At 34.0% G+C, this 283,498-nt stretch overlaps 4 protein-coding genes and 1 long non-coding RNA gene across 8 annotated transcripts; 2 read left to right on the forward strand and 3 right to left on the reverse strand.

Moving 5' to 3' along the window:
- Window positions 1-12,192: 12,192 nt before the first annotated feature.
- LOC127738417 (uncharacterized) lies at window positions 12,193-188,169 on the reverse strand. Its single transcript, XM_052249661.1, has 109 exons — window positions 187,777-188,169; window positions 180,215-180,616; window positions 179,640-179,890; window positions 178,480-178,660; window positions 172,852-172,893; window positions 165,787-165,921; window positions 163,963-164,903; window positions 162,726-163,758; window positions 162,014-162,252; window positions 161,701-161,884; window positions 161,181-161,278; window positions 160,445-160,505; window positions 160,022-160,206; window positions 159,251-159,470; window positions 158,542-158,669; window positions 157,528-157,738; window positions 157,142-157,231; window positions 156,409-156,563; window positions 155,700-155,855; window positions 155,020-155,225; window positions 153,765-153,953; window positions 152,982-153,171; window positions 152,344-152,506; window positions 151,524-151,798; window positions 144,542-144,719; window positions 144,016-144,159; window positions 142,709-143,419; window positions 138,551-142,318; window positions 137,803-137,976; window positions 137,354-137,506; window positions 135,407-136,011; window positions 134,546-134,766; window positions 134,028-134,206; window positions 132,659-132,807; window positions 130,817-131,005; window positions 129,888-130,032; window positions 129,309-129,449; window positions 128,756-128,920; window positions 127,853-128,026; window positions 127,016-127,436; window positions 126,397-126,725; window positions 125,637-125,861; window positions 125,033-125,200; window positions 123,246-123,705; window positions 120,453-120,600; window positions 119,854-120,021; window positions 115,245-115,473; window positions 114,522-114,712; window positions 114,051-114,153; window positions 113,243-113,674; window positions 112,166-112,735; window positions 111,349-111,606; window positions 110,626-110,811; window positions 109,713-109,882; window positions 109,013-109,216; window positions 108,278-108,535; window positions 107,402-107,720; window positions 106,680-107,048; window positions 106,055-106,305; window positions 105,062-105,560; window positions 103,411-103,520; window positions 102,625-102,783; window positions 101,852-101,972; window positions 100,333-101,332; window positions 99,355-99,583; window positions 98,873-99,092; window positions 98,286-98,408; window positions 97,333-97,523; window positions 96,334-97,003; window positions 95,052-95,235; window positions 94,014-94,093; window positions 93,475-93,674; window positions 89,358-90,624; window positions 86,254-88,884; window positions 85,430-85,770; window positions 84,650-84,854; window positions 83,367-83,550; window positions 82,596-82,822; window positions 77,115-81,127; window positions 76,688-76,862; window positions 75,349-75,804; window positions 73,559-73,792; window positions 73,014-73,375; window positions 72,116-72,473; window positions 70,777-71,073; window positions 63,790-70,008; window positions 63,016-63,149; window positions 59,852-60,032; window positions 59,202-59,479; window positions 56,577-58,146; window positions 55,169-55,912; window positions 54,033-54,174; window positions 52,888-53,558; window positions 52,034-52,140; window positions 50,983-51,151; window positions 50,150-50,320; window positions 46,185-47,927; window positions 45,499-45,675; window positions 44,442-44,693; window positions 42,910-43,044; window positions 42,158-42,346; window positions 41,367-41,480; window positions 40,685-40,970; window positions 37,229-37,355; window positions 28,713-36,650; window positions 26,668-27,668; window positions 25,827-25,927; window positions 25,038-25,254; window positions 12,193-22,569 (listed from the first exon to the last, which is right to left on the reverse strand). Exons 1-109 carry the CDS (start codon window positions 188,084-188,086, stop codon window positions 13,614-13,616), a joined length of 64,758 nt encoding a protein of 21,585 aa, XP_052105621.1. The 5' UTR covers window positions 188,087-188,169; the 3' UTR covers window positions 12,193-13,613.
- Window positions 148,717-150,226, reverse strand: LOC127726600 (uncharacterized). The gene is made up of 2 exons (XR_007993606.1): window positions 149,827-150,226; window positions 148,717-149,245 (listed from the first exon to the last, which is right to left on the reverse strand). It is a non-coding gene; the product is annotated as an uncharacterized LOC127726600 (long non-coding RNA).
- A 9,667-nt stretch (window positions 188,170-197,836) lies between the features above and the next one.
- On the forward strand, window positions 197,837-206,687 carry LOC127726605 (zinc finger protein 37-like). The gene is made up of 5 exons (XM_052234028.1): window positions 197,837-198,080; window positions 202,550-203,819; window positions 204,258-204,462; window positions 205,268-205,473; window positions 205,907-206,687. Exons 1-5 carry the CDS (start codon window positions 198,036-198,038, stop codon window positions 206,512-206,514), a joined length of 2,334 nt encoding a protein of 777 aa, XP_052089988.1. The 5' UTR covers window positions 197,837-198,035; the 3' UTR covers window positions 206,515-206,687.
- On the reverse strand, window positions 206,506-220,607 carry LOC127726615 (uncharacterized). 3 transcript variants are annotated; one of them, XR_007993619.1, is made up of 5 exons: window positions 220,228-220,607; window positions 218,862-219,089; window positions 218,117-218,206; window positions 211,697-214,867; window positions 206,506-210,427 (listed from the first exon to the last, which is right to left on the reverse strand). XR_007993619.1 is itself a non-coding variant. In XM_052234037.1 (4 exons), the coding sequence occupies exons 1-4, from the start codon at window positions 220,580-220,582 to the stop codon at window positions 214,368-214,370; spliced, it is 1,173 nt and encodes a 390-aa protein (XP_052089997.1). In that variant the 5' UTR covers window positions 220,583-220,607; the 3' UTR covers window positions 206,506-214,367. The 3 variants fall into 3 exon arrangements, 1 of the variants encoding a protein (XP_052089997.1); XR_007993614.1 differs by having other exon boundaries at window positions 206,506-210,867; XM_052234037.1 differs by having other exon boundaries at window positions 206,506-214,867.
- An 18,096-nt stretch (window positions 220,608-238,703) lies between these two features.
- Window positions 238,704-280,869, forward strand: LOC127726630 (transient receptor potential cation channel subfamily M member-like 2). Of its 2 annotated transcripts, none has more exons than XR_007993624.1 (26): window positions 238,704-238,829; window positions 239,270-239,376; window positions 239,849-239,939; window positions 240,775-240,887; window positions 241,431-241,620; window positions 242,044-242,072; window positions 242,825-242,953; window positions 244,372-244,450; window positions 245,377-245,478; window positions 246,414-246,526; window positions 246,771-246,874; window positions 250,942-251,218; window positions 251,562-251,647; window positions 253,608-253,656; window positions 254,033-254,161; window positions 255,041-255,286; window positions 256,367-256,541; window positions 257,422-257,581; window positions 259,759-260,003; window positions 266,274-266,355; window positions 267,196-267,229; window positions 267,985-268,113; window positions 269,822-270,027; window positions 274,704-274,817; window positions 277,371-277,436; window positions 280,047-280,869. XR_007993624.1 is itself a non-coding variant. In XM_052234053.1 (26 exons), the coding sequence occupies exons 12-26, from the start codon at window positions 251,183-251,185 to the stop codon at window positions 280,050-280,052; spliced, it is 1,710 nt and encodes a 569-aa protein (XP_052090013.1). In that variant the 5' UTR covers window positions 238,704-238,829; window positions 239,270-239,376; window positions 239,849-239,939; window positions 240,775-240,887; window positions 241,431-241,620; window positions 242,044-242,072; window positions 242,825-242,953; window positions 244,372-244,450; window positions 245,377-245,478; window positions 246,414-246,526; window positions 246,771-246,874; window positions 250,942-251,182; the 3' UTR covers window positions 280,053-280,869. The 2 variants fall into 2 exon arrangements, 1 of the variants encoding a protein (XP_052090013.1); XM_052234053.1 differs by having other exon boundaries at window positions 269,822-269,974.
- The last annotated feature ends 2,629 nt before the right edge of the window (window positions 280,870-283,498 follow it).

Raw genomic sequence — 283,498 nt, forward strand, 5'->3', positions numbered from 1 at the left:
CTTTTACGAATTAACGTATTTAATTCACGAAAAGCGTAGCTTTGAGTGGATAAAATATGTTAATGAGTAAGGCGTGGCTATATATGAATTGTAACATTAATGGGCTATGACACACGTCAAAGATTAAATGCTGACCAATAAAACTTTACTGTACTTTTCAATATGTCAATCAAATAGTGGCGTGATACTATATCTGATTTCCAGAAAAATAACACATGCAGCAGATGTCAGTTGGATTTGTATGTCAGATACAGGTACATTTAAATGAATTGTTGCCGTAGGATTCATTCTCGATAGCCATTTACGTGGTATTGAATATTTTTTCACCCCAAAAACTCTTAAAAAAAGGGGGGGGGGGTGATGCAAATTGTATTCGATGTTTATCTGACCAACTCGAAAATGACATGCAGTTTCAAAGGAGTTTTATCGTTGTGATAAGAAGGAAACATTTTCTAATACCAATTATGAAGGTAATTAAAACTATTCTTCCATTCCCAAGAACTGGAAAAAGATCGGTTTATTGATTGCAATGGTTGCATGTTGAATACGTGTAAGATCCAGTGACAAATATTTGAAGCATGATCAATTCACCATAGATGTATATACATCTATGAATTAACGGAGACAGGCCTTTACAGAATGAAGAAAATTACTAAACATCCAGTGACGTATATTTTTTAGAATATTATTAATTTCGACACGATATCAACAGGTATCCAACCAAAATAACAGTAGGAAAATTCACAGTCATTTCTATTACATTTTGTTTTATTCTTGAAATTAAACGACTTTATTATACCTCATTTATCATTTTCCATATAAAATAAGTACACAATATTTTGACTATTTTTTTAATTGCAAGCGTTGAACTATTTGACCGGTCAATAGTATCCAACTATTGGACCTCGATGAAACTATTTGACCGCAAGCGTCATTATATTTCCCGGAATTTCAAATCCAGCTACGGGATTGGAGGATGTTGAGAATACTGCGGGAGTTGCGACGTCGCGTTTTACCTATTGTATATATGGTTGACGTCAGTGCAGGACGTAGCCTTAGCATTCAGAATATATATAAAGTAAACGTTAAACAGTATGGCTGAAAATTTGTGTAAACGCATGCGGAAGAATATATCGAGACCGTTTTGCAATAAAAGCGGGAATCTTGATCTGAAATTGAATGAGTACGTTGCAGGGCCAGTTTATGGCATCAATGGCAACGGGAGAGAGGCGCTGGAAAATTAGTCCAACGTTGTGAGAGCAACCGAAGTCTTAAAGCTCTCAATTGTCTTGGCACAGACGAGATTGTCTGGTAGTCTATTCCAATAGGATATTGTTCGTACAAAGAATGACTGTTTGTATTGATCGGATTTGCAAGGTGGATTTTTGAAGCATTGGCTGTTGTTTTGAGCAAATTTATCTACAATGTTTGTTGTTTTGAGCAAATTTATCGACAATGTTTGTTGTTTTAAAGTTACTAAATTGTTTTGATTTTATTTGTCGTTTTGGTCTCTCCCTGACTAATACTGATGCTTGTGGTATAGCTGGTACCAACTCCTCGGCCACCTTGTAGAGAAAAGTGAGTCTACTGTGACGACGTCTGTTTTCCAGTGTCGGACGTTTTAGTTCATTCATTAGTCTCCTTATACTACCTTCCTCTCTGCTTGTATAATCCCCTCTGATGAAACGCACTGCTTGTCTCTGTACTCGTTCAAGTGCATTAATGTCCTTGATTAAGTAAGGGTCCCATACTATGGACGCGTATTCTAGAAGTGACCGGATAAGTCCTATGTACGCCTGTTTCCTATAATCCTTTGGACAGTGGCGGAGGTTTCGTCGCAAGAAGCCTAGAGTGAAGTTGGCCTTCTTCACGGTTTTAGCGATGTGGACGCCCCATCTCAGATCTTCTGAGATAATAACACCGAGATACGGATTTTGTTGTACCTGTTGCAGGATGTGATTGTCTAGTTTATAAAAATGAGATGATTTGTTGTTGACAACAATTTTTGGCATTAAATCTCATACCCCATTTTGTGGCCCATTTTTCCAACGATACAAGGTCGTTTTGTAGTAGTTGATGGTCCTGTTGTGTTTGGACTTTCCTGTATAGGCAATCGTCGGTGAATAATCTGAGATTTAACAGTTTCAGGTAAGTCATTAATGTGACACAGGAACAGCAACGGTCCCAATACCGTGCCTTGAGGAACTCCTGATGCTACACCTACAGAGTTAGAATTTTCGCCATCTACCAGGACTCTCATAGATCGTTTTGTAAGGAACACGTTGAGCCAATCTAGTATTGGACCATCAATACCATAACTTTCGAGTTTGGATAACAGCCTTTTGTGCGGGACCGTATCGAAGGCTTTAGAGAAATCAAGTATTACAATATCTGTATGCAGGCCTTTGTCATGAAGTTGGAATAAGTCGTTCATAGTTGTTAAAAGCTGGGTTTCACAGGAGAAACCTGAACGGAAGCCATGCTGGAGTGGTGTGAGTATATTGTTCCTTTCTAGGTGTTTCAGGATGTGTTTACATATGATATGCAGGAAACGCAGGTAAGAGAAACAGGTCTATAGTTCTCTGGTGTGTTTATATTTCCTTTCTTAAATATGTTTGCATTTAACCAATTAGTAGGTAGGGTGCCAGAGTTTATGGATTGCTGGAAGATGTGTCTCAGCCCAGGTGCTAGTTGTTTAGAGCAGTTTTTTCAGGACAATGTTTGGTAAGTTGTCTGGCCCAATGGCTTTAAATGGCTTTATGTTCTTCAAGAGTTTTTCGACTCCCTCTGTTGTTATTGTCAGTGGTGGTATTGATTCGTCAACTTTCTTACCAATGTTTGGTGTTGCATTTAGCGTGTCTTTTGTAAAAACCGATTCAAATTGGTTTAAAAGTATATTAGCTTTCTCCTTGTTGTCGTTTACAAGTGCTCCATTCTGTTTCATTGTTGGAATACCAATGTTTTCCTGTCGTCTGGATTTAACATAACGCCAGAATGGTTTTGTGTTGTTTTCTTGTAAACCTTGATAAATAGTGTTGTTGATATAGTTGATCTCTGCTTTCTTAGACTCTTTTTTGCACCTTTTTGGAAACTTTTGTAATCGTTCCACAGTTTAGATTTCTTAACGTGCTTATAGAGTCTTATTTTGCGTTTTAACATCCGGCTTAGATTTCTGTTGAGCCACGGCAGCAATTTTCTGGATGAGCATACCTTTGACGGGGTGTATTTGTCAATAATTGTGAATACAGCGGTGGTGAAGGTTGACCATAGTTCCTCAACTGGAGTGGTGATTTGGGATTCCATAGTTGTTGACAGTTGTTCCATTTCTTTGTAGATAGAGTCCCAGTCGGCTTTGTTGAACATGTATTTCTTACGCTTTGACTGTTTGATATAGTATGGAATTATGTCAAAGTCGGTGACTATAATAGCGTAATCACTGATACCAGGGATGCTAATTGAAGATTTACATAATGATGGATTATTTGTGAACACAAGGTCTAGTAAGTTATTGTATCTAGTTGGTTCTCTTTGTACTTGAGTAAGCCCAAGATCTATGGAGGTGTCTAAAAGTGCTTGTTGTACTTCACGGTCTTGTGCGCATTGTTCAACTTCAAGGGTGTCCCAATCAATTTCAGGGCAGTTGAAGTCGCCTGCTATGATCATTTGTTGGTATTTATTACCGTCAGCAAGTTTGTTTATTGACTCTTTAAGTTTGGTGATGTCTTTCATGTTACGGTGTGGCATATAGAATGATGCCAAGTATAAGTCCTTCATACTCTGTAGTTTTACTTTTGTCCAAATAATTTCGCATTCAGTGACAAGTTCGACTTTTTCATCAGATACCAAGTTTGATTTAATACCTGTGAATACGCCTCCTCCAAGGGAGTCTCGGTCATTACGGTGAAATATGTAATTCTCTGGGAAAACTTCACAAGATTTTATACAGTTTTTCTCTGGGTCCCTACCCGGTTTAATGCCTTTTAGCCATGATTCAGTGCCACATATTAGATCTGGTTTTACATATTCAACAGCTGCCCTAAATTCAGATTTGTTAGTGTTTATGCTGCAACAGTTCACTGTTAATAGCCTAAAGTTTGTACTTTTAGTAAATACTGTGGACTTGGAGCTAGTTCTAGTACTATTTGTGTTTGTCTTATAACTGTTTCCTACACTTGGCTTTTGGCTGTGTGTTGATTTTGTTGACAAGCGTTTTCTCGTTTTGGGGCTGCTGGTATGCAGTGGACTAAAGTGGTCGCATGACGTGAATGAGTCAAAGACCGAGTCGGTGCCTGATAGAGGTGCATACATATTTTGCATACATATTTGTTGTATGTTGTATAAAACTATTGTATGTAAAGCTGTCTACGTTAATACTGTTACATTTACAGCAATGCAAGACTACGTGACTTTTCTCAAGATAGGACATATTCCTAGAACTGATGTCACCACATGTTTTGTGGAACCATACACTACAATTATTACAACAGACTCCTACCCGACTCCATGATACAGGTGCTTCACATACTCCGCAAGGGAAAACTGATCAATTTCTAGGTCCTGGATTTTGTTGAATGTCATTTGCTAACAGGATGAGCAGTATGAGTAGAGTTTTATGCTTTGTTGACATTATTTTTTTTTATTTTTCTGCATTGTTCCTTCTAAGTTGAAACGTACTCGAGCACCCTGATATGCTGGGTCTCACAAGGTTCGCACTCAATTTAGTTAAAGTTATGTTGTTTGCTGTTGAGTGACTGTTATTATGTGTTAAACAAGTGTTCATGATGAAAGTAGTAAGTATGGCTACGGTAAGGACAATTGAATTTGCCGCCATTTTGGAAGATGACCAGAGAGAGGTGACCAGCTAAAGTGTGTTTAGCACGACATTTTATGAAATATTAACAACAAAACATATATAGATGGGTCACTCGTGGATATTAGATGATAGTTCACAAGTTATGTTGTCAATATATGTGTTTAGGATGTAGTAAAACACTATTTGTTGTCAATGATCTCCTCTCCTGTGAAAAACACTACTGTCGTTCGCGCATGCGCCTCTCTATCTATCTGAATAGATATGAATGCGTACTCAAATCCAATCTATTAGAAAAAACGAATTATTACAGAAGAGTGTCCACCATGCACTTGCACTGCACTATCATTAGAATAGTAGAATAGAGTGATATACAGATGGATGAAAATTTGCCTGTAGAGTTATTAAGATGATCTGCTATATATATGTCTGCTATGCACATATTAATATAATAGACTATATAGCAACAAACCAGAGTATACTTATAACAAATGATTATATCACTACAATGTAATAGTTATTACGGTGAGGTTGAATTCCCTGTCAATTTTTCATCATCCACACAGGAAAAAAATATAACTATGCCGTACCTTAACTTAACTTCAGGTAAAGAGATATGATTTTTTTCTGATGCAAGTGCTTGTGATCCACCAGAATTTGCGGTCATCCGATGTTCAGTACTCTAGTACTTTGATTATATTACGATAGATGATTTAGCCCCGACATTTATTGTCTGTTGTCTCTTTCGGTATAATAAAACACTTACTGACTGGATATTCGTGGAATAGTAAGTTTATTGTCCCCTCGGATACAACTATTGCCCTCGGCTACGCCTCAGGGCAATAGTTTCACCTCGGGGACAATACGGTTAGGCTACATGGTTTATCTTTAAAAAACCATACACTACAATTATTACAACAGACTCCTACCCGACTCCATGATACAGGTACTTCACATACTCCGCAAGGGAAAACTGATCTATTTCCAGGTCCAGGTTTGAACGTAGAAGAATTTATGATTTCGTTGTAAGAATTTTTGTGTAGTATTTACTTAATTCCACTGCCACATTACTGGCTGTTTGGCAGCCCGTACGAACACAAAATTGTTTACGAGTATTTGAAGTTTCTTTTCCTTTTATCAATTTCTGAATTAATCTCTATACAAACCAGGAGGCTGTTTAAAGGACAATAACCCCCATGAAGAGTTGACGGACTATTTCGGCCCTGTTGACATACTAGAAGGTCTTGTTATGCTTTTCATTGTTCGCTTTTCCTGAAGTTCCTACCCATCTTTTATAGCTTTCAACAAAAATAGGTAAAAAACAAATAATTGGAAACATTGTCATTTTATGGCCAATAAGTCTTATATAGATTTGACCTACGAGTTGGGCCATGTTGACTTATTTGTAGATCTTGTTTTCCTGATCATTTTTGCTATTTAAATTTCTATATACATGTATCTATTAACGTTTTTAAAAATTAGATCAGAGTCTCGCAATATTTAGTGTGACTAATTTCTGCTGAAGAATGACTAAGTTCCGATGTCTGGAAAAATGAGAAAACATTTCTCAAACAATTCCATTATAACAGCAGATGCACAACTTCAACATAATGCACAATCTTCCTGTGAAGTTTCATGGATCTGGGTTCAAAACTGTAAGAGGATTTGATTACACAGAACTTGTACCCCCTTTCATTAATTTTGCAGAAAAATGACTAAGTTTCCAAGTCTCGATAAAACCGGGAAAAGTTCCTCAAACAATTATATACTGTAAACCAACTTATTTTTGCGGATACTTTATTTCGCGTTTAGCTCTTACTAGTCCATTTCGCGGCGATTTAATTTCGCAATTTTCAAATCTGCCTGATGTAGTTGAATAAGGGAAGATCCAAGTTTTACATATTCGCGTTATTTTTCTACTCGTGAAAGTCGCGAAAGTAAATCGCTCGCGAAAATTAGTTGGTTACAGTAATAGCAGGTGCACAAGTTCAACACCTGTGAAGTTTCAGGGATCTGGCTTGAAAACTGTAGGAGTTGATTACACAGAGTAGGTACATTGTATCGACTTTCCACCTCCCACCCGCCCATCTGTCCAACATCACATACTTATAAGCTGGTTTGGAACGTCGTCCAACCCGGCCAATAAAAGGCAACAACGCAAAAAAATATGATGAAAATTATAACTGGGCTATATAGAGTCATCTGACGATTTCGGAACCGATGAACTATTTTGTAGATATTAAGATAATACACAAACACTCAAAAAGATTGTTATTTAGGGACAATAAGTCTTATAAAGAGTCGACCAAACTTTCGGCATTATAACCCCACGTTTTTTCGAATTGACAAATATTTCGATAAGGTTCATGGGATCTCGGAACAAATGGTGGCAAAAATAGTAATGCAGCCTGTTAGGACATAACATTAGCTTTAAGAAAAACACAACAAATTGCAACAAAAATTAAAATTTAATGAATAGATTGTCACAAAACCACAAGCCCAGTTTAAACACTAAAACATGTCCATTTTATGTATGGACCTTCTGAGTTCGTTTTGCACGATACTATTGTCATTTCACTTAGAAAATGTTTGTTAACGATATCCATATTTCAATATTCAATATCGGGTGAAACCACCACGTGATTGGATGCAGGCCCCAACCCTGCGTCTCATCCCTCCAGTTAGTCGTCGGATTTCCTGCTGTGGTATTTGCCGCCATTCCCGGTGCAATGCTGCTTCCAACTGACGTAAATTTTGTACAGGTGGTTCGGCTGCCTGTACCCGACGGCCTAACGTGTCTCAAATATGCTCTATCGGATTCAAATCCGGGCTCATGGCAGGCCATGGAAGAGCAGTTACTGCTTCGCCTTGAAGAAATGCGGCAACCGCCCTTGAACGATGCGGCCTAGCGTTGTCATCCATAAACACAGGTTTTGCAGCTAATGAGTGGTTATCAAAAACTACTGGCTGAAGATCTTCTCTGATGTATTGATCATCATTAAGGTTTCCTCGTATAGTCACCAAGTCCAATTTGCAGTCATGAGAGATGCACCCCCATACCATCACAGAGCCTCCACCGTAAGGGACAGTTGCATGGATGTTCCTTGGGGTATATGCTGTATTTTTCTGTCTCCAAACTCTTAATCTTCCATCTGTAACATGCAGAAGAAACCGGTTCTCGTCTGACCAATGGATCTTGCGCCAGTTCCTCAAGTTCCAACCACGACGAGCTAAGCACCATGCCAAACGCAGTTGTTGATGTCGGTCAGTTAACATGGGACGTCTTATTACCCTCCTTGACTTCAGTCCTGCTGATTTCAACCGGTTCCTCAAGGTTCTGGTTGATAGCTGTCTATAAGGTAACCATTCTCTTTTAAGAACAGGACTTGTTGCGAATAGCATTCGTCTAATCAGGCGTTGCAGTGCCCTGTCTTCACGCTGCGATGTCACCAGTGGTCTACCGGATCTTGGCAAGTCTTTCACGTTATTGGTTTGGATGTGTTTCCGCACAAGCCTGCTGACTACAGTATAATGGTAGCCCATCTGACGTCCAAAAGCTTTATAAGATAATCCTGATGACCGCATGCCGATAATCTGCCATCTTTGAGCCTCCGATATTCGTCTTCGTACCATGTTCACAGAGTGTGAATAAGATTTTCAAATCGCCGGACTTAAATACTCAAATTTGAAGCGCGGGGAAACTGCATTTTGTAATTTGCATGGGAGGCATGGTTCACGTGCATGATACGTCGATATCTTAATGACCGGTCACACCTGTATGGTCACATCGTTTTAAAGGAACATTGGTCTTGTTAAAATCAATATTTATATTCAAATTAACATTTTTGGTAAAAATCTATAATGTAATATATCAGGGGGTGCTTAACATTTTTCTTTGTGTATAGCTGTAGATTTTGTCTTGTGGATCAATTTTGCTGTTTAAAATTTCTCCGTATCTGTTATACAAGTAATTTTTTTAAATAAAAGGCAATAACGCAAAAAAAAAGAAGGTAAAAATCATAACACTGCTAGAACTATAAGGAGTCAGCTGACGATTTCGGCAATGATGACCTATTTGTAGATCTTGTCTTGTTGATCGTTTTTGCTATATAAAGTTTCAATCTATCTGTTTCAATTTCAAGATAATAGCTAAAAATGCAAAAAAATGGTAACTTAACTGTTAACACAGAGATATATCTCGCCAGTCGGCAGAAAAAAAAAAGACAATCTGATTGACAACTTTGCTAATTAATCCAAAGTCGCTGTACAATGACCTAGGAGTCAAGGCCTCGAAATAGTCGCCAAACTGATATATACTGAACTGTATAGACTATCAAAAGTAGTTCCTATCAAGCTGACTTAAGCAGAAAACTTAACAATGAAAATTACTAATTAATTCAAAGTTACTGCACCATGAACTAGGGAACACGGCCCCGAAATAGTAATCAAACTAATATGTACTGATATTAATACAACTTTAAGGAAAACATTGATCTATCACAAATAGTTCCTATCTTAAGCAGAAAACTAAACATTGAAAATTGCTAATATTCAAAGCTACTGAACCATGACCTAGGAGACAGGGCCTCGAAATTGTCGTCAAACTGATAGTAATGCAACTTCATAGAAAATGTCATTGATCTATCACAAGTAGTTCCTATCAAACTGACTTAAGCAGAAAACTTAACAATTGTTGACGCATCCTACGCCGCCGGAAAAGCAAACATCTATGCCTCTCTATCCGCAATATTTTTGTCGCAGGCGAGACAAAAATTATCACTTAAGGACAATAACTCCATTCAAGAGTCCACTGACGATTTCGGCCATGTTGACGTTTTTGTTGAATTGTCTTGACAGTTCTGATGTAAATGGACAGTTGTTGGTGAACCACGACCTTTTGAACATTTCTGTACTTTTCAGATTTCCACTATCTATAGCGATTTTCAAGATAATAGACAAAACTTGCATTTTACCTCATATGATATAGTTTTGGCAATGTCGGCCATGTTGGCTCGCAGGTGGGATCATTGGACTAATTTTGAAACTAGAAACCCCAACACAATTGTAAATGAGTCAAGGACAACGGACATATGCCAAACAGAAACTTTTAGGCAGCAAAAGAGAACAGTTATTGTACTTAATAAATTATGATAAAACAACTGGCAAACTATTTCTGCAAATTCATTCGTTTGTAGCCAGTAACATGACTCTGAGACTACTATACTAAACTATAATATGAGTTATAGTAGTCTCAGCATGACTATATATACATTATTGAACAATTTTATAAAAATCGTGTGCTTTGTCAGGAAGCATGTCAGGAGTAATCTTAAGCTATATTTTCGTGCCTCTAGTCTTTATAAATAAGAGTGCACACGCTGAAATGTCTCGTCTGCTTTACTGACCATTGCTTTTATGTTGATAGTCCTAACTATAAAATTTTACTACAAGTATCACAATAACAAACATGATCCAAGAAAATGAGGTCAAGGTAAGATAAACCAAGCCGGAAATACATGTACACTTTCAATCATTCCATACGCCGAATATAGTTGACCTTTTGCTTATAGTATACGAGAAACAGACCAAAAAATGGAAAACTTTATATTGACCAAAGAACCATGGAAATGAGGTCAATGTCAGATGAACCCTGTCAGACAGACATGTACACCTTAAAATCATTCAATGCAGCAAATATAGTTGACATATTGCTTATAGTATTAAGTATTTACGAAACAAACTTAACCAAAAAAACTTAACATTGACCAATGAACCATGAAAATGAGGTCAAGATGATACATGCCACAGACATATACACCTTACAATCATTCCATACACTAAATATATTGCTTTTAGTTTAAGAAAAACAGACCAAAACACAAAAACTTAACATTGAGCAATGAACCGTTAAAATCAGGTCAAGGTCAAATAAAACCTGCCAGACTGACATGTACATCGTTAAATATATCAATACACCAAATACAGTTGACCTATTGCATACAGTATTAGAAAAACAGACCAAAACACAAATCTTAACTTTTACCACTGAACATGAAAATGAGGTCAAGGTCAGATGACACCTGCCAGCTGGACATGTACACCTTACAATCCTTCCATACACCAAATATAGAAGACCTATTGCTAATAGTATGAGACATATGGACTTGACCACGAAAACTTAACCTTGTTCACTGATCCATGAAATGAGGTCAAGGTCAAATGAAAACTGTCTAACAGGTATGAGGACCTTGCAAGGTACGCACATACCAAATATAGCTATCATATCACTCATAATAAAAGAGAAATTAACATTATAATAAATCTTAACTTTTTTCAAGTAGTCACTGAACCATGAAAATGAGGCCAAGTACAATTGACATATGACAGATGGAAACTTCACATCATAAGGCATCTATATACAAAGTATGAAGCATCCAGGTCTTCTACCTTCTGAAATATTAAACTTTTAAGTAGTTAGTTAAAGCCGCTTACTAACTAACACAGCAGCCGGATCACTATCACTATATTCTCATGCTTTCTGTAACAGAAAAGAGGAGGGACGAAAGATACCAGAGGGACAGTCAAACTCATAGATCGAAAACAAACTGACAACGCCATGGCCAAAAATAAAAAGACAAACAGACGAATAATAGTACAGATGACACAACATAGAAAACCAAAGACTAAGCAACACGAACCCAAACAAAAACTGGGGGTGATCTCAGGTGCTCCGGAAGGGTAAGCAGATCCTGCTCCACATGTGGCACCCGTCGTGTTGCTTATGTTATTACAAATCCGGTAAATAGTCTAATTCGGTAAGTCACATTCGTGAAAAGGGAGGGTATTGTAGTTACGACACAAGGAACATATCCATATTGTTGCATGCTCTACAAAAATTTTGATGTCAGATCTTTGGAAGTCCCTGTTAAACATAATTACAAATTGTCTAGACTGATGACTTATGTAGACTTTAAAGCTTGATATATGATATAGGCACTTGTCTTTTGTTGAAGACCACATGTTGACCTCTGGGTGACATTTGTGTTAGGAGGTTGTTGTCTCATTGGCATATACATCAGCTCCTTTTAATCATACTATTACAGAAATTAAAGCAAACATCAATTAATCAATCTATTACAAGGCATAGCTTGCTATATAATATGGGTTTTGCTCATTGTTGAAGGCTGTATGGTGACCTATAGTTGTTAACTTCTACATCATTTGGTCTCTGGTGGAGAGTTGTCTCATTGGCAATCATACCACATCTTTTCATTTTTTTTATAACAGATCTAGTGAAGACTTGACATGGAATAATGGTTGAATATGGCATTAAAAAGAATGTACTGCATATTCATTTACATTAAAAGGCATAACACAGAATATTTAAAGCCAAATATATTTTAGTGAAACAATAACAAAGTGTAACAATAAGGTAAACAAAGTGTGAACAATATAATTATGTGAGCAATATAGGTATTGATATATAAACACATACAAAAATACATGTAAATTTAAAGTTGTAGAATAAAAATAGATATCTTAACATTTATATAAAAATATATGTTTTAACAAATTTTTTTTTTTTACCAAACTTTGAATATAAATACAGAAGACAGTTGACACTTAATGTGTATTCAAAAATATGTTTTAACAACAAAGTAAATATAAAGATTGTACCAACTTTTTGCATCTAAACTTGTTTACACAAAAATATACAATATTTTAAAAAATCTATAAAAAGGTGAACAAAGTCTAATTTCTGATTAAAAAGGGAATGCTTATTTCTAGTAAAGGATATTTAATATTGAAGTATCCTTTTCTTTTTTGGATGTAAGACACTTTTTCTAATAAGTTTTCTGATAAATTATATTTAACTTTAATTTTATGACTAAATTATATAAAATATTTAAAACAAGTATAAAAATTAATCTGAGCATTTCAGTTACTATGTACACAGAAGAGAAAATATGTTCAATTTTTATCTATTTCGTATTAATCTTTTGTACTGACCCATCAGAAGGAAAGTGTTTATAACCTCATAATACCTAAGACTTATAAATTTATTACAATTTAGATGCTACCTGAATTACTAAATCAATCAAAGATGAAATCTGAATACAAAAATCATTACATTGATTGATTGATTGTTGTTTGTTTAATGTTATAAAATCTTTACAATAAAATGTTCAATTTTAACTCTAGTTTACAAATTTATTTTACTTATTCTCTGTTATAATTTTATTATATCTATTAGAAATAGGATGTTAACTACAAAACTTATGAAGAAAAAGACTTCTGGTGCACAAAGGAAAAAGCCAAAGAAAAATGCTCAGTTTTACATAATTTTACAATGAAAATAACATCACTGCTGACAAAAATAAATCCACCAAAACATTGATAACAACAGTGCACAAATATATATTATTATTGAAAATAAACAAAAATACTGTTTTTTTATTACTGCAATATATACTGTGAGTACAGTCAAACTATATTTTGCATAGAAAAGTGCTCTTAAAATAGTAAAAAAAGCTTTTTTAATTTATGAAAGGTTAAATTTTATTATAATGTATTCGAATACAAAATTGTTAATTTTTTAAAACTGGGTAAATATTAAAACATCACAATAAAAATTTAAATTTCCTGTATGAGAAATATATTAAAAGCAAATATTGTAAATTCAGTACATACTAAACTTAAAAGGATGTAGGCATAGTATTACAATTCTTTTTCACAAAATATCACAAATCTTTTTTTAGTTTTATTCCTTGTTTTTGTTCCATCTTTCATTATAGACACTTGTTTACCATTTGAATTCATCTTCTGGTTCATTTCCAGTTGGGGACTGAACTCTAGATGGAGGTCTTGATGGCTGACTTCCCATGGAAGACATGCTTACATAGCTGTCTTCTCGATGCATTGATGAATCAAATGAATGTCGTGATCGCAATGGTTTACTAGTATTAGTTGTATCCTTTGTTGGACTTAACGAGTTTGCATGTCTAGATACTCGTTTTGGTGCTGTGTCAGACATATTTTGAGTGTTCATTATTGATTGTCTTTGTACACCCTTCTCAGGAATATACTCCATAGGCAGTTGAGGTTTTCGTGAGTTTGCTTCAGTTTCGATTTTACTTAATGTGTTCTTTCGACTTCCTAAACTGGTACTTGTTTTATTATCATGCCATGTGGTTGTATTCACAGGAGGATTGTCTATAATTGACATTTTCTTTACACAAGTGTTTGTTGCTGAGGTATCCACCAATAATTGTGTATCGCCACTCATTGCACTACTTAGAACACTAGAAGATCTTGAAAATGATTCACTTGGCTTTGGTGTAATATTGGATGTTAATGATTCCCTTCTGCTATCTAGGACTGAAAACTGCGCAGCTTCATCGGGTGAAAATCCTCGGTTCTTGAAGGAAAAGGATTGTGTTTCAGTCTCTGGTTGAAATGGACAGAAGATTTCTGCATTATCTGGTTGGTAATTTACACCTGGTTGTACAAATGGTGATTGGGGTCGAGGATCGGATAGAAGTTTTGGTTTTGTAAATAAGGAGGAGTCTGTTTTTAGAGGTATACTCTCATCTGGCTCTGCATCGAACATACTGACCACTGGTTCCATCTTTCCTGCTTTAAGTGTAGGTTTCTTTGTTTTTTCTGGGAATTTGGCCTTGAAATTGTATGCCATTGGAGCCATTGCACCACCAAATGCAGGATTGGCAGAAAACAACTGGTCTTCAAGATCAACATTAGTAGCTGTTAATACTGAGCGATCGGACATGGAAGAACGGGGTCTCCAATCTTCATCATCATCTGAGTCATAGTCATGACCTACAACCTTTTTCTTCTTTCTAAAGCACAGTTTTCCATGGCACCAGCAACAACATATAGATATTAGTATAAGAATTATAATGGCAGCAATGGCAGCTACTATGATCATGATATTCAATCCCGCAGCATCCTCCTCCTCCTCTTCATCTGTACAATAGTCAAAGTAATGAGATAATGTACATTCATCCACATCAAAAGTTGCTTGACAGTAATAAATAAGGTTTTCGACTATAATTGTTTGACTTCCATTCACTCCAACAGTTGAGTAGTCTGCTAGACAAGATTCCAATAAAAAGTTTGAAAGGCTGGATATGTCACCTCCATAACAGGTTGAATTGACATCTGAATTTGAGAGTGCATTTATACAAGCTGTTAATGCTGCAGAATTTACGTTATCTGTTGTTACATCTTCGGAGGTGAATGTTGATACAGTTGGTATATCTGATGGAGACCATAAGTCATCAGCACTGACTACAGCTTTTGAACCTGTAGATTTTGCGCTACTGGATGTAGATATTGTTCCGGGGACTGTTGTTGTTCCCAATCCAGTCTGCACAATAATGCTAGCAGACAATCCTGTACCTTCATCAAACTTTGAAAGAATAATTAAGTTTTCATCAGATGTTATGTCATTAGTGTATTCTGATTGTTCTGCTAGAACCGAATCAAAGGATCTAACTGTGCTCCACATACGTAACATATCAATATCTAATGGATTGCTAGAGCTTCCATAAATGTTTATGTTGTTTATTTGTCCCATGGTACTCGATGTCAGAATATTTGAAAATGATTTGTATTTGAAGTCTTCCCCATTATTTGCAATTCTGTAAACCATAAATTGCCCACTTGCTGAATCCCACGTTACAGTAATGTAGTTCCAAACTTCTAATTCAAATGCAATATTTGTTGTTAAGGTCATTCCAAAATCAACCTGTAAAAGACCATCTTTTATTCTTACTGTCAAATTCTGTAAACCTATTTCATATGATATTATAGGTTGAGTAATGTTTTTGCTACTGCTATCTATTCTGGACCAGAAACTAATAGTGAATGCATCTAATGAATTAGTATACACATCATTAAAAGATACAGTCTGAGTTGTTAGATGAAGCATATAACCTGATGTTGAGAGATCTTTCAGTCTACTATCATAATATGTGTGGACAGACCCGAGTGATGTTCCTAGTTTTGACTTAGTCCACCCTCCTATGTACGAGGTAGACAACTTACTTTCTACAAAAGCCATGTTTGATGAATCATCAGGTGATATTAAGTCATTATACCATGTTGTATCTGTATTTCCTAATAATCCAGTTGCTGACTTAGCACTACTGGATTGTACTCTAAAACGACAAATTAATCCAATATTACTGTCAGAAACCAGGACAGAGAATCCCCCGGATGTTAGCCTGATATAGTCTGATGTATTCCATTTGACTTCAATGTTAGATACTGTTGTTATCACAGGATACTCAAGTGTTGTAGATCCTCCCACATGTACGGCCTCCATCCCAAGTGTTCCTTTAAGTATGCTTACAGTTTGTCCACCACTGCTAACAGATATTTCTTTAATTTCTCTGCAGCTGATATCATTATTACAAGGCCAGAATACCCCCTGAACTGATACTCCTCCAGCTGAATATGCAGTGTAAGTGCCTGGTGTTATTAGCTTATATGATACTCCATCAAGAGTTGTTATATAGGATCCCATTAGAAAGCCTACTGCATAAGTTTGTGATGATTTTGGTGCTTGAACAGCAAATTTACAGTCTGATCCATACATCCCTGTTGTACATTCAGAGCAGTTGAAATTTGAATCTGTCATAACAACTTCTGCATTAGTTGCATATGTCTTCCAGTAATTTGTGGTACTCATTGTACTACCAAGCCAGTGTGCATCACAATTACACCCTCCTGTTGTACCATTACATGCTCCATGTGAGTTACAACTTCCGTCTGTTCCCAATGAACATGTTGCAGCACAAGATGTTCCCCAATGTGCTGAATCACATTCACACTGGCCAGAGCCAGAATCAAAAGTTCCAAATTGACATTCTTGGTTGCACGATGTACCATGTTTTGAAAGATAACTATTATATGTTATAATTTTGTCGCAGACAGCATTTGCTGGCGATTCTGTAAGAGAATTTGCATTCTTGCAATATTCGGCAGTACTGAGAAGTAATACCTCTGCTAAATCCTCATTCCCTGATGTCTTAACTAGAGATGAGCATTGGTCCAGCATTGTTTCAATGAAATTTTCTAATCCTGAACACTGAGTTGTGAATCTGCTATCTTCAAACAATCCAGTACATTTGTCCGAGCTTGTAGTAAGGCTGTAGGGTTCTGCTGTAGTTAACTGAGGCAGGTTTAATTCAATACCTTGAGAAAGTTCTAAATCATCTGACGATGCCCATGTCGGTGGATTATCCAGGTCTACTGGATACATATTCTGATTTTTAATGTCTGAAGACAAATACCCAGTTCCTTCACTAAATGACCATGCTGCAAACAAATCTGGTGTTTTCTCCGAAACATCTTTCCTCCAATTATTTTTTATGATAGATGGGTTTTGTGGACGTGTCCATATTCTTAACTCATCAATATAGCCATTAAACTGACCTATTGGTGCTAGGGTAGTAACTCCTTTTCCAATTTGACCTACTGTTAACGTGCCCCCACTCGTAAAAGCACCAACATTCATTTCTAGTTCTTTCACAGATATTTCGCCAGAATCCTTTGTAACATATACTCCAAGTACACCATTTTCTTTATCCACAGCAAGATTAACTTGGTTCCATTTATCAACATCCAAGTTTATTCCAGTTTGGTAAGAGTTGTCATTTTCAATAATGGCAAGACCACTACGGAAATTGACAAATGTTATAAAATCACCATTGTCTGTATGATACGTTAGCATTGGTCCGTTCACAGCAGAAGGTTTAACATTGAATTCAACACTATATTCTGATGTGTCTGGCAGTTCAAAGTCATCTGCAAAAATGCCATTTGTTCCGCTGAACCGAAGACATGAAGGTCCGGTTATAACATATTCTCTTTCTAAAATGGTGTTAATTTCAGTGTTGTTGACTGCGTTGTTTTCTAGGAAGGAATCAATTGCCTCATATGATACGTCTTTGACACATGATCCAGCAGTTGTAGAATTAATTATTTTATTGCAAATGTCTCCTCTAGTAGCACTCTCACAATCTGCAAGTTGAAGAGCTGTCTTTGTGTCACAAGACGCTACGAGACCTTCAATCAAGTTTGTTTCTGAATCAAATTTTTCATTTGGATATGACATGGTGGCAATTAAGCCATTTTCAATGGACATTATATCAAGCTGTAAATTGATATCAGTCATATTTATTGTCAAAAAATTATTTTGTGAAATAGATAGCTGAACATTGCCTATGGTTGTCTTTTCAAATATTTCAGTTTCGCCCGTACTTGTAAAAACCTTTACTTTTGATTCTCCAAAGCTATTGGATGCACGGATATAGTAAATAACTCCACCGGCTTCAAACATTATGTCATTCAAACAGTAATGTGTCTTCTTTGTATCATTACATACAGACATGTGAGCATAAACCGATTCTTGTACTCCCGAATGTCCAAAAAGCTTGTATACATTTTGTGCTGTTAAATCAACTAAATACCCATCAAAGGTTACCATTTGTCCAAAATTATTGATATGAGCTATTAAATTTGATTGACCTGCTGGTTGTCCTGTTGGTAGAACAACACATTCATCACCTTCCCATCCTGTTCCACAACTATCACAAGTAGGTCCGGTCCAGTGTCCTTCACAATGACACTTTCCCCCTGTATCACAAGTTCCGTGATTATTGCATGGCTCTGCATTTCCATTGGGACAAAGTTCGTCACAATTTGGTCCCCAATATCCGTAATAACAGAGACAAGCCCCGTCTGTTCCCATATAACCAAATCCACAGTTGTTACACTCCTGAGTTACCCAGAATGGAACTGTGCCATTCTGTTTGCACATTTCAGAATATAAACTAGTGGGAGTGCCACCTTGCGCTTCACATGCTGAAATGAAACTAGTCATTGTTACCATGCTGTCTTCTACGTCTGAAGATGTACTGCCAAGAATAATACATTGTTGTTTAAACCAGTTCTTACTAGATTGGGAAACTCCTGCACATGCTGAACTTATAGCAGCTGAATCAAAGAACTCGTTACATGCTAACTTAATATCTTCTTTCATCTCGATGGTGTTCTCAGCATCTGCATTGATATTTTGTAAATCAAGATCAGAAGCTACCCATTCAGGTGTTTGCCAAGGGAAGCTAGGAAGTTGCAAGTCATTACTTAAAACATCGTCTGATGCCATGCTACCAAATCCTTCTGAGAAAGACCACAATGTTGATACATTCTTTAGGAACCCAGCTCCTTTCACATTTAAACTGTCTGCTTGTGTTATCAAGTGAGATGGTATGGGATCTTTCCAAACTGATATTTCTTCAATCTCGCCAACAAATTTCTCATCATCAGTGAAAGTGTGTGCTGGTGATTTCGATGAAGGAATCCATTCTGCTAAAGCAACTTTTCCACCTTCAGAGAAAAGATCTGGAATGAAGTCATCTATGATTTGATATGTCATGCTGGCATTTGGTCCATAATGGTATAAATGCATTTGGTTATTTTTGCCATCCATTGTCATAATGAACTGATTCCATTCATTAAGCTGTGGACTTATAGATGTTGTAATTATGTCCGTCCCATGTTCTAGTATCATTGGGTCAGTATTATATATGGAGAATGTTTGGTCGTCTTTACTATTGGACAGGATAACTCCACCTTCTTCGGTTGGTTTGAAAAAAATACCAAGACTGAAATCTTCACTGTTAAGAGTGGTATTACTGTTATACTTCAATTTTTCCGACTGAGCAGCTGTTTTATTGAATGACAGGGCAAAGCCTGCATTTTCATTCACATCTATGCCATAGACTGTTGATAGTGTGTCTACCATAGTACCACCTTCTGATCTATATTTCTTTTCAAGGTATTTCATTAGTTCTGAATGCGACATTGATTCCATTGAACTTGTTTCTGGAAGTATTCCTTCTGAATCTGCTATTACAGCTGAATTAATGTCTAATGCAAAGTCTATCCATTGCTCATGTGCTTTAATTGTAATGACATTTGTTTCTGGGGTCTTTACAGTAAATTTCAGTTTCGCATAAGAGTCCATTTCCAAGTCAACTGAAGCTGATAGAGTTGATGTTGTATCATAGTCAATCTTCACCGAGTTACTATACACAGTAGGTGGAACATCTTTTTGTCCAGATGGAAGCACTACAAGTCTTGTGTCTCCTGTGGTAATAGATAAGCCAATAACACATGCTCCAAATTGACAACTCACTTGATAAGTCTCAACAGCAAAACCTTTATCTTGATTTAGAATAGCAAAGTATGTCCCAGTCAGTTCATCCAAGCTGATCTGATATCCATTGAATCCCATGTAGTTTCCTTGACTTGTTACATAAGCTTTAGTTCCAAGCGAGCTTCCTGAGTATAGAACATCACAATCTGGACCAGTCATGCCGGCAGTACATGTCCCACAATTCAATGCTCCATCCCAATTCCAATCACATGTACAACCTCCATTGTCGTCACACTGCCCATGATTACTACAAGGAGTATCAGAACCTCCTGGACACACATTGGAACAATTTTCTCCATAATATCCATACGTGCAAATGCATGTACCATTTGAAAGTTGTTCTCCAAACACACATGTTTTAGGACATCCACTATTTTCTCTGATGGTTATTTCTAGACTATTACAGAGCGGTGTTAGTACTGGAGATTCTGGCAAATTTAACAATAATTCACAAACTTTTCCATAACCCAGGATAACGTTGTTGACTGATGCTAGATCATTTGTGGTGCTATACACTTGCATGCATTCAGTGTAGAGAATATCTTTGGTAGATGTAGGTACATTGGAACACTCGCTGTATGTGTCGTTTCTTATCTTTTTACAAACTTGATCTGCCATTTCTTTCTCTGCAGTGCTGTTAAAGAAAACATAAGTGACTTCTGGTTCAGTATACTTGTCATACACCAGATCTGAAGGTGTCCATGATGGCTGAACCCATGGGTTGCTAGGCAGGTCAATGGTTAAACTTTGTATAAAGTCTGATGTCTGTTCACCTTGACCATCATCAAAAAGCCAAGCTGCATAAAGTATTTGTTGTATATCAAGAGGATTAAGTTGGTAAATATCAACTATAATGTTGGGTTCTACTGGTATTTTCCAAATTAAGAAGTTATCTAATTGACCTTGAAGTGCTGTTGGAGCTGTCATTGGCTTCCCACTGGAAGGTGGTTGCCAGTGACCCAGAGAAAAGGTTCCAGGATTACTGAAGATGCCAGTTGACAAAGTCACACTTCTCCTCTGAATATATCCAGTGCTATTGAAAACATATATGTCAAGGTCACCAAGTTCACCATAGTACATAACAACTACCTTGTTCCACTCATCAATTTCTAATGTCAAATTGGTTGCAAATGTTATATTATTGTAGGTCACTTCTAAAGATTCTGCACTTTGTAACATAAACAGGTTTTTATTACTGAAGGAAAACAGGACGCCTGCATTTCCACTGTTATTTGCTATTTTGACAAGGAAGTCAAAGGTGATGTTTGGTCCAACATCAGTGTAAAGGTCAATGTTAATTGATACCACCGTTGAAACAAAATTCAAACTGAATCCACCAACGTTCTGCTTCTCATCTGCCAGTGTTGGATAATATATGAATCTGTCACATTCTTTTACTTCAAAACGACTGAATTGAAGGGCAGTTGTGGTCAAGTTAGTTTCTATGTTGACTTCAGTAAATGTCAAGGCATAACCAGTCACTTCTGATGGTGATGCAGACTGTATTGTACCAGAGTATGTACAAACACTTGGTGAATATATGTTCCTGTATGTTAGCTCTTCCAGTTTCAATGTGGCATTTGTTTGGCTAGATCCACCAAGAAGACCACTAGTAAGGTTCAAAAGGTCAACTCTCAATTGTACCTCCAATGTCAAGTACTGACCTTGTTGTCTTATCAAAAGTTCAACATTTACACCAATTGTTATCTTTATTTCATCAGAGTTGAGTCGTTCAGCCTTGAAGCCCTTAAAGTAGAGTGTACTATCAAGACTATTTGCCTGATCTTCAAGATAGACTATTGATTTATTGTTGTCTTGTTTAGATGCTTGAATTGTTAATTTGGCATATCCCATTGCAGAATCTCCAATTCTAAACGTCATAAATGTGAAACAGGTGTAATTCTGATGACAACTAACTAGTTTCCCTTCTATCATGAGAACATCACTTAACGTAATCAGTGTATACTCTGCGGAATCTCTGATAATGAAGCTCAGGCCATCTAAGTTTGTCATGTGGCCAAGCTGACCAGCTATACCAATTACTTTGATTCCTTCTACTACATCACTGACAGCAATATCACAATCTGTTCCTATCCAACCACTTGAACATGTGGAGCAATCATCTGATCCTTGTCTATTTGATGGACAAGCACACATTCCAGTCTTTGAGTCACATGACCCATATCCTGAACATGGATTAGTTGTTCCTCCTGGACAAATAGAATCACATGACGTGTTCCAGTAACCACTGTTACAGATGCATTTGCTTCCTCCTTGTTTAGAACCAAAATAGCATGCTGGATCACAGTAATCAGTGAACAATAGGAAGAAGACATTGTTATTTGACATTTCAGTACATAACAACTGAGCTGGCCAGGTGTCTAGTTCTAAGATGACCTGACAATAGTCTGAGTAGCTGATGACACTGTCTACCAGGCTGTACTTATCCACTGCAGCTTTACAGTCATAGTAGTATTTTTGGTGGATACTATCTCCTGCATCGGTACATGCACTGCAAAAATAAAGCAATAATTCTTACCATTGTATTTATTGATGCATGTAAAAATAAAATTTGAGATTGCTAATAACTAGTTCTTCTCCACAACTGGGGAAAGAACCAGTCTTAATTCATCTGACATCGTGTTTTGTGTGAGATTGCTTTCTCCAAAATCTGTTCATTATTTTAGTAGCTTTCCATGTATTTATACATGTAAGACATTATGATTTGTTCTAAGCTTTCCTGATCTTGATAAACACAAAAAGGTACACTGAATACAAACAATTCAATACCTGTTACTCTCTCTTACAGTATTTTGAGAAAGTAACTAGTATTGTTTGCAGAAAAGAACAAATACCCCCACTTTCACTTGCCATTTAAGTTCTTGCTTATGGTGTGTTTCTCCAAAATCCATTCATTAATTCAATAGTTTCTCCATGTACTTATATTAGGATTTCTAAATACTGATAAACACATAACAGTACACCAAATGTAATAATGTAAAAAATGTCCCCCATGTTGCAGAATCTCCTTTCTATCATGAGAACATCACTTAACGTAATCAGTGTATACTCTGCGGAATCTCTGATAATGAAGCTCAGGCCATCTAAGTTTGTCATGTGGCCAAGCTGTATGTACACATATTTCATATTTCCAAGGGGCATAACTCTTTTAAAAAAAGTCGATCATCCACCATTATAGAACTTGTCTGAGATATTGCTGATATTAACCTATAGTATAAGTTTTATATAAATCTGTCAAGAATTGTACCCGTGAGAGTGCTAACGAGGCTATTTTCCATAAATTCAATATTTCCAAGGGGCATAACTCTTTTAAAATATTTTGATCGTCCATCATTATAGTACTTGTCCAAATATTGCTGATATTAACCTATAGTATAAGTTTTATAAAAATCTGGCAAGAATTTTACCTGTGAGAGCGCTAACGAGGCCATTTTCCATAAATTTTAATATTTCCAAGTGGCATAACTCTTTTAAAAAAAGACGATCGTCTACCATTATAGATCTTGTCCGAGATATTGCTGATATTAACCTATAGTATAAGTTTTATAAAAATCTGACAAGAATTGTACTTGTGAGAGCGCTAACGAGGCCATTTTCTATAAATTTAATATTTCCAAGGGGCATAACTCTCTTAAAAAACGTTGATCGTCCACCATTATAAAAGTTGTCCAAATTATTGCTGATATTAACCTATAGTATAAGTTTTATAAAAATCTGGCAAGAATTGTACCTGTGAAAGTACCAACAAGACCGTACGGACACACAGACGGACGGACACATGGACGGTATTTCCATGTCCCCCACAACGTGTTACGCAGGCGACATTTTACTCTCACTCACTTCAAAAAGGAGTAGGCCAGGTATGACCCCGTTTTGGCCCCAAAATATAGCATTTTACAAATATGTTAAAAATGTAAAGTTTTAGCTATTTATTGGAAAGTAGAATACTTTTGATACATAAATATAGACTGTTTTTTGACAATGCAATCAGGTACTAGTATCATTAATTCATGCAAAATTACTGAAATCTTCACAATTTTATCATTTGTGTAAATTTGTAGACAGTTTTTGTCTAAAATAGAAGTGGTCGCACTTGTGTTCAGTATTTTTTTTTTTTTTTTTTTTTTACTATGATAATTGATACTTGTGTTCAGTCTTAATATTTAAATAAATGTTGTATTTGATGATAATTGAAACTTCTAGCCCAAAAAAATGTATTTTTACATTAAAGAAAGACGTTTTAATGTAGATTTTTATTCTAATATATGCATCAATACTATTTATTATTTAATATTTCTATGTGCAAAGGGACAAAGGGGCATAACTCTAAATTTGTCAATGGATCAGAATGCCCTACTAATTAGCACATATTCCTGTTAGGATTTTACAATGTATAAAGTTTTATGAATAGCTGATATGTAGGAGGTGCTTTACATCCACAAAATTCCTACAGAGTACTATGATTTTTTTAAGGTCAAGAGGCATAACATCATAAATACTACATAAAGAAAAAAATCCTTAATTCTACAAAGTTGACACATCAAAAAATGTAATTGTCTAAATTTGACAAAGGACTCAACATTTATTTCAGACAGATGGACAGACACAGATAAGCTGATTCCTATAAAGTCCCACCTTCTTTGTTTATTAAAACCCTTAGAATGGGTAAGGAAAACTTTGTCTATACTCTAAGCAACATTTATGGCAGTTTGAAATTTGAAATGGATATTTATTATTGCTCTTAAGCTATACAATAAGGTTTTATTTTCTTTGAATATTATACCCTTTAAAAAAATAAACATATTGCTTGTAACTTTAGGAAAGTTGCAACTGGACCTAAAATGAAAGTAATCACTGTTGTGCAGAATTTTACTAGATGTTATCATTAAAGTAATTCACCTGGTGGTGCAAGATAAAAATTTATTGTCACATTCTTTGAGAATAAAATTAATGTTGTACCTGGCAAATGAGCTGCCATCGAAGATGCTAGAACAAATACTACTACTGTCGACTATAATCTGACGTTTCCTTCTCCTTTTTGAGAATACTCCAGATATAGTTACTGTTGCAAGGTTGAATGGCATTGGAGCTGCCGACTGAGTTGATGTTGGAGCAGGGAAAGGTGAAACTGGTGCTCTTAATCCACCGCGGGAGATGTCATCTTCTGCGTAACCATCTGCAAAAAAGAGATTGAATTGAAAATCATAATATGAATAGGTTGGTGATGTAAATCTAGCAGCAAATCTTACATCCTACTCAAAGCATAACTGGTTTTCCCTGTCCCTGTATCAACCTGCTTAGCTCCATATCTTGGTTTTGTGGCACAATAAAAGTTTTAGTTGTCCTTTATGATTATTTTAGCCTCATAGACTATACTTCATGTTAAAATTTAAGTTTGTTATTTGTTAATACAAGGGTAATACTCTACTTCAAACACATGGTTTAGCAAGTAATGATTTCCTTTAATGTTACCCTACTGTATAAGCCAATAAAAGACTAGTAATATCAAACCAAAAATCAATAATCCCTCAAAAAAATTATTACAGCAGATGCATTTTAATAGATTGAATAACACATACATAGCTGAGTGGGGGATAGCTCAGATTGTTACCCCCAGAAAAATCACTGAAACTTGAATTTTTAAGATGACACTGTTTTTCTCTGAGAAACAATGGCTTCTCTCAACTATGTGTTATTTATATACTATTTGTCAAGTAAGGTAAATAACATATTTAAAATAACAAATACCTGCTGTCATATCATCAAAGTTAAACAGTTTTACTAGGTTTTCATCATCAGAGCTGTAGAGACGGTTACAGTGACTCATTACCTCTAGCTCAACAAAGTATCTGTTGAAAGAAATGTTTATAAATATGTATTCAAGAGTAGAAACATGAATGGCTAAACTTATCTTAACCTGAAACATAGTCTAGTTTAATACAAATCATACGCTAAACCCTTATCCTGAAAAAGTCAGTCTAATTTATCAAAATGAGTTGGTATGTACAAATATTTCTTACCTATAATGATGAAATAATTTTATTTTACTGTATGGTTGGATTGGTATTTAACATTCAGCGGCAAATATTACCATACATGCATATCAGGACACAAAACATATTTTATGCAATATAAATATGAACTTAATAGGCATGCTAAGCTGGTTATTTAATTTGCAAGTTTACAAGCTTACAATCCAAAAGACAGGTCACCCTACTCAAAATTATTCTGACTAAAAGCCTGCCAAACTGCTCTTACACCTTAATGATGCATGCTTAGGGGACTTTTAAGTCTTTAAGACCCTACAATAAAAGATCAGATGAAGCTTTTCAAATGTACTTTTTTTGAACAACTAATTAAAACACATTTGACCTTATATGAGTATACTTAAATTAAAATTGTCCTTTGTTGACACTATTGAAAACTTTTTTTTTTAAAGAAATACAGTCTAAAAAACAAGTTTTCATCATGAATAGATACAGTACTGTTAACTTGAGTGTTTTTCATAAGATATTATAAATTGTAATTTTAAATTAGTTGTGTTTTATAAATAAGATGTATAAATTTAAAATACATTTTTTAACTTTACCTTTTCCATATCCTTAGAACATCTATACAACTTTTTTGGAATTTCTCATCAAGAGGTTGAATGCCTGAGCCATCTGGTGAAGGTAACCATTTTCCTAGTACCAAGTTTCCTTTGCCACTAAATGGGTGAACACCATACTGGGGCAGTGTTATAAATTCTCTTACCAAGTTCCCATTACAATCATCAACATAAACAGTCAAGTAGTCTATCCCATCAAATACTATAGCCACCTGTGTGTATTCATTGTCTAATAGCTGAAGGTTGGTCTGATGTTCAAAATCACCAAAAGTTATTTTTATCTTGCCGTAATAGTTGCGAATGGTAAATGTTTTGATGCTAGTGTATGATAATATAGTTCCGAGACATTCGTAAGTGAGACAAGTTTTTATATAGAATTCAATAGTAACAGGATCATTACTATCAGCAGTAAAGACGTCCGACCTTTCTGATATCATTGTTGCATTTTCAAAACAGGCTGCATTACCAGGTCCAAGTCCATTCACAGTTGTCAAGTCAATATCATTAGCCACAAGCTGACTAGCATCATCTGGAATCATATGGTCAACTGTCACATCAATAGGTGGTGAGACTGTGTCAGATAATCCACATGCAATGTAATTCTCCATTCCAGTACACCCAGTGCAGCCACCACACACACCACTCGTTGGCGGTGAACTACAACAGTGACTGCTCTTTAGCCCTACTGTAACTGTTGATAAATATCTTGTCAGACTAAGATGGCGTTTCATAGTGAGGGTAAGACCCAGATTGAGGACATCAATTTTCATTGTTCTATTATCTGGTCTGATTATTGATAATGAACATCCGCCTCCTTCTAAAGGAAAGTTTGTCTCCCGATTACCAACCATTGTCTCTAGATCATTGATGTAGAACATATCATTGTCAGAGGTATATATGTAAGCTGTGTTCTGTATCTTCAGTGACACAGAATCTATACATGCTGTCAATACAGTACCAAACATGCATGATACTTGTCTAGCCTGTAATAAGGAATTTCATAAATCTTTAATTCAAAACATTAACATTTTTTTCAGATGTGAAATACCGATATTAAAAAAAAACAAACCAAAAAAACCTTTTGAAACTATTTATAACCTTTTTATGAAAGTAAAGCATATTTTAAAACATTTATGGTGAAAATAAAATATGAACCTTTATAAAAAGTAAACTTATACCGATATTAAAAAAAAACAAACCAAAAAAACCTTTTGAAACTATTTATAACCTTTTTATGAAAGTAAAGCATATTTTAAAACATTTATGGTGAAAATAAAATATGAACCTTTATAAAAAGTAAACTAATTATGATAGTAATCTATGCAGTAATCCACAGCAAAAACACAAAATCTAAAAACAGGACAAGATTATCATGTGGATTTTTTGTTTAAAGGGATATAACTCATTGGAATAACGTACATTTGAATAATTTAAACTGTAATATACAGAACAGTAGGTGTTTGAATATAGCAATTAAAAAAAATAAATCAACATTTAGTCCAGTCAATTAATAAAGAATCATAACTTCTAAACAATAAACCTGCCATATTATAAATATCTATAAATCCTTTGACTTGATAACTTTTCTAAAATTATCAGTTGAAAAATACAAAATGCTACTAAATTTTTATATTTCATGGAGCCTCTAGACTTTGAAAGCGACAAAACTGGAAGTTGATCTCGCCTTTTTTTTCAGATGAAAACTAGATTAAAATAAATGGCAAGGTTGGAATTCAAAGGAAACATCCAATTTTGCTTCTTTTCAATTTTCAAACTCAAACTCATAAACAGTAGCTGTCATTATAGTGATCTTTGAAAATTATAGTGATCTTTGAAAAATTGGCAGTTTTCAGTTTCTTACTGCTGTTATATTTCACGTTAAAAGCAAAGGTTAACATTTATAAATATGTCTCCCTACCCTGATGATTTAAAGAAGTTATGAAGTTAAGAAGCTATTTTTCTGCATAGAAAAATTCTCTTGAAGTACATGTGAGCCATGCCTTTTTCTTAATTTTATCAAATCTTACCTCTAGATGGAAATTATTGGTGTGGAACATGACATATGTTCCTGTCTTAAATGTCTGTAAACCAAATCCAGTAAAGTTGGTGAATTTTCCTTGCATCTCTGCCATACAAGCCATTGGTGAATCTTGCGGAATATCGGGTATTCTGTGCTCGCAGAACTGTCCATAGTACCCAGGTGTACAGGTGCTGCAGTCAGAGGATCCTTGCCAATTACTCTCACAAATACATGTATTGGTCTCACTGTTACAATCACCATGGAAACTACATGGACTGGATATTCCCCCTGGACACTCATTGGAACAAGTTGGTCCAGAAAATCCTTGATAACATGTACATTGATCTGTTGCTGGGTCCCAGTTTCCTTGCATACACTGCTGATTACAATCATCTCCATTCCACACTGGGAAATCCCTGTTTGGGAAATCATTACACATACTTTGAGTTGGAGGTTCAGGAGGGCCCATTAGTGTATCACATGCCCCACCAAATGCCATCATGCTATCCATACTGAAGTCAGCTTTATCAGAGACTTTCACATCATCCATACATGCCATTTCAAAGAAAGCTTTCCCTTCTGGTAAATCTCCACAAGTCTGAGCAAGTGCACTTCCACTCATTAATTCAGTACACATTTCTTTTACCATTTCATCAATGGCTCCAAACTGGTCAAATCCCATTTCTGTAGTAGGTGCATTCATCTGCATGTATGGCGGTGCAGTAGGAACCCAGCTTGCCCCATCTGGCGACATACTCATGTCATGGCCTGTGACAAAATCAGGAATGACTGTTCCTTCTCCTGGTCCAAAATTAAAGCCCATTGTCAACCCATCTTGTGGTCCATTTATTGGTATCTGAGAATGTAGCATTATATCAGCAGGGTCCAATGTTGTGTCAAACAGCAGCATTCTATCTATATCTCCAATGAAAACTCCTGGTGGTGGAGGACTGATTTGGTCCGGTGGTGTCTGCCACTGTCCAGCAATCATACTTCCTCGTTCAGGCATCAGATTCAGTCCAACATTTACCATTGAGGAATCCATTACACCATTGTCATGTACATAACTTAAACGGACATCACCAGTAGCATTATTGTATGACATTGCCATAGTTGTCCATTGGTCTGTTTGTACAGGTATTCCAGTTGGACGAGATACATCATCCACACGTACATTAAACTCACCACCTTCAATAGTAACCCCAAGAGTACTGTCTTTACTAAACGACATTACTGTACCACCATTTCCATTCTGATCAAGTTCATGGATTTTCATGGTCATTTCTACAGTCATATTTTCTCCAATATAATCTTCTGAGAGGGGTTTGGTAGATATCCAGCTGTTATTAAGTGATACACCAACAGAAGTGGCTATCTCAGGATTAGAATCTTTAAATATACTGGACTCAAACGGAACCATAAATGAATCAATATGGCTGTCGATAGCATGAGTTGGTAGACTGTATGATGTTGATGACAGGGCTAAGCCTTGTTTCTCTATAAGACATTGATAATCATTGGGACTACAGGAATGGGATTGAGGGGTACATGATCCAAACAAACCACTTGAGCCTGAACACCCTGATTGAGGTGTAGACATATCCACATTCATGTAATCATTGGATGCTGTAACCGTCATTTCAAACCCATTGGAAGAATGTTGCATCTTGTATACATCTGAATCCATAGGTGTAATAGAGTAGCCGCTAGAAAGACTGAAACTGGTTCCCAGCACTTTCTCTTCTCCATTGACAAAAACTGTTCCATCGTTGACAGGACTGAAGGTAACAGTATCGCTTGGTGTTTGTACTGCTATTCCTGTTACAGCTGTATTAAAGTTTTCTGTTGCTCCTGTCTGAATCTGAACATCTATTCCTAATGATGGATTATTGTATCCTGAGTAGATTCCATGCCCTTGAAAATTAAATCCAGCTCCATCGAGGGTAGAGACATGTCCGTTACCAGTTATTCCACCATAATATTGTGACTGTCCAGGAACTTTTGGTTGTACAGAGATTGAACAGTCTATACCATACCATCCTTCTTTACATGTAGTGCAGTTTGGCGCTGCCCAGTTGGACTGACATTCACATTGTCCTAATGCAGTGTCACATTTCCCATGACTATTGCATGGATTTAATGTCCCTCCAGGACATATATTACTACATGATGTTCCCCAGTATCCTGTGTCACATATGCAAGATGAGCCCTCAACTGAACTACGGTGATCACATGGAATAGAGCAATCATCACCAATGTAACCAGGGAAAGAGGATGAGAACTCATTACAAAGGCTTTGTGCTGGCCATTCTTCTGAGAACCCTAGTTCAACAGACATGTCAGCCATACCAGTTATCACAGGAAGAGCTGCATCCAGGCTTCCTGCTCCTGCAGCATCACTGATACAGGTAGCTTCATAGAAACTCAACATAGAACTAGATGGTCCAGCTTGCGTTCCCAGGTCAGAGTTTGTTATCAGACTACTGCATTTATCAACAGCCTCCTTTTGATCAGAGTAATCAGTAAAAGAATGAAAAGCAGGAATAATTGGTGGTTCAAATGGAACTGTTGAGAACTGTGATTTTATTGGTTGATGGAGTACTCCATAGTCTATAACAGGAATATTTATAGTATTCATCTCATCTTTCAAAGTTGTAAGACTAGGGTCATCAAATTTATGATAGCTTACAAGGTTAGCTGTTTCTTGGGAATTTCCCATATCTATTGGTTTAAAACTTTGTTCTTGAACTTCTTCAAAATCAAGTGCTTTGTCATATAATTTCAATTCATCCATTTCTCCAATGTAGTACTGTTCATATGGTTCAGGAGTGGTTGACACAGGAGGATTGGCAGGATGTCCAAGTCCAATGTAGCCATCATTCTCAAATGGTTTTGTATCGAGGAATGAGAAGGTTTTCTGATCTGTAGTACCATCCGGTTTTGTAACATATGTAGTCAGTTCTGATGGTGCACTGTAGTAGGATGTTGATATCTCGTGCCATTCACCAGGTTTAACTTCAATTTCTGTATCATATATCTGATCACCAATTTTATGTTTGATTGTTTCATCAATGTAAGTTGTAAACTCAGAGTTAGTGTCATAAGTAGCTATTACTCCACCATCATTATTTTCTGGTTTGATGGCAACACTCATAGTGAAATCCTGATCATTACTTATAACATCCTTTAGGAAGCCTGTCTTTACTACAGAGCTGTTGAAATACAGACTGCTCCCGGCTGTGGATACATTTCTGGTCTCTCCATACTCATTGTTGTTGTATAAGGCTTCAAATGAACTATCGGATACAGGAACTTTAAACTTTTCTGGATCTGTATCAAGTATCGTATCTGTAGGATTACATGAACCAATCAAAGAATCCTGGGTCTCACAAACACTTGGTTCTGTTGTTACCTGCACGTTTAGTTGTTCATCAGATGTCCTGATTGATACATCAAAGTATTCTCCTGTTGTTGGAGTGATTTTATATTCGGTTTCAGATTCCCTACTGACCACTAAGTCACCAACATTCTTTTCAGTTTCCTCACCAAAGTCCAGAATTTCACCATCAACAATAACAATAGGATCTTGATTCTCTGTGTAAGGTGATCTAATAACTAGATTGTTGTCACCATAATCCACTGACACTGCTGTTGGACACACAGATTTACTATTGTAGCAATAATCATTTCGTAGCTGTACATTTGGGGAAGTGGACACATCTTCAGACTTCATTAAAGAAAATTCTCCTGGTTCTTTGAAGCTGAAGAAACCATTGTTGAAAGTCTGAATATTTCCTTGACCGAAGACAGATGCAGTATATGTCGTGGTAGGTTTAGCTACAGTCACAGGAGTTGTGGATATTGGTGGAACTGTGGGAGTTGTTGACATTCCTGCAGCAGTGGTGGTGGCTGTTGTTGTAGTAGATTTTGTTGTCCCTCCACTAGCTACTGTTTCTGTTCCTCCAAGTGATGTTGTGGTAGTAACTTCTCCCTCTGTTGTTGTTGTTGGTGCTGTAGTAGTTGTTGTGGTCATATTTTGAATGATTGGTAAAATTTCATCACAGTTATCTCCTACCCATGAACCTATACAAGTAGCACAGTTAGTTCCAACTTCAAATTTGGGATCACAATAACATGTTCCAGTGTCTTTCTGACAATAACCGTGGCTGTTACAAGGATCAACCAATCCTCCTTCACATTCCTGGTCACATGACTCTCCCCAGTATCCTTCAAAGCAGGCACACTCATTATTGTATGGTTTTCCAAATTTACATTGGTATATACAGACTTCTGAATAGTACTGACTTGTTTTATCATCACATAGTTCTGCCAGTGGGTGAGTAGCTGGTTCAACGACTGTTTGGCAGTACTCGGCAAATGAGTAAATACTATTTGTAAATGATTGTTGATCTGATTTGAACATGATATCATCCACACATGAATCATAGTAATAATTAGCTATTCCATCACCCATAGCAGAACATGTTGTTGCTAGATGTGAGTCGAAAAATAAACTTTTACATTTTTCCTTAGCATTTTCTTTTAATGTTTCATCGACTGGAACTTCTTGTACATCACCATTTACAACCATATCAGATTGGGTCCAATACACACCTTCTTCAGGTAAAGCAATTCTATTTCCACTGACTACGTCTACTGCATCTGATCCTGACCCTTCTGAGAACACCCAGTTTGTTGTCAGTTCAGGAAATTCATTAGTTACTCTGTTATCTGCTGTATAGAGCACTTCAAACATTTCCAATGTTCTATTCCATGTTTTAACCTCTCCTATGTTTCCTGTATAAGTTCCAAAATCAACTGGAGCCGAACTGTCATCCCATTTTCCCATTTTCATAATTCCACCTGTATCTAGTGCATTTGACTCAACCTTGACTTCTGTCATAGTCTGAATTCCATCATCATTATTTACGTATATTTTCAAATCATTTGTTTTGTTATTGAATGCTAATGAAACGGTGTTCCATTCATTGGCAAGAGGGACATAGCCAATATCAATTATTTGTTCTCCCCATTGGACATGAATTGTATCATTTAAGTAAATACTAACAGAATCTTCCTTTAAATATGCCAAAATTAACCCTTCGTTTTCATTTTCTTTTGGCTCAAATTTGACCTGTAATGTTGTGCTTCCATCGCTACCAAAGATGTTATGAAGTTGTGAAGAAGTAGATCCTGAGCCGTTGAATGCCAAAGAAAAGCTGCCAGCACTTGGTACTTTTGGTTCTTCTATTCCATCCTGTTTGTATTGGAAACCAGTTGTACTCTCAACATCAATCTTATAATTGTTGAAAAATTCTCCATTGATGACATCCTTTGATATATCAGTTACAGGTACTACTGTACCACCAGTAAGTACAAAGTCATTGTTTACATTTCTGTCACAATTTCCACATGGGCCTTCTATTGCTGAGCTACAAGATGGTGTTTTAAATTCAGCATATAATTCCAGGAAAGAACCACCATGCTTAATGGTTATCACATTGTCACCAAAGACTATTTCTACTGTGTATGGACTCTTTTCTATTACTTCAACATCAGGGGTCAAGGTTAAAGATCCTGAAAGATCTATCTGTTGTTCATTTATGAAAAACTGGGAACTTCCACTGCTTGAAATTGGTGATGCAACTGTGAAATTCTTTAAATTAGTTTCAATCCAGATCTGTTTCAAACAAAGTGCCTGATGCTCTGCACAAGGTAAATGTCTTATATATACTGTCAACATTGAGTTCTTCAAAAACAGAAATTCTCCAGATGTTTCTAACTGGTAACTTTGACCATCAAACATGGTAAAGTGACCTTGTCCAAACAGGGAACATGTGTAAGCTGAAGATGATGATGGAATAGTTGTCAAGGCAACATCACAATCAACACCATACCATCCTGTACTACAGTCTGCACAATCTGCACCAGTAAACTTAGCAAGACACTCACAAGTTCCATCTACTGTAGAACAAGTTCCACCTCCACAGGGTAATCCACGTGAGAACGGACAGACATCACTACAGGTAGTGCCCCAGTATCCTAAATCACATACACACTTGTAATTTGTGAATGTACCAGATACACACATGAATGAGCATGAATCTCCTGTCCAGTCAGGGAACTGTCTTGAACCAAAACTATTACAAAAATCTTTGGCTGGTGAATCTGGGTCATCAACTGATATTCCACAAATCTCAGATAAAGCCAAAATTACCTCCATAGTTTCATCTTTGTCTTTCAGGACATGACCATTAAAAATACAGTCTTTGTACATGTATTCTTGCACCTGTGGTCCCTCATCAGCACAAGCAACATTGAATTTTTCAGAGTAGATTGCCTGGTTACAGAAATCGGTAAGGCTTGGATCGATATTATCTGGATGGGAGAAAACATCATATATTCCTGTATCTGGGATTTCTGCAACATAATCTACCAGTATTCGTTCAGGCTGGGACCATGGTTCATTTGGCATCGTTATCTCTAATCCTCCTACAGAGTCTGTCAATGTTGATCCTGTTCCTGAGTTCATGTTCCAGTTATTTGATAAACCCTCTTCAGAACCAGACAAAACACTGAAAGCATTCTGTCTTATTTCATTTACTGTCCTTTCATCTTTCCAGATTCTCAAATCGTCAAATTCACAGATACAGTTCCAATTAACACCAGTTCTATCATCACTAGGATAATTCCATTGGCCAATCATGACATCTCCTCCTGGTTTAACAGGGATAGGATCATCATCAGGAATCTCTAAAACTTCTTGACTCATCTGAAGATCATCTCTGATGAGGTACGTTTTCATCAAACGTGTATCATTATTCCATACAACGCCCAAATTGTACCATCTATCCTCTTCTACTAGCAATGATGCAAAGTCTAGAATTTCTCCATTTTTATGCATAGATATGGTGCCATCACATATCAATGTAGAGAATACATCTTCATCTACCTTATTAGAGTATATAGTCTGACATTCTGTTGTGGCTTCTTTCAGTTTAAATTTAATCTCAAAGGTTGATTTTGTCTCAGTAAATGAATTCAGAGTTTCTGTCACCATATTGGACCTGTTAGTTTTTAGACCATATCCACCAGCATTTGAAACAGGTAGAATACTACTGAACATTGATGAACCACTCGCTGTAAAGGACTCAGCAAAGTTCTCATGAATGGACTGTGTGCTTAGGGTACTACCCATTAATGTTTCACCTGATTCGGTTACAAAGTCATCCGAGGAATTGCCATTGCAGCTACTCAACATGCCAGAACTCTGGTCACAAAGTGATGGTGAAGCTTCCACGGATACATCAAGGTGATCTTCATAAGTGTCAATGTCAATAGTCATTTCGTCTCCAGCCTTCACTTGAAATCCTGTTGTTGATACTTGCACCAGTTGTATGTCACCATCAATAGTTACTCCATCACCTGCAACTACTGGTTCACCATCTATGTAGGTCGATGCTACCCCATTCAGTACTGACACTACAGCAGTATGTTCACCTACTTGTATTCCTACAGACTGTGCACCAACACTGTTATAAAATTCTGAATTGGGTACTTGTAAAACATTGACCTTGACACTAGTTCCTGATGATAGTGGTGCAGAAATAAGTGTCTGTTCTCCTGGAATGTGGTTGTTATAAATAGCTCCATCAAAAGTTTCAAAATGTCCAGGGTAAAAAAGCTTAGATGTGTACTTATTATTAACAGTTGTTTGTGTAAGTGTATTGATGATTGAACAATCTGTGCCCACATGTCCATCTTGACAGGGTTGACAGTCATCTCCTCTTGATCCATCATAGCAACTGCAAGTTCCATCAGTAGCATTACATGCACCATTGCCATAACAAGGATTGGAGGCTCCACCTGGACATTCATATTGACATTCAGATCCATAGTAACCATTGAAACATTTACAGTGTCCAGTTTCTTCAGTAACATTATCCTGAAACAAAAAATATTGAATCATAGTCAAGTTTGTTAACAAATGTGTAAATGATTCACAAATTTAAATAAATATTGTGAGATTTGTTATTATTTTGAATAATACAAGTAGGTGACAATCGCAATAATAAGAACTTGCATTCTAATATCCGATATATATATCTGTATGCAGAATTTTCCTGAAATGCAATAATTAATCTTGACCTTTTTGTCCTTTCTTCCAAAATTGCAATAATAAATGCATGCAAGAATTTCTAATTTACAGTATGGTTTTAAAAAACAGCCTAACATTTTGTTTTTTTTTATGACCTCTTACTTTTCAATGTGCATTGTTTTAATTATGATTAATAGTATACAACTGTATAGTTTGCACTGACATGCATTTTTTGTATTTGTTCAAAGAATTTGATGTCAAAAACTGCTACATTCTTATTGATTTGCAGGAATATTTATTTTTTTATCTGTAATTTCATTTGCAAATCTGGTTATAAGTGTTTAAATTTTTTTTCAAAAATGCCAATTGGTTGCTATAGCCCATACTTGCTATATACCTTTGAGCTGTTGCACGAAAAAACTTACTAGATGTGGAATTGATGTACAAATCTTTGAAGAGTCTCCAATATCTGTGGTATACAAATGTGTACTCCACCATTTGTTTGCAAAAGAGGACAACACATTCCATGACACATCTGATGTACCATCAAACCTACAAATAATACAAATGTTGTTATTAATGGAATAGAACTGCTAACTCTGTTTTGTCACGGAAATGGATATGAGGTTTGAGTTGATACAATAAATGACTGATGATGTCTAGTTAATCAAAGCAACACACCCGACTTTGATTTCATGGACTATGTGTGATCTTATGCATATGTTTATAGAAGTTTATTAAGATTTCTCAAATATAGTCTTATTTGTTTCAATCCAATGTTTTAATTTTGATTTAACTAGTAAATAAAAGTAAACTTAAAATCAAGTCCAGAAGTAATCCCTATAAAGTAATTCATAAAATTATGCTGCTATTTTGTTTTGTCTAATTTGCTGATGCCTTCTTTAAAGTTAAATTTTATATGATAATTAAAATAGATGTTTTAATTGTGTATTTACCAATGAAGACTAATGAACAAGCAAAAACAAGTTTAAATAAAATGATTCGCTGAGCGCAGCTGGATACAACCGCAGATGTCCAACCCTGAACAGTTTGGGCAAAAATGGACACAATATTCACACTTGATACAGGTCTGAATTTGGATTGTAATTAAATATTTGACACATAATAGGTTTCTGACACCGAATAACTGTAGTCAAACAAATTAGAATGAATTGGTTATACGATTTGAATAAATATATTCAATTTTTTGCTTTTGTGCAATACACTATACTGTTGCGAATTGACCCCCCCCCCCCCAAAAAAAAAAAAAAAAAAATTTTTTTTACCCCCCCCCCCCCCCCTTTTTTTGCAAAAAAAAATAATATTTGAAGAAATTTTCTTTTTAATTTCTGAAATCTGAAATGAAAAAAAAAATTGCCCCCCCCCCCCTTTTTCCAAAAAAAAAATTCTTTCCCTCAATCAAGATATGGTCATAATCTCAATTCAAATTTCCAATAGAGTTTGCAACCATAATTACCAATTTAAATACATCATAAAAGTCTTAAAATAGAAAATGACACACATAATCATTGCTAAAATTAATATTCCTTTAATAGTAACTTTTAAGAATAAATTGACAGCTAATCACCTCAAGACAATACAAAATTTCTTTATACATAATTTAAAAGCAGTGTAAGGGAGGTAATCCAAACATACACAACATTGTACTTTAAGTGTGTTTGGATTAACTCCCTTACACTGTTTTTAAATTGTCCATTAACCAGGAAACCTTTGTTTTCCCCCCTTTTTTGCCCCTAATACCTAAACAGTTTGTTTCCCCCCTTTTTTGCCCCTAATTCCTAAACAGTTTGAGCCTTGACCCCAAAGTCAATCCTAACCATCCCTTTGTGGTATGGAAACTTGTGGTATAATTTCAGAGGGATTCATACACCGTTCCACAATTTACCATACCACCAATAAAGATAAATGAGCTATTTGATGAGTTAACCAAACTTGATGTAAATAAATCATCAGGAACTGATAATATTGGACCCAAAATCCTTAAAATAAGTGCCCCATATATTGCCACTCCTCTCACATATATATTCAACAGAATGATAGATACTGGTATATATCCTTCATTATTGAAAAATGCTAAGGTAACACCAGTTTACAAAGATGGTGACAAGGTTTTAGCAACAAATTACAGACCAATATCTGTTCTTCCATCTCTATCAAAAGTATTAGAAAGGCATGTCTCAAATAACATGTACAAGTACTTGTCTAAATTCAAACTTTTACATCCAACACAATCAGGTTTCAGGCCACATCATTCTTGTCAAACTGCACTTATTGATATCATTGACAAATGGCTGCAAGAAATGAATGATGGTAATTTAAACTTAGCAATACTGTTGGACTTCAAAAAAGCATTTGATCTTGTAGATCATGACATTCTTTGCTTAAAGCTTGCTATTTACGGATTCAGTGAGTCTGCAGTAGGTTTTTTCAGGTCATACCTAAGTAATAGAACACAGCAAGTAAACATTTGCAATGTGAATTCTGATAAAAAAGATGTGAAATTTGGTGTCCCCCAAGGATCTATACTAGGTCCTCTATTATTTGTCTTATTTATAAATGACCTTCCCCTTTGCATTAAAAATTGTAAAACAGACTTGTATGCTGATGATACTACTCTCCATAAATCCGGGAAAAACATAGAAAATTTACATGATGATGTACAAGAAGATTTATGCAGAGTTGAAGAATGGTGCAAAATTAATAATATGTTCATCAATACCAAAAAAACAAAATGTTTGGTTACTGGAACAAGTCAGAAGTTATCAACTCAATCTTTTCAACCAAATTTACTAATAAATTCAGAAACACTACAAAATTCATCATGTGAAAAATTATTAGGTGTTAAAATTGACAGCACACTTAGCTGGACAAATCAAATTGATCAAATTTGTGCTAGCATTTCATCAAGAATATACCTTCTTTCTAAATTAAAGAAATTTTTAGATATTAATGCCAGGAAAGCATACTATAATGGGTATATTCTGCCGCTCATCGATTACTGCTGTATTGTTTGGGGAGAATGTAAAAATGAAGGGATGGTAAGAATATTAAAACTTCAAAAAAGAGCAGCAAGATTAATTCTTGATGCAGACCCTTTATCCCCATCAGCCCCCTTATTTAAAGAACTTGGATGGATGACAGTTGAAAACAGAATCAAATACCACAAATATTTACTGCTACATAAATGTATGCGGAAAGAAGCACCACAGTACCTACTTCAAAAGTTTCAACTTATATCTGTTAATAATCCTTATGCTTTAAGGGGTGTCACTCAAGGTAATTTGATAGTTCCTAAGCCAAAAACTGAACTGTTTAAAAAATCTTTTGCTTATTCTGGATCAGTTTTATGGAACGGACTACCATATGAAATGCGTAAAGTGCAAAACACTTTTTCTTTTAAACAAATTATAAAACAATACTTGAGACAGTCCCAATATTCAGTCTTGAAATGATTGCAACTATTACTCTTTTTTTTAGAATGTATGATTTTGATTTGTATATAATATCTATTCACTACATGCAATCTGTAACTGTTTTATATGTTCTAATTATGGTACATGTATATTGAACTATCATGATTATACGATTGTGTTAATATGTTGTATGTTTGCTTTTTTGACTTTTATTATTATTTTTTACATGTATTGTATATGAGGGCCTCAGGGAAGATTAGTAATTGTAACTAACTGTGTTTACCCTCTTTAAATAAAGAATTTATTATTATTATTATTATTATTATTATTATTATTATTGTCTGGAAACTAGAAAAATGCTTATTTGGGCCCTTTTTTGGATTAAAAAAAAATTTGAGGCAATCAGCAAAAAAAGTCTTATTACTTTTTATAATAGTATAAACTTACTTGACAGACAAGCCATATTCTGTCATTCCTGGTCTAAACTGTGTAGGTGGAACAATGGATGTCATGCTTCCTGATACATAGTTTTCATCTGAATCAGTAACATACACATTATGACCATTGGCGTTGTTGTAGCCAAACCAAGCGGTGTAGGATCCATCACCATCATTGGTGTAACATCTAAATATAACTTCTATAGCCTCCGTTTCTCCTGATCCGTCATACATATCTGCATAATCTCCTTGCTTGTCTGTACATGGTATAGTACAATGTCCAGGACCAACAAAATCTAAATAATATAGTAAAATATTGTTTTCAGTAAATGTCAAAAACAAATAAATTCATGCTACATTCATAAGAACTAACAGTTTATGTTCATTTTTTGTGAAAAAATTAGAAAGGATATTTCTTTCTCGTGCCATACATCCATTTAGCTGATACCTTATTCCTGGTCTACGTCAGTGATAATACCTTATAGTACCTATATAATAGTACCTTCCCTTTGCTTAGGTTCAGAAATTAACTAGTTCTTTCTGTTTTCAAGCTGCCCTGGGTGAAAATTCTTTTTTTTAATGGCCAATGTATATATACATGGGTCACAGTCACTACAGAAAAGTAAACCCCATTCTTGAATATGTGCATCATAAGATCAAGTCTAATAACCTCATTTGACACTTTCACATACCTGGGTCACAGTCAGTACAAAAAGGTAAGCCCCATCCAGTAACACATGCATCACAAGCTTCTCCTGTCCAGTGGCCATTGGTATGGTCATCATAACATTCACAGACATCTCCACCTGTAGTCAATAAACAAAAGTATATCATACATCAAATCAACATAATAAACACCAATATCTTATTGATTTAGAATTATGTGACCCAAAAATCAATATTAAAATTTTAACTAGGTGGAACTGTTTTAAAAGTGGACTAAAGCTTATGTTTCCTTTCATTTCTAGATGCCACTTCAGTGAAAAAAGGCTTTTACAAACATATTCTAGTACCGAAAAAGGTATTGTCATGTCAAATAAGTATATAATAATATATGGTTATTGGTGGGAATTTTAACCGTTCAATCTATTTAAGGAATGACTGTTATATTTTTTCTGTCTATGAAGAAATAACATCAAAAATGTGGTGCACATTGAATAACCCGTGTAGCGGGTTATTTAAAAGTGTGCACCACATTTTTTAGGTTATTTCGAATCGACAGAAAAAATATTACAGTCATTCCTTATAATTTAATTCTAAATTCCTTTTTTAAGGAGTAAATTTTGTAAAAAATGTTGGTGACGTCACGGTCACATCACAAAATTATGTCTATGAGCTGATAGACAAAACACTTTCAGCCAATCAGAAGACATGTTACATCCAAAATTAAATTATTTAACAATTAATGATATTGTGCTCCTAAAAGGTCTTGTCATGGCAGTTCAGAAATATGGTCTAGGCATGGGGATCTAATTGTTCTTACCTAGTTCTGTGGCATAACCATGAAGACATAGAACACTACATGTTGTATTGTAGCCAATGTATCCTTCTTCACATTGTTCACAACTGGATCCAGTAAAATGAGTAACACAAGTATCACAAGATAAACCAGTGAAACCATGCTCACAGACACACACAGGAGCTATATTTCCTTCCAATAACAAACAGTCTCCTGTAAAATTTAAATAAAATTTCTTATCACATATTTGATAAAAATATTGGCAATTTTGCATATTTCATATCAAGAAACTTGCTAAAAAAGTTATTTAGACAGCAGAAAAATTGTGTAGCAATTTACATTTACAGAAATCCTCCAACAATATTGTTGAATGAATCTTAACAGAACTGTCTTGTTGTTTTTCTCATGTTTAAAAAGTTATTTCACAAGCAACTCAAATAAGTAATAAATACATTCATACAAGCCTTTTTCCATATCTGCCCAGCTATTATTCTCGATTGAAATTTGCCCTCTGGCAAATGTCAATACCGCGGGATAATAACAGGGCAGATATATAAAAAGACATGTATTTATATATTTGTCACATGCAGTTATCACATAGTTAACCCATGACACCATGGTAACAGAAACATCATTTGCCATTCAAAAGGATCTTCAAACAAGGTTTACACTTGTTTCATAATCTTTTAAATGCGAAAGGATTATAAAAGTGTAATGAAATCATAGTCACTGATGTGATCTTAAGATGTTTGTTATCTTTTATCAAATATTCTTACCATTTCCACTACATTTGGGTGAGCCAGGACAAATGAAATCAGAGCAGTCCTCTCCCTCAAATCCTCCATTACAAACACAAACTGAGGCATTGTCTTTTCTTATACACAGACCATAGGTATTACAATCTGGTTCACCTGAAATATTAGAGGTATTACATTATATCCATACCATAAGGCATTGCGTTTCCTGGAAAATAAACCATGGGTAATGCAATCTGGTTCAACCTAAATTTCATATGACTGCCTACCTCCATATTAAATAAATGGTACTTAGCATCCTAATTTTTTACATGTATTCTTAAATCATACTAATGAACTTATAAACTCTGCCAGGAATTATCATGACTGTAATCGATTATAGGTAAAGACATCCTATTTCATATCAAACTTTTATGTTAAAAATCAAAAGCCTATGTAAAATATTGTTTTGTATTTTTCAAATATATTGCGTTACAATTTAGCAGTGCATCGTAAGCCTATTTGGCTGGCTGTAATGTAATATTGTACTAATATGTATTTCTTGTATATATACAGGTTACACTATAATAAACCATTCATTCATTCATTCACTGTATTGACAGTTATTACCAGTAACATTCATTCAATAAGGAATGCCGCAAATGAGAGTAATACATGACAAGAAACCAGTTTACTGTACAACACATGACAAGAAACCAGTTTACTGTTCAGCACATGACAAGAAACCAATTTACTGTACAACACATGACAAGAAACCAGTTTACTGTTCAACACATGACAAGAAACCAGTTTACTGTACAACACATGACAAGAAACCAGTTTACTGTACAGCACATGACAAGAAACCAATTTATTGTACAACACATGACAAGAAACCAGGTTACTGTACAGCACATGACAAGAAACCAGTTTTACTGTACAACACATGACAAGAATCCAGTTTACTGTAGGTACAACACATGGCAAAAAACCAGTTTACTGTACAACACATGACAAGAAACCAATTTATTGTACAACACATGACAAGAAACCAGGTTACTGTACAGCACATGACAAGAAACCAGTTTTACTGTACAACACATGACAAGAATCCAGTTTACTGTAGGTACAACACATGACAAGAAACCAGTTTACTGTACAACACATTAGTTGTGTATTGTAAATCACTAACAAATCCCTTTTATGTATTTTGAGGGTGAGAGATCAACTTAAAGCTGCTGACCAGCTACAGCAGGTGTATACTAGGGATATACAGTGGTATACTAGGGATATACAATGAAAACAATGGAGTCATTTCACCAAATCTACAGTATTTCCTTCAAGGATGTATATAACCATAATTTAGCATTTAAAAGTTTGGTCCTACTTAACAAATACCCAGTTGCAGTTTACACAGTGATCAGCTTTTGATCATTCAGTCTTATTATCTTAATGACCATAGCAAGGATCAAACAAATATTCCTTACAATGAAAGTATATATACCTGGTAGGTGAAACATCTCATCTCTTATATAAGGTTGAGTAACAGAGATCACACACACATGCATACATACCTGGACAATCTGTTATTTCACAGTGATCACCAGTGTAACCTTCTTCACAAATACATGTCTCATTGATACACTGGCCGACATTGGAGCATTCTGTCTGACAACCTGAATCTGAGTAACAAAGGTCACACACACAAGTTGTAGAAAAGGCTGGAGACTCTACTCCATGTACACATGGATATTCACATGCAGGTCCCATCGTGTTGTTACAGTTGACACATTTTGGTGGGAAATAGTTTTCAACATCACATGTACCTGATAATGGAAAAAAATACAAAATAAAATAAAGACACATAATATTATATAATACTTTAAACCAACTTGTTTTTAGACCTTTCTTGCCGGCTTTTTACAATTTATTTTAACATTTCCTACCTATGTTGATGATTTCTTATTGTGTAATATTAGACATGATTTTTATTTGCGTTTATTTAATTACTAGCGAAAAATAAATTGCTTGCGAAAATAAGTTTTTTTATGGTATTAATTCAAAAGAAAAATTTTGTATACAATATATATGTGTATAGAAAGAGATTCTATGACTGCATCAAGTAAGATATGTAAAATATTTCCAAAAGTAGCGGCAGTTATATATTCAAATCTAAATTGTTAAACTTGTTTTAATTACTTGAATCTAACAATTTAGAGAGAAGAAATATATATAAATTTGGAGGAAAAGGAATGGAAGAATGTGTTTTCTAAGATTTTTCGACAACATGTTGGCAATCTCAAAGGGTGACGATACAAAAAAAAAAAAAACTAGTCCGAACAGACCTTTACCATGACATGGTGTATAGGCTGCGATAGTCCTTGTCATCACAAAAATATGTGTCATATGGTATGGAGTAAAACTTTCAACAGATAATAATTGGAGTTAAAAAGCTTCCTTTTTTTATCAAAAGTTACTGGGTACAGACATGTTCCATTATACCTGTTCCAGTTGGGATCATCACACCAATCAGCTGTCTCAAACTTGTCCCCTTTCCACCAGCCAGTTATAATAGTCATAAGTCCAGTCAATAACATTTACATGGCTATACAGAACCAAGGGGATACTTACCAAGTCCATTGCAGTCAGGGTCACCATAGCAGTCAGCTGTTTCACATCCGTCCCCTTTCCACCAGTTATCACAGTCACACGTCTGGTCACTCAGAGTACAGATACCTCGAGATGTACAACTACCCAATTCTGGCTGAGCTGTGTCTCCTGGACAACCTCTGTCAGTACAATCGTCTCCTGTTAAATAACAGATGTATAGTTATTGGCTCAATACAAAATTTGGTATCATAATTCATCAAGGTACAAGTATTTGGATAATTTTCGTATTAACATTTGACAACATGTTTTACAATATTTGACTTAACAGTAATTGAACAATCCCTTTTAAACTGTGAGGTCATATTAAATGTGAATTTTTGTGATTTTTTATATTCCGATGATGTGTATAAAGTGCATTACAGGTCTTCTATATTCTAAAATGTTGGTTCAGCCTTAGGTATCAAGTCTTAAATGATGGGTATGGGTTTTGCTCATTATTGAAGGCCATACAGTGACCTGTAGTTGTTAATTTCTATGTCATTTGGTCTCTTGTGGAGAGTTGTCTCATTGGCAATCATACCACATTTTCTTATTTTTATATTAAATGAAAATGGTGGTCAAGTTTTTATATGTTTAACTTTCAGTAATAGTGGACTACATTTTCAGGATTGGCATATTTTCATCATTTTAATAAAATGACAACTTACCCCACCAGGCTGTTTCACAAACACAGGTTCCATTATCACAGGCACCATGGCTACCACAGAGGACATCACAAGCTACTCCAGAATAGCATGGTTCACACAGACAGGAGTAGTCTGACTGTGGAGTACCATGGATACATGGGGAGGCACACGACACTCCTGTCCATCCATCGTTACAGATACATGTAGGCAGATCTCCATCAGTGTTACAAGTACCATTACCATTACAGTCTGGTTCTCCGGGGCAGTCAGCAACATTACAAGTATCGGCAGACCAGCCTGCATCGCAGCGACATTGTCTGGAAATAGGGTTACAGTTGCCATGACCACTGCATGGCTCATCCACTCCAGGACATGAAGCAGTTCCACATGTGTCACCCCAGTACGCATACTCACAAACACAAGTATCATTGGCACATGTTCCATGACTATTACATACAATGCTACATGAATCACCAGAGTTACAGGGACTAGCACACACACAAATACCACTGTTCATTGGTTCCTGGATACCGTTACAAGCTTCATTACATGACTCACCCATCCAACCTACTTCACAACTTGTACATTTAGGTCTAGTTAGAGAAGTGTTACATACACCTCGATAGTTACAGTCATCAGGACAGTTTGATTGTTCACATCCATCACCTTTCCATCCCTCGTAACATGAACAACTTCCATCAGCAGCATTACACTGACCATTACCACTACAATCTTCATCCCATCCTGGACAACCTGGTAATTCACAGAAGTCTCCCCTTCCTCCATTAAATCCACAGTCACACACATCATTGGTACAGTTCCCAGTGCCAGAGCAAAGTTCTGTGCAATAGAAGTCATTGTAACATGGATCACAGTCACATGATTCTCCATTGTATACACCATGCTCACATTTGTATTGACAAGCGGCACCAAAGTAAGTATCATTACAGACACATACAGGTTCTCCCTCAACAACATCACAGCTTCCAGCACCATTACAGTCTTGTGGACAATAGTGAAGATGGCATCCAATTCCCTGCCATCCACTGTTACACAAGCAATCTCCACTTATACATGCACCATTACCAGAGCAGTCTACATCATAGCCGGGGCAACCTTTTATTTGACAGAAATCACCACGGTAACCATCAAATCCACAGTCACAGGTACCATTGACACATGTACCTTGGTCAGAACACAATGCATCACATTCCACACCATAGTAACAAGGATCACAGGAACATGTCCATACACCATCAAGGGATCGTATTGCAACTCCATATATACACTTGTATTCACAGCTATCTCCCATGTAAGGGTACTCACAATCAAAACATCTTGGGTCACCGCCCTCTGGTGGTTCCATACATGTGGCATTAACTCCATTACAATCTGGACTTCCTTCACAATCAGGAGTATCACAGGCAACTCCCAACCAGAATGGGTCACAATCACATTCTCCTGAAGCTTGGTTACATGTACCATGACCTTGGCATGGGTTTGGCCAGCCTGGACAACTAGGTTGGTCACATTTTTCTCCATCCCATTTTCCATAGTAATCACACTCACACTCGCCTGCATCGTCACATATCCCATGATTTGAGCATTCTAAGTGACAGTGTACTCCAGTGACACAGGTCTTGTCACACACACAGCTGTCACCACTACCAGTCCCATTGTAACAGGCCTTTTCACAATAGTCTCCAAACCAGTCTGCTGTACAATTACAAACGCCACCAGCAGTACAGTTTCCTTGGCCTGGTCCTAAAAATAGATTCATCTTTTGCAATTTAAAATCTTATTTAAATTAACATACATTACTTTGGTTCAAAATACAGCTGTGTTTGGGATATCAAAAGTTTTTTGCTGGCAAATTGATTGGTAACTTTAGGTAATATTGGCACTGTTGTGAAACACTAATAAAATTTGATATAGACTTATTTTGAAATGAATATTGCTAACTGTAACAAAGTGTAAAATATTTAGAGAACAATATTAAATTAAGTTAGAGAACGGAAACTAAAAAATTAGCATTTTTTTTCCATTTATAAAGGGGCACAACTCGAGAATGGTTAAAGTGACCCCACCAAAATTCAAACTTGATCTTTATTTTGTGGTAATAAGCACTGTGTATATCTTTCATAAAATTTGGTTGAGGCAAACTTAAGTTAGAGAACGGAAACTAAAAATTTAGTTGAGGCAAACTTAAGTTAGAGAATGGAACTAAAAAATTTGCAATTTTTCCATTTATGAAGAAGCTTAACTCTAGAACGGTTAAAGTGACACTACCAAAATTCAATCTTGATCTGTATTTTGTGGTAATAAGCATTGTGTATAAGTTTCATAATATTTGGTTGAGGCAAACTTAAGTTAGAGAATGGAAACTAAAAATTAAGCATTTTTTTCCATTTATAAAGGGGCACAACTCGAGAATGGTTAAAGTGACCCCACCAAAATTCAAACTTGATCTTTATTTTGTGGTAATAAGCATTATGTATAAGTTTCATAACATTTGGTTGAGGCAAACTTAAGTTAGAGAACAGAAACTAAAAATTTTGTAATTTTTCCATTTATAAAGGGGAATAACTCTAGAACGATTAGAGTGATGCTACCAAAATTCAAACTTGATCTGTATTTGGTGGTAATAAGCATTGTGTATAAGTTTCATAACATTTGGTTGAGGCAATCTTAAGTTAGAGAATGGAAACTAAAAATTTTGCAATTTTTCCATTTATAAAGAGGCATAACTCTAGAACGGTTAAAGTGACACCACCAACATTCAAACTTGATCTGTGTTTTGTTGTAATTAGCATTGTGTATAAGTTTCATAACATTTGGTTGAGGCAAACTCAAGTTAGAGAACGGAAAACAATTTTGGGACTTACAGACAAGGGTAAAACTTTAAATAATGCCCCCTTCGCTACGGCAGGGGCATAAAAAGTTTATATTATTGACTTTACTTAGTTTTTTTCTAACATTGTGAGTGCAGATCATTATATTTCAGAACTTTTTTTACACTATCCTTGTTAATGTTTTTCTTTGAAAACATCAATGAAAAATCTCAGATAGTTCCTTTGCATGAGATATCTCCCTTTTACATTGACAATTGTGTATACAAATTATTTCATTGTGCAACTATTTACAAGCTGAAATATATGCCATATCTACCACATGTAAGAACAACTGCATACGGCCTACAATCTTTAAGGTATGAAGGTGCTAAGCTTTGGAATGAGCTGCCAGATGTGCTACGTAAGCAATCATCTTTAAATCAATTCAAGAACATGATAAATTCTTGGTGTGGCAGCTCATGCCAATGTTTTGCCTGCAAAACCAGTTAACTTCTGTTCATTGTTTTTGGTTTAATGCTTTATTTTCAGCATGGCAATTTTATTTTATTATCTTTACTTATAGTGCTTCTGCTGCTTTTTGCTAATTTTAGTAACTAACTAATCTATATGTGCTTTTAATGTGCAAACCATTTTATTTTTGCTTTTGTGCTTTTATCTCACAAGTGCATGTTTCAGTGTGTGTTTAACTTGTAAGATGCTTTTAAGAACTTTTGTGCTGCGTGTTTATATACTGATATGAACTCTTGCTTTACATGTTTAACTTATGTGTGCATGACTTGATATGTATGTTTTGTTTTATTTGTTGCTCTGTCGGTTTTAAAAGCTCTTCAGAGCTTATGTTTATACTTGTATTTGCACATACCGACTCTAAATAAAGCTTTATGTCTTATGTCTTATGTCTTATGTCTATGAGGTTACTGATCAAAAGAAAATAGAACATGACACACACTTTATAAATATGGTGAACCCAAAGGTTTAGATGGAATTGAACTCTTTATGTCATTAAAAAACAGAACTTTTCAATGGAAATTCTAGAAATCCAAATAAATCCTAATACACTATTTGTGTAATTTTCTCGATGGTGGATTTTGATACAATTCTTATCAACAAGCATACAGACAATGTTACACTAACCACTACATTCAGGTGTTCCAGGACAGGTGGGTGTGGCACAGTCATCCCCTCTCCATCCTGGGTAACATGTACAAACACCCAGGGCACTGTTACAACTTCCCTGTTGGTTACATGCTCCATCCTCCCCAGGACATCCAGTTTCCTCACATAGCTCACCCACCCAGCTGTTTCCTATAAAATAAATAGTAATGCCTATATGTTAAGGTAACAATCTTCTGAATCTAAAATATTTCTAAAAGACATACAAATAGTCTTTTTAAACAAGTTGGTTATATGATTCATTCTAAACAAACCAATTAATTCAAGTTAACCAAAAAATATTTTTGTCATATTTCATAAAAATATTATATTTTCAAATGTCAAATGAAGAACAGAGCACAGCTGTCCTTGTCCATCCTGGCATACATTTCCTTGGAGCATGTCAACTTTTTCATAAATTAGCTGAAGAACAGAACCTACTTTGCTGGACATTTATTCCTTGATAAGATTTGTCGATATATTCCATTTTTAATGTCCAACCAAAGCTTGTCAATTTATTTGCATTAAGTTTTTAATCAGCTGATAATATCAATTAAATTTATTAAAGTAGCTAAGAAAAGAAGGCATACATAAGGTTGTTTGCACTGTCACAAATATATCTAGTTTTCAAGTTTCAAATGCATCACACAGATAAGGACTAAATGTACTGTCATTGAACTTCTCACCATATTTAAGAAATATTCTATAGAAACGTCTGAGTGATTGCCAGTTTTTGAACGAATTTAGGCATATGGCTAACTCCTACAAATCAATCAAATTAAAATGGGATAAAATAAATGAAAATGATTGTTTACCTGGTTCCGTTGTAAAACAGTCACATGTTGCATTAACACATATTCCATTTCCAGAACATTCCAGTTCACAACCTGCTCCAGTATAACAATCAAAACAGTTACAAAAGCTGTTGTCAGCATTCACCCAGCCATTCTCACAGGGTTTACTACAGTCTTCTGTGTACCAGCCCTACAAAATAAAAACATTCATCTTAGTGTTTCATATCTAATTTTGGTAATTCAATATAAAAATAAGGAGATGTGGTATGATTGCCAATGAGACAACTATCCACCAAAGTTCACTGTAAATTATTTCCACTATTAAATAGAGTATATATATATAATACATCTACTAAAGAGATGTTACTGGCAAATGTAAAAAAATAGATAAAAACTTTTGGAATTAATATTATTCTGCTTTTCTGGATTTAAAAAAAGTCTTAATATTAGAATTTTATGAATTAAAAAAAAAAATTGATGATGAACGATTGAAATAAATTCATAAAACACATTTAAAGCTAACAAGTTGCTATTGTTGGCATTTGTTTTTGTATAGACCAATGGAAGTAGGTTCTTAATACTAAGCATTGAAAACTTAATCACTTTGATAGGCCACTAGTCTAAATACCACGTTAAGATAATCAGTAAGATAAATTCGTTATACAGTGTGCTAGTGACCTAATACGATATATATGGGGTCAGTTAATTCCAGTGACCTAATAGGATATATATGGGGTCAGTAAATTCCCATATGGAATTTACTGACCCCATATATATCGTATTAGGTCACTAGCACACTATGTAACTAATAATATTTAGTTTACTAAATACAAAATATAAAAAAATCCTTCATATCTTTGTACACTGATTCATGCAATTATAATATACCTTTTTATATTAATTAACCAAAATTATACCAAGGCAAAGAGATACATGTGAAGTGAACAAAAGATATCATCTGGAAACTATTTTTGAACAGAATGGAAAGATAAAAAGACAATGATATTCTAAAAAATATTTTAGGGAGCATAAAATTTTACAAATTCCTGGAATACACAATATTGGACTTTACCTCAAGGCATGCACATTCAGGTAGAACCCTATCTGTGCCATTACAGAAACCATTGCCTTCACAGCCACCAGGACAGTCAGGAATGTCACAGGCATCTCCAGTCCAACCTGTAGCATACAAAATAGATAAGTTAGATCTCTAGATCAGGGGTTGCGGCCAAATCTTTCTATGTGAAAAACTGTTTGATAAATTAGACCAAAATTGACTTTATAAAATTAATCATGCATATTTAAGGGTTCGTAACATCGTAATTTTTAATGTGATATGCCAAAAAGAAGTTATCTTGTATTCATAGTATTAATACAACTACTGAAAATTCAGAAATTATTGCGATGTTTTATTATTGCAAAAAAAGCGACAGGGTTATAATCGCAATAATTTAAACTCGCATTTTGAAATTTTTTATATGAATTAATCTGGATTATTCTCAAAATCGCAAAAATTAAAATCGCGTTTTAGTCTAAAATGACAAAATCGCAATAATAAATGCATGCAATAATTTCTGAATTTACAGTATTTCTATGTAAAATTTGAAGTATTTAGCAAGATTGTAAAAAATATCAAAATTTTAGGGCCAATTTTAATCCTTTGTGAATGTTCTCCTTTATTGAATGCTATTGTATTAGTACATGTACATGTTTTTATAAGTCAACATTTTATATACCAAGATACCAACATTTTTGATACATTGATCAGATCTATATCATATTTTTTTTATGTATACCATAAAGAATTCCTATTTGTTCTTTTGAAACTTTAAGAAATTTTATCATTGTTTTGTAATCATAGTTATGATAGCAATTCATTTTTCCTTCCTTATTCCAATAATAATACAATATTTCAATAGTATTTACCAGGTACACAGGTACACAGATGATTTGCTGTGTTACATTTTCCATGCAGTGTACAATCTTCAGTCTCACCAGGACATCCAGGAACTTCACATTTGGTACCACGCCATCCCACATCACAATCACAGGAATTAGTTGTACCGTTACATTTTCCATTATCATTACATTCACTGTTGCACCCTAATCCAGCATAGCAAGGCTCACAACTACAGAATCCACTGTTGGCAGGTACCTGTGTTCCTTGTACACATGGGTCTGCACAGGCAGCTCCCATCCAACCAGATATACAATCCAGACAGATAGGAGGGTCATGTGTAGAGTTACACGTTCCTCTTTCGTTACAATCAGGATTTCCTGGACAGTCAGCATACTCACATCCATCACCTCCCCAGCCGGGGAAACAAGAACATACATGTGATATTGTATTACAGATGCCACGCCCTGTACAGTCTTTACCAATCCCAGGACATCCTGGGACATCACAGAGGTCACCTCGCCAACCAACATCACATTCACATTTATTGTTAACTATAGTGCCATGATCAGAACACTCGGAGTCACAGTTGACACCTGCCCATCCAGTATTACAGGTACAGTTGTCACTATACTGAGGGGAGACAAATCCATTGACACATGGTTCCTCACAAGAATGACCAAACCATTTCTCATCACATCTGAAATGAAATACACACTTTTATTAAAATGAATGTACCGTATATACAATTTTTTCTCCCTTTTTTAAATTCATCTTTTAATTGTAATTATGGAATCTAATTAAATAACCAGTCTACAAATTAAAAATTTTTGTAAAAACATGTCAGCTGTATGTGTAAATCTGAACAAATATCCTAACAGATTTCCTGCAGTATTACACTTCATTATACATCATTCATGATTAAAGAATTCATTTTTTCACTTTCACTATATAGAATTCTGAGTTACTGGTAATCATTTCAATTTCCAACCTTAATTTTTTGAATAGGAACAGCTAACCCTAAGTTAATCCACCTGAGTGTGGTTCCCTTTGCTCAAGCTTTTTTAGTGTATTGATTTCTGTTTTGCCTTTTTCCTTTTGTCCATTGTATCATTTTTTCCTATTTGACTAATGATTTTTCATCTTATTTTTTAACATAAACAACAATACATACTTGCAATCAGGTGGATCTTCACTATCATCACATAAACCATGGTCATTACAGTCAGGGGTACCAGCACAGTCAGCATACTCACATCCAATACCAGTCCATCCTGGTCTACATGTACATGTATGTGTGGCACTTTCACATCCACCTTAAAGTAAATCACTTGCTTATAATGATAGAAATCAAAGCCAATTTATGTCTTGTATTCCAAAAAAAAAACTTTTTCTTCCCAGCAGCATATTTGGATAAAGTAAATTGACTTTATCTATTTGAGAGTGTACCTTCATAGTAAAAACTTGAAAGAAATTAAAATAAGTCAGGAATATAATCAATAAAGATGACAAGTAAAATATTGGTTTTTTTTCAGATATGAAAATATATTCTTCTTAATACAAAATTCATAAATCATTATATTGAATTCCTTTGAAGAATAACTTCATTTATCAATTGCAATTTTCTGACATGGGTGTCTATTTGGCTGTGCAGAATGTATAAAAATGCAGCCACTTCTAGGTGAAATGAAGAATTTAGATCTGATAATATCATGCACTTTGTGTTAAAGAACCCTTGCAACAACTCTTTACGAGTCCAAAGGTTACCTGTAGCAAGGGAAAATTTTGCCTTTTTCAAATGTACCCTCATTTTCTAGTCACAGTCTAAGTTTCTAACCCCTCAATCTGGTTGACACACTATGAATAGACTGCATACATACCTGCCAACTTTTGGAAATTCCCATGGGGGTTTTAGTGTGTGACATTATTTTCAAAGTTTACAATTTGTCGAGGTGTTTTTGTGTGCACTGTTTTGGTGTCATATCTGTTTATTTTCTTACGGTACACCTTTGATGAGCTAATAAGCCCTTTTCTTCTTTACATTTCAAAGATTCTTGTACATGTGTACTTATATTATTGTGTATAAAAGATAGTACATGTAGCTATAGCTCAGCAGGAATACCAGTTTAAATATATGGACAAAGAAGCATAGGTACTGGGGCCTAAATCCTGAAAGTTGGCAGGTCTGTACATATTAAATTTATTGTGTATTTGTATTTGTTCTGAATATGTATGACATATTTGCTACATATTAAGCAAACCTCAATCAATCAGTAATTAGAGACATCAATAAATCTCAATGTATCTTACCTCTATCTGAGCAGTCCAATTTAAATAATCCAGGACATCCAGGAATGTCACATAAATCTCCTTTCCATCCGGTGACATAATCACATTCACACTCTCCATTTACAATTTTACCATTCTCAGAACATTCTGAGTCACATCCGACTCCAGCAAAACCAGGATCACATTGACAGTTTCCAGAGTTGATAGGTGTCTCTGTACCATTAACACAAGGATCATTACAAGCTGGTCCCATCCAGTCTCCGGTACAATTCTGACATTCTGGAGGATCAAAATTCCATTCATCACAAATACCACGGTCATTGCAGTCTGGTGTTCCAGGACAGTCAGCAATATGACAAGCAGCACCAATCCATCCTCTAAAACATTTACATTCACGATCTTCACTGTTACAGTCACCATGTCCGCTACACTCAACATCAGTAGAAGGATGTCTGGGACATCCTGGTACTTCACAATATTTTCCACTCCAGCCAACCAATGGATCACAGTAACAGCTTCCATCATTAGCACACACACCATTCCCTGAACATTCTATGTCACAACCAGTACCATGGTAACATATCTTTTCACAGATACAAATATTTTGATCATCAGGTAAGCCATATACACATGGATCCCCACAGGCTGATCCTGCCCATTCATCATCACAGTTCGAACATTGAGGTGGGTCAAAGGTTGTATTACAGTATCCATGACTATTACAGTTAGGATCACCAGGACAATCGGGAGATCCACAATCAGGGCCTAAAATTCATGAGGTTACATTACTTACTAAAAAAAGTAATGATTAAGTTCAATAAGCATGTTTGAAAAACAGCTGTGTGATAAACATTTATTACAAATAACCTATTACCAAAAGTCCAATTTTTGTACCATTCTTAGCACATAAGTCTAGAACCACGAAAAAATGAAAGTTTTCACAACTTAAGGAATCCTCAGACACCCAATCTCAATCATTTGTTTAAGAAACCACTCAAAAGCATAGTTCAGTTGGAGTATTACTTGTTTGTAAAGGGTCAAGTCATTGGCAATTATACCACATCTTCTTATTTCATATTCAAAAAAGTTTGAAAGAAATATGACTAAACTTTCTTGAATTACTGAGCATGACATGAAGGACAGTACAATGTACATCGGTACACATGTATACCATAATACACATACAATAGCAAATTTTACTATTTGTTTAAGTATAACTGTGTACAAAAATGTAGATAGTGAAGTTTCTTTTTTGTTTACTTGCTTACAAAAGAACATAATATCTCCATTGTACAGATCTAGAGTATGACCAACAAAGTCTACCTTTTCATTCAAAAATCCAATGGAAGAAAAGGTTATCATATTTTTTACGAGTTTAATATCAGAAAAAAAAAAATAATCATACGGTAGTTTAGTTCAACAAACTAACCTGACCATCCAGGATCACAGACACATGTACCAATGCCTGCCAGACAGATACCATGTCCAGAGCATGACTGGGTGTTGATGGAAGGACACCCTGGTCTGGTACATTTATCTTCCTGCCAGTTATCAGTACAACTACAGATACCATCAACACAGCTACCATGATCATTACATTCTGATTCACAGAACTCTCCAAGATGGCATTCATCACATTCACATTTGTCCCCAACACATTGTCCTTGACCTCCACAAAGGACAGAACAGTCATCACCAAGGTAACAAGGATCACAGATGCAAGTTCCAATAGCAGTACATTTTCCATTTCCAGAGCAAGTTGTATCATCATGGCAGTTACTATCACATCGATGCCCAACATAGCCTGCTTCACAAATACAAGTTCCATCTTGAGCACATTTTCCCTGTCCTGAACAAGTTATAGCAGCAGTGCAGTTGTACTGGCAGTCCATACCAACATACCCTGAATCACAGCTACAAGCACCTGACACGAATGATCCATGATTACTGCAGAGACCACCAGATGAATCACAAAGAGATCCAGTGCCTCCACTTCCATAGTTACCTGATCCACCACTGACATAACGTTGGTTGTATAAGACCTTGTGTGTATAGTTTCCAGTATATGTTCTAATTCTACCTCCTCCACCACCACCACCATAGTAGTAACAGTTGTAATAGGCATTGGAACCACCACCTCCATTGGCTGTCACTTCACCCCATCCCTCAATAATCTCACTATCCAGCCACACAGAGCCACCACTGCCACCAGCACCACCAGACACTCCCTTTGCACCGTCCATATCAACTGTTCCCTCCAAATACATGGCATTTCTGGTGATGACCTTGATAGCTGAGCCTCCCCATCCTCCTTCAGCCAAATAGTGGCTACCACGTGCCCCTCCACTTCCAGCAGTGATTGGCAGACAGACTTCGTCATATGTAGATGTACTACCATAACAATATGAATGACAGTTACTGTAACCACGACCTCCATTACCCCCATGGGCAGCTCCACCAGCTCCACTACAAGAGCTTCCAGCTCCTGGTCCAGAGGCTGGTGGGTACCCAAGCCTCAGTCCTAGGACAGTGCTGGACTTCTCAACGTCAAACACACCACCAAATACAGTACCAGATGGATAAATTTCAAACAAACCAGTATGTTCAACGTGGATAAAGTCAGCCACTAGGTATACGCCATTGTCTGTTGTATAGTCCGTATCATTTAATGCCATTTTACCTCCAGCAAGCACTGTAGCTGATGTTAACTGATATGCTCCTGTTATTTCTTCACCAGAATTGGCCATCAAATTGCCAACACTAGTTAACCTGCTTGTTCCTCTTGTGTATAAGTGATCTAACCCAGTCATGGTTCCATAGATGGTCATTGTTTGTTCTATGAAGATTGTGGATGCATACATGATTTTGGAATCTTTCATACCATATAAGTTAGCTCCAATAGTATCCTTTAGTTTGGAAGTAGAAATCTTTACAGAAATACCAGCTTCAACTTGTAGTAATCCTGTTCCACTGTGTACGTGACCAACATACAAAGGTGTCTGCAAAAATATTAGAATTGTTAAATATTAAAAAGTAATTACTACATGTATGTGGCCATCCCCTGCTGTCACTGACACAAAATTTATTTTAATTGTACATGTAATACCTACAAATTAGCAATTTTTCACAGTACATTAAGGAACTTTAGCAGACAACAACCAATAATGCATAAAATTTAATTTTCAGGAATTAAGTTTCATTACAGAAATTTCATTCAAATAATTAAGATTCAAAGCAATTAAAGTCTACAAACATGTAAAATGCACATTATACTCTAAACGAAACTCAGTGAGATCATGATAAAGCAGCCAGTAGTTTAACAAGAAACTGCAAATAAGACAAAAAAAAAACATAAAAGGAATTTAAACAAAAACTTAAAAACTTAAAATCAAACATTGAAAAAAAAATGGATGTTCAGTGGGCATAATAAAAACTAAAAGTATCTCCGAACATGAAGTGACTGAAAGGCAGATTTGAAAATTCTTAATATGGTAGAACTCAAATTATTGCCAAACCGGAATTGACTGCCCGGCATTACACAGTACATGTACGTAGTACAGTTCATCATAATAAAGTTCCCATTAAATATCAAATCTTTTCTTAATACAGAAGCTGAGTCCTATTAAATGACAGATATAAACAGAGAAACAAATGGATGGACGGACAGAGGCATTGCAGTATACCACCCTTCCAGCTATTCTGGGTATATTAATTAAGAATACATTAAATAATAAATATATTTACAAAGAAATCTGTCTTACTTTAAACTTCAATTCAGAATTTGCTTTACAAACTGTTTCCAATACAAGAATTTTCAAACTCCAACCTGTCTTCTGTAGAATTGAATTTCCTCACAAATTATGATACCTAACTTACAGCTGCTAGCACAGTCACGCACTTAATTTGGCGTTTTAACTTTCTTTATTCGAGCGTCACTGATGAGTCTTTTGTAGATGAAATGTGTTTCTGGCATACAAAATTTTAAGCTTGGTATCTATGATGAGTTTACTACTGAGTATGTACAATCTCTTGGATATTACTGTTTATAACTTACATTAGTAGGTACTGCACAAGCTCTGTTCTCCATGTGGATCACATCTAGGTCAATATTGTCTATCTCTGTGCGGTAATCACAGCTGTTTTCATCACCTCTGCCTAAGTTATCTATCCATAACTCCTTGTGCATGTTGTCAGCAACATGTGACTGAACATAGACAGTACCCGGACCACCAGGGTAGTAAGCATTGCCACCTGTAGCCACTAGATCTCCATTAAACAACATGTATTCTGACAAGTATATGGCTATTCTTCCTCCTGAACCACCTCCATTTGCTGAAAATATACATTTTTTTTGGGCATTTAATTTTTTTCTTTAAATCTTTTGTTTTCTCTTATAATTTCAAATGAACCTTATTAAATTTCAACTTTTTTGAAAACAATAACATCTTCATTTTTTTAGATAAAAATTAATGCAATTTTCAAAGTATTCTTGACAATATTTAACAACTTTGCCAATTTCTGTTTTTTTCAATTGATACAAAAATTGATAAACCAATGAAAACAAGATTAAAACCAAACAAAAGTTTGGATAATTTCATGAAAATATCAAATACCTTTTTATTGAGAAAATTATCTCTTACTTTCATTTAAATTATATCTTGCAGAGGCATTAATCACTTCATTAACTGCTATTATAAAACTTACCATAAAATTCACTACTCATTGTACCAGAGAAAGCTTGACCACCATTAGCTGTACACTGACCATACCCTCTGAGACTGTAAGCTGTTATCATCACACTGCCACCACTACCACCTCCAGAATTAAATGTACTTGCCAGTCCATTCTCTCCACCCACAGATATACTACCATCCAAATGTAGGGTCTGCAAAAATAATTTCCAATGTATTGAGTCACTTTTAACCAAACTTTTCAACATCATCCCAACTCTTTTAATTGTCCTAAATATGAAAATTTCACAAAACTTAATGATTAAAATTAAACTAGATATGGACAATCCCCCCCCCCCCCCCTTTTCTGCTCTGCCATATGCACCAGTATAGTTCCACATATTTTAGATTTGACAAACAGTGATGTTGGCATACAACTTGAAATTGTTATGGTGTCTGTAAGACACAAATGATGCCCCCACCTGACCAAAAAAATGACTTAGTCCAACTACCTGTCATTTTCAGAATATTTGAAAAAAGAAAAATCAAAATCCCGTGGCCATGCACATCTCCATTATGTGTTTGAACATCCTACAAAATATTAAAGCTGTATCTCCAAAACTGTAGGAGGAGATAGCCAGACAAACCATGATCTCTTTATGCAGTTTGTACCAAAAAAATGACTAAGTCCAACTACCTAGTCATTTTCAGAATATTTAAAAGAAATCAAATCCCTGTGGCCATGCACACCTCCATTATGTGTATGAACATCATACAGAATATTAAAGTTGTACCTCCAAAACTGTAGGAGAATATAGCCGGACAAACAATTTATCCTAATCTGGAAGGACGGACAGAAGGAAGGACGGACGGACGGACAGACGGACAGGGGTAAATTAATATGCCCCTCGACATTTTGTCGCAGGGGCACAATAAAATAAATTAAAACTAGAGTCTGTAAAGAGCCTGTGTCGCTCACCTTGGTCTATGTGCATATTCAACAAAGGCCACTCTCCAACATTGTAGACGAGAATAGAATTCATGACAAAAATCTCTGTTTTGTTGATCTTGTACTGCTGATCATTTAGTCTGTTTAGCTTCTCTCTATCTTCATTAGTTTTTGCTCAAAACACAAAAAGAGGGTAAAAAAATCCTTATTTAAGAGGCTGGGAAATCACTCCTATAAAGAGTGACAGCGTACTACCTATATCAGCGAAATGCGACTTGTTAGTAGATCTTGCTTTGGTGATCATTTTTGTGATATAAAGTGTTTATTTATCTATTATAATTTTTATCATGTAAAGCAAAATCCCCAAAAAATGATAATAAACTGTTATCACAGAGATATGTCTCGCCTTTTTGTAATTTTGATAATGCAAATGTTGAAATTAAAATTGCAATACTTTAACATGTAAGTAATGCAAATATTCAAAGTCGATGAACCTTGACTGAAGGTACATGGCTAAACAATCTCCATGGAATGAGATGTGCCAATGCTAATACAACTGCATACCAAATACCATTGACTTATTATAAGTCTTTCCCTTTAAACAAACCTAAACACAAACATTAACTTGTAAACTATGTAAAAGTTTCAAAGTCAATGAACCATGATCAGGGGTGGGGCTATATAATCTCCATGGAAACGATACTTGCAAATTCCAATAAATTTGCATACCAAATATCAATGACTTAACATTAGCAGTTCATCCTAAACTGATCTAATCACAAACTAATACATGTAAACTTAGCAATATTTTCAAAGTCTATAGACCATGACTGAGGGGGCGATACCAAATATTCTCCATGGAAATGAGATATGCCAATGCTTATACAACTGCATAACAAATAGCATTGACCTACCACTAGTGGTTCCCAATAAATTGACCTAATCACAAACTAATACATGTTAACTATGAAAAGTTTCAAAGTCAATAGACCTTGACTGAGGGGGCAGGGCCAAATAATCTCCATGGTAATGAGATGTGCCAATGCTAATACAACTGCATACCAAATATCATTGACCTACCACTAGTGGTTCACCATGAACTAGACTTAATCACAAACTAATACATTGTTGACGCCGCCGTCGCCGGAAACAACATACCTATGTCTCGCTTTTTGACTCCGTCAAGGCAAGACAAAAATTGTCATTAAAGGGCAATAATTCCAAGAAGACGATGGACGATTTCCTCTATATTGTCTTAATTGTAGATCTTGTCTTGCTGATCATTTTTGCTTATTTAGAGGTTTCTATCTATCTATAACAATTTTTAAGATACAAGGCAAAAACGCAAAAAAATTGGTAAAAATCATCATCAAAGGGCAATAACTCTAATAAGGAGTCGGCTGACGATTTCGACAATGTGAACTTATTTGTAAAACTTATCTTGCACATAATTTTTGCAATTTGATGTTTTTCTGTATCTATTATAGTTTTCAAGATAATAGGCAAAATTGAAAAAAATGGTAAAATTTGTCATTAAAGGGCAATAACTCCAATTAGAAGTCATTTCACAATTTTAACTTATTTGGACAATAGGTAGAGCTCAACATTCTGAACATTTTTGCTCCAGTCAGATTTTTTCTATTCATAACAGTTTTCAAAATAATAGACAAAACTTGCATTTTAACCCTATGTTCTATTTTTAGCCATGGTGGCCATGTTGGTTGGGAGGCTGGGTCATAGGACACGGTCACACATACAAATACTTTTGCTTGAGACATATTTCTGTACGTTTGGAAAGAATTCAAAACTTCATTATGAAAAAGACAAGATGTAGTCCTCACTTATTAACAAGATGTAGTGCTCACTTATACTGATGACTTACCTCCCATACACTGATGATAATACAACTACCATCTATTCTACAGCTGGTCCAATCCTTTCAACTCCCTGGTTCTGATGACTTACCTCACCTACCCCTAAACTGATAAAAGACTAACACCACCTCATCAACCTGGTTCTGATGACTGACCACCTCCTCTACCACTGGTCACATAACCTCCACTTACAGGTTCTGATGACTTACCTCTCCTACATTGATAGTGATATGACTACCATCTGCTCCACCCCTGGTACCACCTCCTCCACTTCCAGGTTCTGATGACTTACCTCCCCTACATTGATAGTGATATGACTGCCACATGCTCCACCACTGGTACCACCTCCTCCACTTCCAGGTTCTGATGACTTACCTCCCCTACATTGATAGTGATATGACTGCCACCTGCTCCACCACTGGTACCACCTCCTCCACTTCCAGGTTCAGATGCTGTTAATACTGATCCATACTGATTGCCAACTGTGGTTGTGTCATAACTTCTGCCTCCTAAACATTTAATTTTCAAGATAGTTTATCATGTTGTTTTAGTTAAATTCATAAAAAACAACTTAAACTATAATTGAATTTTTACAAAAGATGCATTCAAAAATATTTCAATAGTAAAAGTTATTTGCACGCTAACTGAATCATACAATAAACTGGGTATACTTAATCATACAAAGAAATATTTACAACTGAAATCAACATTTAGAATTACAGTAAATTCAGAAATTTTTGCAAAGTTTTTTATAATAGCAAAAATGGGGACAGAATGGGTTTTACATAAATAATTACTTGCACTTCAATTTTTAAAAACATTCATATTTGTATGTCACAATAACTAATTTCGCATTTGTTTCCATTGTTCAACAAATACAATGGTAAATGGACACACAGTTTCTGAACTTACAGTAATCAGAATAACAATATTGAACTTTATCAAAGAGTTGATGTAGAAAAATTGTTATCACAAACTTCTGAAAAAATTTCAAGAAATACCAAGTTTCCATTTTTTATGTGTTCTTCTTGTAATTATATCCATTTAAATCCCCAAATAAATAATGTTTAGCTGAAAAATACTAATTTCTTTTAAAAAAAATAGCTCCCCAAAAAGGTCCTTTCACTTTAACAATCATGTTTTGTTTACCTGCACTGCCATGTCCAGCTCCAGATGAATCATGGGAAGATCTGATACCTGCTCCATCACCCTCCTCAAATCCATAGCCATGACCATCACCAGTAACAGTTCCACCTTTTTCTACTGTTATCATGGTAGCATTTAAGGTGACCTTCAAAGTGTCAGTTTCTACAGTACCTCCATTCTTCACAGTTAGATTTCCTACTTGGAATGTTGGAATCAAAGGATCAATAGTCACAGTTATTTTCCCTAGATTTTTCACATCTAAAGTTCCAACAGCAATTAACCCTGGAGCATAACTAGTCTCTGGCATTTCTGTATACCACATGACCAGAGATTTAATCTGGCTTGTGTGAGCTTGTTCAGATATTGTTAGTTCTGCATTACGTTCTATGTAAAGATTTTCTACTCCAACCATTCTTCCACTAAGAATAAATCTTTCAGTTGTCAATATGAAGTCAGTTGGCATTACTAGTTCTCCTCCAATATCAACATGGAAACCACAAGGAGCATCAAGGTATGTATGAGTAGATTCTATATAGTTAACAATTACTTGTTGTCGCTTCTGGATACGAACAAGACCTTTCTTGTTACCTGTAAGTTCATGGATAATCACAGTTAGATTTTTAGTTCCTTTAGGATGATAGAAGTGCACATATGAGTATCCCTCCACTTGAACCTCATCAAATTCATAATACACACTATTGTTTTCCATTACCATGGCTGGGTTGTCTGTTGTTAAGTCACCATTATCTACTAATAATTTTGAATGCTCTGGTTGAATCATAGTCTTATTAAGTCGTGGATTATATTTCAGTTCTCTATATGTAGGACCTCTCTGTGATTCATACTTGAAGATAGTTCCCGGTCCACCATCACTAGATCCTTTGCCTCCTCGTGAAAGATAGGCCCCTCCATACAAATTAAAAGAACCAACATGTAGAGCCACTCTACCTCCACTTCCTCCTCCACCTGTGCCACTTCCATCACCTCCATGTACAGCAATTATACCATGTCCAGAAATGTTGTAGGCCTCTACAAATAAACTGCCACCACTTCCACCACCAGTGCTGCCACTGGTGGCTTCTGTTCCATTGGCACTAATGACACCATCCACATGGATGTTTCTTCCAACCTTCATGTGAAGATATCCTCCTCCAGACCCAGCACTGCTCCCTCCAGAACCTCCACTGCCAAGATCTTTTGGTGAAAACAGAGACCCATGGGGGTAAGAATCATCAGCTCCTCCTCCTACACCACCATAACTACCTCCTGCAGTACTACTTCCTACACCTAAACCTTCCGTTGCTTCATATCCCCTACCATCTAGATTTATCTCCCCTTCTGGTTCCAAGTCCACCTCTCCAGCATCAATATAACCATGATTCATCAACATTGTACCTTGATATTTGATTTCCAAAAAGGAAGCTGTTACTGTCATATCATTTGTAATCTTTCTAAATTCAAGAGTTCCCGACTGTTTGATGTTGATAGTCGGAAGAGAGAAGTTTCCTTCTGACGAGATGAACACATATGTGCCATTATCCAGTAGAGCCGTCTGTGAGGTAGCTGTTACACTAACTACAGCTTCATCTTCCACATAAATATGATGGACACCTGTCATTATTCCTTCAATAGTGGTGTTCGTTCCCTGCATGTGAACTTCTGTTGGGAAAATAACCTCACTACCATAGTCAATGATATAACTAGCAGGGGCTTCTGTTACATTGCTGAGTGATTCTATATACTCAATATACACTGTTTGGTCAGATCTCATATGTATCTGACCAGTTCTGTCACCTTTAACCACGTGAATAATAACTTCAACAGGTTTATCTGGATGATAAAATATCACTCTTGAATATCCTGTTACTTCAAATTCATCAAATTCATAGTCAGTTGTCTCATTAACCATAATCATAGTTGGAACAGGAACTAAGTTTCCAACATTATCAATATGGACATAACGATGGTCAACTTGGAAGTAGCTGGTATTAGTTCCTTTGAGATGTTTTAAGATTCTGTATTCTAATGGTCGGAAATTATTTTCAACATAAGATGTTCCAGCTGCACCACCATGAGTCAGGACATTGCTGCTTCCACCATCACCACCCCGGTTAGTGAATTTCCCTCCAAAGCTATATCTGTATCTACAATGGACACCAATCCTTCCTCCAGCACCTCCTCCTCCTATTGTTCCAGCACCATTACCACCCTGGACATTAATCTCACCGTGTCCTGTGAAGTTTGTAGTAAACATGTTGACACTGCCACCGCTTCCACCACCACTGTTACCAGAGACACCATCTGTACCTTGTAAAGCTAGTAAACCATTTAGTTCCAATCTCTGGCTGATGTTCCAGTGCAATATACCACCACCACTACCACCAACTCCATTGCCATTTCCTCCTCCACTACCAAACAGGTCCGGGTCATACACTGATCCATAAGGTTCTGCTGATGATGAAGAGTTAGCCCCTCCCCCATAACCACCGTGACTGGCCCCATAGCCTTCTCCACTAATTGTAACACCAGCTCCATAACCCTCTTCAGGTTCATGACCATGTCCATTTAGGTGGAATATTCCTTCACTTTCAATCCAGGCATAAGAAGAGTCAATGACAGCATCATTCATATACAGATTTCCAAAATATTTGACTCTTGTTTCACTGTTCCACATATGCATCACATCTGTTATTTTTAAAAATCCTACAGTTCCACCTTTCTTTACAATGAAATTGTCCCAAGCAAAGTTCCCTGGTTCTTTAACATTGTAGTATGTGCCATTTTCAATCAAGGCCGTATATGCTGTGGAGTGAAATTCAATGTCAGTTGCATCCTCTACATATAACTCAGCTACTCCAGTTATAAGTCCAGCAAAGGTACTATTTGCTCCATGTAAATGGGTCTCAGCAGGCATTATTATTTCTCCTCCATCATGTAATTCAAACCCACATGGTGCTTCAGTCTTGTTTAGAATAGCCTCAGTCACTTCTACTTTCACATGTTGTGCACTTTGAATAATCAAAATTCCAGTTTTGTCTCCTATAAATAAATGAATATCCACATCTACTCTTGTATTATTATCTGGATGATAAAATTTGAGACGTGAGCTTCCAGTTATTTCTGATTCATTGAAGACATAGTTGACAGTTTTGTTTTCATTAATCAGTGTTGGAGCAGGACTGTACTTCAGTAAGTTGTCAGTGTGTACATACTTAAAGTCTACATCAAAGTATGTCATGTTATGCACAGGGTCATATTTCTTCGCTCTATATTCTATAGGTCTTGTATTTTCTTGTACAAATGTAGTTCCTGCAGCTCCAGCTCTGGACGAGGAGTATGACCCTCCGCCATCACCACCATAATTGTGATATTCTCCACCATAGGAGTACCTCCATTCACAGTGTACACCGATCCTTCCTCCTGCTCCACCACCACCACTACCAACACCATTACCACCAGCAACCAAGACTTCACCATGTCCTGTCATATTTAAAGCCTCGATCAACAAACTGCCACCACTTCCACCTCCTGAATTTGCTCCATTTCCATCTTCTCCATCTAAAGACAAAATTCCATTCATTTCTAATATGGAACCAATTTCCCAGACCAGGAATCCACCACCTGCCCCACCAATTCCTCCTCCATTGCCTCCACCACTACCAGCATACTCCATGGTTGGATAGGCAGTCCCATTACCTGGTTTGAAGACAGAATTGTATGGTATACCACCAAAATTTGGTTCTGGTCCTCCTCCCCAGCCTCCATGGCCAGCTCCCCAACCAATTGAACCTTCCGTCCAACCTTTTCCATAACCAGTCTCTGCAGGATTTCCAACAGCATTAAGATTAAACTCTCCTTCAGCTTCAACATGGGCATAACTGGATTTAATCAATGCAAGATTCATCAGGAGAAGGCCTTCATATTTAACTAGAAATTCAGCACATACGATTGTCATTGGATTTTCAATCTGTTGGAAGTTTGCTTTTGAGTTCCTTCCTACCTCTAGTATGGACCATTCAAAGTTACCTTTTTGAGTTTCCTGCACCCTGGTACCATTCTCAAGTAAAGCAGTATGACCTGTGGAGAAAAATCTCACATCTGATCCTCTTCTGATGAACAATTCTTGTATTCCTGTTATCAGGCCAGCAAACCAGTTCCTTCTGCCTACAAGATTGACCATTTCTGGGAAAAGAACTTCTGAATCTGCATCAATCTTAAAGCTGACAGGTGCATAGGTTTCATTTGAAATGGATTCCACAACTTCCACATATAAAGTCTGTTCTATTCTGATATGTATCAATCCTGTTAAGTCTCCCTGCATTTCATGTACAATGACTTTCACTGGATCAAAAGCCCCTGGGTAATCAATGATTAAGTTGGCATGACCTCTAAGATCCATTTCATCAAATGTATAACTGTCAGTGTCTCCTTCATTTAGAGATGAGTAAAGCCATGGTTCTCCGTGGTCTACATACAGATGTTCATCAATGTCATTATTATCAATCTCAATCCTACGGTGGTTACCAACTCGTACAGTTTCATTTCTCACTTTGTCATATTTGAAATCTTCATAATCTGGTCCTCTATCTGTTTCTTCAATGTACACAGTACCAGCAGCTCCTGATGGCATTCCACCAGTTCCAATTCCACCTCTTGTGTTCAGTAGTCCAGCATATCTTCTGAAAAAATGGATGAATATAGACATGCGACCGCCAGAACCACCACCTCCAGCACCAGAGTCTGAGCCGTTTCCTCCACTCAGGTCGATATGTCCATAACCAGTAAAGTTCATGACATCTAGTATCAGACCACCTCCACTACCTCCACCTGCACTGGTACCCTGACCATTCTCTCCCTGTAATGTTATCTCTCCGTCTACCCACAATACTTCACCAACATACCAAATTAAGTATCCACCGCCACGACCACCTGTTCCACCACTATTTCCACTGCCACCACCGCTGCCTGGATGCAGAGGTTTGTACAATGAATCATGAGGAATGCCACCAGTATCAGGATATGTAGCTCCACCATGGCCACCATGAGCTGCTCCATAATTTGATGTGGCATTTCCAAGACCTGACTGTGCCTCATAACCCATGAAGTCTACACTAAGCATAGCCTTACTTTCAATATTGCCATTATCCGAATAGATAGTGCCATCAGTCATGTACATTTTGCCTTCAAATTTGATGTTCAGTTCAATAACTTGGAGTGTGAGTTCATGTTCAGAAACAGTAAATCGGGCAACAGATCCTCGCTGAATAGTGAAAATTGTTAAACTAATATTTCCTTTTTTAGTCATGTGAACATATGACCCATTTTCTCTCAAGGCAGTCTGAGATGTAGAATAGAACTCAACATCTGCTCCTTCAGCTATCGTTAAATTCTGAACATTGGTGAGTAAACCTCCCATCTCAGATCTTGTTCCTAACATGATAACAGTGGATGGTAACACCACTTCTGTTCCACTTTCTATTTTGTAGCTGACTGGTGCGACAGTGAAACTTGTAGTTGATTCAACATACTCCACATGAATGACCTGTCCTGACAATATATGCATCAGTCCTGTTCTATCACCATCAAATTTGTGGACCACGAGTTCTGATGAGGATCCATACATCTGTAGCACAGCATGATTATTGGCCTCCAGTTCGTCAAATTCAAATTCATTGTTTCCATCATCTGTTGTTATGACTGCTGGTGAGATGAGATTTCGATTGTCATTGTCAATATACAGCTTGACAAATCCATCTTTATAGACAATACCTTCAGATGTGTTAACAAATTCTTTTGATGTCAGTCCAGTGTTGGAGTCTGTAAAGTAGGATGTACCTCCTGCACCATTGCAATCATCATCTGACCTTTTTGAGCCGCTGTAGCCGCCAAAGGTTATGTAATCACCAGTGTACTCCCTGAAATAAGAAATGTGAACCCCAATTCTGCCACCTCCTCCTCCATATCCCCAATAATATCCTGTTCCACCCTCAGCTGTCACCTGACCATGTCCAGAGAAATTAACTGCCTTGACATGGATACTGCCACCACTACCACCTCCACTGTTGCTTCCTGTGGCATTGCCACCAAGACTCATAAGTAATCCATCTAAATGCAGTGATCTTGCCACATTCATATTAATAACTCCTCCTCCTTGTGCTCCATTGGCTCCCCCTCCTTTACTGCCTGGATGTAGTGGCTTCTTGTATGATCCATAACATTCAGCTGAAAATAAAACCATAAATTCTGGGAATTCCACAACATCATTTATATCATCCTGTGCTATTTAGAATATTGCTGTATGAAATCTACTTTGATGTGAAGCCACTGAATGATTTCATATCAGCAGATTTAAAACTTGCTTTCAGTAATTTGAAGCCTTCTTTAATATAGATTTGTTCATTATTGGTTTGCTTGCTCTTGTGTTTTTGTTATGTATTATACTAGATCATGCTTTGTTTGTATTGATTTGTATTGTATTTTGTTTTATGTACCTTTCAGTATTCCACTGATAAATATTTTTAAAGAGGGAGGGTTGAAAACCTGCAACAAGTTACTATAATTTGCCAGCCCAAGTCAGAACCTCATCAACATTTGTATTTGTTTATATCTTAACGTTATTTGTGATTCAGGGAATAAATGTTAATCACAGATCTTTGAAAGTGTCTGTTACATTTAATCACAACTTTTCTAAACTCCAGCTAATTTAGAGCTTGATAAATTGTATGGACACCTGACTACTTTAGAAGATTGTAAGTTGACCTCTAAATGTCTCTTGGGTTTTTGCGTCATTGGTTTGTAGATATATTTCCCATATATTCTTTCATTAATATTTGCAATACTTATTTGTTTAAATGCAGATTATTTCTGGATTTCATTAAAGTAATTTTCTTCTTCAGTGTGTAATGTAATAATATTAATAATTTCAAATTTCATTCATTTTTTCTACATTACTGTAACTTTATAAAATTAGTTTCTTTACATATTACTTACTATTTGAATAATTGGAAGCAACGTTTCCTCCACCAAATCCACCATGACTTCCACCAACACCGACTCCTTCATTATCAATCCAACCATCTCCTGGTCCTTCCCAAACCACACTCCTTCCAGTTGTGTTGATCTTAGCCTCTCCCTCCATATGTAGGCTACCAACCTCAATAGTTATATTGTCAGCATTAATGTGGGAGGCATATCTCATCATTATATCAGACACCTCCAGGTTCAAAACACCATCATGAATAACTTCTGCTTCAGCTTGTAGAGATAACTTTCCAAAAGCAATGGTGCCTAAAACAAAAAGGTTTTTCATTTACAACATAACAAATCTTTAAGTTAAACACCTTTAACATTTTCCAATACTGTGTACAGGGTAATATTAACAGCAGTTTCATTTTTTGTGGTATGAATTCTTCCATTTAACTTTTATTAAACAAGAATTTGAACAAGGTGAACCAACACCTGAAGTGGTAATCATGCGGTTGGGTAATAGTGGGTGGATACCGAAAGGTATTCACAGTTGTCTTTCACTATATAAGTAAAATAAACGACAATAAAGACAACAACACCCATCAATTACCGCATGGTAGGAGTTTATTCTGGTCGACATGTTTCGCCAACAAGTGTGGCGTCTTCAGGACAATATTACATATGAAATCAAACAGTGAAGTACAAATTTTGCAGTTGTGTGGTTCGCTGAAAGTAACGTAACAATAGAGGTTGTTATGACGACGTTATAGATATAAATAGAAAGTGAAAGTAAAATAAAATAAGAATCTAGTTAAGTTAAAAATTCAAATGGTAAGGGATGGCTAGTGGGGTGTTGTCCAATTTGGAAATGAACTGACATTTTATGATCTACTTTCATCATTTCTACAATATTATCACTAGAAACCTCCATGAGAACAACTACACAGACGTGTAAGGATAGCAGCTAACCACATCGTTAGTGACTTTATTGACTAACTTTCATTTTTAACTTAACTAGATTCTTATTTTATTTTACTTTCACTTTCTATTTATATCTATAACGTCGTCATAACAACCTCTATTGTTACGTTACTTTCGGCGAACCACACAACCGCAAAATTTGTACTTCACTGTTTGATTTCATATGTAATATTGTCCTGAAGACGCCACGCTTGTTGGCGAAACATGTCGACCAGAATAAACTCCTACCATGCGGTAATTGATGGGTGTTGTTGTCTTTATTGTCGTTTATTTTATTAAACAAATAAGTTTATTTCACATATAAGTGAAATTAAAATTAATCCAATTCCGTCAAAAAAAAAAAAAAAAAATAGAGGGTGAAAATTTCACAGTTGTCAATTACCCCCTTCTAGTGTAACATATTCTCCTCCTATCCATCTACTATTGGTTGCAGTTTTTGCTATTGTTACAACTCTGCCTTCCTCCAGTGTCAAGTTCATAGCTCCTGCCAAGTGTCCATCTAGGTCAAGGGTCACATCACCTATACCAATCAACCTGAGGTCAGAGGATGTCCACATCTCCCCTCCATTGTCGACAATAAAGTTACTTGGTGGAGATGATCTGAAAACACTGTAGGCATCAAATTCTATATAGAACTGTTGACCATTCTGGATGTGTATGAATCCTGACATATCTCCCAATACCAGTCCAATATTAATAACATCTATATCAATACCTCCATCAGCAATTTCTAACATGGCCTAAAAGATGATAAATCAAAGTTTATATTTCTTATCCCAAATGTTCATGAAAATGTTATTTTAAAACATGTTTAGGCTGGGAGAACATAGTTTATCTATTGGTTGAAATGGGGCTTATAAATAGCTTTCATTATTTGTTAGTATACTTACATCAGTACTTTGTGTTTTTTGTAATTTTGTTATTTGTTTTTGTGCTTAGTACCTTTCTGATAAGAAAGCCGTTTATGACTAAAAAAATAAAATGAATTGCAAAATTACTAGTAGGACATAATGATTATGTGCAAAATTAATTTGAATAAAAGTGTTACAACTGGTAAATTCTTCCAAAAAAGGAACCATAATTTACAGGACTTGTTGCAAAAATATAAATCCCTTATATCAGTTCATAGTATAGTTTAAACCATTCTTTCATTCTTAAAAGATAATGAAGTAACCACTAGATGTCTACTTTGATTAACTGGAGTTATTATTTGACTGTTATAATAAAGTTGATCCTACTTATCATTTTATTCATTATAAATTTTTTGTTCATTTATTTACCATGTTATTCAACATGAGATGATCAAAGTTAAGATCAGCATTATTATCCAAAGTCTCATTATCTGATGCATGTCTGGGATTTCGGTGGTTGACGACAACTGGTTTAGGAACAGCCAACATTCTTCCATCCAGATACAGCTTGCTTTCATAAACAAACTCTGCAATCTCATCCTCAACAAAGACTGTGCCTGGACCTCCACGGTCACCATAGTATGTTCCTGTTTCTCCATAGGCTAGAAGTTCTCCACCATACTCATTGTATGTGGATGTGTGCACAGCAATACGTCCTCCAGATCCGCCTCCACTTGTTGAATGACCTTGACCTCCATTAGCAGATACCAGACCATGACCTCTTAGTTCACCTGATAATGAATTACCATATTAAGTAAATACTTCTAAAAAAAGGAAATTTCATGTTATATTCAACATTTAACTATTCTTAAATGTAAGTATAACAAATAATTAAAACTGAAATAAATGAAAATCAACCTCTGAATTAAAGAAAATTAGGCTAATGGTTTAATATACTAATTTAATGAACCAACTTGTAATTATCCAAACAGATCCACCACTGCCACCTCCACTAAGGTTACTACCATCATCACCATCAGCCTCTATAGATCCATCCAGGACCATCAGGGTTCCCACTGTTATCTTAGCTCTACCACCACCCTTCCCACCTTCTACATTACTGATACCAGCTCCACCCTGGCTCCCTGTTTCTGTTGGCTCATACAAGGAACCATAGCCTGATCCTCCAGATATGGTGACATCAAATACTGAAGGATTAAAAATCTTAAATATACTATACTGTCTATGTTAAAATATATTTCATACAAGTATTGAAAAGAAACAAATGACATGTAAAAACCAACAGTTGTTCTTTTTGCCTCCATGCTTCATACAGAATGAATCTTTGGTCAATGCTTTTATACCCTGATAAAATTACAATAAACTGCTTCGCTGAGCACAGCTGGATACGCCCGCAGAGGTCCAACCCTGAACAGTTAGGGGCAAAAATGGACACAATATTTAAGCTTGTTACAGGTCTGAATTTGGATTGTAATTAAATACTTGACATATTATAGGTTTCTGAATAAATGTAGTCAAAGAACTTGAAATTGGTTATATGAATTGAATTTATATTCAATTAAAGATTTCTTGCTGTTGTGCAATACACTGTGCTGTTGCGCAATACTTAGTAAATTTGTTGTCAGACTATAAACAAACAATAACTTCTCAATGTTATATCAGAAATTTATAAAAAACTAAAGGAGGGTTATCTTAATAGATATAAATCAGTCATCAAAGTTTAATGAAAACTGCTCTAAGCACTTTAAGGATATTGTCCAAAAACTTGAAAATCAACCCTTTTATTATGAATAAAATCTTATAACTCGGAAACGTAAAATCTTAAATTTATAAAAATCAAAAGGGAGCTTACAACAATAGATATAAACAATTTACCAAAGTTTCATAAAAAATGCTGAGAGCCAGGGAGAGGGTTCAAAATGCTAAAAGCATTTTTGAGTTATTGTCCGAAAACTGGAAAATCCCATTTTTGGTAATGAATAAAACCCCATAAATCGGAAACATATAGTCTAAAATTTTAAAAAATCTAAAGGGAGCTCATGTTGATAGAAATAAACAATGCACCAAAGTTTATTGCAAATTGGTGAAATTGTTTTTGAGTTATTGTCCAAAAACTGGAAAATCCCCCCTATTTTAATAAAACCCCATAACTCGGAAATGTAAAATCTAAAATTTATAAAATTCTAAAGGGAGCTTACATCAATACTGAATAGATATAAACAATTCACCAAAGTTTCATAAAAAATGCTGAAAGCATTTTGAGTTATTGTCTGAAAACTGGAAAGTCCCCCTTTTTGTAATGAATAAAACCCCATAAATCGGAAACGCATGGTCTAAAATTTATAAAAATCAAAAGGGAGCTCATGTCAATAGAAATAAACAATTCACCAAAGTTTCTTGCAAATTGGTGAAATTGTTTTTGAGTTATTGTCCACAAACTGGAAAATCACCCCTTTTTAATGAATAAAACCCCAAAACTCGAAAACGGTAAATCCGAAATTTATAAAAAACAAAAGGGAGCTCCCATCAATAGATATAAACAATTCACCAAAGTTTCATGTATATTGGTTAAAGCATTTTTGAGTTAATGTCTGACATGTTGACGACGAATGGACGGACAGACGGTCAACGGTATACCATAATACGTCCCGTAAACGGCCGTATAAAAAGAAGCATTCAATTCTTAATTGAAGAGATCACTGAAGACTATTGAATGTAAATAAGAATGATTGTATTTTCTTACCAGGTTCTGGCGTTGTTGTTATAATAGTCGTAGTTGTTGGAATGGGTGTAGTCCTTGTGGTGAAATTGGCTGGATATGTCAATCCCACTGTTGTTTTAGCAACTGTTTCATTCAATTCAACTTCATCACAAGTGGTAATAGTCTGACAACAGGTAGAATTCATACAGTTATAGGTTATATCATCACACTGGGTTGTATTCATACATTGTGTTATGTTTTCACACTCTGTTCCGTTATCACACACGGTTGTATTTTCACACTGATAGTTGTAAGTACAGACAACTGGCTGTTCACACTCTGTAGAATTCTCACAGCTAGTTGTATTATCACATGATGTTACGGAGGTACAGACTGTTGTAACTGTAGTTGTGGTTGATATTTCCTTCATGGTAGTTATTTCAGGTTCAGTTGTTGTTGGTTCTTCAGTGGTTGTGGTTGTTGTTGTTGGTATTTCAACTGAAATTGTAACAGAAGTATCTTAAAAATATCTCAAAACGACAAACATATTAAAAAATAGTATTTCTTGGAATATTACTGATTGGGTCGTCTCGTACTGACTTCAACAATGAGCAAAACTCCTACTGTATGGTAAGCTATAAAAGGAGCTGGTATTACCAAACCTGAAACATTTCAATCCAAGAGGATTTTGAGACTCTGCAATGAGAATGGAAATTTAATTTCTAATTTGGTCAACCATAAAAAAATTTGATTGATACTAATTTTGAAAAAAATCTTTACATTGATTAAATCAGTCAAACTTGCCATGTGTGAAGCATAATTATAAACTTCTTACAATAAATTTAGATTCATTATTTCTGTTAAAAGAAGTAAAGTATGTAAAAAGTTCAGAAAAGTTTTTAACTTATTTTGCAATTTACATTCATGCAATCAGCATACCTTATTTGGCATGTACAATGAACCAAATAATAGCTATATTCAAACTCAAATTAATAAGATAATAGTAAGTAGAATTTGACACTACTATACCTTCAAAATGACCTGCACATGTTATTTTCAAATTGAAAGTATTAATTACATTTTCTACTTTTTCTTGCACTTCCATCATTAGTTTGCTACCTGTTGGTATTTGCCCCATATCCTACTCATTAATCATACTGATATACTTAAAAAAATTTAATACAAGGCACAAAGGTGATAAGTCAGGTTTTTTTTATAATTTATAAAGTGTAAGTTTCATACCAAATTGATATTTACCAAAACAATATGTTACAATTGACCATGTTACGTAGAATCAGTAAATGAGCACAAAATATTTGCGTATCTGACCTGTACAGATATATTTTGTGTTGAACAACATCAATTCAAATATCATACTAACCACTATGACCTCCCCCTTGTGAACCATGTCCTGCACCAGAATACAGTTGTGTTGGGGAACCAGTTGTTGTAGAAGCCGTGCCTGTACATAGGAATCTAGCCAACGGTTCTACATAAAAGTTTGTGGCTTCTATATCAAATGTATCAGCTCTGAATTCTGCACCATATTTTATATCCTGTTAGAAGACAGCAACATTCATTATTTCCATGTACAGCAATACCAAAGTGCAAGAATCAAGTAAGATATTAATATCTTTATTAGAAGTGTTGTCCATATAGATAATAATTGTATTAGCTCAACTTTAAAAAAAAAAAAACATAGAAGAAAATCTTGAATTTAATAGTAAAAACTGTACTGAAAAATTATGTCACATAAGGCCCTTATTGAATCCTGTCTCTTTTAGCAAAGTACAAAATAATATACATACGATAGTTCCGACAGTCAGTTTAAGTCCCATGGGAGGTGGTAAAACCATTACAGCCTCAGCACCTTCCTCTAATGATGCAAATCTAAACCAACCAGCTACACCTTCAGTCTTTACACCATTCTCTACAAAACTTGTTCTTGCCATCTGTCCAATGCTGATCATTCTACCAGGAACAATTCTCAGATGACGTGTGCCAATAATTTCACCATTCCATCGAAAAGCTATTTCTCCTAGTCCAAGCATGTAGACTAGTCTGGATAGGTAAGCTGTTCCTCCCTCATCCACCCATAAATTAATTGGTGTTTTTGTTAAGGACTGGACATATTCCAAATAAGCAACATGATCCCCTTTCAAATGAAAACGACTTGTTTTGTCACCATAAAATTTATCAACATCAAGTACCCTAGAAACACTGTCCCCATCTTTTAGTTGGAGAGACACATTATTATACATGTACACATCATTGAAGAAGTAGTCAGTTTTCCCTGGCTCATCCAAAATAAAGTAGTGGTCCCATGTGCGCTTGTTGTTGTCTAGATGAAGTTGTTCATAAGTACGACTATTTCTGATATCTTTAATGTAGACCCCACCAGGACCTCCATCTGACATATAGCCTTGCTGACCAGCACCACCCAGAGGATTGTATTTTCCATTAAAGTTGATTTCTGTATCCAGGTTTAGAGAAATCCTACCACCTGAGCCACCACAGCCACCATCACCACCGCCAACACTGATTTTCCCATGTCCTTCCAGATCATTGGATTTGATATAAATACTACCACCACTTCCTCCACCAGTCATAGATTCTCCCTTGGAACCATCTGCCTTAATTTCACCATCTATATACAGTTCTGTGCCCACATTTAGTTCTATTACACCTCCACCTTTTCCACCTACTCCTTCTAGACCATCACCTCCAGCACTACCTCTAGATAATGGTGTATAGAGACCCCCATGATAATCTCCTCCTTCTAGGATTACTGTTTTATCAGTCTGGTTGTATATCCCCCCTCCTGCACTACCATGTCCTCCACCAGTGGCTACATCTGAAGTGTTTACAACAAAGTCAATTCCTCTTCCAGTCATTTCATCAAGGGTATCAAGTGGTCTGTCTGTTGCTGATACAGTAATCTCTGATCCTGCTTCTACATTCAATGTACTTGTATTGATGAATATACTTTCAGCAGAAATGAATGAGTTATATCGACAATCAATACGTCCAACACTGCTAAGCATTGGTACATCAGGAGCATACTTGATACCAGACAAAGCTCTGAGGTCAACAGATCCAAAAGTTGTTTTACCATCATCATCCTTTTTAAGATAAGTTTTACCTTTATCAGTGTACGTCCCGTCTCCTAACATTGCAGTATGACCATTCTCTCCAATGTACACAACTGTCTCAAAGCCACAGATGAAATTAGAAACACCAGTAATTCGTCCAAATATTTGTACTGATCGGTGCTCTGGGTAAGTTGAGAAGGTGACACCAGTGCCATATACATAGGTATTAGTTGGAAGAATTATCTCCCCTTCCTCATCAATAATAATATTGATTCCTGATGTGAAAGCTTGTCGCACCCCTTCTTCATATTCAGCAACATAGCGTTGATTTGCATGAATATGTAAGAGTCCACTGCGGTCGCCAATTAGTTGTCTGACATCTGTAAATATTGCCGTTCCTGTGTCCCTTATGTGTAAACTAGCCTGATTCATAAGTTGGAGTTCTTCGAAATAAAAGTCAGTTTGGGAATCTTCTTCAATGGTGGAATATTTCTCAATAGATCTTCCAGCATTGTCAAGTTGGAGCCTTCTAAAGGCTACACCTTTTCTTTTGTCCTCTAGATATACTGATCCAGCAGCTCCTGTATTCGCAGGAGAATCAGCATCTCCACCAAATGCTAAATAAATCCCTTCAAAGGTCATCTGGGTTGTAGATATAATTGCAATCCTTCCAGCGGATCCTGCACCATACTGACCAGTGCTGCTACCTCCACAGGCAGAATATGTACCGTACCCATCATATGAATATGTCTGTATCCAGATACTACCACCACTACCTCCACCATAATCAGAATCACTACCATTGACAGAGATCTCACCATCGTTGTACACAAGGTATCCAGCTTGAAGATGGATCTTACCTCCTCCTCTACCTCCATTGTCTCGTGGACGACTGCCAGGATTGTTCGGTCTATAAATAGATCCATAGGAATCGCCTGAAGATGTAGAATTTCCTCCTCCTATTCCTGAATGGCCTGCTCCACCATACCCTACAGCCTTACCAAGGTCTGTATCTATAGATTCTGAATCAGGACGATTAGTACTTGCAGCTGACATAGCACCTTCCAATTCTATGTTCAAAGTGGTACATGAAATATCAAAATAATCTGCTGTTATCTTGGACTTGTATTTAACACTCAAGGTTCCAACTAACATTTCAGCTCCAGTATTTTCATCAAAGTCTAAAGTACTACCTGGATCAAGTTGTAGATATCCAAATGAGACCCTTGCAGTAGATGTAGAACCAGAAGATGCAACAATTTTAGCATTGGATCCCATTCTCATATGCCTTTCGGGCCCAAGGATCAAATTAACAACTCCTGTCATGACACCATCTAAATCTAAAGCTGTTGATGCTTTACCTAGTATAGTTGTTGTCTCAGATAAAATAAACTCACCACCATTATAAAGTTCAAGATTAACCTGTAGTTTAGAAATGAGAGAATCTGCTGAAGATCTGTCCAGGGTACCAATCTGATTTTGACGTATTCTGATCAATCCAGTTTCATCTCCAACCACGCTGTTAATGTCAAGAGTTCTCTGATTTTCGTCTTCAATCATTTGAAGCTTGGCATAAGTTTTGGCATTCAAGTAATCAAATGTAATATCATGAATAGATTCACTCAAAGTTAAGTAAAAGTTCAGCTGTTCATTCTCATTATCTACTGTCAATGTTTCTACAAGATTTTTACCACTGCCAACACCAGTGTAAATTGACCCAGGTCCTCCTCGTCCATTTGTTGCTGGAGATTCCCCTCCCTTTGCCCGGTAGGTACCTTCACTCGAGAATTCATCATTTTCTGTATAAACTGCAATTCTACCACCACTACCACCACCTGCAGCAGAGTTAGTTGTGTCCCCTCCATTACTTTCTATCAATCCAAAACCTCTGAACAAGGAGATAGTGTTGACATAGATACTTCCACCACTTCCTCCTCCTCCAGTGTCAGAACTACCACCATTGGCACGGAGGTTGCCATTCAGGGTAAATACATCAGCTTGAATGGAGATATAACCAGCACCTTTACCCCCATTCCCACCATTGCTTCCTGGTAGAAGTGTTTGGTAGATAGAACCATAAGGTGTAGCTGCTTGATCTATTGTTATATTTTCTCCAACTCCACCTTCACTGGCATAAGCTCCACCATTGAGACCTGTCCCATGAGCTGTTGCTGGAACTGCATCATCACTTAATCCTACTCCTCCAACATTGATCTCAGCTCCCCTCTCCATTGTCAAGGTACCAACTTTCAAATCAGCAAAATCTGCATAAAATACAATGTTCCTTTTAATCTCAACAGTTACTGCAACCAGCTGTAATCCAACAGATGGACTGAAAGTTGATCCAGCCTTCAATGCAAGATAGTTTAGTGTGTATACTCCTGCTTCAGAAGTACTGATGTCATAACCACTATCTGTGTAACTGGCTGTCATTGAGGTGGGATTCAGGATCACCTCTCCTCCACTTTCTACAACCAGGTTGTTGAAGGTAACCATGCCACTAAGGTCAACAGTACAGCCACTCACTGTCATATTATTCGGCACATGAAGAGTGGCATGTTCTCCCAAGTTAATATTGATCTTTGTTATAAAGTTAGTCAGGACACCATCCACTACTTCAGCTTTCAGAATCTGTTGATGTTTAACATACAGTGTGGCAGTGTTGTCACCATCAATCTTATCCAGGGTTAGTTTTGTCGTTTCTCCCTCTATATCACTGTGAGAGTATCCTGTAAAAAAACTTAATATGTACTTCTGAATCCGTTTTTTTTTCTCTTTACTGAAATATATAGACAGACAAACAAAGTCAAAACTAAATGTCAAGACCCATGAAAATAATATTTTGCTTTAACCTGGTATGTATGACAAATAATATTTTTGATATCTTTGTTGTTATTCAGGACAAAAGAACAAGGGAGTCATCATTTTTATATCTGGGGAAATTTGGAAATCATGTTGATTCAAAAGTTTGCTGGTTTTAATAACACAAAATGGGAAGACATTTTTGAAAAGAGTCCTTGATGGACATTGAAAATACAACATCCCTTCTTTGCTAAATTGTGGGCATTATAATCTTTAAAGATTTGATACTGTAAGGAGTTATTTCAAGTATTGCATTCCTTATATCTTTTAGAATATGTTCACCAATAAGTGTCTGAATAGACAACTTTTTAACCTAAATTGAACTGAATATTACTGGACTAATAAATAGGTCTGAATTTCTAGCTCATGTCTAAAGGAAGTTTGGGAACATTGACCATAAATAAGAAGTTTAACTACTTTGCCAAAATGACATTTAAATTCAGCTATTTTTAAATTTTATAAAAAAGTAAAGGTTACTAAGCTTGTTTACAAGCTAAATGTTGTGCAAAAATTCCAATATTTTGTAAGATATGTACACAGAAAAGTGTAAGGTGAATAGACACAAAATTAAATGATTTAATTTTGATATAAAATATGAAAAGACAGTTATTATAAAAATGTGCAAAATATATCCGTTTTGAATTTTCCTTGTAGTTCGGTATTTTGGCTATTTTATTTTTTTTATAGAACCCCTGAAGTGGATACCTAGCAAGGTTGTTTCTATGAAACACATAAAATGTAGAGACTGAGTTGTGGTTATAAGAGTCTTTATATTTTTTTTTAAATGGGGTTATCATACTCATGCTCTACCCACAAAACAAAAAAATAGATAAATTTGCAATATTCATTCTAAACTATAGCTGAACTGTTCTTGATCAAAAGGAATAAAGGATATATCATACTCAGTCAAAAACAGTTCCGATTTGGTAAAAAATTGTTAAACACTGCTCAGTACCGTTCAGATGCAGGTTAATGCAAATTAGGTAAAAGTAATACTTAAAATTTAGGACAGCTATGTCATATACTGGTTGATTCAGATGATGATTCTTTCATATGCAAAAAATTACAGGTTGTTAAATCAAATAATTTTGACTTTTTTAATTTTTTGTGTCAAAAATAAGTCTCATATGAGTATGAAAGAATGTCTATTTTCTTTTCATTAAAATTTCAAAAGAAAAAAATTAATTCTTAAGTTAATTTTCTATATAATGTGAGAGCAATATTTTCATTACAAATTTGGATGCAGAAAAATATCTCAGAACAAACATCAATTTTGAATGCTTTAGATTTGTATCAATTTCACATTTCTGTAGAGTAACTTTTACGCCTTTATACCTTTAAGTGATATAATGTGATAATAGAAATCATTGTTTCCTCCAGATATCCATGTCTGTGTTTCATCCTGTCCAGATTCATCTGTGCTGCCAATAACCCACAGTCTGTCTTTCTCATTTATTCCTGTGCCATCATTTATGTAGATGGTACCTGCTCCAGCCTTTACAGTGTTCAAAGTGTCGTCATTGCCTCCTCCATAAGCAGTTATTGTTCCATCAAAGTCAAGGCTAAAAAAATAAACAGATATTGCAACTCATACATGATTTGAGTGAGATATTTAATATTAATTCTTTCGTATGTGTTTCTAATATAAAAATTCACAATTCGGGCAACATTATTCCTTTTATAAATGATAACTACATTTATGGAAGATTTTCTAGATATTAGAAGTTTTACATTAAAGAAATGCTTTTGGAAGGCACAACCATGGATTTAAAAAACAACAATATATATCCTTGCCTATCACCTTCTTGCAAGTTTAATATCCTAAACATTTTCTATGTCTATTATTGAAGGGAGCTTTACTAGTCAAGGAAATGTAAGTCCCAAAATGAAAACACTTTTTATGAGCAAATGAAAACTCTTTAATGTAAAAGTCTTATTCAATGCCTTCCCACTTTTGCAAATGAGCAGTTTAATTCATTTTTATATTATTAAAATAAGCTCCAATTACAAGAACAGGAAAGAGTTAATATTCAAAATATTCAAAATGTAATGCTTTACATATTCAACTTTTTTTTACAGTACTAAAAATATGCAGAGTTTACATACCTTTCTGTTAGAGTAAGTTTTATCCTTCCTCCTGCTCCACCTCCTCCCTTGCCAGAACCTTGACCTCCATTGGCAGAGACAGTGCCTTCACCAAGTAAGCTGCGACTACTTAAAACAATAGTGCCACCACTGCCACCACCAGCTCCTTCTCCTGTGGCATCAGAACCATCAACCTTGATGATACCTAGAACAGCATTCATATACATGTATTTCTGAAGTCAGGAATCTGTTTACAAATATTCTTATGAATGAAAAATTCTTTTTAGATAATTACTTTTTAAATGTGACAGCCTCTCAATCAAACTTACCAGTACTTTAAATGAAATAGATTAAATAATGGTAAAGTTACTTGACTCAAGCTGATGCACTTTTGTAATTTTGAAGACACCAGAAATAGAGAAAAAGAAAAAAAAATCGAAAGGGTTCCACAGAACCCTGTGTCTCCACTGCAATTATTGCTGTCAGTGTAAAAGTGTAAAGTTTCTTTCCCAAAACTATGTATATTTCTAAGTAAAATGCAGAAAAATATTCAAACGTTTTCCTTCAGAAGCTATTTCTTGATCATGAAGAAGCTTCTGTTTCCTAACATTCCATAAAGGTTTAACAAAGTTATTGATGTCTAAAAAAATTTTAACAACAGACTTTACGGAAATATTTACTGCAAAAAACTAAATCCATCTATCAGTAAGATACTGAAAAAGGAACAAAATACATTTCAAAATCTTGCTTCAGATGTTATCTCTTTATCATAAAAAAAAATTCTGTCAAAGTTTCATAAAATTCTATGAAGGCTTTCATAAAATTCTATGAAAGCTTTACAAAATTATTGATGTCTAAAAATATTAAACCCCAGTCTGTATCTAAATGTTAACTAGATAAAATTCCAGTCAGTTTACCAGTTAAATATGAAAAAATAACATAAAATATTTTGTGTGTTGGTGTCATTGGCTTATTCCTCCCTGTAATTCAAGATAGTATTTATGAATTTCAGCTTATCACCATATTTTTACATGGCACCATCATTATGAAAGGTACCACTAGTGGAGCAGGAACCTCTTACCCTTCCAGCGAACCTGAGTTCACATCATTGGTTTTTAGCGGGGTTCTTGTTGCTCAATCTTGGTTTTCTGTGTTGTGTTTTATAGAATGACAATTGTCTTTTTTTTCTTTTGGCTATGGTGTTGTCTTTCATAAACATTTAGTTTTTGATTAGCCCATTGGTATCTTCTGGCTTTAATCACAACAATTCTTCATTTATGGATATCTTAATTTACCAAACATACCATCATTTGTAATGTCATAATATGTGTCAATCTGTAGATAACCTCCTCCAGGGCCACCTGTTCCATTGACAGAGTTACCTCCTCCACTTCCGGTCTCTGTAGGGTTCCTGGTCTGATCATAGGCATCACCTCCTGTGTAGTCAGATGTTGGAGCGCCACCTGGGGCACCATGGCCTGCTCCCGTTGCTAGGTTTTCACCACTTATCTGTTAGGTAAAAATGAAGAAAAGTTTCTTTTGAAACAAAATGTAATGTCTCTTTATCTAATAATTCAGCTATCAAATATGGATTACATTTCAATGTAAAGGAAATAATTTGCAAATTTGTAATTAAAGAAGGCAATTAATGTGTTTTTTCATCATTCATGCCAAATTTATAACATTTTGTTACATATAGATAATTCAAGAGTCAACCTTCTCCCTTATACCAGTCCTTGCTTAGTAGCATATCCTTGACCAGATAGATCTATTGTTGAACCAGGATTATGTGTGATATGGCTACTTACATTTCCCCCTCCATACTTACCATAACTTAGCTCTAAAGCATATCCTCCACCAGATAGGTCTATTGTAGAACCAGTATTATAATTGTTTACACCTTCATCTTTTGGTCTTTGGTGGATAGTTGTCTCATTGGCAATCATACCACAACTCCTTATTTTTATATTATGTATGATTTGGTATCTTTCCTTCTCCCCATAACCAGAACCCTGCTCAACAGAATATCTTATACCAGACAACTCAATTGTAGAACCAGGATTATGCATAATCTAGTAATTTACCTTCTCCCCTTTACCAGTGCCCTGTTCAGCAACATATCCTCCACCAGATAGATCTATTGTAGAACCAGGATTAAGTTTAATCTTGTTACTCTGTAGTATAATCTTCTCTCCCTTCAGTGTAGAGCCATAGTGTAATTCTAAGATAGTCAGTTGTAAAGGTTTTCCTGTTGTCTCAAATGTCACAGTAGCATAGTCTTTGATTGTAAAGTTAGCAAATTTGTAAGCACCTGCTTCCTGAGCCTCAAATACACCTTCTTTGTATGTAGCTGTCCTGGTTTCTGCTGACAGTACAGCTGTTTGCCCAGATGCAATAATCAAATTCTGAATGTTTGTTAGCGTTCCTTTGTAAAAGAATAAACTTTAAGGTAAATTCATTTGAACAACGTTTAAAACTTTATTGTATTCAGGAATATATGTAAGTGTTATTTACACAGAATGAGACATCCATCATTTTTTAATTTTCTAATATTCCATATAAGTAAACTTTTACCTGTCGATTTATCATTTCTGTCCACCTTAGATATCTCCTTTTCCTGGTGGTAGTCCAAATGTCCGATCCTTCATTCTGGTCAATCCACTTATCAAACCAACTAATTGATTTGTTGTAAAATTCTTTCTTGTCATGAATATGTATGAAATATTTGCCACTGGACATTAAGTAAACAACAATCAATCAATCAATCAATCAATCAATTTGTTTTGTTTGTGATCTTAAAAGAATAAAATTAATAACAAACAAAACTATTAATATTGCAAATTTTCACTTTACATAATGAAACTTTAATCACTGAGATTAACTGAATATTATAAACATCCTTACATACCTTTGAGCTGATTATCTGATCCTAGAAGTTCTACTTTCTTGGGAAGTCTAGTCTCACCAAGCTGTTGTAGATGTAGACTACATGTCAGTTTACTATACTCTGATGATACATCCGCACTGAATATTGTGTTGTCATTGACCACAAGGAAAGAATCAGATCCACATGTTAACTCATTGGCAATAAAGTGTAGATTTTCTGTCAGGATACTAACAGTAGCAGAATCACCAACTTCTAACTCATTTACAGTGACCTCTGTTTGCCCAGGGAGGTCAATGATGGTATTGGCAATAGAACTTCCTTCAATACCTGCATTATCTGACAATAATTTACGGTATGCCAAATTATTGATGAGGTAATTCAGGTAAGCTGTTCCAGCACCACCTGCTTCTGATGAATTAGAATTACCTCCCTTTAGAGTGTAGTCCCCTGTAAAGTTGTAATCTCCAGTTACATCTAGGTACATTCTTCCACCACCACCGCCGCCAGCACTATCGGTTGCATTACCACCTATTACAGATATAGAACCAGATCCGGTAAAATCCACTGTATCTATGTATACTGATCCACCACTTCCTCCTCCACCATTGCCTTCACCATTGTTACCATGGGAAGTTATCATTCCACTCAAGGTCAACAACTCAGTAACCTTGAATTTGACAATACCTCCACCACTTCCTCCAGTTCCTCCAGAAGTTGTGTCCCCACCAGCTGAACCAAAGTTGACAGCAGTGAATACTGATCCAACATAGTCAACTAAAGATTCTGATCCAGAGCTTGATGCTCCCCCAGAACCACCATGACTTCCACCAGAACCATCCTGTCCTACACCAGATCCAGGATCAGAACTACTACCATCAACACCAATCAGCCCATCAAAGGCTACTTGCACAGTAGGTGCCTTGATATACACATTTCTTCCTTTAATTTCACCTCCATATTTGACGTTCAGTTCATCCAAGACTTCAATTGTGTACTGGTTTTTAGAGTCAGTGGAAACTTCCATGAGACCATCTGTAGTGACATCTAGGTTTGAAAGAGAGAAGGATCCAGCATCTGAAAGTTGTGCTGTAGTTAGACCACTCCTGGCAGTAGAACTGAATGACACTTTACCATAAGAAGCCACAATGAGATTTCGGACAGCTATGGCATTTCCCTTCACATCCAAGTTTATCTCCTCATCATCTGTCTCATCCTCTAGTTGCAGTCGTGCAGGAAGCGTGGCATATCCATTTTCTTCAATCAGAATCTTACATGGCAGAACAAAAGCATACTGTGTACCATAACTGGTTGCTATGATAAAATACTGATTTTCCTGTACAGTAAGCAGCCCTGTATAATCTCCCTCTATCAATGATATCTCAAAGTTAGACCCACCACTGGAATCAAATACTACTTTGGCCTTTCCATTCAAATCTATTGTTGACACTGTTGTGACACCAGTAATGACTGTTTGGGAATCAGTAGAAAGTCCATTATTGTTAATTTGTAGTTCTGTTTTTGAAGCACCACCAGAAAGTTCAGATACCAAATAAACAGAGCCTGCAGCTCCATTGGAAGTCCCACCTTCACCACCCAAAGAAGACAGGAATCCATAAAAGGATGAAATAGCCTTTACATCTAAAGCCATGCGCCCTCCTCCACCACCACCTTTATTTGCACTGGTACCTCCATTGACAGAGATGGTACCATGACCTTCTAGACTGTCTCCAGTAATTTTGATGCTGCCACCACTTCCACCTCCGGTGTTTTCACCATTCTCCCCTTCAGCTGTTAGAAATCCATCTATGGAAAGAGTTGTAGCTTGGATGGAAATGACTCCACCACCATGAACAGAAGTACAACCACTGCCAGGATCTACAGGTGATGTGGTGGAGCCATATGTTGTTCCAGTATTACCTCCTCCTTCTCCACCATAACTAGCACCTTTCTCAGAGTTACCTGCCCCTGATCCCGTGGTTGAGCCTCCATGAGATACTGACAACACAGCATCTTCTTCTATTATACAATCAGTTGTCACTAAATTGAATGATTTAGAAGTTGTTGTGATTTCAATTTCTGATTTTATCTTCATGTGGAATTTTGTTAATGACAGGCTAATGCTGTCTTCATTTAATATTAGTTTTGCAGCATATCCTAGAGTAAGTGACTGAATCCCACTGTATGTGGCTCCTGATTTTATTTCCATCTCGGTACTTTCTTGTAATTCTAAGGAGGTGGCATCCAATGTTCCTGTTGAAGATATAGTGACAGAGCCACGATCCCAAACACTGAAATCTGACACTGTCAATGTTCCCTTCAGATCTAAGGTAGGACTTTCACCAGTCAAATCAAAGTCTGATGTAACTTCTAGTGTGGCCCCTTCATCAACAACAAAATTACACTGACATCCATGGTTCAGATCATCAAATGCTGATATAGTCATCTTAGCATTGTTTGTAATAGTAACAGTACCAGTTCCATCAGATGACAATTTAGCCACTGTAAGAGCTGTTTCTAGTGATAATGATGCACTGTTTGTAACCTGAAGTTCATTTAAAGAGGTTGGTAATGATATTCCACTAATTAGTTCTGTAGATCCAGCATGATCTAACACTAAGACTGTTGTTCCTGATTTGTCCAAGTAAACAGTTCCTGAAAAATCAAGTTATTTAATTACTTGGTATTCAACTTTTACCTTAGACACAAAAATGTATAATCAAATGTGTATAAACTTTCATGAATTTCCTTTTACTTCATTAATTACTCATTGATTTGTTACAATAGAACTTTTACTTACTAATTTAAATGACCTAATTCAAGATTTTCATTGATAAACATAACATTTCGCTGCATTTCTATAATATATCTGCCAAAGAAATGTTCCCCATCCTCAACCAAAATATAACTGCAACAAGTCTTGACAGTAAAATATTTTTATTACCTTTTTTTTGTATTTTCTTAGAATGTTCTGAATTGACCTTTTGAAATTGGAACTTGTAAACTGGCAATAAAAAAATATATGCAAAAATGAAACAACTACAAGGAACTATTTGCTTCATCTTATTTTTGCATAATTGGATTTAAAACTTCCTTGTTTACAATATCCATCTGACAAATCAATTTACCTGGTGATCCATTTCCATCAGCTGATTCAACAGAAATCAATCCATCACTAAAGTCATAGGACGAGGATGAAATAACAGATATTCTTCCACCTCCTCCTCCACCAGAGCCTCCCTGAGCAAGTATTTTTCCAGTCCCTGTCAATGTTTTACACTGTATCAGTATACTCCCACCGCTGCCACCAGATGTTCCAGATGCACCATTCATGTTGACTTCACCATTCAGAGTGAAAGTATTTGTAACAGAGAACTCAATCTGACCACCACCTGCTACAGAGCCATGTCCATTACTGCCATAGTGTCTGGGATACACAATACTACCATAAAGTTTGTTTGGATTATCTTTTCCTGATCCACCATAACTGGCCCCATTACTGCTACTAGCTGCAGCACCTGGGCCACCTGAGGTGTATCCTTTGCCTTCACCAGTAATTTTTCCTCCAAACATTACGTTAATTGAGCCACTATTGATTTTCGTCAGATTTCTATAAGTATCCCCTTTTATAGTGAGAGTTCCTCCAGCTTCAATTGTAATACTGGTGAATGTGTGTGTTCCAGGATTCAGCTCACATGAAGAACCTTTGTAGATATACATCTTTTGACCTGAACATGTGGCAGTGCTTGTTTGACTGATCTGGTTTGTTTTATAACCACTCTTCAGTGAAATGTAGGTAGAAGGGAATGAATAACTACCTGATATGTTATAATTGGTTAATTCTAGTTGTATCTGTTGAGTAGGACGGATACATGTACTTGTGTGTTCTATGTTACCACCATCGTCAATAACTAGATCTGTAAGTGTTATTTTGCTGGTTGTTGTAGTGTCCACATAAGAGATGCCTGTGTTGGCTGGTGAACCTATTTTATAAATGCCACCATTCCGAATAACTACAATTTTTGTTTTTGAATTAACTGTTCCACACAGCTCCAAGTAGTAATCTTTTTCCACATTAACTGTTGCTGGAAGTTCAATTTTCCCGTAACTACTGACATACACATTAGCTCTGAGAAACAACTCTGTCAATGCATTTGGATATCTTGTGGATAAGTACACCTCTGTATAGCTGTCCACTGTAAAGTTAGAGTCAGTTGTATCTGTGGTGATAGTACCAACTGTTGCCCCAAGGGATTCTCCTACAGTTAATCTCTTACCAAAGGAGACTCTGGAAGCAGTTTTGATATTAATTTCGTCCACCTGTACAGTTGATTCTGTTGTTGGTACAGGTAGTCTGGTAAAAGTATCAGTTGTGTGAATGTTTTTCACTATCACCTGCAAATATGTATTCCAGTTAGTTTTTCAGATATTTACATGGTAAATTTCTCTGTTTGAAACATGTTTTTAAAATTGAGAATGGGAGAGGGGAATGTGTCAAAGAGACAACAACCCGACCATAGAGCAGACAACAGCCGAAGACCACCAATGGGTCTTCAATGCAGCGAGTAACTCCTGCACCCAGAGGTGTCCTTCAGCTGGCCCCTAAACAAATATGTATACTAGTTCAGTGATAATGGACGTCATACTAAACTCCAAATTATACACAAGAAACTAAAATTAAAAATGATACCAGATTAACAAAGGCCAGAGGCTCCTGACTTGGGACAGGCGCAAAAATGCGGCGGGGTTAAACATGTTTTTTGAGATCTCAACCCTCCCCTATACCTCTAGCAAATGTAGAAAAAACAAATGCACAACAGTACGCACAGTAAAACTCAGCTAAAGAGAAGTCCTAGTCTGATGTCAGAATAGGAAACAAAAGAAATAAACAAAATGACAATAATACATAAATAACAACAGACTACTAGCAGTTACTGACATGCCAGCTCCAGACCTCAATTAAACTGATTGAAAGATTATGTCTTCATCATATGAATTTCAGGCACAATCCCTCCTGTTAGGGGTTTAGTATTATACCATCATAAAATATATGAGAAGAACATAACCCGTGTCATGCCAACAACTGGTTTTAGAATAAATATGTTTAATTCCGATGCAAAGACCCTATAAGTGAATCAATATTAAAGCCAAAATATGCAATCTTTAATGACCTGACAACAGAATCGTAACTATATCCCTTCTTAATAAGTCTGTTTAAAGGTTTTGTTAGCTTTTGAGGTGAATACTGACATTTTTGTGCTTTGTAAAGAATATTACCATAAAAGATTGGATGTGAAATACCCGAACGTATAAGATGTCTGCATGTTGAGTTATATTTACGAATGATGTCCTTATACCGATGATAAAATTTAGTAAATGTTTTGATTAGTTTATGATATCGAAAACTCTGGTGTAATAATTTTTCAGTAATACATAAATTTCTCTCGCTAAAATCTAATAAGTTGTTACATACACGAGAGAATCGTACAAGTTGAGATATATAAACACCATAAGATGGTGACAAGGGAACGTCACCATCTAATAAACAGCTGCGCCATGAGCGCATGATACGCCCGTCGTCTTGTGTGTGAATTTTTATGCAATAAGCATAAATAGTTTCTGACATACGGCGTGACATGAAAAAAAAAAAAACTTTTTTTTTACAAAAGTCTCAATATCTCTAAAATAAAATTTTGAATCAAAACCAAAAAGTATACAGATCTTAAGATTAATATAACTAAGAAGTGTGTAAAATTTAAAGCAATAATCATAAATCGTTTTTGAGATACGGCACAACATGTGAAAACCCCCTCCCCCTTTTTTTACAAAATACTCAATAACTCAAAAATAAAATTTTGAATCATCACCAAAAAGTATACAGATCTTCAGGTTAATATAACTAAGAAGTTTGTAAAATTTTAAGCAATAATCATAAACTGTTTTTGAGATACGGCGCGACATGTGAAAAAAAACACACACCTGTTTTAGTTACTAAGTCCCGTAACTCAAAAAGTTTTAATTTTATTTTCACCAAAAAGTATACAGATCGTTTGACCATCATAAGAAACAACTATGTTAAGTTTCATGAAATTTGGATAAGTCATTCTCAAGTTACGGTGCGACATGTTTACGCCGGACAGACAGACGGACGGACAGACGGATGGACGCTGGACATTTGTTTACCATAATACGTCCCGTCAAAAATTTGACGGGTGTATAAAAATGGATAATTAATGATAAGAAATGAAAAATCATCTCTTTTATCATAAATTTTTGTATTAAGCTTCCCGTTAATGATATAGATATCAAGATCAAGGAAAGGACAGTGGTCATTGTTAGTATTAGCTTTATTTAAAGTAAGTTCAACAGGATAAATTTCTTTAGTATACATACTGAAGTCTTCATTATTGAGAGCCAATATATCATCCAAATATCTAAAAGTATTGTTACATTTTTGTATCAGATGTTGTTTCGATGGGTCTATGCTGATTTTAGTCATAAATTGTAACTCATAACAATACAAAAACAGGTCCGCAATAAGTGGTGCACAGTTAGTCCCCATTGGAATTCCGATAACTTGACGATATACGTAATCTCCAAAGCGAACAAAAATGTTATCAAGTAAAAATTCAAGGGCAGATATAGTATCAAAGCATGTCCAATTGACATAGTTCTTTTGTTTGTTGCTACTAAAAAATGACCTAAAAGAGTTTGAACATATGTATTCGCATTCCGACTTTTTAAATGCCCATTTAATTAGGTGTGTCAATTTTTTCTTAATAAGAATATGAGGCAAAGTGGTATATAGGGTAGAAAAATCTAAACTTTGAACCGATTCAAAATCACCAATATATGCATGCAATTTATCAAGTACTTCCAACGAGTTTTTGACACTCCAAAAGTAGTTAATTCCACTATTTTTAAAGGCCTTATTTGAACAAGGCCTTTTTGCATTTAATTCATTTCTTGTATAAAAATTAATTTCCCACTATTTTATTCTGAAGATTTTTCTTCCTTAAAACTTATATTTTACTGTGAAACTTATTTTTACTATTTCTTTTTGATAGCAGGATATGTAACACCTATTGGTATTATTGACTATATATATTCACTTAAGAAAGAAGAATCAAGGGTGCTACTTGACATTTTGAGAATAACACATGACTTTAAATTACTCCACTTGTACTATAGCCCAAATGTGAACATTCTTACTGTATTGTTTTAATCATATATTGTTTTGAATACCTTTCTATTGGGACTGATTCCATTAACATCTTGACCAAGGTAGACAACTCCAGCACCACCATCCTCCCCACCTCCATTACCTGCACCACCGTAGGAAGTAAGTTCACCATAGATGTTACCAGAAACATAAACAAGGGAGATTAATCCTCCCCCTCCTCCTCCTCCATTATAACCATTGCCTCCATTCACATTGATGGCTCCTGAAGACAAGATAATAAAAAAATCAAATATGTGCTATCTATGATATTGAGGAAATTAATCTTAAAATTTCCTTACAAAGAATGTTGAAATGGTATTTACTCTATATTTTTTAAAACAGAATGCTCTGCAATAAAAATTTGATACCAATTAATTTTTTTATGACAATAATTTTCTGAGGGATGACATGCTGTATTCAACTATTTATGTTTTGATTTATAAATTCAATACACCTGTAGTCTAATTTCTTTTTTTAATCAAATCATTATAAAGCCTGGTTAAATGTATTAGATATGTAATATATTAAATAAGACAAAAATGAGGAAGAAAAAGAAACATACCTGTAACATCAGCAGAATCAGCTGTTATCCAGATACTTCCTCCAGAGCCTCCACCACTGTTTGCCGAGGCATTCTCTCCTCTAAATAAAAAGCAATGTGTTTAGTCTATATTGTATACATGTATTAGAAAAAAGAACATATAGGATAGATACATAACATAATATTTCTCATTAATTAATATATTGGGCCCCAGTAGGGTACCACCCTTAGGTTGCAATAGGATGTCTCTTAAAAATGCCTCAAGTCACCAGGTCGCTTATAAGCAAATTTAGGTAAGTCTAATAAGTAAGATTTTGAACATTTTTAAAAGGTCATAGGTCACAGATCGTTTTAAATGAGACATCAATGTTGCAAGGTCACTGGTCAGATTTTACCCTGTTGGAGCAAAATATATCAAAAGAACAGATTTGATTGATTATTCAAAAATATATCTAAATCATAGTGAAACTTTCAATCATCATTAAAAAAAAATGCTCTTTTCTTTTTCTTCCATAGCACCCTACAGTTCATCATTCAAATTCTTTGATTTAAACATTTCTCACAATTAATTTTCAGTATTAATATAAGTATCTATACGGGTAAATTTTCACTGAGAATAATTGTTCATCCGTTCTTAACTTGTAGTAACTGATTGATCATCATACCATGATTAGAAAGGTTTTACTGCAGCTTTATCCAAATTTATTTTTTCGTTCTTTAATTAAAACTTTTTATAAATTTCTTAGAGAAATGTATTGCTTGCAATGCAATTTTCCTTATAATTACTATTTTCAAGGGGCATAACTTTTTGAAAAATAGTTGATTGGCACTGAATTTCGAACTTGTCAGCGACATTGCTGATATAAACCTTTGATATAAATTTGATAAAAGTATTGCAAGAATTGTACATTTGAAAGTGCTAACAATGCAATTTTCCATATAATGAATATTTCCTAGGGGCATTCCTCTTTGAAAAATAGTAGATCAGCACCGATTTTTCGAAATTGTTCGAATTCCATAAGATGAATAATTGTTATAGCTGTAATCATAATAACATACCTGGCATTCAACTCTCCTTTATGAGTGAGCGTTGTAGCTGTAATTTTGAGTACACCCCCACCAGCTGTTGACTGACCACCTTTACCATGTAAGGTTGGTTGTGTGAAATGATCATAGGCATCAATCAGACTCATGTTGGTTCCTATGATACCTCCTTCACCTCCATGGCCAGCTCCAGAATAATCTGAAAAGAAAACCAGTCAACATCTTAAATATTGATTGATTGATTGTTTGGTGTTAAACGCCACTATCATCACTATTGTGGCACTCAGTTTTTATTGGTGGAGGAAGCATGAGTGCCTGGGCAGGACCACGACTTTCAGTAGGAAAACTGACAATCCTAGTCAATTAAGATTGGAGTCAAGCACACCTGCCACTTGCAGGATTTTAACTCACAACCTCAGAGTTGACAGTCTAGTGTTACAGAACATTTTAAATACTAATAAACTCATTCATTAAACTTTATTTAGTACTGTTCTTTTATTTCTTAGAAATTAAATGGAACTTAACTTGAAAAAATGATATATACTTACAAACTGTATAATGAGAATTATATCTAAACTGTCTCCTTCAACTTATTCACTAATTGTATGCATATTTTAAATTTCATACAGGCACAAAAACAATGTGGATAGCTTACCAGTTTAATAAGTTGACAGAATTGTCCAATTTTTATTTTGAAATCAGAAACCTAAGAGAACATTCATATAAAATTTGGTGCAGATTATATCTACCGTACTAATGTTTGAAAAGATTTTTGAATGCATAATGTAATACATACTAAATAAATGTGACAGAAGTATAATTGAGCATGGGCAATGAATGTAAAATTTGAAGGGAACTGAATTTGGAACATCACAGAATATAAAATCACTGATTTACCCAGTATTTTCTATCTTTTTTCTGGGTTCATGTTGTTTAGTATGCAGAAATATCTGACATAACTTTGTGCCATACATCCCGAGTATAATTGTTCTCAAGTTTGGTTTTATCAGCCAAGAAGTTTCAAAAGAAAATACTTTTTAAACAGTTAACAGGCAGAAGTCTGATGCCTAGTAACTACACCAACTTAAAAATCAAATTTTTGCTAATTAATATTTTACAATGAAACCATGAAGTTTGGTCAATGGTATAATCATTTCATTGTTATGCTATTTACAGTAAATGAAAGGTATAGTTTTCAGTACTTGAAAAAGAGCCAAATGAATCATCCCTATATAAAAAATCTGGATGCATTATCTTTGTTTTTATTTTTTCTATTGTTTTTATTCAGAACAATTACCATTTCCGCCATCCCCAGCATCCCCACGGTGATCAAGGTTTATAATTCCTCCTTCTTCAGTTTCAACCTCTGTTGCTGTAACTGTCAGTTTTTTGGCAATTATCTCCCCTGAGGCACCAATCAACAGTTTATACAAGTCCATATTGTATTCCACATCTGCATCTACCAAGTAAAGTGTACTGTTCTGCTTCACGTTTAAGTTCTGCATGGAGTAAGTAGAAGTAGTTGTATGTGTTTGGCTTGTTTTTGATAGAGTCAAATTGGTTTTAAACAAGGTCAGGTCCTGTAAACCTCCTAAGGTTCCATCTATATAGTTTACAGTGCTAAACCACTTGACTGTGGATGGTAATGTCAGTATTCCATTTTCATAGACTTTGGCATGTGCTGGGAAATATAAAGATACTTGTCTGATGGTTATTTCACGGTTTGCTCCAACAAGTAACGTTCCAATTTTGTTTGGTTCCTTTACAAAGTCATCATTTCCAGAGAAACTGAGGGCTAACAGAGAGTTGATTGCACTGCTGTCAGCACTGGGTTCTAGTGCCAGGTGAGCACCATTCAGCAGCTGCAACTGATCCACCTGTATTGAATTACTGTCAGTAAATGTTATCCAAGTTCTGCTGCTTTCATTGGCTTTTATTGTGTCTAACTCAAGGTCTGCTGAATAGTCCTACAATCAAGATTCAACTTTTATATTTCATAAACCACAGTTCACATTTTTTTCCAATTTACTTTGAAAATGTGTTTTTTTTAATTCCTATACATTTTCATGTAGTAATCAATACAGTCATCAATTTGTGTTGTTGTTACATCACATTTTCATTTCCCTTGAACCTAAACCATTTACAATTAAGGCGTTATTATTTTTCAGTACTGTGACAAGATTCCTTGCCAGGTAACTTTGATTGGCAGTTACAAGTGAGGATAAAAAAGTTCAAAACTGGATTGAATAAAAACAGCTAGCTAAATTTCCTTCTGTCGGCTATTTTTATTACTTACTCCTACATTATGAGCCACTTGGTTGTCTACAATGATTTTAGTTTTGGATCCTGTTACGACATACACTGTACCGGCACCACCATAACCAGCTGATGACTGTCCACCATAGGCAGAGGTGTCACCTGTGAAACCCGAGGATGTGCAATATACAGCTGAACGACCTCCAGCCCCACCTCCTGTACTACTGGTTCCTAGAAAATATTATTTAATTTATTAAATACTGTAAATTAAGAAATTATTGAGAGGCTTAAATAATGCGACTTAGTGAGTTTTGCAATAATAAGAACTCGCATTCTGATATCTGATACATGTATATGTATGCAGATTTTTCTGAAATTTCAATAATTAATCCTGCATTTTTGTCCATTCAGGCATTCTTCAAAAATCTTAATAATACATGCACACAATAACTTTTGGAACTTACAGTAGTCTTTTATAAATTTTGTAGTACTAACAGCAATCAATCTTATATTTTGTTCTAGTGTCCTATATAGAGAGTAATTTGTAATACAAGGTTTGACTGCATTACAACAAAATACATAAGGAAATGCCTGTACCAAGTCAGGAATATGACAGCTGTTTTCCATTCGTTTGATGTGTTTGAGCTTTTGATTTTGCCATTTGATAAGGGACTTTCCATTTTGAATTTTCCTTGGAGTTCAGTATTTTTGTTATTTTACTTTTTATTGTACAACTTACTTTCAGTTATACAACAAATAAAAAAAAATATGTATGGACAAGAGCATATTACTCATTCCAAAAAAGAAAAGATTAAGGATAATGAATAAAGGTGGCATATCAATTCATCTGTTAATTTGTCTACACTACAATACAAACAAAAACAGATGAAGAACAGCAATAAAAGTCCTTCTCTTTCAGTATGATGGTTATATCCTAGTACAATGTATGAAATAATTGTTTCATGTAAATCACCCAAATCCTATCATGACTACCTTTTCCTCCATTAACTTGTAGTTTGCCACTTCCAGAGAAAGCACCTGTTGTTAGTTTAATACTCCCCCCACTGGCACCTCCTGTCCCTTGTTCTCCATCATCTCCATTACAGCTGATTATACCTATAAAATTATAAAGATTATTAATAAGAAATCATCATCTCTTTAATTTACTTTGGCTCAGTTTACTGGAATATTTCAATATAATGTGTCAAATACAAATTCATTAAAGTACCAAATACAAAAAACACACATTAATTAGTGCATCTTTCTAATGTTTTTTTTTCATATATCAAAAATAGGAGGGGTCGTGATCCCGATATCCCGGGCTTAAAAACATGGAATCCAGAGGTTCCAAATTTAAAAAAATTTAAATCCTGACATCCCGAAATTCGGAAAAAAGAATTCCCGGATCCCAAAAGGATCAATCCCGAAATCCCGAGCTTAAAACACCAAATCCTGGAGTCTGGATAAAGGTTCTAACACCCCCCATAAATTATATATGTTCCATATGTTACTCGTACAGGTCACACAGGTAGTTGAAATATGTGTCATACATTTGACTTATGAGTTAGCTAACTATTTACCATTAATTATTGCAGAAGTACTAGCAGAGATACTGATAATTCCTCCTCCATATGCTGTATGATCCTCCGATTTTGAGTTACTTCCAAAATGTCTTGGTAACTTGACATCACCATAGAAATAACCACCAGCATAAGCTGTGGCTCCTTTCCCACCCATACCTCCATGTCCTGCTCCTGATCCATCTGTTGTGTAACCGGTGCCTTCACCTTTTGATCCAGCCTGTAAAAAATGTATTCAATCACTGAAACCTGTCAAAGCTATCATATAGAATAAAACCTGCTTAAAGAGAACATGTAAAATGGTACACATACAGTGAAACCCACTCAATGAAAGCTTGAAAAATCAGTCAAATCCGCTTAAAGTAAGAATTTGTATGCATTCAGTAAAGTCTATATAAATTCTTAAATTAATATAAAAATTGAATTAAAAAAACATTATCAAATTTACAAATTATCATTTAAATATTTAATTTGTTCCATACTTTCCCATTGGCTTGGATCTTTGCTGATTCATCTACAGTGAGGGTCATGACTTCAATATCAACAAAGTCTGCAATTAGAACTCCACCACTTTCAATTAACAACTCTGTCCCAATCAATTTCATACTGTTACCAGCACTATCTATCTCCAAGGTACCGCCCCCTTGAACTGTAACCTTGGTAAAACTAAAGTCTGTTGTCAGAACTGCAGAGGAATCATTTCCGTATGGTCTGAAATGAAAATATACAGAATTTTTTAGCCTGATCATTTTGATAGTTCTTGTTACCTCCTATGATTCCATCGGTCAATAAGCTACCAATTCATTGTAAGTTACAAACACAATATACTGGTTAGATTTGTAGTTTGAGATGGATGTAGTATAAATGAGGTAGTTAGAATATTCCTTACCTGCCATTATATCAATTTGAACAGAACTAACTCACTTGACTCATATAGGTACTGTGGGTTCATTATTATTTGTTAGATACCAATTTTTGGGGATTTCATGTTAAAAATACACCACAAATTTAAAAGTTTATAAGTAAAAAATTTCTTTGGCATATATGCAAAATTTGGCACATCCTCAAAATCAAATATACACGACAACACAATTTTCCCTCGATCTAGAAAATTGGTATGCACAAAAATAAATGAATCCACAGTAATAAGAGTTTTATTTAGGCTGTATCATTTTTTTAAAAAGAAATTCAAAGATCTTTAATGAAAACAAGCAGACAATGGAAATACTATTTTACATGTCTTCTGTTTTTTATGTAGTCAGGTTACTTTCTCATTGATTTATCTCTTTATTAAATCCTAGTCTTACAAGGTCACAAATGAAATGTTTGCAGTAGAAAATAAAAGTAAGAAACTGAAGTAAATTAGGCATATGTGTGGTGTGATTACTCTATACATATCATGGCATAAGAAAATTAACAGAAATCGAAAAATATATATATATATTCATAAACATTCTTACTTAAGCAGGAACTTCCCGCCAGGTCCAATGATAAGATTTTCCATACCACTAACTGTTCCTTCCAATTCTAGAGTTATATCATTAACAACAAATGTCTGAGCTGTACCCATTAGTCCTCCAGTGTAAATTATCAGACCAAACTGTAACTCTGGACTATCAGCGGGTAGGTCTGCTGTCAACTCCTGTAGATTGCCAACATGGAAGGTACCACTCCTGTCACCAGATGTTTTGTAGACAGTGATGTCTTGTTGGTGGGTATCGGTTGATTGTCGGTGAACAGCTATATGACCAAGGCCATTCATGACTACTTCAGCAAAGCTATGTGAACAACCTGTAGACTTGTCACAGTCATCTTTGTCATACAGCCAAGTCTTACAACTGTACTTTCTGCGACCAACATCTGTTAGTTTGTCAAAGTCAATGTTTTGACTGAGAGGTGAACATACATTATTATTGTCAACCTGAAGGGTGTCTGATGAAGTAGACATATCTCTAAATAAAACAGTACCAGCAGCTCCACATTCATATCCTGTACCCCCGTAACCTTTCAACTCTCCAGTGTAGGAATATGTTGTGTAATGAATGGCTATCCTGCCACCAGAACCTCCTCCTCCAATACATGTAGTATTACCACTGATATCCCCTCCTCTTACAGACAGGGAACCAGTTCCTGATACAGTTGTAGCATTTATAAAAATACTGCCACCTGCACCACCTCCAGCTCTGAGAGATTGTCCAGAGGTTCCTTCAGCATTTATTTCTCCATCGAGTGACAAATCATCAGTGATTGTAAGAACAACAACTCCTCCTCCATTTCCGCCAGTATATGTTCCATGGGGACTACATTGATAATCAGCAGCAGTGCTGGCTCCACCTCCGTCACCACCATTGCCACCATATTCCTTAGGAGTATACAGATTACCATATGTTGGTGGAACTCCAACTATAGACTGGAACCTTCCTTGACCTCCTGACCCACCATTTCCACCACCAGATCCACCTATCAAATGTCATTCATATAGATAAAACCGTTTAAAATGAAAGTCATTTTAATAGTAAATCTTTAACGGATCGTGATTTTAGAATGAGAAAACAAATATCCTAAATACAGTCCATTCTTAAATTAATAAACTGTTCTGGAAAGAAAAACTTTCAGTAATATAAACAGATGTTTGAATTAAATTAAAGACAATATAACCAAGGAGATTGACAGCAATTTTACAAAAAAGTAAATTATTTAATTACTTTTTACAACAAGTCAATAGATATCAATAGCAGTTCCAGGTTTCTTAGAAAAAGGGGTGGGATGTGCAGTAGTGACCTAAAATAAAGAACTCCGATAATCCTTACACGAAAAGTGAAAAATAGGGGTAATTTCTATACATTAAGAGAACAAGGTGGTATCATAAATGGTCTTTCTTAATTTAAACTAAAATAAGATAAAACTAACTAAGTGTTATACACACACTTTATACTTAATGATCAATAAGTAAAAAGTGAATAATAATTCTATACTGACCTCCGTCAGGTTTTTGTTGTGCATCCTGATATTGTAGAGATGATGGTGCCTGTCCTGTAGTATTGATTTTACCTGCTACATCAATCTGAACTCTCTTTGCAGTGATGTCCACATAAGGTGCCTTAAAAGAATAAAAGACAAGTTTGTACATTTAAAACATTTAAACCCGCTGCATTTTATATGCACCTGTCCTAAGTCAGGATCCTGTTGTTCAGTGGTTGTCGTTTGTTGGTGTGGTTCCTAAGTGTTTCTCGTTTTTTATATAGATTATACCGTTGGTTTTCCTGTTCGAATTGTTTTACACGTCTTTTTGGGGCCCTTTATAGCTTGCTGTTCGGTGTGATCCAAGGCTATGTGTTGAAGGCCGTACTTTGACCTATAATTGTTTACTTTTTACACATTGTGACTTGGATGGATAGTTGTCTCATTGGCACTCATATCACATCTTCTTATTTATACTGAAGTTACTTCATGTTCTGTCAAATCTTGTCAAGTCTCATTCAAATTGTTGTGTGTTGAAAGTAATGGTTTTGTTAAACCATTAAATCCATCAAAAATTGGTATCTAACAAATAGAAGTTGCAATATAATTAGAATAATGCTTATTTTTGGAATAATTAAAAAGAAGGCAATTACATTTAATTTATCCAAAATGAATTTTTCCACCAGCCTGTGCACTTTGGAATATAAATACCCTATTAATACATCTTACCTAAATTTTCCCATCAACCTTTATCTTTAGCAATCTAATAAACAAAGCTTTTTTACACCTACCTGGATTTTTCCACCAGCATGTATCCTTAGATAGGTATTGAGTGTTAGGATTAGAGATGGTGTAAATTCTTCAACGTAAGTGGAAGAGACAATACCGTCTGCCTGAATTTCTAATGTATCAAATGTGAACTGTCTATCTGATTCTCCAACTGAATGACTCTGAAAAAATAAGACAATTGAAAGATTTGATGTATGGTTTAAATGAATGCATGGCAGTTGTCACAGAATAGAAGTTCCTTCATAATATAAGGTCCAAAAGGAAAAAATATTCTGGAATATTATTTCCACAGGAATAAATATTACAGTATTAGTTCCTAACGGAATAAATGGTATAGAATATTTGTTCCAACAGGAATAGATATTATGACATTGTTTATAACAAAGTTTCCAGTGGAACTTCTGTTAGGCGGAACAAATATACGTTGACAGCAGTCACCATTCTAATGAATTGGAACATAAATATGTATGTGTACTTGTTGATGGGCGAATAATGTTTGGAAACCATTATCATATAAGCTTTATCATACGTGTGCCATTATGGTTGAGTATGCACAAACTTTTTTGTCCTTTAAATAAGCCTCAATAATTTAAATAAAAGTAAACTACACATGTTAGGTATAAAAATGTTCACTTTGTTAAAAACGTCATCACAGCAAGATTAAAGATACTTTTGGAAAAACCATCATGAAATTGGCATTTTAAATAATTCAAATGATAAAACTTTGTAGCATTTTTAACTACATCTATTTGAAAGGTATACATGAAAGGCATGAAAAACTGTCTTACCTTTTCTCCTATAACAAAATCCACACCTTGTCCAACAGTTAATTGATTGGCTCCTGTCAATACTCCATCTATATGTATTGTCTTGTAGGATAAACCACTTAAAGATACAACTTTAAACAAAAGCAATATTTATTATTTTATTCAAACGCTAAATAAAGAACAAAAAATACACACTATGACTAAATGATCCTTTTATAATTTCATTCTGAAATTCAGCAGTTGTCTAGAAAACTATTGTAAAGTATGCAAATATCAACCTGGTTTATTGTATGCAGCTGCAAATTGGTGTAGTTGGTATTTAATTATGGTTGACATAACTTTGACAGCATTACTTCTGTGGATTTACAAATCTGACCTTTTTTGATGTGTCTTCAGATGTTTTTGGTATGTAGATTTTTACAATAGTAATGATTGAGGGAATAATGGCCCTTGTTTACATAAAGTTTGGACTGTAATACTAATAGATTTAGCTTTGAAATTGGGGACAAAAAACTAGAGGCTCTAAAGAGCATGTGTCGCTCAACTAGGTATATGAGCATATTCAACAAAGGACACTCTCCAACATTGCAGACAAGAATAGAATTCATGACAAAAATCTCATTTTTGTTGATCTTGTAATTCCTGTCATTTTGTCTGTTTAGTTTCTCTCTATCGTCTTTAAGTTTTGCTCATAACACAAAAGAAGGTAAAAAAAATCCTCATTTAAGGGCAATCACTCCTATAAAGAGTGACAGTCTACTAACTATATCAGAAAAAAATGACTTGTTTGTATATAATGCCTAGCTGATCATTTTTGTTATTTAAAGTTTCTATTTATCTATCATAATTTTTATCATGTAAGGCAAAACGCAAACAAATGGTAAAAATTGTCATTAAAGGGCAATAACTCCAATAAGAAGTCATTGGGCGATTTCCTCCATGTTGTCCTAATTGTAGATCTTATCTTGCTGATCATTTTTGCTTATTTAAGTTTCTATCTATCTATTATAATTTTTAAGATATAAAGCAAGAACGCAAAAAATTGGTTAAACTCGCCATCAAAGGGAAATGACTCTAATAAGGAGTCAACTGACGATTTCGACCATGCCAACTTGTTCGTAGATCTTGTCTTGCTGATCATTTTTGCATTTAAAGTTTTTCTGTATCTAATATAGTTTTCAAAATAATAGGCAAAAATGAAATAAAAAGGCAAAATTTGTCATTTAAGGGCAATAACTCCTAGAATAAGTTCCCTGACAGTTTTGACGTAAATAGATAATTGGTAGAGCTCAACATTTCAAACATTTCAGCCACTGTCAGATTTTCTCTATTTATAACAGTTTTCAAAGTAATAGACAAAACTTGCACTTTACCACCTTGTTCTATTTTTGCCATGTCAGCCATCTTGGATGGCAGACGGGTCCTCTGACACATATTTTAAACTAGATACCCCAATGATGATTGTGGCCAAGTTTGGTTAAATTTGGTCCTGTAGTTTCAGAGGAGAATATTTTTGTAAAAGTTAACAGACGACAGTGGCAACTGATGAGAAAAGCTCACTTGGCCCTTTGGGCCAGGTGAGCTAAAAATGACTAGATTAGCCATTCAATTAAAATCATAGAAAATAATTCTTACGTATCAATAACATTATAAAATGATGTATAAGTCTTACTTAGTGGCATATTAAATTGTGCTTCCTCATAAATCCTAAATGAAGTAGGGAATGGTGTCTCATTGTCTTCTATTGTAACTAGCTGCTCTTTGGTCACATGGAGCATGCCAGTCTTATCACCATGGAGATAACCAATGGTAACTGTTGGAGGGTTATTAGAGGTGTTTCTGAAGGCCAAATGACCTCCCTCATTAATATATAAATGATCAAATGTCAGAGAACTGCTTGTGTCTGTATCTGTGGTAACAATGTAAGTTCTACTGTTATCCTGTTCTTTGTCATCAATAAAATCATTGTTGGGATTATAACCGTTGTTACTGACATAGATGGAGGTTTCAGTAACACCACTGGTTGAATCTGGTGCCTGTACAAATACAGTACCAGAGCCTCCTTTTTCCATAAAACTGTTCCCTCCTTGAGTTGGATAAGAGCCTCTGTAGGTGTTGGAATCAGTAGCAAAGACTGCTATCCTGCCTCCTCCTCCACCACCTCCAACAGTCTGAATGATATAAAATTAGTTACTGTAAATTCCGAAATTAATGCATTCATTTATTATTTTGAATCACCAATAAAAATGTGAGATAATGCTATTGTAAAAATTTTGTGAAGGAAAATCACGAATGAAATTATGAATGCCAGTTTTATAATTGTATTGGGCCAAATAATCTCCATGGAAATAAGATATGCAAATACTAGATCCACTACATACCAAATATATTTGACTTATCATAAGTAGGTCTCCTTAAACTAACCTAATCACAAACTTTAACATGTTAAAGATGCAAAAGTTTCAAAGTTAATAGACCATGACTGAGTGGGCAGTGATTAATAATCTACAGGGTAATGAGTAGCACATTCATTCTTGTTTGTGTCTCGAACTCTTAATTTTGCCCCCTCCCCTGACCTATTTTGCACTTAAACAATCAACTGCCTTACAATCAATCCAAAACAAGCATTTAAAATAAAGTATATTTCTAACATAATAATGTTTACCAGAGGTGTAGCACTTGTTTCCCCATCACAATATCCTCTGTAGCAGTTATCAGTGTCGTTGAAATTACATGCTAATGTTGTGTCATATTTGTAACAGCATTGATTGGCTGTTTTCTGACATGAGGCTACACAGTTGCCGCTGACAAGGAACCATCCTGGTTCACATTCTGTACATCTCAGTTTCTCATTACAACTATTACAATGATCTACACAGGCAGAATCACCACCCCTAGATGATATTGTACCAGATCCTGAAAAGTATACAAAATAAATCTTACAAATATCCATATACATAGCTATGCAAAAGTAACAAATACCCTGAGCCATGTAGAATTTACCATAAGAATTGCAAAAATGAAAATCCTTGTAAAAGAATTTATCATATTGCAGGCTCCACATTATATGGAAATTGAAAAGCAGAATCCTAATTTGGCAAGTTCAATTAAACATCAGCTAGCCATTATCATGTGATTATTACAAGAATGGAAGAACAAAAATTTCTTTACTAGAACTATTGCATTTATAAAAGTTTATTATTTCATGTTTACTTTTCATGGACCCTGAAACCTTAAAAACCCTGGATAAGTTTTCCAATATGTTTTTGGATTACTATACAATAAAATACCTGTAAAATGAGCGGCTTCTAGTACAATGCTGCCTCCTGAGCCTCCACCAGCTCTAGAACTATTACCATCTACATTAATATCTCCATCAATCTCCATGTTCTGTAAAGCCTTAAGATATATAATACCACCACCTTCTCCGTCATCAGCCAAACTTTCTGGTCCACCACTTCCATAGGCTGTTGGCATGCGAACATTACCGTAGGCTAGTGATGCATATGTTCCACCTGCTCCTGCTCCCCCGTGACCGCCATGGGAAGCTCCAGCTCCTCCATCTGTGTGATTTGTACCTGGAGCTTCCCCTTTACCTGCTTCCCAACCCCGTCCTAGACCAGTCATGAGACCCTCTGAATCAATGGTAATGTTGGCAGCTATAAAGATAAATATATATGTTCTGTAGTCATCCTAAAACTGTTAATGTAAGTTATAAGAATTTGCTTTGTCATTCAATATTTTGCATTAAAAATTCTTCTAAGTTTTTTTTTTTTATCATTTCTAATGAATAAATATCTATATGAAATTTTACAATGAAGACATAAAAATAACAATCTAAAATCTGTCTGTTTAGACATACAGAAAGCAAGCCTATTCCTATTTTATGATGATACACTTTGAGAGCTTCCCCTATTGCACCTTTAATTAATTACATTTAAGTTAAACAAAGCCATTATTTATTTTTTTAGGAAAATTAAGACAGACTGTGTGGTATGATAAGAAATAATACCTTCTAGGTACATATTGTTGGCCCTGAATTCACCTCCACCATTGATACTCAGACTTCCATTCAGTGTGATATCTAATTTGTTATCATTGACAGCTTCCCCAAAATACTCAAACAGTCCACCATCCAATATGGCTATACTATCCAACTCAAATACATTGGGTTCCATTACATCATTTTCATTTTGCTTCTCTTTAGGATAGACATAGAATGCTCCATCTAATGAGATGTTCATTTTCTGCAGACCTTGTACAGTACCTCCATACAGGGATATACGACAGTCTCGCAGATAGGTATCAAATGGTAGGTTCACTGTTCCATCCTGACGGAGAAAAAAAAATAAATTTACAAAATCTAGTTAAATTCTTTATTTTATGGAGCTGCAGGGTATACATTGAGACAGCAACCAGCTTAACATAAACATAGAATAATGTATATGCAGTAAATATCTGAAAAAATACCAGTACAGAATATATGTCTTCTCAATGATTTCCTGCTAAAAAGTAAACTAAAAGTACAAAGTTTGGCCCAATATCACACTGACTAAATAAAAGCAAGATATAGCAATGAACTATAAATATACATCACCATCATACCCAATTTGATTAAAATCATATTTGTCTCTAAATGTAAAATACACAACTATATATTTTTGCAAACAAATTCAGTAACAGTTTTAAAATATGTCCAGTAAACTGCATAGAAAGACATAAAATTCCACGAACCATTGACATATTTTGTATTACTGTAAATATCAAATTTGTGTTATAATCGAATAAAATTTTTTTTATAGATGTACTTTGTGACAATTAATTTCTTATTTAACAATAAAATTCTTAGTGTGTATACAAATAGATATATGTTATGATAATACTATACCTCATATAAGGACACATCAAACGTCAAAATAGCTGTAGAACCAAAATCTATATTTAGCCACATTCCAGACTCTACATGTACACCAGCTGTATTATCTCCTTCTACTTTGGACAATGTCAGTTTTCTGTCACCATTGGAAGGTAGACCACTTGAGTCTATGGCCATCATTCCTACATTAGCGTATGTACCAAGATCTAATGTGTCAAGTTCGTGTTCTTCTGTTGTCACATCAGGGATAGTAATTCTGGTTTTTCTATTCTGAAATTATAGCAGTATATTTTGAATATTTCTATATTTACACTGTTTCTGAGCTTGCTTCGTATAGTTTTTTTGTAACATGGATCAAGCGTTTCTCCCAATTTTTTTCTATTGAGAGTGTCATATATAGTGGGTGTTCGTCTAAAACTGTCTAAGTTTGTTGGATAAAAAAAAAGCTTGCCATACAGTGTCAAATTTGTTAGCCAATATATTTTTTTATTTTTGATAATATTGTTTTTTTGACACATATTACAATAAAAGAAGAAAAGCAGATTCTTATTCAAATATAAAAAAAACAATGCTCAAATGTTTATTTACTTCTACATGCAATTTTAGAATTTTATGGGGTCATTCTATTTTTACATCTCAGTCTTTCTGTTTCACAAAGGCATATTGTTATCAATCTTGCCTGGCAAGGTTATACTATCAACCAGAAGCTTACTGTATTGGTAACAATATTGTACTATTAATACATACACCCTTTCCTTCCTGGTTATAGACTTGTAGCTTAGTTTCGGGTGATGTTCCTGTGTTTCTGAGGTATACTGTTCCAGCAGCTCCTGTCTCCCCACCATCTCCAGCGCCACCTAGTGACTTAAGTTCTCCAATGTAAGCATAAGAACTGTATATAATAGAAAGACGACCTCCTGATCCACCATTTCTTCCCGAACCTCCAGTTATCTAAAAATAGAACAAAAATACCACTGCTAAATCTCTTGAATCTAATCTACAATTAAGTGATACCAAAGTGTTACTTGTTACCTGAGCAAGCCAATATTCCACACTACCTAAAACATTTCAGTACAGTTTTTAATAAGAACTAGTGTTTAAACAAAAACTTTAGATTTTCAAATAATTTAATTTATGGTAAAACATACAACTATTGCTATGTGAAATGTCAATTTCTAGATCTATCTTGATCAGAAAAGCTCAAAACAGAAAAAAAATTTAGAAGCCAAAAATGTGGTAAAAAAATTTCCAAAGGGTTTGACAGATCCCTGTGTCTCATCTGAGACTGCTGCTGTCAGTGTAAAAGTGTGAAATGTTGACTGCCAAAATACTATTTTACAGGTCAATTTACCAGTACAATCATGAAAAAAGAATAAGCAAATTTTACATGAACATAATTCACAATAGTGACAAGGAATGCAATTTTTTCACACTTCCAAGAACCTACCTCTACAGAACCTGTGCCATCAAACAAAACAGTTTCTATGAGGAGACTACCTCCTGTTCCACCACCAGCGTAACTAGAGTGAGCTCCATCCTGTCCATTAGCACTGACAATTCCATCCACTTTTGTCTCCTTGGTGATGTTAAAGTAAATAATCCCTGCTCCACAACCACCTGTAAAATACATAAATTCATAATCAGTTTTATGGTCTTCACGAGTAACTGTCATGGCACTACAAGCTTTGACTGCTGTCAGGGTTGACAGTCAGAGTCATAAGTAACAAGAATGCATGTGCTGTCACGATAAGCATATCCCCAATCTTACTTCGAATACAATTTTTCATTCAACATATTGAAATATTCAAAGTAATTCACAGAAATTTGGTCAATGAATGATCCAAAAAGTGCTCAAACGTTACAACTCATTACTATCAAGCTACTGACTTCAGTTCAGCAGTACCTGAAGAAAGTATGACAGAAATATTTGTTGGCTGAACATATGGATGAACGGACAATTGATTGACAAGGTGAATGCAATATACTCCCAACTCCTAGAGTGGGATATAGTAATGTTGCACAATAGCAGTCGATATTTCCAGGTAATTCAATTCTTTTGTTTTAAACAATTTGCTAGTATTACAATAGGAAAATTACCATGTTTGAAAAGTTATTGCTGGCAAATCCTCAATTTATGGTGGCAACTCTTCAAGAAATAGTACTGTTTTCCTTAATTTATTTGCATTAGCCAATTATATAGTAAAATATTTATATTGTTTAATTAGTCTATGCAAGTTTTTAAGGACCAAAAGATCCATTTATAACCTTAGTTTACAGCCTTAAACTTGATCATACTGATTTCTTAGTTCAACAAAAAGTAAAAAGGATCTGTACAATAAATACAATTATAAAATATTAACCTGTATATTCATGACCATCATAGCTGCCTTGTCCTCCATTACTGCCAAAATTGTTAGGTCTATTAAACTGTCCTGAAGGTAGCGGTGCGTCATGACTTTGATCCTCAGTGCCTCCTTCTCCACCATAACTGCCACCTGTTCCATATACACCATCACTGTGAGCCACAGTAAATCCTTCTCCAGGACCTGAAACATTGAAAAATAAAAGTTGTCTCAAATTCAATGAGCAGTAGAATGTCTTGTACCTTAATGGTTACCCCCTTTCTACAAATTTGATTATCTCCCCTTTAGCTTGTGAAGCAGATTTTTTTACCTTTAAGCATATCCTGAGGTAGTGTTTTATAACTGTTTAAAGTTTCATCAATATTTGTCCAGCCATTTAGGGAGAGTTGCAATATTGAAGTAGGTAAGTTGGATTATCTAGACCTGAGATAATAACCCTTCATGTAGTAAGTTGGAATATCTCCACTTTGACATGTAGACCTGAGATTATACCTCTTCATGTAGTGTTGAACAACTGTGCCAAGTTTGATCGATATTCATCAAGGTGTTTAGGAGGAGTTGCAATTGACAGCCAGACAGACAGATTACTCAAGTTACTTTCAAACACAGATTATCATATCAATCAATCAGAATAAACATTACAAAAACACCTCATGCAAGTAGCCTTTAAAACTCTTTCCAATAATCGTAGAAAAGGAAACATTAAATTTTTACTCTTACCTCCTGTGCAATAGCCATTATGATCAGCCCTGACCTCTCCCAACACATCAACAATGACACTTTCAGCGTTAATCTGCAAGTTCTTAGCATTCAGCAGTCCCCCTGGATACACCTGTAGATAGTTCCCTGTCAGGATGTGTTTATCCATGCCATTGTTCATGTACATAGAACCAAGGTTACGAATGTCGATAGCTGTAAACTGGATTTCGTCCTGAATGTTATAGGAAGTGTCTGTCATCTCATTTATTCTTAATGTACCTAAAATAATATGAATAGTACACAATATCAATCAGATACTTACTGGTTAAGTTGCATTTTTGTATATGCATATGAAATATACCTACAAAGTCTGTCTCACTTTGTACATACTAAACTAAGATTCAAATTTGGCATTGTAAATTCTTAAAAAAGGGACATATAAATAAAATTCTGTTTTTTTTTCCATAAAAACCAAAAAAAAGGAGTAGTTTCAAATTTCACTAATCCCCTTGCAAATTTTAAGTGAAACTACATTTGGGTAAAACTAGAACCTTCTGATTTATAAGAAGAATCCTCCTGACAAAAATCAAAGTTAAAGATATATGATCATATACGATATAGAAATTGAATTCAGATAAAACTTTGAATGATAGTCATTCACAACTTGCATTTGCTAAAATCTAAACCTTAACAAAAAATTGTATCATCTCCCAAATTCTGTTTGGCAAGAGGATAAAGAATTTTTTGATCAATCCACAATTAATCCACATGGCAATGGAATAACAACTTTTAACACACCATGAACTATCTATAATCCTGATTAATTAATAATGTGTACCTCCTTCTACCACGGTCAAGTTTTCCACATTTCTCATGTTTCCCTCAATCATCACATCAACACCTGCAACTCTCAGTTCTCCTTGCAGAGTTACTTCCCCTCCTCTATACACGGACAGATGATTAGGCAGTTGTCCTGACCCTATATAGAATGCCTGATTATAACCTATTTGTACATGGCCAGTTTTATCACCATCAATAAGATCTACACTCAGATCCACTCTGAATGTTGTATCATCAGGCTTAACCATAGCTATTGAAGCTGATCGGTATATTTGCAATTCTTCAAGTATCATCTGAGTGCTAAGTTTTGTCTCTACTACAAACTCTGGGTAATCTGATGGTATGATCCATGCTACACCACTGCCCAAGGAGTAATTACTGTAAAAGTCAGTTAAATTTCTGAACAAATTTTTAGGAGACCTGTTATGGTTGTCAACAAAGAGAGTCCTGTTGGAGACAAAGTTTGACAGATCAGCTGGGTTGATGGGTAACAGATGAACATACACTGTTCCTGGTCCACCATCTTCTGCATTTACTCCACCTTCTCCTCCAGCACACTTAAATGTTCCTAAAATACGGAAGATTAAAAAATTGGCAGCCAAAAATTTTCAAAATGTAACAATATTTTTCATACTTTTTCTATTGAGGATCATCTGAAAAATTATCACCAAAAGTAGAAGTATCTATGATAATGCAATTTTTCTTCAATCCTGTATGATTAATTTAGTATACACAAATGTAACTGAATCCTCTGTTATATAAAACAATTTTTGCCTTAGCCACATATGAGCTGCTTCGGATAGAAAACGACCTTATGCAAGTGCACATATACATGTACATGTATAAGACTTTGATCGACTTTGGAACATTCAAAAACCAAATAAAACATGAATTTTGGTCTGTTTTGAAGGGTTCTTATATCAACTCAATTTTCAAACAATTACAAACTTTGCATAGAGAATTTTCAACTCAAAATAAGTGAACAGATATATTGCTGTTTATTTGCATAAGGTTGATTTCTATCCGACACAGCTCATATTTTATAAGTACAGACGATTGTCAACTTTCAACTTACCAACATAAAAGTCGTAGGTATAGTAAAGTGCTATTCTACCTCCACCACCACCTCCTCCATGGGAGGTAGCTGGACCATCATAACCCACACCGCCTGAACCATCAATTATTCCATCTCCATCTATAGTCCAAGTATGTATGTAAATACTTCCACCACTTCCCCCACCAGACTGATATGACCACCAGTCACCTCCCCTTGCTGTTAATTCACCATCTACAGTCAATGTATGGGTAACATTAAGTTCTAGCCTTCCTCCTCCCCGACCTCCAACATGAGGGAAGTTTGAATGTCCTCCATCTTTTCCAAATGTTGTTGGTTGTAGATATGACCCGTCACCAGCACCAACTACAATCTGACCTTCTCCTTGACCTCCATTACCCCCATGGCCACCACCAGAACAACCAGTTGGGCTTGAGTATCCTCTGCCAATTCCTAAAATTTAACTTATCTTTTAATACTTACATCCATAAGTAGTGTTCATATGGAGAAAATTCATTTGATCAACAATAAGAGTTGCACTTCATCATTTTAGAAACTCCTAGCATCAAATGTAAACAATATAAGTTCATCAAAATCAAGCAAAAATTTGACAAATTACTGAGAACATTTATTCCATTTCTAACTTCAACATTACAAATATCTTTTATAGTACAATGTATTTGGATAACCAATGATTTTTCAATTTATTATTGTAAATTCATCAGCATCTTACAACCTATGAAACCAAAAAAAAGAAAACCGTCATTGAAATTTTGGTCCATTCATTTACATTTTTTTTTAGAAATTTGTTTTTATCAATACTATATACCTGTTTCCCTTTCTATCTCAGGTACACCTTTATCAACAAACAACATCCCATATGGCTCTATTGTAATGTTGGTGTAGCTAAGCTTTAAGTCATTTGAAAACAGCTGAAAAAATAAAGTTGTTATATAAAATAAGTAGATATAATCTACGGTCTTCAACAATAGACAAACAATTTTTCATAAAAAAAGGTAGTTCATAATTTTAGCCATCATCAAGTAGCTTTTAATAATCATTAATTTGCTGAAATTTTCTACTGGAAAACTGATGAGACACTTTATAGTAAGTTAAGTTGGGTCTGAAGGAAATTCCAAATTTTCACACCTGTAAATTTGATGTAAAAAGAGTAAAAGTCAAATCAAATTACTTTAGACTATTCTTATCTTAGTAGCTATATATAAAACATAACAAATTTCAAGTTCATTCCCTGAATACTCTTTCAAAGAATTATTGAAATTATAGGTATTAGCTGTACCTGAGCCCCACTCCTGACTGTTAAAGTTGTGCCTACTAATGTGGTTAGTGCTTCTCTGTCTGTTGTAACACTCATGTCACCAAAAGTTTTGATATCTAAATGGTCTATCTTATTAATAGTTGGTTCATAGTGGTCAATAGTCAGACTACAATATGCATTCACTGTCACATTCTCCATAGTCTCAAAATGTCCTGAAAGAAACAAATACCTATAACATCTGTCTTCAATCACATACCTTTCGTTTTAGCTATGATTTTTTTTTTTAAATGACCTTTTTTCTTTCCCATGCAATAAATGTTTAAACTCTGCAATCCATTTTCATTTAAAAAGTTGCTTAATTAATCTTCAGATTAAAATCTAGCTTGTATATCTTTTTTTCATTTTAAAGCTTTATAATTCTTTGGTAAATACAGAGCTTATTGATTGAGTTTATTAATTTAACTCATGATCAATGGACAAAAATTAGAGGTTAATTAATGCAGTTTCAGGAGATGCTGTATACAAAAAAAATGTATTCAAAATTTAACATGCAATTTCAATAATGGAACATTAGTTCCTTCTTTCAGTGCAATAATGTCACAACATTTCTTAATTTACAATTTTTTTAATTCTAAATAGTGTGTTTATATCAAAAGAAACAGAAATGTTCAATTTTTGTATTTAAATAACAAAATTAATCAAATATTCATATTATTTTCCTGGTTGATACAAGAAAATATTTACCTTTTATGACAAGATCTACCTCCCTGCATGTAATTGAGGGTGGGAGTTGTAGATGTGATTGTCTCTGTGTGAGGACACTGAATTCTAGTAATTCTTGATCCATTGAAGTTGTCATGGTCTGGCTAACTCTGATAGTAACTCGTCCAGTATTGTCACCTTCTGTTTCATGTACATACAGCCACGCATCATTACTGGACATCTCTAAAGATGCTCCTCCTTTTACAGTCAGCTAAAAAAAAATGTTAATATCAAACTCATGTGACTGGATAATAAATTCTTAATTGTTATAATTCATAGAATTATCTAGACTGTACTATCAAATTAATTCATTTTATTGGTTCAATAATATTGTCATCAAATCAGAATGTTAAAGTAAAAATATGATCCAATATTCAATTAAAATATGTACAGATAAATAAGCTAAACAGTATCGATGACTCTTAATATGCATCATACGGTATAGCATGCTCACTTGCAGCTTGATACCAAATTTCAGGAAGCTATGGTTAGAAATTCTTGGGAAAAATATTACGAAAATTTCAAACACTTCCATTATGTGTAAGTTTTCTGTAAACAGGGAGTTGATAAGTAATGAATGTGAAAACATATCGCATGGTATAGCATACTCACATGAAACTTGTTACCAAATTTCAGAAAGCTCTCATTTAAAGTTCCTGAGAAAAGTGTGACATAATTTAATGGGACGGAAGGACAGACAAAAACAAAATGGAAGCCTAGGACTGTCAGACTTAAAACCAGTATAACCCCCTACTTTCAGGGCAGGGGTATAACACACAAAAGATATCTGCATACATCTTAAAATGAATATCTATGGACTTACCAATCAGTGGTTCCTATTTAACTAACCTATATACAAACTTTTAACAAGAGTGCACACGCTGAAATGTCTCGCCTACTATACTGACCATTGATTTTATGTTGATAGTCCTACATATAAAGTTTTACTACAAGTATCATATTAACATTTATGATCCAAGAAAATGAGGTCAAGGTCAGATAAACAAAGCCGGAAATACAGGTACACCTTTAATACAATCATTCCATACACAGAATAGAGATGACCTATTGCTTATAGTATAAAAGAAACAGACCAAACCATGGAAATTCTATACTGACCAATGAACCATGAAAATGAAGTCAAGGTCAGATGAACCCTGCCAGACATACATGTACACCTTAAAATCATTCCATGCATCAAATATAGTTGACCTATTGCTTAAAGTATCTAAGAAACAAAGTTAACCAGGAAAACTGAACATTGACCAATCAACCATGAAAATGAGGTGAAGGTCAGATGATACCTGCCAGACAGACATATACACCTTACAATCATACCATACACCAAATATAGTTGACCTACTGCATACAGTATTAGAAAAACAGACCAAAACACAACAAGAGTGCACACGCTGAAATGTCTCGCCTTCTTTACTAATCATTGATATTATGTTGATAGTCCTAAATATAAAGCTTTATTACAACTGTCACATAAACTTAACATCAACCAAGTTAACTAAACATTGAACAATGAACAATGAAAATTAGGTCAAGGTCAGATGAACCATGCTAGGCAGGCATGTACAGCTAACAATTCTTCCATGCAACAAATATAGTTGACCTATTGCTTATCGTTGAAGAAAAACAGACCAAAACACAAAAATTTAACACTGAGCAATGAACCTTGAAAATGAGGTCAAGGTCAAATAAAACCTGCGTGACTGACATATAGATCATAAAATATTTTCATACACCAAATATAGTTGAACTATTGCATATAGTATTAGAAAAAAAGACCAAAACTCAAAAACTTAACTTTGACCACTGAACCATGAAAATGAGGTCAAGGTCAGATGACACCTGCCAGTTAGACATGTACACCTTACAATCATTCCGTACACCAAGTATAGTAGACCTATTGCATACAGTATAAGAAAAACAGACCAAAACACAAAAACTTAACTATAACCACTGAACCATGAAAATGAGGTCAAGGTCAGATGACACCTGCCAGTTGGACATGTACACCTTACAGTCCTTCCATACACCGTATATACTAGACCTATTGCTTATAGTATCTGAGATATGGACTTGACCAACAAAACTTAACCTTGTTCACTGATCCATGAAATGAGGTCGAGGTCAAGTGAAAACTGTATGACGGGCATGAGGACCTTGCAAGGTACGCACACACCTAATATAGTTATCCTATTACTTATAATAAGAGAGAATTTAACATTACAAAAAATCTGAACTTTTTTTTCAAGTAGTCACTGAACCATGAAAATGAGGTCAAGGACATTGAACATGTGACTGACAGAAACTTCGTAACATGAGGCATCCATATACAAAGTATGAAGCATCCAGATCTTCCACCTTCTAAAATATAAAGCTTTTAAGAAGTTAGCTAACGCTGCCGCCGCTGGATCACTATCCCTATGTCGAGCTTTCTGCGACAAAAGTCGCAGGCTCAACAAAAACTTTACATTGAGCAATGAACCATGAAAATGAGGTCAAGGTCAAATAAAACCTGCCAGACTGACATGTACATCGTAAAATATTTCCATACACCAAATATAGTTGACCTACTGCATACAGTATTAGAAAAACAGACCAAAACACAAGAACTTAACATTGAGCAATGAACCATGAAAATGAGGTCAAGGTCAAATAAAACCTGCCAGACTGACATGTACATCATAAAATATTTCCATACACCAAATATAGTTGACCTACTGCATACTGAATTAGAAAATCAGACCAAAACACAAAAAAGTTAACATTGAGCAATGAACCGTGAAAATGAGGTCAAGGTCAAATAAAACCTGCCAGACTGACATGTACATCGTAAAATATTTCCATACACCAAATATAGTTGACCTACTGCATACTGAATTAGAAAAACAGACCAAAACACAAAAAGTTAACATTGAGCAATGAACCATGAAAATGAGGTCAAGGTCAAATAAAACCTGCCAGACTGACATGTACATCGTAAAATATTTCCATACACCAAATATAGTTGACCTACTGCATACAGTATTAGAAAAACAGACCAAAACACAAGAACTTAACATTGAGCAATGAACCATGAAAATGAGGTCAAGGTCAAATAAAACCTGCCAGACTGACATGTACATCATAAAATATTTCCATACACCAAATATAGTTGACCTACTGCATACTGAATTAGAAAATCAGACCAAAACACAAAAAAGTTAACATTGAGCAATGAACCGTGAAAATGAGGTCAAGGTCAAATAAAACCTGCCAGACTGACATGTACATCGTAAAATATTTCCATACACCAAATATAGTTGACCTACTGCATACTGAATTAGAAAAACAGACCAAAACACAAAAAGTTAACATTGAGCAATGAACCATGAAAATGAGGTCAAGGTCAAATAAAACCTCCCAGACTGACATGTACATCGTAAAATATTTCCATACACCAAATATAGTTGACCTACTGCATACAGTATTAGAAAAACAGACCAAAACACAAGAACTTAACATTGAGCAATGAACCATGAAAATGAGGTCAAGGTTAAATAAAACCTGCCAGACTGACATGTACATCATAAAATATTTCCATACACCAAATATAGTTGACCTACTGCATACTGAATTAGAAAATCAGACCAAAACACAAAAAAGTTAACATTGAGCAATGAACCGTGAAAATGAGGTCAAGGTCAAATAAAACCTGCCAGACTGACATGTACATCGTAAAATATTTCCATACACCAAATATAGTTGACCTACTGCATACTGAATTAGAAAAACAGACCAAAACACAAAAAGTTAACATTGAGCAATGAACCATGAAAATGAGGTCAAGGTCAAATAAAACCTCCCAGACTGACATGTACATCGTAAAATATTTCCATACACCAAATAAAGTTGACCTACTGCATACAGTATTAGAAAAACAGACCAAAACACAAAAACTAAACTATGACCACTGAACCATGAAAATGAGGTCAAGGTCAGATGACACCTGCCAGTTGGACATGTACACCTTACAATCATTACATACACCAAATATAGTAGACCTATTGCTTATAGTATCCGAGATATGGACTTGACCACGAAAACTTAACCTTGTTCACTGATCCATGAAATGAGGTCGAGGTCAAGTGAAAACTGTCTGACAGGCATGAGGACCTTGCAAGGTACGCACATACTAAATATAGTTATCCTATTACTCATAATAAGAGAGAAATTAACATTACAAAAAATCTGAACTTTTTTTTCAAGTAGTCACTGAACCATGAAAATGAGGTCAAGGACAATGGGCATATGACAGACAGAAACTTCTTATCATAAGGCATCTATATACAAAGTATGAAGAATCCAGGTCTTCTACCTTCGGAAATATTAAGCTTTTAAGAAGTTAGTTAACACCGCCGCCGGATCACTATCCCTATGTCGAGCTTTCTGCGACAAAAGTTGCAGGCTCGACAAAAACTGTTTATGCAACCTACACTTACACCATACCATAAACAGCATGCCTAAGTCTGGCTTCCATGACTTCTCAATTGTGACAATCTTTTCTTAATTCTTTTACACCTTTAATTTTGCTCACCTTATCAAACTCATATTTCTCCAGTTTATCGACACTGTGCATGATATAACCTGCTCCAGGAGAGTTTGAGTAAACATCTTGTTCATTTGTTGTAAAATCTTCACTAACGTAAATCTCAAACTCACTAAGAGCTGCATAGTCACTGGTCTTCTCAAGATATATATAAATCTACAAAGCATAAGGTTATTTTGTAACAAAGGTTAAATATTAAGAGAACTTTATATACGATATTTTGCAATATGTAATCAATTCACATTTTAATAAAATAACGATTGATTGATGGTGGTTTAATAACAAATCATCAATATGGGATATGTTGTAGCAAGAAAACACCTTATGTTTTATATACCTGTAATTAAAAGTGGGTAAACCAAGATGACATCACATCTTTTTATACTAGAAAAACATTCTTTTAAGCCATCATTGAGTCTTTTAAAGTTTTATAAGCCTTAATTTATGAGTAATTACATTGCACATTTATATATTCCAAAAAGAAAACAACATGTAAAATATCCACACCTATAGACATATTCAACCAACAACATTCAAGCATATACTTCAGAAAGTATTATCCATAAGAAGGTTGATTGAGTAAATACCTTGTCAACATAATCCTGGACAACAACTTTGCCATAGTGTGTATTATTATTCTGAGTATCACATCCTGTTGTATTGATATATCCATCTGTCCTGTCTATCAATGTAGATCCAAATGTTGTCTTTATAGCATAATTACTTCTGTATGAACTGCAATACATATATAATTACTTATCAATTCTTATAGCTAAGTTTATGGTCAACATTATAACAAAGGAAACGGAGAGTATCCTATCTTGAGGTTTAAATCCTTGACATTTGGCAGTTTGGATGTTGTTTTGTTACACTTAAACCAAGATCTATGATTTACTACAGACAAGGAAACTTAATATTTACAATTAGGTTTCTATTCTCATTGTGTTGTAGGGTTGCTGTCTCATTAGTATTTAGCAGACATAATATGTATCCAACATGTATGCATTATACAGCCAACATCAGGGAAATAGATTTAAAGTATATGTTTAATATGACTTTTTCAAGCTAGTGTTATATCCCTATCATAAAAAAAAAAATCATGGTAAATTTCATCAAATAATGAAATAACACTGCCAAATCATTTTTCAATCATAAAATTGAGTGTAATAGATAGAGAATATCATATGACTTTTTCAATATCATACCTGTATCAACCCGAGACACCAATATAATCCCAAGAGCTCTGCTTGAGAGATTATATTGGTTGAGGGTTGATATGGTGTGTGATATTGAAAAAGTCACATCAAATACACTTTATTATATACATATACTTCAAGTACAACTAATCTCTCTTATGTATTTATCACAAGACATACATAATACATATTAGGGTTTGATAAAGCTTTTGTTAACGTGACTGATATCGATTACGTGACATCATACATATTAGGGGTTTGATAAAGCTTTTGTTAACATGACTGATATCGATTACATGACATCATACATATTAGGGGTTTGATAAAGCTTTTGTTAACATGACATCATACATATTAGGGGTTTGATAAAGCTTTTGTTAACGTGACTGATATTGATTACGTGACATCATACGTATTAGGGGTTTGATAAAGCCTTTGTTAACGTGACTGATATCGATTACGTGACATCATACATATTAGGGGTTTGATAAAGCTTTTGTTAACGTGACTGATATCGATTACGTGACATCATACATATTAGGGGTTTGATAAAGCCTTTGCAACAGTGACTGATATCGATTTCATCATGGATGGCTAATACATCACAATTGTCATCAATTGTATTACACATACAATTTACCTGTATTTACTACTAAGTATATAATAAATTAAAATAAAAGAACAGAGTTCCAATGTCCCCCGCGTTGCACATATTTTATCTATCCAGGGGCAATAACTAAAAAAAAAACACTTTTGTTCTTTAAAACAATTTATAAATAAAAAGCGTGTGCGGGGGACAAAAAAGTTTTTTTTATTGTATACTAAATATTTCAAACAGACCTTCAAGGGCATTACTTATAGTATACTATAATTTTATAAAAAATTGTACCTGTGAGAGCGCTAACGAGGCCATTTTCCATAAATTAAATATTTCTAAGGGTCAAAAAAGTATTTTTCATTGTATACTAAATATTTCAAACAGACCTTCAAGGGCATTACTTATAGTATACTATAAGATTTATAAAAAATTGTACTCTGGAGAGCGCTACCGAGAACTTGTCCGAGATATTGCTGATATTAACCTATAGTATAAGTTTTATAAAAATCTGACAAGAATTGTACCTATGAGAGCGCTAACGAGGCCATTTTCCATAAATTAAATATTTCTAAGGGTAAAAAAAGTTTTTTTATTGTATACTAAGTATTTCAAACAGACCTTCAAGGCATTACTTATAGTATACTACAAGTTTTACAAAAAAAAATTGTATCCCAGAGAGCGCAAACGAGGCCATTTTCATGAATTTAATATTTCCAAGGGTCATAATTCTTTTAAAAAAAGTCGATCGTCCACCATTATAATAATTGTCTGAGATATAGCTGATATTAACCTATAGTATAAGTTTTATAAAAATCTGGCAAGAATTGTACCCGTGAGAGTGCAAACGAGGCCATTTTCCATAAATTTAATATTTCCAAGGGCCATAACTCTTTTAAAAAAAGTCGATCGTCCACCATTACAGAACTTGTCCGAGATATTGCTGATATTAACCTATAGTATAAGTTTTATAAAAATCTGGCAAGAATTGTACCTGTGAGAGCGCTAATGAGGCCATTTTCCATAAATTTAATATTTCCAAGGGTCATAACTCTTTAAAAAAAAGTCAATTGTCCACCATTATAGAACTTGTCCGAGATATTGCTGATATTAACCTATAGTATAAGTTTTAAAAAAATCTGGCAAGAATTGTACCTGTGAGAGCGCTAACGAGGCCATTTTTATAAATTTAATATTTCCAAGGGCATAACTCTTTTAAAAAAAGTAGACTGTCCACCATTATAGAACTTGTCCGAGATATTGCTGATATTAACCTATAGTATAAGTTTTATAAAAATCTGGCAAGAACAAGACCTGACGGACGGACACACGGACACAAGGATGGATGCCCGGCATTTCCATGTCCCCCCGCAATGCGTTACGCGGGGGACAATAAAATAACAAGAAATTGATTTATAATACCAAAATTTGCTCTGTGTCCCAAAGATTTGCACAAAATTTATTCCTGCATACATTTTGCTAAAAAAAACAACTTTTGCAAAAATGAGAGAAAAGGCCATAAATATTTGTCATATAAACTACCATAAACATATTTGAAAATTAAAATTACAGAAATGTATTGAAAATACCTGTCACATGTTGGGTAAACTCTAACATGGTCCACAAACAATGTATGAGGTATTTCTACTGTAATCACTAAATCAGCGACTGGATAGTAGTAACTTGAAGATAATCTTCCATCAGTCAAGAGTCCTAGGTTCGGATAATCATCTGAACTATTGTCTGTGTGGATGTGAATGTCATTGTAAGAATAGAACCCAAACTGTGTTGAATCCAAAGAAAGCTTAGTAAGGTCTATTTTCTCTACTTCCTCAATTTGATCTGAGGTAGTGTACCCACCATTATCAAGAGTAAGATGTTTATTGTGATATGTGGAATTTGTCTGGTCCTCTAGGTAGAGAGTCCCTGAGCCACCATATCCAGATGTGCCAAAGCCGCCATGAATGAGAAACTCTCCTGTGAAATGGTTTTCTCCTGTGTGATAAATACCTATTCTGCCTCCTGCTCCTCCACCACCATTGGTACTTCCTGTAGTTTAATAAAACAGGTTTTATGAGGATCTGGATGGGGATTACAAAATAGAGAATAATTGCCAAAAATAATAATAGAGAAAAATAAGCCAAAAAATTAAAGAAAAGAGAATAATGTGGTGCAAAAAGGTAATATAATACTGATTACAGAAATGAAGGATGCACCGGATAAACAAATCATGTAATTACAGACAAATTTTATAGTTTAGTAATTATGAGAATTTTACAGAAAAAAAGTCTTATTTTTTTTAAAAAGATAAAGAAAAATGCTCCAGAACATTTAAGAATACATCAATGAAGGACCCCTATCCAGACCATCTTTTATTGTTTATTGTGATTTCATCTTCCAAAAAAGGATTGCATAATCTAGTGGAACGCTTAAATATTTGTTCTACATGATTAATTAATTATACTATCTATGTATAAGTTATGTATGTAACTACAAATTCTGAAATTTTCAGAAAAAGGGGACAGCAATTGTTTCCTTTTTCAGTCTTCTCCAAAAAAAATAATTGGATTGCACATGTGGTTGCCATAACAAAAGATATTCCTCATAGCTTTAAAGGCACAATTTCAATGACAAATTTAATATTTCCAGCATATCATTAGCCATTCCAGTCAAGGCATGAAATTCTAAAAAAAAAAAAACATTTACAAAATAGTAGCTGCACCCATTTGCATGTCTTCAATGTGTGGTGTACAATTAAAATTCAAAAAGCTCCAAACATTCCTAAAAAATTTTAAATAGAAAGAACAAGTGAAACTGTGAGCTACTGCTCACTGATGGAACCCCCGCCCAAATATTTCGGTAAACAGGAAGTTGTTGAGGGATGAATCTGAAAATGCATCACACGGTATAGCTAACTCATATAAACCCTGAAACCAAATATCAGAAATCCTTGTAATGTAGTTCCTGAGATAAATGTGACTAAAATTTTCAACTACTTGGATGTCATGTGTAAAATGATGTAAGTGTTTGGTAAACAGGAAGTTGTTGAGTGATGAATCTGAAACGCATCACACGGTATAGCTGACTTATATAAACCCTGAAACCAAATTTCAGAAATCCTTATGATGTAGTTCCTGAGAAAAATGCGATGAAAAATATTCAAGGAACGGACGGAGGGACAGACAGAGGTAAAACAGTATACCCCCACTTTTTTAAAGCGGAGTAAAAATACACAACAAACTGAAATGATTAATTAGGTTGATAAGGTTTTAATAACCAACAGCCATTAAGACAAATTAAATATATCTACATATACAGTTATGTTATTACACTCCCACTACAGCTTTTTTGTAAAAAGAGCAAAAATACTTCATACCTGCCCCTCCAAAAGTTTCTATACTGCCTGCTCCATCTAGATGTCCAACCACAACATAGATACTACCTCCAGCCCCTGCCCCTCCAGTGGTACCACCTCCTGTCTCTCCATTCGAGTGAAGTCGTCCTTCAACTCTCAGCTCATCAGATATATGCATGTGTATTATTCCTTAAAAAATATAAATGTGTACAGAATTTTAAAATGAAAAAAGAGTACAGTGTAATTTAAATCAGTAATTTAAATGAAGAACTTAAGCAGATACTGTCTTTGATGTGTTCTTCTCTGCAGATCATAATTATTTTGCACTTCCCATCTAAATGGTTACAATAAAACTTTATTAACTCTGAGGTTGTGAGTTCAAACCCTGCTGGTGAGAGGTGTGTTTAACTCTAATCTTAATTGACAAGGAATGCCAGTTTACAGCTTTCACTACCAATAAAAACTTGTCTCAATGATATAGTCAAAAGTGCTGAAAGGCGAGTTAAACACCAACAAACACACAAACAATAAAACATTGTCTAAGTAAAATATAGATCTGTTTGATCTTCTGCTTTGACTAAGCTCTGCCTAAATCTCTATAGACAAAGGAATAATAATAACTTACCTCCACCTCTGCCTCCCTCGCCATTAGAACCAGTTCCACCTCCACTTCCCATCTCACTGGGTATGTATGTAGAATCATAGGCCAATGCAGAATAATATCCTCTATAAGATCTCCCTCCTCTGCCACCATGACCTCCCCCTGAGGCTCCAGCATGATTAGACTGGGCTAATCCTGCTCCTGGTCCTATATCTCCAGCATGTCCAGTAAAATCAGCATGGAAATCACCTAAAAAAAAACCATAATAAAAATGTTATGAAGTCCCTACTGGTATTGTAGGATTAAATATAACAATCAGGGTCAAACTAAAAAATAAGGTAACAACTACAGAAATCTAAATGCTTTTGGTAAATTGTTTATTAAAGAGAATACCTCCTAAGTTTGAAAAAAATGGAGTTCTTATTCTTATGTCTTTTCTTGAAGTAATTTCGCTATCATTTTTTTGGGAAGTGCATTTCTTATTTCTTGGTTTTTATTGCTCATGACATTTTTCAATACAATACAGCATTTTGTCACTAGGTGGTTTTAAGAAAACAATAATAAAACAATCATCATTGTATATAAATCAATGTCATAAAAGTTTTGTGCCCCTGAGCAATATGCAAAAGTAAATATTACAACCTGCAAAGCAATCTTTTTGCTAATATGACTTCACTTGATACTTATCTTATAAACTGCAATCCGAATTCCTTTTTGAGAAAAGACTTGTAAAGAAAATACAAAAAACTTGTGTGAAATTGTTGCCATTACTTAATTTGCATACCTGACAAGTCAATGGTACAGTTAACTGCATACAGTTCAAGATGGTTAGTCCTTACATATCCATTCCCATTGATGGTGATTGTCGTTACATTGATTTTCATAACAATATTATTTGCTGTAGTCAGTGGTTCAAACTTTCCACCAGCCTTGACAGCGATATTAGGAAGCTCAAGAGTGCCCTCTGGTGATCCCTCAGTATTGGCATATGACCAGATGTACAGTTTACCTCCATTCTCAACAGAGATATCTTCTAAACCAATGATAGTACCGTTTAATTCAGCCCAAACCTCTCTCATGGTTATCCTTTGTGGTATTTCTATAAAACTATATCTAAAATGCACAATCAGAAACACTTTTTACTAACAATTTTGTTGATCCACAAATTCATTACCGGTATCTTCTTAAATTAGATTTAATAGACTTTACACCAAACAATATATTTTTTATAGTCTGTTATAGGCTTGGAATCTTCTATTACATTTATTGAAGACTTAGAAGCTTCAATTTACTTATTTAACATTTAATAAACTCTTACAAGCAAAGAAATTTACATCTTTAATTTTTTTTTAAACATAACTGATCAATACTGGGTTAATTTTCCTAGATCAGGTAACAGTTACCTGTATGACAGGATATTTATAGGCATGTAAGTATCCACATTTGTAAATCCAAATGTCTGTTTCATCCCAGCATGTAATACACCTGTAGTATCACCATAGAGATAATAAACTCTGATATCAATATCTTCAGCTGACGTGTTACTTAAAATAGCCACATGAGCATTTCCTGATATGGTGACAGTATCAAATTTGTAGGTTGGATCACTGTGGAACAGCCAAGTTATACCACCAGCTTCACTTATGTCCTCATACTTGCCATCCAGGAGATTAGTCCGGTCACCAAAACTTACGATGGCAGCTCTGGGGTACTTGTGACCATTGTTGTCTACCTGTAGTTCTTTAGTTGAAGCTGTCCCAGTTGTAGCATCAAATAATTCAATGTATTTGGTTCCAGCGCCACCAGTTTCAAAGCTACTTACACCTATGAAATTTCAATAGAATAATTGATAAAGCAATAGTACTTCTCAATTCACAACTATCTATACTATAATTTTTTTTCACTTGTCTTCTATCATGTCTATAACACAAATTTGTCTCCATAATTTTTAACATTACAAAATCGAAATTTCTGTGTCATAGTTGAATATGCATTTCCAAAGATATGATTTTACCATTTGGATTAAATAAAGACATCGCTATTTAGCGGAAGTAAAATAAAGATATTATTAGTCAGCTGCATTAATTCTTAAGGTGTGGGGCAAAGTTGTTTAACATAATTCATTTATACTTCTTACTTATGTACAGCCCTTTCAAAGGTTATATATCTTCCATTTCAGAGGGATGGCCTTATACACATAAGACTATAAGAAGCACTATAAAATAAAGAAGATTTCATACCTCCATAAGCTTTCAAGGTGATATTAAGCTTGTTGGTATTGGCAGACTGTATAGATATCCTTCCACCACCTCCTCCTCCTCCTTGGCCTGTACCATTGCCGCCATTGGCTGTAATAACTCCATGACCTATGACCTCATCACAGTAAATCCATACACTGCCTCCAGATCCTCCTCCTATAATGTAATAAAAATATCAGGTTTTCAAAGGTTTGATCGATACTCTTTCATGAGTTGTTAATTTTAAAGTTGATGTTATCTCTAAGTCATTTTTACAAATACCATCATGGTTTGACTGACCACGACACAAAGTCTGTGTTATTGATGACCATTGAAATGTTCTAATATTCCATTTGTAGCCAAAATCCTGTCCCCCTTTAAATCCCAAATTAGTATTTGTAATGGGACATACAAAAGGTGTCACAAGTGAAGCAGGAACTGGATTCCCTACTAAATCACTTAAGTACACTAATGGTTTAAGGTGTGGTTTGTGTTGATCAATCTTTACTTATCTATGAAACTTTCAATGGAATGTGATGTGGTTTGTCCTTTTATCTTTTTTTTTCATTTGGCGATGGTGTTGTCTGTCATTCTTCAACATTTGATTTTGAATGCCCCTTCGATATTTACCTTCTCTCCCCCCCCCCCCCCCCCCCCCCCCCCCCACCCAAAAAAAAAAAAACCCAGCCTTTTCACTAACCTGGTCTGTACAATTTTCATCACAATAAAATCAAACACTTCCTCCTGACCCACCTCCTTCAGAAAATGACAGAAGAATATCAAAAATATACACACATGGGTAGTCAAGGTTAAGCAATACAGATGTGCTTTCAACTACTACCATATTTGTGGTTTTTCTTTCCTAACTGAGATAGGATTTAAAATAAATGTTAGGAGTCCACCAACCTGCATCTTCTCCTAGGGCTGTGCCAGGGTTCTCTCCATTGACTGAGATAGTACCATCAATATCTACATGTCTAGAGTAGATATAAATTCTACCCCCTCCAACTCCACCAGTGTGTCCATACACTACACCATTACCATTCTCACTGTCACCAAAGTATAGGGAATCTGATGAAAATAAACAAATATAAATTGTTGTTTAAGTACCAGGAATCAGGTTTAAAATAGAAAATATAAACAATAACCAACATAAAGAGAATAAGTACAAAATAAGTCATTTTTAATCACCATCAAAGTGCAAGGAATCTGTTCAGAATAAATCAATCATAAAGTGTCTTTTAAAAATTCTCAGGAGTCTGCACAAAATAAATCTCATCAGGTACATGCTGTCTCCATAGCATATAGATTCAATTCAAATTAAATTATTACAAACTGGACTATAAGAAGCAATGCAACATAGTTTTATAAACGTATGTGATACATATGATAAAATTATAAAGCATCAGTTAGGGGTAACTAGACACTTTTTTTCTTAAATCTAAATGTGTATATTTACCTTTATATCTACCATACCCACCAGGATTACCATAACCTACTGGTGTGTACAAGGAATCATATCCCTGTCCGACAGAATACTGTCCATAGCCACGCCCACCACTACCACCATGGCCACCACCACTTCCTCCTGTCAAAGATCCTACATGAAAAAAAAAAATGTTGTAGTATCTTATTAATTTGGTCTAAAATTTTTATGTTCATTTCAAAAGTTTTTCTTACTATCCATATCAATGAATTCTGAATTCATCATATAGTTCTTGTACCTAAGGAAATCTACAAACTATTCTTTTTACATTTCGATAAATATAAGGTATAACTGTCCATTAGGGAAATAAAAATGGAAAAATAATTTTTGGGCCAAAAAAAAAATTATATGTACTCAGTCAGCAAATTGAATTCAGTGTGTGTATTTGGATAAAATCACTCATTTAAAGCAGCTTTTGTTTTTCAATAAGTTTTGACAATTTTGCTAGATTTTTGCGCAATAAAGAAGAAAAATTAGGGGAAAATTTGCTAGTCGTTGATCCATTGGTGGAAAGACATTTAAAGGAGTCATATATTGCATTGAGCTACCTACCTGTACCATATCCTTTGTTCCAATCAATGTCCAGGATATGTCCTTGTCCGTTCAGGTCTACCAAACCTCCAGAATATATAGCAAACAAATGGTGGGTTGTCAAGTTTAGTCCAGTGCTACATTTAAAATGACCTCCACCATATATCTGAAAATCAAATGTATTATTATAGTGAACAAATATAAATGTCTAACCTACAATGTACCTGTTTGAGCAATGTTGTCAGTATATGTGGTCAGGTCAAATGATATACATCATGTCTATTGATTAATTGATAGATTGTTGGTGTTTAACACCACTTTCAGCACTATTGGCTATATCATGGCGGTCAGTTTTTATTTGTGGAAGAAGCTGGAGTGCCGGGACAGAACCACTGTTCTTCGACAGAAAAACTGACAATCCCAGTTAATTAAGATTGGAGTGGAAAGCACCTGCCACATGTGGGGTTAGAAATCACAACCTTAGTGTTGACAGGATAGTGATACAGTAGATGAACTACTTAGACCACTCAGCCACCAAGGCCCCACACATCATGTCTATTATTATCTTTTACATAATATTTAATCTATCAAATCATAGTAACCTGACTTTATTATAAAAAGGGTGGTAATTAATGAGATGTAAATTTAGCATTCTGTGACTTTATTACTACTGACCTTAGTTTTACCCTTGTTGACCTATTGATGTTGAACAAATAATTAATTTCAATCTGTGACACTAAATATCTTAGGATGTGTCAGTGTGATGAAATCTTTTTTTACAGAAAATGTTTACTTTCTGTATTGATGGGAAAATTTGAAATTATTTATCGAATACTCTGCAGAAAATCATCAACTTCAAATTATAACAATGAGGCAACCAAGGATGACAATATACCACATAGATATACATATTAGAGAAAAACAAATTCTATTACATTATTTTCACTTACAGTTACATTTGTAGAGTCCAATATGAATGTTTCATCTTTAGAGTAAGCATCCATGTGGAATGTTCCCTGGTCCTGTACATGTAATGATTTCAGTGACACCCTGGCTGGTGTTGTCATACCTATACTACCATTAGTGTCCACAGTCACACTGCCTCCATCAAATACATACAGATCTTCTATTCCCTGGATCTAAAAATAGAAATCAACAGTAATACCAAGGCAGATGTAGATATGTTACTACCATTAGTGTCCACAGTCACACTGCCTCCATCAAATACATACAGATCTTCTATTCCCTGGATCTAAAAATAGAAATCGACAGTAATACCAAGGCAGATGTAGATATGTTACTACCATTAGTGTCAACAGTCACACTGCCTCCATCAAATACATACAGATCTTCTATTCCCTGAATCTAAAAATAGAAATCAACAGTAATACCAAGGCAGATGTAGATATGTTACTACCATTAGTGTCCACAGTCACACTGCCTCCATCAAATACATACAGATCTTCTATTCCCTGGATCTAAAAATAGAAATCAACAGTAATACCAAGGCAGATGTAGATATGTTACTATCATTAGTGTCAACAGTCACACTGCCTCCATCAAATACATACAGATCTTCTATTCCCTGGATCCAAAAACAGAAATCAACAGTAATACCAAGGCAGATGTAGATATGTTACTACCATTAGTGTCCACAGTCACACTGCCTCCATCAAATACATACAGATCTTCTATTCCCTGGATCTAAAAATAGAAATCAACAGTAATACCAAGGCAGATGTAGATATGTTACTATCATTAGTGTCCACAGTCACACTGCCTCAATCAAATACATACAGATCTTCTATACCCTGGATCCAAAAACAGAAATCAACAGTTATACCAAGGCAGATGTAGATATGTTACTACCATTAGTGTCAACAGTCACACTGCCTCCATCAAATACATACAGATCTTCAATTCCCTGGATCTAAAAATAGAAATCAACAGTAATACCAAGGCAGATGTAGATATGTTACTACCATTAGTGTCCACAGTCACACTGCCTCCATCAAATACATACAGATCTTCTATACCCTGGATCTAAAAATCAAAATCAAATTTGAAACATTTCAGAAGCGTTTTTAAACAGTAAAAAAAAAAATCAATATTACATTTTGGTACCAACAAAAAAATTAAAAAAGCCCATGTTTTCAGGGCAAGAATGTAGTTATAACCTATAAAGTGAAAGAAGAAAAATTTCTGGAAAAAATTGTCATACTTTTGTTCACTTTATGGGAATGATCATAGTTTATATTTGTCTGTTTATCAAAAATAGTAATTATAATGGAGCCCTAATTCATTGATAACTTCTGAAGGTTTTCTCATACATTTCAATAAAAATAGTGGTAACCATTTTGCATGTTAGATTTGGTCTTCAAATATAATTTTTAAAGGAATAATCTTGTACAAAATTTGTTTCAAATATAGCAGATAGTAAGATGTAGACAAGGGGAATAGTTCAGTCCACAATATGTCAATCAGAATGAAATAAAAACAACAGCTGTTAACTCATCTTTAATTAAAATAAAAAGAAAGCATGCTACCACAAAGTTAACAAGACTGTAAATATACCAAAACAAACGTAGTTATCTGATTGCATGGCAAAAAAAGTGGAAAAGTTCATGTTTCATGAAAATGACAGTAAAAAACCTATAATTCAAAATAAAATAACTGCAGGCATATAAAAAAAATTTAAAATGAAATATTTCAAAAAGACCAAACAAGTGAGGAATGGACAAATGTAAAACTAGAAACTTGTGGTATTTTGATGGACAAAACAATTGACTTACCTCCCCTGAAGTGTGTAGATGTGTCTTGTAGAAAAATGGTCGAGGTGGATATGTTGCTTTACCATTTTCATACACATGTGCATTGAATGGTACATCAGAATCTGTGTCATTGACAAACAAGACCTGGTTGTAACCAATGTGGATATAACCTGAATGAAAAAAATAGTAATAACAGATAATTTATATCTTTATTCCACTCATTAAGAACCTAATAAAAATAAATTTGAAAAAAAAATTAAATCAAGGGCTGCAATCCTGGATTAAGGAAAATAGGTTAAAACTGAACCCACTCTGTATTTTATGGCTCACAATCAAGTCAAGAAATTTCAAAAGGTTTAATTTAGTTATAATTTTTTATAACGTAAATTAAAAACTGTTACCAAAGAGATAGATATGACTCGCCTTTTTGCTATTTTGTTAGCAAAATGCAAATGTTGAAATTAAAATAGCAATACTTTAACATGTAAGTTATATGCAAAATATTCAAAGTCAACTATGACTAAAGGTACAGGGCCAAACAATCTCCATGGAAATGAGATGTGTCAATGCTAATACAACTGCATACCAAATATCATTGACCTACCACTAGTGGTTCCCAATAAATAGACCTAATCACATACTAATTCTTGTAAACTAAGCAAAAGTTTCAAAGTCAATAGACTATGACTGAGGGGGCAGGGCCGAATAATCTCCATGGAAATCAGATGTGCAAATACTAATACAACTGCATATCAAATATCATTGACCTACCACTAGTGGTTCTCATTAGCTGACCTAATCACAAACTAATACATTGTTGACGCCGCCTCAGCCGGAAACAGCACACCTATGTCTCGCTTTTTGACTCCATCAAGGTGAGACAAACAAGTGAATCTGTGAGCTACTTCTCACTAATGATACCCCCGACCCGCTAAAAGTATAAGGTAAACAGGAAGTTGTTGAGTGATGAATCTGAAACGCATCACACGGTATAGCTGACTCATATAAACCCTGAAACCAAATTTCAGAAATCCTTGTAATGTAGTTCCTGAGAAAGATGCGACGAAAAATATTCATGGGACAGACAGAGGTAAAACAGTATACCCCCACTTTTTAAAGCGGGGGTATAAAAAATCACTCTGCAAGTACTCTTTAAAATTAAATATCAAATCTGTAAAAACCTTAAATAACCTGTAATTTATTTTGAAATCCATTGTAATAAACACTCAGCCATGATGTGTGTTAAACTTTAATGACACAGCAAGCCAATAACACCAGCTTACCAAAAACCACTGAATGTCATTAAATGGCTTTTAACTACAGTCAAGGATTCAGACCAAAAGACATTTGTTATATCTTACAAATCTTGCTCTATTTTAATAATACAAACCCGTCTTATCACCATTAAACATTCCCACATCGATATTGACATTTGATGTCAGACTAACAGAAGAATTAAACGCCAGATGTCCTCCACCTTGTACTGTCAACTCATCAAAATCAAACTGTTCATTGTCTGTCTTGGCAAAGATCCATGTGGTTGCTCCATCTAATACTCCAAATTTGTACCTATAGGTAAACAGATATAAATGGCAATACTCTGCTTTAGAAAATAAGATATAAATGATAAAAAAGAATTTTTTTTTGTTGTAAATGTAAAAGTGAATAATTATTTTAGTCAAATTTAAAAGTTTTTCTAATACACCAATTTCATATTCCTTGCCTTTAATACAACTGAATTTAATTTTGCAACTATAAATCTAATGACATTTGTAAAACAATAACTTTTGGTCTATGATGTCAATTTTTTAGTTGGGTTTAAATTTTATGATTTATAGGATTGTGAAGATATCATATAATCATTATAAACCAAACTGTTAAATTCTGCCTTAAATCATGCAAGTCTACCTGTCATAAATATTTCTGGCATCAGCAAAAATTTCAAGTTCTGTGAGGGAGGCTTTGTATGAACAGGACCACCACGGATTTGTTGATACCACTTCTATTTGAAATAGGTCAGCTTCCCTCATCACAGGAAGCTCAACATAGGATCCCTGGATGATCGGATTTCTAGGTTCTACATATGTGCTTGTTACAGCAAAGGAACTGCCTCGTAAGTAGCCAGTCACCTTAAAATAGAGAATTTATAAAAATATAGATATTCTAAGGCATAAAATCGATAGTTACATCAATAAAACACTTTCTGAGAACAAGTAATTGTCATAATTCATCAAGGGTAAAAGTAATGCTTAACTGAGAATATAGAGCACCAAGTATTTTGAATGGAAATGTTAATTTCTGTAAAAAAAAAAATGATTTTAGCAAATGTTGTTAAATCATAGAAATACACTGAAATGACTTGAATGCAAATATTATTACCAATCATAAAAGCAGAACAATAATTTATTTATTTTGATCAAATGCAGAACAACATTAAAGTGTTTGAGAGGGCAATACATTTAATAACTTGCTTTCTTGAACTTCCGTCTATAATGTATTATGTTGATGATTACAAAAGTTCACACCTTGAATGAAAAACATTTATTGTTTCTTGGTAGTTCACTTGCCTCGTGCAGAAAGTCAAGGGTTTGATCAATTATTTTTTGAATTTTGCATTATCAAATACCTTTTTCAGAAGACACTTTAATCTTCCACATTTCTGTTGGTCATATAAAACTAAAACATATTAGTGACTCTCAAGACATATGTATTGTGTAAATTTAAAACTGTTCTTCTAAGACTTTAACATAAAATGAACTTTGTACAAACCTTAAATTTTGACTGAAATGACTTTGTAGGATATATCTTCAACTTTGTGACAAATGCTTCAGCTGTTAGTTGTATAGTGACAGTAGTAGATGGTCCACTAGCCAGGAAGTAATGGTGTTTGTTATTATCAAAAGTCTGGTCAAATAAATTCATCAACAAGTATGATGAGCTGTCTCCCACTCTGTAATAACAGTAGTACCAGTAATGGTAGTTTGTATAGCTTCCTGTCGAGGACTGTATGGTATGACCAGCTGTAGATAAGTAGGATCTAGAAGTGGAGTAACTTGTTTCTGGGATACTAAAGTCAAGTCTGTAGCCTTCGTTATTTATAGCATAATGTTCATCCCTGATAAACTCTCCATTGTTATCAACCAGAACTTGTGAGTACATGGATGTTGTATTCTTGACGTAAGCTACACCAGATGCCCCAGCTTCTGCTCCTGTGTTGACATTACCCTTGCCACCCCATGTGTCATAAGAACCTCTGTAGGGAGGGATGGTATAGTGAGAGCTTTGATACAAGGCAATCCTACCACCTGCACCACCTCCACCATAGCTTGGGTCTCCTATACCTCCTAGAGCCTGGATATGTCCTGTGTGACTTCCTTAAATCAAAACATAAACCATGTCTTTAATATACTTCGCAGAAAACCATTGATTACTTTTATACATTAAATATAGAAATATAAATATCTTAAGGTAGATAGGGTGTCTTCCTCCATCTTGGATTTTGAATACCTGAAAACAATCGGTCTAGATCTTTAATAGAATGTGCAAATTTTGAGAGTAGTAGGTAATTCATGTGTAAGAATTTTCATTTCAATATAGAAAATGACATGTTTTATCATATTTATGGTTGTATTTTACAAAAAACAGAAAACTTTTGTTTGATTCAATTTTTTCCAACTTTGCCACATAAGGGGAGGCAACTCAAATGTAAGGGCAGATAATTCAGATGAAGGTACTTTTACAATAGAATGTGTTAGGAATTTACCTATTTTATTATGTAGCTAGAAAACGGGTCCGGTGACCCCATTTTTTCTTTTTCTTATCTGAAAGCATACTATTAAAGCTATCTTCTCATATTTTATCTCAAAATTCTATGGTGTAGTTTTCGTTTTATGGCAGAAAATTGGGTTTTCGATGCATAATCTATACAAAATCTGTTAATTTTGAACAACCTGTAGCGTGAAAATAAGCCCCGTGACCCATTCTTTTTATCATTTTTTTTTAAAAAGCTTGATATAAACTACATTTTGGCAAATTATTAAAAAATTCTATGGATTATAATTTAGACACCCCATCTACCTTAAATGTTGTTGAATTTCCAAGCATTATTTTTTTGAAGAAATCATCCCTGATATAGTAACAATCAATAATCTTTCTGTCATTTTACAAAAAATACTAATTTATAGCTTAAACAATTTTCATCAACAAGGTTAAGTTTTCATTTTCAGTATTTCTGTTACTGTATAGTTTGCAGGATTTTACTAAAATAGATAAGTGATAACCAATGTTTCCTGCTGACCTGCAATATAAGTATATTGTACAGAGAGGTACAAAAACTAGGCACTGAAGCAAATACCCTATACAGCTCAATGACCTCCATGAACTGTTTTAGGACTGCACAAAACCATCATTAACTTATCTTCCATCATCCTCAAATAGCCTCCTCCATGGTTAAATCTAACAGCATCGTTAAATAACTGCAACATGGTTGAAAGGTGTAGTCAAATTTGTTTTCGTTTAGCTAGCTGCCATTTTTACTTGCAATTATAATCAGTGACTTTTAAAAGTTTAGTGCTATTCTGTCAAAACTACGTCCAATGTTTATTAGAGTTGACTACCTTGTTACAGAAAACATTGAAGGTGTGAATTTGCTCATTTACTGAGGACGACATATATAGTAGATCCTTACTGTGCCATGGCGTGTATCTGATAAGTTACCTGTATAATTGACAGTGTTGATCAGAATACTGCCACCACTACCACCACTTGACATAGACCAGGATGTGGTATAGAGTACATCCTCACTGTTAGCCATGATATGTCCATCTACTGTCAGGGTATGATCAACCGCTATCTCTAATCGTCCTCCTCCTACAAACAACAAATAGTTTAGCTATACATAATGAAACCACCACTTTGTTTTTTTCTTTGTTCTTTTCCATTTACTTAAGATCTTTTTCTTTTATATATACTAAATGAAGCATCACTATTGAGACTTGTGTAAACAAAACACTTGTCTGGCATACAAAATTATAAGTCTAGTATCTTTATGAGTTTTTCATAGTTCATCCAACAGTTACCAATCTGAACCAATCAAAGCACCAGCATCTCTTTTGGGTCAATAGATAAACACCAGATTTCTAACTTCAGATATCACATTTACCCACCTGAACCTCCTTTAGTCCCAGCACCTCCACTACCAAACATTTTAGGTTCATACAGATCACCGTAGGCCTGACTTCTTCTCAGTTTACATGTAAGGTAGTTATCACAAGCACCTTGACCTCCAATGCCACCATGGGAGGCACCACTGGCTCCATTACGTTGCCATACACCCACACCTAAAATTATATTCCAATCCAAATGTATTTCTTACATCTAAAATTTAAACTATATCTATATGTGTGGGAAAACTACAAAAACTAAAAGAAAAAAAATATATGTTGAACACTTTTAAAGACCATGTTTATCAATATGTGAGGCATTAAACAATTACATTACACTAGCTGGTATATACCTTGATTTTGTTGCAATAATAAATGTTTTTTCAAAGTTTGTATAACAAAAGAAACAGACAAGTAAAAACGTTTTTATACAACACATTAAGTTTGAAATGATGCGTAAGAAAAATATTGATCTAAAAATTTAAAAGAAAGGATGATTTTACTGTAGTGATTCAAGAGATTTTGTCCTTTCAGACCTGAATACTGATGGGCTAAAAGACTCTCAATTTGCAGTTAAAATATATTTCTTTAAACTGATGAACAGGTGAGACATTTCAGCCTGAGATTACAGATTGCTATATAAATAGCCCCTAAATGTTTTGTTCTGATACTAGTAATTTGACAGTATAAGAGTATATTTTGGTATAAGTCTTATTTCTCAGTTGATTTCTATTTATTATATAGAACTTACCATCACCAGTATTTGGGTCATTTCCTCCATTATTGACACTAATGATTCCACCATCATCCACAGTCAGATCAGTGGCAAACACTTTCACATACGATCCATTGATAGCTCCACCACCTTCCACTGTAATGTAATTAAACACTAGCTGATATTGGTCAGTATGTGCCTTAGGATTAGAACAGTTAATGTAGGAGTTAGCCTTGATTGTTGTAGTACCATTAATATGGTAGTTAAGTCTGCTATGTTTGTTTGTTGATCCTGTCAAATGAAGTTGTAGAGCTCCTCCATCAATCAAAGTCATGTTTATAACATGATCCATAGTTCCTTCCAATCTGACAAACACTCGTTCCAAGTTTGTGTCTGGAGCCAAACCAAGGTAGCCCCCATCATAGACATATGTGTTAAATGGAGTGTCAATGAAGTCTCTACGTAAATCCATTGTCTGGTGATTTCCAACATGGACATAACCAGTACGGTCACCAATCATATCCTGAAAGTGTAAAGTTACTCCATCTTCAAATGGTTCAGGCAGAATAGCAAGATGGGCATTACCATAAATCTGTAACTCTTCAAACCTATAATCGTCATTGCCATTAGCCAGCCAATGTTTTCCAGCATTAGGTAAAATCCATGCCTTGAAGCTGTCCTCACTGAGATCAGTATAGTCCTCTATCATACCAACATCACTTTCTAGACCATTATTGTTTATGTATAGAGTTGAATGGTCATAATCTTGGTGGTATAAAAAGATAGTTCCAGGTCCACCAGGTTGTGTTGTAGAACTACCACCATGCGATTCATAATTACCGAGATATGTATTGTTTACAGTGAAGTAAACAGCTACTCTCCCTCCAGCACCTCCTCCTCCTGACCCACTGCTATACTGACTGCCACCATTTGAAGCAATAGTTCCCAATCCACGGAAAACTCTGCAATATACCCATATACTGCCACCAGAACCACCTCCTCCATTGGAAGCTCTAGCATTTCCTCCATTAGATCGTAGTTCACCGTCAATTTCAATCATATTAGTGGCATTAAGCCATAACATGCCACCACCTTGGCCACCATTTCCACCACCAGCACTACCGTGTATATATGGTTGATACAAGTGGCCATAAGGTTGACCTGTCTGACTGGTTCCTGCTCCCTTACCACTGGTACCACCATGACCAGCACCTGATGATCCTGAAGCATGAGTTACACCTTGTCCAAAGTTGACATTTCCATTCTTTAAATCTGTATATCTGTAACCCAAACTATCTGAATGCACTGATCCTCCATCGTCTACTGTTATATTAATAGCTTGGATACTTATATTAGTTGCAGCCAAAGTTCCACCACCTTCGATAAATAGGTTGAAATGGACCACTAAATCCATACCTGGTTCTGTGACTGGGTCGGTCAGTGACTGAATTGTTGAGTTGGCCTGGATACGGACATAGTTAAATTCAAAGTGGTCTGGATCTAATCCTTCTGTGAAACCACCGCTCTCCATTGATAATAGGCCATTGTGATGTAAAGTTAAATTGTCAATGTGGACAAGTTCTCCATGCATCCAGATACTGACACCATGTACAATTGTCATAGGAGCCAAACCTATGTATGACCCAGCATATGCCCTGACACTGAATGGCAGATCAATTTCTTCTCTTTCAAGATCCATAATTTGGTTGTTGCCTAAATGAACAGTTCCAGATCGGTCACCAATCATGTACAGAAAAAAGACATCTACCTCATGGTCAACAGGGTCAGGTAAAAAGGCCAAGTGACCAGCTCCATACATCTGTAATTCATGAAAATGGTATTGGTATCCTCCACCAGCAAAGTAATGACTTCCAGACACGGGCAGTATCCATGTTCTACAACTGTCAGATGACAGATCTGAATAATCATCTATGACGTTAAACTTGTCTTTTGGCTGGTGACCTCCATTGTCAATAATCAGAGTTTTATGTTCCTCTAACATATTGAAGACAAACACAGTACCAGCACCACCATTTTCAGCAGACAACCCACCCTTGCCTCCAATAGCCTGGAATCTAAATGCTGTCATAGTTTCATTTCTGTTGAAGTAAACTGCCACCCTGCCACCAGCTCCACCACCTCCATTCACATGTGAGGCATCACCACCATGAGCCGTTATTTTACCATAACCTTTGATAAGTTCACAGAACATCCAGACACTTCCTCCACTTCCACCAGCAGCCCCATCACCACCTCTGGAATTTACTTCTCCGTCAATCATAATTGTATTGGTCACATTCATCCATATAACACCACCACCAGATCCTCCTGAACCACCTGAACTGCCAACTTTGTCTGGTTCATAGATGTTACCATAGGCAAATCCTGCAGCTTGGGAATCAACACCTTCACCAGCACTTCCACCATGACCACCACCACCGTAAGTGCTGGATGGTATCCCTAGATTGACATCTCCATGGACTGATAGACCTGAATGAGTCGCATGGCTATGAGATGTATTGTAACCTTTGCCCTCTGTTGTTATCACTCCACCATCATCTACCGTGACATTCTCCACGTTAAATGTCATGTAGGTACCGTGAAATATACCACCTCCTTCAACAGTGACAGCTTTTAGATAAAATGTGATTCCATGGTCAGTTACAGCATCTGTTGTACAATCAATCTTTCCATCATCCTGAATAAGGATGTAATCAAATTTATAATGACTGAACGTTTGTGCTGGTGTTCGTCCACCATTCTGTAACCATAAATATCCTCCATGGTGTAAAGTTATATTTTCAATATTCGACAATACACCTGCAAGATGGATGTCTACACCATGGACATAAGTCATTGGAGCTAGTCCTAAGAACCCACCAAAATATACAAAACAATTGAAAGGCAAGTCTATTTCTTCCCTGAACAAGTCCAAGACTTGATTTTTAGCAATATGGACTGTCCCAGTTCTATCTCCAATCATGTATTTAAAATCAATAGTAACATTAAAATTTGCAGATACTGTTCCAGACACAGCTGAATCAAATACTGTGATGTCACTAGGATTCAACACAGCCAAATGTCCATTGCCATAAATTTGTAATTCTTCAAACTCAAACACGTACTTTTTGTCAGCAAATTCATGGGTCCCAGACTGAGGCAGAATCCATGCTCTGCCACCATCATGGAGCCTATTATTCCAATAAACATATTTTTCACGAGGGTTAGGAGCACCATCATTGTCTATAAGTAGTGTTCTATGATCTTCAACCATGTCATAAATATAGATTGTCCCAGGTCCACCACTTTCAGAGTCATCATCTTCTTTCCCAGGCCATCCACCATTAGCTAGGTAGGTAAACTCACTGAATGTCTTGTTTTCTCTAAAGTACATGGCCATCCTTCCACCTGCACCACCACCTCCACCATATTCAAATGACATATAATTGCTATAATTGCCACTTGTAGTGGTGTAGTTCCTGTGAGTTCCAACAGACCCATTGCCACCTCTGGCCATTATTTTACCATATCCAGTAACAGTCTGACAGAACAACCAGATACTACCTCCACTGCCTCCTCCTCCAGGTAGAGAGTTCATCCAGCCACCTGAACTTTGTGAGATAGCTGTATCATCTATCTGACCATTTTCACCACTGGCAGTCATTAGTCCATCAATAAGTATGGTGTTGGTCACATTCAGCCAAATTTTACCACCGCCTGCTCCGCCTTTTGGACCACCTCCTGCACTACCAAACAGTAAAGGCTTGTATATATCTCCATAAGGTTCTCCTCCAAGATCATTTTCTGTAATATATCATCACATTCATTTAACAAATATTCTTTAGAAATAAATGTTAAGAAATCTGCTGGCAATTGAAATAAATGTAATGCAGTTTGCTTCTTAAGATAAGATTTACTTTTTGTAAGAAATAATTGAAAAAATGAATGAAAATTTTCTGGTGAAAAAAAAGCTGATTTCCTTTACATCAGACATATGCATCATCTTAACATATATTATGTAAACAATGATGCCAGAGTAGCATGCAGTCTGTAATTATATTTCAATCGATGCAAGTACAAATATTTACTTATACTTTTATATATCACCTAACCTTCAATTAAATATGAATTATAAAGAAGCTTCATTTTGTATCTATTTTGCCTTCAAAATTAGTTCTGTAAATATAAACCAACCATGTCCCCTGCCTCCACTTCCACCATGACCAGCTCCTGAGACACCAACAGTACCAGTATAGCCCAGTCCAGGATTGATCACTCCATGTAGTCCTTCTCTGATATTTCCATCTGCATCAGTCCCTTCTCCATCAGCCAGCTCATATCCAAATCCATCTGCTGATAATGTTCCCCCAGCATCAATGGTAATATTCTCTGAGAGAAAATACATGTGTGTTCCCTTCACCAAACCACCTCCATCAATATTCAATGCTGTAGTTGTAAATGTAATTCCAGGCTCTGTCACAGGGTCACTTATCATATGAAGATATCCGCCATTTTTGACATGCACAAACTGGAAGTCATACTTGCTTGCATCTTGATTTTTAGTCCTGCCTTCTACATTTAGCCACAATTTTCCATCATGGTATAATGTTAGATTGTCTATGTTGGCCAATGTCCCATTTAAGAAAATATGCACACCATGTATGAATGTGTTCGGAGCCAAACCAAGGTAACCACCATCATATACATGGACACTGAATGGAAGATCTATTTTCTGTCTCTCCAGATCCATGACTTGTCCTTTTCCTACATGTATGGCTCCGGATCTATCTCCAATCATGTTCTCAAAATAAATTGTAGCATCACTTTCTACTGGATCTGTTAGTACTGCTAGCTGAGCCTTTCCATAAATCTGTAGCTCATTGAAAAAATAACTGGAATCTGTTCCTAAAATCAAAATTCAATTAAGTTTTATAATGAGCCAATATGCACTGGTAACTTTTAAAGTAAGAAATTATCAATATTTGTTTATCAAAATGTGACGAGGTCAGAATTTTAACTTTGCCCATATAGAAAAACAAACACATCTATTATATATTTATTCAGTTTACTTTTTAATTTTTTTGGTAGTAAAAATTAAAAAAATTGTATCAAGTCTATGAGAGGATTTTTGCAGATTTGAGAGATTGTTTTATCTAGCTAGAGATCTAACTTGTTCTAATCTTCTGCACTATTGATGAGCATGTCATCTTTGAAATCTAGTAGGTTTTATGAATCTTAAGAGCTTTGCAAAATGCATTGCCATATTTCAGTAAAACATTGTAGGGAGCAATCAAATGCAACAGGTCATTGGTTTAAAAATAGGCTACATACAATCAAATCTTGACACTTTAAGCATTTACAACTGCAAAACAGCTTGAGCTACATCAAATCTGATTGAAATATGCAGGTATTTGCAATTACATAAAAACCTTTTTTCTAATCAATATTCAAAGATAATATTTTAATTTAGATGTAAAAGAAGATTAAGTGAGAATTAGTACCTGCAAGTGTATGTCTACCATGTTCAGGAAGGAACCATGCTCTGAGCTGATCACTATCAAGGTTGGAATAGTCCTCAATGACATTACTATCACCATCAGGACCTCTGTTTATATTGTTCAGCAACAGTGTACTATGGCTGTAACCTATTAAATAATACAGAAATCCTAGCTTTTTGTTACCATACATAATTCAATTGATACCATAATGGTAACTTCACAGTGCTGAAATTAGTAACAACATTTAGTGAAACAAACACCTACATTCTGTAAATGATCTTTCATGGTTTTGTCTGTTTGGTTTTTAGCTCCATTAACTTTTGTTCCTGGTCCTCCCAAACCCTTGCCACACAAATATTATAAAAAATTAAAAGAAGAAAGTTAGAAGCAAGTTAATTTAAGTTTCAAAATATCCTACACTATTTTCTTGTAGGAAGCATTCAAAAATTGATAGTAACAACTGTTAATTAAAAACATTATAACTGCTTTATTATTTTCTGTGACCTAGATATCTTAAAATAAACCTTACCAGTGTGGTAGAAGAAAGACGTTCCAGGACTACCATTATTCTCACCAAGACCACCATAGGTATCAAATGACCCAACATAGGTTTTGTTATCAGCAAAGTCCATAGAAATTCTGCCTCCAGACCCAGCACCACCCAAACCTAACCCATCTCCTCCAATAGATTGGAACTTTCCATAACCCTACAATAAATTCTCAACATCAATTAAAGAACCTTAGTGAGCGCGCTCACATACCCCACGTCCCCACATTGTCATTGGAGAAATAAAATATGTGTAAGAAAAAAAAATTGTATAAGAAAAAAAAATTGAATCATAATTTCCTGTCAATATGCACATCTACATAGTATGTCCTTATTATCTACAAAGTTTCATGAAATTATGTTGTGTGGTTTCAGAGGAGTTGCAATGACAAACTGTTGCAGTAGTACATTGAAGCAAATAAGTTCAAAGGGGCGTAACTCCTAGAAAAATCAAAGCGTGAAAGCGCTGTAAAGGCAGTTAATTACAGGTTGTGTGTATTTTTAGTCCAGTTATATCATTATCTTGCATAGTACATTGTACTTATCAGAGGTGGCTTTCAGTATTTAAGATTTAGAGTTCTCTAATGATATTGAACAAGTTTTATGAATGTCATATTCTGAGCACTATATGAAGGCGATTGTTCTCATTTGTTTATGAACTAGTGCATTATGTCCAGTTTGTACCTTTTTTATCTATGTTTATAGTCAAATACTGTTAAAAATAGTTTGGCATTTTCTTTTTAGTAATAAGTAAATGTTATCAACTGTATTTTATTCGACTTTGCAAATGTGGTTTGTTACTGGTAAGTACAATGTATGGGTGATAGTTGTTTCATTGGCAATCATGACACATCTCCTTATTTATAAAATGATCTATATTCAACGACCTCAGGTACAAAAAAAATGTATGTAACTAAACTATGATGGGAAAACTTTGACTTCTTTCTTTTATATGAACTTTTGATTTGGTACCATAAAACTATGTAGAATAAATGTACATTGCAACATGTCAACTCTTTCAATGACAATACTTTTTTTAGAAACTATAACTCCAAGCAAAATTATATTTCCAAGTATAAAGTAATTTATGAATGAAACAAGAGTGCACCAGGATGAAATGTCTCGCCTTCTTTACTAATCATTGATATTATGTTGATAGTCCTAAATATAAAGCTTTATTACAACTGTCACATAAACTTAACATTAACCAAGTAAACTAAACATTGACCAATGAACCAAGAAAATGAGGTCAAGGTCAGATGAACCATGCTAGGCAGGCATGTACAGCTAACAATTCTTCCATACAACAAATATATATCGTTGACCTATTGCTTATAGTTTAAGAAAAACAGACCAAAACACAAAAACTTAAAACTGAGCAATGAACCTTGAAAATGAGGTCAAGGAAAAAAAAAACCTGCGTGACTGACAAATAGATCATAAAATATTTCCACACACCAAATATAGTTGAACTATTGCATATAGTATTAGAAAAAAAGACCAAAACTCAAAAACTTAACTTTGACCACTGAACCATGAAAATGAGGTCAAGGTCAGATGACACCTGTCAGCTAGACATGTACACCTTACAATCATTCTATACACCAAATATAGTAGACCTATTGCATACAGTATAAGAAAAACAGACCAAAACACAAAAACTTAACTATAACCACTGAACCATGAAATGAGGTCAAGGTCAGATAACACCTGCCAGTTGGACAGTCCTTCCATACACCGAATATACTAGACCTATTGCTTATAGTATCTGAGATATGGACTTGACCACGACAACTTAAACTTGTTCACTGATCCATGAAATGAGGTCGAGGTCAAGTGAAAACTGTCTGACGGGCATGAGGACCTTGCTAGGTACGCACATACCAAATATAGTTATCCTATTACTTATAATAAGAGAGAATTTAACATTACAAAAAATCTTAACTTTTTTTTCAAGTAGTCACTGAACCATGAAAATGAGGTCAAGGACATTGGACATGTGACTGACGGAAACTTCGTCACATGAGGCATCCATATACAAAGTATGAAGCATCCAGACCTTCCACCTTCTAAAATATAAAGCTTTTAAGAAGTTAGCTAACGCCGCCACCGGATCACTATCCCTATGTCGAGCTTTCTGCGACAAAAGTTGCAGGCTCAACAAAAAGGAGTTCTTAATTAAGAAATAAACTGATTTGCTGAGCGCAGCTGAATACACCTGCAGAGGTCCAACCCTGAACAGTTGGGGCAAAAATGGACACAATATTCAAGCTTGATACAGGTCTGAATTTGGATTGTAATTAAATATTTGACATATTATAGTTTCTGAATAAATGTAGTCAAAGAACTTGAAATCGGTTATATGAATTGAATTTATATTCAATTAAAGATTTCTTGCTGTTGTGCAATACACTGTGCTGTTGCGCAATACTTAATAAATCTGTTGCCAGACTATAAACAAATAAAGTTCAATTTCTTCTCAATGTCATATTTGAAATTTATGAAAATCAATAGGGAGATTACATCAATAGCTATAAATAATTCACCAAAGTTTCATGCGAACTGCTTAAAGCATTTTTGAGTTGTTGTCCAAAAACTGGAAAATCCCCCCTTTTTTTAATGAATAAAACCCCACAACTCAGAAATGTAAAATCTAAAATTTATAAAATTCTAAAGGGAGCTTACGGATTGATAATTTAGTCTTAGATGCAAGATTTTTTCATCAGTTGTTAGTGGCTTTGAACTAGCTGTCAGTAAATGCGAGTACTCTCAGATCTGTACTTAGTGTCTTTTAGTTGTTTGGATGTACAACTACCCGGCCACGTCCACTTGTATTTGTATTTATCCATCTGATGAGTTAAGCCTCTTTCAACTGATTTTTATAGTTCGTTCTTATATTGTACTGTTACACCACTGTCCCAGGTTAGGGGGTGGTGGGTTGGGATCCCGCTAACATGTTTAACCCCGCCACATTCTGTATGTACATGTATGTGCCTGTCCCAAGTCAGGAGCCTGTAATTCAGTGGTTGTCGTTTGTTTATGTGTTGCATATTTGTTATTCGTTCATTTTTTGTACATAAATTAGGCCGTTAGTTTTCTTGTTTGAATTGTTTTACATTGTCATTTCGGGGCCTTTTATAGCTCACTGTGCGGTATGTGCTTTGCTCATTGTTGAAGGACGTACTGTGACCTATAGCTGTTAATTACTGTGTCATTTGGTCTCTTGTGGAGAGTTGTCTCATTGGCAATCATACCACATCTTCTTTTTTATATTTACATCAACAGATATAAACAATTCACCAAAGTCAAACTTAGTTGTAAGATCTCTGAAATTTTTTACGCTGTACAAGTTTTTCTAATTGTTGGAGATTGTACGGTGACAGTAACACCTGTAACTGCTTAACCCATTTCTTATGCACTTTGGTTCGATAAACTCACTGAATATCATACCACATCTCCTTATTTTTTTATGCATTACAATTTACATGTGCATGTCATTGTAAATAATATTTATATATATATATCAGAACAAACTTCATTGCGTCACTTTTATTTATGCATCCTTTGGCACAATACAAGTTCTAAAATTACACAACATAAAACAAATAAATGTTATTTCAGATGAAAGTTTTGTTTCAGTTCCATTCATAGGATTTATTAGAATTTTGTATGTTTTGCCAAGTCTAATAATTAGCTCTTTGTGCACGTGTTAATTGGAGACTTTTCTATCCCGTATAAGAGTTTTGGAACTAATTCTGTTTCTTTTTTTGAAAAAAGTGAGCAAACAAATCTTGCACATTTAAACCTTTGTCTGCCATCACACTGTCACCTGGATCACATAATTGAACTACACATGTATTCTACATCTTTCAACTATTTCACAGTCACTGGTACAACCAACATATGCATTAGAGACATACATTTTTGTAGTTGACTAAACCACCAGGTGTCGAACATACAAGTATTTTCAGTGTTTCTGTTTTTATATGATGAAAAGGTTGCCTGAGCTCTAGGAGCTTTATGTTTTATCACGGGATATTTTGTGCTGTCAATAATAATCCAAGTTGTAGGAAACTTTAATTTGAAGTTGGATGGCGAAAAATACCTGACTAAACTACTAAATGGCCAAGTGTTAGCCTCACGCCACTGTTTAGACATAAAAACAATCCATGTTTACACAATATTCTTAACACTAGTTTCAATCTAGAATCTAAAAAAAATGATTTTCAAATGACACCCTATCAATTTGAAAATATATGTATCTCAAACAATGTGCTGCTGGACCAAGTGTGGTCAAAACAAATAAAAATTTAGTATACAACTCTAAACTGGTATAAAAATGCATGGCTGTGTCACGTGTCTTCATTTCAAAATTCTCTGCTGAAAATATAGGCATTGATGGTGTTTGCGTAATTCCATCTGTGAAGCTCAACATTAGCTCGGCAGTTGGTGGTGGACAGTCATAAATCCTGTCTGCAGTATGAATGACTTCTTCAGGAAAACCAACTTTACAATCAAAACTTTCCTCTAGATTTCTACTACAATATTCATCAAGTTTAGTTCTTTTGTTTTCACAGGAAACTGCCCTGATTTTTCTTTTTGCGGACGATTCAGTCTCTTGCTTGATCCAGGAAAATAGGCTGGAAATGGCAGTAGACTTAAGTCTCTGTATGGAGGGTTTGCGCTCTGAAAAAGGTTATAAAACATTAGTTTTTTGATAATTAAATGAACTTCCATTAGCAATGCATACTTTGTACTACCTGGCAAAATATTAACTAGATTTATTCATTACAATCTGGATAAAACTATGTTAGCCTGATTCAATGTACATCAAAATGTATGTTATGTAAATCCAAAGGACAAACAATGAGAGACGTATGCAACAAACATACATTGTTTGTACCTAAATAACTATAATATGGATGAGAGCATGTCATTGTTTTGTTCCTGTTAACATTGTCATTGATATTTTTCAAGAAAGTCTATGAGGCATAGCTTATGCATTCCTGTCATTACTACATTAGCATAATTACTGCTAAAATAATTCTCAGTATGATATACCTCTTGTAAGAAATCATTATAATTGTAGCAAGCACCAAAAAATCTCAAACAGATCACATTGAATCGTAATCCAAAAAATTATGACGTCTTGAATTAACCACCCCTTTTATTCTAAAACGATAATTGCGGTTGTAAACAGACTTTGGTTTATTCGCATGGCGATTACATATATAACTATACATTTTAAAAAGAAAATAGAGTTTTACCAGGAATAGTTTCCTGCACGTAGTCTTTTTCAGTAAAATGTGCCTTGCAAACAACAGCTGATTGAGATGGACTCCATGATTTCACCGTGTTCTCGTCCAATCTGCGTATGGGCCATGGCGTTGATCCAACTTTTCCTTCTTTTTAAGTCATTTGGAAATGCATGTCCTCCTCTTAAATGACATCCAGGTACACAACAACAAGTACTTGGCATCGTTAATTAAAATGCAACTGTAATAGTTGCACAGTGCAGAAACCGGAAGTTCAAGAACAGGATCGGCTACCACGGCGCCACCTATTCAGGAACGATAATTTGCTACTTTATATAACTGCGAAATAACAATAACGTTAGACGGGTTCGCGTGCATAAACAGAAATGCGCTTTAAATTGTATAATATAATTCATGTTCAGTCGACCTTTAATTATTATATCAACGACTGAAATGATTAATAAACATCTAGATTGCAGATAACACTCGAAATTAACCCGACCTCTTTACACACGGAATTCAAATAATTCTAGTTTGTCAATCGGTTGACTGCTTATAATGTAAAATACAAATATATCAAAAGTTTTTAAAACTAACAAAACACAATGATCGTTTCTCTATTTCCCAATGTAAATGAAATGAAACAAAAAACATTTTATATCACAATAAGAAGAGAAGAGAATCAACATTTTCCGGATCTACTTGGAGCCTAATGACCCCCCACGTAGATAAGTTGGATATCGCGGAAAGAAAGATTAACACGGCAACTAGAAAGGCATTAAAGCACTGCCTTTAAAAATTGAATCATAATTTCCTGTCGATATGCACATCTATATAGTATGTCCTTATTATCTAAAAAGGTTTCATAAAATTCTGTTGTGTGGTATCAGAGGAGTTGCGATGACAAACTGTTGCAGTAGTACATTAAATCAAATAAGTTCAAAGGGGCGTAACTCCTAGAAAAAAAATTGAACCGTAATTTCCTGTCGATATGCACATCTACATAGTATGTCCTTATTATCTAAAAAGGTTTCATAAAATTCTGTTGTGTGGTATCAGAGGAGTTGCGATGACAAACTGTTGCAGTAGTACATTGAAGCAAATAAGTTCAAAGGGCGTAACTCCTAGAAAAAAAATTGAACCGTAATTTCCTGTCGATATGCACATCTACATAGTATGTCCTTATTATCTAAAAAGGTTTCGTGAAATTCTGTTGTGTGGTATCAGAGGAGTTGCGATGACAAACTGTTGCAGTAGTACATTAAAGTAAATAAGTTCAAAGGGGCGTAACTCCTAGAAAAAAATTGAATCGCTATTTCCTGTCGATATGCACAACTACATAGTGTGTCCTTATTATCTAAAAAGGTTTCGTGAAATTCTGTTGTGTGGTTTGAGAGGAGTTGCGATGACAAGAAACAGGACTGACGGACTGACGGACTGACGGACGGACAGACGGGTCAAAAACCTTTATACCCTCCGCAACCCGTTGCGTGGGGTATAATAATAATCCTTCGCCAATACATGCTATAGCCTTGAACTTTCAATCAACCCTACAATAAATTCTCCACATTAATACTAATCTTTCTTCAATAGCCTTGAACTTTCTACAATCCTAAAATAAATTCTCCATATATGCCCTGTTTAAAATTTGATATTTTAACATGCACCCATAGTTAGACAAAAATATAAGAGTGAACAAATGGTCATACCTTAATAAGATTGACCTCCATGTTAATAGAACCACCACTTCCACCACCAGAATTGTATCCCTGTCCATTTTCACCATTAACACTGATCTCTCCATCATTCTGTAGGATACCAGACACCTGAAGGAATATCACTCCCCCTCCTCTGCCTCCAGTCTCTGTTAAATTGTCATTGCCTCCTTTACAACCTCTGTCTACTGAATCAAATACCTGTCCATGAGGGGCACCTGTTTTCATTTGTCCTGAGCCACGTCCACCTCTACCTCCATGACCAGCACCTTTTATGTCAAATAAAATAATTTTATATCAATATAAGGCGATGTGGTATGATTGACAATGAATTCATACATTCAACCCATTTGTTAACTTAGCAATCATATATACATTTACAAAAATTGTTCAGAATTGCATCATTCTACCACTGACCTGGACATTTAGTTAAGATCAGTCCAAAGAATATTTTGTCAGGTAGAATACTTATTTTCTTACATTTAAATATTGTAGCTATCAAATGATTTTTGTGCAATGTATTCATGATTTCTTCACATAAAAGAATTTGTCAAACTTTGTTTGCAATTCTATAAAAGGTATTAAAATTAAGGTTAATCAATAAATCTGGCTTCTTCAGTGAATGGAATAATACTGCTCAAAGGTTATTGCACAGATTATGGTGAATTTAGCCTTTAGTAACAAAAAAATATTGCACATTTTTGAGTGCAAATACTACTCTACTAGGGACACTGTTCACCAAATTTATTCGATAAACATTATCCTGTACAGTCAATTTAATAAATGATTTTGACCTTCATTTTCATCTACCTACCTGAAGCTCCACTACTGGAATCAAAACCATCTCCTGTTGAACAAGCTATATCATGTTTGTCTCCATTTATCTGTCCAAGATCATCTACAATCAAATTCTCTGAAGTGATGTTTACATGGACAGCATGAATGTGACCTCCTCCCTGGACCCATAGTGTACCTGCCTAAAATTCAGAAAACATTCATTTTATCTTATAATCTAAAAACATTGCACTAGTCTTTAATGGTTTAATATTAATATCTTTTGAACTCTCTTAATTTTCTTCATTTTTCCCCTGTTTAGCTTTAAATCTTTGTGCCATATCATTTTAATGATTTTCTAGATCTATATTCTCTCAATGTTATACTTTAAAAGTTTTGCAATTTTTCCTGTAAAACTGTTTGGTGTGTGAAAGTCAGTGCCTCTAATTACTATACCATCTTCTGTCTTTATAAATTCCGTTTATTGTTTGGTTGCTAGCTAGACAATTTATATTTGTAATAATTAGGTTGCTGTCCAGAACATCTGAAAAAGTAACCTACTGCTGCCCCTTCAGGTTAAGTCATGACTTACTGTTATAGTGATGTTGATGCCCATGGCAATAAGAACATCTGAAAAAGAAACCTACTTCTGTACCTTCAGGTTAAGTCATGACTTACTGTTATTGTCAGGTTGCTGCTCATATTTGTCAGATCATCTGTTACAGTTACTTCCCCTCCTGCTTTCACAGTCAGTTTATTGAAGTCATATATCCCTTTTCCTCCTGTGGTAGATATGGTATCTCCCGTGGCTCCTAACTTCAGTACACATCCATCACCCACAGTCATGTCTACAACTCCTAGTTGTCCCCTAGTAATAATATACAAGATATACCTACATTACCAGCATCAGAATAGGTTGACCTAAGGGTGTGTTTGGTTATTCATTATTGTACTTTTGTTCATATAGATCCTCAAATATTCAAGTATTTATATAGTTTTGGCTTTTGAATTTCTGGTTTGAGTAAGAGTGAAGGAAAAATCAAGAAAAAGGCTTCAATTGCACCAAATTTATAAAGTTTTTTTTTAATTTTCTAGTCCATTCTTTTAATCTGTTATACTTTCAAAATAATTAAAAGGTGAATAATTTGTAAAGGGTTCTTTGAAACACTGTGACTTGCCTGCAATTGCTGCTGTCCATCTAGAGACAAATAAAAATAAAATTTTGAAAACTTTGCTATGAATACCTTCTTTTAATCATGAAAAACCTTGGTCAAAGTTTCATAAAATTCCATGAAGGTTTGACAAAGTAATTATGGTATAAAAAAATCTTTAAACACTGACAGAATGAAGGATCGCTATGGCTCACTTCTCTGGTTTACATCACCAGATTGTCAAAAATTTAATTAAAATTAAAATTGAAAAAGCAATCTGTTGAGAGAACAAAACAAATACTATACCTACCAAACAATGAAATTGACATTATAGCAATCAAATGCTGTTGGTAACATCAATAATCCTCCTTCGTAAATGTAGATATTCATAATAAAATCAAGGTCATCTGGATGTTGAACAACTATAGTCTGCCCATCACCTACGTGGAGCACACCAGTATGGTCACCTTCAAACTTCAACGATTCTAGCTGGAATGGACTGTTGATAAAAAAACAATTACTTTCAAAATAACAAAACATTAAAAACAGATATTACAAAAATATTGGTCAGTACAACAGACAACATAAACCACCAACACCTTACTCCTCTGAGAAAGTAGACATACAAACAAAGACTAAAAGAAAAGAACAGCCCATGGTCCAGATAACCTGACTTGATACAGACACAAAATTGGGTTGAATTGTACCAATTCTACAAGCACATTTTCAGTACAGGATATAAGGACATGAAATTATTCTTTTATCTCGTATGCATTATTTTAAAAAATGTTGAGGTTCCTTTTGTGAAAACTATGAAGTTGTATCTTTTTAATCTATATGGAAAAAGACTTTAAAAAAGTCAGGAGTCTGCAATTCAGTGTCTGTTGTTTGTTACTGTATATCATATTTGTTTTTCATTTATTGTTTTGTACACAAATCAGACTGTTAATTTTCTCGTCTGAATTGTTTCACATTTTGTCAAGTCAGGGCCTTATATTGCTTGACTAAGTGGTATGGGTTTTGCTCATTGTTGAAGTTCTACAGTGACCTATAATTCATCTACGTCATTTGGTCTCTGGTAGATCAGTATCTCATTGGCAATCATATCACATCTCTAACAAGTGAAACAATTGGTCGAATATAACATACAAAATAAAACAATGAAGCAAAGAAAACATGCCAATTTACAACTTATCGATTTCCCACTGATGAAGCTGGAATCCCCAAAACTGCAGAAACACGGGACCTAACATTTATGCTCATGGGTGAGCTCAGATGCATTTATTTGTAACAGATCTATTCCTCTTAAATATGTAAGAAAATAAACCACTGAATATTAAGTAAAGAACAATGGTTCATATAATTTCTTTACATACTTATAATAACTTTAAATCAATTTGACTTGAGTAGTTTTCAATATGCTGTAAAATGAAAAAAAAACCCAATAGGGATACACTGAATAAAGTACAAAACAAATTGAAATTCTACCTCCTACCACTTAAAGACCTCAATATAAGTCTCTTCTTTGTATTCTAAAAACGTTATAGGAAGCATTAAATACTTACTCCTTTAAGTCAGGATGTAGAGCCAGATGAGCATTTCCTAGGATTCTAATACTTTCAAAAGCTCCAGTATCACTGTCAGATATCCATGTACGACCAGGATCAGCCTCATAACCTGCAGTTGTGTAGACAGATATCTGAGATGATATCACATCCTGCTCATTGTTGTCAATTATCAATGTTTTGTTGGTTATATCAGTTATTGTGTCCTGGATAATAAATTTAATTGGATGCAACTTTAATCAAAGTAAAGTTGTAATTCATATACATAAATTTATAGGTAAAACTAGGTGAGATCATGATACTTGGTATCTTAAATCAATATTAAGTACTGTTTCATCATTAGTTAGATGTATCTAAGGTGGATTCATTATTATTTGTGCTATACCAATTTTCATGGATTTCGTGTGTATAGGTAAACCATGAATTAAAATTTACAACAAAGTACAAATTTTCTATAGGTTTGTATGCAGATTTTGGCAAAACCACAAATCAAATATCCACAAAACTACAATTTCCACCCATTTAACAAAAATTTGGTATCCACAAAAGTAAATGAATCCACAGTACATTTAGCAATTATTTAATACTATATTCATGCCTTCAATTTTGGTTTTCATCAGTAACAAATTACCTGATCTTAAAAGAAACCACTCAAAAACCAAAATATAATTATATTTTACCTGTAGGAAAACTGTTCCAGCTCCACCAGGACTTGAACCAGTGATTCCACCATAGGCTGTCCATTTTCCTTGCCAGAAATCGGTATTTTTGTAGTATATCATGATCCTGCCTCCACCGCCAGCACCAGAATTGGTCACTCCATTACCTCCATTCACCTATACGTAGAGACGAAAGAATATGGTGGATCAATTCATGACACAAATTCACTAACATGATCACATTTAATTGCAAACTCAAAACAGCACATATCATCAGTTGAGTGGAAATTATTGCCAATATTCCGAATTTATCTTGCAATGATTCTTTTGTACCAAAAAGTTGGTACACAAATAATGATGTACTAATTGACCCCTGTAATATATGTATTGTATACTCTGCGGATACTTATATTTTCTCCTGTAATGAGTAACAAATTTATAAGTCAGAGCTCATTTTGTGGTCCTTTTTTAGGTTCGTGCCCATTAGGTTTCTTTGATAAACATTGATACAGTGTAGATACATCCACCACTGCTACCAATGATTATTAATGACTCATCTGAATGGTACTGTGACCCTCAATACTATAGATATCAACATAGATACAGTCAACACTGTCACTAACCACCAAGGATCTTGGGTGACTCACCGGTATGGTACCGTGTCCTTCAATACTATAGGTATTAAGGTAGATACGTCCACTAATGCCACCAATGATGTTGAGTGACTCACCTGTATGGTACCTTGCCCTTCAATACCATGGGTATCTATGTAAATACATCCACCGCTGCCAGCACTAATAGAGGAAGTTCCATCTAAACCATCAGCTTTCACTAATCCTTCTACTATCACAGTCTTGGTAGCATTTAACATTATCATTCCTCCACCTTAAATCAAATATTCATTTTATGTAATACAAATTAAAATTCTGTTCAAAAACATTAGGGGGCAACATAATATAGTTAGAACTTCCTGTAACCTCAATCATTATTCTAAATTTAGTTTGCCTTCAGTGACGGAATGCAATTAGACATCATTAATAGTTCTTTTAAAGATCATCTTGTATTATAACATTTTTTTCAAAGTTTGATTCAGGCCATCACCTGATTTTTCAGAATTATATTAAACTTTCGGGATTTTTTTTAATCTTTATCAAAAAATATTTTTATAAAAACATTTACACGTGTAAACAGAAACCTAAGTTTTATAGTTACAGCCATATAGAACATTTGCCTAGGATCATCTACATTTTTTCATCTTCACATAAGATTTGGCAGTAGATTTGATAGTATAAAAAATTGTCTATGAAGTTCCAAACTCATTGCCCTAATGTAAAAAAGTTAAAAAAATTTCAACCCAAAAAATGCTGTTCCATAATTTTCATCTATACAAGCAAGACACCAACAGTTTTTGTTCATATAATTGAGCATATTTTAGCAAAATAGAGATAAAATATAAAGCAAACCTGTTCCATAAGATGTGGTTGCACTAGATCCTCCACTGCCAAACCGACAAGGTCCATAGATAGATCCATACTCTTTACCAGGTAAATAGCCTAAAACAAAAACATACAATTTACCATTGTCCATTGACAAATCCATAACCGTTACCTGGTAATAAACCTTAAATAAAGAAGAAATTGATATGGTCCACAGACTGATCAACATACACTTCACACAGAGTAATTTGTTTCAAACATAATTATCCTTAAACATTTTAAACTGATATATCAAAGTTTTATTTCAAAGTAACTGAGAATAAAATTTTCCTTTCAATTGAAATTATAACAAAGTAAAGTCATGATCTCTGATATGTGGCATCCAATACTCTTTTAGCCTCTACTTCACTTACCTGTAGAGGCATATGCTCCTCCTCTACCTCCATAACCACCCCCTCCATTACTGGAGCCTACTCCATCCCCATCAGAAAGACCCTGACCAGAAGCACTCAATAAACCACTGTTGTCTATCTTTACAATGTCAGTCTCCAGCTGCAGGTTTCTTACAAGGAACTGTCCATCACCTTGTACATTTACTATAGCTGTATGACCATCTCTTTTTACCTGTTAAAAAAGTTTGTGAAAAATGCACACCAACATAGGAGACCATACCCTCATAACCAATATAATTTGAGGAACTTCCTTCTAGTAAAAAGATTTTAGTCTTTACCTAAGACAGATGTTTTTCCTATGACCTTAAATTTCATCCACTCGTCATAATGATTATTGCTACCAAATCCTGGGCAAGCCACTGACCTTCAATTAATGTATCATTCTTAAGGCAAGTTGAGAATGATTCATTAGATTGATCGTTTTAAATTTTGACCTTAACCCCTTGTCTCATTTTGACAGTTGCTCTTCGATACTGAAAATCAATAAGGGTCATCTGTCGTTTCATCAAGTCTTTTAATCTGAATAATGTTTACATCTACCAACTAAAAACTCTAGAACAACAAAACAAACATCTCAAGAGACAACAACTGTGTTACAGTGGCATGGCTTTGGACAAAATAAAAATAAAATGTGGTATGATTTCCAATGAGACAACTATCCACTAGAGCCCAAATGATGTAGATTTAGGCAACTATAGTATGTTTCAAATGTTACAAGGTTAAACTAGTTTCTGAGCACTTTTATCTCCCTTAAAATGAGAGAATGGAATGACAGGTATCTCAACATGAAGAATGTGACTCAATACACTTGTATAAACTAATTCTATGTTATGTGAAGTGTAACAACAATAACAACATGACAAAATGTGAAACCTAGCAATGGTTGTTTAATTTAGTTATCATCCTGAAAAGGTTGTCTGTTACCTTTATATACCCAGAGAGTCTTAAGATCTATACATAAATAAACAAGCTTACCTCTACCTGCACCAAATCATTTTCGTCACCGTATGTACTCTGAAGATCTAAAGTTCCACCATTCTGTACAGTAATGTTAGAAAACTTCAACTGTCTAGGTGCTGAGAGTTCAAAGATCAGGGTAGCTCCTTTACAAAGATTCAATTACATTAAACGGCTAGTAATTTCATTTGTGTATGAAAGGTAATTTGCAAAGTCAACTACAAATTTGACAAAAATACACTTACTGTACTTAAAGCATAAATATGCCTATTTTGTCTATGTGAAAACTGAAAAGTTTCAACTTCCTAATATAGAAAACTAACTTGCTTATACACTAGAAATCAAATTAAAAATGTACCATTCATGTTATTAAAATTATTCCAATTATAGTCAAATCTTTGGAGGAAATAATGTGTCGGAAATGACTGGTCAGCAGAATGGTAGTTTTAACAGTATTCATTATAAATTTGTCTGTAGTTTTTACTTAATCAGGATATAAACAGTTTTTTTTCTTTTACTCTTCACTTCTAGCCTACAGTATGTCTTTTTCTGACTTTCTATTACTTTACAGAACCCAGTATTTTTATGTTACAGATTTGATAAACTTCAATCAATTTCCTATTCATATGATTTTTTATCATTTTTGTCACAAAAGATACCTTTCATTTTCCTACTATGATTTATACATAGTTAATATATGTAAATGTATATGTATAAATGTTAATACCTGAAGCTACCAGTAAGTCAGCAAGATCTCCTTGAACAGTGCCCCATATTTTGACAGTATTACTGTTTAGGAAACCAGAGGTACATGCAGTTGAACTTATTCCTTTGCCTCTTTCGTCAAGTGATTCCCTGAACTCCAGGGTGGCATCTGGTAAAATCCATGTTGCTCCTTCATAAATGTAAGGGTGATAAGTCACATTAGCTCTACCATATTCATTTACCTGAAAGAAATATTCAAAATACTGTAAAAAAATTTCTGCTTCAAAAATAATGTAATGGGTAAAATATGAAAGCAAGTTTCCATTTAAAACAGAAACAGAGGATTACAACTAAGCAAAGAACTAGAATGACAAATCTTTGTAACATTCTTTTAAAGAGTCACATAGAGGGGAGAAATCATTCAACAGTGTTTTCTATATATACATTAATGCATTTGAGGAAATTTATTATACAGTTATATACAGTTGATTCATTTTATTTCCTTGCTTACCGATTTTCAAGGATTGAAGAAAAATGAGTTTTTATGGATACTTGATTATCAGGTATTGAACAATTCTGCATACAAGCCTTTTTTGAAATTTGCACTTTGTTGAAAAAATTCCTCAACTCCTTCAGGTTCAAATGGATTAGAATTGTATTATTTTGTTATTTTATAAACTATAATTCCTACTTTAACTTTTTACAAGATACAAAGCTATGAAGTCAGAAATAATAGGATAACATTTTATAGTTACCTTCCTTTACTTGCCAATTAAAATGCCTGTTAACATACCTCTATTAGTTCTAGTATGTGTTGAGGAGGGATGTGAAAATGTCCAGTATCATCACCAACAACTCGGGTGGATTTCACATGTATGTTTGTACCATTCATAGTTAAGTGAGCTCCACCATAGATCTCTATCATTGTGAAGTCATATACAAAACCATCTGTTGTTGGTAACAGAAAAGCAATGGCACCTGCAAGTCAAAAACAAGAATGAAATGTACTCATCCAGTACTCAACTGACACATGTAGATCAATTTCAATTTCATTAAAGGTAATTATTTTTAATGAAACAGAAAGGCACAGGAAAAATCTCAGCTCCTCAGATCAATATTGACAATGTTTTGGAGATGGCCACTTATTTTTTTTTTTATTTTAGAAAAAAACTTTTCCCTAAAAAATTATTGAATTCGTAAAAGGTGAAATTTATACCTGTAGAAATATAATTATTGAAGTCATCAATGTCAGCTGATGTTCCTGATGGTTCTGTTACCTGTAATAACAGTTAAAAAATGTTGTTCATGTATATCTTATCTAAAAGACATTGTTTACTATTGTTATATACTAACAATACAATTTTAAAATATTGTTGTTAACACAAAGTAATTTAACATTAAAAAGCATGATTTTCCATCCAAAATTACCCCTGGCACAGTAGGCCATCACTTTATCAACTGCGCTAAAGAGTACATCTTTAGCTTAGTAGGTAGATCACTGGCTTACTATGCCAAGTTTAAACTGTACAACCCAAGGTTCAAACCTGGGACCCCTTACAAATTAAGCCACTGCATTATCAACTGAGCTAAAAAGTACTTTTTTACGGTCACTAGCTGTGCCAGATATCCCAGCTGGTACATACGTAATTTTGGTAGATAATTCATGCTCTACAGTTTAAAAAAAATTACAAAATAACTTAAAATTTTTAAATACCTTTTGAAATACAAATCAACACAGCTCTCTGAACTGCTACCATTGTTGTCTTTGGGATTTTAAATATTGAAAATGACAAGTCATATCCTTAAGATAGGTTTTTTTTTCAAAAACATATTTCTATTTGTTTTCACATATACTTTTGCTACATATAAACAGTTAAAATTCATTTTGTTAGAATTTATTTTGTTAAAATTTTCAATAACTATTTCACAAGACAACCACACTAATTACTTACAGTAGGACTCTGACATTTGTTGTCAACACGAAGACCACGACTGTGGTCACCATGAAAGTACATTATACCAGGTCCTCCAGGCTCTCGACCAGATCCACCTTAAATAGTTATTTCAAATTAAAAATTAAAAAGTCAGATATTCAAGTTTCCATTACTGTAAAAATCCTTTAGTAACATTAAAACAAGTCATTCTAAATCTACACAGACATCTGTTGCAAGTTAATGTCAAATACATATTTTGTTAACTTTCTTAAATATTAAATCATAAAGTGTGTATTTTTTATATGCTTGAAATAGTGATGTGAACATCAAAATGCATAAAAAGCATAACATTACAATCAACTATGCTTCTGATGTAAGTTTCAGTGTATGATTTTAATACTTTCCCCCCTAACTTATCTCCATGGAAGAAAAAAAACTATTTTTGTTTCTTAAAATTGACACATGTATAAACAGAATGAATCTAGCTGTCCCATTCCATGAAGACCACAAATGAATGCCTGTAGAGATTTATACTAACCATTAGCAGTGACATGTCCGCTTTCATAAAATCCAGATTTGAAGAAAACATTAACTCTTCCTCCTGCTCCACCTCCACCATTGTTTGTTCCACTGCCACCTTTACTGTACATGAAGCCTGTCATGTCAAGGTCATCACAATTTACATAGATGGAGCCACCACTTCCTCCTGCTGCATGATGACCCTAAAACCAAATAATTGACAAATAAATTTCTAAATAAAAAAAATAATAGAAATTTGCATAACGTACTTGTTTCACTAAAACAACTTGACTGTGGAAAAAAAAGTTACATTGTACTGAAATAAATCTTACCACAGAATTATCACCATTTGCATAAACATTTCCAGACATTGTAAAGTTGGTAGTTTCTACATGGAGCCATCCCCCACCACGACCACCACGATAACCACTGGAGCTACCCCCACCACTGCCCCAGGTCCCTACTGTGTATATACTGCCATAGGACATTACGGCTGATGCTGAATATCCCTTCCCTCCACGACCACCATAACTTCCACCACTGGCACCATTGGAGTGAGTTACACCGGCACCTGTAATAGGAAACAACATAATGTACTTAAATCAAAGATAGCACAGTAAAATTGTTATTATTAAATCACTGGCAAAAACAGGAAAACACTTGACCCTAATCTTGGCTCTGTTTTGTACATGGTGAAGCTATATTTATACCATGCTGGTGTTCAAATCAACAGTCTGCATAAAAGCCCAGACACATTATTTTGACATTGAGCAAACCAATTTTTGCTCTTACTATTACTGGAGAAGCAGAAAATATCAGAAAACAACCTATATTTTTTTTAACACAACATTTTTTAATTTACCCTTAGGTTTGGATTCCTAAAAATCATATTAACTCAACTAAACAGACCATAGCATCATTAAGACATATCTGGTAAATACTAGCAATATTCATTGGTCTTCTATTTATTGTTTTTATTCTAGTTTGTACAAAATTGTGAAATGTTTTATGAAGATATCAGCAATTGTAACAGTAATGTCTTACCTGGTCCTTTATCTGTTAAGTAACCACCTCCATTAACATCAACTTTTCCTGACACTGTCATGTCACCTGTCTCAATGTACAGAGAACCAGCTTGCAGGGTACCAGATACAGTGACAGATGTTTCCATGTGGATATTGGTATTTTCATTTCCCTCATCTGTATTCTCTGGCCATCTTCTATAATCAATATCAAACAGTCCAGCATTGTCCAGAACTTCTCCTACAATATCAACAGGAGTTGTAACGTTGATGTAACCTGAGCTAGTTACGACAAAATTCTTGACCTGTACTGTTGATTCCGGTCGTGCTGTCAATGTCCCACCAACTTCAAGGTTGTCAAGGACAAAATGTGTATTACCTGCTTCAAAGTTGCTTGATTCATCAGTTACCCATCGAACACCATAAATAGATGAGTTGGAGGTAAATGGCCCAAGTGGATGAGATGCTTGGGAATCGAAGGTAACATGACCTGCCCATCCAACAAATATGTTTAATGGATTTTCTGGTGTGAAAGCTCTAATGGCTATTGGTTTGTATGATGTAAATGTCCCATTTATATCTGCTGTGTCAATGTAGAAAGGATCAGCTGTTTCAAACTCTAATGTTGATGAAACATTATGTAGATACATGTAATTCCACCCTTCGTTTTCTGTGCCGTTATAATGATTAATCATGTTCCCAGCTTTAAACTGACCATTAATGTAGGCATAATGTAATGGAATTTCAGACATCCCAGTCCATACCTTTGATGACTGAGCATTGTAATCTAGGGTAAGTGATCCACTCTCCCCAATGGTCAACTTTTCCATTTTCTCAATGTCTTTTCCTCGGAATATAACTGAATTAAAAACATCCATCTGACCAAAAACTTCAAGTTCATGAATATGCATGTTATCTTGAGCTGTAAGTAGGAAGGTTCCCTCATTGCCGACTGATATAAGTCTGTTACCAGAGTCCGTGCTCAGTAAGCCTGCCTCCAAATACCCATTAATAATCATGTACTGTGCCCTGATGCTACTGTATGTTGTATTCACCTAAAAGTACAAATTAGCAAATTTAGAAAAAAAATGGTCATAACAAATTAATTTAAGCTTTTCAAAAATATAAAGTAATTTTTTTTAGGGAAAACAAAGTAATTTTAATGAAAGAACATTATCAATTGAAAAATAATATAAATTTCACAATCTAGGATCATAGCAGAAAATTCATTTATTACTGTAAATTTGTTAAACACTAACCTCAACGCTATTAATTTGCATTGGTTCAGACTGAGTATTGAGGTACAACTTTCCACCTGTATCCAAATAAAATGTAGCAATTCTCTCATCAGTTGCATTTAGTGATTTGAATTCAACAAGGTTTTTTATCTTTGTAGTCCCTGAAGCCCAAAATGAGTTGGTCAAAACTGGTCCATTGGCTGTAAATTCAAAATCTGCTGATTCACCAATTTTAAGAGTTAGAGCACCTTCTCCCCAACTGATGGTTCCTGGTTTAAATTCTCCATTTATTACAACTTCATTACATTCTATTGTTATATTGGCTTCCCCAGGCCATATCAGCTTCCCTCCACCATCAACAGAAAACTTCTCACATGGATTGACAATAGAAATGGCTTTCTCTAAATAGACCTCTCCCTGATTATCAAAAGTATAACCAAGATTCATATTTGTGTCTACTGGATCCATTCTTACAACTCCCTTCTCACCCACAATGAACCCTTCAATACTTGTTATGTTGATGACTCCAGATACAAAGTCTCCAAAGATACTGAATTTGGTAGTATTAAGTGGGAAGATGTAATCACCAACAACATGCATGGCTGCATCTTCTCCAATTTTTAATGATGGCGTGTTAATTTCCTGAACTTCAATTGTTAGATTTCCATTGATGATTATTTCATCTTTTATGCCATAGGAAATGTTTCCTAACACATACAGCCATTTTTCTATATAAAGGGTGTTTCCCGTGTCAGTGACAAACATGGCATTGGGTTGGATAAAGGCATTGGTCATCAAGGTATTCTCCAGTTGTAAGGTGTAGTTTGTCAGTAAATACAACACAGAGTTGTCATCTGCTTCACACTGGGATACAACAACATCATTTGACAAAACAAGATGACTTCCATAGGACAAAATGATCTTGTCAAAGCTATTAGATTCAAACATCCAAGCTGCACCACCTACAAACAAATGATAAAAATAAGTTGAAAGGCTAAAAAATATGCAGGATATCCTGTTTTCTCTTATGATTGTGGCCTGTTACCTATTTCCTGCATGAAAATATATTTTTTGTATCACACTGCACAGAGTGTGAAACGAAAAAGTAATATTCGTTAGGTCATTGTTATCTTTCAAAGGTTAAGGCGATGTACTTTTCTTCCATGGCAACGGACGTATGTGATTTCTTCGAAAATATACAAAACACTCACACTTTTCACCTGGAAATCCTCTTTTTATTAAATATTAATACATTCTGAAGCGTACAAAAATATTTAGAATGTCTGATGTTAAAGTTTGACTTTCTATTGGACATTGTCATGTATATGCTGCTAAATGTCTTTTTTTAAGGTTTAATACAATAGAAACTTATAAACTTGTTACAGGACATATTTCCCATCACTGAATGTAAAATGTTTTTTGCATTACATTACATTTATAGTTGCCATTATATAGTCCAGTGGTATAAAATAATTCCTATGGAAAATAAAAACTTATTACCGAATACAAATCATTTAAACTACAGCAAAAAACTTTTTGAAGTTCTATAATTCTAGTAAAAATACATAAATCTATTCAATTATTCATACTTTTTATCTAAAAACATGATCAAGTTGACAATTTTCAGACAAGAAACTGTGCTAACATTTTCTTCATATTAAAACTGTGCCCCTCTATCCTTTAATCCTATCAAGAACTCTACAGTGTTAATTGGGGACATTTTAACATTAAAATAACTTAGAATTACAATATATCTTAATCTTTAACCATTTGATTTACAACTCATGCCTCAGTCAAAAGATAGCTTTGCTAACCAGGCCACAATTTATTATTTTTCCAACAGACCTGAAGTTTCCACATCAAATTCATTACACAGATCATTTTTGGCAATTTTGGGATCTTTTCCTCTGTTGTCTATTTCCAATACTCCATTGTCTCCATCTTGGGTTAGGTAGATAGTTCCAGGTCCACCTGGTCCTGCTAAAATATAAAAATATCACTGATACAATTGTGAAGGTGTAGACACTTTAGAGAATATTCACACACAATTGTGAAGGTGAAGACACTTTAGAAAAATTCAAGCTAACTTTACTTTTCATGGGACCAAGAAGAAGCACAGGAATATTCTATATAATAATAAGTCTAAACCTTTCTAGACTTTTAATTGTAAAAGGTGCAAAACTGTCAATACTGTTCCAGGCCGTTATGCCACGATTACTGTTCACCCAGATAATCACTTTGATTCTGATTCACACCATGTCGTTTTGCCCTGATTCCATCAATAATATATTTGTCAAGAAAATGAACTGTTTTAAAGATTTATGTGTATTAGGTAAGGAAGAATTTTATTTATTTAATGTCATGAACGTACATGTATAAATTTGAAACCTACAAGTGCAATGTGATGATCGGTACATGTATGTGTGTTTTTGTGGCTTGCTCTGATTGTTATATATACCAGCTTGGTAATATATTTTTTCTTATTCTTAAATGTTGCCAAGATATAATTTTGCTGCTGATGAATTGCAAAGAGGCAAATGGTCTTTCTACAAGAATAAAAACAACTCATAGCAAAGCTAAACAATGCAAGCTATTGACTATTGACTATAAAGGGCAATAACTCCTTAAGAGGTCAATTGACCATTTTGGTCATGTTTGACTTATTTGTAGATCTTACTTTGCTGAACATTATTGCTATTTACAGTTTATCTCTTATCTATAATAATATTCAAGATAATAACAAAAAATTTGTAAGGGTTCCGCAGAACCCAGTGTCTCGCCTACTTTTGCTGTTAATCGAAGGCTCAACAAAATGAGGAAAAAAAATAATAACAATATTCCTTTCAATACTATCTTTTGATTGTAAGAAGCTTCTGTCCAAGTTTGGTAAAAATCCAGGATAGTTTATGAATCTAATAAATGTTTTAAATCTTTAATTACAGACTGTATGGTCCGAGTACACAGTTATTTCGTAGTGCATTTCTTTTAGACAATAAATGAAAATTTAAAAAATCCCACCTGCTCTTTCTCAATAATATTTTTACAGTGTGTTGACTACTTTTGGGACAAATTATATCAAAATTATAGAAAACTTCATCGGCTCTAACTCAAAATATGGACAATTTTATGTTAAGGGGGTCTTGAAATCTTTTGACAGTGCTTATTTTTAAACTTTTTCAGCTGGACCAAATCACTACATGCACTACTTTACTTTAAAATTCATGACCCAAATTTTTTTACAGTGTAATTTCATCCCCCTACTTGCTATTTGAGGCATAAAACATGGAGAAATAAATTTGGAAGGGGTATAAAAAAAAATTACCAAGTAACACACTGTCCACACTAGGGACTATATTTGTGGACAATGAAAATCAAAGGACAATAACTGTGTACTCGGACCTAATAGGATAGAAAAAGTTGACCATTCTTAAGAAAACTTGGTATGACCAAAGCTTAATAAATTATGAGACTGCTTACAAAGTTTCATGGCAATAAGATATATATTATAGACAATATGATAAATTGTATATTCAACTTTGCGTGTTAAATTTTGACGTTAAAATTGAAAAATATCAACTATCAACATTTGGGGCTTTTAAAATTAAAATATTGCAAAAAAATACTTTTAAAATGCCTTAATATATAATATATCATGTATTAAAAGCAATAGAGTACCCATTTGATATATCAGACTTAGCATAATTATTCAAAAGTCAAATTTATATGAGTGATGAGCCTGTGCCTAAAAATGGAGGTTTTCCAATGAAGGGGGGCCTACCATGAAGATGTAATATTTTCCAGCAATTTTAAATTTGTGAAGCTTTTTGGTTATAAATAATCCTTACATATGTATTTAATGTACTTTAAATGGAAAGAAAACTTACAAATAACATATGATATTAGTTTAAAAGGGTCTTAGGCCAAGTAAGACTAAAAATAATTTAGGGTCAATTTAGGCCGTAGCACATATTTACATTTAAAAATGCATATTGAAGCTATAGGAAATAAAAATGTGTGTCTTTTCTATCATTTCTATACTCAGGTGACATGATACAATAAATCTGAGCACAAAAAGACTCTTGCATTCAACTTTTTTTGCAGACAGTATGGTCTGATACAAAGATTTTTCACTTTTTAGTGAAAAACTTGCAGGCAATTTTAGTCTCAACAGGCTTATATTTGAACCACTTGCTATCCTACAGAAGAATAGAAAGATATTATGTGAAATGAAACAGGTACAAGAGACATTGTTAAGTGCTTTTTATACAAATTTAGTGAGGTCTTTATTATGGACTTCAACTTTTATGTACCAAGCTCCTCACATATAACTTGATCCAAACAGGGCGTTAGACGAGGGTCATTTATACAACACATTTTGCACATATTGTCTGAGATAATCTTCTTTTCTGTAGATTCAGAGTTCACAAATGAGTAATACAACTGGATTAAAGCATAGAAACACAAATATTGACACATGAAAACCTGTCAGATAGAAAGTCAGAATGCCACTTATGCATCAAAATTGAAAAAGCTATGAAATGCTTATTTTGACCATATAATGCCAAAATTGGTCATTTTTGCAGAAATTCTATCAAATAAAAGTTTAAATCCTTTAGTTTCATGCTATTTGACAAATTGGCATCATCAAATCATTCAGGGAAGTTGCCAAAGTACAGATTCTATAATTCCTGATTTCACCTCTTAGGTCCGAGTACACAGTTATTTTGTAGTGCATTTCTTTTAGACAATAAATGAAAATTTTAAAAATCCCACCTGCGCTTTCTCAATAATATTTTTACAGTGTGTTGACTACTTTTGGGACAAATTATATCAAAATTATAGAAAACTTCATCGGCTCTAACTCAAAATATGGACAATTTTATGTTAAGGGGGTCTTGAAATCTTTTGACAGCTTCCAAAGTGCTTATTTTTAACCTTTTTCAGCTGGACCAAATCACTACTTTATTTAAAAATTCATGACCCAAATTTTTTTACAGTGTAATTTCATCCCCCTACTTGCTATTTGAGGCATAAAACATGGAGAAATAAATTTGGAAGGGGTATAAAAAAAATTGGCAAGTAACACACTGTCCACACTAGGGACTATATTTGTGGACAACGAAAATCAAAGGACGATAACTGTGTACTCGGACCGTATGTAATGTTAACTGGAAGAAAAACTAAGTCCATTTATAAGTAAAATAAGGATAAACAGGTACAAAATTTTAACAAAATTTCCTTCTAGATACTAGCTTTTGATCATAAACAAGCTCCTGACCAAGTTTGGTACAAATCCAGGATAGTTTAAGAAAGTTATTAAAATTATAAAAACTTTAACCACAGAGTGAATGTAATGTTTCCTGGCAGAAAAACTATGTCCATTTATAAGTTAAATACGGAAAAAATGGAATTTTGTTTTTTTTAAATTTACTTCTGGGTACTATCTTATGATCATAAACAAGCTTCTGTCCATGTTTGGTAGAAATCCAGGATAGTTTAAGAAAGTTATTAAAATTTTAAAAACTTTAACCACAGAGTGAATGTAATGTTTCCTGGCAGAAAAACTAAGTCCATTTAAAAGTAAAATACGGAAAAAGAGGATTTTTTTTTTACAAAATTTAATTCTGGATACTATCTTATGATCATAAACAAGCTTCTGTCCAAGTTTGGTACAAATCCAGGATAGCTTAAGAAAGTTATTAAAATTTTAAAAACTTTAACCACAGAGTGAATGTAATGTTTCCTGGCAGAAAAACTATGTCCATTTACAAGTAAAATACGGAAAAACAGGATATTTTTTTTACATTACTTCTAGATACTATCTTATGATCATAAACAAGCTTCTGTAGAAGTTTGGTAGAAAATCCAGGAGAGTTTAAGAAAGTAATTAAAATTTCAAAAACTTTAACCACAGACTGAATATTTGTGGATGCCACCAACGACAACAGAATATAGGATCGCTATGTCTCGCTTTTTCGACAAAAGTCGAAGGATCGACAAAAACTGCAAAATTTCCTTAAAATTACTAATTCAGGGCCAGCAACCCAACAACGGCTTGTCTGATTCGTCTGAAAATTTCAGGACAGATAGATCTTAACCTGATGATTGTGGCCAAGTTTGGTTAAATTAGGCCAAGTAGTTTCAGAAGAGAAGATTTTGGTAAAAGATTACAAAAATTTACAAAAAATTGTTAAAAATTGACTATAAAGGGCAATAACTCCTTAAGGGGTCAATTGACCATTTTGGTCATGTTTGACTTATTTGTAGATCTTACTTTGCTGAACATTATTGCTGTTAACAGTTTATCTCTATCTATAATAATATTCAAGATAATAACCAAAAACTGCAAAATTTCCTTAAAATTACTAATTCAGGGGCAGCAACCCAAAAACGGGTTGTCTAATTCATCTGAAAATTTCAGGGCAGATAGATCTTAACCTGATGAACATTTTTATCCCATGTCAGATTTGCTCTAAATGCTTTAGTTTCAGAGATATAAGCCAAAAACTGCATTTTACCCCCATGTTCTGTTTTTAGCCATGTCAGCCATCTTGGTTGGCAGGCGGGGTCATCGGACATATTTTTTAAACTAGATACCCTAGAGATGATTGTGGCCAAGTTTGGTTAAATTTGGCCCAGTAGTTTCAGAGGAGAAGATTTTTGTAAAAGTTAACGGACGACGACGAAGGACGACAAGTGATGAGAAAAGCTCAAAAAAGCATTACAATTAGTATCAACAGGTCAAATAAACAAGAAAATACGATTTGAGAGTGCAGTTACTGACAGGTAGTTAAAAGCCTTAAACAATCAATAATAAAAAATCATGCATCAGAGCTGGAACTATTATAATAGTCCCAGATCAGAGACTAAAATCAACTACATGTAAAACACATCCCAGGGATTTAGTATTTTAACGTCATGGACAGTCAAAGAAGACATGACTTGTGCAATGCCAAAAATAAATGTATCGACAGGCAGTAGGAAAGTTATGAGTTAACCTCTTTATAGATCAAAATGAACGAGGGTGTGTCTTTATACATCCTGTTTGAAAAGAATACAAATTTAGTTATGTTTTAATTTGCTGATGACAAAATCGATATTAGTGCCAATGTAAAACTATATTCAAAGATCTGATTACAACACTGGTAAGATAACCTTTACTAATAAGTTTGTTTAAAGGTTCGATGAGTTTACACGGATCACACAGTGATTTCTGTGTTTTAAGCATGTTAAGTAAAATATTACCGTAAAATTTAGGATGTGAAATACCATTTTTAATCAGTTATTACATGTATGTTTTGTTATTTAAGTTCCTTGTTATTATGTACATATGAAACCTGACTTTAAATAAAGATTACTTACTATGCTTATTTTTTTTCCTTGGCTTTGCAGTACAAAAATTTATTTCGCTTTTATACAATTTGTTTCCTGCATGCGTTTCGTGTTGCAAGATATTCATTTTCATCCTGTCTAATGGACTAATGCAAGGATATTCATTTTCAGCTCTAACCAGGACAGGATATTCATTTTAGTTTGCCTACAGTAAAAACATACCCCCCCCCCCCCCCCCAAAAAAAAAAAAAAAAAAAAAAAATTTTTTTTTAAAAACACACAACCCAACCCCTAAAAAATCGAATGATTATCCCCTAAATAACCATATTTTTTTAACTGATTACTGCATGCCTTTGAAAATCATTTTAATAAACTGGCATGGATTTTTGCATTTGAATTTTATAATAGACAATACGTGTGTGCTTTTGTTTTCTGTGTTGTTTTTTTTTATACATTGAAAACGGCGCCAGATCAGTTATCTCCCTTGCATTTAAGGGTTAGCTAATATAAGATATCAGTCTTCGACCTGGATACACGAAAACATGTTTAGGCAAATTAATCAATTATTCTTCGGTCTCTCTACCTCCAAAACAACTGAATTTAAATTTTCTATTAATAAAAAGGAAACAAAAATAAATATAATTTAAATCCTACTTTGCCAAAATATCGTTTATACCGTGCCTTTTTCAAGCTACATGTTGTGCATAATTGACACATTTTGTAAGAGTTATATAGGCATGAGTGTGTCATTATTTGTGTTATAATTTAATTATAAACTGACATTACTATAACTATATGTGAAAAAATGAGTAGAATAAGTTAGAAATGTGAAAAGTCAATGATAGAATTTTGAAATAAACCATGAACAGATAGCTCTTATACAAAACAATTGTGAAATCAAAGAGAAAAAAATGGAAAAACCACATTTTTTACTTGTTTTTATAAAAAAAATAGAGAAAAAAAATTATCTCATTTATCTCCCCTTCTATGGCTATTCTCAATCAAAAAACATTCTTTTTTTGTAAAACCAGTCTTAAAAATAAAACTTAGTAAAATCACACATTTTTTTAGTCTAAATGAAAAGTTTTACACACGAACCACTCCCTTTTCTATTTTTTTCACTGACATTTTTTTTTAAATGCAATATCAAAAACAAATATCAAATCCAGTTGTCAACTGTCCTTTTCATTTTCCATTGATTTAATTGATACAAAACTAGCTGCTCCACGAACAGTACACTACCATTATGAGTGTATATATGTTAGTTGTAAAATGTAAAAAAAAAGCTGTGAACAACCAATAAAATAGATTTTCTTTTAATTTTGCTGTCATGGAAAAATACATTCGTTCAAATTAAAAAGACTGCAGGCATGCGAATTTGCCGAAGTCAGTACTCAGAAATGCAAATGTTACAAGAAATATGAGCTAACTACATGACTATTAAAAGATTTTAATAAGAAACCGATTTTATGTTCTTTTTGTCAAAATATTTTTTTAATTATCATCACTGCCGGAGTATCAGGCTTATTTGTAACAATTGTCTCTGAAATAAAATTCCATGCACTTATCTTTAATTACCAGATGTCAAACTGCTACAGCTGTTTGGTGGAATATCTTCTTCTGCAAAACAAAAAAAAGCAGGCGTTATAAAGATCAAACCAACATGATGTAGATTCGCATCCTTAATACAGTTGCTTTTAAGTAACTGATTTTTTTTCTTTTCTCAACCTCGTATCCTGGCTCACTGATATGCACTACTACCACGATACAGATATTGAGCAGGACCAAATGCTTCTTAATTAAGTGAAGCTTTGTTTTAAAAGATGTTAATACACAGTAATATGAAAGTTTCAATATCTTTTTCAATGGAAAGATACCACTAGATGCGTCGATCAATAACAAAAAAGAGTGGAGTATAGTAACACAGAAATTTGTAACGAAATATTGCACCTTAATGTAGTGAGTGGCTATTTTACAAAGACAGCTTCGGTAAAACAGCATAGAACATTTATAAGACTGGAAAAATGTTGGCTCACTTCCACTGATTAAAATTTATTTCAATAATAGAAGATTCAGGGTCTGAAGTTCCGAAGATTTGGATTAAAACTAAAATTGTTACCATCTTATGAAAATCTTGCTGAAGAAATGACTAAGTTCCCAAGTGTGGGAAAATGAGAAAAATGCCTCTAACAATTACAATATAGCAGTTGCTTAACAGCAAAATATATCTTAAAACTGGCTGCTAGCTTGAGCCTGGTTGCAATATATGTGCAATCATTCTAAGAGTTCTCAAGGATCTGGGTTTACAACTATATGAGGGGTTAAATACACAAAATTGGTACCGTATTTTGTTCATTTTGCTGAAAAATGAATAAGCACCATAGTTCGGCAAAAATGAGATATAACCATAAAAAATAATCAATAATAAACAGGTGCACATCTTTAATATTTTTGCAATCTTTCTGTAAAGAAGTTTCACAGATCTTGGTTACAAAAATCAGGTACCATCTTTTGAATTTTGCGGATGAAAGGACTTAGTTCTGTAATATGGAAAAGGATTTAAAAATACTTAAGTTGTTCAATAACAGCACGTGCACAACTTCAACATGCGTGCAATATCTATTAAGAATGGACTGAAAACTGTAGGAGGTGTTGATTCCACAATTAGGTCACACTTATCACCACCCGCCCGTCCATCTGCCACACTTCACCTTACTACTTCCTCCAACCCGGCCAAAAATAAAACAATAAAAAATCGTGTCTTCCTTAACTGTTTTAGGGGTGTAACGATGTTGTATGAAATCTTCTATGAAGTGCAGCAATCGATATAAGAGTGCAGGACGTCATCACTGAAGGTCAGCAGTTTATGTACTTTGAGCTTGTTGTCATTAAAAGCGAGTATTCTTTACTACGGTATAAATAAAACGATTACTATTGATATTTTTTCTTTTCTTGGTTGGGATTTTTAGTTTATAAAGGTTATACTTTGACTGTTGTATTTCAATCCTCGTGTTTGATTTATTTGTGAAAGGAACATTAGTTCGTTTATATACAGTGTGAAGCAAGAATATGAGTTTCGTTTTTTTCTGTATATGTTTGTCCTATGCATTGCACGAGGTTGTGTCTTCCTGTACTGTTTATTGCACGAAGTTGTGTCTTCCTGTACTGTTTATTGCACGAAGTTGTGTCTTCCTGTACTGTTTATTGCACGAAGTTGTGTCTTCCTGTACTGTGCATTATATAACCCCGCAAATTTCGGCACGGGTTACATTAAAGTCTGTTGGTCTATAATCGGCACTGTGGCTGCTTTAAACGCAAGACCGTATACAGTATATACAAATTTATTCACAAGTGTACAGTTTGAAAGCTAGGGAAAGACTGCCCAAGCAACAGTTTTCAAAACATAAATTAAGTCAAAGATAAGGGTATTAAAACATTATAAAAGGTTCTCATCAAATATATATTATTGTCCAATCTTATGTAATAATAATTGGATTATTTTCCTCCGGCTGGCTTAGCAAAATAGCGATAATTGCTTCTTTTGTAGTTCGAGTGTAAGATACATGTATTATCTTTCGCACATTTAACTGCCATCGGATTAAGAATAAAGAAACATTTAAAACAAGAAATATTCAATTTAAAACTAAAACGAGAGTTCATTGAAATATCCAATCTTAAACGAGAGTTCATATAAAGCACTTTTCGAATTATGGTAAAAGTTCCCAATGTCACTTTTCTTCCGGTTATATTCTCCACTACTTCCCCGAAGTGCTCGTCCCGAGCACACATTACTACATTTCGTTTTAGTGTTGGTAATGTTATTCCATCTGTGGGTAATTCGTCTTTGGGTAATTAATCTTTCTGGTTGCTGAAAGTGTGTACATACTGAAAACATCACGAACATAGAAAATGCACATTTTGGACCTGTAATAAATATACAAAGGGGGTATGAGGAGGGGGATAAACATAAATATACTAAAATATTCTGAGGAGGGGGGGGGACTACATAAATAGCACATGACTCCATTAATTGTGTAGATATATAAAACAAAACGGGCTGCTTTTATCATAATCATAAAAGTAGGACTAAGTATTGAAGGACTTGAGGAAAAAAAGGGGGGGGGGGCAATATTGATCATTTGCCTGTTTAAGATCCTAACAAAAACTACACTATACTGAAAGGTTTTCGAAAACACTATCAAGAATTTGAATTGATTTTCAGATTATCAGTGGCTATATTTATACCTTATAAACAGGTTTTGACCAAACATAATAATGAATTTTTCTGACATGCAGTATACAGGTCGTCACTCCTGTACACCAAATGGAAACAAGACCACAAGACAGGTGACGAGTCCATCTTGCATTCTTGTTTCGGACCAAAATTGTATTATAAAATTATTTTGTTACACCACTGATAATCTCTGTATATGCAAGCTTACACTCAGTGTAAATTCATCTACTTGTAGCATGTTGCGTGAAATGATACAATAACGACAATAAAAATAATAATTGTGGTTATTTGGTATACTATAGTCAGTGATCTTTGTTCAAAGTTTCAACCTTCACTTGTGTAAAACACTAGGTTCTATGATACAACAAGGAAACACAGACTTTAGCTCGATTTCTTGGTGGTTTCTTACTGCCAGTGACAAATATCTCAGAAAAAATATTGAATATTCATCTTAGAATAATGAAGTTTTCCTAATAAAAAAGATTCCAAATGTGAAAATGAAAAAAAAATTGACTTTTCTCACTGAGTTGATTTTCTAGACTTGATAAATACCATGTACTGAAGAAAAAAAACTTGGCCTTGTTTATTTTTTTAAAGTATTTGAAATAAAGAAACATTATATTTAAGAATAAAGAAACATTTAAAACAAGAAATATTCAATTTAAAACTAAAACGAGAGTTCATAGAAATATCCAATCTTAAACGAGAGTTTATATAAAGCACTTTTCGAATTATGGTAAAAGTTCCCAATGTCACTTTTCTTCCGGTTATATTTACACGAGGTTATGTCTCCCTGTACTGCTCATGATGTTGCTATATGCCGAAATATAAATAACCGATATAATACTAGTGTAGGACAGCATGATATTATATCGGCGGGTTAAGTATACTTTGAGCTTGCTTTTCGAAACTTCGAGCATTATTTGATACAGTGTGATTGATATTTCTTTGTTTTTTGCTGTCCAAAAGGGCCAGGTGAGCTTTTCTCATCGTCCGTCGTCTCGTCCGTTAACTTTTACAAAAATCTTCTCCTCTGAAACTACTGGGCCAAATAAAACCAAATTTGGCCTAAATCATCCTTAGGGTATCTAGTTTTAAAAAATATATCCGATGACACCGCCCATCAACCAAGATGGCTACCATGGCTAAAAATAGAACATGGGGGTAAAATGCAGTTTTTGGCTTATATCTCTGAAACTAAAGCATTTAGAGCAAATTTGACAAGAGGTCGAATGCTCATCAGGTCAAATATCTGCCCTCACAGTTTTCAGACGCATCAGACAACCTGTTGTTGGGTTGCTGCCCCTGAATTGGTAATTTTAAGGAAATTTTGCAGTTTTTGGTTATTATCTAGAATATTATAATAGATAGAGATAAACTGTTAACAGCAAAATTGTTCAGCAAAGTAAGATCTACAAATAAGTCAACATGACCAAAATTGTCAATTGACCCCTTCAGGAGTTATTGCCCTTTAAAGTCATTTTTTCACAATTTTTCGTAAATTTTTGTAATCTTTTACAAAAATCTTCTCTTCTGAAACTACTGGGCCAAATAAAACCAAACTTAGCCTAAATCATCCTTAGGGTATCTTGTTTAAAAATGTATCCGATGACTCCGCCCATCAACCAAGATGGCCGCCATGGCTAAAAATAGAACATGGGGGTAAAATGCGGTTTTTGGCTTATATCTCTGGAACTATTTAGCATTTAGAGCAAATCTGACTGGGGTTAAATGTTCATCAGGTCAAGATCTATCTGCCCTCACAGTTTTCAGACGCATCAAACAACCCATTGTTGGGTTGCTGCCCCTGAATTGGTAATTTTAAGGAAATTTTGCAGTTTTTGGTTATTATCTTATATATCATAATAGATAGAGATAAACTGTAAACAGAAAAAATGTTCAGCAAAGTAAGATCTACAAATAAGTCCAATGATCAAAATTGTCAATTGACCCCTTCAGGAGTTATTGCCCTTTAAGTCAATTTTTCACAATTATTCGTAATTTTTTGTAATCTTTTCCAAAAATCTTCTCCACTTGATCTACTGGGTCAAATAGAATTAAACTTAGCCACAATTTTCAATAGGGTTTCTTGATTTAGAAATGTATCCAATGACCCTGCCATCCAACCAACATGGCCGCCATGGCTAAAAATAGAACATAGGGGTTTACTATAGAAGTCTATGGAAAAATTGTAAAAAAAACAAATGGTCACAACTTGAAAACTAATTTAAATAATGATAAGGGGTCTTCAGTTACTATTGTAAGACTACAATGGGATGATCTGCTTTTAATTTAACTACTGGGCCAAATTAAACCAAACTTGGTCTCAATCATTATTGGGGTATCTAATACTATTTTTTATGATTTTAACCTTACTTCACGTGATTTCCAAAAAACCACAGTAGATACATGTGAGCGACACAGGCTCTTGAGGGCCTCTAGTTTATATCTATGATATCGTTAAAATAGAGTTACGATCTTTTCGTGTCCTAATTTTTTATTATATGTTCTTTTCTGCACTCTTTTTTTCGTCCACAGACAATGTGTACAGTAGTTGGTCGATAACATGATGAACCACTTGCGACATCAGTCTTGATACTCCCGATATATAAGCCTTTAATTAAGGTCATCTCGGCTTCCGTTTGCGTATTTTTCATATGTTTCTCCGTAGGGTTGCAGTATAAGAAGCCGGCATAAAAGATATCTAATATAAAAAAGGTAAAGTAGTGTTCTCTCTCATAAAACTGAATTGAATCACCAGTTGAAAGATATCCAATCATCCATTACAAAAACATTAAGAATTTAATTTTTGTATTTTATATTCATTTTAATGAAAATAAAAGTTAAGTGATATTTATAGTCCTTAACTTACCACGAGCATTAGCGTATGTGTATCCGTATACTTTATAGTCCTTAACTTACCACGAGCATTAGCGTATGTGTATCCGTATACTTTATAGTCCTTAACTTACCAGGAGCATAGGAGTATGTGTATCCATATACTTTAACTGCCATGCCAATCCTAGAGTGCCAGGTTTGTGGATAGAATCGTAACTTTGAGGCGTAAACGGGAAACTCAAGGTTGTGCGTAACTTCACTTCCACTGTTTGTATTTCCAGTGAAAAGACCGCTTGATGGATATGGTAGAAATTCCTGTAAATTCATAGATCAATATACTATGATATAGAAATTGTAATAATTGATTGTAGAATGAGTGATATAAAAATAAGAAGATGTGGTATGATTGCCAATGAGACAACTCTCCGCCAGAGACCAACTGACATAGAAGTTAACAACTATAGGTCACCGTACAGCATTCAACAATGAGTTAAACCCATACCACATAGTAAGCTATAAAAGGCCCAGAAATGACAAATGTAAAACAATTCAAACGAGAAAACTTACAGCCTGATTTATGTATAAAACAATAAAAGAAAAACAAATATGATATACAGCATCAAACGTACGACAACCACTAAATTACAGGCTCCTGACTTGAGACAGGCACATACAGAATGTGGCGGGTGTAAACATGGTTGTTAATTAACTTGATTTGCTTTAAAATGTAACCGACTTTCAAATGAAACCAGTTTTGCATAGATGTTTTTTTCAAATCTAATGCATTACAACTTGTATAAAATTATTGAAAAAGGATTGTTCTATGATAGTTCATTAATAAGCCAAATAAAATCTATATTTGAATTATCATGTGCATTTTTTTTTCGCACTCCAGTAATTATTCCAACATCCGATACCTAAGAGAACGTTACTGTTCACACATGTATTACCACTATACGTGTATATTAATATATAATGTTCGATGAGATAGTCATATAGTCATGAGATTTCAAAATTATTTCCATGAGAAAAAGAAAATAATGATACTTATAAATCAAAAAATAAAATAAAATCAATGGAAAAATACACAAAAACAGCTTGACACGTATACAAAACAAACAAATAAGATAAAAAAAAAACACCCAACAACAACAATAAAAACTAGGTAAGTGAAACACAAACTTAACAAATGGACACACACACACAAGTAGCTAGACATATAACAAAATGCTTAAATTTGTTTTCTACGTGTAACACTTTTTAACAGATCACTACCATTAAAGCTAGATCATACCCATGAAGATGTAGATTCGTTGTAAAATTGAACTTTGTACGTCTTCACATAGTAACCAGAACTAGGATCTCCCTTTGTAGTAAAAGATGTGACCATGTTGGCAGTGAAGGATGCCTCTAGATACTGATTTGTGTTTTGATCTCTTGCTCTCCAGGATCTAGAACTATGGTAGCCTATCTCACCATATGGTGCAGAGTAGCTCGAGTAAGAAGTAGCAGACATTGTAAGATCTAATATTGACGACATGCCATCTGAAAATTTCATAAATAATTTAGTTTGAAGAAATCTTAATGTTTCTTTGAAGACAACATTAGATTCAAAGGTTTTGTTTAAGTTCTTAGACTTGTAAACTGTATACGTCTGAAAGTTACAGAAATGACATTTCATTATATCCTTTTTATTTCTGAATACGACTCGAAGGTTTCGCATTCGAAAAAGGAAAATTATTTATACCACGCGTATGGAAGCAAAAAATATCAGATCGTAATATGATTGAAAAAGATTTATAGTTTTAATGCTAACCAAAGAATAACGACAACAATTCAATTACAGGTATATATTACAGAATATCTTACCTATTAAACCGCCGTCTGCTAATATTTTACCCGTAAACGTCTTCTCGTTTGTATGAACAATAGAAATTCTGCCACCAGAGCCTCCCCCACCTGACCCATATCCATCTCCACCTCTGGCATAAATCAATCCTGTTCCTCTCATATCCACAGTTTGCAAGTATATGCTCCCTCCACTACCACCGCCGCATCCACTTCCTCCGTCGTTGCCACTAGCGGACACTTTACCATCAATCTGTATAAAGTCAGCTGCCTTGAGGACGATTATACCTCCTCCGCTTCCACCACAGGACGAACCACCTCCACTGCCATAGTAAGTTGGCAATTTTGTGTCACCATATGGCATTGCCTCTTCAGCATCAAGATACGATCCACTGGGAGTTCCACCTCTTCCTCCATAAGAACCTAATATAAGTATACTAGTATTTATAATCTGATTCAATATATATCCACGTGATTGTAATTCTGTACAAGATTTTAAATACACTGCATCATGCTGTATTTGTAGTGGACAATGTCTTAATCAGTTATGGATACGATATGTGTACATATATCCTTAATAACTGTTTTCAAGACATCAAAACGTAGAAATATAGATAACTTTATATCAGTTGACACCAGTGGAAATTTCTATAGAATTTCAAGATTTTTAACAAAAAGTGCGCAAGCTAATAGCCTTATTGGAATTATTTCATTCAATCTGTGAGTAAATGATATTAATATTAGACGAATATACCTACACATTGAAAAATTCTATGAAATGATTACAGAAATGTCAGTGGCCATCTTCAGTTTTCTATGTTGTGTTTTATAGACTGTTGTTTGTCTTTTGATCGTTTTTCGTTTTTTTTTTTGCCATGGCATTATCAGTTCGTATTTGAATAACCCTTTGGTATCCTCCGCCTTTAGAAGACACTTGCATTTTATTATTTTGTCTACGTATATTCTGCAGTGTCGAACGTTAAAGTAAGAAAATACTAAAATTGAAGAAACCAGGTGAATGGTGTAACAGGTATAAATACGATTTTCTCAGTTCGCTGTGATTTTCCTTTTATATCAAAGATTTCCTACCGGAACGTTGCCTTACTTTGCCCTACTGGTATGAGAGTGGATAGGAGATGTTTACAACTGTGAATGACCTGTTTGTAGAAACGCTTATGTTGCTAATTTTCGTTATTTAAAATGCTGTGCTTTTGTTGAGTAAAAGTTAAAATATCTATTGCCATAACTTTTGGGAAAATTTGCGTTATAGGGGATTCTTCAACTTTCATCAAAATTGTTAAATTTCCTATTTTCATAGTCTATTAAGATTGGAGTCGAACGCAATTATTACTGTAATTGGAAAAAAAATACCAAAAAATGTAGGGAAATGAATCGGCTATAAAATTTCATATCAAGGATGTGCATATCGTAAAAAACCATGTAACATATATTTCCTTTTGCTGTTGACTGATTGTGTTCTTACATGATGATGATGTTGAGGCGGAGGAGAACGTCGACGACGACAACGAAGACGATGATGATAAAGAGGATGATGACGGTGATGACAATAACGACGACGATGATAATGAGGACGATGACGATGATGACGACGACGATGATGATGTGATGTGATGTGATGTGATGTGATGTGATGTGATGTGATGTGATGTGATGTGATGTGATGTGATGTGATGTGATGTGATGTGATGTGATGAATAATAAAAATAATAGTTATTGTTATTATTATTATTATGATTAAAACTATTATTATCCTTATTATTATTAGCCTTGGGTGATTTAGATTGTTCAACTGTAACTAGGATTTAGTTTTCTAGTATCATTATTATTTGTTTAATAGCATGACCCTTATCATACTAGCTTTGACAGATTTAATAAAACCTTTCACAAGTTAATATTTTCTTTTTTAAATATTGACATATGTTGATTAACTGATTATTTCTTTGCATATTTCAAGTACGCTTACACTTTTGAATATTTTAGCGTATCATTATCCAGTAACCGGAAGAATGGTTGCGAAAGGGATGTATATCGAATTTCTTTTCCTTATTGTTTAGTGTTCATTAGTTCACTTCGACATTAAACATTGGTGTAATATATTAAGCTAGTATGAGAAATATGCATTATCACGTTCAGGCTCTGTTCCAAGATTTTCAGTTTGAAAAATGGGGTAACAGTGGTAACAAATTTTCGACTCCGCCCCTGTTTTAACGAAAATCATAAACGCGTACATGTTATATGGCGCTTGCAAACTAAACGTTTTGGTTTAATGTCTTATCTATACCGGTTTAATGCGATGTCTTGCCTTTATCTTGAAAAGCAAATATTTTCGTACAATATAGTGATAATTGCAATAATGTTTTTTTTTTACTTTTAAACCTGTCAGCATCTTCCCCTCCTAAACAGACATTCATTTAAATCATTGTATTGATTCACGAGTCAGTACCCAGATCCACTTAAAAAAATCGCCCCCTTTTTTAGCTTAAACAGATACTTGCCAAAATATTTTTATTCGGTTCAATAATTTGACTAACGAACTTCGTGTCAATTTGTCGATTTAAAGAGTTGTGTGTTAATTGTTATCTGATCAGGTCAATCGCACAGGTCAGAGGATAAATTGTTTTGTGATCCTGGCTGTTACATTCGGTGTCTTATAAAAATAAATTGTTGTAAATGCAAGTCCCACAGGGCTATTTACAATAAAAAATCACAATTAAATATATGCACAATATAAGGGAGCTACCATTTGATTTTTATGGAGGGGGGCTAGGATGAAATTTTAAAAAAAAGGCAGGACAGGAGTTTTGAGTAAAAAAAAAGGCAGGATGAGCAACTTTGCAAAATAATAAAGGAAGATAGACCCCCCCCCCCCCATAAAAAATCAAATTATAGCTCCCTAAGCAAACTCACACAATAAGCATGACAGTATGAGCTGCTGTAGTATAACATAGGCAATATTGTTTTATATTGAAAGACTACAATGATGATATAATATATATATGTTACAGACATTTTCTAAATTTAGGCATTTTGTAAAATGACAGAAATTTGGAAACAAAATTCAACAAATTGCCTGTTAAGTTTCAGCTAATTTTAGAAAAAGGATATCATTGAGATATATATGACCAAAAACACAAAATCTTGTAAAGATAGTAACTAAATGTTTGGTAAAAGTTTATTCTTCAAATACCAGCTGGGAAAGCCTGTATGTCTATAACTAGTTCTTTCAATCTGTATTTCAGATAGTAATTTTGATATCGATCTTCTTGTCATGATGTCAGAAGGACAAATTCTCTTACAACAGAATAGCAAACAATTTTTTTAGAAAATCTAGATTCAAAACAGAAGTCAGTAATATGTAGCAGAGAAAAAGAAGAATGTTTTTTATTGGCCGATTGTCGATTGTTGTTTGTTTGCGTTTAGAAGCAAATAGTTCATGAATATTTAGGACGATAACAAATTGATAATATATCAAATAGGTAAGTTCTGCAAAAGATTGACCGTTATAAAGGACATGAATTTCGACTGCCTCTTGAAATAAAAGTATGTTTGATAGGGACATAAACGTTGCATTCCACAGGCCACCTACGGAAAGGTCAAAGTGTTCTTAACTTGCAGAGAGCATGGTCTTCTCCTTATATGAGGCGTCATATTTAATTCCCCATGTAGAGAGAATACAGAATTTATACATCACGCACAGCCAACCGGATTACCCGCTATAGCATGGGTTTCACCGTACAAGGTAGTCCAAATAATTATGACGTCTTGAAAGGCTATTATATTTTTTTTCTTTGACGACTTACATCGACGTCGATGTAAGGCGTCAAAGAAAAAAAATATAATAGCCTTTCAAGACGTCATAATTATTTGGACTACGTCGATGTAAGGCGTCAAAGAAAAAAAATATAATAGCCTTTCAAGACGTCATAATTATTTGGACTACGTACAAGGCAGTGTTTGGTTGTGATGCAAAGATAAGAGTATATTCATGCATCTTCAATGCCTCATTCTTTGATCTTTGATCTTTATAATTTGATGAATTAAGACGACAATGTTAAAGAGGGGCAAGAAATACCCAAGGGACATTCAAACTCATAAGTCGAAAATAAACTGACAACGCCAAGACTAAAAAAGAAAAAGACTAACAGACAAGCAACAGTACATCACCAAACACAACATAGAAAACTAAAGACTGAGCAACACGAACCCCCCCCCCCCCCCAAAAAAAAAACAAAAAAAAAACTGGCGGTGATCTAAGGTGCTCTGGAAGGGTAAGCAGATTCTGTTCCACATGTTGCACCCGTCATGTTGCTCATGTAAGTACAAACCCGGTGAAAATCTCGTGAATCGATCAAGTAGAGACAAATTTACGCAGCTGTGAAACAAAAACTGAGGGAATCGCATGAACTCAATAACAGGGGAGACCGGGTATTCGACGGGGTAAGTGTCTCCTGCTATGGGAAGATCTGCTTCAACTTGCTGGATGCTCTGATAAGCTAAAAATTGTAAGTCTTGATAATGTTTCTTTGAATTTTTCGGGTACACATGAAAAATAAGATATTCATGTGTATGCTGTTTGGAAAACCCCATGATTTTCGAACATTACGTGTTTTATCAGAAAAAAAGAATTAACAGAGCCGAATGTGTCATGGTCCGGTTTCCACCAAATGTGGTTGTAGTGCTAAGACCAGATTTAACGTCAAATGATGTATTTGCTAAAACCTCGGGGCAAATTATTTTTTATTATTAAAACTCTTAATATGCAAGCGATAAAATCCATATATTATCATAGATAAACTGCGCTGTTGGTCAATACTTTCAAAGGCTCAGTTTTTGTGAACATTTCATTCTTTTGAAAATAATAGCAGACATTTTGTAAAATGCCTGAAAAAAATAGTCAATTAATAAAATGCCTGAATCCTACAGGCATTTTAGAAAATCCCTGCAATAAATAGTTGGTCTCAACGATGTTAGATCTGCAAATTTGCGTAAGCAAATCTTTGTTCTCCCCTCAGCGGGATTCGAACCCCTGCATCTGAGACATCGTGGCAACACCGCCTGCACTGTGTCCAGCGTAATAGACCACTCAAGCTATATAAAATATAGCTTTCGCTAGTCGAGTAATGCCTTTCCTCGTAGGCTTTATCTGGAGTTGTAACACAGTACATGATGTATAATGGCTAAATTTGAGACGAAGTATATATAAATTATGATGTTAGCCATGTATAACCACAGGTTATCCGATGGAGAACGTCTGTCGTAAAGTTGTCACATATTTAGACGTATTAAGTACGTCTGAACCAGTGACGACTCGACAACAGATTCTATCCATCGGACCACCAACAGTGATGGTGATACAAGGCTGAAAATACATTCTGTATATATAATTCGTCTAAACAACAGCTCAACAATGTTAGATCTGTAAATTTGCGGAAGCAATTTTTTTTGTTCTTCCCTGGCCGGGATTCGAACTCATGCTACTGAGATATCGTGGCACCAAATCGCCTTGCACTACTTATTTAAAGCGATGCAACACGGGTCCGCATACAACAACATCATCATGATTAATTTTGATAATAGGTGACAAGGCAACAACCAACAATAGGACACAATAGACTCCATTAGAAACTTGCAAGATAATTACTTTGAAATGATTTATATATAAAAGGAGATGTGCGTTATGCTTCGATGTGACAGAAACAAACAAAACCATCGTGCATACAGATTTTGTCTCATTCTATTTGGTGGAAAATCTTGACACGGATTCTGATATCGAATATTACAGCATTTTCATGTCATGCTCCCCTTAATTCCTCCATGAAACTAATGTTATGAAAGAACTTAAAAAGAAATTAATAGTAAATACACGATTTTCATTTAAATGATAGATCTCAAAGATGATTTTAAGATTGACCAAACTCGTCCATAGGTTTCAGGACAAAAGATCTCTTGCTGTAAATTATTATTTTGCAAAACGCTTTGTTGTTCATAGCATTAAGGTTGGGTCTACGGCGATTCCACCAATCCTATTTTTCTTTTTGTCTAAATAAGCATTTGTGCTTGATAATTAATAACATTTTTTTATTGAACACCAATGCGTTAAAGATGGGAAATAAGTCGACATATGGTCGTACATGCTTTTCAATTTTTAGGAAATATCGTCAAAAGTGGTCGTCTGCGTCAAGGACATATTTGTGAAAATGAAATAAACCTTTCTTTTTATCAGACCCGATATTACAAAATAAAAAAAAAAAAAAAAAAAAACAAAACAAAACAAACAAAGTTCACAAAGGTTTTATCGCCTTCTAACCAGTGTATAGCTGCTGTCACTATGAGTTTTTAATCTTATTGGATTATAGCCCTAACCGACCAAACGATTGGATTACTTTACTGGAATTTCAAATGATTTTTTCCATATAATATTATTCGGCGATCCAAAATGGCAGTCCGATTGTGACACATAACTAATTCTGGACCTTGCATTGAATCTATTTGTCATCCATAATTGCCGTCATTGCATGGGATTCACAAACTTGTGGACACATAGGCTATTGATGGGCGTTTTAGATAAATGTTTTAAATTTTAATATCTGAGTTCATATGACCCGACTTCAGACTAAATGATTCTTGAATAATTCACGTAAAAGTTTCATAATTAATATCCAGGTGAAAAAGGTGAAAAATACTTTATCATTGGTAGCTAATTGTACCAAAATTTTTAATTATTTAGTCGATATATCTGAATAATGTGTTCGGGCAGGATGGGATGTCGTCCGGTGACGTTCTGAGCTAGCACGTTATAAATCCGACTCATCGTGTCGGTCTAGTACAGAGCATGGCATTTTTTATAAATTATATCGTATTGCCATGTTATTGCACTGAATATAAATGTAATATTTGTCATAGGGATAAAGCAGCCATCAACGAATCACTCAATCAGCCCGTTAATTCTTGTAGACGTACAAAAAATAATTTCGAATTTTGATAATATGGTTAAAGGTTAAAATGTACAAAGCTATGAGGTAAACTATTTATGACTTCAAAACACATATATGCTAGGAATTCTAATTCTTTTAAACAACAAATGTATCTTTGCAAGCAGATTTGATATAATGTAAGAGTCGAAAATCTTGAACTGAAAATGGAGTAACTAGTCACGCAAAATTGTCGTTGTGGTCGTTCGTCACTGTGCTTGTTCATTTATGTATTTGGGAATTCTTTTGTGCGCCATCTGTTGATGCGCAGAATGTTTACTTAAGGCAACGGCTCAAATTCTGGACAAGTCAAGTTAGTTTTGTTCTATTTAGGTTGTGGGATTTTATTTTAAATAGAACGATTGTTAACGTTGTATATCTTTAGCAGCATACTAAAGCAAGCTCGCTAAAAAAGTTGAATCATCGAGACAGTTGTGTCGCTATCTTAGCTCCACATACTTTGAAGGTACCCGTTTCATGACTAAATACAACACATAACAAGGGATTTCTTAAAATTACCCTCCTCAGTGACTAAAGTAGTGGAGTGGGTGTACCCGAGCCAAGTGCAGACTTCGATGGCCTGTTATTTACCTCCAGATCCAGTGGAAGTACCCGCTCCAGGTCCACTTTGGGCGGGAAATCCTTTTCCGTCAGCTGTAATTATTCCATTCTCAGATACAGTTATACTTGTGGCTTTTATTCGAACAGTAACATTGCTATCTGATGGATTTCCTGTTATAACTAAAGTTCCGTCTACTTGGATAGAATCAACTGTTGTCGAACTACTGATTGTACATGTCTGTCCTGCGCTCACTGTTATAGATCCACCACTTTCACATCCATTTGCAAACTCCACACGCAGAATCAATAACAGGATCCCTAAACAAACATGAATTTTCATGTTACAGAAACAGTCATTTCAAAATAAAGAAAAATTGAAAAAAAATAAGAACCGCTTTCATATGACGAGGGTTTCGTCACTTATACAGAAAAGTTTCCAAAAAATGTAAGTTTTCTCTAAAACAACGCTAAGTAACAATACAGATCATTAGTATTTTGACAGATCAATATGAAATATATATCTATTTCAAAAAATCCTTTGATTCTGCTTTGTTTTAAATGATATCATATTGCACGGAATTGGGACACAAACAAAACAAAAAATTATTTAAAGAGTTTCCTATTGAAAGTTCGTAAAGGTGAGACATGTCAGAAAATAAGGACAGACACAACTAAAGAATTACGTTCCGATTTCTTCCACCTGGAATGATCTTTAACTATAAAATTTAATCGAAAGGGTTTTTTTGTTCTTTGTTAGATTTTTGCTCTCTGTCTGTCACTCAAACTTTTTATGAACACGTTCCGTCATTTTTATATATAATTATACAACAAAGAGTCTTTCTTATTTTCTTATGACTGGCTTGTTGTCTTCTTAGATTTCATGTTTTTAGTGGGTTTTTTTAATGTGCTAAAACTATGTTACACTCAGTTAGCAAAGCAATATTATTTGTTACTCGAATACAATTAACGGAGGTTGATAACTCGTTCCTCATGAAACGAAATGCATCATAACGATAACCTATTGGGTTAAAAGACACCAGCATAGTTGCGTTTAAATCAAAAATACATTAATTTGCATGTACAATGATTGATTGATTGTTGGTTGCTTAACGTCCAGTGGCAAATATTTATGCATATTCAGGACGATGCATGTACCATGTAAATACACGGGTGTCATTCGGTTTATCGAGAGAAAGATCGTGAAAGAAAAACTAACGGTGGTCAAGCATTGCGATCAGATCGTGAAAGATCTGGTATAGGATCGTGAATAAAATATTATCGAGAAGACACATGCTCCGTCAGTAAATAATCTATATAATCAATTATTATGAAAAATATTGGAAAAACAAAACTGTCTGTCAAAATGGTTCAACATTCTGATTAGTATCCAACAAAAAATCAAGACTTAAATATACACCGTTTTTACAAAACTACAAAAGGCAGATTGCTCTTCGAAATTTCAGTGAAATAAAAATGTAAACAAACGTGATTTTTTTTCAAATTTTTAATGCATAAACTACTTTTCTACTAGAAATATCGTTCAATATTACTGTTTGAAATAGTTCTTAAAGTTATTTTGATTTAGTTTATTCAGAAAATTTGAAAAAACGGTAATATTTGTAAAAAAATTGATATTACGGATCGTGACAGATCGGGTACCGCATTTGGATGATCGTGAAAAGGATCGTGAAAGATCTGTTGCCGCTTATACGTTATTGCAAAATTGCAAAAAAATCCACGAAAACGCTCGAATCTTTCTTTAAACAAGCGATTATTTATGCTTGTAATCGGTATATCAACAGATTGGAATTACATGACTTATTCCGCTTCACTTTTGTTTGTGAATAGGCCATAATTGTTCAATGCCATTGGATTTGATTTTTTGATAATACCACACCGACTAGTTTTCTTATAAGAATATAAGGGTGTCTGTCCGTCCTGCATAAGTTTTATTTTGTTTGAAAAGTTAAGATTGTCTCATCTGATGCCCATTAATTTTTATGCATAGTCATATCTGTAAAACGAAGATCCTTGCTGATTTTTGTAAAAATTGGGGAAAAAACATTGTTCAAAACAAAAGAGCAGAAAAACAACTGTCATATTCTTGACTTAGCACAGGCATTTTCTTAAGCAAATGGTGGTTAAATCTGGTTTTTTGCTTGTTTATACGCCCACTTGTATGACAGTTGTTTAATATTGCCAAATTAGGGGAGCAACACTTACAGAATTAATTGGTTTACGTGGTCATATCAGGCATCCAGTAGCATACATCACAGACACACAACACAGCTTAATTTAACGTTCAATAGATATCAGAAGATGTGGTATGAGTGCCAATGAGACAACTCTCCATCTAAGTCTCAAATATATTTTGTCCAGATCCTGCTCCACATGTGGCACCCGTCGTGTTGCTCATGTTAGTACAAATCTGGTGATAAGTCTAATTCGGTTGGTCACATTCGGTTGGTCACATTCGGGGAAAAGGGGACGGGATTGCAGTTACGACATTTGGAACATATCCGTTGTCATCTGTGAAACAGATATTCCATAACGGTCAACCAACTCGTAATGGCGTCCGTAAAATCTACGAAGGGATGATTTCAACTTTACCACTTGGAGCTCTTGGTTCAATAGCTTCCTTGTGAGCAGCAACCCTCTATCAAGGAAATCATGATAGGAAATACAAGCCCTGGAATATCGTATCAACCATGTCAACTGGGAGATATATACTCCGTATGCAGGCGCTGCTGGAATGTCGCTACATAGAAATGGAAAGTTCACAATTTAGTAAACTGGTATATATTTGTCTCGTAAAGCTTTTATTTAATCATGATCACTAATGAATAGATGATGATATCCACCCATTCTTCCGAATTCAGAAATTATTCGATAGCGGTCAAACAAATCATGATGGCGTTTTTATAACTATTATAAGGAGATCAGGTCTAAATATTGATACTAGATAATAATTTTATTACGAATGCATATAATGTAATTTTATTATTTAATTGTGCGTTCATAATTTATATGGTTGATGGTTGCTAATATACTAAATATACATGTACACTGTGATGTTTATTGTTGTAGTTATCAATTATGTCAATCAATTGTAACTGATTTGTATGCCCTTTATGGGCCCTGTAATTTGGGAAATAAAAATATTCTATTCTACGATTGAAGAAATTACTTTGGGAACCTTATGTTCAATAGCTTCCTTGTAAACAGCAATCCTCTATCAAGGAAATCATATTGGCCTCGATTATGACAACAAATGGAAACTATGTACTGCATATGCAGGTGCTGCTAGAATGTTGCTTCACATAAATGGTGACCTATAGTTTCTAAAAACCACGTCATTCGGACTCTGGTGGATAGTTGTATCATTCGCAATCATACAACATATCCTTATTTGTTTATATCATGACATATCAACTGTAGAAAATTATAGTTTGAAATTCGTTGATTAGTTCGTCTTTAACCAAAATTTTATGAAAGCGAAATATGGTAAGTTTTAAGCAATTTTTCAAGGAAGTAAAAATCAACCCTAAAATGTCTTAAAAATAATTAAATGTAAGGATGAAGTTAAACTTCAAGGGTTACAATAGACTTTCTGTTAAAATTTTACTTGAATAGTCATACTGTTAATATCCATTCAGTCAAAAAAAGCTTCTAGACAACTAAATGTTCTTATAAGTGTAGGAATCTATACTTAAAAAGATTAGGTCGACTGACTATATATAGCATTCTACGATATTAGTTTTCGGCTATCAACGGCAGAATGAAAAACTTTAATTCCTTTAAATCACAAGTCTATAAAGGAACCAATCAAAATTCATTGTTATGTTATAAAAATCATAACAAGTTGTATCATTAGCTAAATGTAAAGAACCGAAATAATTCGAACAGTATAAAGTCTATTTCTTTAATTTTCAGTCGCCAATTATATATTTTTAATTAATTAAAAATAGCACTAAAAAAAAAGAGCAGGGAAAATTTAGAAAAAAAAATGTTTTAACAGAATTATTATGATCAAAACAGCTCTTCTGGGGAACGTTTTGAGAATCATCACTACCATCATTAAACATATGAAGAACTATAGCAACTGAAGAATTTAAAATTTTCAATAATCAGAGACCACTATTTTTACATGATCTTTAAATAAGAAATAGAAAAAAATAATATCTTTTAGGTACAGATAATACGAGTTTATTTGTCAATCAAGTCGGGCTCGCGAGTGTTTGTTACAAATTGTTTAGCAATACGCACAAGAACAAAATGGAATTGCTATCAGCATACAACGATTCAGACGTTATCTTGGATATAAATAACTATAAGCTAAATGTTATCAAATTAATCAACCCTAACCCTGACCCTAAACCAGATTAAATTAAACCCGGCTTTAACATAAAACAACTGATTTTCAAAAGAATGCTGGAATTTTCCTGAGTCACAATTAAAGAGATATTAGAAGTTGTGATATGAGTGCCAATGAGACAACTCTCCATCCAAGTCAAAATTTATAAAAGTAAACCATTATAGGTCAAAGTACGGTCTTCAACACGGAGCCTTGGCTCAGACCGCACAGCAAGCTATAAAGGGCCCCAAAAATGACTAGTGTAAAACCATTCAAACGGAAAAACCAACGGTCTAATCTATATAAAAAACGAGAAACGAGAAACACATATGAACCACATCAACAAACGACAACTACTGAACATCAGATTCCTGACTTAGGACAGGTGCAAACAATTGCAGCGGGTTAAGATATAAGAAGATGTGGTATGAGTGCCAATGAGACAACTCTCCATCTATGTCAAAATTTATAAAAGTAAACCATTATAGGTCAAAGTACGGTCTTCAACACGGAGCCTTGGCTCACACCGAACAGCAAGCTATAAAAGGCCCCAAAAATTACTAGTGTAAAACCATTCAAACGGAAAAACCAACGGTCTAATCTATATAAAAAACGAGAAACGAGAAACACTTATGAACCACATCAACAAACGACAACTACTGAACATCAGATTCCTGACTTAGGACAGGTGCAAACAATTGCAGCGGGTTTAGATATAAGAAGATGTGGTATGAGTGCCAATGAGACAACTCTCCATCTAAGTCATAATTTATAAAAGTAAACCATTATAGGTCAAAGTACGGTCTTCAACACGGAGCCTTGGCTCACACCGAACAGCAAGCTATAAAGGGCCCCAAAAATTACTAGTGTAAAACCATTCAAACGGGAAAACCAACGGTCTAATCTATATAAAAAACGAGAAACGAGAAACACTTAGGAACCACATCAACAAACGACAACTACTGAACATCAGATTCCTGACTTAGGACAGGTACAAACAATAGCAGCGGGTTTAAACGTTTTAATGGTACCAAACCTTCACCCTTATCTGAAACAATAGTGTAACATCACAACATAGAAAAACACACTAGAAATTATCAATTGAAATGGCTTAACTCCATCAAAAGACATATTAACACCAGTGAACATACACTGAACAAATAAATTTGATCTATGATACAATGCAAATACAAAATAAATAAACTAAGAGAAGAATAATTAAATTAACATTTTATACCGTTGTGAAATGTTAAACAATTTAAGAAAAACGATATACTTGAACAAAAATATCAGCCATATGCAATTACTTTAAACACAGGTAAATACAAACTAGAGGCTCTCAAGAGCCTGTGTCGCTCACCTGTATTTACTGATGCTTTGGAAATCATGTAAAATAAGGTTAAAATCATAATTAATAGTATTAGATATTAGATATTATAATGATATCTAAGATAATAACAAAAAACTGCAAAATTTTTGTAAAATTACTAACTCAGGGGCAGCAACCCAACCACGGGTTGTCGGATTCGTCTGAAAATTTCAGGGCAGAAAAATCTAAATCTGATGAACATTTTTGCCACCTGTTAGATTTGCTCTAAATGCATTAGTTTCAGAGATATAAACCAAAAACTGCATTTTACCCCTATGTTCTATTTTTAACCAAGTCGGCCATGATGGTTGGAAGGCGGGGTCATCAGACAAATTTTTTAAACTAGATACCCTAATAATGATTATGGCCAAGTATGGTTAAATTTGTCTCAGTAGTTTCAGAGAAGAAGATTTTTGTAAAAGATTACAAAAATTTACGAAAAATGTTAAAAATTGACTATTAAGGGCAATAACTCCTAAAGGGGTCGACTGACAGTTTTGGTCATGTTGACTTATTTGTAGATCTTACTTTGCTGAACGTTATTGCTGTTTACAGTTTATCTCTATCTATAATAATATTCAAGATAATAACCAAAAACTGCAAAATTTCCTTAAAATTACCAATTCAGGGGCAGCAACCCAACAACAGGTTATCAGATTTGTCTGAAAATTTCAGGGCAGATAGATCTTGACCTGATAATCAGTTTTACCCTATGTCAGATTTACTCTAAATGCTTTGGTTTCAGAGATATAAGCCAAAATCTACATTTTACCCCTATGTTCTATTTTTAGCCATGGCGGCCATCTTGGTTGGTTGGTGGAGTCATCGAACACATTTTTTAAACTAGATACTCTAATGATGATTGTGGCCAAGTTTGGTTAAATTTGGCCCAGTGGTTTCAGAGGAGAAGATTTTTGTAAAAAGCTAACGACGACGACGACGACGACGACGACGCCGACGACGACGACGGACGACGGACGCCAAGTGATGAGAAAAGCTCACTTGGTCCTTCGGGCCAGGTGAGCTAATAATTTTGTTGTTAGGTATACGTGTACAGTTCAAATAGAGAAAGGAAATATTTTTACAAAATAAATAATTTTGATGTTCATAGTACGAAGAAGTGAAAATTTATAGTAATACCAAACACTTATCAAAGCTGGTATATAGACCAGGTATAACCCTGAATAACATTAAATAACAAAAAAGAATTACAATTAGTATCAACAGGTCATAAACAAGAAAGTACGATTTGAGAGTACTCGCAGTTACTGGTACCAAACCTTCACCCTTATCTGAAACAATAGTGTAACATCACAACATAGAAAGACACACTATAAAATATCAATTGAAATGGCTTAACTCAATCAAAAGACATATTAACACCAGTGAACATACAAAGACCTATTAACTGGGGAACATGGAAGGAGATTATCATTTTACGAAATAGATCTTACCTTGCGTTATTAAGGAAAGAAATGTAATTCGTCTTATGTCACTTTTATATTACTTTTATCACACAATATGTTATTTTAAAGGTTAGTGGTTTGATATATCTACAGCAGCCGTCCCGATTTTTGTTTATGCTGACTCATTCGGATTTTCCCCCCTTGTAATCATCTTTGATCAGACTTAAATATTTTTCACATTCAAAACTTCAATTTTTATTTTAGACATATCCTCAATTTCTCCTCAGTAATTAGCTTAATTTTTGTCGTTTACCATAAATTAATGACCATATTTGCATGTTTAATGTGCTTTGTTTATATGGTGTGATTTATCTCCGACTTTTGTTAATTTCGGTGTAAAAGCTCAATATAGAGCTTATGTTGTCTATGTTTTAACATGTCTCGAATTTAAATAAAGCGTCTTGTATTTGTATTTATATTTTCTGTCATCGATTTGTTTGCTTTCAGTTTATTATCGAACTATCTCATTTCCAATGAATGGTATTCTAAACAGAGACATGTTGTAATAATAATGGTCTATGTGTCTCTGTTCTAAAGGAGATCAAGCATTTTTTCATCGTTGCCAACAACATCTTTTTTTTATTTCTTCTCAACCTGGGAAATTATATCTCAACGAATTCTTGAATGAATAAAAATACGTATTTTCCAATTTGCTGATTACTGGCTGGGTCTAGTATTCAGTTTTCATTCATGGTCATGCTCAGGGCACGCTATAACTTGTCCCTGTCTTTTCGTCGTTTTTATTTTTTGCCATGGTATTGTCAGTTTTTATAGACCTTATTGCTATTTATTGCAATCCGTATAAGTTCTAAAATTACACAAATTCGTCATAACGTCACTATCCAGTTGAACGGGCTAACTGGGGTCGTGTTTAAACAATGTATTTATAGCATAAAATTTTCAAAGAAACATGACTTTGTTCAAACCATCGTAAAAACTCAAAACAACGCATTTTATGTCCAACGCAAAAATCAGGAAAAAAACAACCTTTTCCAATATTTTATGGATCGTTCAAGCTAGAGATGATGTTTTATATATTCTTATTTACCAACAAGGGTTAAAAATAATGAATTCACTATTTCACAACCAAAGAATGCATTTAAAAAAATGTTAAAAAAAAACATTAAGAAAAGGCATCTACATCTACATCGTTCGAATATTCATCAGCACATTGATGACTATACGTCGGCGCATCGCAAACAGACACTTATTAAAAGATAACAATTTTATGAGTGCAATAATCAAAACTAATTTTGTGCAAAAAATAAAAATAAACACATTTAGTACATATATTTACAAACAGGGTAAATATCTAAATATACTGACATTGGATCGGTATTTTAAACTGATCCAAAGAGTTAACGCTGATGACGTCTTGTGGTAATGAATTCCAGAGTACAACTGTGAATGGGAAAAAGCTGTACTTAAAGTATTTTGTTCTGGTGCTGAATGTTTAATATTGTAGTGAATTGGTGAATGTGGTGTTTTTTACTGACAGTGGTGAAATGTAAAGGTTTGGATCTACTGCTATAAGTTTGTATGTGATTTTGTACATCATTGTTACTCGATTGATGTTTCTGCGAGTTTCAAGTGATTTCCATTTAAGGTGGCCAATCATAGAAGTGACACTACTTGTGTTATGGTACCTGTTGGTGACGTAACATGCTACCCTTCTTTGTACTTTTTCAATATTTTTGTTTTTGTTTTTGGGTGTTAGGAGACCAAACTGAAGAGCAGTAGTCTAGGTTTGGTCGTACCATAGATTTATGAGCCAAACTTGATTTATTTTTAAGTTTCTTTTTAAAAAGTCCAAGATCTTATTTGCTTTAGCAGTGATGTTGTTAATATGGGTATCCCATGACATGTTGTTGGATAAGGTACGTGATAACAAGATATTTTGCTGTGTTGGCGGATTCTAAAAAATGTAATCTTTTAGTACATAGTCATATTTGTATGGTGACTGTGATCTTGCTACAGTGAGGGAGTTACATTTTTCTGGTCGGAATTGCATACCCCAAGTGTGTTCCCATTTGGCTAGGCAGTTTAAGTCATTTTGTAGGATGGTACAATCTTGCTGATTTTTAATTGTTCTGTATAAAATACAGTCATCTGCGAACAAGCGTGTTTTTGATGTTACTGTTGCAGGAAGGTCATTTGTGAAAATCAGGAAAAAGTAGTGGACTCAAAACTGAGCCTTGAGGCATCCCACTGACCACAGGCATTTAACCGTTAGATACCTCCCCATCAAGGAAAACCTGTTGCGTTTTATTATTAGGGAAGGCTGATAGCCAATTCCAGGTATTTCCCCTCATGCTATAATTATCCATCTTCCCTAATAATTTTTTGTGAGGTACCTTGTCAAATGCCTTGAAGAAGTCTAATATAATAAGATCCGTTTGTATGCCATTATGAAGATTACTGAGTAATTCATGACTTAATGTAAGAAGTTGTGTTTCACAGCTGCGTTTTGTTCTGAAGCCATGTTGATTGTCCACTAGAATGTTATGTGTGTCCAGATGTTTTAGGATGCTACTTACGATACAATGTGTTCTAACAGTTTGCAGCATATACAGGTTAGGGAGACAGGCCTATAGTTACTGGCTAGGTATTTTTAACCTTTTTTAAAAATAGGAATTACATTTGCCTGTCTCCAGTCTGATGGTACATCTCCCTTCAAAAAAGATGTGTTAAAAATGAAGGTGAGATGTGGTGCAACTTCAGATGCCAAATGATTTGTTTAAGTATGCGTGCTGGTATTTAATCTGGACCTGTAGCTTTAGATGGATCAAGATTTTTTAAGAGTTCATATCAGTAGATCAATTACAAAATAAAAATAACAATTACATTTTTAATATAACCTAATAAATAAAACACAATCATTCTAAACAAATATTGGGTACGAGTAGGCGAAGGTACGAGTTGTCGTGTACCCGATTTTATTTTTTGAACGTTGTGATATGTTGTTGTTTTAATAAAAACAAAAAAGAGGTATTAAGTTATATTATCGAAGATTCCAAAGGGAAATTTTCTTACGATACTTGTGCGTTGCCACTGCCAGGACCAGGACCAATAACTCTATTCTGGCAAAACCAGTTGGAGAATGTCCCACTTGAAAGAAGACATTTTATCAGAATTTAAGTCAAAGGTTCGGATTTTCAAGTCAAAGTGTATCAGGAAACAGGTTATCCCTTCTGCTTCCATTAGAAAATGTTTAGGATACCAAAGAGGACTGAGGCAAAACTCTTTTTTTCAAAACCTAAATAATTTATTATTTATTATACATCGTGCCTCCGTGGTATACATTCTTTTTTTTTTTATATTTTGTCACCAAGTTGGTCTTTAAACAAAGCTAAATATACATTAATATACACAAAATGGTCACACATATATATATATAAAACGTCTGAATATTAGTCAACGATTTTTTCCATGAGGGCACTGGATCGAGTAATGATCCATGTACACAATAAATAAATTATATAAACACCTAAAAGTACAAAACAACACCAATAACAAAAAAAGGAAACATTAAATGTAATTATCTATAAATATTTTGGATAACTGATATCCTTCATCAGTATGATTATGATGTAAAATGAATCATATCAATTTATTCTGATTAAACTATAACAATCTATAAATTTATACAATAAAACAGTTAAAACCGAACATCAAAGAGACGCTTGTACAATTCTAAAAATTCAAAAATGACAAGTTATCAGGGGTGGAGTCAGGATTTTAGATTAGGGGGGGGGGGGGGGGGGCGCAAGGTTAAAATTTTTTTGAGGTAAAATTATCGAAATATTCTTTATTAAGCTGAGGACAACCCATGACTGATCTATGCTGGTATAATATTTCAAATTTGACAACAGTAGAGTAGTTACAACAGAGGCTGCGTATTTAAACATCCAAAATAAATATATATATATATATATATATATGTATAAGGAACTTGGAAAAAAGACACAAAAATCGTATTTCTGAAGACTTTCATTTAATATAGGTTATATTTCATCAAAATTTTCACTACAGTAATCGAAGTGTAATCGAAAAGTAATCGATGATTACATCCTAATTTTTGCTGTAATCGATTAAATTACGATTACATGTAATCGAAAATGTCTTCGATTACAGATTACTGTCGATTACTGGAAAAAATGTAGTCAATTACAATCGATTACGATTACAGATTACAATTACCCCATCCCTGGTTGAAATGTATCATATAAAAGAGCCTAAATTATAAAATACCGGTATGTGCACCAACTCAAATGACATGTATGCATTGAAGAGTTAAAAAGTACATTTGTACATGTGCTAGTGAAATACATATAAGCATTACAATCAAGAATCTTAATTAATGAAGTTGTAACTAAACAACCATTGCTATTTGAAATAGAATTGAGTTATATTTTTGTGTGGGTCTGGAAATTTTAACTTCTCTTGTTTTCAAACAAAGTCTCTAAATCATTGTGCACACTGTCTAACACAAAAAAGACAATTTAATTGTTTTGGCCCTTGTACTTAGAATCATGTGCATAACAGTGTAGCCGAGACCATTGATTGGCGCGCAAAAATATCCCATTGACTGGGTCAGATTAGGTGAACGTTTGTCTGTAACGCCCAAAACTCACGACGTATTTGTTATAGACATTTAAACTGTGAGGTCACCAAAGGGTCTCAACGCCTAAATAAAATAATTCGAAAAACTAATCAGGAATAACCTTTGTGTTTTGATTTATATTGAATACTTACACTGAACTGCGGTCAAGCTTAGCGAAAGGTCGTGCAACATAATCAGTCAAACAAACTTTATTAGATTAACTCGTTAAGGAACGATCATTTTCATTGGTCAATTCAAACCTTCGACCTCACGCCTGCGAAAATAGAACACGCGTACTATAAAGCTGAATGGACTGATCAGTATTCACGTAGCCGGTTAAGGTCGTTAAAAACTTCCATCGTCGTATTCCCGAACATAATTGTGTTCTTGATTATCGCATGGCAATTCTAGCTTTTATACATGTGCATGTAAAATTTTAAACTTTAATCTTAACAGTCACGTCGAAATATTTAATTCAACTGTCTCCTCTCAATTGGTCCTGGATTAAGGGAGCTACCATTTTATTTTGATTGGGGGTGAAGGACTTGGATGAAACATTTTGTCCTGCATTTTTTTTAGATGTTATCTCTGTCCTGTCTTTCTATTTTTCAGTCTGTTAGGTCCTGACTATATTTATTCGTTTATCCTGATTTTTTACATAAATCGTCTTCCTGCCTTTTTTTTGTCACTGAGTTGCTCACCCTGCCTTATCTTTTATTCAATGGACTTGATGAATTAACGTTGTACTTGAAATGAAACCGTACTTAACTACAAAAATAACCAAATTACATACTAAAGATATTGCTCGATTTTTATAGTAAATGGGTTTGTGTTATAAACTGTCATGTTCATTATTCATATTCTTTCATAAGTTTTAGGATAGTGTGATTTTTTTTCTGATTTAGTTTACTCGATTTTGGGAAAAAAATCCCGAAATTCTAAGTAAATTCAGAACATGTAACCAGCCATGCTTTGTTTAGAGAAAAAATGGAGATGGCAAACCATGGCACAGTGGAAGGAAATGTACTTTATAAAGTCCAGCGATATACTTTCTTAATTTATAATTAACTGTTTTGTTATCCTCGGTTGAAAATTATATATTGTAAATATTTAAATAGTTGCATAGAAAACAATCAGTTTTAAACAGTGTGGTTATTCACTAAATGTATTGATAAAAGGTGACTCCATTTTTGTACATACTTTTACAGTAGTCATCCTTAATTTCTTAATATTTCGTTTATAAGTTTATCATACATGTATGATTTTGTATTTCATTTTAATACGCACGCATGCCACACGTTACTTTGGCGGATTGTTCAACAATGTTATGCAAAGCTCTATTCTTACGGTATGAAATTAAAGGATAAATTTTCAACCAATCAAAATCGAAAACAGTACATTTATATAGTTCCTTTTAAACTACGACATTTCTCACAAGTATTTATTTATTTTTTAGTTCCACACATGCAAAAATAAAATCTTCGCCGATGAAACATTTCAAACCTTTTTACACCAACATGCCTTCACTGAATTCATTTGAATTTCGTGGTGACCATGATAGTACATTGCATAGTACATCTATATTCACGTGCACACATGGTACGATCTTTCGGGGACAATTTGCTCGTTTATGACACGTCATTTCTGAATGACCAAACGCGTAGCTTCTTTATTTTCGTTTTATAGCATGAAAACAATAAAAGAGGAATGTGCAACCCATCATAAATTTGAAATGGATCAGTATTATGAGATCCTTATTATAAGTAACTACGACATTGTCAGGATAATAACCTAGCGTCAATATGAAAGAAATTAAAGTGGTTCATACATTCATCCGTATAAAAGCGGCACATGTATTTTATTTTATCCTTATATTTTTCATAGTGCGGTACAAGTGCTGCATGCATAAAGAATAATACTTAACACAAATTATTAATATAATATTTCGACCCCACTATTTGAAATTCACAAAATACTTATTTAATTATTTCGACCAAAAATCATTGTTTTTTACGTTCGTAGTAACGTAGTACATTCCATTGTCGGTCACCTGTGTCAATTCACGTGCACACAACAATTGTTGTTGTATTTAAATCTTTCGGCCAATGAAGTGAGACGTTACAAGTTGTTTGTTTGTGATACGCCAGAATGTTATCAATGGATTGTCAATCGCTAAACTTGACTGCATTTCAGTGTAAACGTTCTTTACTTGTGTTTTCGTTATGTTTTGATAATCAATTTTTATGACATCGCACGTTCTTTCAACAAAAAAAAAAGGTTTAACTGGCTTTAAAAGTTACAATGCATGTGTTGATTATTATCTTTTTTTTCGGACGTCAAAGCGATTTAACAATTGCGGTTGCATGTCCAATTATGTCATCTTTTAACTTTTATCTGGTCAAAATTTTATTTTAGAACGAATGCATGATCAACTTTAAAAAGTGTGCGTACACAAAACATATAGACAAAATATACTTCTGTCCTGTCTTTTTCGTACTTGCAAGTTATTAGACAATAAAAAGGCTATTTGGATCAAGCCTTGTGGAATTTGCATTTACGTTTTTGAATAGGTAAAATGTATAGTTTGGTGAACTTTTCTGCTAACTACTATACTTGTGAAAAACCCTTGGCAACAGAAACATTTTCAGCTTTTTTTTTAATCGACCCAATTTACATAGTAATGGACGACTTCGTACATTTTATGATCGCAAATAAAATATGTATATAATAGACTGTGCACTGTAGTTCGTATATATACTGAAACCCTTTGGCAACCCCACAGTTTAAATGTTTATAATAAATACGTCGTGAGTTGTGGGCGTTACAGACGAACGTTCACCTAATCTGACCCAGTCAATGGGATATTTTAGCGCGCCAATCAATGGTCTCGCCTACACTGTTTTGCACATGATTCTATAATGGGTATTGTCATGATTGTAAACTTATTATAAGAATGAAATTTGTAGAATTATTTTTGATCATAAGTTAAACTTCTTTCTGTTTTTGTACAGATAAATGAAGCAATATCTCTTGTGTCCAAAATTCCAGTGGAACAAAAAGCAGAAGTGTGGAATTTCTGGGAGCTAATTACAATAACAGTTAAGTTATTTACCCAAGTTTATGTAGAAGATCATGTTAATATAGACACAAGAAGAAACCATGAAGTTCGTATTGAAAAATCTGACCATATTGAGGATACTTCAGAAAGTAAATCAAAGACTTTTCAGAAGAATAGAGGAAGATTAAAGAAACAATCCAATGAAAGTAACATTGAAAATATTAGAATTGATAACAAATATGAAAGTGATGAGAAAAACAGAATAGATAAATATGAAGCTCATAGTGATTCTGACAATGACTCAGTCAGGCATGATGTAAAGACAATAGATTTCACTGACCTCATTTCTTATCCCAGTAGTGTTGATACTGTAGTACAACACGATGAGACAACCTCAATGATGGGAATGCAATCATGTAGTACACCCTCCACAACCATAGTACCTCACACTGATGATACATTACTTACAGAAATCAACACTTCATCAGGGACAGTTATTCTTAAAGTACCTCAGCCTGATAATACTTCAGCCTCAGTGGATATAGAAGGTAAAGATGATTCTTCTGGTTCATTAGTATCTCAGGTCAACAAGACGCTTGATTCTTCTGTGACAATGCATCTGAAAACTTTAGAAAAGACCACAGAATTATCAGAGACAGAAACTATAACTTCAGTCAATGATGTGAATTCATCAACCTTAAATAGAGAAACAAGAGAGAACAGTTTAGATTCATCAACAACAGAAAACTCAGCTGATAGAATTGATTCATTTGTTTTAGAAACTGAAAGTTCTAGTAGTGAAGGAGATTTGTCAGTGTCAGGGAGTGATTCTTTGGATACAATTAAAAAAGTTGATCCTGGAGTAAATATTATTCATGCAGAAATAATTAAGACAAATGAAGTTAAAACAAGAAATAAAGAAAATAAAGTCCCACCATTGACATTACGGAAGGCCAGGAAAATTAGTAAAAATGAAGATGTATATATTACATGTGATGATGTTGACTCAGACCAAGCTGTTAGATACATTAATAAGAAAACAGAGCAACCAATTACATATCTTGATAGGAGGAGCTGTCGACAGAAGCGTAAGGTTCAACACGAAGAGTATGTTTATGAAGTGGCTGCAGAAAGAAAGAAAAAAAGAGAGATACAGAAAAAAGAAGACCCATTCAGATGTGATGTTTGTGGTAGAAAGTTGTCCAATCTTACCGCATTAAAAGGTATTTATTGCTTTAATAAATAAATTAATGTCATGTTCAATGAAGATACTATCACAGCCAGAGGAATTAAAGTAACATAACTTATACCAATGTATACAGTAAGGATTTAATAAAAAAACAACATTATTTTAAGTTTTTTCTATTGCCAAAATGAGGCTTTTTAGCTCATCTATGTGCATTATTGCATAAAAATTGGCTAATTTTGATTTTGCCACTGTATGTCTTGCTATAAACGGCATGCATATAAATTCTTAAATGTAGCAAAAATCCACAAAACACTACAGAGAAAAGTACAGATTGAATATAGATTACCCCATTCTGTTGGTAAACTCAGTTACTCAGGAAGGGTCATCAGAGATAACATTAATGATAACGTTTTTACTCACAAATTAAAATATATTGTTGCATAGATAATTGACTGTATTCAGTTTATTTTAGCTCATTCCAGGCACCATTCTGGTCAGCGACCATATGCTTGCACTATTTGTGGTAGGACATTTTCTACTAATGGTAACCGTATCAGACATGAGAAGTCTCATGCTGGTGATAAAGAATTTCAGTGTATTGAATGTAACAAATGGTTCACATCTGCTACAAACTTAGAGGTCCACAGAAGGGTTCATACTGGGGAAAAACCTTTTATGTAAGTGGTTATATCAGATTAACAAGTGAACAAATATATAAATAAAGATTTCAATATCAAAATAATGAAAATCTGATAATCTTTTCATGAATTGAATGTGTGTGTTTTTTTTAAAATTTCATGCAAGAAAGACTATGCTCACTCATCAAGCAATATATTGTGAGTTGCAGCTGGTATTTTACAATATCAAAATGGTAAAAATCTGATAATCTTTTTATTGAATTGAATTTGTGTGTTTTTCATGAAAGAAAGGTGATGCTCACTCATCAAGCTTCATATTGTGACTTGCAGCTGATATTTTACAATATCAATATGCAGAAAACCTGATAATCAGTACCTCCTACTGTGTCAATTGAATGAATGAAAAAGGATAGGCCTTTTAACACAGAAATTGAAAAGGAGGGATATGGTGTTTCTTATAAGACAATAACTGTATTGTTGTTCTGGATTGTGTCAATTGTGTAGATATATATAGAACAGGTAGAAACAGTGAATTTCGATTTGTCAATTGCAAGCAACATGAGCAAGTAATTATATAAAGTACTGTTGATTCATTTCTTTTTGTAAGTACCAATTTTTGTGGATTGAGAAAAAATTGTTTCTTTGCCAATATTTGATTTTGTGGTTTTGCCAAAGTCAGCATACAAGTCTGTTGAAAATTTGTACTCTGTGAACATTTAAATTTGTGGTTTATCTTTATCCAAAAAAAAATTGGTAGCCTACAATGAATCCACAGTATTCCAAACAATGTTAAATTAAGCATTATTTCACAATAGAATTTAACATTCTTTTTTTTTGTTTTCAGGTGTGAACTTTGTGACAAAAGATTTACACAACAGGGATCATTGAAAGCTCACTTAGATCTACATAAAGGAGAGAAGAATTATCTCTGCACTGTTTGTGGTCGAGCTTTCACACAGAAAACAAACCTAGAATCTCATCTTCTCAGACACAATAAAAGCAACAGAAGTTACAAATGTCCAAATTGTAGCTATTCTTTTTTTACAAAAGGTGAGATCAGAATATTTACTGATCAGACACAAAAAACCATAACCAATTATTCAAAATACATGTAATTGGTGGTTCATAATTGATTTATAATGAATTATACTTCACTCATATATGTTGGACTCATGGTTTAAAATGGATGTCTGTTCCTTAAATGTGAGTCTGATCCCATGTCATAATTCAGTCCAAAGTGATGTCATATTTTGGCCACTCTTATCGAAATCCTTCTTAGTTCTCTCAAATTGATGTCCTTGTTTTGAGACTTATTTGCAATGACATCATATAGTTGCAAAAAAAAACAATATTAAATGAAATTACCAAGTACAAATTTAAACCAGTTGAGATAAATTAAGTACAATCTTATTAGCAATATTAAGTATGATTCAACTTTAAAGTTGTGTGTATGCTTTCATTTTACATTATGTTTGTTTTGCAGGTGAATTGGAGAGACATTCTTTCAAGCATACAAAAGAAAAGCCTTATTTATGTGATTATTGTCCAAAATCTTTTACAAGGTCACAGTACCTGAATGATCACAAAATTTTACATGTTAACCCAAAACCTTATTCATGTAATAAATGTGAAGAGACGTTTGCTGATTTATCATCATTGAGAAAACACAAACAATGGCATCGAGTTATGGAATCACAAGAACAAGAAGGGGAAGTAACTGATGAACAAGGGGAGATAACTGATGACCAAGAAGAAATACAGGAAAGTATTCAGCAAACTTGTATTGTGACTAGAGATATATCAGGAAGAAAGCAGATTATAATGTCAACTGATACAGATCTGCCAGCTGATGTCCTCCAGCAGTTTGTTGATGGTGGACATCTTGAATCTGAGGTTACACATATTGTACCTGTTATAGATAAAGATGGCAGTATTACACATGTGGATTCTTTAGATGAAGGATCTCAAGATATTTATCAGATAACATTCCTAGATGCCAATTCAGACTCTGAACATTCTAATATAATAGCTGCTGTTGATTTTTCAGCAATGAATTTGTTAGCTAATGCAACTGCAAATCAGTTTAGTTAATAATACTTTATTTACTTGAGAACTAACTGTAATCCATTTTGTGTATTGATTGTGAAAGAAGATTTAAATGAAAAATTTGTAAGGGTTCCACGGAACCAAGTGTCTCGCCTACTTTTGCTGCTAGTCACAGGCTCAACAAAAATGGGGAAAAAATTATTAAAAATTTTTCTATAGATACTATCTTTTGATTGTAAGAAGCTTCTGTCCAAGTTTGATAAAAATCCAGAATGGTTTATGAATCTAATAAATGTTTTAAAAACTTTAACTGCAGACTGTATGTAATGTTAACTGGAAGAAAAACTAAGTCCATTTATAAGTTATATACGGAAAAACAGGAAATAAATTTCTACAAAAGTTCTTTCTAGATACTAGCTTTTGATCATAAACATGCTTCTGTCCAAGTTTGGTACAAATCCAGGATAGTTTAAGAAAATTATTATTATAACCACAGAGTGAATGTAATGTTAACTGGAAGAAAAACTAAGTCCATTTATAAGTAAAATACGGAAAAACTGGATTTTTTTTTACAAAATTTACTTCTGGATACTATCTTATGATCATAAACAAGCTTCTGTCCAAGTTTGGTACAAATCCAGGATAGTTTAAAAAAGTTATTAAAATTTTAAAAACTTTAACCACAGAGTGAATGTAATGTTAACTGGCAGAAAAACTAAGTCCATTTATAAGTAAAATACAGATAAATAGGATTTTTATTTTACAAAATTTACTTCTGGATACTATCTTATGATCATAAACAAGCTTCTGTCCATGTTTGGTAGAAATCCGGGATATTTTAAGAAAGTTATCAAAATTTTAAAAACTTTAACCACAGAGTGAATGTATTAATAAATGTTAACTGGCAGAAAAACTAAGTCCATTTATAAGTAAAATACGGAAAAACAGGATTTTTTTTTACAAAATTTACTTCTGAATACTATCTTATGATCATAAACAAGCTTCTGTCCAAGTTTGGTAGAAATCCAGGAAGAAAGTTATTAAAATTTCAAAAACTTTAACCACAGAGTGAATATTTGTGGACGCAGTCGATGACAACGACGAAATGTATGATTGCTATGTCTCGCTTTTGCGACAAAAACTCAATAGCTATGCTTATTCACTGCTTTCATAACTTAAAACATTACATCAAATGACCATAGTATACACATAAATCTCATATCTTTTAAACACATTATGCTGTATAGCTATACATTTAAATCTTTACATATTACACTAAATGAATGTACACAGTAATTTGATATTTTTATACATTTTATTACATTGAACAACTTTGACAAAACTTGTTGGAATTTAATGAAACTTTGACATAGGTATATAAACATAGTATATTACAATATGTGTTATAGGAAAATTCTAATTAGAAATCTTTAAAAGTATTTGAATAACTATCTCATTTTATGAAAATAATATACATGTATTTCAACATGCGTCAAAGACACAATTTTTTATCGTCCACCATTGCTTTTATTCATAAAATGCATGAACCTTTATTTACTACAAGTCAACTATATATCATTATCCCTTGTTACAATTTAGTATTTTTCACATGGGTTTGAATCAACTTAAAATAGGGGCCCGATCTACTAACTGGTACGATTTGTGCCAAATCAACTTGGGGCAAGAACAACATGAAACTGTAAGACCTACTGGCTGGTTGCATAGCAGTGTCATTGTACCGATTATAACAAGGAAAAAACACTTTTCGTAAATCCAAAGGCTGCCTCTATTGCACCATCTTCCTAACTTATTTAATTGATGTAATATAAATTTGCTCGTTTGCTGCAATGTTTAAACAGTGACCTGCACAATTTCATAAAATATCTCTCACTGGATCACATGGACCAGTTTAAACTGGATTTGATGTTTAACAGGGCACCTATCTTTCCTTTGCTCACAAGGAACCAGAATTCATTCAATGACTATCCGTAATTTGGTATATGCCGTTAAGTTACAAAATTCACTGGTGTGTATATATAAAAATAAGAAGATGTGGAATGATTGCCATTGAGACAACTCTCCACCAAAGACCAAATGACATAGAAGTTAACAACTATAGGTCACTGAACGGCCTTCAACAATGAGCAAAACCCATGCCGCATAGTAAGCGATAAAAGCCCCAAAATGACAAATGTAAAACAATTCAAACAAGAAAACTAATGGCTGATTTATGTACAAAACAAACAGCAACCACTGAATTACAGGCTCCTGACTGGGACAGACACACACAGCAGGTGGTGGGGTTAAACATGTTTGATGGCGCCAACCCTCCCCTAACCTGGGACAGTGGTGTAACAGTACAACAGAAAAACAAACACAAAAAACAAATGAGAAACAACACTAATTGACAACCACTCAATTACAGGCTCCTGAGTTGGGACAGGCACATATAGGGGTTAAACATGTTTGGTGGTGCCAAACCCTCCCCCTAACCTGGGACATAAGAACAAACTATAACAAGTGTGCACATGCTGAAATGTCTCGTCTGCTATACTGACCATTGATTTTATGTTGCAAGTCCTAAATATAAAGTTTAACTACAAGTATCACGTTACATTTATGACCTAAGAAAATGAGGTCAAGGTCAGATAAACCAAGCCAGAAATACATGTACACCTTTAATACAATCATTCCATACACCGAATATAGATGACCTATTGCTTATAGTATAAAAGAAACAGACCAAACCGTGGAAATTTTATATTGACCAATGAACCATGAAAATGAGGTCAAGGTCAGATGAACCTTATCAGACAGACATGTACACCTTAAAATCATTCCATGCATCAAATATAGTTGACCTATTGCTTAGAGTATCTGTGAAACAAATGTAACCAGGAAAACTGAACATTGAACAATAAACCATGAAAATGAGGTGAAGGTCAGATGACAGACCTATACACCTTACAATCATTCCATACACCAAATATAGTTGTTAATTGCTTAAAGTTTAAGAAAAACAGCCCAAAACACAAAAACTTCACATTGAGCAATGAATCTGGAAAATGAGGTCAAGGTCAAGTAAAACCTGCCAGACTGACATGTACATCGTAAAATATTTTCATACACCAAATATAGTTGACCTACTGCATAGTGTTAGAAAAACAGACCAAATCACAAAAACATTGAGCGATGAACTGAAAATGAGGTCAAGGTCAAATAAAACCTGCCAGACTGACATGTACATCGTAAAATATTTCCATACACCAAATATAGTTGACCTACTGCATACAGTATTAAAAAACAGACCAAAACACAACAAGAGTGCACACGCTGAAATGTCTCGCCTTCTTTACTAATCATTGATATTATGTTGATAGTCCTAAATATAAAGCTTTACTACAACTATCACATACACTTAACATGATCCAAGAAAATGAGGTCAAGGTCATATAAACCAAACAAGAAATACATGTACACCTTACAATCATTCAATACACTAAATATAGTTGACCTATTGTTTATAGTTTCTAAGATACAGACTTAACCAAGAAAACTAAACATTGACCAATGAACCAAGAAAATGAGGTCAAGGTCAGATGAACAATGCCAGGCAGACATGTTCTACAGCTTGCAATCCTTCCATACAACAAATATAGTTGACCTATTGCTTATAGTATTGGAAAAACAGACCAAAACACCAAAACTTAACACTGAGCAATGAACCGTGTAAATGAGGTCAAGGTCAAATAAAACCTGCAAGACTGACAGGTACATCATAAAATATTTCCATACACCAAATATAGATGACCTATTGCATATAGTATTAGAAAAAAAGACCAAAACTCAAAAACTTAACTTTGACCACTGAACCATGAAAATGAGGTCAAGGTCAGAAGACACCTACCCGCTAGACATGTACACCTTACAATCATTCCATACACCAAATATAGTAGACCTATGGCATACAGTATAAGAAAAACAGACCAAAACACAAAAATTTAACTATAACCACTGAACCATGAAAATGAGGTCAAGGTCAGATGACACCTGCCAGTTGGACATGTACACCTTACAGTCCTTCCATACACCGAATATACTAGACCTATTGCTTATAGTATCTGAGATATGGACTTGACCACCAAAACTTAACCTTGTTCATTGATCCATGAAATGAGGTCGAGGTCAAGTGAAAACTGTGTGACAGGCATGAGGACCTTGCAAGGTACGCACATACCAAATATAGTTGAACTATTGCATATAGTATTAGAAAAAAAGACCAAAACTCAAAAACTTAACTTTGACCACTGAACCATGAAAATGAGGTCAAGGTCAGATGACACCTGCCCGCTAGACATGTACACCTTACAATCATTCCATACACCAAATATAGTAGACCTATGGCATACAGTATAAGAAAAACAGACTAAAACACAAAAACTTAACTATAACCACTGAACCATGAAAATGAGGTCAAGGTCAGATGACACCTGTCAGTTGGACATGTACACCTTACAGTCCTTCCATACACCGAATATACTAGACCTATTGCTTATAGTATCTGAGATATGGACTTGACCACCAAAACTTAACCTTGTTCACTGATCCATGAAATGAGGTCGAGGTCAAGTGAAAACTGTCTGACGGGCATGAGGACCTTGCAAGGTACGCACATACCAAATATAGTTATCCTATTACTTATAATAAGAGAGAATCTAACATTACAAAAAATCTGAACTTTTTTTTCAAGTAGTCACTGAACCATGAAAATGAGGTCAAGGACATTGGACATGTGACTGACGGAAACTTCGTAACATGAGGCATCCATATACAAAGTATGAAGCATCCAGACCTTCCACCTTCTAAAATATAAAGCTTTTAAGAAGTTAGCTTACGCCGCCGCCGCCGCCGCCGCCGCCGGATCACTATCCCTATGTCGAGCTTTCTGCGACAAAAGTCGCAGGCTCGACAAAAACTTAACATTGAGCAATGAACCATGAAAATGAGGTCAAGGTCAAATAAAACCTACCAGACTGACATGTTCATCGTAAAATGTTTCCATACACCAAATATAGTTGACCTACTGCATACAGTATTAGAAAAACAGACCAAAACACAAAAACTTAACTTTTACTACTGAACCATGAAAATGAGGTCAAGGTCAGTTGACACATGCCAGTTGGACATGTACACCTTACAATCATTACATACACCAAATATAGTAGACCTATTGCTTATAGTATCTGAGATATGGACTTGACCACGAAAACTTAACCTTGTTCACTGATCCATGAAATGAGGTCGAGGTGAAGTGAAAACTGTCTGACAGGCATGAGGACCGTGCAAGGTACACACATACCCAATATAGTTATCCTATTACACATAATAAGAGAGAAATTAACATTACAAAAAATCTGAATTTTTTTTTTCAAGTAGTCACTGAACCATGAAAATGAGGTCAAGGACAATGGACATATGACAGACGGAAACTTCATATCATAAGGCATCTATATACAAAGTATGAAGCATCCAGGTCTTCTACCTTCTGAAATATAAAGCTTTTAAGAAGTTAGTTAACGCCGCCGCCACCGCCGGATTACTATCTCTATGTTGAGCTTTCTGCGACAAAAGTGGCAGGATCCACAAAAACCATTGTATCTTTAGCTGCCTAATATGCACCTGCAGATTGACTGTGTTGTTGTTTAAAGTAGTGACAAATATTTCATGCATTTTCAGAAAGATCTCCCATCGGAGACACCAACACCATAATGTATCATAATACAACAAAAAGCAAAAGAAATTCTGTACGTATGAAAAGTATGAAAACAAAGTTTAAAACAATCATGGGTGAAAATTTGAATCACAATCACATAAAACCCTATTGATATAAAAATATCATTCTCATTGATAATAAACTGTTATCACAGAGATATGTCTCGCCTTTTTGTATTATTGATAATGCAAATGTTATAATTAAAATTGCAATACTTTAACATGTAAGTAATGCAAATATTCAAAGTCGATGAACCATGACTGAAGGTACATGGCTAAACAATCTCCATGGAATGAGATGTGCCAATGCTAATACAACTGCATACCAAATACCATTGACTTATTATAAGTCGTTCCCTTTAAACAAACCTAAACACAAACATTAACTTGCATTTTGTATACTATGTAAAAGTTTCAAAGTCATTGAACCATGATCAGGGGTGGGGCTATATAATCTTCATGGAAACGATACTTGCAAATGTCAATCAATTTGCATACCAAATATCAATGACTAAACATTAGCAGTTCATCTTAAACTGATCTAATCACAAACAAATACATGTAAACTAAGCAAAAGTTTCAAAGTAAATAGACCATGACTGAGGGGGCTGGGCCAAATATTCTCCATGGAAATGAGATGTGCTAATGCTTATACAACTGAACACAAATTAACATTAGCCTACCACTAATGGTTCCCCTTGAACTGACCTAATCACAAACAAATACATGTAAACTTAGCAAAATATTCAAAGTCTATAGACCATGACTAAGGGGGGGCACCCAAATAATCTCCATGGAAATGAGATATGCCCATGCTTATACAACTGCATACCAAATATCATTGACCTACCACTAGTGGTTCCCCATAAATTGACCTAATCACAAACTAATACATGTTAACTATGAAAAGTTTCAAAGTCAATAGACCTTGACTGAGGGGGCGGGGCCAAATAACCTCCATGGTAATGAGATGTGCCAATGCTAATACAACTGCATACCAAATGTCATTGACCTACCACTAGTGGTTCACCATGAACTAGACCTAATCACAAACTAATACATTGTTGACGCCGTCGCCGGAAACAGCATACCTATGTCTCGCTTTTCGACTCCGTCAAGGCGAGACAAAAATTACATTATCTCAAAAGTATTTAATTTTAATACAGAATAACTCTTTTCTATACCGAATTCAGGTTTGTATAGTCCGCTGTTTTATTCTCCAAAATTGAACCTGCCAGACAGGGGTGCGGATTAAAGAGTCTGATTAGCAAGAAATAAGAGAAAAAAATCAATTTCGCGAGATTTGTTTATGTTCAGCCAAGTTTGTTATCGAAACTGAAGAGGGCGCTCTTATCATTTTCAAAACTAATAATTTTACCTAATCCATATTAATATGTAATTTGTATTTAGTATCAAATATAAACTGATAAATTTCAAAATTAAATACTTCACTACAAATTTCTCGTTTCTTTTCACTGCATTGCATAAAGTAAACTGGAAACTGCTTGAATTTAGCAGAACAAAAAAAGTGTAGAAGTCAGCCAGGAACCAGCTTATGTATAATATTGTATAAACTACAAAATGTAATCAATTATTCGTTTCATTTTGGTGTTTCATACTGACGCATGTGTTTTGTTTTAGCTTAAGATCCTTCAAACATGAATGTGATAGATATGTTAAACATTATTTTACTGAAGGATGGAACTGTTTTACTTTCAAAGTCATATTCTAGTGATATCTATTAAGTACAGATTTTCACCGTATTTATTTTCATTTACATGTGCTATTGGAACTTTCGGTTCAATCATTCACAAGTTTCTAAATTGGTTTTATTTTGTGATTTTGACTTATTTTAACACTCGTGAAGTGTTCTAGAATCATTTACAAGCATTTTCAAAATTTCTATTTTTTCCATTAAAATACTGCAAACGATCACACACATTTGAAATTACCAGAGTTTCATTAGACGTTTTCTAACAGTTACAAAAAGTTTTTTTACCTGAATGGGGTACGGACAATATACCAGTGCAAATTATACAAGGCCGATTACGGTATGTATATATTTATGACTAAGAATAACAGTTGATTAGACTTTTGTAACATGTAAAACTACTTACAATGTACTATCATTGAGTTATATGTTTACCGCCATAGACAGAATCACTGCTGGGGTAACATTTTTTAGATACTGAAGGAAAGGAGGGGATACCAACCTCTGATAGATTCAAATAGAGATCATATTTATCATTTGCTTGTTCTTTAAAATGTAACTTAATATTGTCTAGATCATCAATCGTGTCTGTTTTTATTCCCTCACAAAACTGTCTATGGTGCAACACCATCCACAGAATAACAACTGATGTAGGGATGAGTTTTTTCTTTTCGTTGGTTGCAAATAAAGATATTGGTGCAGTGCAGAGCAGAATGTCATGAACTGAATCATACATAATGATTCTGAAATAAGTTGAAGATATCAAGATGTTTGGTATCAAACTACATAATGTTGGATGTTTTTTTCTCTGAATAAATGAAAATACAATTGTCTGTGCAACCGCTTGATCCTCAGATCCAATAACATCTTCTTTCCTGTTAGTTGAACTATTTATATCATATGTTTCATCTTCATCTGAAATGATTAAAGTATCATGTGCATGATGTAATATCTGAATATCTTAAAATATTTGGTTGTCTGATATATTATTCATTATCTATTATTTTCATAAACATTAAATTTTTCACTTTTGAATAGTTAAAGGGATACAACTCCAGAAGCACAAATGTCAAATTGTTGAAAAATACTTAAAATGTGTATTTTGTAGTCCAGTACATGATTAGAATTTCAAAACATTTGTTGATGTATTCAAATTTAACATAAACGTAAAAATATACAATATTTCAGATGAAGGATGAACATGTTTTTAATACAGATTGTAATAAATGAAAATAACACCTATTATTAATGTGAGCTGCAACCTTGGATATGATGCTTGTTGTGTAAGTTTTAAAAATTGTACACATTGCCTAAACTGGGAAAAAATTATACTTTTCTAAGAAAAGAAGTTGCTCAAAATATTTTTCATATTTCAGTTAAAAAAAATTTAAATTCATCTACTGACTTATTCATTTTATAATCTGTGATTTTACCAGGGGAGATAATTTTACAATCTTGGATATGATTCTTGTCTTGTAAGTTTTTTTATATATGTAAACAATGACTTAACTGAGAATTAATTATATTTTTCTTTGAAAAGAAGTTGGTCAAAACACTTTTTTATATTTGATTTAAAAAAATTATTACTACAATTACTGACTTCCTCATTTCCAAATCGGGATTTTTTTTCCAGGGGAGATAATTTTGGTACTTATGTGGTAAATTCAGGGCAAGAATAAGGTAAGAATAAAATATTTAAACAATGACTTAACTGAGAATTATTATATTTCTCTTGGAAAAGAAGTTGCCCAAAACACTTTTTTATATTTGATTTAAAAAATTATAATTACAATTACTGACTTCTTCATTTCCAAATTTGGATTTTTTTACCAGGGTAGATAATTTGGCACATATGTTTTAATTCAGGGTAAGAATAAATAATGAAACTGGGCATGAGTGCAATTAACATTTAACAAATTTTATGAACTAGCAAGAATACAAGGATAAACAACTCTATTTTTTTCATTTTCTGAAAGCAACTAATCTTAATAATTCCCCTTCCTAAACAGTCATCACAAATAGTAGATAAGTTTTGGTTTACCAAAAAAGATTTACTTGCATACTTCTCAAACAAATACAGTTACCTCAATTACTTTTATTGAATTCTGAATGTATATTTCAACTTGTCAGAAAAGTTAAGAAAAGTATAAAGTATAAAAGTATTATTTATCCATACTATAGTACAACTAAGTTGAGTCATGAAAATAGATCAAAGTCAATCTAAGATTAATATTTGTTCAGCCTTTAGCCTTCAGCACCCTTAATAAAATGTTTTGCTGAGCGCAGCCTGATACGACCGCAGAGGTCGAACCCTGAACAGTTGGGCCAAGTTTGGACACAATATTCAAGCTTGATACTGTCTGAATTTGGATTGTGATCAAATTTTTGACATAATATAGGTTTCTGACACAAAATAAATGTGGTCAAAGATCTTAAAAATTTGAAATGGGACATTTAATTTACCTAGAATGGTCTGATATCCAAAATCTAACAACATGGTTAGATTCGGCATATAAAAAAACACCAATAATTTAATTTTAGTTGAAATCAAACAAAGTTTAATTTTGGACCCTTCAAACCTTAATATGAACTAATTTGAAAACAGAGGCCTTTTGACCTCAATGTAGACCAATTCAAAAATGGGGCCCAATATCCAAAAAAATTATACGAGGTTAGAACCCCCAAAAATTAAAGACTTAATTAATCCTATCGAAATTGGTTAAAACATTTGTATTTGTTTTCAATTGAAGATTTCTTGCTATTGCACAATACTGTGCAATTGAAGATTTCTTGCTATTGTGCAATACTGTGCAAATGAAGATTTCTTGCTATTGCGCAATACTGTGTTGTTGCACAATACTGTGCAATTGAAGATTTCTTGCTATTGTGCAATACTGTGCAATTGAAGATTTCTTGCTATTGCGCAATACTGTCCAATTGAAGATTTCTTGCTATTGTGCAATACTGTGCAAATGAAGATTTTTTGCTATTACGCAATACTGTGCAATTGAAGATTTCTTGCTATTGTGCAATACTGTGTAGTTGAAGATTTCTTGCTATTGCGCAATACTGTGCTATTGTGGAATTCTGTGTAATTGAAGATTTCTTGCTATTGCACAATACTGTGATATATTGCACAATACTGTGCAATTGAAGATTTCTTGCTATTGCGCAATACTGTGCTATTGTGCAATACTGTGCTATTGCGCAATACTGTGCAATTAGGATTTCTTGCTTTTGCCCAATATTGTGCTATTGTACAATACTGTGCTATTGCGCAATACTGTGCAATTGAAAATTTCAAAAAATTTTGAAGAAAAAAATTGAACCCCCCCCCCCCCCCCCCCCCAAAAAAAAATTGGAAAAAAAAAATCCCCCCAACTTTTTGAACTCCCAACTCCCTTCTTTTGGAGTAATTACCCCCAAACTCAATCCCAGCCTTCTCTTTGTGATATGGAACTTTTTGGTACAATTTCAGAGAGATCCATACACTTACACTCAAATTATTGTCCAAAAACTACAAAAATGCTTGTTTTTGGCCCCTAATTTCTAAACTGTTAGTACCATCACCCCCAAAATCAATCCCAACCTTCCTTTTGTGGTATTGAACCTTCTGGTAAAAATTCATAGAGATCCATTCACTTAAACTAGTTATTTACTGGAAACCAAATGTGTCTTCGGATGACGACGACAACATCATAGCATTATACGACGCAAAATATAAAAACAAACAAACCGTGTACCATCATTTTGCTATTTGTTTGCTTTATGATTTGGCCAATCAGAGAAGTTCATTTTAATTATAGATTTAGAGAGTTTTTCTTCCTCACATTGTAACAATCAAAGTATTTTTTTTCAGTGTCTCAAATTCTTTATGGTTGTAATATGAGCAAGTTCCAAATATTATAGACTGACCCCCTTTTGCCACTTATTTTTATCTGATTTTGTATTTATTCTTGAATATCGTCTGCTGTTTACATGTGTACATGTTTCATTGAATATTAAATTGTTATTTATATTTTTATATATTGCCTCAGCTGTCATGTGCTGTTGCATGAATATTTATTTTTTATTTCCATGACAATATTTCAGACACAGTTGCTTCGTTACTCTTTCAGTTGATTTACAATTGCAGCAATAATGAATGATCTTAAATGATAATACCATCAGAGGTTGCTACAACAACACCGACACTTTCTGGTGATCCTGGGTCAGATAACACATCAACGAAGCCATGCCATGCATTAACATTACCTGAAAACATATCATCATATGTCTCACATGCTTTTCAGCAAAATAAAAAAAAAACATTTATTTTTTATTTCATAAATTGAAAAAAATGAACAATGTACATGTAACTACATTTACTTAAAATTCATTAAGAAAAAACTTGCAACAATGTAACTTAATTAAACATGATATCAAAATCTCCAACAGAATGAAATCTTGATATTGGAAAGACAGATGAAAAGCAATTTATTTATTTGTAACATATAAAAATGTGTTATCAATCAAATAATTATATCACACATAAATAAAGTTAATAAAATTGATGCATAAAACCAATCGGATGATTTTGTTGAAAAGAAAACATAAAACAGTAAATTTTTTCCAAAAATTGTACCGATTGTTAGGTTAATTTTACTTCTTTTAATTGCTCTTATTTATCAGAGTACCACAATGTCCTACTACAGAGAAGGCCTGACGAAAAATTATACACATGTATACTCTGTGTCAAAAGTCAGTGATATGAAAATAGACTATTACAGGCTACTGACTTTGGACAGAAAGGACTGAAAGAGCTACATTTTTTATGCCAAACTATCACATGGTATTTTGTATCAAATAAGAATTATTCTATACATACTATGTGACTTCAACTGAAAATGCTAAATACTAAAAAAAATACCTATTCCAGTACAACCAAAGTTTGAGTCTTGTTTACAGTAATCAAATGCACACCTGCATTTTCCTGATGTTTTCAAATGTGAATCAATTGAATAGGAGTTCCCTGGTGCAAGTTTTCCTATAAGATGATCTGCCAAAGCAATAGTTATGTGATTGTCAAAAGATTTCGCTTCTTTTTTTTCTTCAGCTACTAGAGATATCACTTTTCTGAGACTTTTTTCATGTTGTTCTGAAATAAAATTAAAAAAAATCTATGATCACTCACTAACACTGTCATGACTAATGCTGTACATTTTGTCCATTGTATACACTTGTAAAACACTTCAAAACAAAGTTGGTTGCTATCTACCTTATTTGTTTTTCGTTGCTGTTTTTAGAATAAATTAGGCCCTTGGTTTTCTCATGTGAATAGATGAATTTTAAATATGTTGAATTTATGCACTTTCCCATACATTTCCTATGTCACAATGATTATGTTATTACCTCACATTAAGGATGTACTTAGGTGAAGTTTAGGATTTTTTGTCGAATGTTCGGACACCTTTGTTTTTTTCCTACGATACAGGGTAAAATATTTTGCCCCATAACACCCATTTTTCTTTTCATATATTAATTAGACTTCAATAGCTCATAAAAGGTCATTTACCAAAATTTAAGCAGATTCTAGATTTCTTTTCTTTCAATTTAAGACCCAAATAATACCAATGCAAATATAAGGTAAAAGTCCGAGTCAGCCTTTTCCATCCATTTAAAAAATAATTAAATATCTCGAAAAGGAGCTCCATAACCTATCAATATTTCTATCTTATTTTGTTCCTTAACTAATGCTCTTATGACTTAAAGTATCAATTTTAAATACTAGATTTTTTTAATTTCATCTAAGTACATCTTTAAGAAAAGATTACTCAATGATGTCATTTACACCTATAGATCTACGGGTGTATTAACCAACTCGAGATTAGTGTATTGTGCCAGGATGATTTATAGCTTACATCAAGGATTTGTATAGTCACTATACAAATCCTTGCTTACATGTACATGTGCTATGCATGATGATTTTTGCTCATTGCTGGTGACGGTATAGTACTCTACAGCTTCTTCTTTGTTCTGTAGTAAATAGCTGCCAGAGGCGGATTTAGGGGGGGGGGGGGGGGGGGGAGGGCGGGCCCCCTTTTTTGGGAAAAATTTTGTTGATTATATAGGGAATCACTGAAGCATGACTAGAGCGGGCCCACTCTTAGGCAGTCAGTGAGCCCCCACTTATGAAAATTTCTGGATCCGCCAATGGCTGCCTCATTGGCTATGATATATCACATCCCCTTATTTCATTTATTTAGGTGTTTTACAAGTTCTCTTCAAGTTCTTACCAATATCTCCTAAATAACTAGCTAGTAACACAACTGCCGTCTTTTCGTTTCCATCTAGTACACGTGTATTGTTCTCTGCAGCAGTGAGTAACTGAATTCCTTTGCTGAATATATCAGTAAACTTTAATAACAAAGGAACTTCATGATTTTCTGCTATTTCTACAATGTTACACTTTGCGCTCGTAAAGGAATAGTTTTGTGATGCGTTGCAATCACTAATTTTCAAAATAGCAAAGTTTGCATAGTCAAAGAGCGATTGTTCTACGCAAGCATACTTCGCAAGCACTTTCATACAGTTCTCAAATCGTCCAGTGTCGCAGGTACTGCGCCTTTTCTTCGGATTCGGTTCTGTCATTCTCAGAGATCTAAAACGTGTAGGGGAACGAAACTATATTTATCCTCATAAATACAAAAAATTTACAAAACGCGTAAATATTACGAATAGGAGTCAGATAGAGTGTCTCACTATTATAAGCTGAAAAGCGTAGGAAGAAAGTATTACACCTCGTTTCACATATAATAGAATCCAGGCGCGGATCCAGCCGATTTTTAAAAGGGAGGGTTCCAACACATACAAGGCATATAAGGTGTCCAACCGTATGTCCCTATACAAAGGCATTAGTTTATATAACCCGAATAATTCAGTCGTATTTTCCGCTGATCTACGAAGGCTGCATTTTCCCCTTCCGAAAATGCATCTAAGAGTTTCTGATCATCTAAATTTTCCAAGTTTTGATGAGTGAACGCCATCATACAACTGAATTTGCCGGAAAAGGATTTGATCAAAAATGAACACCCCATCCCGGCGAAAAGAATTAATATAGTCTTCTTTCCGAAGCCTTGAATTTTGTATGTTCCCCTTTCTCAGATTAAATTCATTTAACAGATAATAGTTTCAATGAATAAAAAAAAAAAATCAAAATTGCAAAAGGATCTGACACTGAAAAAGCTAATGTGCTAGATCCGACTGGCCTGTCGACAACAAAGTGATGACTAACAGACGGACGGAAGAACTTCAACTGAAGGACAGGTTGAAAACATTACACCCTCCAGAACCTCGTTACTGAGTTAGTAAGTAAGTAAGTGTTATTTAAAGTCAGCATTTATATATACATAGTAACAGTTACTGAGGCTATTATAAGACAGATGAATACGATCCTCAAAGTAAAATTAAAGTTATTATATGATATATATCCTGATATAACCTTCGGAAAGATAAGAAAGGTTGTCATGCTGAATCACGTGTGTGTGTCATCAAGGATTTGCCGGTATAGTAAGACTATACAAATCCTTGGTGTCATCAATACGAAGGGAAAAAAAAGATAAATTTAGTAATTAATTTTTGCATTGGTGTAAGTACAAACTTGAAAAATGTTTCTTGAACAGAATTGTTTGAAACCACGATCATGTGTGAGTAAAAGAACAAAGATAAACACTGACAAAAACCAACCGCGAACACCACCCCTTCAAAAGGGTGCACAAGCTAAAATATCTCCTTCTGCATTTGTGATATTTAATAAAAATTAAAAGTCTTCAAGATCAAGGTCTTCCTACATTATTACATAAACAACATTATCAATGGTCCATTAAAATGAAGTCAATGTCAGATGGACACACACTCTCGATCATTCTTAACTAGGCACAAAACTATACTTTATCAATTGCTTACAGTACCTGATAAACCAACTTTATCACTCAGGAAATGCTAATGTGACCAATGGACCATGCAATTGGGTTAAAGTCCTGCTGCACCTTACAATCAATTGTAGAAATTAACACAATCACGAAAAGTTGACCAATGAACTGAGAAAATGAGATAAAGGTCAGATGAGCTCTGACAGATAGACAGGTATACTAATGGACGTCATGGACGCGAAAAACCATCAATATCCAACCAAAATCCGACTTAAATTTGGGTTCACTACAATTCTCCTAATTTTCTATTAAAGTACATTATATTAAAAAAAAATAACCAATTAAAATCTTTCAACGCGGCATTTTCGCTAAAACATTTTTTTCACGCCACGCAAAAAGGAGATTTTCAAAATTCTCTCATAAACACTAAATAGAACCAAGATCTCGAACTGAAGTAAATATAATAAAGCATTTTAAAGATTACTAAATAATTGAAAGCATAAAATACAAGTCTAGTTTATCAAATTTATATCAACGAGACAATAATTTCTGTCCACAAAAAGCTATGTACTATATCTACAGAAATAATAAAGGTTTGGATAGTTAATTTTATTCAAAAATCATAATTTATAGAATTTTCGTATAATTTAACAATTCATTTCGTATATTACTTTTTAACTGACACTCGAAAAGAACATGTTACGAGTATAAAGTATGGACCAAAATAAAAATTTATATGCGGTGATCCTACCAGTTATATGATTAGTTTAAATATTAATTCTCTCATTAATGTAAATTGAATCATTAAAAAAGTAAATTATTTGTTAGAATAATATTAATAAAAACAAGATGGCGCATTGAGTAGTTGTATAGTAAGAGCACTCCCACAAAGTTTTAACTTTTACTTGTTTTAATTCACATTTACGTCTTAAAACAGTATAGTAACATCACCCACTCATTACGTATCCTGTTTTTCCGGTTAGTGATTCCTGCCAAACATTTTTAGTGGATTTTATGAACATTTTTTTTTATAGTTTTATAGCGACAAGCATGGATAGTTTTACCGGTTTATCGTTTTACAGATATATTTTATTATTATAGTTAAACAGGAATACTACATACACGCACTGTCCTACATCAATCATATTATTATTGAACTAAAACCATTTTGTGTTGCCATACGATTTAATAAGAAATTCAACTTCCACCTGAAATTGGCTGAAAACTACTCACAACGCCGGACGGCGGCCATTTAATATGGCAATTATTTAATTTGATAGAAGAATATTTCCATACAACTACAACCTTATAAGCATTTATCAATATATTCGAATGTGCATTTGGCTTCTTCAAAAACAATTTGTACAACAATTTCCGAAGAATCAACTTAACCAAAAGGTAATTTGACAAGTATAAAACCATTCATACTTTCTCGCTCTCTACGAACGGATTGCAGTAACTACCTTGTAACCGCTTTATATAATCATCATAATAATAATCATCATATTAACATTTGCTTCACGTGCTAGTAAATCTGATATTTCCTGCTTGACTGTGTAGAATAGTGTGATTATAGCGTAAATTTTTATGTGTATATATTTGCTGTGTATATAACATTTTAACAATATTACTACGAGCAGATATTTCAAATAACTACTTTGTGTATGCTATCACTGACAAACCGTATACCTCTACTATAACTTAACTGATACACATACATGTCTATACTGCAAATTAAAAAACAGACAAGCAAACGTATAGCTGAAGAATCCAATTTAGATCAAAGTCTATCAACCGGAAATATATCTTATCACAGACAGTAAAGGCAACTATATTAAACCTGTGATACCAGGGTGGTTTAGATCCTCTTTTCATATATTCTCTGAAAACGGTGCGACTATGCATTCAAACATAGTCAACACAACTGTACGAAACATACAAACAGCCACAAATCCCATAGTATTTCTCTGGTTTGGTACATGTGAGATATCCAAAAAAAAAAGGTAGATTTTCAGACATCATCAATCATCCCTATCAATCTATTGAACAAATCTTAACGGAGTAAAGAACTGTGAAAAACAACATACTCCTTGCCAATCCATCCGCCACTGTTATAGCAATTGATTGCCCATATTTCTCAATCTGTATCTGGAATCAATCTCGAGGTTTTCAATTCAATACTGACAGTACAGTTCGATACAAGGATACTGATACCAAATTAAAATCTGCTATCGATTATTTCAACCAACTGTTAACTCACCTCAATAGAAACGCATCGGTACCACATATTGCTCAAGACCAAGTTATTTCATCAAAACAACGTCGGCGATCCAGAACACAATATAAAATCAGCTTCATTGACGGTATACACCCAAAACGTCCTATTTCACGCCTCTGGCTACACCGATTTGTTAAGTTAGCAAGAAACCTCAGAAACAACCAGTGAACAAGGGAAGCCCTATTCACTGTCTATTCTGTTCTACTTGTTATATATATGAAGAGGATATTCCCATGAATACGTACTACAATCATACATGTATGTGATTTATATTTTGATTTTAATATTTGGAATATTTTAAAGAATCGATTCTCACCACAGAAATATTTTAATAGCTGTATAATCCATTTCTACAAGGAAATATTTTTAGTTCATACAATTTCCGTTGTATTCCATCTACTTTTTACCTACAACATATTAATCAAAAACGAAAGGTACAACACTATATGAATACGGGAAGCCCTGTTCAATACATAGTGTACCATATTAAATAACACGAAGGAAATTTAATCGGATATCTCAATTCTAATAAAGAGTATACTGGACACACAGAGATTACATATTATTTGAATATGGCGGCCTCGATTGCCTTGACAAAACCAGCTAGGAGAGTTACTCCGAGAGATGTTTACACACCAAGTCAGAAATGAACATGAACTATAGATTAAACGAACGAAAAGCATTGTTTAAAAAAGTAGAGGCAACCAAAAGAGACCTGAATGTCGAAATTCAGCTGAAACGAGGCACGCTTATCATGACCTATAGCCCAGCTGCTTTTGAAATATACAAACAAGCAATATATAATTATTATGATAATAGTACAGCAAAATCATATACTAGAATAGATAAAACAAGCAATAGCTCTGAGAAAGGCTATTGTTGATCTCTTTCTGTAAAGTATAAAAACAGCGGTGATAGGCGACAGCAATACCGAATTAACATGTCCAACACCACAAGCAAGATGGACATTAACGGCCGATCTTACCAAACATTTATAGAACAAGATCTACCACAAATAATCAAAACAATCAAATTGGACTGGGTAGACGAAATGAACTCGAAAATAATGGAATTATACGAGGCTGTCATCGCAAACCTAGATACAGGTAGCACGAAAATAGAAATCCACAACAACAATGATCCAAACTCTGAAATACCAAACAAGAATGAGAGTCCAAATAATAAGAAAAAAAACGTGAATCAAAAGGCAATCAAAACTCTTCACACAGATGTAGTTTGTGCTGTAGCCCAATATAACAAATCACCAAGTAACATTAGCATTGCAAATACGTCAGAAATTCATTGTCCTATATGTAAAAAGAATCTCGTCAATGGTGACTCCATAGAACGTTGTACTTGTAACATGTGGATCCATAAGGAATGCTCAAACCTATCAGACAAACAATTCAAGAAACAAACAAGCAATGAAAACATGGTATACAAGTGTGCGTTATGTGACAATTTGGATCTTGATCCTAATGAAAATAGTATGTTTATTTCTGAAATGGATATCGACAAAGAAGGTACATATACACCTCTAGATCTCTCGATCGACAATAGTGAAGATAGCACTACCATAGAAAAAAATCCTTATAACTCAAGTAGCACGCTTTATGAAACAAACTTAGAACCAAAAGCAAGAAAATCTGACCAATGTAATGACTATGGAAATGCTCCATCAGAACAAGACGAAGCATATAATTATAGATAATGAAACAAACATTAAAACAATTCACAGACATCCACCAACAGAGATAGAGAAAAGTGTAATAGTTATAAGCACACTCAATGATGAGACATGTGTAAAATCAGCTATTATAGAAACACCAAAAGTAAAAGGAAAGAGCCTAGCTAGTGAAAAAACAAAAGTAAAATCTGTACCTGTATGACACTCGCCAACAGTGAAAGTGCCAAGCGTTACAACTGACACACAACAAACTCCAAATGCACAAGTCTACCAAAAAAGTAAGAACAAAAAAGACCAAGAAAAAAGACACCAAGACGAACAGATTGCAGCATTTAAAGCGAGAATTATAAAGCTCGAAGAACAAAACAAAGATTTCTCAAATACAATAAATCTACTTCATAAGAAAAGGTGCATATCAACAGCTGAGGAAAAGGCGAATTTGCTTCAACCACACAATGATGAACAGATGCATAACTTGAACTACAGAATGCAAAAACTTGAGGACACAGTGTCAAATAAGTTAAATATCATGAATATAGAGAACTATAGGTTACATATGCATGAGCTCAATATGAAGCACCTGATAGAGATCAATGAATTAAAGACAATAAATAACACTCCTTCTCATGGACATGAACAACAAACAACAACTGTCAATCGGCCATCAGCTCAATAGACACATTACTATTCCAATGCACCACCTGCGATGCAAAACGTGCACAGCTACCATCAAAATCTGAGGACATCAGGATACATAAATGTACTACCACAAAATTTGTACAATCAAATTCCGAGACCTCCACCATATGTACATCCAGGATTTATTAGACCAGCAGCGCCAGTAATAAGACAACAGATGATTACGCCAATGTTACACCAACATAATATGAAACCTCTTATGCAAGAGCAAAGCAATGAACAACAATACGTTTATTATACTAGTCAGCAGACAAGAAATCCTACATCCCAAGCAAGGAGCAGCCATTTAATAAACCAATCATACGACAAATGCCAAGTATTATAATGATAATAGACATCTTAATCTAACAGCTAAACACAGCACTGACAACATACATGTAGCTTGTCAATCACATAAGAACATCCAACATAATGATGAGAGTGTTGTACACAATGGAGTGGCTAAAGAGACCACACAGGAGGGACCGCAACAAAGTTCCCAACTTAGAGAAAATGATACCAAAAAGAGCAAACAGGAAGGACCTAAGAATGAACTCCAATATGAAACCAGGCAACCAATTGCATCTGGAATAGAAAAAGTAGAAGCAACAGCTAAGAATCATTTAAAAATAGCAAATATTCATAAAGACAATAAATCAAATACAGGAAATAGTCAAAATAACAAAGAGTATTTTTTAGAACATGGCCGAGCCTCGACCAACAAGGGAACGAAAAGGAGATCGTTATAGAAACACTCAATGTACAAAACGCAATCTCAAATCAGCTATATTTGAATCAAGTTTTAAAAAAGTGTGACATTTTATGCATACAGGAGCATTGGCTTTATTACTTTGAAAAAAATAAATAGAATGAATTATCACCTATACATAATGTTGAAGCCAAGTCTGTTGATGACAGAACAGACACAGAAATTTTTATCAAAAACAGAGGTTATGGAGGAGTTGCCGTTTTTTGGAGAAATGATCTGGACCATGCTATTAAATTTATGCCATATGGAAATGAAAGAACAACAGTTTTACTTTTTAACATTAAAGAGAGACCATTATGCATTATCAATACCTATATGCCGTCAGAGAACAAAGATAGTGACGAACAATATAAAGATAATTTATCTCAACTAGAAGAAATAATCGACAAATATCAGAAAGAATACCATATAATAATTTGTGGAGACATGAACGCTTCTCTCAATAGGGACAACAGACCGAGAGACTCAACCTTTAGAAAATTTCAAGATGAGAATCAACTACTAGTAGCAGAAAATTTTCCAAACAAAAACACGTTCTACCATCATAATGGACTATACAAATCTCAGATAGATTACTTTCTACACAAGCGCAATTTTGGACCGCTAGATTATAAAGTCAAAATTTTAGACATGGAACCACTTAATGTCTCTGATCATACAATGGTATATGCAGTTATGCAAACAGAAGTTATAAGAACAACGAGAAAAACGGCAAAAGTAATTAAAAAGCCAAACTTTGAAAAGATGCGACAAGAACAGTTATCAGGCCTCCATCTTGAAAAGCCTCGATGAAATTAACATTCACAAACTTAGGTCATCGGCAGAAAAATAGAAAAATTAACAAACATATTGCATACAGCGGGAAAAGAAGCCATACCGAATTACAGGATACTGGTAATTTCAAAAACAGTTGGAAATGGAATTTGGAACGACGAAATTAGTCTGGCCTCAAAACATTCCAAAATATTTTTTTACGAATGGAAATCAGATAGGCAAAACACAGGGAAAAAGCAGGAAATAGTAAAAGCTAAAAGACTATTAAGAAGTGCGCTACGAAGGGCTAATGCATCTCGTAAAAACTCCTTCACAGAGAAAATTATGATGGCTTCTAAATATGACAACAAGCTATTCCATCAGCTTATACAAAATCAAAGAGGTGTCAAGAAAGTAACCACAGACATAATGAGTTTTGATACAAAAGAACAGACAGAACCTGAAGATATACTGGCAGGGTGGAAAAACTACTTCGAAGATCTGTATAAAAATTAGGGATATCAACTCGACAAAATATACTAATCGAGTACTCGTTGGATTTACCGAGCGATACTCGAGTACTCGCTCGGTAAAACGTTTACAAAATGGAAACACAAAATTATACCCATTTTATGTATTGTGGGTCGTTGTCATATGAACGTAAAACCCTCAACACAATTACATAGGACAAGAAAATAGTCTAAGGAATTTTATACCGTAATTAATAGCTCATTAGATTTACTACGTGCACTAATTATGTAAACTGGCAATAATCTAATCAAGTAATTAATTAATATATATAGAAAAATAATTACTCAAACATCATTTTGGGAACCTTAAAAAATACACATTTAATGATTTTCTGAGGGTAGACGCAGGAAGCAACGAATTTGTTCTTATTTAAAAATATTATCTTGTCAACTTTTTCTGGGACGATGCGATTTCTCAACTTTGTTAGATAACTAACAGACCTAATGATGAAAATATATGCTCTGACGATACAGAGGTGGTGGGATAATTAAGACACGTTTAGCTCAAGGATGTACTTAAGTGAAATTTAAAAAATCAATAATTAAAAATTGACACTTTACGTTGAAAGAACATTAGTTAAGGAACAAAATAAGCTAAAATTGTTGATAGGTTATGGAGCTCCTTTAGAGCTATTTGAGTTTTAAAAAATGGCGGGAAAGGGCTGACTAGGACTTTTACCTCTATATTTGCATTGGTATTATTTGGGTCTCAAATCGAAAGAAAAGAAATCAAATATCTGCTTAAATTTTGGTAAATGACCTTTAGCGAGATATCTAAGCCTTATACGAACAGAAAAATGGGTGTTATGAGGCAAAATATTTTACCTTGTATCGTAGAAAAAAAACCAAGGAGTCCGAACATCTGACACAAATTCCAAAGCCTCACCTTAGTACATCCTTAAAGTGTAAGCCTTGGAAAGGTGCTCTTGTTCATCGCCTGCCTATGTTTTGAGGAATTTTAAATGACAGTTAAACGCAAACATTCGAATCGTATTTTAAGTTTTATTTATTTTGATTAATATTTAATTTCCCGGGAGCCGCTCTAAATAAAAAAAAAATGTTTAAGCTTAAGTAAGCAACAACATTCTAACAGAAAATCGATTAGTCGAGTATTATTTTGGTAATCGATACTCGGTACTACCGAGCGATACTCGAGTACTTGAGTACTCGAGTACTCGTTGACATCCCTAATAAAAATCACAATACGGACGATGAAACTTATTACAACAACGAAAGGTTTATTCTTGCCTCTATGCAGAATGAAATTATTGAGCAAATAGTAACCATTAGGAATGAAGAAATAAAACAAACAAATGAAGAGGAAGTAAAACTATCTATTTAAAAGCTAAAAACTGGAAAGAGTCCAGGATCCGATGGAATATCAGCTGAACACCTAAAAAATATGCCAGTTGAACTACTACAATACATCATTAACATCATTAACCTCATTTACACAGAAAAGGATTTCCCTTCTACACCGAAAGAAGGTGTGTTAACTCCTGCACTGAAGAGTGGAAAAGATAAGATGTATCCTGAAAACTACAGAGGCATTACGGTGACAAACTCCTTCTCCACATTGATTGAAAGTATACTTAAAGACAGAATAGAACCCAAGCTTCTACCACAACAAAGTAAACTTCAACGTGGATTTACCGAAAAATAATCATCCTCACTAAATGCAGCCTTCATTGTAACTCAATGTGTAGACTACTACAAAGAAATACTTGTACAACTTGTTCTCTTGACATTAGATGCTCAAAAAGCCTTTGACAAATTAAATCACGAAATACTGTTTAATAAACTGTACCACGATGGCATAATTGGAAACACCTGGATTCTATTGAAAAACATGTATAAAAACGTTACAGTTAAAGTTAAATGGGATAATACTATGTCACAGCAATTTATTCAGAGACAAGGAGTAAGACAAGGAGCAAAGCTTTCCACTATACTCTACAAAAGATACAACAACAACATCTTAGAGGCTTTGGATAGAGCTGATTTAGGGACAACAATAGGCAACATAAGTGTATTGGCACCAACTTGCGCTGACGACATAGCGCTACTAGCTAGTCATAAGCATGAGATACAATCTTTATTAGATATTGTACATGATACCACAAAGAAAGACCTTGTCACAATTAATCCAAACAAGTCAGATCTAGTGCCGTTAACACCAAAATGTGAGAACTTCAGCTTGAAAATGATAAAATTGAGCAAAAGTCAGAAACAAAACATCTAGGACTAGCCAGAGACTCCAAAAATAAGTTAAACATTGAAGATAGTTTAAAATCAGCAAGAAAAACTGTCCACGCAATGCTAGGACCAGGCCTTCATGCATGTAAAGGAATGTCACCAGTCGTTGCACTTAAAACATGGCAAACATATGCAATTCCAAGATGCTTGTATGGTATAGAGATTATGAACTACACAAAAACTGACATTCAAAAGCTAGAAAGATTACAGCTACAAGTTTGTAGACAAATACAGAGACTGCCAAACAGAACAGCTGCCACCTATGCTTTGCTTGGGGTAGAGCCAATACAAACAACCGTCGATCGTCTTGCTCTTACTTTTTTCGGAGGCATTATTCAGGATCGTACTAGCATAGAATTTGCGATCATAGAAAGGCAATTATGCATGTCAGCACCAAACAATAATAACTTAGTGAACAGAATAAAAGCCGTTCTGGAAAGATATTGTCTACCAAAGACACATGAAATAATGAATAATAAACCACCAAAAGAGACATGGAAAAGAACTATAAAAGAGGCTATAAACATGCACTGGGAGAAACAGTGGTTAGCAGAAAAAGAAAACAAAACTACAATGCAATATCTAGAAATAAATTTACTACCTATAGGAAGGCCTCATCCCATCTGGCAGCTAGTACCCAATACAACAATTGAAGTAAAAAAGGCAGAAATCAAAGCGAGGTTAATTACAAGAACCTACACCTTACAATCATATCGCGCAAAATTTACAAAGGATCGAGAAGACGACAAGTGCTTGCTATGTGAAACAAACCGTGAAGATACAAATCACTTTCTGCTAATGTGTCCGGCCCTAAAGACAGAGCGAGATAGACATTTATCAGTTCTAAAATCCTATGTGCGTAATAACACACCGCTTGGAACATATGATAAGATAGAGGCACAAGGATCGCTTATACAATTTATCCTAGATCCATCTGCAACCAAATTTAATGAGCTTTTCAAACTAAAGAAACCAAATATAAGGATATTGAAGATATTGAAGCAATAGCAAGAACCTTGTGTTACAGCCTGCATATAAGATGTACCATTTTAAATCAGACCAAGCCTTAACTGGACTACTAGTATTATATAAGGTCAGATTATAATAAAAGTGACAATTTTAAGTAACAGATATTTGTGAAAGACATGTTTCAAGAGAGATTGTACAAAGAACGAATTTTACAGAAGTGACCAGTGCAACACACTTTAATATGTATACATTGTACAGTGCCGATGGTGTTTATACGGGTGATGGTGCTACTAACAGTAAGTTAAAACTAAGTCCCTGTAAATAATCATATATGTAATAATGTATAAACGTATCCTTCGGGAGTGCTCCTTAGATAGGAGGAACCTACCAGTAAACAGTAAACAGTAAACAGTAATGACACGAGTACATGTAAAAACAGCTTGTCATACTAATGTGTTCCAAAAACAAAACAAAAACGTTTGGCCTACATATATGGTACTTTCAAAAACACAAACATAATGCATGTATTTTTTCTCACGGATTTTAGAACAATCTAAATTAGTAATGCTAGAGGGTAATGGAAAATACAAACTAGAATTAAAGGTATCCTGGGATCCTGACCCCAGCTTCTCTTCCCGTCTACTGCCAGGCAGTGAGCGATAATCACGGGATAAATCTAAAGGTTAAATATATGTCCTATTAGAATTAATAAAATTGGAAAGGTTTCATGAGAAAAAATATTACACTTCAGATTTTTCATTAAGCCATTCTATGGTTTAGTGATAACCATTGCTCTCAATATTTCATGAGTATTGAATCTTCTGGCCTCATTTTGAGTTGAGTTTTGATTTCATGTGTAAATTATTTAGATACTTCCATCTAAGGCGCCAAATAACTTCTCAAATATGACAATAGCAAAAATAGCCAGTTTACTGTAATAACTAATATTTAGAACATTATCACGTCTTCTTTTCAAATCTTAAAACACGGACAAATTAAATTCTTTAATTGGTAATGCCTGATTTCTTTTACGCTTTTTATTGATTAATAATGACCGAGTAATGTTTACCATTACATTCTAACATGTAACTAGTGACCAAATTTCTATCCTCTGGATATAAACAAATTCACGGTTAATTGAATCTTTTTTCTCTCTGTCCTGTGGGAAATAAAAGTTGTTCGTCTCAGTTTTTGACCTGTTCCAAATGTATGTGAATAATCAATTGTTATTGTTAAAGTCAAACGAATAGGGGTACATCAATTCATCATATACTACCAATACAGCATATGATACTGTAGGTATGTACACCATTATTTGTTATACCTTATTATTATATTTAGTTCACTGTTGTGCCATAAGACGAATGAATTTGTCAAACTTCGAATTTTCGTACAGTTTAGAATGCTTTTTTTTTTTAAATAGCACTGGTGTGAAATAAATTCCGTAAGCGGAATAACTCGGACTTAACTGGGAGTTTTTTGTACTGCAATGGTTTTTGTGCTAATCAATAATACAAATTGAAATATAGTAGTGGATAATGCTCTTCAAAATCACTTAACGAAATACCATGATACCAAAGGTCGAAGATTTAAACATATAATCTATACTATAACGATATTAATAATATTTAATATAGGAGACAGATTTGTAAAAGCAAATTTGCTTGTTTCTGAATCCTTAATATTTATTTCAATTGTATCATATCGTTTGGTGATGATTTATCTGAAAAAATATTGTTTAAAATAAGATTTCAACAAAAATAACAATAGATGAAAAAAAAACACTTTTATAAGTTTCTTGCGTCCGAAGCCTAGTTCTGAATCAGGAACGCTCAAACCCAAGAGTTGAAAGCCTTTGGTGTATACATACCTCAAACACGAGAGTTGAAAGCCTTTGGTGTATACATACCTCAAACACGAGAGATGAAAGCCTTTGGTGTATATATACCTCAAACACGAGAAGCTATTTACCAAAACGAATCGCTTATCCTTTCTGAGTTCACACTCTAGTGTTTAGTTGGATTTATGTTGCTCAAATACCCCCATATTTTTCTCTGCCGCAGTTTGATTGTTCGTTTGGTTTTTTTAACTCCTCTTGCACGGAGGACCAGTGTGAGTTATTCTCATCACTTGACGTTCGTTGTCCGTTAATTTTTACCAAAAAGCTTTCCCTCTGAAACTTTAGGTCAAAGTTGAACTGATAAAATTTGTTCACAATCATTCTTATGTATATGTTTAAAACATGTCCAAAGATCTCACCTGCCAAGCAAAATGGACAGAACAAATAGGAGCAAAACGTTTAAGAGGAACCACTAGTAGAAAGTCAACGATGTTCGTGCAGTAGCATTATCAAAAGTAAATTTCATTTCCATGAAGATTTAATTGTCCCGCCCCCACAATTATGGTCCAATGTCTATGAAATTTTTGCAAAGTCGACATTTCAAAGATTGTACCAAGATTTCAAATGACTCAATTGACATCATCAACACTTTGTTGGAGTTAAGCCATTGTATTTCGATTTCACCCAATTTTGCGTTTTGTGTGGAAATTATGATAGAAAGAGAGAAATTAAGCACATTTTTTTTCTTCTACAGGACAAACCTGTCTACGAAAAAGTCAACATAGTCAAAATCAATAATCAACTCCTGAAAGGAATTATTGCTTTTAATGACGATGTTTATCCATTTCTGCATTTTTTTTTAAATAAACTACAGAAGATAGAAAGAAAATGTAAAAGCAAAAATGATCAGTAAAATAAAAATCTAAACAAATAAGTTAACATGGCCGAAATCGTAAGTCAACTTCTTGTTGAAATTATTTACCTTGACTAACGTTTTTTATCTATTTTTGCAGACACTTAAGTGGATTGAGAGAAAATGTAATAACAAAAATGATTAGCAAAATAAAATCGACAAAGCGATCATATATTCCATCTTCGCCGGCGGGGTCAACATTTAGGTTAAGTCTGTGGTTAATTTTGTTTTTAGACATCAATAAATTAGTCAAACCTTAATGGAATTTGGACAGAAGCTTTTTTATGACAAAAAGACAGTATCCAGTGCAAAATTTTGAAAATGTTTGTTTTCATTTTCCCCTAGTTTACTGTTAAACGGACTTAGTTTTTTTTTACAGTTTACGTTTTTATATTAAAATGCAGTCCAAAGTTAAATTTGTCACGTCAGTCATCAATAACTTTGCGTCAAACCTTCATTGAATCTTACAAAAGTTGGACAGAAGATTTTAGGATTATAAAAAAAGTCATTATCCAGAGCAAAATAATATTTTTTTGTTGACATCTTTGCGTATTTTACTAATTAGTTTTTTTTTGCAGTTAACAGGTAGATACAGTCTGGGCTTAAAGTTTGTTACACATCAAATCTTTTTGAAGTATCATATTGTCAATATAATACTTCCATGGTAAAACGATCATATAATTTTATGAAACTTTGGCAGAAGGTTTTTATAATCATGAGATAATGTCTAAAGCAAAATTATGAAAATATATTTCTTTCATTTTTCAGTATTTTACTGATAGATGGACTTAGTTTTTTTGCAGTTAACATTTACTTACAGTCGTGGATTAAACTTTTTTGACATGTTAAATTTGAAAACCTTCATGGATTGTTGAAACTTGGACAGAAGCTTATCTTCAAGATCAAGAAATAGTAGCTAAAGAAAAAGTTTGATTTTTAGTTTAAATTTTGTATTTTACTGATAAATGGACTCACATTTTACAGTCAACATTGCACGTTTTCACTGACAGCAGCAATCGCAGAAGTGACACTGGGTTTCACGGAACCCTTTACGATATTTTTTTATAAGATCTACAAATAGGTTAACATACCCTATATCGGTATAGGAGTTGTTGTACCTTATTCACAATTTAACCTTATTTTTTTTTATATATTCTTGAAAACTATACATGTATTTGATATGCAGAAATTTATCCATCTTAAAAGACCAGCAAGAGAAAATACAAGGTCATGGAAGCCTCTAGTTCTTTTTGGCCATGTTGTTGTCGTTTGTTTCCTTTGATAGGTTTGTATTGCCTCCTTGGTATCTTTGTCATTTATTGTTATCATTTTGCTATATTATTTAAATAATGTTACGTTTATCAACACCCAAATAATGAAAAAAACAAACAAAACCCATTAAGTTTAGACATACAACAACTGATAACGAAGTTCCTTGCTTGGAAGTTGTTTTCACTTAAAACATAGGAGGAGTTGGAAAAGTAATACCTATGTATCACCTTCCCCGATTTTCATGTATCGAGATTCGATAGCTGCAATTCAAATTATTGAATGCATGGTTTTATTTTCATTTTTTTTTTTTTATTTTTCAATACTCTTTTGCAGACATTGCATTTACTTAAATGATTGAATGATGGATTCGGAAAGAACAGATGATATGGATCAAGGCAATAGCGTATGTTTAAGAAAGATAAGTGAAATGACTTTTGAATGTTGCTTATACAAAAGTTAAAACCCTATAATAATAATCAGTATAATCTATCCCTTCTATATGGTTTTCAAAAGTTCTCTTTATATGAACAGACTTACATTTTGACCCCTTAAGGTTTTTACTCTTTAGTTTAGTTTTATTGTTTTATCAATAAAGTATATCACATCTACTTATATTTACATTTACAGTTTTGTAATAAGTAATACTGGGCCACTTTTATCAAAATCTTGGGTACAAGGTAATCGTACTATATTTCAGTCACATATTTTAAAAATGCTTTCGCAACCTGTATAATATAGGAAAGAAAAATACTACATTCATACATGTGATATATATAATATTAGTTTTGATACGTTTTATATCGTTATTCGTCTTTTGTCTGTCCTTAACTTTTAAAAAAAATTACAAATACTTGATCCAAAATGGTCAAATATTAAAAAATTCATTTGAGATGTCAAAATTACCACTGTATTCAGATAATTGTTCTAGTAACTTTTCACTAGTTAAAAAAATTTATTATAAGTTAAGCAATATCAGATTTCACTGAAAGTAGTGGTTAAAGACCGTATTTTCACTGAATGGTGTGTATAGATATCGTAATTCGCTGAATATGGTATATTTGTATCTAATCCTCACAATGACTTTCTTACAAAAAATAGAACAGTTTTGTAGCTAATCTGTTCTATGCAAGAATTTATTCAACTGTATGGTTTACCTAGAGATGTCTGGCTTATTGTAGGTCGCTCAAAATATGAAAGTGTAAAAATATCCCGTACATAAAACACATCTACTTATTGCATATATTTGTTTACTACATGTATCATATACACCTTCATAAAAGATAATTCCTTATCTACAATATATGGTTAATATGACAATGTATAAACCTATACTTTGAAATTTGTATAAACCTACGCTTTGAAATTTTACTGTATTTATTTAACTGATTAATGTAAGACATAAGACATAAGACATAAGACATAAGACATAAGACATTTTATTCCACTTAAGCCCCAATATGGGGTATGTTAGTACAACATTTTATATTATTCACATTGTTTGACATTTGAGCTATCTCCCTTTTATTATAAAAAAAAAGTAAATTTAGCTAAGTTCATCATGACTTCTATGTCTTAACATCAGATATAAATAATTTGATATATAAAAAATATATACTTTAACAGATAAACGATGGAGTTTACTAGAAGCAGAAGTGAAATATGCTACAGGCACATCACAAAAGGTATAAAATGATAAGAAAAGGATAGCTCAATTAGGTCCATGCTGTACGATGATGCATTAGTATTCACACTAGTTCAAAAAATATAATACAATGGTCTGTTCAGAATTCTCGGAAAGTGGTGGATCAAAGGTTTTGACCACCTAATTTTGCCAAGGACAGACTCAATTTTGGTATTTTACAATAGAAATAATTGTGAGGACCAGTAGATTTTCTTTAATAACCACCTGGGAAAAATAGATTTCGGGAACTCTGGGTCTAATTATATGCTTACGTGCTTTTGTTTGATCATTTCAGATACCTCTTACAAATCTTGAAACTTTATATAAATGTAGAAGAAAAATATAGACACTTATCAAAGCTTCTCCTTTATCATAGGACATATAAGAGCATGTTTGTGCCAATAAGCAGCAACAATGTAACAATCATTATACCATTGACGAATGACAATCATTATGTTTTGAAAATAGAAAAGACGATAATGAATTTTTACTAATATTTCATCTTTATCAATAACTTATCTTTACATAACAATTTACCAGTCAATATAGTAAACGTGTTTTTGCTATCAAATGGTGGAATTATTTGGAAAAAAGGCATTAGATGCATGATTTTTTTATTAGTTGTTTTTGGCTTTGAACTAGCTGTCAGTAACTGCGAGTACTCTCAGATCTGTACTTAGCGTCTTTTTGTTGTTGGGATGTACAAATACCCGTCTACGTCCACTTTGTTAGATGTATTTCTATTTTTATCCATCTGATGACTTGAGCCTTTTTCAACTGATTTTTATAGTTTGTTCATATGTTGTGCTGTTACACCACTGTCCCAGGTTAGGGGAGGGTTGGCGCCTTCAAACTAGTTTAACCCCGCCACATTCTGTATGTGCCTGTCCCAAGTGAGGAACCTGCAATTCAGTGGTTATCGTTTGTTGCTGTGTTACATATTTGTTTTTCGTTCATTATTTTGAACATAAATTAGGCCGTTAGTTTTCTCGTTTGAATTGTTTTACATTTGTCATTTCGGGGCCTTTTACATCTGACTATGCGGTATGGGTTTTGCTCATTGTTGAAGGCCGTACGGTGACCTATAGTTGTTAATTTCTGTGTCATTTGGTCTATTGTGGAGAGTTGTCTCATTGACAATCATACCACATCTTATTTTTTATAAAACCCAACTTTGCCAACTGCATGGTCATCTTAATGATGTTTTACAGATTGAGATAAATCTAGGAAATGATATTCCACAATTGAAAACAATGACCTACAAACCAAAGTTATATCTCATGTTTGTAACCGAAGATCCGACCAGTGACTTATTGATTGATGAAATACGACAGTTTTCAAGTAAGATGTAATATGTTATAATCCTTTTAATACAAGAAAAATGCTATTTTGCAAATGATTTACAGGTAAAATTCAAGTAATGAAAAAAAGTCGAAAAATATACACGACTGTAGTGGTGCTCAAATCAAAACAGTTGGAAAGCCAAATCACTTTCGAAGTTGGAGAGCATTGAAAACCAAAAACTTCAAACAGTTGTGCAAATAACTCTAAGGCAATATAGAAAGCAGCAATTGTGATAAAAGTGATATATGAGGGATTTGGACCCATGTTTCTGTGACATTTATATACAACTTCTGATTACCATACGATGTTTATAATTTTATACCTGTTTCTCAGCCATAATCCCGTTCCAGAGGCTTTCAGAACTTTTTTTAACAATATTTTGTAAAAGTGTGATTGGTTTTGATACATTAACAAAAGTCAAGAGTATTTTTATGCAGAAAAGAAGAAGTTGCCATGTCATATTATAGAGCAGAAACTGGTATTTCTCGGAGACAAAACTAGTTCTGTTTGCATCAACGGACATACGTCAGATGAATCTATACAGGTACAATAAAATGTTTCTACTCGGGCACTAAAGGCATTTTTTATTTTGCACATAGTAAAGTAGAGGGACAGCATATATAAACTACAGTTATTGTATTTTTGCATGGATAAAAGAAAGAACTCGCAAAAGGAGGTAAAATAAATTGAAATGTTAAAAAAAGTAAAAATTTTAAATGCAAAGAGAAACAAAGAAAATCGAAGAGTGGGGACAATCACAAATTGACATAAAGTTACTTTAGATTATCCATACTCTGTGTCTTTCACGCCGTTGTATCGTTTGAATTTCTAATCTTCTATTTTACATCTGTTTGGCTACGAGCTACTTGTTCTTTTTGAGCATAAACCCAGAATAGCACTGGTAGCTTTAGCAAAAATAACCATCAGTTTACATGTAAAGCCAATACTTAAATACATGTAGGTAGTGAAAGTTTAAATCAAGAAGGACATCAGATTTATGCTTGATTTATTGCTAGAAACTAGTACAAAAAGGATGCTCGATATTTCAAAGAGGGAATACAGAAAAAGACGAGAGTGAAATCAGTTACTTCAAGAGAATGACTGAAGGTATGGACTTTCTATTATAGCTTCATTATCTTTACTAAAAACGTTTCGACAATGTAATGTCCAGAACTACTACATGATAAAGACTATAAAATGTTTGTAGCCATAAAAAAGGAATAATCTCATGTTGATAAGTTTAAACGCAGTATGTAGTTTTCCCGCCTGTGACGCATGCTAGGGGCCTCGGTGGCCGAGTGGTCTAAGTAGTCGAACTATTGTATCACTAGCCTGTCAACGCTGAGGTTTAGAGTTCGAAACACCGCTCGTTGCAAGTACGCTCGTCTCCAATCTTAATTGACTAGGATTGTCAGTGTTCTTACCGAAGGTCAGTGTTTCTCTCCGGGCACTCCGGCTTCCTCCACCAATAAAAACTGACCGCCGCGAATTTTAGCACAATAGTTCTGAATGTGGCGTTAAATACAAATCAATCAACCAATCCCGCCTGCCTGCGACGAATCCAAGACAGATAGATACTGATCTGGAAGCAGTTTAAATTATTTGTAAATAAACTGAACAAGTACAATAAAAGATCTGCTAGTAACACCTAATTCTAAAAAAGCCCAAAATCATTATGATGGCAACCCTACATTTCGTCGATGGCGTCGTCAACATTTGGGTTCATTCAGTGGTTTAAACATAAATAGCTTTGTCAAGCCTCCATCATGGAATTTAGTGAAACCTAGACAGAAGCTTCTTTATTATCTAGAAACAAAACAGATTTCCAACAAGATTGTTGCCATTTTTTTCCGTAACATCAGAAAAAAATCTAGACAAAACTAAATGTTTACAACAATGTGGCAAGATAATAATTATTTAAGTTACATTAATGTCATTTTAGCTGTCATAGGAGAGAAAGTTCTGCCAGTGATTGTTTCATTATGCATTGGAGAACAAACAAAAAACGTGCGGGAAAATGCTAGAAAGTTGAAGATTCCAGTTGTTCAATTCAAGGTAACAAGAAAGAATTCAATCAGTAAAATTTCAGATCATAAAAGAGATAAATGCATTATTTTTTCGATTTTCAGTTATAGTTCAACGAGCCAAGGTTGTATGTAAAATTTTAGCACATACCTAGCCCATTTACTGTTCCTTGACCTTTTAAAGTCATTTAAATACAACTCGCGAATATTCATCAGTTTTGAATATTATTACTTCCGATTAGAAGGAATAACATAAGGATGACAGTCACCTGCTTTTATACATTTGAAAGTTGAGCTTCAAAATGTGGTTTATTTACAAAGGTTTATGTGTAACTTTTTGAAGCATTTATATATCCTTGAAAATGTTTTGATTGGAACGTTCCTAGTAAAGGTAAATCCAGAAAAATGCTGCGAACGCATAAATTTGAAAGTGTTACTTTGTTTAAGATTTAGGAGATTAAAACGGTATATTGATCTTATAGCATATTATACTTTTATGTTATATATAAATGTGTTTCCGTGTCATAAATCCGGGAATTCTATCAAAACGATATAAGAATTTCTTTTGTTGCAGAAGAACAATTCGAATGTGTACGTGCTGACAGACGAATATAATGAACATATAATAGATCTGAACACTCCTTGGAATGCAAGGAAACAACATTCTGTACTTGAGATTAATGATCACGAAGAAATATCATCTATTTCCGAAATCCAAGGCAAAATGGATTTGGACCTCTTGATTTGTAACCTGCTCATCGGAGGTATATGATAAATGAAACAAATGAATTTTTGGGAGTATTATTTGCATGGAGAATGGGTTCCAGTCAATCTCGTGCAATCAAAACTACGTATTCATTGATATATATATATACATTTTGTTCTGTTATTTAACAGATTTAAACACCCTTCGCAACACTTCAAAAATAATTTACTTACCACCATGACGTATGAATTATTCTCTTTTGTAAAATACAACATTTGTCACGTAGGAGTTTTTCTCTTTTGTAAAATACAACATTTGTCGTAGGAGTTTTTATACACAATGAAAATTGATTATTATTTTTGCGATAAATGAAAACAATATTGAGACGAATATCAGTGAATGTACTTTAAATAGTTTCGGCATTTCAGAATATGAACACTCCGTTATAAAAAGAAGATACTCACTGTTGTTTTATTTTCAGTTTTAATGACAGAAGAGGATGAGATATATGTAAGATACACCATTTATAAGCATTACACTTCATGACTGGAAACGCTACAAAAAATAATATGTTTGCATTTCAGACATAGCATATCTATCCTCAATTGGCTTCTGTTTCTTTTCAATAAAAAAAACCCAGATACGATATAGGAAAAGTAACACACTGCATCAATGAAAAATTCTTTCCGTTAACAAATATCAAGGTGGAAAATAGCATACAACGTTAACGTCAACAGATTTTAATGTATGAGCACAGCAATCGGGAAGAAATCCGTACTGCAGTTGCAGTAGTTTGGATATATAACTTCCTATACAATCAGTATTACAGTAAAAATCAGTAAGTAAATGTACCTATATATGACAATGAACAACTTTCATCGTGGGTATTGATACTGAAAAGAATAAAAGCTACATCTGAAAAACCAATAAACCAATAAATTCATCTGACAGGAAGGAATACTCTATTGGAAGTTTTGTTGTTTATGCAATACAGAAATTTTAAACGATTGCAACCAAGAGGTATATATTCAAAACATTGTTGATCAAATGAAACAGACAAGCCCAAACTACCAAAACTACAACAGATTGAGACAGACACTAGGAAAAAAATCCAACAAGTAAGCGACTAAAGAAAATAAAAAACACAAATCTGTGATAATTTGTTTTTCATAAATTAATCTACACATATTTACGCCTTTTTAAATGCGTTTTCTGCAAGTTATATTTTGATTTGAAAATAAAATCTTTTTCAATCTTTTTAGGGAGATGATACAGAAATATTTTGGAACGCATTATCAATGTATCTTTTGAAAATTGGCAAATGGCAAATCCCGAAAGAAATTGTAACTAGATCGTTCGACCATCGTTCGATAGAATACATTTATGAAAAGGTAAGTTCTGATTCATGGGATCATATCAGCAGGGAGAGAGATATGACGACAATACCGGAGTCACTTATAACATAAGACAATCTACCAAACATGGGCAACATGTTCTAAACTACATGAGTCCAGGTTGGTTGAAGCCTCTATTTAAAATACCAGAGGAAAAGTTGATCTTGTAATATCTATGAGTATGCCATAGACAGGAACATAAAAAACTGGTGTTGTAAGTTACACAGCACTGGATACATGGGGTTTGTTTAATACATGCAATATTTTGTGACCCGAATGCACACTGTTATCGGTTTATGTATTATTAACGAATTGGTAAATTCAGTAGATTGAGATTCCAACAGAACGACTGCATTTCAGTAACACTCTTTCCTTTGATTTCTAATAATATATAGGATAATTGATATTTAAAATTCCTATGAATTCAAGACAAAAACGTCGAGAGAAATTTATGTACATATTCGTAAATAATACATAAAATCGATAACAGAAATTACCAAAAAAATGTCAACAATACAACAGAACCCACCAACCAAGAACCACCAACACCTGACTTCTTCATAGTTGTCTATGAGAGATGGAGTACTTTGAGACTCGAGCTGATAAAAGACATCTGTGGTACGGTACAATAGCCTTATGTAAATAAGGAACTGGTATTTTCTGGCGGTGCTGTCTTAAAAAAAAAATCCACAACGACAATGTTTCAACAGAACGAGCCAGCAGTTGCGTGTCGTGTATATCCTTATTGAAATATTCCCAGCAGACTATAAACGTATTAATTAAACTCATCATAGATACCTGGATTACAATGAGTTCAACAGACGTTCGTTTCGTCTTCAAAGGTCTCATCAGTGACTCTCGAATAAAATCTTTTTTAAAAAGCCAAATAAAGTACGAAGTTGAGGACATTAAGTACCCACAATTCTGAAAGGTTTTGCCAAATACAGCTAAGGTAATCTATTCCTGGGCTAGAAAAACCTTAGTATTTCGAAATTCAACATACCCATTATTTCATTGTTCACTGTTTTGTTGACAGTTGTTTTATATAGTCGTCTTTTCTTGGGGGGTGGGGGTAGTTCAACTTGTCGAAGTTGTTTTCAAAACCAAAAACCCTGGTGTAATTTTCCTTGAAATAAACCGACAAAGAAACGGAAGGTATTTCAATGAAACTTTGATGCCAAAGAATGAATGCTTAAATGTTCATATTTTCCAGCAGACAGGTCAGGTCTACTGAAACAAGACCAAGTTCATGCGGACAAGTTGATTTCAGATAACTTTTACAAAGCATGCACTTGTAATTACCCGAGTATAATTAAAACGTTATATTGATTGTTTGGTGATTCTGACGGATTAACCTGAAATAATCTTCACTTATAAACCTTGGTTGTTTACATTGGTGTATATTGAATTATTAGGAACTGACAACGGAATTTGAAAATGGTATATGGAAAGACTTAGAGAAGTTGAGTGGCAAGGCATATATCCCACCTAAAGGTAAATGCTATTTTATTACAGGGGCGGATCCAGCCATTTATAAAAGGGGGTTCCTAACCCAGGATAAAGTGTGTGTGTGGGGGGGGGGGGGGGGGTTCCAACTATATGTCCCCATTCAAATGCATTGATCGTCAAAAAAAAAGGGGGGGGGTTTCCAACCCCCACCCAACCCCCCTGGATCCGCCACTGTACATTATTATCTCTTCAAATCTTGGTTTGTTCTCTGTTTTCTGTCATAATTGCATTATATGTACAAATCTATATACTTTGTTATTTTTCTACGGCAACATTTTTACTGATGCAATTAATATTCATTCATTCATTCATTCATTCATTCATTCATTCAATAGAATATTTCCTGTGTAATGTTACGTGGACTATTGGTTGTCTCTTTGTTCTCGGTCTGTTTTCTGTTTAACTTCGATCTATTTTTGTTTTTCATTGCCCCCCTTCGAAAGTCCAAATTTTGTTTTGATAATAATTATGTTCTTGGCATTAAATTGAAGCTGAAATGAAATACAACTTTTTATTCTTCCGTCCAATTCTGATTTTGTGAAAATACTGACGAAATCAGATAAATAGTGTGGTTCCTGAATATGTTGTTATTGTATTTTATTCAATGGGCTTGACCAAAACAGACTAAGTAGTCTTATGCCAACATCGCAAAAGGTAGTTGAAATAATGATAAAACGCCTATATATTACAAATATCGGTATAAATTACCAATAAAACCCTATTTATAATATGCAAATGACATGAGTATAACAACAAACAATTATATATCAAAGCAATATACAGACAGAGTATAAAAAACCCGCTGGAATTGTAAAGCAGGATGACAAACACGTGCATTAACATATTTATTCGATTATATAAAGTCAAATTTCAATGCATTGTAATGACTTTGAATTTTATTTCTTTCATAGCGACTACAATAAAGAAACCTTCTAGGAAAGATAACTGAGGAATACCAGAGTTAAATGGTGAATCAGTTGCTTTACACACATTACTTGAAACGTCTTATGAAGGTATAGTAAATAGATTCGACGCTTTTTTAGTTCGTTCTCAACCAATTTAGAAAACGGGAACAAATAGAGTACTCTCGCAGTCCACGTTCGCGTCCGAGTCTGTATGCATATGTGCGTGGTAGTTAGTTCTAAATAAAAGATAAAAAAGACATACATCCTTTTTTTGGACGTCGGCATCCTGGAGATACTCGCCATGCGGTATAAAAAGAAAGTTTCCTCTATTTACGATAAAGCTTTTAAACTTCATAACTGGTATTAAGTCCGACATCAGATCTCAGATACTAGTACTAAGCCAACAATTTTTGTATATCTTGTTTGAAGTAGGCATTTCATCTTAACTGTCACTTATTTGAAAGTTTATTTCAACTTTCAATTCCAAAGTTTGGTCCTTTACACTCTGAAATTTAATTTCAATATCCAAGTACATCTGTTTCAATGTCATCTAAAAGGCTTATCAAGTCGATCTGAGGTTGAGGTAAACTTTGTTTTCACATAATAACAATGTTTATTAGGCGTTTTGAAGTGGCAAATCTGATTCTATGAATAAAATATAAATAGTTTTGTAGATTTATGATTCTTAACAAATAATACCAATTTCTAAACAGACGACACATGCTTCTGTAGAAAATTGCCTACCATCATCCGGAACGCTGGAGACCAAAGTTTGAACAGCATCAAAATGAAGGGAATATTCGCCTGAGGCAGTGGCAATTTTCGTTTCAGTACAATTCTATGATTAATGAACTTAAAATTTACATGCACCATACACTATTGTTAAAGTTCCATCAATTGAGGGAATTTATAGTTTTGGTTTTTTAATCTTATGTAAAACACACTTTTCAATGGACAGTACATAATTAAGTTATTTGTATATCGATCTATGTGAACATTTTAATTATAGCCAAGTCTAATTTACTTTGTTATTCGTATTTCAGAAAAGGAAACCTTTTTGGCTGTTTCTAATCCTGAATTATATGGACTAATTTTCTACGCCTTGCTCCAAAAGCAATATTTTTCAGGGGCAAAACAACTAGTAGAAACTGGATATGTAAGTCTCATTATTATAAAAAATATACAAGTAGTATAACTGTCAATCGGTTTGTAAGATGATTAATGTTTAAACCACACATATCTTCCTTTTAACATACTAAATGTTAAAACTTTCCTTTTTAAATTTCCAAAGAATAATGTTCTAGTTAAATAGTTAATTGGATTTGTTCCTGATTGATATTCATTGAGTAGAAGCATTATTTAAATATTTTGTATTATTTATATTTTTATATGAACGTTAGATTCACATTCAGCCTATCCTGATTGGAAGCACTATTCTACAGGATGCTGAGAGCAATTGGAAGTCAACACCTGTGCAAAAAGAAACATTGCAAAGATTGAACAAGTAAGAAAACATGTGTAAACAGTGACACGAGACACAATATGTTTTCTCCTGTTGCAGCAGTAAACTGTAGTTTCATATCTACGATTCGAGTTGCGATTTTCTTGATGTGTTTAATAAATTTCAAACAAACACAATCGATTTCAAAATAGAAAATTATTCACAAAGGGTGTTTCTTGTTCGTCAAATACGTATTATTGATCTTAAACACAAAATTAGGGGTAACAGTAGTCCACCGATGTTGAAATTTCGTAAATCTATTTGAAATGTTCAAACAAAGATTAAAAAAAAACAACACATAAAATCGCACGAATTCCAAATGGAGTGATACTGGTGGTTCGACACTTTTATTTAACGCTACGTATTGCCATTGACGTCAATGTTGGTACAATATTGTTTTAATGAAGTTTTGCATCGAAGTACGTCTAAACTAAAAATAATTGGTGTGTATCACTTATTATGGGTCAGTCTATGGAAAGTGCGAATCGACAAATCCGTTTCTTATGTGGAGTAGCGATATTTTCTTTTGTAAATGAGATGCATTGTGGGGAATCTCGGAGGACTTTTGACATTTGTAGGAATAAGTGAATATTTATCTGAAAGTACTTGTTTATTCTGCTGAAAACATGGACGTATTTAACAGGACAAACGTATATACAACTTGCCATGTATTTTGAACATTCTATCCCAAGTGTGCTGTATTTATACAAGTCAATATGCATAATCATTAAATTAAACCTAATTGCACGATCTATAATCTTGAGGGGTCCAAATACTTTGACAATGATGTACCAAAGACAGTGGAATGGTCATTGAACTTGTTCGATAGCTTTCTACGCCATAATCACTTGTATAAGGATAATAAGGCTATTTTGTCTTATATGATTGCGACGTTTTTGTAATAGAAAAGCGGTATGCTTTTATTATGAAAAACTTTTCAAATGCGACATTTTTCAAATAGAAATGCGATACTTTTTTTCATATGAAAAAAATACGATAAAATGGCACAAAACATCCAAACAAAGTAGAAACATCGACAATTATTCATTACAGGTTCGATGGTACATGCAAAATATTTCACAGTTGACAACGGATATGTTCTAATTGTCGTAACTACAATCCCGTCCCCTTTTCCCGAATGTGACCTACCGAATTAGACTTATCACCGGGTTTGTACTAACATGAGCAACACGACGGGTGTCACATGTGGAGCAGGATCTGCTTACCCTTCCAAAGCACCTGAGATCACCCCCAGTTATGGTAGGGTTCGTGGTTCTCAGTTTTTAGTTTTATATGTTGTGTTTGTGTACTGTTGTTTGTCTATTTTTCTGTTGGTCTTTTTCTTTCTAAACCATGGCGTTGTCAGTTTATTTTCGACTTACGAATTTGAACGTCCCTTTTGTATCTTTTGCCTCTCTTTTAATAGTTAAATGCAGTTGTTGAAATTAAGATAAATACTTTATCATGCATTTATTATGCAAACCATTCAAAGTAAAATGAAACATGACTGAAGTTGCAGGGCCAAATAATCTCTGGAAATGAGATATGATAATGCTGTTACAATTGCATTTATCAAATATCATTGACCTATTGTTAATGATTCTCCTTAAACTGACCTAATCAATAACTTTAAGTCAATGAACCATCGTTCAGGAGGCGAGGCCGTTTGATCTCCATAACAATATGCCAATGCTTATACAAATGCATACCAAATACCTATTGATTTATCGTTAGTAGTCCCCGTTTTAAAAAACTCATCTTATCACAAATCTAAAAAAAATGTTGACGCCGCCGACGCCACCGGAAACAGCACTATTCTTCGTAGAGCCGAGACAAGAAATATCTATTCTAACATTTTTTCGCCCTCTTATATCTGGAAAATCTATATTTGATGTAATGTTATTGCAATGTTATCGAATTATGTATGACGATTTAAAAGGCTGCATTCGATAGGTTAAAATGTGGATAGTAAAAGTTGTTAACTAGTAATCGTTTTTCTTTTCCATTACTTTAAGTAAGTTTTATTTTCCAGCGATCTTCTATTTGACATGCCTGAAAACTCGTGTTTAGAATATTTTGTTTTATCTAACCACATTAAATGTACCCATGTCTTGAATATAAACACTGTCGTAAATTAATCTTAGGTGTTCGTTGTTATTTTGTGGTTTACATGTTGAAATGTACTATTATATTATTTATTTATGTATTTCTTTGTCCTGAGTGTTCTTGCATTTATTTGTACTGTATTCCTGTCACGTAATGTTGTCATTTTAACGGTATTTATAACATTTCCATATAAGCGGGAGGTTTGGCTAGCCATAAAACCAGGTTCAACCCACCATTTTGTCTTAAAATGTCCTGTACCAAGTCAGGAATATAGCAGTTGTTATCAAATAGTCCGTTGCTATGTATGTTGGCGTTTGTTTTTGTAGTAGTTCAGTGTTTCTGTTGTTTCGTTGTTTTCCTCTTATAGTTGATGTGTTTCCCTCAGTTTTGGTTTGTGACCCGGATTTGTTTCAGTTAAATCGATTTATGACTATTGAACATCGGTATACTACTATTGCCTTTATTTAGACTTTAACACTAATTTCTAAGTTAAACATGATCCTAACCACAATTCTAAATACTTTCTACAATCAAAACATGTCACGAAATTAAACATGTTAAAAAAAGTTCGCAAACAATGTACAATGTATTTATAATTGTGTTTAGAATTTAAACACCATTTATACAGTTTAATTGTAGTAAGGATATCGGAAATGCATTTTTTTACGTGTTCATATAGAAATTTGATAGATGTTATGTCAATACCACCAATTTGAACGAAAATTCGGGTCGGTTTATTCAATATGAATTGATTTTATTGTTCACATATAAAAAGGTATAACAAAAAACAGAAACCCAGGGCAAATTCAAAAAGGGGAAATCCATAAAAACTGACAAAATCAAACGCTATCAATCAACGGAACAAATATAAAACTTCTGCCATGTTATATTTATCTAATACAAATATTTTTGAAGAACAATAAAGAATTTCGAAAGATGTCTCAAAAATTCATTTTGACAGTGATCAGTGGGGTTAAATTACTACCTCATATAACATGAAACGTATAGTTACAATTAAAACATACCGAAACTACATTAAAAAAATGTCGCATCTACAATTAAATAAAAAGCATTCAATTATTTATTTACAAAAGAAAAACGTAGCACTACATTTTTACAAGGACATATACTTTTGCTATTACTTTGATATCGATCATATTTTAAGGCTTAATTTTTGTTCAAATTTAAATGATAGGTTAACAGTTTATATGTCCATCAAGAAATATTACATTTGTGCTTGTTTAACTGGTAAATTTAAAGGCTGAAATTCATCGATTTCACACTTTATTGATTAATGGTAAAACATAAAACTATTCTGTTTGTCGCGTGAATTAATTTCGGTCTGCATGTATTTATATATTTTAATACTAAAATTTTTTTTATCGCAAAAATCATCTTTTCCCTCATGGATTGTCTATATATAAAAATTTCATATTAGAAAATATCGCGACTCCACATAAGAAACGGTTTCCTCGATTCGCACTTTCCATAGACTGTGAGTAATGAGATAACTATATTTGTAATCTGGGATCCCCGAAGGTCGGTGGTTCTCTCCACGCACTCCGGCTTCCTTCACCAATAAAAACTTGCCACCACGAGATAGGCAATAGTACTGAAACCCCAACAATCAATCAATCAATATATGGGATTCTTGACTGGTCTACATGTCTGTCATACAAGGTTCACCTGACCTTGACCACATTTCATAGATAAGTAATCATGGGTAAGTTTTTAGTGATAGTAAACATAATGTTATTTCCATATATAGAAGCAATATTTAGAAGAAATAAAATTGATTGATGTTAGAATCATTATATGTCATGAAAACCAACTTATTAAATTTACCATGTATATACTATATAGATTGCATATAATGGACATGCAAGTCACTCACAGACATAAAATTATTAAATTGCTGCACCAATAACTTATATCATGGAGATTTAAGTATCATATAATTCCAGTGCCTTTACTCAACGTGCTATCAAGATCACGCAATGCATATACGATGCTGAAAGTGAACTGGAAGAATTAAAAACCAATGGAACAAATAATAAACACAATGAAGATGTAGAATTAGAACTTGGGTATCCTGTTAATCACTCAGGTAGACTGTTACTAAATCATGGGTACTTAGAGGACGCTATCAAAACGGAAAACAAAACGTATCTCGATAATGAAACTGTCATCAAAGTTCTGAATAAAATGTGGTATGGGGAAGAACAACTTTCCTTCCGTCAGGTAAGTTTAATATTCAAATTTTGTGATAAGAATTTTTAACTATGATTTCAATTTTTATTTAATTTTCTGTTTTTGTAAGAAATAATTAGAGTCTAAATTGGAATAATAGTACACTCAATAATCATTAGATAGAAAACAATCATAGTTTTTATTAAAAAAAGTAAATAGAGTTGTCTCATTGGCACTCATACCACATCTTCTTATATCTATGAATTGACAGGTACATAACTATATATTTGTCGTTGTGGCTGTCACTGAAATATGATTGGAAGATAAAACTGTACTAATAGTTATACAAGTATGATTCAAACTCGAACATAATGAACTTTTACATTACTTGTAGATTGGTTGTTTCATTGTATTGGCCTTCATGCACCTATTTATATTACCTGTATTGATGGTATCCATGGAAACCCGACCACTTCAATGGTAAGATATTTAAAAAACGGATTAAACGGATAATATTTCTCATGGTAAACTTCATACCAAATTTTAAGGAAAACGGGTCGATTTTTTATCATATTATTGTATAATATTTTGTATTACATCTCATTGTATTCATTTCCATGAATAAAAACTAAATGAAATCTAGAGGTCAAATTACTGTCAAACAACAGTCAGATGTATAAACAATGCCAATCTCTCGATCACCTTCAAATGTCACCAAAGACCAGTCATTAATATCGAATTCCCTTCAGCACAAAACTTTTGTCATCTTTTATGAATGAGACGTTCGGAACAACTTTCCTAACGTCATGTAAGTTTAATTTTCAAATTTTGTGATAAGAATTTTTAACTAAGGTTGTTTCTTATGCTTAACATGACATCTACTAATTCGCTTTAGTGATCAGTCGTATCACTTACTACTTCTATCTTATTTGAACATAAGTATTGCCACGGATATCAGAATACATGCATTTATCTTCTAGCCCTTCCGTAGCACCAGAGTTCATCGCCTGGATTTTAATTGTTTGAGTTGCTCTTTCTAAAGTTTTCTGTGAAGTCCTTTTTTTTGTCTTTATATCTTTTAACTTTCGGATATGGTGTCTTTGACTTGGGCTGTTTTGTATATCTCCTTTGTATCTTTTTACCTATTGCATCATTGCATTATGTATTTTGTTTACCTGCGTCTGGCGTTTCAAATATAATCCTGATAACATTATACGTTACGGATGACTTAAATGATTTTTTTACTATATTCTTATATTTGAGCATATAGATATTACAAAATGTATGTCACAATCTTGCCAATTATACCTTACATGTTTTTTTTTATTGTTCCCTAGTTATTTTCTTCCCTTTTATAGAAGAGTGTACAAAAGAATTATATTTTCAGACTAACTTAAAATGCATATAAAAATAAGCTCCTTCCTCGTATATTTATCATGTTTATAGTTTAGTACTTTTTATTTGCGATTTGACTTGAAATGAGTAACACGACGAATACTTATAGGGCAGCAGGAACTGTTCACCTTTCCGGAGCGCCTGAGTTCACATTGTTTTATTTAAATAATGGTTTTTGATTGTTCTTTGGTATCTTCTCTCTCTATTTGTTTGCCTGTAAAATTAAATGATGTAATTTAAACATGAAACAATTGTTTTTATATATTTCTATTCTTATATAATAGCAGTAAATTAAGGCCTCGGTAGCTTACCGATGTTTAAATCTCGCAAATTGATTAGGAAGAGACAAATCAAGGTAACAAACAGGTACCAAGGGAATCACATGACCTTCCAAAAGAGCTAGAAAAAAAGTATTAACAAAAATACCGAACTCCAAGGTAAACTAAAAAAGGAGAAGTCGATACGATCTGACTAAATAAAACTAAGATCGGATCGAGTGGAAACTACTGTCATACTCCTAACTTGGTACAGACATTTTCCGAATAAAATGTTGTGCTAAACCTCCCATTTGTATGACAGTTGTTAATGGTTCCGCTATATCGAATACGTGAGCGTCGACAGGATCATCGTATCCTGCTATACATGCAACACCCATCATGCAAATTGAATAAAATAAAAATGTCACATTCTGGAATAGGACACTATTTTTTAAATTACCGATCAGAGACGATATTACTGATATCGATGGATCTAAGACCGCGAAAACATGTCGCTAGCGAATTAAGACACCGACACATGCCAAACACGAATTTTAACAGATTTTATATGAAAGAAAGATTTAAGTCTTCAAACAGTAACTTGTTGTGTATAGTTTACAGTTAACTGATTCTATTGTCAACATGGAACAACAAGAACCAATGTAATATTTCTCCTGACGGTTTACCCCTGTTTTCATTTGTGATCAAAATATCTAAGCGTTATTTACATTTTATTTACAATAAATGTTGTGGAGAAATAACATTAAACTCATTTCCTTCAATTGCAGGTTTTATAAGAAATATAATCTACCACTAATGAAGGTCTTTTTACAACTGGTATGGAACATATTATTTTAATTATCGACATACACATTTGTATTGTAAAAAAGGTGTATACATATGTTTTGTCCAATGGACATGATGTAAAATGAAATAATTTAAAAAAATACGATAATGATTCTCTCAGCAAATGTTTTCATATGTCACCACTTGATCATAATTTATAGCAAATAAAAAAAGAAAAATAACAATGTCAAGATGGACAACATGAAACTCACCGCACTGTGCCTTTCATGTATTGGATATTTCGTTGCATTCATATGGCTATCTCTTGTGTACTACAGATACAATTTTTTTTCGAATCCCTACTTCGTACAATTCATTTCATTTTTAAACACTTATAAAATAATACAAGAAGTCCTTACTTTTTCAGATAAGTTACTTAGCACTGTTAATGGCTTTTTCATACATGTTGGTGTTCAATCTGAGCGAGACTATATCATATACAGATTATTTTATCATTGGCTGGATGATTAGCTTTTTCCTTGATGAAACAAAACAGGTAAAGGCATTTTAACAGATATAGAAAAATTTGTTTCAATATGCACGTCCTTTATATCTTTTCTTGAACTTGAGCTATATGATTTTTGAAACCCTTTTCTCGAAACGTAAATTTGGTGTATTGTATTGTTGCATAAACAAATTGATTTGTATAGTTGTAACTGTATTTGAATTACATTTGTGTCAAGTTTTTCTCTTTATTTATATTTAAGAATTGTTTTCCCTTTTCGATGTATTGAGACATATGAAAGATATATTCCTTGTGATATTAGGTCATATACACATTACGAATGTATTTGTTGCTTTTACGTTTTAAATCATTCCAATTTACCTGGAATAGTGGTTCATACAGGACTAACGGAAAAGACGTTAAACAAAAACAATACACATTAAAAAATATATAAATCAAATAAAATTGAGAATGTAATGGAGAATTTGTCAAAGAGACAACAACCCGGCCAAAGAACAGAAAACAGCCCAAGGCCACCAATGGGTCTTCAACACAGCGAGATAATCCCGCACCCGAAGGCGGGCTTCAGCTGGTCCCTTAACAAATGCCAAGGAGCCATAGAAAAAAATACAGTAAAAGGGTAAACAACTTATTGGTCTAGGAAAACATGGCAAGCAATTGTCCGAAAAACACTATGGTAGAAACAAAAGCTTTATCTACATTAAACAGTCCGAAATGAACTCAAGAAGGGGTAGCATATCCTGATCTACTAGTCACAACTGTCGTTGTATAAATGACTCGCTGATTAGTCTTCGAATTTCCGATTTGACAATTATATATATATCCAAAATGAATGCCGAATTTTATTTGTTAAGTCATGACTTGGGTGTTAAAAATATCGTTTAATCTGGCGGTTTATTGATTTTTCAGGCACTTGTTTCAGTCATTAGAAAACGATTTAAGAAATATAGAAGCGATTGTTGGAATAAACTGGATTGGATTTTAATTCTTGGATTCACAACAGCAGTTTTATTAAAATTTGGTGCAGATAAATACTGTCTAGCCGCTTCTCAGATATTGCTAGTTCTGATTTTTATCTTTCTATGCATTCGCGTACTAAATATGTTTAGTTGGTCAGAATTTGTGGGACCTAAGCTTGTCATGATTAGGAAAATGGTAGGTGTGAAATATTGCGAACAGTTAAACAGTTGGAATTAATGAGAGAGAAATACTTTATACTTTGCAAAAATAAAGTCTATAATGTGCTCTATGTCATATACAAAAACATACAGGATTAGCCCTGTTTAAAACCAGATTGCCCAAATTTCGCTTACATTTTGAAACAAAAAAAGATTAGTGAAATAAGTGTAGAGTAATTTCATTTCCTCAATTATTTTTCTGTCAATAAATGTTTTAACTTTTTGAAAAGCATATTTTCAGTTTTCTGTCTTTTTCTGATAGATATTAAATGTTTCAAAAATGTGTAATTATTATTATCTTGCTATATAACGCAAAATGGACCCCATATAGTCTGAAACGCCCCACCAGTCACAAAATAACCTGCAAAAAACGTCGTTTTTTGGGGTCTATCGAATACTTCACGAAACTGCTTCCATACATTTAAAATCTATTGTATCAGCAATGAAAACCGCGATCTAAAGTTGCTATGATCGACTTGCTCTAAATGAGGTGTGGATTAGATTTGAATATTAATCATTTGAAAAAATCTGTTAGATGAATGTCCAAACTAAATCCTACTCCACATGCAATAGTGTAAAACATTTAACTTTTATACCTTTTACACATGTTTTCCACATTCTCTACTTATATATTGGAAAGACATATTCCAGCTGATAGGTGTTTCATTTAAAAGAATGGACAACTTATATCGTTTATACAAATATCTTGTGAAATTATTTTAAGGGTATAGTTTGATGTTTACATGTATCAGTATAGTCAATATAGGTACCCACAGTTTTATGCTGTTTTTAAAGTGAAAACTCCTATGATTGGAAGATGAACTCAAGTACATAAGAAATAAAAAAGGACATGGGATGAAGTTAAAGATATTAAATTGTAAGCTTCGTGTATCTATTTTGATTCGAAGATAAATGAGTTGATAAAAATGAAGAAAAAATGCCTTCTTAAAATTGTTTACGTTATTTCGTATTTGTATAGGTAAAATATATATCAAAAGGGAAGGAGTATAATATATTTTTACTATATCTCATGTTTGATCAAATTATTTCATTTTAGTTCAAAGACACGTTCGGTTTCATGGTAATTATGACAGTGATCATGATTAGTTACAATGTATCATTTCACTCGCTGCTGTACCCAAATAGTGACTTCAGTTGGTCAGAAATAGAAAAAGTGATGCAAAATGGTTACTGGACACTGTTTGGAGAAAACAATGTCGACAGTGATGCATGTAAGTACAACCCCGTTAGAATTGACAGTGGAAAAGGGGAATTTGTCAAAGAGACAACAACCCGATCAAAGAGCAGAAAAAACAGCCCAAGGCCACTAATGGGTATTCAAAGCAGCGAAAAAAAAACCGCAACCGGAAGCGGGCCTAAGCTTGACCCTAAACAAAATGTATCCTAACTCAGCGAAATAGACACCACACTAAACTTCGAAACATATAAATGAACCAAAATTAAAAAAAGAACACACAAGACTAACAAAGGCTAGATGTTCCTGATTTTGGACAGGCGCATAAACGCGAGGGGATTAAACATGTTCTGTGAGATTTCAACCCTCCCCTAAGCGTATTTACTTGAATTAATTATAAGCGAAATTTGAAAACTTAACGCGAAATGAATATTGGAAATGTTCAATTTTAACCAATTTTTAAAGCAGTACCTTCGAAACAATTTCATGTAGTAGTCTGCACAAAAAGAATAAGGACCAAGGATTTTCTTTTGGAAAACTATTTGATAATGAAATGAATATAAAATTTTACCAAAGGTACTAGGCTTTTAATTGAGTGTGCCATCGCGTTTCGTCTACATAGAGTTCGAACCAAATCACTCGGAAAGCCAAATCAATTACGAGTTGAAGACCATCGACAGAATTCCGATAAATTGTGCAAATCTGATAGGTCATTCATTACTTTGGTTAAAAAGGCTAAGTGTTTCAAATAATTGAATGATTTAATGAACAGTAGATTCATAGAAAGTCGCCGAAAAATTATATAAGGTCTGACTCAATGATCTCCATTACGAGAGTACTTTTATAAGAATTTGCAGGCTTGAAAATATAAGGTTATCAATAACTAGTTCTAATTTCTTAACCCTGTATAATTTCAGTAACTGAACCTGACTGTACTTTCAACAAAACGATATATTCAAGTGGAGAGTTGAGTAGATGTCCTGCAACAATTGGCTTGCATATAGCACCGTATCTAAAAGCAATATATAGTTTGATTGCTGTTACTTTGTTGTTGAACTTGTTGATAGCTATTTACAGGTATACAATTTAGAAATTGAGGTGAACGGCATATATTTTCAAAGCACAGTTCGAGGTAAATACACCTAGAATATTATTGAAGCCAAAAATGTATATCGTTTCAGAGATAAATATTCAAAGAACAATACACAATCTTCAAAATAAACATATAAATGACATAAATTACCTTTGAATATGTAACCTAGAGAAAACCCGAAAAAATCATTTTAAACCCAATTGATTTACTGGCTTTGCAATTCATGCGGTTTTTGTCTCGCCTTGACAGAGTCAAAAAGCGAGACATAGGAATGCTGTTTCCGGCGTCGTCGTCGTCGTCGTCGGCGGCGGCGGCGTCAACAGTGTATTAGTTTGTGATTAGGTCTAGTTCATGGTGAACCACTAGTGGTAGGTCAATGATATTTGGTATGCAGTTGTATTAGCATTGGCACATCTCATTACCATGGAGATTATTTGGCTCTGCCCCCTCAGTCAAGGTCTATTGACTTTGAAACTTTTCATAGTTAACATGTATTAGTTTGTGATTAGGTCAATTTATGGGGAACCACTAGTGGTAGGTCAATGATATTTGGTATGCAGTTGTATAAGCATGGACAAATCTCATTTCCATGGAGATTATTTGGCTCCGCCTCCTTAGTCATGGTCTATAGACTTTGAACATTTTGCTAAGTTTAAATGCATTAGTTTGTGATTAGGTCAGTTCAAGGGGAACCATTAGTGGTAGGCCAATGTTAATTGGTGTTCAGTTGTATAAGCATTAGCACATCTCATTTCCATGGAGAATATTTGGCCCCGCCTCCTCAGTCATGGTCTATTTACTTTGAAACTTTTGCTTAGTTTACATGTATTAGTTTGTGATTAGATCAGTTTAAGATGAACTGCTAATGTTAAGTCATTGATATTTGGTATGCAAATTTATTGGCATTTGCAAGTATCGTGTCCATGGAGATTATATAGCCCCACCCCTGATCATGGTTCATTGACTTTGAAACTTTTACATAGTTTACAAGTTAATGTTTTTGTTTAGGTTTGTTTAAAGGGAACGACTTATAATAAGTCAATGGTATTTGGTATGCAGTTGTATTAGCATTGGCACATCTCATTCCATGGAGATTGTTTATAGCCATGTACCTTCAGTCATGGTTCATCGACTTTGAATATTTGCATTACTTACATGTTAAAGTATTGCAGTTTTAATTTCAACATTTGCATTATCAAAATTACAAAAAGGCGAGACATATCTCTGTGATAACAGTTTATTTTAATTACAAATGGGAAAAGGAAACAATCACTGGCAGTAAATAAACAGATCAAACTATTCTGTCGTCTTAAAAAAGAGCACAAAAGTGCTGAACACCAACCAATCAACCAATCAATGCTGTCTTCAGATTTTAGAGTCAAATACGTCTCTTGTGAACCGAGACACTAACCCATCGTACCGGTCAACTTAATTGTGAGGGTGACCTTAACATTTGCGTAGTGTCAATTTCCTTTGATTTCCCTCGTAACCCTGGTGGAGAAGTATTTGTGTTAATAGCACATCTTTGCTTACAAAGTCCGTTTAATGTCAACATTAGAAACGTATGGTTTGCTGTGTGCAAAAAAAAACGTGATTTCTGAAAAAATAAACTTTGGTGATTTGATTTCTAAATAAAAAATGTATTGTTATATACTGTAAATAAGAAGAAGATATTGTAAGTTTGGTTAATTTGCGTCTTATCATTTTTGCTTTGTTTTAACAAATAAAACAACAAGACCCATTGGTGGCCTTCGGTTGTTGTCTGCTCTATGGTCGGGTTGTTGTCTCTTTGACACATTCCCCATTTCCATTCTCAATTTTATTCATCTAAATTTGGTTTTTATGTGCACAACAATATCCTTCATCATGTTTTTATTAAATACCATCATGTTGTGAAAACCAAACAATACATACATCGTATTAATAACGTTTGATTGATTTATTTATATCCAACTTCATAAAATAATGTTAGTCTAAGTCTAATGATCTGAATACTTTTGACATTTTGATGAATTATACGTTACTCTACAATAAAAGTGATGCAATCATCACCAATCTGTTAGTTGTTTTAAAAATTTTAACTATTCATGTATTGTCATGTTGTATTATTTCGTTAAGTTCAATATTTTTGAAAAAATCTAATTACTTGAATTCTTTGTAGTGATACTTTCCAACAAGTGCAAGTTCAATCTAAGTTTCATTGGTCGTTACTACAAAAAGATTTCCTCGAAGAATATAGCTTGAAGACAATTTTCCCTATACATTTACAACTCATTGCTTTACCTGTATGCCTGGTACACTGGTTGATTTGGTGTATTTGTAATCGGTCAAAGTGCTGCTCGAATGAAGAAGCAAATAATGTCCAAAAGGCTAACAAATTGAATACCAGTCCAATGTTTGTTCGAGGTATGTAAATGGGGAATTCGTGACACAGAAATTAATTTGATATGTTATTAATTGAATTATACGTTACTGTACAACAACATTAATCACTTAACAAATTTAAATACTGTAAACCAACTTATTGTTAGTCCACTTAACCGTCTTCGCGGTCATTTATTTTCGTTATTTTCTTATTTTCTTAATGTGTTTACATAAGGAAAGATCCATTTTTATCGAGCCTACGACATATGTCGCGAAAGCTAAACATAGCGATCCTAGATTCCGTCGTCGGTGACGTACTCGGCATCGTAAAGAAAGGCAACAGTAGTATACCGCTGTTCAAAAGTCATAAATCGATTAAGAGAAAACAAATCCGAGTAACAAACTAAAACCGAGGGAAACACATCAACTATAAGAGGAAAACAACGGAACAACAGAAACACTGAACTGCAACAAAAACAAACGTCAACATACATAGAAACGGTATATTTGATAAAAATTGCCATATTCCTGACTTGGAATAGGACATTTTAAGAAAAAATGGTGGGTTGAACCTGGTGTTATGGCTAGACAAACCTCCCGCTAATATGGCAATGTTAAAAAAAAACCCTCTAAAATGACAACACTACGTGATATCAATACAGTACAAACAAACGCAAGAACACTCAGCAAACAGAAATACATAAATGACGTATAATTGTCACAGGTAATCTTGAAATTCATACAATTATATGGAACGAGATCCAAAGCGTTACAGTTATTTTCACAATACTAGTCCAAATAATTATCATGATTATGACGGTCTTGAAAGACTATTTTAAATCAATGCTGTGACGACGTCATAATTATTTGGACTAACACCATACTTTATCCATGGAAATTGAAAATTAACTCGACTATACTGACAAATATGACAGGTGTGAAATGTACCGAAAATACAGAATTCAAATCATAAACGATAAGACATAACACATTATCTAATCGTACTTATAAAAGAAACATCATTACTAAATACATGAATGTTTAATGTATAAATACCGAGACACGTTGTATAGCAATGCGAATTCACACTTGGCAAAACAGTCATATTCGGGAATAGGTCACGTTCGGTTCTTAGCAGACAGACGACGTAGATGGTAAACCACAATCTAAGACGTGGTAAAAATGTCGTTAGTTAGTAGAGACAAAGACACATCGTATAGATCAACCAATTCGTGATGGTGTCCATAAAATTTACGGAGTGTCATTTTTAATCTTTCCTCCTCATAAATAGCAGTTTCTGCGTATGGAGCATACTCCTGTATATGAAGTCCGTATAGTGTGAACATGCACGAGCATAAAGTATCAATTGAGATATGTAAACAACATACGACGGAGCAGTGGGTATGTTACTGCTGAAAAATGGGAAATTGATTATTGGTAAGTTGAAATCATCCCGTTTGTCATAGATTTTAGGGCGAAGTCGTCCAACATTTAATTACAGTCTGAGATGGAAGATTTTCAGTCAATAATTATCTTGAACCTTCCTTTGATTTGATGAAATTTTGACAGGAGCGTTATATTAAATAATTAAATGAACTTAGATTTTCTACAGTTTAAATTCAGATTAAGTCTCAGATTAAAGTTTTTCAGTCATCAATAACTTTGTTAATCCTTCATGGAATTTTACTTAAGTTGGACAGAAATATTTTTATGATCAAAAGACAGTATACAGAGTAAAAACTTATTCTTAATTTTTCCGTATTTTACTGATAAAAGAATTGGTTTTTATGCATTTAATAAGTACATACAGTCGGGGGTTAAAGTTTGTTAACATTAATTATTTTGTCAAACATTTATAAAATTGAGAATGGAAATGGGAAATATGTCAGAGAGACAACAACCCGACCAAAGAGCAGAAAACAGCCGAAGACCACCAATGGGTCTTCAACACAGCGAGAAAATCCCGCACCCGGAGGCGGGCTTCAGCTGGCCCCTAAATACAAATGTGTACTAGTTCAGTGAAAATGGACGTCATACTAAACTCCAAAACATATAAATGAACTAAAATAAAAAAAAACAACATACAAGACTAACAAAGGCCAGAGGCTTTTGACTTGGGACAGGCGCAAAAATGCGGCGGAGTTAAACATATTTTGTGAGATCTCAACCCTCCCCCTATACCTCTAGCCAATGTAGAATAAACAAACACACAGCAATATGCACAGTAAAACTTAGTTTAAAAGAAGTCCGAGTTCGATGTCAGAATAGGTAACAAAGAAACTAAGCAAAACGACAATGATACATAAATTAACAAAGGACTACTAGCAGTTACTGACATGCCAGCTCCAGACTTCAATTAAACTGATTGAAAGATTATGTCATCATCATATGAAAATCAAGCACAATCCTTCCCGTTAGGGGTTTAGTATCATACCATCATAAAATATACGAGAAGAACATAACCCGTATCATGTTGTCTCATTGGCACTCATTACACATCTTCTTATATCTATTAACAACTGGTTTTAGAACAAATGTGTTTATTTCTGAAGCAAAGACCCTATGAGTGAATCAATATTGATACCAAAATATGCCATCTTCAATGACCTGACAACAGTATCGTAACTATATCCCTTCTGAATAAGTCTGTTTAAATGTTTGGTTAGCTTTTGAGGTGAATGCCGACATTTTTGTGCTTTGTAAAGAATATTACCATAAAAGATTGGATTTGAAATACCTGAACGTATAAGATGTCTGCATGTTGATTTATATTTACGAATAATGTCCTTGTACCGATGATAAAATTTAGTAAATGTTTTGACTAGTTAGAATAGAATATTTAAGGATTTTTTTTATGATTAAAAGATAATGTCTGGAACATATTTTGAAAGTATATTTTTATCTAATTTTCAGTATTTTACTGATAGATAGACTTAGTTTTTGGGGATTCAATTTTTAACATGATCAATGTGTAAAACTTCATGGATTGTAATGAAACTTGGACATAAGCGAATTAACAAGGTCAAGAAATAGCATTTTAAGAAAGAGTGTGATTGTTTTTAAATTCTGTATTTTACTGATCAATGGACTTAATTTTTACAATCAACATTACACTTTAACACTGACAGCAATCGTAGGCGAGACACAAGGTTATGACGAACCCTTTACAAATTTTTAATAAAATTAACATTATTTTTGAGAGCATTGAATAATTTTATCTTTTACAATAACCCTTATCATACATGTTTAAAAACAAGTACTATTTTTAAACAAGATATCTGACGCATTCAGATATGAGCATAGAGTTTAAACCAAACCATGAATCTTTATCAGGTTTTTTTGTCATAGTCAAAAAAATTGCACACAATTTGACGGCAAAAGGCTAACGATTCTGAGATTTGAGTATATTCGCTTTTCTCTAAAGAATTAAAATATGTACCGCATGGTACTTAACTAAATGTATATATATATATATATATATATATATATTGTTATTTTTCAGTGATAAGGAAGTACCTGTAGCTGTGAAATAAACTTAAACATAAGATATTAGTAGGTTACAATCTGTAATGAATGACAGACTTGAAAACTTGAAAATGTCATACAATTGAGAGGTTTAGCTAGCTATAAAACCAGGTTCAATCCAGCATTTTCTACATAAGGAAATGCCTGTACCAAGTCAGGAATATGACAGTTGTTTTCCATTCGTTTGATGTGTTTGATGTGTTTGAGCTTTTGATTTTGTCATTTGATAAGGGACTTCCTGTGTTGAATTTTCCTTGAGTTCGGTGTTTTTGTTATTTTACTTTTTGAAACATTTTAGAACCATGAATAAATGTCAATTATAATTATATGTCAAACACAACTTGAACAATTAGAGATAGAACCTATTTCGGTGTGTATATCGGGGAGGGACTGACGCCAAAGGGAGATGATCTATATAAATTCAGCTTTTGACAAGTAAATAAATTTGCAATATATGTATTATGACATTCTTTATTTCAAGTATAATATTTTGTACTCTTTGAGATATTATTATTACGGCTTGGAAATTTTAGACCGCACTTGCAAGTACACAAAGTCGATAAGATATATTTATAGCACTCGATCTATTAATAGCCTAATTGACCTGGTTGATCTAATGAATGATAATGTTATTTTCTTTACCTGAATATTTTTTTATTTATCTGCATAATTTCATTTTTAAATTTTATTGTATGTCCGTAATGTTTTCCTTTTATTGTAGCATATAATATTATCTTCTTTTTTTTGTATGTTTTTGTTCAATATCGCAATTTTCTTTCAATCAGAGTAAAGATTTTTGACATCACGCATGCCGTTACCATAGTTAATAACATAAACGGTACCAATTTTTCTGCACCAGATGCGCATTTCGACAATCATTGTCTCTTCAGTGATGCTAAGCGTCCTTTCAAAATAGGTCACAAACCGAAATTATAACTGACTGCGTCAGCACAAAATATGGTTATTAAAGAAGTTTGTGTGAAACTACGAATTTAAAGCGTAGACTTGCAGTACAAATAGTCATTAATGATATTCATTGAAGTAGATTACTGTCTTAAAAGCTTATAATAATTGGTGACCCAAGAACGACAGAAAGGTGTCTTCTCTAGTCTTGTGATCATGTAAACATCTCTTTATTGTCGAGCCTTCGACTTTAGTCGAAAAAGCGAGACATAGCGATCCTACATTCCGTCGGCGTCGTCGGCGTCGTCGTCGTCGTTGTCGTCGGCGGCGTCCACAAATATTCACTCTGTGGTTAAAGTTTTTGAAATTTTAATAACTTTCTTAAACTATCCTTGATTTCTACCAAACGTGGACAGAAGCTTGTTTATGATCATAAGATAGTATCCAGAAGTAAATTTTGTAAAAATAAAATTCCATTTTTTCCGTATTTTACTTATAAATGGACTTAGTTTTTCTGCCGGGAAATATTACGTTCACTCTGTGGTTAAAGTTTTTAAAATTTTAATAACTTTCTTAAACTATTCTGGGTTTGTACCAAACTTGGACAGAAGCTTGTTTATGATCATAAGATAGTATCCAGAAGTAAATTTTGTAAAAAAATAAATCCATTTTTTCCTTATTTTACTTTTAAATGGACTAAGATTTTCTGCCAGGAAACAGCACATTCACTCTGTGGTTAAAGTTTTTAAAATTTTAATAACTTTCTTATACTATTTTGGATTTGTACCAAACTTGGACAGAAGCTTGTTTATGATCAAAAGCTAGTATCTAGAAGGAAATTTTGTAAAAAAAATAAATCCATTTTTTCCATTTTTTACTTTTAAATGGACTTAGATTTTCTGCCAGGAAACAACACATTCACTCTGTGGTTAAAGTTTTTAAAATTTTAATAACTTTCTTATACTATTTTGGATTTGTACCAAACTTGGACAGAAGCTTGTTTATGATCAAATGCTAGTATCTAGAAGGAAATTTTGTTTTCTTCCAGTTAACATTACATTCAGTCTGCAGTTAAAGTTTTTAAACATTTATTAGATTCATAAACTATCCTGGATTTTTACCAAACTTGGACAGAAGCTTCTTACAATCAAAAGATAGTATCAAGAGGAATATTTTTATTGATTTACTTCCTCATTTTTGTTGAGCCTGCGATTAACAGAAAAAGTAGGCGAGACACTGGGTTCCACGGAACCCTTACAAATTTTTCTTAGAACTTCTGTATTTATACTGGTTTGATTTTATTTTGAATAAATAATTATAAAATCTTAAAAGTGTGCGCCTCTGGTGCAGTCAATTTGGTTTTGTTAATGTGCTATTTGATGTATACATCAATGACTGATTATTGTACATCCAGTATTGACTATTTGTTTGATATGGTTCATTATTGCAGTGACGTTAACGTAAAAATTTCGTAAAACATTTAGGTCAAGTTACTGTAAACGTCACATATTTTTAAAAGATTTTTCATACAGCTGTGGTATGTTAATTTAACTTGAACTGAAGATCGATAAGATAAGGCTTTATCTCTATTATGTTCTAAAATATAATGGAATTTATTCTTTCAATATAGATGTACATTTGTATAGGAAGAATATGAAATCGGCGAAAAATCTTTTTAAAATTGTTTTAAAATCATCAAAACTCAAAAACAAATACAATACAAAAATACATGAAGAAGGGACCTGATGAATTTATAAAGCAACATTATTAACTTATTTTACACAAAACACATGTAATCTACAGTTTTCCCTATTTAGTCCATTTGGGGAAACAGCAAAAAAGTCAACCAAAGGTTAGCTACTGAACATTGATTTGTTATTTCAGTTTTTTGTTACAACACAAATTACGACCAGAGATTAAATTCTACAGAGTTGACAGAAGCATTTGCTACATTAAAATCGAAAGGGTAAAGTATATTAAGTTCAATAAAATCAAATTTGTAATAATATATTGGACAAGTTTTTATACCATTTTAGATGCATTTATTGCATTTATTATAAAACTGAGAATGAGAGAGTACGGTAATAATTTGATAAAGTTTTATTCAAATGTGATGATATGGATAAAATATCGTGCTTTTATTCTCTTATTGATGTATTAAATTGACATTTTGCAGAAACACTAAAGCAAATGATAACTAAATATATATGCAACAAGTTCTTTGATTAATTACGGAAACAGTAGTTTACCGATGTTCAAATCTCATAAATCCATAAAGACAACACATCAAAGTATGATCAGATCATATGTTTTCGAACGTCAAATGAATTCGTACTATGCATACTTTTTAAATGGAAATTATGACGTCACAATGTCATCTTTAATAACATGATAATAGTCTCCTGTGATGCGTGCATTACCTACCATGCGAATCCACACTTAGTCAAAATGTCGCAACCGGAAAAAGGACATAACTAATCAAATCACAAATCAGACGACAATTCGGGTATCTATAGATCTAAGACTGCGAAAACATGTTACTAGTGAGTTGAGGTACAAATATATCGGCTAATCAGATCGTGATGGTAACCGTAAATCATATGCAGTGTCGATTTCAGTAGTTCTTCCTCATAACTCCGTTGAATCAGGTTTTGTATAAGGAACACAACACTGGCATGAAACCTTGTAAATGTCGAAAGACCTTAATTTAGTTCAGTATTTGTACATCCCCATAGTAATATTGTGTCAGTGAATGAAAACGTTGCTTTAATTTCATTTAATGCGCAATGTATTCTGTCATTGATAGGGTCATTGATGTTATCAAAGAAGATACAATAACGGTAAGAAAAAAAAATATTTTTACCTTATTTTTTTAAGAAAAATCAGTATGAATCCAACTTTTTCTTCAGCGAGTTTCAATTTAACATTTTAAAATATACTGTAAAACTTCAAAACATTTTCTCTCTTAAACGTAGGGTGTTTAGCAAAATTTCTGATTTAAAGAAATTCTTTATGTTAAATATTTAAAGAAATTATTTCTATGTTAAATAGTATTTTAATAGACACCTTACGAGTTCGATGCATTTCCGTCAAATATTTTGGTTTCAGTGAATATCATTCGTGCGTTTAGGGGCATCGTCACTTCCGTTCCCATGTTGAGGGAGTGGTTAGAAAAATGTGATCCTATATTGCACGAAATGTTCGGCAAATTTAATTCTTATAATTGACATTCAGCACTGCTATCATTAGGGAATTGTGATTAAGTACCTACGGAACAAACAGTATTTCTAGTTTATCCTGCACAATGACGATCACTAAGACGCTTGATGAACATTAATAGTGCAGGGATACAGGCGATCCCCTCTGTCTGGTAAATGACGTCATCAAGGCGCGCACAATTGACGACTTTTTCCGGTGAAGGACATAACTCGAAAGTGGTCTATTGAAGTCATCTCAGTTTTACAAAACGATATTTAAGTAGGAATTTTATTATGTCTGATCCAGTTAAACTGTTAATTGAATGGATTATTATTTTTGAAGATGCATAACCATTTGTTATTTTCACGAAAACTTGTGTTCTTTCAACTTTATAAAGGTTCTTCAGGAACAAATGGAAATTCAGAATATAATGATGGCAAATCAAGACGAACTTAAGATGCAGTTGGAATATCAAACACAAAAGTTTGAGGAACAACAAGAAAGAAATATGAGAAGAAATGAAATGGTATTGTTTCTATCTACGATTGAATGATTTTAAAAATACTTTTATACAAATAACTTGCATAATTTGTGGAAGGACAAGGGTAGAATTAAAAAATAAGTGTGTATCGGTTAATCAGCTTAAAATTTTCAGTTGTAAAATAATTTCACTCCTTGTCACAAGTCTTCCAATATCCATGAAGAGATTTAATAAGTGGTTAGTGTGTATTGATCGTTATATCTCCTTGTCTGTTTGTCTGTCCTGTATATCGTTTTATCGTTTGTCTATCTTCACTTCTGTCTATAACATTGTCTGGATTTCAAATAATCGATCAATGTAACTGATTGTCTAATAACACTATGAATATATTTTTATTCTTATGATTTTTTTTCGAACTCGAAACAATCGTTTTTTTTTTCCATTTCAGTATATATTAATAGGAAAAGCGGAGACATGAGACAATGTATTTTATAAACTGTATATTAGAATCTTATTTGAAAAAATTATACTGGCCAAATTTTTGAAACATGATATTTTTATAAAATTAACATAAATATTGGATTCGATGTTTACAATTTTGCATCACTGGTACCGATGTCTCAGTACAGGATTATTAGTTTCGGCATACCTGGAAATCTTCAAGTAGAAACACTGCTTTTTGTCGAGCCTTCGACTTTAGTCGAAAAAGCGAGACATAGCGATCCTACATTCCGTCGGCGTCGTCGTCGTCGTCGTCGTCGTTGTCGTCGTCGTCGTCGTCGTCGTCGTCGTTGTCGTCGGCGGCGTCCACAAATATTCACTCTGTGGTTAAAGTTTTTGAAATTTTAATAACTTTCTTAAACTATCCTGGATTTCTACCAAACTTGGACAGAAGCTTGTTTATGATCATAAGATAGTATCCAGAAGTAAATTTTGTAAAAATAAAATTCCATTTTTTCCGTATTTTACTTATAAATGGACTTAGTTTTTCTGCCGGGAAATATTACATTCACTCTGTGGTTAAAGTTTTTAAAATTTTAATAACTTTCTTAAACTATCCTGGGTTTCTACCAAACTTGGACAGAAGCTTGTTTATGATCATAAGATAGTATTCAGAAGTAAATTTTGTATAAAAAAAAATCCATTTTTTCCTTATTTAACTTTTAAATGGACTTAGATTTTCTGCCAGGAAACAACACATTCACTCTGTGGTTAAAGTTTTTAAAATTTTAATAACTTTCTTATACTATTTTGGATTTGTACCAAACTTGGACAGAAGCTTGTTTATGATCAAAAGCTAGTATCTAGAAGGAAATTTTGTAAAAAAATAAATCCATTTCTTCAGTATTTTACTTTTAAATGGACTTAGATTTTCTGCCAGGAAACAACACATTCACTCTGTGGTTAAAGTTTTTAAAATTTTAATAACTTTCTTATACTATTTTGGATTTGTACCAAACTTGGACAGAAGCTTGTTTATGGTCAAATGCTAGTATCTAGAAGGAATTTTTTTTTTTCTTCCAGTTAACATTACATTCAGTCTGCAGTTAAAGTTTTTAAACATTTATTAGATTCATAAACTATCCTGGATTTTTACCAAACTTGGACAGAAGCTTCTTACAATCAAAAGATAGTATCAAGAGGAATATTTTTATTGATTTACTTCCTCATTTTTGTTGAGCCTGCGATTAACAGAAAAAGTAGGCGAGACACTGGGTTCCGCGGAACCCTTACGAATTTTTCTATTTCACAGATGCTTGAACAACATTTGGCGGAGCAAAGATCGATGGAACGTGTTGAAAGTATGAGAAGAGAAAAGGTTGAATTAAGGAGCATCTCTGAAAAGGAAAGCACAAAAGAGTATGAGCAAATGAGTCGCAAAAGTAGAGATTTTGAAAACTTTATGGTTATTATTTTTCGTTAATACTACATTAAATTTTCCGGAAAATTAGAATATCGGTATGTCTTTGATCAATGAGTTTTATATAATCGAAAAGTACAATTAATATAAAAATAAGAAGATTTGTTATGCTTCCCAATGATCCACTAGTGACCAAATGACGTAGATTTTAGCAAATATAGGTCACCGTGCGGTTTCAACAATGAGCAAAATCCATACCGCGTAGCAAGCTATAAATGACCCCAAGTGTGTCAAATTGTAAAACGATGAAAACTAGAAAACCAACGATCTTATTAAAGTACAAAAGAAAAATAATTAAAAACAAATATGATATACAACAACAAACGGAAACCACGGAATTAGTGATTAGATTAAAACATAATGTTGACTTATGTATCCCTATTTTTGACATTTTCACCTATTATGACTGTTTGTTTTGTTCACGCATTGTTGCCAAAATAATGGAATTTTATGCGACTGTCATACAAGTGAGAACTTTAGCTAGCTATAAAACCAGGTTTAATCCATCATTTTCTACATGAGGAAATGCTTGTACCAAGTCAGGAATATGGCAGTTGTTTTCCATTCGTTTGATATGATTGAGCTTTTGATTTTGCCATTTGATAACGGACTTTTGAATTTTCCTTGGAGTTAGGTATTTTTGTTATTTTACTTTTTACGGGTTTCTGACTATTTAATATGAGGTAAACTTTTTCTATTGATTTTTGTTCTCTTTTGACAATTTAAAAAAAAATAACAGGCAAATAAAACTGAGATAAATCATTCTTAAACGAGCTCAACTTTAAACCTGTTTTTCAAGCCTTTATTGTCATGTGTTTTTGATTTTTATATTTTGACTGTTACATACATATGATTTTTTTTCGAATACCGAATATTTCTGTTGTTTTTTTAATTCCAATGACATTTAATATATCCATTGAGAGTATCAAATTTCATTATTTAACATTTTAACTATCAATGACTTAATCTGAAATTAATTCTATCAAACTTTTGATTTTTCAACCCTGTATTCCACCATTCCCCATGTGAAAAAGTAAAATAACAAAAATACCTAATTCCAAGGAAAATTCGAATCGGAAAGTCCCTTATCAAATGGCAAAATCAAAAGCTCAAACACATCAAACAAATGGAAAACAACTGTCATATTCCTGACTTGGTACAGGCATTTTCTTATGTAGAAAACAAAGAAAAACAAATTGGTATACAGACAAAGCACATAAGAAAAAAAAAGACAAGAATACAAAAAATGACCACAGCACAACAACACATTGTTGGGATACATAAGTACCGAGCCACGCCAAAAGGATATTACCAAAAAATGGACTAAACAGTAAAAGTAAATAATTACAAAGACAAATAAAAGAACATTATAACATGTAATTAAGATAATCAACAACGTCAGTACCTAGAATCTATTCTTCAAGCCCATTATGTATTATTTGTGAAGTTTATACAGAATATTTATCAACAAGGTTTTGGTATCTTGAAATTGAAAAATCGTCTAATAGAAATAATCCACAATGCTTTTCAATATAAAAAATGACAGCATACGCTATAAATTTATTACTTTGGGATAAAATACGTCATATTTTGTTAATGGTGAACAAAAAGGTAAAACATGCTACACAGAGGAACAAGTGATCAATATGCTGGAGTTTCTCAATGACAACATATTTGTTGAATTTGGAGGTAGACTTTTTCTGCAAGTTGTCGGCATTCTTATGGGAACGAACTGTGCGCCTCTCCTTGTCGACCTCTTCTTATTTTCATATGAGTCGGATATCCTTCAGAACTTGTCAAAAACAAGAAAATCAAAGAAGTCCGATCATTTAATTTCACATTCATATATGTTGATGATGTTCTTACTAAATCCTTCAGAACTAGAAATCAAAGAAACAACAGACACGGATTCCTCTGCCTCATTTTTAGACTTCTACCTCGAATTTGACATAAGCGGTCATCTCAATACTAGAATCTATTACAAGCGAGACGATTTTAATTTTGAAATTATAAATTCCCCACCTTAGCAGCAACACACATACAAGTGAGAGGTTTAGCTAGCTATAAAACCAGGTTCAATCCACCATTTTCTACATAAAAAAATGCCTGTAACAAGTCAGGAATAGGACAGTTGTTATCCATCTGTTTGATGTGTTTGAGCTTTTGATTTTGCCATTTGCTTAGGGACTTTCCGTTAAGAATTTTCCTCGAAGTTCGGTATTTTTCTTATTTTACTTTATACCAACTTCACCTGCATATTGGATATACATTTTCCAACTCATTCGGTATTCAAGAGCTTGTAGCTGCTACTCAGACTTTATAAAACGTCACCAGTGTCTGAGCAGAAAGTTGATGAGCCAAGGTTATGTCAAAGAACATCTAGTCCTTTTTCTAAAAAAGTTCATCGGAAGATACCAAGACCTTGTTGATAAATATTCCGTATCAACTTCACAAATAATACATGGGGGTCTTAAAGTAATGATTCTAGGTACTGACGTTGTTTATCACCTAAATATCTGTGTAGTAAGGTTTTCCCCCTTTTTTGTCCTTGTATATTTATAACCTTTACTGTTTAGTCCATTGTTTTTATTATATACGTATGACGTGGCTCGGTACTTATACATTCCGCCATTGTGTTATTGTGGTAAGGTCACTTTTGTATTCTTGTCTTTCATTTTTGCTTATGTACTTTGTCTATATGCCATTTTGTGTTTCTTTGTTGAAACAGATATTTGTTTTTATAGTAATTAAGATTATATTACAATGTTGACTGCTGTACCCCAATTTTTAACGTTTTTACCTATTATGTCTTTGTTTTGCTCACACGTTGTCAATATAATGGAATTTTATGCGACTGTCATACTAGTGGGCGGTTTATATAGCTATAAAACCAGGTTTAATCCACCATTTTCTACATAAGGAAATGCCTGTACCAAGTCAGGAATATGGCAGTTGTTTTCCATTCGTTAGATGTGTTTGAGCTTTTGAGTTTTGAATTTCCCTTGGCGTTTGGTATTTTGTCATTTACTTTTTACGGAGTAAATGACAATGTCGTCATCTTTCTATTTGATATTATGCACTAATCGAATGTTGGGATTGTTAAAAAAGGAAAACAACATTACTTATCTTTGAATATTGTTTTTATTGGTACAAATATTGATTTTGTTATTAGTACATCAAAACCACACTTTATATAATTGTAATACACATATGTATTTTCACAGTACTTAAATCTGTCGATACCTATATTTTGGCATTGCTCAAGTTCATGTTTTTTTCTGGCTGTTAATGACGTCTTCACACTAAATCCATTGGATGTTGGATGTGAACTGATTAGTATTTTAGTCTTAGATACACGGTTTTTAAAATTGTTTTATTAGTTGTTATAGGCTTTGAACTAGCTTTCAATAACTGCGAGTACTCTCAGATCCGTACTTAGTGTTTTTTTTTGTTGTTAGGGATGAGGGATGGATAAATACCCTGCCACGTTCTGTCTGTGTTTTTACTTGAAGTTTTTCTGCTTTGTATCGGTCTGATGAGTTGAGCATTTCAACTGATTTTTATAGTTTGCTCTTATGTTGTGCTGCTACACCGCTGTCCCAGGTTAGGGGAAGGGTTGAGCGCTCACAAACATGTTTAACCTCGCCACATTATTAAAGTGTATGTCCAATGTCAGGAGCTTGTAGTTCAATGGTTGTCGTTGGTTCATGTCAGTCATGTTTGGTTTTCGTTAATTGTTTTGTTATAAATTAGGCCGTTAGTTTTCTCAAATGGCCAAAAAAAAAAGACAAACAGACAAATAATAGTACAGATGACACAACATAGAAAACTGAAGACTAAGCAACATGAACCCCACCAAAAACTGGGGGTGATCTCAGGTGCTCCGGAAGGGAAAGCAGATCCTGCTCCACATGTGGCACCCGTCGTGTTGCTTATGTTATTACAAATCCGGTAAATAGTCTAATTCGGTAGGTCACATTCGTGAAAAGGGAAGGGTATTGTAGTTACGACATAAGGAACATATCCGATATCATCTGTGAAACGGTTATTCCATAACGGTCAACCAACTCGTGATGGCGTCCGTAAAATTAACGAAGGGATGATTTCAACGTCACCATTAGGAACTCTTGGTTTAATAGCTTCCTTGTGTCTCATTAGCAATCATACCACATCTCCTTATTTTCATAAATATGTTATAAACTGCATGCGTACGAAGAGCTTTTCTGGGTTTTACTTCATCAGGAACGCTCAAAGCCTAATATTTGAAAGCCAGTGGTGTATAAGAACCAAAACAGTCGAAGAGCTATATAACCAAAAAAAGGGATCGTAGAAAATAGCCAAATCCATCTAAGGTCAGCTTTGCCTGATTGGGGCAACTGCTTTACATTATTTAAACCAATAAACCTTTACAGGCAAACATTTTTTTTCAAGGATTTTGATATGTAGCATTTGTTTTCTTTCTAAATTGGATTATTTCGTTACAATTAGTACCATTGAAAAGAAAATGTTCTTTTTGTATTTTAAGGTATCTAAGATAACTTTTTTGATAGTACAAAGGAATCAATAATTGGCCATGACAAAAAATTTCTTTTAAATAATGATTTAAATTCAATAAACAATTTTGTGCTGCCTTTATTTAGTAAACGTTTAACGTAGCTCTTTCTGGATGCATTTTAAAAGTCATATTTTATGTTTCTCTTTATTTTCTTATTAGGGGAAATTAATGGAAGAACAGATACGTAGACTCTATGAAATGAATGAGCGTCTGGATGAGCTACATGCATTTGTTAAACACACACAATACGAACAACAAGCGCACTCTGCACAGGTAACAAACTTTAGATGTGTGATTTGGTTGCTGTATTATTGACATATGCAAAACGAAATTTATTTACATTTCAAAGCTAGAACTTAAATATGTGTAAAACAATGGCATAACTCACAGGTTACTATTTAAAGTTATAGATATAAACAATTCTATGTTCTAAACATTGAACATCAGGATGATTTTGTTATAGAAAAGAAGAAAATACCAAGTGCCAGAAATAACTTACAGTGAATAAAAGCTGACAAAACCATTGCCCAAAGAACGAAATGACAAACAAATGCACAAATCACTACAGAGAAACTAAAGATTGAGCAACACGATCACCTACAAAAATTAAGGGTGAAATCAGATGCTCCAGTGAAATAGCAAAATCGAGGAAATGACGACGGGATTGTGAATACGACAAGTTGAATATATTGTTGATCATCTTTGATAAAGAGGCGGAAAATACCAACCCCAGAATCAAAACTCGTAAGTCGAAAAGAGACCGACAAAATCAGGGCAAAAAACAAGTACAAAAAAAGTCAAATAACAGTCCACACAATACAACATTAAAAACTAGAGATTCAGCAACACGAACCCCATAGAAAAACTTGAGGTTCTATCAGGTACTTTTGAAGGTTAGCATTTCCTGCTCCAAATGTGGCATCCGTCGTGTTGTTCATGGTAAGTACAAGTCCGATGTTTAGTCTCATTTGTTGATGTCAACATTGAGCAAAAGAGGACGAAAGAATGGCTTCCTTGTTCATCTGTGAAATAAATATTCCATAAAGGTCAAGCAAATCATGATGGTGTTCGTAACATTTCGAAGGAATGACTTTAAGTTTACCAGTTGAAATCCTACTTGAATAGCTTTCTTGTAAGCAGTACCCCTTTTCCACGTTAATCATGAAAGCAAACGTATGCCACGGAATATGATATCGTTTGGGAGATATATACGCCATATGTAGGCGCTGCTAGGAGGTTGCTACATATAATGCATACTTTACAATGGGAAAATCGATATAATCTCATTTGGAGTATAGTTTACCTCTCAACCAAGCCTCATTGTCATTTTCTGGATATAAAGAGTCAAGATATGGAGTAGACTTGACTGTATCTAAGTCTCTCTAACTCATATTTGGCATAAATTTTCGGAATTTTCGGTTTTTCATGCTCTTTAACTTTGTATTTGATTGGGCTTTCCAATTATTTTGATTCGAGCAATGATGAGTTCTATGTAGACCAAACGTGCGTCTAGCGTGCCAAATTACAAGTTTATCTTTGATGAGTATGTTGAGCCACAGGGTTGATACCACTGCAGGTTTTCATTTCGTTCCTGGGGGTATTACCAGCCCAGTATTCACCCCTTTTGTGTTTATATGAAACGTTATTGGTATACTCATGCTCTGTAAATTTTATGTTTTGTAAATGTTGAATTATTTGAAATACTAATGTTTTTCTACCCCCAGACATGAAATGCCTTAGTAGCATTTGGCACAACTAGATATATAATCTATTCAACTACGCATTTGATTGAGCCTTCCAACTGTTTTGATTCGAGCACTGCTGATGCTTTTAAGTTGGAAGAAACGTGCGTCTGACGTTAAAAATTATCAGTCTGTCTCTTTGATGAGTTTTTTTTCAAGTTCATTAGGAAACATGTCATCAGCATATTTACCAAACTTTGAATTCGTCCAGTGGAAGGACATCGTGTATATACTGGCACATGAAGTTTAAGGTTAACTATTGTGTTCCTTTTCTTTAAATATTATGTAGTGTAAAACTCAGTTAAAACATTTTGTAGCACTTTTCTTAAAGTGATGTGTTTTTGCATTGCTTCATTTTATTGTTTGATTTTAAGGCCTTACCTAATTAGTTGACCTGTGTCATGTTCAAGTCTATGTATAAGCAGACACACGTTCGATTCAAACCTGTCATTTTCCTTTTGAACAGTTTCTCCCTACACAGTGAGCTTATGTGTTTCAATTACTAAATTAGTGCGGTTACAAAGTCATGTCGAGTTGTTAGCGTTATAACAAAACAAAAACAAACAAAAAAACAAACAAAAAAACTCAAGAATACATGTAATTACTCTAAATTGGTAGGATTTAGGGATGTACTTCGATAAAGTCTTGAATGTGCGAATGCAAATAAAAATCACATAATTAGTGTCATCTGTACTATTATTTGTCTGTTTGTCTTTATTTTTGGCCATGGCGTTGTCAGTTTGTTTTCGATCTATGAGTTTGACTGTCCCTCTGGTATCTTTCGTCCCTCTTTCTTTGACATCATGCATATTCAAATTACGTCACAAATGTAAAACCTGTATTTTAAGCTGGGGTATACCAATGGTGTATATATAAAATTGGCTTTCCGACCATATCTCCATTTGACCATTTATCTTGAAAGCACAATTTCCCTTATATCATCATTTGGAATAATTACAATAACATTTCACACAAAGATAATCACTGTAGAAAGATAAATATGAAAATAATCAATGCTGGTCAAACAAAAAAATAAGACTATGATAACAAATCTAGTGTACGAGTCTTTTAACTGTCTTTCCAGATTCTAGAGATAATGGTTCAAATGCAGCAGAAAAAAGATGGGACCGATAAAACTCAGCAGACAATGGTTTGTTACTATACTGACTACCGTTAAAACATCCACAAATATATCAACCAACAGTATCCTTATTTAACTATTTTAGCTCATGTTGTCCTTTGGAACTGTGTTAGTAATTGTCCTCTGGCATATTCTGAAACTACTAGGGTCTTCGATGGCCGAGTGGTGTAAGTAGTTCATCGGCTGTATCACTAGCCCGTCTTCACTAAGTTTGTGATCCGAACTCCCACGTGGTAGGTGCGTTGATTCTAATATTAATTGACTTAGAATTGTCAGTTTTCCTGCCAAATGTCAGGGGTTCTCTCCGGGCACCCGAACTTCCTCTGCCAATAAAAAACTGACCGCCACAATATAGCCAATAATGATGAAAATGGCGTTGGAACAGATTAAACTTGCAACAAGAGACCATTACCAGTTCTGATCTAAAATTTTCAACATTTATTTAAAAAAAAATATTGCATGTGGTCTACATTTTCAATTTCTGCACTCTAGCATTACTTGAACCAATTTAACCAAACTTGCCACAATCATCATAGGTATATCTAGTTTAACAGATGTGTCCGATGAACTCAACTACCAACCAACATCCCCAACAATGCTAAAATCATAACATAGGGGTAAAATGCAAGTTTCGTATATGTCTTGAAAACCGCTATAGAGAAAATCCGACAGAGGAGAAAATGTTCAAAATGTTGAAATCTACCTACTATGCATTTAGATCAAAACTGTCAGATGGCTTCTGATAGGAGTAATTGCCCTCAACTGACTATTCTTAATATGTTTTCTTTCCTTTTTGTATTTTTCTTGAAAACTGTAATAGAAAGGGGGAAACTTTGGTAGCAAAAGTAATCAGCAATACAAGATTTAAAAATAAGTCAACAAGGGGTAACTCGTCACTTGTTGATGCATGATAAATCTTTTGGTCATATATGGCAGCAATGGTGTTAGATATTAGGCTTCATGGAACTTTTTAAGAAATCTCAGAGTGCATACTGACATGAATAGAGTTAACAACAACAACAACAATACTTTATTTTAAGAGGGTTACACAGTTAGCTATATAACTAATCTTCCCTGAGGCCCTCATCATAGAAAAGCATAAACAAAATGCAAACATATGCATGGCATACATAAGTATAAAAGTCAAGTATGATGATAATGTTCAATACAACTTGATAATATGTTATGAAAAAATAAATATCATGACATAATCAGTATTCAATATATTTTTTTCAACAGGTTGATTTCAATAAATGATCTGTTATTTTGTATTTGAAAGAATTAACATTTGTAATATTTCTTAACGGTATTGGCAAATTATTCCACAAGAATGGTCCAGAATACATAAAAGATTTCTTGAACAATTCTATTTTTGGTTTAGGGAGTATGAGATTTCCTTGAACAGCATTTCTCAAGGGTCATGGATTTCTGTCTGAAACATAATGAAACTTGCTAGTAAGATATGATGGGGCATCATTTTTGATGCACTCAAATGTCATCACAAACTTGTGATATTTTATTCTCTGTTCAACTGTCATCCAGTTTAAGTGTTTGAATAAGGGCTCGAAGGAGCGAAAGGGTCTGTTTCTAGTATTATTCTAGCAGCTCTCTTTTGTAATTTTAATATCATATTTAAACACTCACTGCTACAACTACTCCACACTATACAACAATAATCAATTAGTGGTAAGATATAACCATTATAGAATAATTTTCTGCAGTCTAGATTTAGAAATTTCTTAATCTTTAATAGTAGATAAAGCCTAGATGAAAATTTTTGAGCAGATCATATCAATTTGGTTTGTCCATGTGAGGGAAGGGTCAATTTTAATGCCTAAGAGACTTTCGCATGTGAAAGATTGTATCACTTGATTGTTAATAGTTAAACAACTCTCACTGTTAGTGGCATTACTTTTTGCTTTGTTCCAATAATCATATATTTTGTTTCATTTTTATTGATGAACATATTGTTATCATTACACCATTCCTCAACACCATGCAAATCTTCTAAAGTTACTATGCGGTATGTTTTATAATAAAGACTCTTTCATTTCAATCAGCTGGGGAACATTGCGCTATCATAATAGCAAAAAATGTTTCTTTTTCAAAATTCTGTTTGATTTCTATATGCCAGAGAAATTTCTGAAAGTTATGTGATTTTATTTGGGATATGCGTGAATGGCAATTAACAAGAAAAGACATTTAGAGGTGATGTTAATGTGTGGATGATGCTGAAGCAAAAACTTTCGTTGTTTAATCGTGTTGATGTGTGAGTTTTGTCTGTTTCATTTTTATTTTGTGATGAAGACATGTTATTTCTGTCTATGTAAGATTTAGAATGGTATTACGTTGTTAATTCTAGTTAAGTCAACGATATATGGACAAGATATGTAGTAAGTAGTATTCTAGAAATTAACTGATGCCTAGCAGTTTGTTTTGTTTATTAAATTTGTAAAATTATAACGATTTTGCGCCATAGTTTAAGTCTTCATCTAGTGTTGGGAGTTTCAAGCTAGTGTTCCTCCAAATTGTTCTGTCAATGCCTTATTATAATGAAAGGGTAATGATAAAATCACATTTAGTTATGATAATTAGCTAATTTCTGTTTAAAATTCATAGGAATGATGTCGTCTCCAGAATCCATTCATGCTGTACTAAGAATACAAAGAACTGATGTGTGACAGAAACTTTTCATATATATTTAAATGTCGTTTGCACTATTGCATCCTAAGTGAAGCCAACAGAAAAGAATAAATGATCGTACAATTTTAACTTGCATGGCATTATGTTAATTGTTTTAGAATTTATAACCTTGAAAAAATGTTAAATATTGCAAACTTATTTATCTCGAAAAATTTGCATATTATTATTAAATAATACACTGAAAATTGGGCTAACTGTTTATGTATTTAAAACAGAAAAGTATATTTAAATGAGTACAAATAAAAAACTGTAAAGTTATTTCAAGACGGCTCCATGTGATACCCCGCTAAAGATAGTAGGGGCAATTGTGTTTTAATGTCATGGTGTCATATGGATAAATGTTCCTGATCTTGTTCACTTATTCGTTCGTATTCATATAAATGTGTGTTATGCTTCTTGTGGATAATTTTATTGTGTATTTTAAAATTGTATTAAAACGAAATGGGTTTCTTTGCAAAATGACTGAAAATGATACAAATACATAAAACTGACAATTGGTCATGAAAGTATTAGATTAAGTGAGTACTGTTGAATAGTAAATAGATTTTGTATTTCAAGTTAAGCTTGTTTTGTCCTTTTGATGTATAGTTTTATGGACATTAGCTTTTTATAATTTACATCCAGTGTTTGTATTAATTTGTAATCATAGTATTTGATGTCCACAGTATTGATTAATTACCTTGAATATGTAAATAGAAATATGTGCGTTTCATATTTAAAATAAAATTTTACATTGTAATTATTTTATTTGTTCATTAAGGTTTTACCTCATTTGAACAAAACCTATATGATTAAATTTTGTCGTCGTCGATATGCCAAATGTGACCACACTTTGTGTTTGTGTAGTGTGTTAAAAATTTACGCCATTTAATTGAATTATATAACCAATGGTGCTGACGTTATCATAAAAGCAAATTGATCGTTGTAAAATAGGCAAAACTAATCTGAAATAATCACTTCTAAAGCCCTTTCAACAACTGCAGAACAAACAACAACAAGAGCACAAACTACGACTGATCAGGCTACTTCTACTTCGGAGGCAGAAACTGCTTTTGAGTTATGTTAGCTGTTTTAAAAGACAAAACCATTATCAAAGGAAAAAGGAGCAAAGACAATAGTCTATGAAACATTACTAAGAAAATAAGAAGTGTTTTCTGTTTGAAAATTCAATTTAGTATTAGGCATCTGTTCGCTTATTCTATGAGAATTTAGATGAATAAATTTCATTCAAGAGGATAAATAAAGTCAGTAGTCAAGTCCTTGAAAATTTGGAATGTTTGATGTGTTACATATAAAACCCTTAGTGTTTCGGACAATTTGACATCTTATAAACAGTATTTTACAGAAAAAATACATATCAACAAAATGGTGATAAATACTGGGATGGTGATACCCTTGGGAAAATGTATTCCATCATCAGTGGCATCAGCTCAGCGGTTGTAAAAACTCATTAAAGATCTCAGGCTTATAATTATGTGTGCCAGACCTGCGTTTTGTATACTTTCAGACAGATGGAAGACCAAATGAAAATGGTTGAAAAAATTTAAAACAGAAAATTTCGAAAAGTTGTGTTTACTTCATATTATTACTCTGTACATTTAGAGTAACAATGAAGGTTACTTTAGAACTGGACTTTACAACAAATGCGATGATATACATTTTCCCATTGCAAACTTTTCATTTCTGTGTAGCATCATAAAAGCAACGCCTATATACTAGTATGGAGTACATATTCCCAATCGATATGACATCCCGCGGCTTGTGTTTCCTATCATGATTTCCTTGACAGTGTGTTGCTGCTTACAAGAAAGATATTGAATTAAGGGTTCAAACGGTAAACTTGAAGTCATCCCTTAATGTTGCACATATTTGCCAGGTGAATGATTCAGGCTTCTGGGGACCTCTTGTTTTAAAGATAAAACATTGTTCCTATACAAGCTTACAAGTCAAAGATATATAATTTAACCTGAAAGTCATAGGTCATGAAAAGGTCTGTATGGAAAACAAAAAAGAATTTGACATTGAGGTCAACGGTCTATGTCTAGATATTGGTATTGGTGGTATTCAACACATCAACTTATTAAACACCGACATGCAAAAGTCATTTGTCTTTTATCTTGAAATTATGAAGATGTGTCTGTATGAAAATAAGAAAACATATTCAGGGTTAAACGATTTGCCTCTTGTCCTTTCAGTGTTCCACAGATGAAATATAGTTGAAATACGTAACCATACCACTGGTAACTGAAAATATAAAACGAAAATGCACAAGCAGAAATGTCACGCCTGCTTTACTGATTATAATTGAATTTTATGTGGACAGTTTTTAAGATCAAGGTTTTACAACAGGTACCACATAAAATAGATATCAATCGATGAACCATAAAAATTCAGATGAACTCTGACAGACCCAAATGTGATCCAAACAATCGTTCCGCACACCAAATATGGTTGGGCAATTGGTAATGATATATCACAAAAACTTATCGTTGATAAATGAACCATAATAATGGTGTCAAGGTCAAATGAACAATGACTGGTGCATCTGACACCTGCCAGTTAGACATGTACACCTTACAATCATTCCATACACCAAATATAGTTGACCTATTTCTTATAGTATCTGAGATATGGGGTTGACCACGAAAACTAACCTTGTTCACTGATCCATGAAATGAGGTTGCGGTCAAGAGAAGACTGTTTGACAGACACGAGGACCTTGCAAGGTACGCACATACCAAATATAGTTAGAAGTAAGATATTTTAGTTAAATTACTAGAAAATTTAGCATCTGTTGTCAAATTTTTACAAATTGTGCAGTTTTCGGTTTTACATATAGAAATGAGTCTTGTGCAGTCATTAAAGTTCAATTTATTTGTAGCTGATTGTACAATGCAAACATCAGATATAGTTGATTGTATCTGAGAAACAGAACTAATCATCAAAACTTACTTTGACCAATGTTTCGTTCCATGAAAATCTGGCCAACGTCAGATAACCATGACAGACGGACATGTACACCTTACACTAATTCCGTACACCAAATATAGTTGACCCATTACTTATAGTATCTTAGAAACGCACCTAATCACCAAAACTAAACGTTTATAACTGATGTCATGTGAACCCTATTTAATTCTATATACCTAATGTGGATGTCGTATTACTCATTTCTATTATACAAATAATTCAGCTTTTGTCACAATATCAGCACAACTCTGTCTTGCATTTAACGTTATTTATTCAAGGCAAGACAAAAACAATACCCATATGTATCTCTGCCTTGAAGGATGTAAATAATTCTACATGTAATATCCAGGAATCAATTCAGCAATGCATTAAAAGGTATTATCAAAGTTGACTGTTTT

Source organism: Mytilus californianus, unplaced genomic scaffold (assembly GCF_021869535.1).
Source record: "Mytilus californianus isolate M0D057914Y unplaced genomic scaffold, xbMytCali1.0.p SCAF_1, whole genome shotgun sequence".
Taxonomy (NCBI): Eukaryota; Metazoa; Mollusca; class Bivalvia; order Mytilida; family Mytilidae; genus Mytilus; species Mytilus californianus.

Excerpts from the sequence above, each read along its gene's own strand:
- LOC127738417 (XM_052249661.1), bottom strand. The coding sequence starts at position 188,086 with ATGAAAATTCATGTTTGTTTAGGGATCCTGTTATTGATTCTGCGTGTG. Across the intron at positions 47,928-50,149 it reads TGGAACACCTGAATGTAGTG|GACCAGGCCAAGGAAACTGT; the intron begins GTTAGTGTAACA and ends ATCTATTTTTAG. Across the intron at positions 40,971-41,366 it reads TTGTACTGACTGTGACCCAG|ATTTTGTTGGTCCTGGACAT; the intron begins GTATGTGAAAGT and ends TATATTATTTAG.
- LOC127726605 (XM_052234028.1), top strand. The coding sequence starts at position 198,036 with ATGTCCCACTTGAAAGAAGACATTTTATCAGAATTTAAGTCAAAG. Across the intron at positions 203,820-204,257 it reads CAATCTTACCGCATTAAAAG|CTCATTCCAGGCACCATTCT; the intron begins GTATTTATTGCT and ends AGTTTATTTTAG. Across the intron at positions 204,463-205,267 it reads ACTGGGGAAAAACCTTTTAT|GTGTGAACTTTGTGACAAAA; the intron begins GTAAGTGGTTAT and ends TTTTGTTTTCAG.
- LOC127726615 (XM_052234037.1), bottom strand. The coding sequence starts at position 220,582 with ATGACAGAACCGAATCCGAAGAAAAGGCGCAGTACCTGCGACACTGGA. Across the intron at positions 219,090-220,227 it reads TAGTTATTTAGGAGATATTG|AACAACATGAAAAAAGTCTC; the intron begins GTAAGAACTTGA and ends ATTTTATTTCAG. Across the intron at positions 218,207-218,861 it reads CTTTGGTTGTACTGGAATAG|GTAATGTTAATGCATGGCAT; the intron begins GTATTTTTTTTA and ends ATATGTTTTCAG.
- LOC127726630 (XM_052234053.1), top strand. The coding sequence starts at position 251,183 with ATGTGGTATGGGGAAGAACAACTTTCCTTCCGTCAG. Across the intron at positions 251,219-251,561 it reads AACAACTTTCCTTCCGTCAG|ATTGGTTGTTTCATTGTATT; the intron begins GTAAGTTTAATA and ends CATTACTTGTAG. Across the intron at positions 255,287-256,366 it reads TTGTCATGATTAGGAAAATG|TTCAAAGACACGTTCGGTTT; the intron begins GTAGGTGTGAAA and ends ATTTCATTTTAG.